This window comes from Lepidochelys olivacea (assembly GCF_965140295.1).
Source record: "Lepidochelys olivacea isolate rLepOli2 genome assembly, chromosome: 6".
Taxonomy (NCBI): domain Eukaryota; kingdom Metazoa; phylum Chordata; order Testudines; family Cheloniidae; genus Lepidochelys; species Lepidochelys olivacea.
In genome coordinates, this window is record NC_140416.1 from 100,607,272 (window position 1) to 100,895,629 (window position 288,358).

The 288,358-nt window shown below is 42.1% G+C and overlaps 4 protein-coding genes and 1 long non-coding RNA gene across 13 annotated transcripts; 2 read left to right on the top strand and 3 right to left on the bottom strand.

Moving 5' to 3' along the window:
- Positions 1-17,833: 17,833 nt before the first annotated feature.
- DDX24 (DEAD-box helicase 24) lies at positions 17,834-34,304 on the bottom strand. 3 transcript variants are annotated; one of them, XM_084630982.1, is made up of 9 exons: positions 34,151-34,304; positions 31,526-32,246; positions 29,263-29,646; positions 27,560-27,713; positions 26,654-27,169; positions 24,922-24,997; positions 24,070-24,258; positions 21,159-21,288; positions 17,834-19,577 (listed from the first exon to the last, which is right to left on the bottom strand). In XM_084630982.1, exons 2-9 carry the CDS (start codon positions 32,238-32,240, stop codon positions 19,333-19,335), a joined length of 2,409 nt encoding a protein of 802 aa, XP_084487108.1. In that variant the 5' UTR covers positions 32,241-32,246; positions 34,151-34,304; the 3' UTR covers positions 17,834-19,332. The 3 variants fall into 3 exon arrangements, with proteins under 3 accessions (XP_084487108.1, XP_084487109.1, XP_084487110.1); XM_084630983.1 differs by having other exon boundaries at positions 34,157-34,268; XM_084630984.1 differs by lacking the exon at positions 34,151-34,304 and adding an exon at positions 33,679-33,804.
- LOC311522083 lies at positions 33,624-45,954 on the top strand. 2 transcript variants are annotated; one of them, XR_014712053.1, is made up of 3 exons: positions 33,624-33,750; positions 35,573-35,703; positions 45,546-45,954. It is a non-coding gene; the product is annotated as an uncharacterized lncRNA (long non-coding RNA). The 2 variants fall into 2 exon arrangements; XR_014712054.1 differs by lacking the exon at positions 33,624-33,750 and adding an exon at positions 34,318-34,420.
- Positions 45,955-63,064: 17,110 nt separating this feature from the next.
- PPP4R4 (protein phosphatase 4 regulatory subunit 4) lies at positions 63,065-184,098 on the top strand. Of its 4 annotated transcripts, none has more exons than XM_084630985.1 (25): positions 63,070-64,126; positions 64,616-64,689; positions 102,363-102,465; positions 113,944-114,091; positions 114,821-114,894; positions 116,854-116,960; positions 122,490-122,597; positions 129,333-129,454; positions 139,702-139,824; positions 140,948-141,117; positions 146,196-146,315; positions 151,648-151,725; positions 153,728-153,811; positions 157,324-157,506; positions 160,550-160,655; positions 161,512-161,659; positions 164,475-164,619; positions 167,711-167,752; positions 167,855-167,929; positions 172,041-172,110; positions 172,532-172,612; positions 172,984-173,077; positions 174,765-174,835; positions 178,045-178,195; positions 182,957-184,098. In XM_084630985.1, exons 1-25 carry the CDS (start codon positions 64,037-64,039, stop codon positions 182,979-182,981), a joined length of 2,592 nt encoding a protein of 863 aa, XP_084487111.1. In that variant the 5' UTR covers positions 63,070-64,036; the 3' UTR covers positions 182,982-184,098. The 4 variants fall into 4 exon arrangements, 3 of the variants coding, with proteins under 3 accessions (XP_084487111.1, XP_084487112.1, XP_084487113.1); XM_084630986.1 differs by lacking the exon at positions 63,070-64,126 and adding an exon at positions 91,177-91,202 and having other exon boundaries at positions 64,624-64,689; XR_014712055.1 differs by lacking the exon at positions 182,957-184,098 and having other exon boundaries at positions 63,065-64,126; positions 172,536-172,612.
- Positions 184,099-186,711: 2,613 nt separating this feature from the next.
- SERPINA10 (serpin family A member 10) lies at positions 186,712-205,236 on the bottom strand. Of its 2 annotated transcripts, none has more exons than XM_084630520.1 (5): positions 205,128-205,236; positions 195,786-196,477; positions 191,339-191,612; positions 189,816-189,963; positions 186,712-187,307 (listed from the first exon to the last, which is right to left on the bottom strand). In XM_084630520.1, the coding sequence occupies exons 2-5, from the start codon at positions 196,453-196,455 to the stop codon at positions 187,116-187,118; spliced, it is 1,284 nt and encodes a 427-aa protein (XP_084486646.1). In that variant the 5' UTR covers positions 196,456-196,477; positions 205,128-205,236; the 3' UTR covers positions 186,712-187,115. The 2 variants fall into 2 exon arrangements, with proteins under 2 accessions (XP_084486646.1, XP_084486645.1); XM_084630519.1 differs by having other exon boundaries at positions 195,786-196,481.
- A 27,877-nt stretch (positions 205,237-233,113) lies between these two features.
- LOC311521756 (alpha-1-antitrypsin-like) lies at positions 233,114-250,174 on the bottom strand. 2 transcript variants are annotated; one of them, XM_084630310.1, is made up of 6 exons: positions 250,066-250,164; positions 243,114-243,365; positions 241,021-241,693; positions 237,007-237,277; positions 234,985-235,132; positions 233,114-233,357 (listed from the first exon to the last, which is right to left on the bottom strand). In XM_084630310.1, exons 3-6 carry the CDS (start codon positions 241,676-241,678, stop codon positions 233,166-233,168), a joined length of 1,269 nt encoding a protein of 422 aa, XP_084486436.1. In that variant the 5' UTR covers positions 241,679-241,693; positions 243,114-243,365; positions 250,066-250,164; the 3' UTR covers positions 233,114-233,165. The 2 variants fall into 2 exon arrangements, with proteins under 2 accessions (XP_084486436.1, XP_084486435.1); XM_084630309.1 differs by lacking the exon at positions 243,114-243,365 and having other exon boundaries at positions 250,066-250,174.
- Positions 250,175-288,358: the final 38,184 nt, after the last annotated feature.

Genomic DNA, 288,358 nt, shown 5'->3' on the forward strand with positions numbered 1-288,358 from the left:
ATGCATTTTCCAAACAATGTTTCTGCAGTTATGAAATAAATGGAGAAAGCTGCAATTGCCTTGCCTTTTCAGACTTAATTAAAAACAACAGGACCTAGAACCTATAGTTGAACCATTCCCTACCCTTCCCTCTCCCACTGCTTCAGCTATTTCTATGTGCCCACCGATTGGGATGACCTTATTATTACTACTTTATTCTACCATTTTGATTGATTGGTTGACTCCGCTACCTTAGAAATATAACACCACCACCAAATAGTTCCCCTCTACTCAGTTGCAGTAAAAAGATAAGTAAAGATAAATGCTTTCTAAAAAATTATAAGGTACTGTTTCTCTGCTACTTTATGCCACGGGGTTTCATGGAGAAGTCAGATGCGCCTGCCTTAAGACTGCAATGGCCTCTTGGGGGTCATCTGCCAAGGGAGGGTAGCTGGAGTGCAGTGTGTTTTGCCCCCACTTCCTTCTTGACCTTCACCCTTTCATTCTTATGTTGGGAGCAGGAAGAGAAGGCTGACAGTGTTATTCCAGCAGCTCTCCACCTGCTGAAAACCTCCTTATGGAGGGGACATTCATCAGGGGTCATTTATAGCTCCTTTTTGCCAATGGAATAACTTAAAGGGGCTTCAGTACAGTTGAGAACCAGGCTCTTTGTTTTGTTCTTTTGTCAAGATACAGTGAACTCAAACTCCTGAGAGACACGTGGGAGAAAAGCTCTCTTTGGTAAAGATTCAACACTCTTTCCCCTTCAGGAAAGCTCTGTGAAATCTCTGTTTTTGCTGGAGATTTCTCTAAGGAGAAGACAAGACTTGGCACTCCTGCTACTTCTATGGTAAAAAGCAGAAGCAATTCTTCCAGGTCTCTGTAACAGTGTGGTCTATCCTTTTAAAGGCCACAGGGCCTGGAGCCAGACAGCCCTGTTTTTTTTGAAGCAGAGCCTCTTTAAGAATAGGTGTTTGGAACTGGGTAGTGATTATCAGCCCCAGCTGGGAAGGGATCAGGTGACTGCCTGATGAACATCTGATTCATATAAAGGCAGAAAGAGGTAAGTTTGATAGTGGGCACCTGAGTTGAAGGAAGCAGGTTGATACTTGGGTAAGTGGATAGTCCAGCTCACTGGAGGAGTGGGGAGGCTCTGGTAAAGAAACTGCAGAGTCAGGTTAAAAGGTAGTTCTTGGATTTATATCAAGCTGTTTTGTTTTAGGGTTTGCTAATTATTGTTGATGTCATTGCTAAATGGTGCCCTAAAGAAAGGGCCTGAGCAGACTCTAAGTGTGGTGTTTAAACCTCTGTTGGCTGGGGAGATGGGCCAGCAGCCTGCATCTTCTTACATATAGCTTTGCTTCCTCCCTCTCTTCTTCTCCCCCCCCCCTCCCCCTAGCACAATAGTCACAAACCTGTTTTTAATCTGTTACTGTTTTGACTAACTGCAGAACAGTTTTAGGTAACAGTTTTACAGTTAGTGGGGCAAGCACTAGATGGAATAACACTCTCTTAGATCCTAGAGAGAGGACCAACTAGTACAACAAAGCTTGTGCTTTTTTTTTCCTAAAGGAATAGGATGTTGCTAAATCTACCCAGGTGCACTTGCATCACCTGAGATTACTCAGACAAGGTGGGTGAGGTAATATATTTTTATTAAACAACTTCTGTGGGTGGGAGGTACAAGCTTTTGAGCTACCTGGAGCTCTTCTTCAGGTCTGGCAAGGTACTCTGTATCACAGCTAAATATAAGGTGGACAGATTGTAAGTATAGGGAGTTAATGCATGTTGCAAGAGATCATTCAAGATAAAGTGGGCAATTAACTCTCCTGCATGCATAGGACAGAGCAGTCTGTCATGCTATTTAATATTTCTCCTCTGGTGTAGCAGTTGGGACCTGTTAGGTCAGCATCCAAACATCCCACAGATTGGAGAGGGCTGAGAATTCAGATCAGGATCTGAACTTTGATAACTATCTCTAATATACTAAACCAAACCCCTGGATCAGAACACCCTTCCCTAAGTTTTGTAGGGGACTCTAAACCTTGAATTGCACCTGAACTTTGTAGGTCTGGCCTATTTTTTCTGTTAAGTGAAATGCAGCTGAAGATCATGATCTTCCTGATGAGATGACTTTCTGGGCAGGTCAACTATCTGACCTATTGCCACTGGTTTTTAACTTATTCCCCAGACTCCAGTATGGGATCACTCAAACTTCTCACATTTGGTTTTTTTTAATTGCTGGTTAATAGGATTGTTTCTCCTTTAATGGATTGATAGAGGCTGGTAAATCTCAAATTTTGAGGGGCTGCACCATTGTGTGAAAGGGTACAAGTTAAAAGAAGACTCCCCCTCCCCCCCGCAAAGTACAGCAAAACTTGTTTTTATGTTTCAAGTTCTTTCTAGAAAGCTTGTTTTAACACTTTGGTTTCCCCCCTCCATTCTCCATTGCTGAATATAGTTCTGTCTAAACTGTAGAAATATCTTTGCTAAAGGGTCTACTTTCCACTTTGATGTATAGGCATCAGTAGATCCCTTAGAGAAGGATTGAAGTAACTGTGGGATTTCATACAGGTATGGATGGCACAGTTAAGTGGAGATCCAAGAAGACTTTGATGCCATTAGACAAGTTCTTTGGATTAATACTGTGAACTGTACCTGGTGGGATGTTCAGAACCAGGATTTGTTCCATGCCCATCTTTCCTACTCATGGCAGATTGATCAGACTTTGTGTGCTGTCATAAATATAAAGGGAAGGCTAACCACCTTTAAAATCCCTCCTGGCCAGAGGAAAAACCCTTTCATCTGTAAAGGGTTAAGAAGCTAAGATAACCTCACTGACACCTGACCAAAATCTCCAATGAGGAGACAAGATACTTCCAAGGCCGGGGGGGACACAAAGGGTCCTTTCTGTCTGTGTGGTGACTTTGCCGGGACCAGAGCAGGAATGCAGGTCAGAACTTCTGTAAAGAGTTAGTAAGCAACCTAGTTAAATATGTGTTAGACTCTGTTTTGTTTAAATGGCTGATAAAATAAGTTGTGCTGAATGGGATGTATATTAAGGTTTTGCCTAGAGGGATTCCCTGTTTTGAATCTGACTACTCTGTAAGGTATTTCCCTTCCTGATTTTAGAGGGATTTTTCTTTTTCTTTAATTAAAATCCTCTTTTAAGAACCTGATTGCTTTTTCATTGCCCTTAAGATCCAAGGGTTTGGGTCTGTGCTCACTATGCAAATTGGTGAGGATTTTTATCAAGCCCTCCCCAGGAAAGGGGGTGTAATGCTGGGGGAGAGGGGGGGGATTATTTTTGGGGTGGGAGATGTTTCCAAGTGGGCACTTCCCCTATTTTTGTTAGATATTTTGGTGGTGGCAGTATAAGGTCCAGGGACAAAAGATGAAACAGTTTGTACCTTGGGGAAGTTTTAACCTAAGCTGGTAAAAATAAGCTTAGGGGGTCTTTCATGCAGGTCCCTACATCTGTACCCTAGAGTTCAGAGTGGGGAAGGAACCTTGACATGGTGGCAGTGGTGCAATGCCCTGAGTTGTTTGACTTGCCAATGCTGAGATAAAAGTGCATACTGTAGAAACCTAGGAAAAGTGCAGGTAACATGTTCTTCCTATGTCAGACATTTCTCTCCTCTTTGCTAGGTAATTCAGGATAAGAAACACCATAACGGAGTTTATCCATAGAACAGTGGAAGACTAATTTGGACTATCCTGGTGGAAATGTCAGGTAAGGTATCATCCTGATTATTGGAGGCTAAAAGAAGCTGGTTGATGGGTATGTTTAAACTTATGCCAAACTGACTTTAAAATAACCATAGTGAAAAGCATTTTTAAAAAAAACTAGAACACACTCATTTACTAACTATGAAATGGCATGAAAGAAACAAAGGGAAAACATGTTATACCAATAAAATAAAAATCAGCAGGATCTTATTAAAGGGAAAGGCAAAATACCACATTCTTTGTGAATACAGAAAGTTATAGCTATAACATTCCATTCAATCTCATATTTATTCACACATTCATTCATACAAACACACACAGGTTCTGCAAGGTTATCATAGTTACCAGCCTTAGAGTTGCTCATGCCAAGCCACTGGCCAGGTGGCCTGGACATGAGGAGGGAGCAGGACCTTGTCAGATGCTTATCTGATGCTTCTGGAAGCTGGTTTGCAGAATCAGACCCCAAAGTTCTCACTTTTTAGAGTCTATTTTTATAGGAATTTCTTCCTATGCCAGTCTGAGAATAGCTTCATCATGCTGTTGCTGAATCAATCGGCAGATGTCACATTCCTGATGGCTCCATGCTGCCAGATGTTATCTTGTTCTTTGGTTCTCCCATTCTTGAGGCTGTTGGGTGGATTCCAGTCTGCTCTCCGGGGGGTCCTCTGGTTATTTCCACTTGACGCCTTCTTCAGCCGATGGACACTGGATTCTTAGGCTGGCACCTCCCTGATCATTCAGTTATTATCCACACCAAGCATCCATCCACATACATCCTCTATCTCTATTTTAATCACAATTGTTAATACAACAAAAGGGCGGGGAGTCTCTGGGTGCTGTTTCTGTTACAGAGTATTGCTTTGAGTCTCTCTCTCTGTGAATTGCTTTGAGAACAGACTCTGTCCTAGAATGTACTAACACAATTAGCAGCTTGCAAGTTTCACACACAGAGAGAAACTACCAAAAACCAAGAGACCTCTTAATTAGTAATACCCTGGAATTTAAACTCTGGGGAATCAAACTCATTTGTGATTTTAATACAGAACTTCTTTAATATGATCCAGCAAACAGAATATTAATGGCAAGAAACAGCTCAGCTGTAAGCCTGTGAGTTTGCTGTACATGCCTGACCAGTGTGGTCTGCAAACACCACTACTAAATGGGAGGAAACACTGTCTAGTAGCTACAGCACAGGCTGAGGATCCAAACCATCTGCTCTAGTCCTGACTCCACCACAAGCTCTTGTGAGGTTAGCTGATCCTTATTCCTGAATTTAGGAAAGCACATGCTCGGGTCCATCCCTGCTCAGATTAGGATCAAAGCACTACTTTAAGAATGCACTTAGGTCCCATTGAAGTTAATGGGACCTATGCACCTGCTTATCTGCTGCCCTGAACAGGGATTGAATTGGGGCCGTAACTGGCCTGTACAGCCATCTAAATGGGAATAATACCCACTTCACAGAGGTGTGAGGCTAAATGCAGGAATGTTGCAACATGTTTTGAGACTAGGGAAGGTGTTACACTGTTCCTGATGTTCAGGTTTGTCACTTATTCCCTCTGTCTCTCCAGTTAAGCAGAGTGATGCCACTTATCTGGGCCTGGATTAATTGGCTCTGGCTATAGTATTTTTGATTGTATCCATGTCACAGATTCTGAACATGCATGTAAGGCTTAGTCCATCTACACTGGAAGGTTTTTTTTGAGACACATCAAGAGGTCTGATGAATGGCTCATAGGGATTAAAACAAATGTCCCATAATCTAAAACTAGAAAGTCTGAGCTGTTTGAACCATGACTTCTCATGATACTTCACCCTGAGGAGGATGTTTGCACTATGATAGGTGGCTTTTGGATTTTGATTTGGTCACCCTTCACTAGAAGCACTTACTTCAAGATACTTTATCTGTAAATGTTTGTTCTGCTGTAGCAAGTGCCTTAGCCCTGGCTCTAGAATGCTGTGCATTAGGAATACCTGAGTTAGACAGGTGGATAAAACAGCAGCATTGACCAGGTAATCCAACAACTGGAATCTACCTCAATCAGCTACACTCTTATTGGGGTGAAGGGATTTTTTTTCTAATCCCTATAATGATAGAGGAAGTAGCTGCTTGTCACCTGAAATCTGCATCATGGGAATGCTGGAACATAACCAATCCATACTGCAGGGATTTACTCAAAAGAACTGAGCTCCCAAACATTTCTACAGTAATGCGATACTGAGCTAAATGTAACAAATAAGTCTTTTACTAATCTAGTAGGGACTTTTATAGGAAACACTAAGCTTCTCTGCAACAAGATCACTGTCTCCTATTCTACATACATAAATCTAACCATGCTTGAAGTACTGTGTGAGCTGCCACAGGCAGTGTAGCAACAAACTGAATGGGGGCTGGGTGTGTGTGCTTGAGGGGGCATTATGACCTTGGAGAGGAAGGGTGGTTAAGGCACTGTGCTGAGACTGAGAGCTGGGTTCAGTTCTGGCGTTTGCAATAGGCTTTCTGTGTGACCTTGAACAAGTCACTTTTAATCTCTCATTGCTTCAGTTCCTTAGGTCATAAAAATGGGGGATTATGGGGGGTGGGGGGAGAATGTATGTAAAATGGGAGCCTTGGTTTTGGGCCTCTATGATACTGTAATACACATAGTAACAAGCAGAAGCATGGCCTCTGGCCACCATTCCAAAGCATAAAGGGGCGAACAAATGTTTAGCATATCTGGCACATAAATGCCTTGCAATGCTGGCTACAGAAGTGCCATGTGAACACCTGTTGTCACTTTCATGTGACAGTGCTGCCCCCTTATTTACAATATCTCCCATAAATGTAACAAACTTGTTTGCCTTAGCAATTGGCTGAACAAGAAGTAGGACTGAGTGGACTTGTACACTCTAAAGTTTGTTTTTTTTCTAAGTGCCATTATGTAACAACAAAAATCTAAATTTGTAAATTGCACTCTCTCAAAAGGTTGCAATTCACCTCATACAAGTACTGTAGTGCACTGTAAAAATTAGTATTTTTCAAATTTGTAATATCAAGTGAGCACTGCATACTTTGTATTGTCTTGTAATTTAAATCTTATTCTACATTTTCAAATATAATTTTAATTGGTATTCTATTTTTAACAGTGCAATTAATCACAACTTAAACTAGTTGTTTAATAAACTGCAATTAATTGACAGCCCTACTAAGTTGTCGTCTTACATAACTTTTCTGAAGGTAAGAACTTAATGTGGTAAATCTCTCCAAGCACTCACTATCCTCACCAGTTGTTAGACCTACTAAAGAGTGACTGGTCCAGACATAAAAAGAAATGTGATTGGAATGTGGAATGAATTGTCATAGGATGTTGAAGCCAAGAATTTAGTAAGATTCAGAGGGATTGGAAGGTTGTATGAATGACCAGATCCAAAATTATAATGGTTAATGCTAACTCCACTGGAAGGCAGATAAAACTGCTGGTTTCAGCCCTGAAACCAGCAATCTCTAACTATTGGGGATCAGGATGATACTTTCATGGGGGCAGATTATCCCTCATCTGCCTGCGATGGGATTTCTTGCACCTTCCTCTGTAGCTGACACTGGATGCTGTCAGACTGTATGAAGGACAAGATGGGCCATTGGGCTGATCTGGTCTGGCAATTCCTATCTGAATGAAGTTACAATTCTACCATGAGATACCGCAAAACATTGAATGCCATCAACCCCCACTGAAGATGTTTGCCCTATCCATGCATGCAAGCAACTGGCAGGGGTGTAATGCCATTAAGCCAAGACAATTGTCACATCAATATGACATGGCTAAAGATGTCTTCCTCCACAAGGTCTTTAAGTGTCTTTGTCTGCATTACATCTGAATGTCACATGGTATACTTGCATTCCTTAGTGGGGCCTCAGTATTAGAGGTAACTAAATATAGAGCCTGTTAGGATAGATTTAATTCAAGCCAGGCCAATCTATAATAATTTTCAACTCCCTTTTTGGGTATTTAAGGAGGGCTCTTTCCCTCAGAACTGGGGAAATTACTGAAAACCAATTAAGGAGACCTTTAAAATTATGCATTAATTGAATTAGGACTAGAGATTTATGCAACTAGGCACTGGCTATATAGCAAAGCTTTCTTCAGTTTACTATACTGTGGGATGTCTAAATTCTAGCTGGTAGATTCCTTCTCCACATAATGGCCTGGAGCGCTGCTGTTTGCTTGCGGATGTTACCAGATGTATTTGTAACAGTACACATGGCTAATAGCTTCCTGATGACTCCCTAGCTAATCAAGCCCCCCTGCACTTCAGTTGTTCCACCTACCGGCTCTAGAAACATTTTCTGAACTAGTCTTCCTTAAAGGCACTGTCAAGCTGGCAGAGTGACATAATGGTGAACTGTACCACTACACAGAACTAGGAGAGAAGGGGTGCAGGAAGTTGCAATACAAATAGGTGAGGGGCTTGAGACACCCTGCCTCTAATTTTGAGGCACCGCACCAAGCCCTCAGGATCAGGGACATCCCTGGGGGAGCAGGGCCTGGGACATAGGTGCCGAGTTTCTAATGGGTCAGGGCACTCCTGGCTCTGCCTTGCCTCACCTCCCCCTTACCCCTCCGGCTGCCGCGGAACATTGGATCTGCAGCAGGCAGGAGGTGCTGATCGGCAGGGGCCCGCCGGCAGGGGGCGCCGCTGAGAGGAGGGTCTAGTAGGGGGGCTGCCGGTGGCCGCGGCTCTCTCCCTCGCTGTCCGTCCATCCGTCCACCCACCTACCTCCTCACTGCCGGCCGCTCACCTCACCTCTACCCCCGGCCTCCTCACAGGTTTATGGCGCGCGGGCCCCACGGCAGGCTGCCGATCCGCTGTACCCAAGGGAGGGCTCTGCTCGGGATCAGACCACTCGTGGATCAGGTTAATCCTGTGGACTGTGGGGAGGAGTTGCTTGTGGAAGACACAAGACTGAGGAAGCTGCCTAGCCACAAAAACCAGGAAGCCTTAGTTCATGGCGCAGGCAGCAGCTGCTCCGGGATAACTGTCCGGAGCGCCCCACAACACGCACTTAAACACACGATTCTGCGGAGTGCTGTGGAAGATGCCCGGGAAGTTGCTGTACGGACGCAAGTCGGACCCCCTGTAAACTGTTAGTGCGGTTACAAAATGGTGGTTCCATCTGTAATGTGGATGGGCCCTAAAGTAATTGCATCGGACTCAGCTTCACTGCGTCGCTTCTGCCCATCCGCCTTCCCCAGCGCTGCTTCTGCCTGGCCTCCAGCATGATGTTAAGCACTGCACCGTCCTTACACCCAGGCGCAAAGACGGCACAGGGTGAAGTGAGGAGCCAAAAGCGAGGGACATGAGCACTGTGAGTGCAAAATGCTTCTGAACAATGTGGGCTCCATGTCTTCAGCCTAAATGCCGTTGTTTCTCCTCTGTTTCATAATTCTGCATCTCTGAGCTCAATAACAGACAAAATAAAAGCGAGGTAGGAAATTTGTGGGGGCAGCTGTCAATTTGGGGTGCTCTATTTCAATAAAAGAAAAGGAGTACTTGTGATACCTTACAGACTAACACGGCTGTTACGCTGAAATCTATTTCAATAAGCAACAAAGAGAAACAAAACTGGGTGTAAGCGTCTGTGTGCCTTTGGCATCTCTCTAGTGCTAAGGAAGAAGGGCAGGGGAGGGTATACTTTATTAAGATAATGTTGAAGTAAAAAGGAAAACAGTACAGAGTTTAAGCATAGAAGTTTCTGGTTATCGGGGAATAAGGTACAGATTATCAAGGGGTGCGAAATCCGGTTTAGGAACTGGTGGCTTACACTGTGAATTAGTAGCCACCATTGTTCTTCATGGTGGTAGGTAGGACAGTTTGTCAGACTATGATCCAGTCCAATGTCTTGCACGCTCAGTGGGGAGAAGATCCACTAGCGTCCTTGTCTTTTCCAGCCTATTCACACCTCATAGTCCTGAGAGCTGCATTTCTACGGCTAGGAACAGATTTGCTGATGCATCTGTGCCATCTAGTGTCTGCTCTCGGTGGCTGTCAAAATGTCTCTTCCTAAAGAGCAATCCTTGGTCATGATAACTAAGTAGAAGAGAGACTTTAGAGAGCATGTAGCTGGCTACCTGGGAGTCGTGGGCGGGGGTGGTGAATTCTGTGCTCAGCTACAGACCCAGTCATTTAAAGGGACACTTTAAAGGGAAACCTAGGTGACTTAAAAGAAGAAAAAAGTAGTTGCAGGGATCACATGCCCTTGATTCCTCTTGCCAGTGTTGGCGTTCTTTAGTTGCATCTTCCTGTATTGTTTGCAATATTTTCCTTCCTCTGTTGCAATGTGGAAACCCTCAAAAGAATAGGGCAAACTGAATGAATGACTATAGCAAAAGTGCTATCAAATTCATAAAGCAAACTGGAATAACTTTTTTGGTTTGTTTGGTTTTTTAACCCTCTAATCTCCTTCATGTTTTGGCTTTCTGGCTACTCTAGCACTCTCCCCTGGACTATGCCAGCCCTTTCTTTGCTTGCAGGTTAACAGTGGGTGCGCCCCAGTCTTCAGGTCCCCTTGAAGCATTGCCCTGGTGATATCCAGCTCCTGTCACTGGCTACTCACAGAAATACCAAATCTGCTATTCCCCAAAGGAACCGCTTCAACTCTTGTCCAGCACTTAAACTTGTTTTCACTATAAATATATTTATCAAAGATTTAAGGTTCAGGTAATAGTGAAAAAGGATATAGGGAAACAAATGGCTACATATACAACAAAATCATCTCATGTTTTCTAGAGACTAAACTTAACTCAGGCTGACCTCCTCCTTTCTAAAGTTTCTCATGGAAGTAGTTTTCAGTCAACCTAGCTACCATCTCTCAGGTAGATGGATTACCTACAGTGATGGGAGAATCCCTCCCATCTGCATAGGTAGTGTCTGCAGCTGCTCCACTGTAGCATTTTCAGGGTAGACATACCCTCAGCCTTCTGTAAGGAATTTGCCTTGACATTGCATGAGTTTGATTAAAACAGACTAGAATGATCGTTTTACGTCACGGCACACAACCAGTTGGGTCCTGCAGGGATTAGTTCTTGGCCCTGTGCTATTTAGGATTTGTATTAATGACCTGGATGACAACATAAAATCATCACTGAAGGTTTGCAGATGACACAATTGGAAGAGTGGTAAATAATGAAGAGGACAGGTCACTGGCAGAGCTTGATCTGGACTCAAGCAAATACCATGTGTGTTTTTAATATGGCTAAATGTAAATATATACATCTAGGAACAAAGACTTTAGGCCAAACTTGCAGGATAGGGGACTTTATCGGGGGAAGTAATGACTCTGAAAGATTGGGGTGGGTGGGGTCATGGTGGTGATCAGCTGAATGTGTTCCTAGTGTGATGCTGTGGCCAACAGTGCTAATACAATCCTGTGACTGGAAAAACAGAGGAATGTCAAGTGGGAGTGCTGAAGTTATTTTACCTTTGTATATGGCACTGGTGTGACTACTACCGGAATACTGTTTAGTTCTGTGTCGTCAATCCAAGAAGAATGTTGATAAATTGGAGAGGAGCTTCAGAGAAGAGCCATGAGAATGATTAAAGAATTAGAAAATGCCTTATAGAAGCTCCATTGATTTTTAGGTTAACAAAGAAAATGTTAAGGCTCACAGTCTGTAATTACCTACACGGGGGAATAAATATTTAATAATGGGTTCTTTAGTCTAGCAGAGAAAGGTATAACACAACAAATGTCAAGTTGAAGCTAGACAAATTCAGACTGGAAATAAGGTGTAATTTTTTAACATTGAGAATAATTAATCATTGGAACAACTTACCGACGGCCATGGTGGATTCTCCATCCCTGACAATTTTTAAATGAATACTTTTTTTTTTTTTTATAAAATAACATGCTCTAGGAATTTTGGGGAAGTTCTATGGCTTTTGTTATACAGCAGGTCAGATTAGCTGGCCACAATGGTCCCTTCCGGCACTGGAATCTATGAACAAAGTATAAACCAGAAAAGAATTGGGCCCAAAGTTTCAGTCATATTAATTATGGTAATGCATGCTGACTTTCCTGTAGATTTAAATAAAGGAAACATTAAGAGTAACCAATGGCCATACAATGTGATCACATTCAGATTATTGTGCTCTCTCACGTTCTAAATACCTCTTGCAGAGGACTGCAGGTGAGATGGACCCAGCAGTTAATCATTGTAACAGCTAATCCTTCAGTTTATTCAGTTGATCCTTCAGGATAGGTCCTGCTTTGAACAGGGGATTGGACTAGATGACCTCCTGAGGTCCCTTCCAACCCTGATATTCTGTGATTGTGGCATACAGCTCTAGCAGAGTTGTTGCAGTCTGCTTAGAATATGCACACGTGGCTCTGTCAGTGGCTGGGATAACACCTAGTGTTTCCAGAGGACCTGTTTTTCATAGCAGATAGCGTTTTTTTTTTTTTAAATGGAGGTTTACCAGCATGTGTGGGAAGTCTTTTAGACTATCAAGGGAGCCTGTGTGCAAAGCCAATATCTGCAAAGCCTTGATAAAGGTCAGTCATAGTATCAATTTGGGATCTATTTTTTTTTTTTTAGTCAAGGAAGGAATGACCTCCCATCACACAATATATCCATGATTTAGAAGTATTCAAATGAATCTGCATAGTCTTCCCTAGTTGATTTTGACTTGAATTATTTAAAACTCAAAGTGATTTGAGCACCCAACCTGAGATGCCTTGAAAGGGGCCTCACTTTCACAGGTCTGTGGGGCAGGGGCTGGGGTTTTCTGTTTTGTAAACCAGGATCTCACTATGCTAGGCCTGGTACAAACACGACAGGGGGTCCCAGGCACTATTGCAATACATATAATTAATGCATGATTTCAGAAATTGATGAAAACAGGCAACCAAAAACTGGGGCACCAGGAATTGCTGATGACCTCTGAAAATTTAGGCCTTTAGTTTCATGACAACTCTGAAGTTTTGCTGCTAATTGAAAACCAAAGCAGGAAGGATACTGTTATACTGGTACAATCGCAAAGCAATATACTTTGCTGAGTTGCTGCCTCTTGGGAAGTCATTTGGCACAGGAGAGCACGAGTACAATGCTTGTATGGGCTGGGCACTAGACTTCTGAGGGGAGAAACTGTGCCATAAATCCAAGTGCCCAATTTGCTTTTCAAAGCTTATAAAATGGTTGTAAATATCAGTGAAAGGAGAGCAGAAACCTGTATTTATGGCATTTTGTTCCCAACAGGGAACAAATGCTTCAGTGGTAGCTGTTCTTACACCTCTTAACCTAGCCATGGGAGACCTTTTTTAACCTGATGCAAGCTGAGATTTGGCCTGATCACATCATAAGAAACTGCTTCATTAAAGTGTAAAGAGTAATAAAGAGAACTTTTGCTGACCAGTACGCCATTCTCAGTCAGACCTCGGTATTTTTAGGGCTTGTAAATAATTAGCATTCTGTGAGCGCATATGCCCTTTCAAGACACTTCTTATAAGACATTTTAGAATAATAAAAAAATGCAAACATTTCCTTGATTTGTGAGTGGAAAGCTGCATCTGGTTACTGGTAACACCCATACTTCTGAAAATAGACAGGTTTGCTGGGATAATTGAAAGACCCTTTTACTAACAAAGTCACTATCATTAAACATTATTAAATGGGTTTTTTTATACTACACAAACCATATTTTAGAGTGCAGGATAAAATCTGCTTGGTTTGATTGGAAAAAAAATCCTTGTTTTTTCACATTACAAATATCGGGTCTTTAATTCCCATTTTTTGCTGGGGAACTGATGGGATTGTGTTGTGTGGTTTTTTTTTTTTTTTTTTTTTTTTTGAGACGAACCAATAACTGTTCTGGAGTTGTTGGTGTAGTTTTATTTACTTTTTTGAAGCGTGGTTTTTTTTTTTTTTTAAATTTTTTTGGATCAAACTAAAATGAAAAACTTTCAAAATTGTTGATGAACCAAAAAGTTTAAAACAAATTGTTCTGGGTTCACATTTTGTTCAACCTGAAATGTTTTGAGTTTGAACATTTTAATGTGTTTGCTAAGAAAATGGAAGGAAATTTTGAAATTGTTTTAAATAAAAATTGAAATTTCCATTTTAAAAGTCAAAACTACAAATTTAGACTTTTTTTTTAACACTATCAATTCAATGAAACTAACAGGAATTCATGAAATGTTTCAATGGTCTGAACCTGTCAAAAATTTGCCCTGCTCTAATTCTGATAGCCCCAGAGACTAGAAGCTGGGTAAGTTAGTGAGGAAGAGACCTTTTGTTCATACCCATTTAACCCAAGCTCTTGACAAATAAGAGGAAAAGTTGTCTGTGTGAAAGATTCAACACCTTTAACCATTTTTCAATTCAAGGCTCAAAGCTCCACCTCCCTGGCAAAAATAGGGACAGGTCTTGATGTTCCTGCTATTTTGAGATTATATAAGTAGGTTTTTGTTTTAAATGTTGAGATCTTCCTGGTTTGCCTTTCAAAGTACGGAGTAGAACTTCCTATCAATATTTATTTACCGCAATTTCTCTAATGCAGCAGAAGCAGACCGCTCTGTGTGGGTTTACTTTCTGCTTTCAGTAGCCTCCAGGATTTTGTGGCAGGAACATGTGCAGCATTGGTAATAGCACTGATTAACTGCTCTGGCAGTTCAGATCATCAGGGGCTGCTCACGCTTTTTAAAAACATACTTGAGATAGTGTTGCCTAGTGGATAGGGCACTGGACTGGACCTCAGGGGATCTAGGTGCTAATCCTGGCTTTGCCAAAGTTCACTCAGCATACCCATGGCAAGTCATTTTGTGCCTCAGTTTTCCCATCTGTAAAAAGGGTACAACAATACTTGCCTCCAACAGCTAGGTGGTGGTATAATATATGACCTGATTAAAAAAAAATGAATTTCAAAATGTTTTGATGGGAGGGGGAAGGGACAAATTTTCCAGTGCAATTTGTGTGGACAGATGCACTAGTGATCTTTCAAACTAGGACTAGTAGGATGACATAAAAGCACATGAAAACATAGCAGTTTTTTACTTGATAACAGTAGAGCTCATTATTTGGAACAGTCTCTCACTAGCTGGGGTTGAAGTCTCCTCACTTGAGCTAGTCGGGAAAGGATGGCCTGAATGATGCTGTGGGTTATCTTCCATTCTAATTTCTGTCACTAGACTTCAGAGGATATGCCCTAGGCTAGTCTGACAGTCTTTATGTAGCCATGCGCACATTCCATATGGTGAGTGATAAGTCTCAAAAAGCTTAACTCTGACGAGAAGAAATGTCTCCTTAGTAAAGTCCTCCTAGCTGGAAATTGCCCTTCTACAGAAAGCTCCTTACGTGTGTTGGCATTTTAGGCACTCTGTTTACTTCATGTAACTTCTTCCAACAATTAGCTAATCACACTGCCACAATTAATGTGGATAACTTAACTGAATATCTTTGCACATATTTTTTGGAAATGACTTCAATGTTCCGCTGAAAGATTTAAGCCTGATTATTTCCTTAAAGTTATAACCGTCTCATGGGAAAACTAACAGAATCTGGCCTTAGGTCCTGTCTTCACTAGGAAGTTGTATGGCTTTATCTAGCTCAGTGTAGTTAAAGCAGTACAACCTCCAAGTGCAGACACAGTTATTCTGGCATAAAGGTGTTAACAATAGTATAGCTTTATTCCCATAAGGGAAGTGGGATAAACTATACTGGTATAACGGTGCCCACCCTAGGGTTTGTTCTGGTATAACTACAATGTTAAAGACCCCTCCTAACCAACATAATTATACTGGTACAAAAATGGAGCATAAGCCCAGCCTAAAGATCAAATTTGCTGTGCTTTGCTTTCTGTGTGGTGCTTTCCCTTCATTCTTTATTGAAATCAGGATCTGTATCCACTTTCTGTTGCTTTATTCCTCACCTGACAGCATTAGCCTGTTGGTAGCATCTCAGTTGGTTGCCCTGGAAACTACAACTTCAGGTAGGGCATGAGCTTATGCAGCAGATGAACCCTTAAGGCTGGATACGCTACAGAGCTGTATCGGTATAACTTTGTCGCTCAGGGGTGTGAAAAATCCACACCCCAAGCAACGCAGTTATACCAACCTAACCTTACATGTAGAAAGCACTATGTTGGTGGGAGAGGTAGATTAAGTATGCCAACGGGAGACACTCTCCCATTGGCGTAGGAGCGTCTTCACATAATACTCCTGGGGGAATTTGACACCAATGCTCATGTGCAGAATTCATGATTTTTTTTTTTTTGTAGAAAATACATTCTGCCTTTCACCCACCAGAGGTGGTTGTTGTGCCAGAACAGCCGGCTACCCACAGACCCAGATTAGGAGGCACGGGTTGGGAGGACAGAGGCACAGAGGGCTTCTAGGAGTCAGACTGGGCTTCAGGGGGGGAAAAAACTGGGGTGGGGGCTCAGGAGCCAGTGGGGTGAAAGCACTAAGCCCAGGGCTGAATGGGAGGGGGCTGCAGGGGCAGATGTGCCTGAATGGGAGAGGTTAGGGGTCAGTTGGTCTGCATGGGGGAGGCTCCCCAAATCCCTAAATTTCCCCTTCCGCCTCCCCACCACCCACACCCAACAACCCTACAGACTCACTCCCAGGCTCCTTCCCTCTTCCTCAGCTCCTCCGTAACGCCTGACTCCCCCAGGCCTTTGCACTGCTTCTGCAGGAAATATGTTTCTGTATTAATCTGTCTAGCAAAGAACCTATTTGTCCCAAAAAAAAAAAAATTCTGAATCTTTGTCTGTATTGTTAAACATACTTGTTGACAGATATTTTAAAATAAATTACCAAAATAATTGAAACTGGTGTGATTGTGTTATTTTCACAAATAAAATATGTAGACTGTTTAGGCACAGAATTCCCCTGGGGGTAACTTAAGTATCACAGCTGTGCAGCTGCAGTGTTTTAAGTGTAGACCTGCCCTAAGACAAACAAGGGCTAAGTCTCTGTTCATGTTTCTGTGGCATATTCAGTGGCTTCAGGAGTCATAGATTCTGAGACTCCTTCTTCTCACCTCCCTGAGCATGAACAAGGATTGGCTTTTGACTTATTTTGAGACAACAGGGGTGCTCATAAAGAACCTCTGGTGATTTTTTTTGTGGGGGGGGGACCTAGTTGGAATGTGAGGTCACATATCATACACAAACTGATATTAAAGAGCATCTGTCTTAGGCCTTAGTAATAAGAGGGTCTATAGACTGTGATACAACTAGGATCATTCCCTAAACAGAACCCCTGTGGTGTCCCCAACCCTGCTACGAAGCTGAAAAGAGCTGAGGTTGAAAGTGGCCTGGCTCAGCCAGTGTCTGACACACATCACTTTTCTCTCTCATATGTAAACTATTCAAAGTTGGCAGAGGAGGCAACATTTATACTACTACCTTTTCTGCCCCCCCTTCCCTAAAGCTAGCTAGTGCTCCCCACACTGAGTTATAATTTGTCAGAACTGTCTAAGATCACAAAGATTTTCTGAGAGGAAGGAAGTTTGTGCATCTAGCACCAGGATCTGCCCTTCATTCTTATTACTGGAATTTAAGTACAACCTGCCTGCTATAAAGCCCCTTAGGGAGGCACAGACGCTGAAGCGCTCCCTTTCTTTTGGTGAAAGGAGGATGTGATCAAAATCATGCTAAGACACAACAGCACAAGCAGCAGTGATCAACTTTTAGAATTTCACTTGACAAATTCTTCCCTCCCACCCCCACGCCCCCAGTATCTCGCTCTCACATACTAGAAATAGTGAGTTTTGAAGATGCATCTCTTCTTCAACTCACATGGACTCTTCTGGTTTCTTGCCCATCCTCCTTTTACACCAAAGAACATTAGACCATCCCACTGCTGTAGAAATGAATGTTACTCAAGCAGGATTAAACTCTTTGTTTTTGTCCTTTAACAGTTGTAGAATCCCACAGGTCAGAATGAATGGGTTGTAAAAGGAAAAGAGATTGTATTTTTCAGAAAGCAGGGGCATTGGCAGAGTAAAGGGGTGAGGGTATGTGTGAAAGGAGGCATTGCTGGAAGAGGGCAGAGCTAAGGTTGATTGGGTATTTCCTGGTTGTCAGAAGCTTGAGGTCTTGCTCATCTGTAGTCTGCAAGGGGGAAGACATACCACCAAGGAATCTTAACTCTGTGTTAATGTTAGCTGCTCTTGGATTTTGTAATTTAATTGAAGCCCACTTTATGATGTGGGATCTTAAAATATTTAACAATTATTTCCAACAGTCTGCTTAAAATGTTGTTAAGCACAGGTTTCAGAGTGGTCACTCAATTACAGACCTAAAAGTCGCAATACTACAACAACAAAAAACTTCAAAAACAGAGTTCAACGAGAAACTGCTGAATTTGAGTTAATTTGTAAACTGGACACCATTAAATTAGGCTTGCATAAAGACTGGGAGTGGATGGGTAGTTTTATTTTGTATAAAACGATTTCCCTATGCTAATTTTTTTCCCCCTACTGTTACTCATACCTTGTCAACTGTTGGAAATGGGCCATCCTAATTATCACTACAAAAGGGGTGTGTGTGTATTTTCCCTCCTGCTGCTGATAGCTCACCTTAACTGATTACTCTTGTTATAGTTGGTATGGCAACACCCATTTTTTCGGGGGGGGGGAGAATACATACACACAATCTCTATCTTCCTACTGCATTTTCCACAGCATGCATCTGCTGAAGTGGGTTTTAGCCCACGAAAGCTTATACTCAAATTTGTTAGTCTCTAAGGTGCCACAAGTACTCCTCATTCTTTTTATTAAAAGCACAGTTTGTTTTATTGATATGTGCACTTCAGTGCCCATTTCTTCCATGACATGCTCTCATTTTCACAAAAACAAGGGTCACAGTGTTGACACACCTTCAAGCTGCTTGAACACCAAATAAGGAGTAGCAAAGATTTTTTTCCTTAGAAATCTAAATTTGGATTAGAATTCTTACAAAACTGGTTCCAGCACACTGCCATTCCAACTCAGTAGCATATTATATAGAGCACATCAACAGAGACTAGTGAAATTACACCCAGCAGAGGGAACTGAGAAATTAATCTCCACAGAAAAGCTCCAAGGAGATGGGAATCTGGGATTGATTCTGTTAACCAGAGCTGTTGGTTTATGGGCAAAAAGTCTATATATTTTTTTTTCTTATTTCACTGCACTGGCACTTGCAAAGGTCAAGCTTCACAGCAGGTCTATTTTAGCAAAGGTAGAGCTCCACAGCAAGAACCCTTCTTAGTCTCTCCCTGCTCTTTTAAAATGTAAGAGTTCAAATTCATTGAAGTAATTCATTGGGATGAATTTAGTCTAATAACTTTGTTTAAAGCTGATCTTTCATTAGCACGCTAAAAGGAAAAGGTTATTAAGAATACAGCAAACAGGATTTTTACAGTCAAGACACATTAACTAGCTACAGTTCTCATGTTACCAATGCCATTTAGCTTAATTTTCCAGAGCGTGCTAGTACAAACAACAATATGTAGGAGCTGTTTGTCTAGAATTTCCACCCACATGGTACTAGGTGTTTTGTTCTGCATCATTGTATAAGCAGTCATGGATGAATGTAATCCAGATCTAAGGAAAAATGGCCACTCTTCTCTCCCACACCCCATGGTGCAACTGATCATTTATCTAATTAATCTGTAATTAATTTCTTTTTCTTCTTCCTCCTCTTTGCTTGTTGTTTTGATATGGTGCTCAGAGCAGATTCTGAATTGCTCACTGGTGAATGAGGGAGTAGTAGCTTTCCAGATTGTGTTGGATATTTAGTCTTCAGAAGGACTTTAAATACTGGTTGTGATAACAAATGTTTCAGCTGTTTTTTCATTCCCTTCAGCATCTTTTGCTTCTGACTCTCTTCTTGCTCATTCAATCGTCCTCCTTGGGGGACAAACCAAAGACAGAATAAGGCTTTATCATGACAGTTAAACAATCTTTTGTACTTCTAAATATAGCAGCCATAAAGATCCAAATCATCTCTCTTCTGCCCCCCTTTAGGGCTCTTAATGTAGCCACCCTGCTTTCCATGGATTTGTGCTTGGGGGTTATCACACCTCCTCTCCATTTTGGGTACCAGCAAGCCAATGAAATTGAGGAGAGAATCTTGACTTCTGAATTGTTTAAGTTTCAATGGGCTGCCCAATTATGAACAGAATAATGGGAAGAAGGATGGTCTAAGTGGTTAAGATGCTAGCCCAGGACTCGAGTGCTGGGTCCAGTTCCCAGCTCTGCCAGACTTCCTGTCTGACTTTAGGCAAGCCACTTAGTTACCATTTGCCCCATATGCAAAATGGGGATGATGGCACTCCCCTACCTCAGAGGGGTGTTGGGGGCAGATGCATCCGATGAAGTGAGCTGTAGCTCACGAAAGCTTATGCTCAGATAAATTTGTTAGTCTCTAGGGTGCCACAAGTACTCCTTTTCTTTTAGCTATGTAGTGACACTCATGCTACAGTCAGTTTAAGCCAAAGATACTCTGCCAACAGCCCTTTGACAGTGCCTCATATTGACTGGGGAGAAGTCGGTCAAAATCAACCACCACCACATGGGGATTTTTAAATTAAATCCAAGAACAGACACATGCATTTAAGGTTTTAATGTTAAGGTGTTTAAAAAAAAAAACAAATGACCAAAGCAGCACAGAGCTGTGTGAACATAGCTAGAGCTGGTAGAAAAATGAGACTTTTACTGCTGAAAATTTCAACTTTCCATCAAAAAACTGAAAATTTTTAGTCAAAAACCATGAAGTTTTCTGTGTTTGGGTTTTTGATGAGGTTTTCCCCAGAAAGCAGGCACTTTCCATGATTTTTCTCTGTGGAAACCCAATTTTCTGTCCCCCCCGTCCACCCACCCCCCCAAAATGCTGACAATTTTTAACTAATCTTAATTATTGCAGAATAACTACTCTTCTTAGTTGTTTGGTTAGGCATTCTGTCTTTGGCCCAGATCGCTCCATCCGTACCTCCTGGTGTACTGTTGTATAAAATATACAGGGAGAGTTGTGTCCTGCTGCTTGATTACAGGAAAGAGCAGGAAATAGATTCTACACAGTCATAGGGGGGTACAGGGTTACAGAAGCCATCACACTGTCATAGAACAGATGAAACTCTTGCAGGACCTGCTGGGACAGCATGTTCAATTAGGCTAAGCTAGCTGACAGGAGCTCCTGACTTCTTAGCCCAGACCCCTCAGTAATGTGTCAGAAGTGTCACATCTCTCTACCTAAGCTTCCCATCTGTGAAAGTCATTAGCCCAATCTACCCACCTTACAGAGGGGCTGTGAGGATTAGTGCTAATACAGTTTTAAGTGGTATCATCCCACACTCTCCCCTTGACTCCCCTCAGGGTTGAGATATTTCTTCCAGTATGGTTGGACATATGCTAGACACAGTTGCATCTGCAGGGGATGGGGGGGGGGGGGGAGGCAGTGAGCCAAGCATACTTGTGAGCAGTTCTACTTGCCTATAAGGACATCATCATCAAGATCAATTTCAAGAGCCTCCGCAGCTTGCTGGAACCAAGAGTTGTGCTGTTTTGCCCGGCTGTTGTAATATTCCACCTTTTCAATCTGCCTTGCTAAATTCACCCGCTCCTGCCACAAAAGCACAGCAATACGTCAGAGAGGAATGTGGGATGGCTGTAGAATCAGCACTTGACAGCATGTGTTAGAACACAGTTAGTGTGCTAATCTTGCAAAGGCAAGGACAAAAACAATCAGAGAAATACATGAAAGAGGCTTTGTCTCCAGCAAGCGATTTACTGTCACAGACAGACGTCGTGTTTGTATGACGTCTAGAACAATGACTCAGATGACTCAGACTTCTAGGCACTATGGTAACACAAATCATAATTCTCAAGTAATGCACAAATGAACACTAACTCTTAGTCTATCTTAGGGAGTGGTGGGGCCATGAATATCAGGACACTCTTCAGAAGTTAGGAACAAATCAAAAGTCCATTTGCCATTAGTTCCCAACGCAGGTATTAAATAGTACAGTTAACTTACATAACTAAGACTAGATAGAAAATTGTCACTGTTATTGAATAAAATGTAACAGAACAATAAGATTCCCTGCCCAGCTTGCAGACAGTAGTGACTGCAAAAAAGACTGTACAGCGTGCAGGACACGCTGACTGAACTACTACAACTTTACTGAATAGCAAGATGCTACAGTATCTCAGCATCAGACAGCACTGCTGGATGATCAGGGGCTAGGACACTTATGAAATCACAGAGGCAAAATTAAGCTTGAAATCATTAATTAACTGCAATCAACCATTTGTCCTCAGCTCATTACTGGAACCTTTAAATAGCTTTTTATTATTTCCATATAACTTCTTGAGTCCTCTACTTGTCCCTCCATCATTAGTGCTTTGCTAGAGTCCTATCAAGTCTCTTTTGTGCCCAGAGGTTTAGGATTGTTTATAAAATTCAGACAGGACCTAGCTCTTTTTTCATCTTTAGATCCCAATGCTTTTCCCTTGGAGGAAAAGGTCAGTATCACTATCCCAATTTTACAGATGGGGAAGCTGAGGCACGGGGGTGGTGGTGGTAAGTGACATGCCCAAGATCACCCAGCAGGCCACTTACAGACCTGAGCATTGACCCCTGGTATCCTGAGTCCCAGTCCAGTGCCCTATCCAGTAGGTTACACTGCCTTTGTAGATAAAAAAAAATTCAAGGGAAGCCATCTCGAGTCAAAGGTGCAAGATAGTGATGGGAGAGATGATAAGAACCAACACTGGCAGTTCCAGCTCTGTTACCAGGACCAGAATAACATTTAATATGGGGTGAGCAACTCTCCCAAACTACACAGACTTCCTGCTGGCCCCCACTTCCAAGCATTTAAACACTCATTTTGGTAATCAACATCAGTGGCTTTCACCTCATAACATGCCACTTTAAATACACAATCATGAGAACAATCATGCTCAGTAGTGAGTGGTGGGTTAGGCACAATAGCTGAAGCCATGACTGTCTGAAATGTAGCACATACTCCAACTCAAGCCTACTGGCACTTATGAGTAAAACATTCCATGCAGGGAAAGAAGAGGAAGAGTGGAGGAGACAGATGGTGGATATACCTACCATCCAGCAGTCTGTAGGTTACAGACTGTGAAGTGCTATATAAGCATTAAGTATTACTCTGGAAAGAAAAGCAGAAGCAAACTCATTTCAGAAGCCACACACCAAAGAAAAACTCTTGAGACAAGAACGTTTTTGCCTCACTAGTAATCAAAGAGCTTTTGAGAGGACTGGTTTTTCTGGACATGTTTTAAAGGAGAAAAAACCTGTAGAAACAATTCTGCTTTCTCCTTCCTCTCCTAAAAAGGCTGCATCTAGCAACCCAACCTGCAAGTAGCCTGTAATACGTGGAAGTTCCTGGGTGTCCCATGAGAGCAGTACTGCTGTAGCTGTTGGGCTAGCCCAAGTGCCTAGCCCTGGTGGTGTATATGCCAGTCCAGATACTAGGGTAGGAGGAGCATTCACCACATCAACTGAAAAATTGCTTCTTTTTCTCCCATTCTTTTGGGTTGTACAAAGGTCAGCCCCTCCACTGCCGGCCAACTGTCATGCCAGTGTTACAGACAAGCATTATTCTTGTGCCATCACAGCTATTAGAGAATCCTGATGGAGTATGAAGCCACCAAAGCTTAGGGACGGAAGGTGTGGTGAAAGACTTTATTTTATTTTTTTATTGTTTTGCAAAACCTTGCCATTATTTATTATTCCACCCTTCAAGATACACAAAACTTATGTTGTTGTTCAGTAACACAAACAACAGCTCAAAAATGGCATTTGTCAGTCTCTATCAGGGTTCAGTGGTAGCTGTAACATTTGCCAGCATTGTCTGTACTGGGATATTCCAGCAGAGGGTGACCTCAGACTGTGGAAGGGCTGGATGTTGTGGGACCTAAAAGGGGTAGTTAGATATGGTCTAGCAGAATGACCACAGTACTGGGATATAGGAAGCCCAAGTTCCATTTCCTATTCTGCTACTAACTCACTGTATGATTTTGAATAAATCACTTGATTTACTGTTGCCTCAGTTTCCCCATCCATAAAAGAGGGATAATGATACATGCTCACCTCTGTAAAGCATTTCAAGATCTATATATGAGAAATTATACATAATTACACAGAAGTATTAACATTTAACACAGTGAACATTTAAAAAAATCTGTTTGTGTGATGAATGCCTTCCTTAATAGAAGCATTCAGCACATTGCTATTGAAGATGAAAGTTGATTAATTTTGTTTTCAACTCACCTTTTGAAACTCAGACTTATTCTGAAACCTTAATAAAATGTGAAGGGTGTTTCATTAAACATAATACACAAGCAATCACTTGTATTGAAAATGTTTTTTTACCTTGATAGCAAACATGCATTTTGTTTCAACTGGGAAAAATGGAAGCTCTTCATTTTTCTCCAATGTCTTATAAATCTTCCTAAAATTTATCATATCATCAGGGCCGATCAACAGCAAGCTAAGGCCTTCGTTGGCAGCTCGAGCTGTTCTACCGCTTCTGTGCACATAAATCTCAGAAGTGCGTGGAACCTGCAAAAAATCTATAGTTAAAGGGCTCCCATAAATCAAGAGTGTATATGAAAGGTAAGGAAATGCTTGCAACATTCAGACTCAGAGATGACAAGCAGGTGTCTGATAAATTGCTTTCATAACATGAACCTTGTTGATAAAGAAAGGAAGTGATTAAGGCACAGAGGTGGGATTCCAGGGACATGTTCTAGACCCAGCTCTGACAGTGACGGCTTGCACAACTTTTGGTGAATCACTCCTATTCCCTGAGCCTGTTTCCCTATGCACAAAGCAAGGCAAAATGATACCCAACCTCAGACATGTTATGAGGTGGGGTCATCTGACTCCTCTGAAGTGGGACCCTGATGCCTAAGTTCAGAGTGTAAATGGGAAAGTGAGAAGAGCCATAGCCATACAGGTAACTTCTTGTACACAAAACTGTCTGTAAACGGCACCCTGACACTTGTGATGGTCACTCTAGAAATGGGTATAATTTATCTTTGTAAAGCTTTCTGAGATCCTTTTAATGCAGAGGGCTATAGAAGCATTAAATACTTGAGGCTTAATTTCTATACTTCTTTACTAGGGACTGAGAAGCACTGTTTTATATTGTAGCCAGGTTTTAGATCAATGAGACCCTGGTTCAAAAAGCAGGCAATAGAAGCTTCAAAAGATTTTTATAACCTGGTAATGGATGACATGCTGCACGTTAGGAATATCCAGACCACGAGCTGCAACATCTGTTGTCAAAAGGACACAGCTGAAATAGAGAAAGTTGGGATACATGTTATTCATTAAACATAAACCTGTAATGTAAACCAGATGCCAGTAAACACGCAGTGTGAATGACCCAAAATTTTGCCAAAAGAATTTGAAGAGCATGCTCATTTTATAACATCTGCTAGGAATATGCCATCTATTTGGAAGTCAAGAAATTGACACCTAAACACCTGATCTAGGGCAATCTTGAAATGTGAAATATTGAAAGGAAAAGAAATAATGTAATTTGTTACTGACTGTGGACCATACACTACTCCCAATGAGGTCAATGGCAAAGCTATCATTAACTTCAATCCTAGCACTAGTGTGCCTTGCTATTCTTTTATTCTCTTCCTATTTCACCAAAGTCAGTGTGAAAAGACCTATTTGATCATTTAATCCAACTTTCTGGCAGTGCAAGTCTGCTCATCCTACAAAACATTTTGCAGCGCTTTGTCCAGTCTAGGTTTAAACGTCTCATTAATTTAATATGATTTTCTACTAATACTGCTGATTCTTTTGAAAAGGTACATGATACGGCTATGACAGCTTTTGCTAGTATGAACACTGCAATGCAGGTTGCAAAACTATTCCTCCTTTATAGACTTCTGTGTTCAAACACTCTGAATTTTCTGAACATAATTCCTTTTGGACTGAAAATTCTTATACTGAATTGCACTTGAGGAAATTGCATTTAGCCAGTTCTGAACTACAAAAGGGTGGGGAAAAAAATACAGTATTTTGAATTCTGACCACTAAATTTTTTTTCATGCAAATATGTCAAACAGATGCATTTTCAAGCAAGCCATTTCACATGTAAATAATCCATAACAAGGGTTAGGGCCTCTGTAAGGATTGATGATAACTGTGTTTTGTTTTGTTTTTAAATGCTACAGGCAACTGAAAAATCATTCACAAGCATTCTCAGTAGGAATCGGCTAAGATTTTAACAAAAGCTCTGTTTTATGATAATGCATTGCATAGCTTACAGTTATAGGGCTCAATACAGTGGGGTAGTTTGGTGAAATTCCTTGACCATTGCTATACAGATGAGACTAGACGATCTAAGGGTCCCTTTTGGCTTTAATAATCTATGAAACTCTGCTCGGTCTGTCATAAACCAAGGATAGTATTGATAGGATGTTCTCCAGCAGGGATGTTTTTATCAAAAGTTTCACTGAAAATACGCACACAAGAGTATGAATTTTGTACTAGTGAAAGGTGCTCAGGTACAAACCCTGGAGACAGAGGCCATCAACTTGAGCATAGGTCAGTCTGGGCAACAGCAATGTGAGCTTCCCCACACAGCTCCTACCTCAATGTCTTCATGTGTGATTCAATCTTTGGCTTCTCTGCCTGAGTCTGTCTACCAGGTTGCCAATCAATTCCAGCTTTGTAGGCATTTTGTTGTTATGGAGATGAACTGAGACAGTCACCTCATATCACAAAGGCCACTGAACAGCCAGCAGATGGTAACAATTTTCAGTTATTACCCCAGCCTGGATTAGATTTGAACTGGTGACCTAGAAGTTGTCAAGAGCTGTGTCCTACAGCCAATCCCTTGAACTAGCCATCATCTCCCCCCACACTCTCCTCCTGTAGTCAACCATTTTTCCTTTTCACACACAGTTTTCCCACAACAGAACAATCAACTTACTTCTCTCTCTCAGCAAACCTTTCCAGGTTTTTTAACCTTTGCTTCTGGTGCATGTTTGCATGCAGAGGCAGGGGGTTACAATCCAGGATTGTGAGGAGCGCACTAAGGCGTTTTATGCAGTCTATACTGTTTGCAAAGACCATGGTTCTTCCTGGGTACTGAAGCAAAAAATAATAGAGGTGATAATCTTTGTCATCCATGTCACAGTGGATCCTGGTTTCGGTCAGAGTCTCTACAGTGCTCTCTTTTCTTGTTAAGTCTATCACTTTAGGTTTGCCCCTTATCCCCACTTTTTCCATTAGCATTTCCAGTTTGGTTTTCTGATCTATTTTTTTAGCATATTTCTTTTGTAAAACTCTTGTGGGAGCCTGATGGACCAAAGTCAGTGTGGCAGAAAACACAAAAGTCTGACGTCGAGGGTTATATTGTGAATCATTTAACATTTCGAGCAACTGAGAGAGTTCTAAGAAATGTCCCCTTTCGACCATTCGGTCTGCTTCGTCAATCACAAGGCACCTGTTGGACACAAGACAGGTACAGTATAGAAGCACAGTGGTTACTTCAGATAAATAGAAATATATTACACTTCAAAAGAACCTTTCTTGCTTTTCCCCATGTAAAACATAAAGGAGGCTAGTATGCATGGGTAATTACAGCAGCTGTTTCTGTTCCTCTCTGAATGGTCAAGGTTCAAAGGCAACAATTAGTTTTTTGCTAATGCGGTTGACATCCCCCATTCTCAATATAATGAATATGAACTTTAATGAGATCTTCTAGCAAAGACATAAGTGCTCCTGCACAGTCAACATTAGTTAATCAGTAAGTAATTAAGCACGTTTGGTGATACTGGATAGTCTTTTCCAAGGATATTAATTCTGAGTAGTTAAGACTAAAAGCCACCTTTACCTGAGCTGCCGGAGATTTGAGAGATGTGAGTGTTTCTCTTTAATTAGCTCCCATAGACGACCTGGGGTTGCAATTACAATTTCTGGCTTCTGGTTCAATACTCGTTCCTGTTTCTGAGCAGCCATTCCACCAACCAGAATTGCAGTTTGAATGCCTAAAACACAAAAGGTTGCATGATGTAAAGACCATGAAGGATTAAGTTTACTTTAGTTACTTCCTGCTGGAAAATATTCTCCACATTTTAGGAAGGAAAACAGACATATTCCATACTATACTGCAGCTTTGGGAAATTATTTAAGAAGTCTTTATCTAGACTGTAAGTTCATTTGGCCAGGTATTGTCTCCTCCTCTTCTCTGTACAACATTAAGCATTACAGTGAAATGCTGATTATAGAAAGAGGCCGAAAGTAAAAGGATACCTCTTGAATTGCACTTGCCTTAAAACAGCAGGAATGATTATTTATATACTAGATAGTTAATACACGTTTTCTTCAGGTTACAAATGCCCACGTAGGAAGGCAACCCACCACTCTTCCTCAGGGTCTAAGCTTTGACATTCTTCCATTCAGAATTAGATATGTTAATATGTCTAATGGGTAAGCAGTCCCTTACACTGTCAGGAGGTCTGCACATAATGAATAAAGTTGAGGGAGGCATGTCTTGCACCTGGATTATGAACTGCCCATTTTAGCAACCAGCCAGTGGAAGTTGTTGACAACTAAAAGTGGCCAGACTAAGCATATGAAGACTTGCTCAAAATCAGTTTAAGCTGACAGGGAAGGACAACACTGGGAGGGATTTTCCTTCCTGCCTCCAAATGCTTTTGCAGCAGTAGCACACACTGGTTGTTAAAACCACCCCAGTCTACTCTGACTACATAGCAACTGTCTCTCACTGGGGTGCAAAGCTGCATTAGCTTTTAACAGAACTGTACTTCCACAAATCGATGTGGTGTTTTAAGGGTAAGAGTTAAAATTAGCCTTCCTTTCAATTACAGGATAGAGGCCAAAGGAACATGTTTTAAAGAAAATACTCCATGCTGCATGCATTCTGGAAGAATAGCAGTATTACTCTAGTCTAATGAATACATAATCATTAATATTAGGAAGGAAAGGTAATTTTTGCTACTTGATCCTCCCTGTCTTACCTCAACTCATTCACATAAGAGTTGTGTGAGCTTCTAATATGTAAAGGAGATGAGGAGGTTTATAATATGCTTTAGTCAAACAGATTATTGGTCTCAAAGCAAGGGGTAACTGGGTGAAAATCTATGGTATGTGTTCTACAGGATTCAAACTAAATGATCTAATGGTTCCTTTGGGCCTTAAAAATCTATGTCATTTCCATGTTGATATATTTAACCCATATCATCAGAAAGTGGTACTTGGGTATCTGTGGCAATGTGACCACTGATTTTAGTGCAGATTTTGTATTTCTAAGTCAACAGTGATAGTAAACATTTGTAGGTGGAAGTTATACTGCACAGCTTTAGGCAACACATTAATGGTAACTTTGCACTTCTACAGTGCTTCCCATCCAAGAATCTCAAATCACATTTCAAACATTCATGCATTAAGCTTCCTAACACCCCTTCCAAGATAAAGGAAGTATCTCCATTTTATGAAGAGGAAACTGAGGTGCACACACAGTCAATAGCAAAGGCTGGAATTAGACCCCAGCTCTCTTGCCTCTGTCTCTCCTACCTGTAAATTTGGCCACGGCATCAATATGATGTTTTACTTGTACAGCTAGTTCCCTTGTGGGAGTCAGCACCAGCCCTAAAAGAGGTCTGTTTTTATTCAAGTCAGCAGCACGTTTGTTGGCACCAAAATCAAATTCTACATTTTCCAGCACCTTCACGCAACCTATTGTGCAAGATTCATCTACATCATCATCACCCCGACTATCTTCATCCTGCTTAGGGTTTAGGTGCTTAGGGTTTGTTTCATTATCACTTTCCCATTCTGGTTTGTCTTCATCATCACAGAGAGGCTCTTCAGTAGCATTGTTGCTTCTGCTTTTTGATTCTTGCCACCGTAGCACAGAGTGGATCATTGGAATTGCAAATGCGAGTGTTTTCCCACTTCCTAAAAGCACCAAACAACAACACAGAAACACAAGCATTACAACTGTTTGCAAAGCAGCAGCAGCCAACTGCAGTTACTAAAGTAAATTAAAAATTACTCTTATTTTATTTATTTCTACGGTATAAGTGCACTTTTTTGATTCTATGAAATTAGAAGTCAAGTCACAGCACCTTGGTTTAAATTCCTATAATAGTGACCTCAAGTAGATACTTTTTGGATGGAGCAGGTATTTTTCCAAGCCCCAGATGGGCAGGCAGAATATACATTTGCTAGGAAAGTAGTTTTAAAAAATTGCAATAGCAGCCAAGGTCTTTTTAAAGAACCGTATACCCTAAAGGAGAATACCATGCCCTAATTGGCTGCTCTGATCAATGTTCTCCAATTAAAGGAATAGCAAATGAGGCCAAGGACAAACTGAAAGCTATTTAAAGGATTAATTTCTATTTTTTCATTATGTGATTTTGCTTATTAACTGAGAAACTAAATGTAACCATTATTTCACTTTTTGTAATAAAAAGACCAATCAATCACTTGACTTAACACAGAGCACAAACTAAGGGGGAAAGATGGAAAAGTGCTCCACTAAATATAATTTCAGGGTTCAACTGTAGATTCACTCATGGCTGGGGCAGCAAACCTTAATAGTATCTGATATGTAAAGGTCATCTCTAGGGGATGCTTTGGCCAAAAACTGAACCTCTTTAGGGGACCAAAAAAATTAAACAAAACTGTTCATCTAGAGATCCTTTTGTAGCTCTTCGCAGTCTGCCTGGCACTTAATTATCTTGAGTAGTTTTGTATCATCTGCAAATTTTGCCACCTCACTGTTTACACCTTTTTCCAGATCATTTATGAATACGTTGAATAGTACTGGTCCCAGTACAGACCCCTGGGGGACACCACTATTTACCTCTTTCCATTCTGAAAACTGACCATTTATTCCTTCCCTTTGTTTCCGATCTTTAAACCAGTTACTGATCCTGGAGAGCACCTTCCCTCTTATCCCAAAACAGCTTACTTTGCTTAAGAGCCTTTGATGAGGGACCTTGTCAAAGGCCTTCTGAAATTCTAAGTACATTATGTCCACTGGATCCCCCTTGTCCACGTTTGTTGACCCCCCTCAAAGAATCCTAGTAGATTGGTGAGGCATGATTTCCCTTTACAAAAACCATGTTGATTCTTCCCCAACAAGTCATGTTCATTTATGTGTCTGATGATTCTGTGCCCCAGAACTCCCCACAGCTGATCTCCCTGTGGATATACCTGGCTAACCAATCCCTGCAAGTTCCCTTATGCTGCTGCCAGTAAGGGAAACAGATCAGTGTCTCATCAATCCCTTTCTTCCCTCAGGCCCAACCTTAGCATACTGGATGCTTCAGAGGCAAGCAAATTCCTACTCCATGCACAATACACCAGACCCAATACGTACCAATATGTATAGGTCAACATTGGGAATGGGATAACTAGACTGGAAGTATTACTGGCTGTTCTGCTATGGCAAAGACACAGTGTTCTTCAGGGACAAATTCTGCTCTCATTTACACCTTTGCAACCCCATTGGTTTCAATTGGATTGTATGGGTGTCTAATTATGGCCTACTCTTTAAGAATAATTCAAAATAAGCCTTGTTGATAAGCATGGATGGGGAAGAAGTGGAGGATTTAAAGCTTTGCATGTAGTACTTGTGAACAGGCATAGTATGTAACATAAATGCACTACATTTAATCTTTTCTACATCATAACTATGCATAGTAAACACACCCATTCAATGTGCTGAAGCTTATATGCTCTTCACACCGTTACTGCAATTGTGACAATACACTGCGTGTTTTAAAAGGGAGAACGGGAGATTCAGTGTGCTAATAGAATGGATTTGTACCTGTTTCTGCAGCACCAAGAACATCCATATTATCTCTGATTGCAGAAGGCAGGGCTAATGCTTGAATAGGAGTTGGAGCACTAAATCCTAGATAGCTCAAGGCCTGCAGAACCGGCTTAGGAACAAAGAGGTCTTTCCATGCAGACACATCTGTTTTTTGATCAGATGAGGCAGACAGAACTCCTGTGGTCCAATTTTTAACCTTTTTAGAAGACTTTGCTGGTAGAGGAGCTTTCTCAGATGGAAACACTTTCTTTTTCACTTTCTTTTTTTTCTTTTTCTTCGAAGTTTTTTCTGTGGTTGTGGTGCCTCCTGATTCACATTCATCTTCCTCATAACCACACAACTTGATAGTGTCTTTAGGCTTGTCCTCCTGATCAATTACCATTTCATCTTGCTCCACTTTAAGGTTATAATTTTTACTTGCCCTTGTTCCCAGCTCTTTCTCTTTCTTTCTCTTTTTTTTCTGGATGGTAGAATCTTCTTCCTCCTCTTCAGAAACACTATCAGATTTTCTCTTCTTTTCTTTTTCTTTTCCAATTTTGGAAGAATTCACCAATTTATAATCTGTAAGCTCCTCAAAACACACTAAATCTCCAAGCTGCTCATCAGCAAACAGATTTGGGTCAATTTCTATGGGTTTCCATTTTCCTACTACTTTGATACCCTTTTGTTTCAATTTAAAAGAAGTCTTAAACTTATTTCTTGTCTTCATGATTATCTAAAAAAAATCGGAAAATAAACCATTGTAAGCCACCAGAACAAAACAGTGACAGTCAAGTTAACATACCCATAAACGCTGGAGTGCATTTGTGTAAATCTGATAGGCTATGTCTGTTGCAGCTAACTGCAGTTTGTCTCTGGATTCTAGCCTATTAGCCTTATTGACTGACTTTCACTGTGCTGGATTGGGCCCTCTGTTTGGTTTCTGCACTTTTAAAAACACTTGCAACTCTAACCTCACACAGCTATTTGAGAAATGAATTTTAATTACTTAAATTGCATTTGAAATGACAGGCCTATTTTAAATTATTTGTCAGGCTCCTGTTGAAAAATGGATGAGATAGCTAAGCAATATCAAAGCCCCGATGCCAGACTGTCAAACCAGCTTCTGTTGTGCTTCTTTTTATTAATTTGACATTTTTAGAATTTAGTGCTGAAAACTCTTCTGAGGGTCACACAAAATGGAAAGTAGGCTGCAGCCTGATATTGGGGTTCCTCTACTGCTGTTTCATAAATAACATCCTTTTTACTAGAATGCTGTTCATTTACGGTAGGCTCATTTATGACCACAGTTAACTATTTGAATTTTTTATGTCCCCTTGAGATAAAGTGATTTATCTCACTAAAACAGCATACTGGGCAGGACACTATGCTCTACTTTAAAGAGAGAATCCTGTACCCCTCCCTTCCAGTTCCTCTGAAGAGCTGCCTTTCCTTTAGCAAAATGGAGTGGGGGTACTCTGAACACACGGCAACCGGATCTAGTTATTGAAATGAGAGCTGCATAATTTGTGGAGGATTCCTTCCCTTCTCCAACTCTCAGAAAGTACCCCACACACACACTACAAAATAAGCATGTATGTGAGCAGTTTCCCCTTGTGTATGTGCTTAAGTTTTATTGCTGGTTTTGAAAGTTTGACCCTCAACATCTTGATCTAGAGGGCAACTACTGCACCATTATATTATTAGAAAGTATGTACCAGTTAAATGCTAAGTTCAACTATACTGTATGTTGGTTAGATCACTGAGGTGATGAAGAATGGCTTTGGAACGTGAAAAGTCACTGGGTAATGCTTTTATTTAGGGGATAGAGAGGCAAAAAGATCTGGGAAGCTGGCAGGTGGAAGGAAGCACTGGGCAGCATTGGAGGCAGCCAACGGCTGTTGCGTTGGCATCTTCCCACAGGGTAGATCTGAGCACGGCTTCTGCCCTGCTTTAACTATATAATTTGAGGAAGTGTCAGAGCCCCTGGTGTGAATGCCCCCGTATAAACGTGTTCACACTATAGCGTTGTACCCCTTTAACTGTGTCCACTGCCACGCCAATGTACAGGGGGAAGCATTGGCTGGAGACAAAAACAGGACAGCACTGCACGCTACACACGCCCGCCCCAGGCGCTGATCTGCCGCTAGGGAGAAGTCGCTACTCACAGCGGTCACTCAGGCTGCTTCTCAGGGCGCCGGACAACAGCAGCTCAGCGCCCACCGGCCTGAGGGCGAGCGGTGGGTCCCCCCCTCTCGGCGATGGGGGCTGGGCGCAGGAGCCGAACGCGGGCAGATTTAGAAGGGGGAGGGGCGGCGGCGTGAAGGAGCCGGGCGAACGGCCTCCTCGCGTGGGGAGCTGGGCAGTGCCCACGAGCCCGCCCGCCGGGAAGGGAGCAGGGCTGCCCTTTACCCCCCGCCTGCCGGGCTGGGCATCCCCTGGGGTCCCGGCGTCCCCCGGCCCGCTCTCCCCACCAGGCCGGACGCCCTCACGCCTGCGTCTCCCTCCGGCTTCTGGGCCCGTTCTCTTCTCCCCGCCCCCCCCCGAACGCCGCAGGCAGGTCGGAGCAGGAGCGGCTGCCACCGGCCGTGCCCTAAGCCTCGCCCCAGCTGCCTCCCGCGACCCCGAGCGGGCCCTCACCGTCACCGCCACCGCCTGCTGCTGCTACTCTCCGCTGCAGGAGCCCGTCGCGCTCTACCACGTGAGGACACAGCCGGGCGCGGCCATGACAGCCGTGACGTCACTGCCCTGCGCCCGCCCCGCTTCAAGCCGGCGTGGGGGGGGGGAGTTCGCAGCCTGGTGAGGGTGTCTGGGCCAGGCCGCGGGGTTGGGCCTGGTGAGGGTGTCCGGGCCAGGCCGCGGGGTTGAAGGGAACTGGGCATGCGCCAGGGGAGAGACAAGGAGGATGAGGTGATATATTTTATTGGGCCAGCTTCAGTTGGGGGTGGGTACAAGCGTTTGATCTGCCCAGGGCTCATCTGTAGGTCTGGAGAAGGACCTTGGCCTGTGTGTTACAACTTGTGGTTATGAGCCATGAAACCAGCATCTTGCTTGAGTTCATGATTTTTAGTGTCCAACAGAGTTATGAATTTAAGTTCCTAGTTTTGCCTTTTGGAAGTGATGTGTAGGTTTGCAGACCACAGTTTGAGAACCTCTGCAATAGAAGACATTTTTGTGTGTGTCTGTATTGTTACAAAAAGAACAGGAGGACTTGTGGCACCTTAGAGACTAACCAATTTATTTGAGCATAAGCTTTCGTGAGCTACAACTCACTTGAGCTGTAGCTCATGAAAGCTCATGCTCAAATAAATTGGTTAGTCTCTAAGGTGCCACAAGTCCTCCTGTTCTTTTTGCGAATACAGACTAACACGGCTGTTACTCTGAAACCTGTATTGTTACAGATACACTTGCTGACATTTATTTTTAAATAAATTACCAAAATAATTGAAATTGGTGTGATTATATAGTGTTATTTTGACATAAATTCTGCACACAATATTTTAAAATTCTGCAAAATTTTTAAATTTTTGGCATGGAATTTTTAATTTTTGGCGCAGAATTCTCCCAGGAGTATTTACTCCAAAGATATCCACAGAGCAGTGGACTGAGATTCTCAATGTCCACCAAGAATGTAGTTACACAGCTCCTATTAACTTCAGTGGGGACTGTGTGACTAAACCCTTTAGTCAGCTATGACAGTCTCAACTGGGAGGCTTGGACCAAATAATGCTTTGTCCGAAGCAATGAAGAGCTGGTGCAAAGCCTGAACTTGAGTTGAATGTGTGATCTAATGACGCCAACCATAAAGAAATAGGGTTGAGGATAAGAGTAGAATAAGGGGTCTGGAGAAGTAGCAGGGAAGAAGGGTTCAGGTTGCCTACTTTGCCAGCTGCCAGTGTGGAAAAATATTATCTTGGTAGTAGATGACGTCTTATGCATGCTGATTAATGAATGTGTAGGCAGCCAGTTGTTGGAAAAACACTCTAGTAGTGACTGTAGGGCAGGTCAGTTTACAGGCTATGTACATTGGTAGGAAAGTCTTTGTGATTCAATAATTTCTAGTTTCAGAGATGCTGTCTACAAGGCATATCCATCTACAGTGAACAAACATACGGATTATAACAATTACAGAACACTTGTGCTGACCTCTTCTGTTCTTACGTGAATGCTCTCATATTACCTACGTTCTCAGGGTGAGATTTCCAGTCATTCATCATTTAGTTAATTTCATTCATACTTGATGGGTATAAATGTAGATGAGGATTATTTACACACCACCTTTGAAGTTTAGCTCTTTTTGAATTATTGTTTACATAGGGGTGGGAAAACTTAGTGCAGCTGGTTAAATATTTTTTCTACATCATCATAACTCAAACAGCTGATGGCATTTTGTAGAGAGGGATCAGTTGTAAAATTTGGACACATTTAAAAAAAAACGGGAGACGAAGAATGAGGGGAAGTTTGAGATCTGAAGTATTGATTCAGCTTATCTTCAGTTTAAATATAAATATCTTCAGTAAAGAAGTGTGACAAGAAAAAATTATGAAAGTATATTGATTTTTTTTTTAAACTTGCCTGTTATCTTTGAAAGTATTTCCCAGTATGATGGTCTATGTAGTAGGAGGAGAGCCTGAGACATATGCCCTTGTAGTAGAGGCCTGGCATGAGGCAGGACCTGCTCACAGAATTTGGCAAGAACAGGGCTGATATTGAAGAAATATATATTCCTAAGAAGTGCTAGTCACAGAGTGCTCATGCAAACACATCCCAATATTAAATGGTATCAGAACATCCCAATATCAACGATGGTACAAAAACATTACCCAAGGATAACAGAAACACACTGACGCCTCCTAAAAGATAAGGCCAGGATGACAGTACATAGTAGAGATGTTTTCATTGAACCAACATGTACAAAATGATGGGTAATAACTAGCAATGGCAGGGGGAAGTAACTAACTAACTATGTCAAAGAGGCAGTACTAACTTGTTTGTATGGGGGTATAAAAATGTATTTCAGAGGGAGTATCTTGTCAGGGCTTGTCTGGGAGGAATGGAAAGTCCCACCATTCACTGAGCTGATCCATTGTTATGGGCACACATGTATTAGTGGTCCTGTAAAGCCTACAGGATAATAGTACCATGCTTTGTCAACAATAAACCTGCCTGCGTGCCTTCGTCCCTTAACGGGTCTTGTGGTCATTGGGTGGTTTGCTTGAGGTCTGCTGTGCCAGCTGTCTGTGCAGGGCTGGGGTGGCACACAGTGGGAACACACCCATGCAGCCAAACCTCTATCAACATTTAACCACAGTCTAAGAGAGAGGCTATTGTGTAGTCTTGTAGTAACAGGACAAATGGGGGAGAGGGTAGAGAGAAACAAAGAAGAACATTTTACCCAGGTTATCATTTAACTATGGCATACCCGTAAGCCTCTGCACCACACCACATGTAAACTTAAGGCAGTTGTAAGAGGGGTGGTTTGTTTTTTTCAGCTGACACCCCAAAGTTGCAGTTTTCTCCCTCAGGATATGATTTAATGCAATCGCTGGGAAATTAGAAGAAATGTGGTAGTGTAGGCACACCATAGTCTCCAATTCAGGAAAGCGTGTAGACATGTGCTTAACTTTTAACCATGTTCTTATGTTTTCCTGAATCAAGGCCTTAGATACTGTGGTGGTAGGTGCTATGTAACTACCTAAAATAATCTGCAGGATACAAGCCACTGTCTTCACTTAAAGTTTCCAGTCCAGTGGAGAGAATAGGCCAGTGCAAGGACAGTACAGGTTTTCCCGCACCACTTAGCAAACATGCCTTGATCTAGATCTGAAGAGAACGCCCCTGAGTAGGAAAGGACACTTCGGACTCCGTCCCTATTCAGTCGTTTGGCTTTTCCACTGAGATCGCCAACAAGACTGCTGGTTAATTTTAGTTGTGATGATGGAATTTGTGATGGGGCACCTGCTTACTGAGTTGAGGCCACCAAATTACTTCTCATAGTTGGAGAGTAACAGTTGCTGTTCACTATCAATTTAGGTGAGAATGAAAAGGAAATATACCATTTAAACAACCATTTAAACAGCTTGCAATTCAGTCTGGCTTATTTTTAGTAATAAAGCTAAACTGGGGGCAAGAAAAAGACACCCCTTTTTCTGATCAGGTACAGTCTGCATCTGTCAAAAGCCTGTGAGCACCTAAGGTGCTGTCTGCATAAATAGGAAGTAGCTCTGATGCAGTACTGCAATACAGCAGAGAAAGCCATATGCAAATCTGTTTATCTTTGGTATTTTTATTATGTAAGAAGCTTTTCAAAACCCACAGTGTGTGTGCGTGTGTGTATAATATTTAAAAAACCTTCCATCCACCATTAAGAAAGCATGCATAAAGGGCTCTTTGGATCTAGTATCTAACATCAGCAATACTATGAGTGTAAATGTCACCAGAACCGCTCCTGCAACGACAGCCGTGTTATTTGCGCTTACTTTTCTATTACTCAGTTCTTTACCTATTGTGCTGCATTTAAAAGAGTGTCATGGACAAAGTAACATGATTTGAAGAAATAACTGTAGATGAAAAGCATACCACAGAGGTCACAGTGTGCTATTTTCTCCCCTATGTGATCAAGTGCTCTTTGCAGGTTGGCAAGGAAAAAGTACGTATAAATTCTCTGTTATAATAATAGAAGATTTTTAGTTCTACTTGAAGATTGGCAGATGGTCGGAACAGCTTCTTTTGCTATGAGACATGCAGACAGATAGAAAACAGGAGGTTTCTGGGTGGGAGAGACCCGGGCTAGAAAGTGAAGCACAATTATTGCAACGATTGTGATTATTTCCTCTCAGCGGTGTCTGCAGGTGCTTGTTGGCTATAGTTAGAGGACTAGAATACTAGAGGATTATTTTGAATACATAGTGGCAAAGGGCAGAAGTAAGAGAGGCAAACTCAGTATCTCAAGGACATTTCCAGTTCCAGGGAATCATTATTGGGTTAGTGGATTTGCAATTGCACAAGGGGATTGATTTCAACTGGTTTCCTACAGAATAAAAGGATGATGTGTCAAATTCTGCTTGGCTTGCTCACAGGAGTAACCTAATTGGAGACAATGGAAGTCTTCGAGTATGCCAGGTGAACAGGGTTTGACCTGATGGCAGTAGGCCTTAATTCTGCAAACCTTATACATATGGGACAGTCCTTACTCACAAGTGTAGTTACACTAAACTGGGAACTTCTTGGTGGCTTACACATAAATGCAAAGGGGTAGCAGGTGAGGAAGCAGGGGCCCAAATATGATGAAGCTCCTCATGAGGAGGGTTGACTCCAATAGGACTACATTCATTTATAAGGAACACTTGGGCAATTAATGGTTGCAGTGTTGCTCTATTGTTTTATTAAAAGGTATCCCTATAGTTTCTGTGAGATCAGATTCAGAGGGATACCTTCATTAGTTCACAATCTTCTAATTTTAAAGACACAGAATTGGTGTATTTAACTTGGTCACATTTTACACTCCTGAACTTCCTATTATGGCAGCAAATGAGAGAGATGAACTGATGAGCCAAATCATCAACTGACACTGCTAACAGGAATCATAGGCCTGGAAAGGATCTCAAGAGGTCATCTAGTCCAGTCCCCTGCATTCATGGCAGGGCTAAGTATTATCTAGGCCATCCCTGGCAGATGTTTGTCTAACCTGCTCTTAAAAATCTCCATGATGGAGGTTCCACAACCTCCCTAGGCAATTTATTCCTGTGCTTAACCACCCTGACAGGAAGTTTTTTTCCTAATGTCCAAACCTAAACCTCCCTTGCTGAAATTTAAGCCCATTGCTTCTTGTCCTATTTTCAGAGGTTAAGAACAATTTTTCTCCTTCCTTTTTGTAACAACCTTTTATGTACTTGAAAACTGTTATGTCCCCTCTCAAGTCTTCTCTTTTCCAGACTAAAAAAGCCCAATATTTTCAATCTTCCTTCATATGTCATGATTTTTAGACCTTTAATCATTTTTGTTGCTCTTCTCTGGACTTTCTCCAGTTTGTCCACATCTTTCCTGAAATGTGGCACCCGGAACTGGACACAGTATTCCAGTTGAGGCCTAATCAGCACAGTGTAGAGCAGAAGAATTACTTCTCATGTCTTGCTTACAACACTTCTGCTAATACATCCCAGAATGATGTTCACTTTTTTTGCAACAATGCTTTTTTTTGTTACACTGTTGACCCATATTTAGATTGTGGTCCACTATGACTCCCAGATCCCTTTCCGCAGTATTCCTTCCTAGGCAACCATTTCCCATTTTGTATGTGTGCAACTGCTTATTCCTTCCTAAGTGGAACACTTTGCATTTGTCCTTATTGAATTTCATCCTGTTTGCTTCAGACCATTTTTCCAGTTTGTCCAGATCATTTTGAATTATAATCCTGTCCTCCAAAGCCCTTGCAACCCTTCCCAGCTTGGTATTATACGCAAACTTTATAAATGTACTCTCTATGCCATTATCTAAATCATTGAAGATATTGAACAGAACCGGACCCAGAACTGATCCCTGCTGTACCCCACTCATTATGCCCTTCCAGGATGACTGTGAACCATTGATGGCTACTCTCGGGAACAGTTTTCCAACCAGTTTTGCACCCATCTTCTAGTAGCGCCGTCTAGGTTTCATTTACCTAGTTTGTTTATGAGAAGGTCATGCGAGACACTATCAAAAGCTTTACTAAAGTCAAGATATACCACATCTACTGCTTCCCCCCATCCACAAGGCTTGTTATCCTGTCAAAGAAAGCTATCAGGTTGGTTTGACAAGATTTGTTCTTGACAAATCCATGCTGACTTATCACCTTATTATTTTGTAGCTGTTTGCAAATTGATTGCTCCATTATCTTTCCAGGTATAGAAGTTAAGCTGACTGGTCTGTAACTCCCTGGGTTGTCCTTATTTCCCTTTTTATAGATTGGCACTATATTTGCCCTCTTCCAATCTTCTGGAATCTCTCCAGTTTTCTATGACTTTTCAAAGATAATCGCTAATGGCTCAGATATCTCCTCAGTCAGCTCCTTGAGTATTCTAGGATGCATTTCATCAGGCCCTGGTGTCTTGAAGACATCTTACTTGTCTAAGTCATTTTTAACCTGTTCTTTCCCTATTTTAGCCTCTGATCCTACCTCATTTTCACTGGCATTCACTGTGTTAGACATCCAATCACCCCCAAACTTCTTGGTGGGGAAAAAAAAAGTCATTTAACACCTCTGCCATTTTCACATTTTCTGTTATTTCCCCCCCTCCCCCATTGAGTAACAGGCCTAACCTGTCCTTGGTCTTCCTCTTGCTTCTAATTTGTAGAATGTATTTGTAGAATGTTTTCTTGTTACCCTTTATGTCTCTAGCTAGTTTGATCTCATTTTGTGCCTTGGCCTTTCTAATTTTGTTCCTACATACTTGTGTTATGTGTTAGGAAGGTGACAAGTAAAAAGACAATCATGCTACAACATTATCAGCATTTTGACTCCATAAAATGATATATTTAAACACTAGGGTATGACTGTTTTCAAGGAACCTAGGACTGAGAGTCACTTTTTACCCCCTGCCGTTAGCCTTGCCCATGTGGCTGGGTGTTGGCTCACTAACACCACCAGCCTGTCAGCCACTCAAGCACTCTCTGGGCTATGCCAGTCGTGTCTTCGCTTTTCAGGGTAACAGTATGTGCACTCCAGTCTGAATCTCTTTGAAGCATTCCCCTGTGATATCCAGCCAGACACTGGCTACTCACAGAAGTCCCAAATTCTCTGCCCCCATGTCACCGGGGCCACTGCTGCCCCTCTTTTCAAACATGCACTGCTACACCCAGTCCCAGTCAAGGAGGTTTATTCTTCTATAACAAAGGTTAACAAAGACACAGAAGGCAGTCTTAAGTCAGTGCCTGGCCCTCAGGTTTCAGGACCACCCTTCCCAGGGCTCTATGGCTCTCTGGCTCTCCAGTTCCTGGCAGCATCTTTTCCTCCTCCAGTTCTGCTCCCGTCTTGGAGCCACAACCATGGGGTTGCTTCCTTGAGCTCCAGTGACCCACCAGAGGAGTTAGCTAGACTCCACTGTAGCCTCTTGACCAGGGAGCAGCCTGCTTCAGTTCTTCCTCCCCTCAGCTGCCTACTACTTTAGAGGCCCAGGTGTAGCCCAGCTGTCTTTAATTAGCTGGATTAGGCTCACCAGCTCCAGGGAACCTGGGCTCATCTATCCACAGGCACCAGCTACCCTGTGACACCCCAGAGTAGCAGTGTACCCCAATTTACTAGTTCTACCTTAAATCACTTCTCTTGTATAACACACAGCATTTGTGGGCACTTGTAATAAAACAAAAGTACGTTTATTTAAGAAAGAATAAAGATGCAAGTAGAAACAAGAGAGAGTGGTGGAAACAAATAATTACAATATAAAACAAACTCCTAAAACGCAAACTAGGGCATAGGCTTATTAATTGTTACCTTTCAATCGAATGAAGTAGGTTTTCCTCCCCAGAGTTCAGTCTGTTGCAATGCTGGCTGGTTTTACAGGAACCAGGATCCAAAGTTTCATGAGAATATCCCTGCTCCATAGTATGTTTCCTCAGTGAATGGTCCAGAATGCCTCTCCCCATTCTGCTATACTGAAACAATCTATTGTGTCTAGTCATAGGCCTGGTCTACACTGGGGGGGGGAGAATGGATCTAAGATACGCAACTTCAGCTACGAGAATAGCGTAGCTGAAGTCGACTTATCTTAGATCAATTTAGAATCACTTATTTCATGTCCTCGCGGCGCGGGATTGATGGCCACCGCTCCCCCGTTGACTCCGCTTCCGCCTCTCACTGTGGTGGAGTTCCGGAGTTGACGGCAGAGCGATTGGGGATCGATTTATCGCGTCTACACTAGATGCGATAAATCGATCCCTGATAGATCGATCAGTACCCACCAATCCGGCGAGTGGTGTAGACATGGCCATAGACAGGGCAATCCCTTTCCTGTTGTAAAGTTCCTTTTTGCCTCCAAATAGTTTGATTGTTTGCAGTTGTCTCATAGTTTTTCATTGATAGTCCAGGAATGGAGCAAGGGTAGACCACTGAGCCTTGCCTTATATCACAGGTTAACCAGGGAGGGGTTACTCCCTATTCCATCCTGCTTGAATCTGCCATTTGCTGAGACATAACCTCTGGTGACCAACTTTTACTCCAACGTCATAAAGCATATGTTCAATATAGTTACATTATTCCTTAAGGATTACCCTGCACATACATCTCACACTGTCTGACTCTTGATAAGTTATAAGCTTTCTGTAGGTACTTTACATGTTAACCTTTATGGATAAATGCCCTCCAAGATGAGTTTGTGTCGTGAGTTTTTCAGGTCTGAGACAAGAGTTGTTTGCAAAAAAACAGGATCCTTTGCCAAGGGGTCTCTGTGTCACAAACGGTATTATTAAATATTTGTATTTTGGCAAAGTACAGAGACCCTGATCAGAACTGGGGCACTGTTGTGATAGATGCTGCTGTAAAAATACTGGGGTAAGGCACTATCTCTCTCTCTGCTTGTGTAACATCTATCCCAACAGGGCCCCTATCCTGACTGTGGCTTTGGGTGGTACAACAAGATAATGGTACAATTATTATTTTACATTAGTTAATAATACTGTTGTGAGGTTCAAATAGAACATTTTTAGGGCAAAACCACTGTTAATGCTGTTTTATCTTGTTCTGAAATTGTTATTAATGCACAGTGAACCCATGTTTAAAAATGCTCAAAATTAAAAGGAAATTTTGAAACAAAAAGTCACCTTGAATTGAAAAATTGTTGAAATGAAACTCGTGATTTTTTTTCTGAATTTGTTTTTAAGTTTCTTTTCCAACCAAAACAATTCTACAAAACCGACACAAATTCATGAAATATTAGTATCACCAAAACTTCGAGTTTTTGCTGAAAAAAGTTTGGGTTGAAATATTTTGCCCAGCTTTACCTGGAACCTTTTATTGACACTAAAACTTTGGGTTCAGTCCTTCTCTCACAGAAATGGCTTAGTATGACACGGAGGCTGATTGGTGCCAACTAGCAAAGAGTTCACTGCAACTCCTAACAGGCCTGACATACTCTCTACCCTAGATGTGGGCAAACTTTTTGGCCTGAGGGTCACATCTGGGTATGGAAATTGTATAGCGGGCCATGAATGCTCACGAAATTGGGGTTCGGGTGCAGGTGGGTGAGGTCTCTGGCTGGGGGTGTGAGCTCTGGGATGGGGCCAGAAATGAGTTCAGGGTGCAGGCTGGGGCAGAGGGTTGGGGTGGGGGGGTGAGGGCTCTGGCTGGGGGTGCGGGCTCTGGGGAGGGGCTGCGGATGAGAGGTTTGGGGTGCAAGAGGGTGCTCTGGGCTGGAATTGAGGGGTTCGCAGGGTGGGAGGGGCTCATGGGTGCAGACTTCGGGCGGCACTTACCTCAAGCAACTCCCGGAAGCAGTGGCATGTCCCCTCTCCGGCTCCTACATGGAGGCATGGCCAGGCGGCTCTGCCCCGTCGCAGGCACCTCCCCTTCAGCTCCCATTGGCCACAGTTCCCAGCCAATGGGAGCTGCGAGGGCACCGTGCAGAGCCCCCTGGCTGTCCCTACACGTAGGAGCTGGAGCGGGGACATACTGCTGCTTTTGGGAGCAGCACGGAGCCACAGCACGTACGCGTGGAGTGGCCCCCCGGCCCCATCCCTGCTTCCTGGCTGGAGCGTGGGAGCGGGACAAGCCCCAGACCCTGCTCCCCAGCGGGAGCTTGAGGGCCAAATTAAATTGGCTGGCGGGCCAGATATGGTCCGTGGGCCATAGTTTACCAACCCGTGCTCTACACCTAGCACACTGGTTTCATGATATTTATTTACAAATGATGTCATGTAAGGTCTTTAATAAAAGTTTATGCCATACTTTCTGATCATCATAATCAGTGCAAGTTATATGCATGGATGATATGTAAGGAGTTGTGTATGTGTATTGAAGATATGTTTTAAAGTCTGTGTCCAAGGCAGAGCTGATAAACGGGTTTTGGGTAAGAAAAAGGACGTTGATTCACATGTCTCTCTGTCAGCCATGTAATAAGCATTGCAAGCCAACACAATGGAAACTCCATCTACATATATAGTCAACTGTAAAGGAGCACTCGGGAAAAACAAGCTTCAGAGGCTAGTGTGGCCATGTGCAAAGACAGTGAACTTGGGGATATAGTTAGAGGGCAAGGAGACACCCCTTTATTTTGGACTGAGGAAAGGAAACAGACAGCATATTTATATTCATGAAAATGGGATCCCAACCAGCCGTGGCTGGAAGCACTGCAAAGGACATTTGGGGTGAGATAAGCTTCTTTAGACAGATGGTTAGCCTATTAATGGTTACATTTAGTCTCTGGGAATTGTATTATGATTTTGTTTTATTTGCAACCCTTCTGTTTCCATTATCCTTACTCACTGTCTCTCAAATCTTAATCTTTGATATTAAACTTACTGTTGTTTTCACTATAAACATCTCTCAGTGCTGTAATGTTATGTGTGAACTGACCCTGAGCGGAATCAAACAAGCTGGCTATTCCTTTGGGCACAGTATACCTGATATTACTGTGAGCGTTCGGTGGATAAGAGACTGAATGCTACAGGGGGATGCTTAAAAGAGGCGTGGGGGCTGAGGTACACCTGTTGCTAATCTGCAAGGCAAAGTAAGGGCTGGCATAGCCCTGAGGAGATTGTCTGGGAGCTGACACCCCATTAACCACCAGCACCCTCTCTTGTGCTGGAGGCTGAGGATAACAAGGTGATTCACAGTCCTGGGCACCTTGGCAACAGTCACATTTAGATATAATGGAACCTTCATGTGAATCAACCAACCCTGGCTTTGATGTGGCTTCCTTGGTGCATCTCTTGTTTCTTCTCTTTTGTCAGGGAGTTGTATCTATGCTGCTTAGTTTAAACTGAACCACAAGGTGCTAATAAATGATGCTGTACACAGTGAAATCTCTTTGTATTAATCTTAACATTTTCTGGCTTGTTTCAGACAAAAAAGACCTAGGCATCCGCTGGTTCTTGAAGCACTGCAAGCCTTCTGTGCTCTACGGGCTGTGAAGGCTGTCCCCTTTGTGAGTCTCTGTGGAATGGCTGATTAGGCCTATGATGGATTCGTAGATTCCAAAGCTAGAAGGGGCTATTCTGATAATCTATTCTGGACTCCTGTATAATAAAGGCCATAGAACTTCCCCAGAATAATTCCTAGAGCACATCTTTATTTAAAACAGTAACAGAAAATCCACCATGTCCCTTGGTAAATTGTTCTAATGGCTAATTACCCTCACTGTTAAAAATGTATGCCATATTTCCAGTCTGAATTTGTCTAGCTTCAACTTCCAGCCATTGGATCATGTTATAGCTTTCTTAGCTAGTTTAAAGAGCCCATTATTGAATATTTGTTCCCCTTGTAAGTACTTAAATTGTGATCAAATTACCTATTAATCGTCTCTTTAACTTAAATAAATGGAGTTCATGGAATTAATCACTATAATGCATGTTTTCCAATCTTTTAATCATTTTCATGTCTCTTTTCTGAACTCTCTCCAATTTATCAACCTCCTTCTTAAATTGTGGAAACCATAACTGGACACCGTATTCCAGCAGTGGTTGAACCAGTGCCAAATACAGAGGTAAAATAACCTCTCTACTCCTGTGTGTTTATGCATCCAAGGATTGTATTAGCCCTTTAGGTCACAGAATTGCACTAGGAGCTCATGTTCAACTGATTATCCATCATGACTGTGACAGGTTAGATCACAGAAACCCCCTTGGGGCTGCCAACTGATGTGCCAAGACTACTTCTGCCCCTGCTTTCCCTGCCAGCTTGGGACTCCAGCACGCTGTCTTGTTGAGCTAGGTACGCCAGTCTGTTCCAACACAAACCCAGGGTCTGAACCACGTGCACCAAAGCTTCAGACTTAATTGAAAGCAGCTTAAGAAGTGTTCTTCTCTTTATCACTCAGATGCTCAACTCCCAATGGGGTCCAAACCCCCAAATAAATCTGTTTTACCCTGTTTAAAGCTTATACAGGGTAAACTCATAAATTGTTCGCCCTCTATAACACTGATAGAGAGGTATGCACAGCTGTTTGCCCCCCCCCCCAGGTATTAATACATACTCTGGGTTAATTAATAAGTAAAAATTGATTTTATTAAATACAGAAAGTAGGATTTAAGTGGTTTCAAGTAGTAACAGACAGAACAAAGTGAATTACCAAGCAAAATAAAATAAAACACGGAAGTCTAAGTCTAGTACATTAATAAAACTGAATACAGATAAAATCTCACCCTCAGAGATGTTTCAATAAGTTTCTTTTACAGACTGGATGCCTTCCTACTCTGGGCACAATCCTTTCCCCTGGTACAGCCTTTGTTCCAGCTCAGGTGGTAGCGAGGGGATTTCTCATGATGGCTGCTCCCTTTGTTCTATTCCACCCACTTATATATCTTTTGCATAAGGCAGGAATCCTTTGTCCCTCTGGGTTCCCACCCCTCCTTCTCAATGGAAAAGCACCAGGTTAAAGATGGATTCCAGTTCAGGTGACATGATCACATGTCACTGTAAGACTTCATTATCCACTTGCCAGCACACACGTATACAGGAAGACTTACAAGTAAAACAGAGCTATCTACAGACAATTGTCTGGGTTAATGGGAGCCATCAAGATTCCAAACCACCATTAATGGCTTACACTTTGCATTATTACAATAGGCCCCCGGAGTTATATTTCATATTTCTAGTTTCAGATACAAGAATGATACATTCATACAAATAAGATGAACACACTCAGTAATTATAAGCTTTGTAATGATACCTTACAAGAGACCTTTTGCATGAAGCATATTCCAGTTATATTATATTCACCCTTATTAGCATATTTTTAAAAATCACATCGAGTTCAACATCACAAGGACCCCTGTATCTTTTTCAGAGTCATTGCTTCCCAGGATAGAATCTCCCATTCTGCAAGTATGGCTTATATTCATTGTTCCTACATGTAAAAAGAAAAGGAGTACTTGTGGCACCTTAGAGACTAACCAATTTATTATTTATTATTAATAAATTGGTTAGTCTCTAAGGTGCCACAAGTACTCCTTTTCTTTTTGCGAATACAGACTAACACGGCTGTTACTCTGAAACCTGTTCCTACATGTATATGTTTACATTTAGCTGTATTGAAACACACATTGTTTGCTTGCACCCAGTTTACACAGCAATCCCGATCCCTCTGTACCGGTCCTCTTCATTATATACCATTCTTCTATTTTTTGTGTCATTTGCAAACTTTATCAGTGATTATTTTGTTTTTTTCCAGGTTGTTGAATGAAAATGTTGAATAACATATGGCCAAGAACTAATCTGTGAATAACTCCACTGGAAACAGACCTGCTTAATGATGATTCTCCATTTAGAATGACATTTTGAGACCTATCAGCATGTACTATCTGCCATGATAATTTTATATCATTCTAGTTTTTTAATCAAAATGTCATGTGGTACCAAGTGTAAGTATATTACATCAGTACTATTACCTTTACCAAACGCACTTGTAATCTCAAACTTGTAGCTCTCTGCCCACTGCTGGGGGCATTGGTGCCCTGACACAGCCCTGCTTATGTCGAGCTACCACCAAGTGCTAAAAACACACTGAAAGTAGCTGTCTTTGGTAAAAATGTTCAACACAATTACACTCCAACATATCTCAGAGTGAAACTCGATCGCACTTTCACCTTCCATGATCACCTTGAGAAGGTAGCCGTAAAGAAAAACGAGAGCCGACATAATCCAGAAACTAGCAGGTACAACCTGGGGTGTGTCGGCATTAGTGTTGCGAACATCTGCAATAGCACTTTATACATTCAGTAGCTGAATATTGTGCACCAGTATGGAGCAGATGCAGCCACATGTGACTTGTTAACACCCAGCTGAATACAGTAGTGTGGTGCATCACGGGAACCCTTAAGTTGACTCCAAAACCATGGCTAGCTACTCTGTCTAACATTGCTCCCCCGCCGATACAACGAACTGCTGCAACATTCCGCGAAGCTCAGCAAATCCAGGAAAACAGATGTAGTCTTATCCACCAAGACCTTAACAATGCCCCCGCCCCCACAACGTCTTAAGTACCACAAGCCTTTCTGGGAACATTCGCTTAGCCTCATGCAATCAGGCAACGATCAGAAGGAGGTTTGGAAAGCAGATTGAGCTAAACGTCACTTAAAAAATAAACACCTGGTGGTGGATCTCATGCAGAGGGTCATCTTGGTCAACTCTGAACTGAATCCAAACCAACCATGGCAGATGCAGACATCTAATGCACATATGGAAAATCAAGGACTCCCCGATGTGTGAGTGTGGCTTCCCATGACAGACCATCGAACATATCACCACCTACTGCCTAATTTATAAATATGAAGGTGGCATTACTGCAATAAATTCTGCTGCTCTGATATAGCCATTTGGCTTGATCAACTTCAGGTGAAATTGTAGGTGCTGCTTCATGGGCGACGTGTGAACTGCCGGCTGAGGGAGGTTAGCCCCCAGTCCTGCCCCTTCACCCCTGCCCCACCAACCCCTACCCCAGGCTAGCACCCTCAGCCCCAGAGCGCCAGGAGGGTGGGGGTGGTGTGGCCCCAGCGCCGGGAGGGAGGGAGAGTGGGTGGCCCAGCCCAAGCGCAGCCCCTAGCCCCCCTAGCTCCAGAGTGCCGGGAGGGCGGGCAGCACTGCCCCAGCCCCGGAGTGCTGGGTGAGTGGTGCAGCCCCAGTGTCAGCCTGAGTTCTAGCTGCGGCCATGGTGACAGCACCGGGACAGGGGAACTGGCAGGAGGAGGTCTGGGGGCAGAGCATGGATGGGGTCATGCCTGGGTGTTTGGGGAGGCACAGCCTCCACCAGCCTATGATACCCACCACCCATGTGCTGCTTTACGCCAGCCATATGAAAGAAGAAGACAACCAGCAAGACTTAGGCCATGTCTACACTACAAACTTTGGTCAAAGCAAGTTATGTTGGCGTAAAGATGCCATGGTTAATATATCGCTTATGTCTTTGCATACTTGACTCCTTGTGTTGGGTGCTGTGCGTACTCACAAGGAGTGCTTGTGTCGATGCGCAATGCAGTGCACTATGGGTAGGTATTCCAATGTGCAGCTCACAATTGTCTGGTGCACTGTCTTTTGGGAAATTTTGGCAGTTCATGGTGGGGCAGAAGTGAGTCACACAAGGGTGACTGAGATCAAGGGGTCAAGTTCCCAGCATGCAGCTTTCTCCATCCCATAGTGCCATCCATATCCCATTATTTTTGTATCTTTTTAAAAAATCCCACAAACCTGTGTGTCACTTCTTGCTGCCTGCCATCTCTGACAGAAGCATGGAACTCACACAGCTCTGCACTATTGTTATGAGTGTTGCAAACACAGGACGGATGATCTGGTATTTGCAGAGCTGCAAGAAGAACCCTAGCAGTGGTGGACATGATGATTTTATGGAGGACAGATTGCTGTGGGACATAGTAAGACCTAAGGATGTTCATGGAACAGCTGCAGACAGTGGACTGCCACCTCAGGCCCCGAGAAACAAGCACTGACTAGTGCGATCGCATCACAACGCAGGTTCGGAACGATGTGAAAGGCCACATTCCTATGTCTGTGTACCAAACTCAACTCAGTCCTCCAGTGCAGGGACTCTAGAATGAGAGCTTCACTGACAATGGAGAAGCAAGTAATGATTGCATTGTAGAAGCTTGCAATGCCAGATTACTACTAGTCAGTAGGAAATCATTATGGAATTGGAAAATCCACAGTTGGGACCATTGTCGTGCAAGTGTTCAGGGCCATTAGCCATCTGCTACACAGGACTGTGACACTCGGTAATGTGCAGGACATGGGGATAGATTTGCAGCAATGGAGTTCCTGAACTACAATGGAGCAATAGATGGCATGCATTTCCCTGTTTTGGAATTGTGTGGCCCACAACCCATCAATAGGAAAGGCTACTTTTCGATGGTGTTGAAAGCATTGATGGATCATCGGGGACGCTTCACTGACATCAGTGGTTGGCTGGTCAAGGAAGGTACATATGACGCTTGCATTATTAAGAACATAGGACTGTTCAGAAAGCTGCAAGCAGAGACATTCTTTCCTGACAGTTGAATTATCATTGGTGATGTTGAAATGCCACTAGTGACCCTAGGGGACCCAGCCTACTCCTTGCTCTCCTGGCTTATGAAGCTGAATACTAGCCAGCTCGACAGTACCAAGGAAAGATTTAACTACCAGCTCACCAGGTGCAGAATGACAGCTGAATGTGCTTTTGGTAGATTGAAGAGAAGCTGGCATTGGTGATCACCAGATTGGATCTCTGTGAGAAAAATGTCTCAATGGTTATAGCTGCCAGTTGTGCTCTGCATAATATCTGTGAAGCAGATGTTGCAGCGACATGGAGAGCTGAGGTTTGAACAGCCAGACCAGACCAAAGGGGTATTAGTAGAGCTCAACACAGAGCTGTGTGGTTGAAGGAGACCTTGAAAGAGCATGTCACTGTCTGTATTTAGTCACAGTGATGTGGTGGGCTGTGCTGTACCTGGCCCTAAAGTTTTGGGGGGTTGTTAGGAATTGTGTGGTGCTTGCCGTTTGTTAATACAGCTATTGATTGTGTGGTGCCTCCAGTACGTGTATAATAATTACCCTGCATTTGTCACTGATCCTATGAGCTCTGTCGCCCTGGACAATAACAAGCAGTGGGCCTTTTCAGTAGTGCTTGGCATTCTGAAGCATATGATGTTATAAAGATTAATTATTTTCCCCTAAAAAAGGATTTTTATTGCATACCAAAACCAGGGCAAAAAATCCCTGTGTAATTAAAAAACAAAAATAAAGTAATGGAACAGAACTTAGCAAGGGGAAAGAATGTTCATGTCCATTTTGGCTACACCTACACCAGCTATGGTTCTTGCAGGTCCATGGGGCCAGGATTTTCACCTTAGGACTCTAACCAGCTGTATATGGTCACTTGAAAGGAATAACACTGGGAAATGGCTTGTCAATGCTGGGAGAAATTCAAAGTGGGAATCTCCTCTCTGACTTTCCCCACAATTTGGTCACTATTGATGTGGCATTTTCCTCTGCATCCTCTTCCACCTCATTTGCTCTCCATCTATTTTTAAGTCTAATCTAAAAACATCCTTTCTCCTCTTGCTTTCTCTCTCCCTACTTTTGTTCTTTGTTTTATTTTTGCAACTAAGTTATTTATTTAACTTGGTAAAGCATGCTGGGATACAGCCCTCTTTGTTAAAGATTCAACTTGCTGCCTCCTTTAGCTAATGGCTGAGAAAGTTCCCAATCTACTTCTCTGTAGGCCTGATCTTGCACCATCGATCTCATTGGATTTTTACCATTGACTTCAGCAGGAGCAGAATCAAAACCCTAGGTTCTGCAAGGGAGAGCTCCAGCAAAAACAGAAAAGACAATATTTGACATTTATATTGTATCTAAAGTAAAAATATGCCATTAAAGCAAGAAACAGCCTTCTTTTATACTGATACATTTTAAATAAGTAAACAAGGACAAACCCATTTCCCTCCCCTCTTTTGCAGGTGATTTTTAAAGTAAGAGGGAAGAGTTATAATTTCACCAGGACTTTATTCAAGTAATCTGATAATAGCTCCTTAGAGAGTCCAGAATCAAGCAAACAAAACCCCCAAAGAAATATTTTATGTAAAAAATGAAAAGAAATTGTTTGGCATTTTTTATGCTAGGATAAACAATCTCTTCTTTAATATCTTCCCTCTTTCATGTTATATTAGAGGGTACTAGTCTACAGAACAGCAAACAGCAAGCCAGTAGTACAGATAATGAAAATTTAAATTATATGTTCCATTATTTTCCATTATGTTCATTCTAATTATGCTGTTATAATGAGCTGACACAAAGTGGCAAAGGAACAATCAGAATTCTGCAAATGACAATAAAACTGTGAAGCAGCAGTTTCTTAGCAACAAACTGGAAACTGTGTTAAGTAGTAGTTTTATTTTTATCGAGACGTGTGTGTACTAGCTTCCAGGTATTTTTCTAATATATATGCAGATATTTCTATATGTTGTTTTCTTCTAGTTTAACATACCTAATATCTATTTTATTCTGTTGTATGGAATGGAACGAGAAAACCCTAAGGGCTCAAATCTGCTCCCATTCATAGATTCCACGGCCAGAAGGGACCACTGTGGTCATCAAATCTGACCTCCTGTATAACACAGGCCATAGAACTTCCCCAAAATAATTCCTAAAGCATCATTTTTAGAAAACCATCCAATCTTGATTTAAAAATTTGTGTCAAAAGATAGAGTGAATGGCGATGTGGTGACTGGGAGAGATGGCTCAGGACAAAAGGTCAAGAAAGGAGACAAGGGGAAGGGGGTGAGGCTTAATGAGAACATTAAAGCAAAAGTCAGACAATGAGGAAGGTGGATTGTGTGAAGACAGAGAGACCGGTGTCAAAAATCAGAGGAGGGAGGCTGAGAAAAAGTCAGGGAGAGTTAGGTGACAGAAGACAGCTGTCACAGGTGTGACTGTGGTTACAGTCATGCTGAGGTTACAATCACAAAGGATATGAACAAAACAAAGGAAATTCATAAACGGACATAGACAAATTCCCCAAATTGTCACTAGAGTGTGGAATGGGGAGTCTCATGTCGTGTGTCTTGGAGGAAGAGAATGACTGGAAAGGGTGAGGAACTGGAAGCAACAGGGATAGGAAAGAAGTGCGAAGCCTCCCTGCAGTCCTGTAGGGACAATTCAAGGTGGAGGAGTGAGAGAAGGTCAGACCATTAAGGGAGAAAGTGACTGCAGAGTGAATGTCAGATTGGGAAATGCTGTTTTGTTTTGTTTTTTGTTTTTAAATTAGAGGTTTTGGAACAAAATGTGCAAGCTTCACTGTTATATGTGGCAAGTGTACAGAATTTTCATTCAGAATAACAAAATAAGTATGGCCCTACTGTGTCAGACCAAAGGTCCATCTAGCCCAGTATTCTGTCTTCCGACAGTGGCCAATACCAGGTGCCCCAGAGGGAATGAACAGAACAGGTAATCATCAAGTGATCCATTCCCTGTTGCCCATTCCCAGCTTCTGGCAAACAGAGGCTAGGGATATCATCCTTGCCCATCCTGGCTAATAGCCATGGATGGACCTATCCTCCATAAATTTATCTGGTTCTTTTTTGAACCCTGTTATAGCCTTGGCCTTCACAACATCCTCTGGCAAAGAGTTCCACAGGGTTGACTGTGCATTGTGTGATGCAATACTTCCTTTTTTATGTTTTAAACCTGCTGCCTATTGTGGGGGAAATTGCTGTTAACCTTGCTGTTGAAACTGACCCCATCCCATTCTGCAGCAAAATCTGTGCACTATATGCAACGTATGCAAAAGCTATAATACAAGAGGCCTACATGCCTGTATCCTGTAAGACTTGGCTTAAGCTAAAGCATTTACGTATGCTAGGCTGTGGCACTTGACCCGGATAATGGACTAGGCCAATCTTTAACTAGCAAAGAACCAAAAGGGCCTCTGGAAGAGTCCCTAGCTGTCCATTATATGCACCCTCCACCCTGCAAAAGTCCCTAGCCAAAATGCTGCCACAGCAAACCACAGATCTTGATAAGATCTTGATAATAACACGGTGCCCTTCCATTAATTCCTTATAAGGCTTTATTAATAATGCTTGAGTGGTAAGGAAATGTATCATTTGGCTTGAATTTGGACCTATATAAGTTTGGTATTATAGGGGCAGGGCAGAGAGAGACCAGGGTGGCACCTGCCTGTGGCCATCTCTGTCTCCTCTCTGCATGCTTATATTCAATAAAGGACCTCAGACTCTTTGAACCAAACAGATGGTGAGACTCTTTTTCCACAACACTATTAATTTCATTTGGTGATCCCTAGTTTGTGTGTTATGAGCAGGGGTAAATAACACTTCCTTATTTACTTTCTCCACACAGTCATGATTTTATAGATCTCTATCATATCCCCCCTTATTCGTCTCTTTTCCAAGATGAAAAGTCCCAGTCTTATTAATTCTCCTCATATGGAAGCCGTTCCATACCCCTAATCATTTTTGTTGCTCTTTTCTGAACCTTTTCCAATTCCAATATATCTTTTTTGAGATGGGACAATCACATCTGCACAGAATATTCAGGATGTGGGCATACCGTGGATTTATATAGGGGCAATATGATATTTTCTGTCTTATTATCTATCCCATTATCTATCCCTTTCTTAATGATTCCCAACATTCTGTTGGCTATTTTGACTGCCGCTGCACATTGAGTGGATGTTTTCAGAGAACTATCCACAATGAATCCAAGATCTCTTCCTTGAGTGGTAACAGCTAATTTAGGCTCTATCATTTTATACATATGGTTGGGATTATGTTTTCCAATGTGCATTACATTGTATTTATCAGCGTTGAATTTCATCTGCCATTTTGTTGCTCAGTCACCCAGTTTTGAGAGATCCTTTTGTAGCTCTTCACAGTCTGCCTGGGATTTAACTATTTTGAGATTGAGAGATGTGTATCAGCTGTGGCCAAGCTAAAGCATTCTTAGATGAACATTGTGGCTGGTATTTATTTTACTGTGTTATTTCATTATAAGAAGTTATATTGTACTCTTCTCACCTACTGGACGTTCATACAGTCCTGTGAAAAAACTATTCATTCTGAAGTTAATGGGAATTATAGTTGCATAAAGTTTATAGGACTTGACCTTTAGGACCAGATTTTAAGAGGTATTTAGGCACCTAAAGATGCAGATAAGTGCTTTTGCAAATCTCACTAGATATCTAGATGCCTCTCTTTGAGACAGGCACCTGTCTGCATCTTTAGGTGCCTTAATGCATTTAAACATCTGGCCCTTAGTGCCTCACAACATTTTATAATAAAAATAAATTGAAAAGTCAACCACATTATACACTTTAAAACTTTGATCTTCAATTCAGTCTTGAAAACTGGCATTTGAAATGCCAAATATTAGAAGACTGCAAGTTCCAAAAAGGGAATGGTCAGAGGACTCTTTACAACCTGAAATAACTGAAACTTGGCTGCGAAAGAGCTTACAAAAGGATTTTCTTAATTAATTAGGACTGGACTCTGAAGATACTTTTCTCATACTTTATCATCAGCAGAAGCCTGGATGTCAGAATCCTGAAAATTTGGGAACAGAACATTTCATGTAATTTATTTTCTTTCAGTGACTAATTTATGAGCTACATTGCAAAGGGCTTAAATTAGGTGCACCTGTATTATATTTGATGTTATTGATTTTCCTTACTTAAAAGGACCCCATCGAGGAATGTTTCAAAACACCCATTGTTCTTTATTATACTGCCTTGTAACCATGACATTGAAATCTGTATCCCTGTTGGATGTTTTGGTCTTTTGCTGCATGTACACAATAGTTTATTATTTTATTGTTGCTGGTAAGTGCTTGAGTTGTGGGTATTGGGCCAGACTCTCATCTCAGCTACCATGGTGTAAATTTGAAGTCAGTGAAATTATTCTAGATTTTTACTGGTGTAACTGAGAGAAGAATTTGGTCCATTTATTTTATACAGAGAGCCAAGAAGCACTGTGGGGTTTTTTGTTTGTTTGGTTTTTTTAATAAATTCAGAATTACATACAGAAAAACACACAAGATAAAAAGTAGGTCAGATTTTAAGCAACACGCCTTCACACTTATTTGAACATAAAACACCAATAGATTCTTGGGAATTATTGTCAAACTTTTCTTATATTAAACAAAATCTAGTAGATTGTATCTTTGTTTTCAAAGTAATAGTAAAGTATTATCATCCATTCAATTGTTGGTAGGTAGACCTTTGTGCAGTATTTTAAAAAATGTTTTTCATTCCTATCGCCATTGGCTGTTTGGATCATATGAATTCTTTATAATTGTGAAGACAGTTACGCTGAAGTCAATGGGACTAATCAGTTTAGCAAGTATTGCACCCAGTAGTAAGTGTATGCAGAATCTTGCCCTCGATACATATCCTATCCCTATCAACTGTATATAAAACACATTTTATCATATGAAAATAATTTTTAAAAGACATTTTTCTGTAACTGAGACTGATAGACTTTAAGGCCAAAAGGGATCATCATGATCCTCTAGTCTGACCTGCATATTGCAGGTCGCAAAACCTCACACACTCACACCTGCAATAGGACCACAACCTCCAGCTGAGTTCCTGATGTCTTCAAATCTTAATTTAAAGACTTTAAGTTAAAGCGAATGCAGCATTTACTTTAGTTTAAACCAGCAAGTGACCCAGGCCCCATGCTGTAGAGCAGGGATCGGCAACCTTTGGCACACAGCCCATCAGGGAAATCTGCTGGCAGGCCGTGATAGTTTGTTTACCTGCAGCGTCCGCAGGTTCTGCCGATTGCAGCTCCCGCTGGCTGCGGTTCACCGTTCCAGGCCAATGGGGGCTGCACGAAGAGGCGGCCAGCACATCCCTCAGCCCACACTGCTTCCCTCAGCCCCCATTGGCTTGGAACGGCGAACCGCAGCCAGTGGGAGCTGCGATCAGCTGAACCTACAGACGCTGCAGGTAAACAAACAGTCCCGGCCCACCAGTGGATTTCCCTGTTGGGCTGCGTGCCAAAGGTTGCTGATCCTTGCTGTAAAGGAAGGCAAAACCCGCCCAGGGTCTCTGCCAATTTGACCTGGGCAGGGGTGAAAGTAAAATTGAATCTTACTGGTACTCCACCCCACACCCCAGAAGGGGCGGGGCCTCGGCTGGAAGGGGCTAGACTGGGGGGAATCAGCATCCCCCAGCCAGCCCATCCACGCTGCCTGGCCCACGCCACCCAGGGCGCCAGCAGTGATTTAAAGGGCCTGGGGCATTAGCTGCTGCTGCGGTAGTGGCAGCCATAGCCCTGGGCCCTTTTAAATTGCCAGCCCTGGAGCAGCTGCTCCTTTTGCCCACCCCCGTCGGCGGCCAAGGTGGGGCAAAAGGGCCGTGGCAGTGCTGTAAGGACCCTGCTTAAAGCGTTGCCACAGCAGTGCTTTAACGTCGCTGCCCTTTTGCACTCCCCAAAGTGTTGGAAGCCCCGCAGCAGCACTTTAAAGTCAACTGTACGGGCCAGTACCGGCGGCCACTATTTACCAGTACGCTGTACCAGCCCGTAATGCCTTACTTTCACCCTGGTCCTGGGAGAAAATTCCTTTCCAATCCCATCAGTTAGACCCTAAACATGTGGGCAAGACCCACTAGCCAGACATCTGGGAAAGAATTCTCTGTGGTAACTCCGCCCTCACCACCTAGAGCCCCCATCAGGTCGTTGGAGATATTTGCTAATAGCAGGTGCAGAAGGGCCACATACCATTGTAGCCAACCTCTTCATACCATCCCCTCCATAAACTTATCAAACTCTGTCTTGAAGCAAGTTAGGTTTTTGACCTCACTACTCCCCTTGGAAGGCTGTTCCAGAACTTCATTCCTCTGACGGTTAGAAACCTTCATCCAATTTCAAGCTTAAAGTTGTTGATGGCCAGTTTATATTAATTTGTTCTTGTGCCAACATTTGTTCTTAACGTAATTAACTCCTTTCTGTCCCTGGTGTTTATCCCTCTGATATATTTATAGAGAGCAATCATATCTCCCCTCAGCCTTCATTTTGCTAGGCTAAACAAGACAATCTCCTTAAGTCTCCTCTCATAAGACAGGATCTTTATTACTCTGATCATCCTAGTAGCCCTTTTCTGCATCTGTTTCAGTTTGAATTAATCTTTCTTGAACATGGGAGACCAGAATTACACAGTGTTCCAGCTGAGGTCTCAGCAGTGTCTTGTATAATGGTAATAACACTTCCCTATCTCTACTGGAAATAACTCACGTAGTGCTTCCTAGGATTGTATTAGCCTTTTTTTCACAGCCGCATCACACTGGTGGCTCATAGTCATCCTGCAATAGAACAATACACCAACATCTTTCTCCTCCTCTGTGGCTTCCAACCGATAAGTCTATAACTTATAGCAAAATCTCTTGTTAAGACCCACAATGCATAACTGCACTGTTAAATTCATCCCATTTATATTACTCCAGTTTTCAAGGTTGTCCAAATCTTCTCGTATGATATTCTGGTCCTCCTCAGTATTTGCAATACCTCCTAACTTTGTGTCATCCACAGATTTTATTAGCCAACTCTCACGTTTTGTGTCAAAGTCATTCATGAAAATTAGGGCTGTCAATTAATCTCAGTTAACTCACACGATTAACTCAAAAAAATTAATTGTGATTAAAAAAAAATGAATCTCACTGTTAAACAATAGAATACCAATTGAAATTTATTTAATATTTTGGATGTTTTTCTACATTTTCAAACATGTTGATTTATATTACAACCCAGAATACAAACTGTACAGTGCTCACTTTATATAATTATTTTTTATTTCAAATATTTGCATTGTAAAAATGATAAAAGTGTATTTTTCAATTCACCTCATACAAGCACTGTAGTGCAATCTCTTTTTATCATGAAAATGTAACTTACAAATGTAGATTCTTTTTGTTATATAACTGCACTCAAAAACAAAACAATGTAAAACTTTAGAGCCTACAAATCCACTCAGTCCTACTTCTTGTTCAGCCAATTGCTAACACAAACAAGTTTGTTTACATATATGGGAGATACAGCTGCCTGGTTCTATTTACAGTGTCAGATGAAAGTGAGAACAGGAGTTCCAATGACACTTCTGTAGCCGGCATTGCAAGGTATTTACGTTCCAGACATGCTAAACAGTCGTATGCCCCTTCATGCTTTAGACACCATTCCAGAGGACATGCTTTCATACAGATGATGCTCGTTAAAAAAATAATGCTTTAATTAAATTTGTGACTGAACTCCTTGGGGGAGAATTGTATGTCTCTGTTCTACCTGCATTCTGCCATATATTTCATATTATAGCAGTCTCAGGTGATGCCCCGCTACATGTTGGTTTTAAGAACACTTTCACAGCAGATTTGACAAAATACACAGAAGATACCAATTGGAGATTTCTAAGAATAGCTACAGCACTGGACCCAAGGTTTAAGAATCTGAAGTGCTGTCCAAAATCTGAGAGGGATGAGGTGTGGAGCATGCTTTCAGAAGTCTTAAGAGAGCAACACTCTGATGTGGAAACTACAGAACCCAAACCACCAAAAAAAGAAAATCAACTTTCTGCTGGTGGCATCTGACTCAGATGATGAAAATGAACATACGTTTTTCTACACTACTTTGGATTGTTATTGAGCAGAACCCGTCATCAGCATGGACGAATGTCCTCTGGAATGGTGGCTGAACCATGAAGGCACATATGAATCTTTAGCGCATCTGGCACGTAAATAACTTGTGACGCCAGCTACAACAGTGCCATGCGAATGCCTGTTCTCACTTTCAGGTGACATTGTAAACAAGAAGAGGGCAGCATTATCTCCTGCAAATGTAAACAAACTTGTTTGTCTGAGCGATTGGCTGAACAAGAAGTAGGACTGTGTGGACTTGTAGGCTCTAAAGTCTTACATTGTTTTATTTTTCAATGCAGTTATTTTTTGTACATAACTCTACATTTGTAAGTTCAACTTTCATGATAAAGAGATTGCACTACAGTATTGTATGAGATGAATTGAAAAATACTATTTCTTTTGGTTTTTAGAGTACAAATATTTGTAATAAAAATAAATATAAAGTGAGTGCTGTTGTATTCTGTGTTGTAATTGAAATCAATATATTTAAAAATGTAGAAAACATCAAAAATATTTTGGTTTTTCTTCCCTAAGTGTAGCACTTTATAGGTGTCTTTGTTGAATTTCATTGTGTTGTCTATGTCTAGATCATGTGATGGGTTCCCCCAGGGTGCCATTTGGAACTGGGGTACCACTGTGCCTGCCTGACCCACCAGCCTGGATTCCTGTTACACTGTATTGCTGAGGCAAGCCAGCTAAGCCCTCCCTCAGGCTTCAGACTGCACTTTACCAGCACACATACAGGTAGGGACACACCCACATGCAGCTATACATACAGATGCTGAGATCAGCTCTGCTGCATGGGAAGGCTCAGCTGAGGAATTTTCCAGCACTCAAGTGCATACCCCCTCTGGAGTGTAAACTTAAAATTGTACCGTCTTGCACTGCACATAGAACTATACAGCATAAGCTCATGAAATTTGCCCCCTCCCTCACTGTGGAGAAAGATATACACAGCTTTTGCCCTCCAGTTATGAATTCCACAAACTGGTTTTAGAGAAAACAAAACCAAGTTTTATTAACTACAAAAGATAGGTTTGCGATCTTCTGTGAGTGTGATTGAGGAGAGAGCCCTGACAGTTTGGCAATTTGCCCATCAGCCATATCTAAAAACAGGATGCTATTATTTCAAAATAACACTGAATATTCTTTCCCTCCACCCAAATATGTATCTGTCAGGCAGAATGATAAATTTTACTGTAAGTTGAGAGTGCTTATAAAAATCAAACAGTACAATAATAAACTCTGTCTTATTATTGTATGATTAAGTATGAACAGTATCTAACCAGAGCCAAGGGGGGAAAAATTAAATAAGGAGCTGAATAGTACAAGGTATTATTACTGGAGATCCCTTCCATTCTCCATTGCAGACCTGGTGCCAAGTCCCGTTTATCTGAAGATAAATTCCTTGACTGGAGATTAATTTTAAGGGAGCATTTAAAAGCTTCTAGCATAAAAGGAATTTGCTGTATATTTCATGACACTCTTTCACAAACATTTCTGAAAATCTGATCTCACTCAAAAAGGTCTATTTTGAAATAGACCAGACGTTGGGCTTTTTACTGGGACACTTCAGTGTGGGATGGAAGGACAGTCCTGACATAGGAGGAAGAGGGCTTATGAATAAGGCTATGACTTAGTCACAGGAATTTTTAGTAAAAGTCATGGACTGGACACGGGCAATAAACAAAAATTCACGGACCGTGACCTGTCCATGATTTATATTACAAATACCTGTGATAAAATCGGGGGGGGAGGGGGCACTGGGGCCACTGCTGGGGGATGTCTGGGAGGGGTGTTGCTGGAGGCGAGGGGCATCCAGGGCACCAGCTGCCCGGGCCAGTAGACCGCTGCTACTCTGGTCAGCAAGCCAGCTGGTTGGGGACCTCTGCCCGGGCCAGTGAACCGCAGCTGCTCTGGCTGGCTGGCCAGAGACTGCTGCCGGGGGCTGCCAGAGCAGCAGCTGGTGTGGCTGTCCACTGGGCCAGCTGCTTGGGCGGCCCTGGAGTCAGCCAGACTGGCCCTGCAGAAGTCACGGAGGTCACGGAAGTGACGGATTCTGTGACTTCCGCGACCTCTGTGACAGACACAGAGCCCTACTTGTGAGGAACACCCTGACGCTGAACATAAGAATGGCCATACTGGGTCAGACAATGGTCCAGCTAGCTCAGTATCCTGTCTTTCAACAGTGGCTGGTGCTAGATGCTTCAGAGGGAATGAACCGAACAGGGAAATTTATTGAGTAATCCAATCCCTATGGTCTTGCCCCAGCTTCTGGCAGTCTAAGATTTAGGGACCCCAGAGCATGGGACACTAGGTGTGTGATTGAGGGGTATTAACATTGAGTGGTATGAGGGATCAGAGCCCTGCCATTGGGGACAGGAGTCCTGTTGCTGGTGGTGGAAGGATCTATAATATAGGACAGCCTTGATGCTCTATGCGTGTGTGCATGTGTTGGAGGAGAGAGCCCTGATGTGTAGTGTGTGCGTGTGTGTGTGGGAAGAGAGCCTGACGTGTGTGTGATGGAGGAGAGACCTCTCAAACTGTGTGTGTGTATGTGAGAGATGGATAGGAGGGGGGTGTGACATGGCACTGGATATGAGGGTGGTGTGACCTGGAGGAGAGCCGTGAAATTGGGGTGTGTGATGGTGGAGAGCTCTGACATTATTTGTGTGGTTGTGGGGTGTGTGATGGAGGTGAGAGCCCTGACATTGTGTGTGTGTGTGTGGGGGGGAATGGGAGGAGGAAAGAGCCCTGACATTTTTCTTGGGGGGGCGGTGGGGGAGAACTTTGACAAAGGGGGTGAGGGGAAGGAGGATGGGACCGAAGGAGCCGCCACACGGTGTGTGTGTGAATATGAGATGGCGGAGAGAGCTCCGACACTGGTCTGTGTCTGTGTGAAGGAGACGAACCCGGACACAGGGGTGCGTGGCTGTGCGATGGGGGAGAGCCCCGTCATCCGGTGTGGGTGATATGGAGGCGAGCCCTGACAGACGAGAGCCCTGCCATCGGGTGTGAGGAGAGCCTTGACACAGGGCTGTGTGAGACCAGCGTGAGCCCCGCTCCTGGCCGGCGGGGGTCGCCTCTCTCCTGGAGATCAAGCTCGCCCCTCCGCCGCCCATTCCAGGGTGAGCTGCGGCAGGGCAGTGCCGAAGCCCCGCCCCGTATCCCCCCAGCGCGTTCCGATATTGCCGCGTTCGGGCAACTCTTTTGCCCCGCGAAGGCTGCTGTAGCGGCGCGTTGCCCCGGCGACCAGCTCCGCGGTGCTGGGGGCGGCTCCTGCCCTGCTCTCGGTCGTTGAGTGGCGGCTCTGCGCTTCGCTGGGGCCTCGCCGGAGAAGGGAGCGCCTCCCGGCGCCTGGAAAGCCGCTGTCCTGCCCGAGGGCCGTCCCGGGGCGATGGCACCGCATCCCTCTCACTGGTGACCTACCCTGGCGAATAACGACCCGGGGCTCCGGGGATGCGCAAGGGGAGCGGGGCCTAACCGCGCCCGCCAACACCTCCTCTTGGAGGAACTGCCCCCCATCCGCCGCTCTCGGGGGGCGTGCGGCAGAAGGACCAACTGCCCCCCAACCCACCCGCTTAGGGGACTTGCCCTCATCTGCCCCATTTACGTGGAAGCTCCACAAACAACTGCGCCCTTCAACCCGATCCCTTGAGGGGGCGACACCCACGGCTGCTGCCTGCTGGAGGAGAGGGACCGCCGCCCCCGACGTAGCTTGCTTCCTCCCGCCTGCCCGCCCCCCCCAGCCTGAAGAGAAGAGCATCGCTTCTGCGTGGAGGAGAAAGTCGAAGCAACCGCCCCCCCCAACCCACCCCCTTCAACCTACAGCAGGGCACGCGGAGCAAAGGGTGGGAAGGCTGGTGCCTGCTGCTCCCTGCAGACGCTGGAGGGACTAAGGGAAGTAAGGCAGCTGGGGAAAGTTTCCTTCCAGGAGGCTGTGTTGCGTTGGAGTGATGCTCATAGAGAAGTAGCAGTAGGTTGTGCTGGTGCCGCATTGTGTTTGCTGAGGCCCCTCCTGGGTGGTGTGGGCTCAGCAGCTTCCTATGAGGAAGAGGCAGTCGCTGCTCTACGCTCAAGTGCATCGGGGGAAGGGGGTGTTGCGTGGACTCCTCTCCTACTGAATGCAATATGAGGCTTGGATGGATCATGGTTTGCCAGGGGCTGTAGTTATTACGTGCATCCTTTAATCGTCTCCTTCAAAATGGATTTTAGTCAGAACAATTTATTTGGGTACATAGAAGACCTGCAGGAACTTACTATTATAGAAAGGCCGGTGCGCAGGAGTTTAAAGGTATATACTTTAAAACCAGAGTGATGCTTTAAAATCCAGCTGGAATTATTTCAGGCTTGTATTTGTGCATAGCTGGCTGCTCTGGCAGCACCTTATATTTTAAAAAAATCTCAGTTGTGGTGAAATTAACATCCTTGAATTCTGTTTAATAGAGCCTTAATGTGTCTAGGTATAAACAAAAACATAAGTGGGAAAAAATAGAGAAAACGTAGTTGATGTTTACAGTAACGTTTATATGTCTTATGTTAATTATAAATATGCATGAAATATTTATTGTAAGAATAACTGTTAGAACAGAACCTTATTAGAGTCACTAACATATTTCTGGCTAAAGATTTATCTGACTGAATTTGAAGCCTTATTTGAGATTTTAAGGGTTAAACTCCTATTAACCATGTAATTATCTCTGAGGGTTTGGAGAAAGGGTTGTTATAAGACAAATAAAACAGGGAAACAGTAAAATCATATTTTGTATTTCACACTTGATAGACACCAGAAGAAATAGAGAGATTGACAGTTGATGAAGAACTCAATGATATTGAAAGGGCTGTATATCTACTCAGGTATGTCCTAAAATATTGTTGTGAAATGTTGCTGTCCATATTGACAACATCCAGTTTTTATTTTAGTTCCCTATTCCTTTTACCTTGTGGTTTCTGTCTCTAAGGTTTCTTGGTTTTATTCTTCTTACTGTTTGAATGATCACAAATAGAGGCAAGATAAAATAGGTGTGTTACCCAATCATTTTGTTAAACCTACACAAAGTGGTATTCGATAGTATACCCCTATAGACCTACAAGTGTTTATTTGCTGAGTAAGTTCCTGAGATGGCCCTCTCCATTAATGAGTTGTACTTCATATTTTTTTTTGCCTTGTAATTGGTTTTGAGCTGAGTGTTGGTATTAAAGAGAGCCATCAGTGACTAACTTCATATTCACTCTATAGCATGAGCAATGATTATGCAGACATGGAACAGAGCTGTTTGAGTTTATTGCATGATTCTGGGCAGTATAAAGAGGCGAACTGTTTGAGAGATCAGTCTCACTGTCCTAAGAAAATACTGTGTAACAGATTATTTTAATATTTAACCATGCTCTTGTTTCTCATTTTACCCTCCTCTTCCAGTTCCCTAAAGTGTATAGTTACTGTTACTTAATTGTTTTAAATTATAATTGTTTCAAACCCAGATCTCTTTTGACTGTACTGCAGATGTCATCTTTGAGGGGATAAGTGTTCTGAAGGATTTTGATTTGACTATATACTTTTGTACAATACTCAGTAATTGGAGAGCCAGCTGCTAGTTTCCTTCCAATTTATCTGTCGGCTATCTTTAGTACTCTCTGAATCCATACTTGTCTTCAAATTTTTCAGGATGTTTTTCAGTTCCCTAATTTTTTTTGGTCTGGTTTGCTTGGCAGTATTGGTAGGCCTGCAGTTTTGGCCATCTGCTGTACTTTTGGTAATAAATTTTAGCTGTGGCTTATTTTTTTAATTTTGAATGTTCTAATCATTAAAGATCTGATCTTGCAACGTTTACTAATGCAATTATATGACTAGTCCTATTGACTCCAATGGAAGTACTGTACAAGAGAATAGGGATCAGAGCTCTAGTTTGTAGTTATACAATGTTTTAGGTCATTATCTCATAACAATCAGTAGTTTCTTTTCTGCATGATGGCAAATTTCTTTCTTTCTTTCCTGATTAAAGATCATGTTTCCAACAATATGTCATTATTGGAACACTGTCTGGCTAAAGGGTAAGAAGGAGGCTCATTTTCATATCTTTCATTTTACTAGTTGCTTTTCAACCTGGCCTTGGACTCTTCTTGACTTTCTTTTCTCTTTTCTCTGTGACTGCACAGCTGTCCAGGGACATACTTTTTTGCCTTGCAAAGATGTTTGCACGTCTATCTAATTGTAGTCCTTATATTGTTGAAAGTAACTTTCATCTATACTTGATAAGCTTTTTTATTAAATGGTTTCTCATTGTGATAAAACTGTTTGGGGTATATATGTTAATCCAGTGGAAGCTTTTGTCATTTGATAGCATGGAGGAAATTTCCCCTCTCATGCTGGTTGGGCTATAAGTGGGGAAAAAAGGAGCTGGAATGGCATCCCGCCTGTAGCAGAAGTCGTATCCTCTTTATATCACACAATGATGTATTTTTGTCTCCAGTATTCTTATCTATTATATCACATTGCCCCCCCGCCTTCCACCTATTCCTCTTTGCCAGTGATGTCCGCTTCTCATCCAGAGGTCTATATACCTTCTTCTGTGCTGGTCCTTGTGGATAGGCATTGATACCTATGAAAAATTAATCAATTTAGTGATGACTGGGTTGAGTTCCAGATGGAGATAGTTGATGCTTTGTCTGTTTATAATAATTTAAGAAATTCCATTTTTATCTGTGTGTGTGTGTGTCTGTGTGTATATTGTATCCCCCTTGCTCTATCTTTCCTATTGTTAACTGATCTTCTTAGGGCCCTGATCCAGCAAACACATACGTGGATGCTTAACTTTACTAAAGTGAGTAGTTCTTGGTCATTAAAGTAGTAATTACAGGTTTCAGAGTAGCAACCGTGTTAGTCTGTATCCTCAAAAAGAAAAGGAGGACTTGTGGCACCTTAGAGACTAACCAATTTATTTGAGCATAAGCTTGCTGTAGCTGTCTCTAAGGTGCCACAAGTACTCCTTTTCTTTTTAAAGTAGTAATGTGTTTGTGCAACACCTAGCACAATAGGGCTCCGATCCTGCCTGAGGCATTTAGATGTTGCAGCAATATAAATATTTAATAATAATAAAAAGCACCTGAAAGCGAGAGTCCTGTCTGAGTCCTCACATTACAACATACCTTAGTCTCTTAAAACAAAACAAACAATATTTTTAATATTATTTCCTAGATGCTAATGTAATTTTTGTTGTGCTCAGAGTTATTTTTCTCAAGTCCTTTGCTACTGAATCACTAGTCTGCGGTTAGATGTTGTCACCTTTCTTGTGGAGAACAGCAGTAACATTTTAGTTGTCTGAGATTTTTGATGCATGAATTACTTTATTTTCTGCTATTGAATTCCCCCCCATACTCTTAATTCTTCCTCTTTCTTATCAGTCTTAACAGTCAGTGCCTATTTTTCAAGTCTTGCTTGTACTTGCTCTCTTAATATTTTAGGCAGAACTGATAGGGGTAACATTAATGTGGGTCTGAAGTGCAGAACTGATGGTGGAATCTAAAGGGCAGGATTGATTTTTGGGGCACAATTAATTGTTAGGCAGGGAGCGTGAGTAGATGTGTGGGTAATGAGACACTCCACACACTTTTTTTTTCAGGCCACTTTAAGCACTGATTGTGTGTGTGTGTATAGTGCATAATATACTGGAGCCTCAATCCTTGATTGGAGCCTTTAGGTGCTACTGCAATTCAAATAACACTGATCTGCTTTTGGTGATGTATTACTTTCATGAGGATATTGTTTTATTTCAATTACAGTTTGATCGCTGCCTGTGAACAGATTTTTGTTTTGTTGACTCAACAATACTGGGGTTTTTTTTTTGTAACTTTGATTGTCTTGTCTACATTGTTTCTACAAAGGGAAAACTAGTTCTCTAAATTTATATATATATATTTGCAGGTAAATCCTCCCCTACCCAAGTGACTTTTGAGAACAGTCAAATTTTGAAAAATGAAATTTTGGTGTTAAGGGGATGTTTTATAATTTCAGATAATCAGTGTTTTGGAGAACTGGGTTTGAATAACCAGTGTTAAACTTGTATTTTTAGAACAATCATTGAAAGGCAGGATGGTCTAGTGGAATGATCATGTGTCTCCAAATCAGGAAGTTGTTAATTATAATAACTTCTGACACCGATTCTCTCTGTGACCTTGAGCAAGTCATTTAACTCCTCAGTCTAAATTTGGACACCTGTAAAATGGGGAAAATAAAACTTGTCTGTCTCATGGAGGTGTTGGCAGCTAAGTAATATCCTTAATTCCTTTGGGGCATAATGCCAATAGCAAAATGATGATAATTATTATTTATTATTTGTATTATTGTAGCAGTTAGAAGCCCTAAACATGGACCAAGACCCCCTTGTGCTAGGTGCTGTACAGATCAAAAAGACTGTGCCTGCCCTAAGGAGCTTACAATCTAAGTTTGAGACAAGAGACAACAGATGAATATAGACAGACAAGAGAGCCCAGCTAAACAATGAGGCCATATTGGGTCAGCGTGATATGCTGTGATGGATTATGACTTTTAAAAGATACATTTTGTTTGTCGTAAAGATACTTGATTTTGTATTGGGATAGTGTCTATCACTGGCATGCACAGTGTTCTTCGATTATTTTCTGAAGCCTTCTGTGATAAATTTCCCTAGTGGTCTTACTTTACTGCATGTATAGTATTGTATTCAGCTACTCCAGTTTGTTTCTTTATGCTTGTTTACTTACTATTTCTGTTGTATTGAAAATGACAGAGGAAAAATATGTTATTAAGTTAGAAGGTTCAATTATTCACCCTTTTGGGAACATGCTTTGTAATAGGCAGCATCTTGTCTCACAGTTTTAAAAAAAATCACTATATTTTTGCAAAGCATTTAACACAGAAGATTATTGTAGACTAAGTAAAACCTGTAGATATGAAAAAATGAAACTCTTAGAACTTTAGCATGTTTATAAGCACAATAACTACAAAAACACTCTTATAGCAGACATCTTACATCAACTGGTGTATTTGCAAACTTTAGTAAACTTTTATGAATTTACATTGTTGCGAACCTCAAGCAATTCAAAAATCATGAGATTTTACTAATAATAAATCTTGGGTATTTTGTTTGCCTTCTGGCTTTTCAGCTTTTAGGGCTCCTCTGCAACTGTGAGGGCTAGCACCTTACTTTTTGTTTTAAATGAGAGTCAAGATTCTCATTTAAGTGTACAACTCCAAGAGCTGGAGCTATAAGATAACCTCAAATATTGCAAGACTTGCAATGAAATTATGAGAGCTGGTAAAACAGCTTCAAAACATAGACTTCACATTTTGTGGCCATGTGCCTACACAGGATTTTGAAATATCCAGTTGTTGGATTCTGCAGTGTAGCAAAATATTCTGTTATCTACATCATTAAGCTGCAAATATTAACATTACAAACATGACCTTCTTTCTCTTCACTCCTCCTTTATGTTCTTAAGCATGCTTGTGATTGTAGCCTCACAGCTTTTTGTTCTTATTTTGTAAACTGCAATTTAAATTATATGGAAATTGCATTATTGATCCATTTATTTGCATACATTTGCATAAATTAGTTGTCTGACATTGTTTCTGTTATGCAAATAAATTCACAGATAAGAAGTTAGTGAAGTAAAAAATCCAAAAAGAACTTTTTTACAAGTTAGTGCTAAGTAACTTTTTATTAAATTCAGTTCTGTGAAAATATTATCTTTGCTTATATTGACTACTTTAAAATATTTTAAATGCAACAAATGAGTCTGTAAAAAGTCAAAGGAAATTAAATGTTTGTCATATCTGAACTTTAAAAGGTAGTTGAGAGTGACTCAGCTACACATACAGCTATACAGAGAGGAGGGTAGCACCGTGCTCCTGAGAAGCCTTTTAATCCTGAGGACAGGGAAAAGGTTAAATTGTTGCGGACTCCCCCTGCACTCACAGATATTGGATGGCCTTTTGTACAATCAGAAACTGGTGAGATGGAGTGGGGAAGTTGGGGCAGTAGCTGCTCTGTATGCCACTATCCCCCTTGAGAGAGAGAAGCTTTCCAGGCTTGAGAGATAAAAGAGCTTTAGATAAAAAATTAATGCTGCAGAGACATCTTTAGCCAAAGATATGGTTATTTCCTCAAAGGAAGACTTGTACAAATAACATATTGAATGGAAGGTAGAAAAAGAACTTGGCATCTAGATACCACTGTGATGGGAGCACTAGAAATGTGTAAAACTCTGCGATGTTATTTCCCAAAGTTAACATTTTAGTGGCATTCTAAATTTACATTTCAGAGCTCTTTCAAGACATAGTCGCTTTTCCATATCAGCCTTCGGATAGAACTTGCCAGTCTGAGACCTAGCCTATGTTCTTCAGTACTTAGCCTTGCCAGTCTTTGGAAATATGGGACTACTGAGTCAAATGTCTCAATTTATTAAAACTTGCTTTCTCATGGCTGTCATGTCCACCAGAGTTTATGAAATCACTGCTCTCACTGTAAATAACTCTGCTGTATCTTCTATAAAAATATCATTTTAAGAACACACCTTTGTTTGCCATTGAATGCTAGCTGTGGGGTACGAGGAGTAATTTTAAATTGTGTTGAATGTCAAGTAATTTTATACCCTCACCCCAAAATACTAAAAATATTTAGTCTAGAGAAACAAGAAACGATAGGCCAGCTCTTAGTAATTGTCTCTCTTACTGACAATTTAGGAATGTGACTCCCATTCTTCTAATCACAGGCTGTCTTTTAGACATCTTAGACTCATAGACTTTAAGGTCAGAAGGAATCATCATGATCATCTAGTCTGACCTCCTGCACATTGCTGGCCACAGAATCTCACTCACCCACTCCTGAAATAGATTCCTAACCTCTGGCTGAGTTACCGAAGACCTCAAAATAGAGACTTCAAGTTGCAGAGAATTCACTATTTCCACTAGTTTAAACCTGCAAGTGACCTGTGCCCCATTTTGCAAAGGAAGGCAAAAACCCCCTAGGGTCTCTGCCAATCTGATCTGGGGGAAATTCCTTCCCGACCCCAAATATGGGAATCAGTTAGACCCTGAGCATGTGGGCATGACCCACCAGGCAGATAACTGGGAAATAATTTTCTGTAGTAACTGAGAGCCTCCCCATCTAGTGTCCCATCTCCAGCCACTGGGGATTTTTGTTACTGGCAGATGCCGATGGGCCACTGCCATCGTAGGCAGTCCCTTCATACCATTCTCCCCATAAACTAATCAAGCTCAGTCTTGAAGCCAGTTAGGTATTTTAGCCCCACTGCTTCCCTTGGCAGGCTGTTCCAGAACTTCACTCCTCTGATAGTTAGAAACCTTCCCTTAATTTCAAGCCCGAAGTTGTTGATGGCCAGTCTATAGCCATTTGTTCTTGTGTATACATTAGTGCTTAACTTAAATAACTCCTGTCTGTGATGGGTTTCTCCCGCCCTCCTCTCTGGGTGCCACTTGGAACTGGGGTACCACTGAGCCCACCTGACCCACCAGCCGGGGTTCCCTTTACATTGTACTAATATGCAGCTTGTCAAAGCCTTTCCCAGGTTCAGACTGCACTTTACCAGACGCATACAGGTAGGGGTACATCCAGCTGCAGCTATGCACACAGATGCAGAGATCAGCTCTGCCTGGGACAACTCAGCTAAGAAATTGCCCAGTACTCAAGTGCACACACCCCTCTAGAGGGTAAACCCAAAATTGTACTGTCTTGCATTATACAGAGACCTGTACAGCATAAGCTCATGAAATTTGCCCCCTTCTCTCAATGTGGAGAGGGATATACACAGCTTTCTGCCCCAAGTTATGATTTCCACACACACTGGTTTTAGAAAAAAACAAAACAAGTTTATTAACTACAAAAGATAGTTTTTAAGTGATTGTAAGGGATAGCAAACGGATCAAAGCAGATTACCTAGCAAATAAAACAAACATGCAATCCAAGCTTAGTATACTAAAGAAACAGGTTATAAGTAGAAAATTCTTTCCCTAAATGTTGTTTTAGGTAGATTGCAGAGATTCTTGAAGGCGAGCTGCACTGGCTTGCAGCTTAAATCTCCAGACATTCCTTTCACAGGTGAGACAACCCTCTCACCTGTGCTCAGCCCTTCTCCCCTAGTCCAGTCTTTTTCTTCTCAGGTGTTTCCCACAGTCCTCTTTTTTGGGTGGCGAGTCAATGAAGAACGAACCACGATGATGTCAATCCCCTACCTTAACTAGTTTTTACATATGGCTGGAATCCTTTGTCTCCCAGTGTGATTCCCACCCCCAGTCAGTGGAAAAATACTCATATTATCATAGAGTCCAGTACCACATGACTTGGTCATATGTCTCTGCAGTCATAACTGAGAAGCTTAGTAGTTAGTTAGTAGCGTCCCCAGGAAGACTTCCTGGTGGGAGATTAGCATCTTCAAGGATCAATTTTTTTCCCCAATGGCCCTTCGCAACTGGCTATCCAGACTGATTTCATTCTGTCTAGTGGGCGTTCCCAGTGTAAACACACATTTCTAATAGATGCATAGACAATATTCCTAACTTCAGATACAAAAATGATACATGCATACAAATAGGATAATCATATTGAGGAAATCATAACCTTTCCAATGATATCTCGTATGACCCATCTTGCTTAAATACATCTTAGTTATGCCATAATCATATCATAACCATATCTCTATGAAGAATATTGGGTGTAGTGTCACATACTCCTTCCCTGGTATTTATCCCTCTTACGTATTTATAGAGAGCAAACATATTTCACCTCTTCCTTCTTTAGGTTAGGCTAAACAAGCCAAGTTCTTTGAGTCTCCTCTCATAAGTTAGTTTTTGCATTCCTTGGATCATCTTAGTAGCCCTTCTCCGCACCTTTTCCGCTTTGAATTAATCTTTCTTAAACATGGGAGACCAGAATTGCACATGGTATTCCAGATGAGGCCTCACCAGTGCCTTGTATAAGGTTACTAGCACTTCCGTCTCTCTACTGAAATACCTTGCCTGTTGCATTCTAGGACAGCACTAGGCTTTTTCACGGCCACATCACATAGTCATCCTGTGATCAACCAATACACCCAGGTCTTTCTCCTCTCCTGTCTCTTCCAACTGATAAGTTCCCAGTTTATAGAAAAAAATCTTGTTGTTCGTCCCTAAATGCATGACCTTGCACTTCGCACTATTAAATTTCATCCCATTTCTATTACTCCAGTTTACAAGGTCATCCAGTTCTTCTTGTATGATATTCCGGTCCTCCTCCTTATTAGCTATACCTCTCAACTTTGTGTCATCTGCAGATTTTATTAGCACACTCCCACTTTTTGTGCCAAGGTCATTAATGACAATGGTAAATAAGATTGGTCCCAAGACTGGTTCTTGAGGAATTCGACTAGTAACCTCTCTCCAGCCTGACAATTCACCTTTCAGTATGACCCATTGTAATCTCCCCTTTAACTAATTCCGTATCCACCTTTCAATTCTTATATTAATTTCTATTTTTTCCAATTTAACTAATAATTGCCCATGTGGAACTGAAATCCAGGTAGATGAGATCTACTGCATTTCCTTTGTCTAAAAACTCAGTTATCTTCTCAAAGAAGAAAATCAGGTTGGTCTGGCATGATCTACCTTTTGTAAAACTATGTTGTATTTTATCTTGATTACTGTTCACTACTTTCTCTTTCAAAATTTGTTCCAAGACCTTTCATACAATAGAGGTCAAACTAACAGACCTGTAGTTTCCTGGATCACATTTTTTTCCCTTTCTTAAGCATGGGAACTATATTGGCAATTCTTCAGTCATAGGGTACAACCCCTGAGTTTACAGATTCATTAAAAATCCTTGCTATTGGGCTTGCAATTTCATGTGTCATTTCCTTTAATATTCTTGGATGGAGATAATCCAGGCCCCCTGATTTAGTCCCATTGAACTGTTTGATTTTGACTTCCATTTCGGATGTGGTAATTTTTATCTCCATATCCTCGTTACCATTAGCCACCCTGCCACTATCCCTAAGCTTTTCATTAGCCTCATTAAAAACTGAGAAGTATTTGCTTAGGTGCTGGGCCATGCCGAGATAATCTTTAATCTCCACCCCATCCTCTGTGTTTAGGGGATATTGTGATTGAAAGCAAATAAAATAATTACTGTTTTGGCTGTTTTATTATTATTATTATTAAAGAAAGAAAAATAAACATTAAACAACATAAATGACAGAACACAAATGACTAGTTACTTCAGTTACAATCTCTTTTCTGTGCTTTTCTGCAGAGAGCTTTTTCACATGGATTACACCTTTGAGAGTGGGCCTGCTTTTGGTGAGGCACTTCTTTCTTGGTAAATTGAAACCGAGGTCTTATTTTCCAAAATTATTGAGAAACCAGTCATAGTATCTCATAGCTAATAAGGCTATTTATGGGTAAGCAAAATAATTGTTTAAAGATAGGTGGATCATGTTGGTTAATTATTAATAACCAGAAAGTTTATAGGTGTGCAAGGTAAGCAATGTTAACTAAATTGCATGAAATTGAAAAAAAATACCTCCATCATTTACTTTAGAAGAAGCTATTTAACGAGCTGTCTTAAGAAAGGCCAATTAATGAAGAATCTTAAATTAAATTAAATCTCTCTATTTCTCTGTTTACTAATGTTTAGTCCCTGTCTCCTTTCATGTTTAGCCCCTCTGTGCTGTCCTGGCATACAGGTCTAAACATTTGGTGATTAACAACAGCTAATATTGTTACACTGAGTGGAGTGGCTCACAATTGTGAGTGCCTACCTCAGGGCAGACTTTCAGAAACAGGGCACATACCCCAAACTGATGGTGTGTTCTATAATTAGATTTCACCAAGCCAGCACCAAATGTGAAAGTTCTGAATCACTATACCATTCTTACCATGGTATCACAGACTGTCCCCTTAGACTGTCCATCATATCTTGCCATCCAGAGAAACTGGACTTTGTGATAAAATAACTTAAGCCAAAAATTACACCACATCATGTTTCTCCCAGTCCCAAGAGACCAGTCACTTACCCCAGATCAATTGGTACTCCAGATCTTATACCAGACAACACTAGTAAACTAATTAAAGATTTATTAGCTAAGAGAAGTAAATGAGAGTGATTGAGAGGTTAAAGCAGATAAAATATATGTACAGGTGAATCACAGTTTGTAATTCCAAATGATGGCAGTGATGTAATAAACTGTCCGTTTCCCCAAAGTCTTTAAAGGGTACCCAGGATCTCTCTGGGGATCTCCGCTTTACATCTGGTACACTTCCCTGTAAGAGTCCAAACAGTTGAGAGATGAAGGATCTTTCTTTGAATCCCTTCTTATAGCTTCTTCTCACAGAAAACAAGCTGACAGTCTTTCTCTACCCATGTGGACTTTTCCTTTGATAATGGTGAGCGAGGAGTGCACTTTGTGAGTGATGGCCATTTGCTTTGGAATTAAGACTTTTTCTGATAAAGTCCTTCATTAACATTCATAAGGCTTCTTTGACGTCTGATGGTATTTAGTTATGGGGTATTTATAATGTAAATATTTGCTATTACATTATGACAGGACACAGATAAGTAAAAACAATGTATATAACATCTGTGACACATCATGTGACACATCAGTGCCCCTCTGCCATGTACATTGGCCAAACCGGACAGTCTCTTTCTAAAAGAATAAATGGACACAAATCAAACATCAGGAACGGTAACATATAAAAGCCAGTAGGAGAACACTTCAGTCTCCCTGGACATTCAATAACATATTTAAAAGTAGCCATCCTGCAACAAAAAAACTTCATAAATGGACTTCAAAGATAAACTGCAGAGCTGCAATTCATTTGCAAATTTATCACCATTAATTTGGGCTAGAATAGGAACTGGGAGTGGCTGGCTCACTACAAAAGCAGTTTTCCCTCTCTTGGTATTGACACCTCCTCATCAATTATTGGGAGTGGACCACATCCACCCTGATTGAATTGGCCTTGTCATCACTGGTTCGCCACTTTTAAGGTAACTCCCTTCTCTTCATGTGCCAGTATATTTATGCTTGTGTCTGTAATTTTCACTCCATGGATCTGTAGAAGTGGTTTTTTACCCATGAAAACTTATGCCTAAATAAATTTGTTAGTCTTTAAGGTGCCACTGGACTCCTTGTCGTTTTTGTGGTTACAGACTAACACAACTACCCCTCTGATTCTTGACAATGAATACTGTTCCTTAGTCATTGCATCACTGCAAAAGGATTGGAAAATATGCCTTATGGTAATAGACTCAAGGAACTCAATCTGTTTAGCTTAACAAAGAGAAGGTTAAGGGGTGACTTGATCACAATCTATAAGTACCTACATGGGGAACATATATTTGATAATGGGATCTTCAGTCTAGCAGATAAAGATATAATAATGCAATGGCTGGAAGTAAGTGGAAATAAGGCCTATGTTTTTAACGATGAAAGTAATCAACTATTGGAACAATTTAACAAATATCGTGATGGATTCCCCATTACTGACAATTTTTAAATCAAGATTGGATGTTTTTCTAAAAGGTATACTCTAGGAATTATTTTGGGGAAGTTGTATGATCTGTGCTCTACAGGAGGTTGGACTAGATGATCACAATGGTCCCTTCTCGCCTTAGAATCTGTGAAAGCCGCACCGTGAGTGTTCATAGGAACATGGCACAGTGCGGATTTAATACTAAAATTAAAAAGTAATGTATAATGCTCTTTGTTCATCTCTAACTTTTACTCTTCTTTCTAGCTAGAGGGCATGGAACATCAGATTCAAGCCTGATACAAACTAATTCACATGAATGGAGCTGTACTTACTTAGAGGAGGTCTGGGTTGAGGATAAAGACTATTACTAGATATCTTGTAACGAAACTTCCAGTTTTGTTTTTAGTTTAGCTAGGAAAGTGTTTGCACTTGTGCAGACCCTTTCTTTCACTTTCTTTTCTTTGAGTTATGTAATCTTAGGTGCCCATCACTATGGAATCCAAATAACTTGCAAAAACTAGGGAGCATTGACTGCACTCTCAGAGGGCTGTAATCTCATTCTCCTTTCCCAGCTGATTATTTTTTTGGGGGGGGAATGGGGAATAGGGAAGGAGAGGCATTATTTATCCATCCTTCTGTCTTCTTCTCCACCCCACTCTCATGGATCTGCTACTTCAGGTAGATCACTTGTTCTTGTTTTGCAAATTAGTCTCTGTAGCCATTTTTCTTTCAGTGAAGTCTGTTTCTCATTTACTTTTGTAGTCAAGTGACCCATCTCAGAATGGATATGCTTTCCAGACTTTTTCCCAGTTCCTCTTTACTCAGAAGCATGTCATAAAGGTTTTTGGGTATTTTTGTTGTTGTTTTTTTGACTAGAGATGCACTAATTTGGGAGGGGGGCGGGGGGGACTATAGCAGCTGTAAATGTAGTGAGTATTCACTTCTAGTCCAAGTTGAAATTACTGTTTTGTTCCTTTCATGTTCGAAAGAGTGATAGTTAGTGTTAGTTGACCACAGTTGTCTGGCCTGAGTGTGCTTGGACCAATGGTAATGTAATATTTGTTGTGTCTCCTTGGAACACTATAGGACAAGTTCAGAAAACAGGTGACTTGTAACCACTCTGGCTAGTGGCTTTAGATCTAATCATTCTATATGCCACCTGAATATTTACTGAGAAACAGTCATGGTTTTTTCCAGAGGAAAATCTTCAAGTAAGCATAGATGATACACCTATACCAACAATAGCTCTGGCATATTGGAAAGTTTTCTTTTGTGGATTTAACCTGGTGAGAAATAAACTCCAGCTCAGATTCTTTTTCAGGAAAAAAAGCGAACTCTGGGGGTGCATCTTAAAAACCCACCTTGTCAAGATAGGAAAAAAAATATAAAAAATACTTCAAATGTTTAAATCTTAAGGATTTACATAGAAAGAGTTCTAGGAATTTGGTTTATGAAAAAAGAACATGTCTCCTGGTGTGTCTTCAGCTAACTTAAGCAAACATCCCTCCAAGAGAGGCAGAAGTGCCACAATATGGGAAATATATGAATGTTTCTATTAATAACCATAAATAGTAATACCCTTCCTGTAACTTTATTAAATAGCTCATTTTGGATTAGGGAACGCAGGAACTGGAAGAGTTATTTAGATTATAAAATCTTCAGGGCAGGGATATCTGTTTTTTGTGGTTTCGGTTGGGATTTTTTTTGGACTTGATCAAGCAGAGTCTATGCTAAATAAAAACATAACAGAGAAAAGGAAGATGACAATTTAAATAGGGGTTTTAATCTATTCTGTGTTTTTAGTATGCACTTTAATGTGCAACTATATGGTATGCATCTCACATTATCTTTATCTCCAGATTAAAAACCTAACTGTAACTTCTTTTTAAAGGTGCACTGCAAGTTTTTAGACATCACATGTTTATAGTATTCTACAAGAAAACAACATGTATAACATGATTTCATAATGGATTATCAGGTGGATTTAGGCATGGGACACATTGCTAGGGGCAGACATAATATGGGTCTTACACTTTTATCTCTGAACATTTCTGCCATTTGAAATGAGGTGTTCTAAGAGTAGTTAGTTGTTAGGGCAAGAGAGTGGTAATTAAGATTCCTGGATTTTATTCCTTGCTCTTTCACTGTATCTCTCTCTGATCTTGGGTAAATTACAAACCTTCTCTTTGCCTTGATTTACCTGTCTGTAAAATGGGGATGATGATCTTCCTTATAATGGTATTGGGAGGTTTTCTTCATACTATTAAAATTCATTCAGATCTTTGATGAATGATGTTTTGTAAGGGCAAAGAATCCATCGTTATCCTATTACCCAGGCTCTTTAAGCCCACTACAGAGAATATTAATGTTCTTTTCCTGAACTCTGTTCTTTCACTGACTACCGCTTAATTGTTGTTTTTCCTTTCTCTCTGTCACCTGAACACTTCCCTCTGCTAGTGAGTTTGGTTAAGCTGATGCTGTTCAAAGCAGTATCTACAAAATGCTGGTTATAGGACAGTGTGGAGAACCCTTTCTGTCAAGTCTCATGGCTGCAACAGCACAAATAAATAAATATTCTATAAATAAATGAAGGTCTCTTTAGTGCACACATGGAACTCTGGAGCTCTCTATGCATTGGAGTAAGACTAAACCACTAAGTACAGTATGTCACGTCTAAGTTAAATTCTGCCTCAGAAAGTCCACCGGCAAGCAAGCCAAGTCAGATCCCAAATACAAGTATTCTGCGTTACAGCATTTCTCAGTCCTGAATATATATCATTGTGCTGTCCCAGTGGCTGTTTTACTAGATTCTTTCTTTTTTCTCAATGCTATTTTTTTCCCTAGAGACAGATGTTGATATTAGCACACTGAATATGTGGGCTAGATCTTCAGGTGGTTTAAACTGGCATAACTCCATTGAAATCAATGGAGTTGCACCCAGCTGAGGATCTGGTTCGTTGAACTTAATCATGATGCATCCAAAGGAAAGATGCAATCATTTTAAAGAAGATGTCCATCTAATTTTAGTATATGTGCGCGAGATTACTGTCTATGCTTTATTTATTCTTTCCACTGCAAAATGTCACACTCTGTCAAGGTTCCTTCCCCACTCTGAACTCTAGGATACAGATGTGGGGACCTGCATGAAAGACCCCCTAGGCTTATTCTTCCTCAAGGTACAAACTTTGCCTTGTCCTTGACCCCTATGCTGGCACCACCAAGTGTGTTAAACTAAGAACAGGGAAAGAGCCCACTTGGATACATCTTCCCCCCAAAATATCCCCCCAAGCCCTACACCCCCTTTCCTGGGGAAGGCTTGAAAAAATCCTCACCAATTTGTATAGGTGAACACAGACCCAAACCCTTGGATCTTAAGAACAATGAAAAAGCAATCAGGATCTTAAAAGAAGAATTTTAATTAAAGAAAAGTAAAAGAATCACCTCTGTAAAATCAGGATGGTAAATACCTTCCAGGGTAATCAGACTAAAAACATAGAGAGTCCCTCTAGGCAAAACCTTAAGTTACAGAAAGACACAAAAAACAGGAATATATGTTCCATTCAGCACAACCTGTTTTACCAGCCATTTAACAAAAGGAAATCTAATGCATTTCTAGCTAAATTACTTACTAACTTAACAGAAGTTCTGAGGAGCATTCCTGATCTGGTCCTGGCAAAAGCATCACACAGACAGACAGACCCTTTGTTCCCCCGCCTCCAGCTTTGAAAGTATCTTGTCTCCTCATTGGTTTATTTTGGTCAGGTGCCAGCAAGGTTATCTTAGCTTCTTAACCCTTTACAGGTGAAAGGGTTTTGCCTCTGGCCAGGAGGGTTTTTATAGTTCTGTATGCAGAAAGGTGGTTACCCTTCCTTTTATATTTATGACACAGTCCTTTTGGGATAATCATACTGTTAGGAATAATTTTAAAATAATGGTTTGTGAGAGGAAAATAGTTTCACAAAAGACCATTTAAGATCAGTGTAGTGGACCTGTGGATCACAATCAAGACCACAGCCCTGAGATCAGATCTGTTTAAACTTGGTTGGTGCTAAACAGATTCTGGCATTGTGTTCATCACCATTGTGGATGGGCCTAATGGCAGAAAAGTTATATACATTTCTATTTCATATTCTTTTAGGTGAGGTTCCTCCAGGGAGAGATGGGAAGTTAAAGTATATTTGCTTGTTCCACTGAATTTCTGTCTGTCATGTTCATTCTGTCACCTGTTTTGCGGCCTGATCCCAAATCCAGTGAAGTCAATGGGAAGACTCTTGTCAACTTCAATGGGCTTTGGATCAGGCTGTTGCACAATCTGTCTTCCAGAGTGAATATGTATCAGGCACAGCACTCTTTCTTTTTGGGCTGACCATGAATCAGTTGCAACAGGAAATGGAAGTAATTGTAAATGATTCACACTTTGCTGAGGAAAAGCTGTCCTTGATCTATGTGTGCTTGTGACAGATGAGGGAACATAATTGAAATCAGCTGTTTGATACAGTGTATCTGCTATTTCTCAGGGCTTGAACCTGATCTGAGTAGCTAAGACTATTGAAACTATTTGAATAACAATTAGAGGATGACAGGTTTCAGAGTAGCAGCCATGTTAGTCTGTATCTGCAAAAAGAAAAGGAGTACTTGTGGCACCTTAGAGACTAACAAATTTATTTGAGCATAAGCTTTTGTGAGCTGCAGTGGAAAATAATTTTATTTTCCACTGCATGCGTCCAATGAAGTGAGCTGTAGCCCACGAAAGCTTATGCTCAAATAAATTTGTTAGTCTCTAAGGTGCGACAAGTACTCCTTTTCTTTTTAATTAGAGGCTGAGAGAGTCTTATTACCGGTACTTACTTTCTGCTTAAGAGGTAGTTTATGCAGGGTACAAGTTCACAATTTTTCAAAAATCCAAGCCCCTTTTTGGTTTTGGGTCACCAAGTGGTGGGATCACTATAGAGACAACACATTGCACCTGTAATCCTCAGGAACTGTTTCTGGGTTCAAAACCCTTGGAAGTCCTATCCAGCTCTCTTTGGTTTGAATAAAGGTAGCTTCACTCCACCACTTCTAGGGCCAGAGTTTCAAAAACAGGCTTTAAAATGGCAAGGTTCCATTTTCAATACCCAAGTTTTTGCACCCACAATTTTGGAGTTTAGATTGAGATCGATGTTCTCTCTAATATTTATTTTTTCTCCTGTGTAAGGGGAAAAATGGCTGTCTGAGCTCAAGTTTTTAAACCTCTGAATGCAGTCTCTCCCTCTTCCATTCTCTTCCCCTACTTACTTTAGCCCTCCATTCATTTAACCTAGCTCTTCATTCACCCATTGACCTGCTGTCTCTCTACATTCATTCCATACACAATATCCATTATTACTGCCTCTTTACCACTCACTCTCACTTTTTCACTTTTTCTTCCCCTTTCTCACTCTCTTCTGCAGCAGTTAAAACAGGATGTTCAAGTGTGTGTAGGTGACATCTGAATACGATACTCCTCATGTTGTTGTGCAGTGTGTCAGCCACCACAACCTATTCTGGGATTTAAAAAATATGTTCTCTATCTTAAACTGTAAAATTTCAAAGCATCTTTCAAAACTCATTCATACTTTTTAAGTCCCAAAAGTCAGTATCAAGCTCTGGCTGTTGCTCTTAAGGTTACTGTCATATGTTTTGGAGATATCTTCTGTATGCACTGGGTTGTTCATCAGGCAGTCAAGTCTTTGGAAAGACAAGTAACAGTGGAAGCCAGTTGGTCCAGTATGTATAATGGCTCACATTTGTGCAGTGCCTTGAATCAAAAAGGACCCTAAAATATGTTTAGAGAGCTGTAGAGATTTTGTTTCATTCTTGACCAAAATGGAGCCACCTCTATGAATAAACTTATTGGTATAACCATTTGGACAACAAGTGAAAACAGATGCTTTATGTAACTCATTCTGCAAGAGGAAATTTATATGTGCAGAATATATTCACTGCTTCTAGAATTTGTGTACAAGCAGGGATGCAATCAGAATTTTCCTAAGGAGCAGTCCCAGAACTCTTCCTCCCTGTGCCTGAACCAAGCCTCAATCTCTCTTCCCCTGTTCCCAGGCCTGCACTCTCTTCACTGATGCCTCCACGCCCCGCCCTGCACTCTCCCCTCTGCACTCAGCTCAACGCATGTTCCTTTCCTAGTGCCCCACACTCTTCTTCCCCCCTCTCCTCCATAGTCTCATACCCAGTTCTGAGCTCTCTTCCCCCTGCAACTAGCTCCATGGTCTCCCTGCCCCACACCCAACCCCAAGCTCTTACCCAGAGAGGTGTTCAGTCTGAAGGGCACCATCCTCACCAAGGGACAGATGGTTCTTGGAGTCCCAGACCTCATCCTCTGTCATCTCCTCTTCCCCAGGAAACACCCAAAGCCCAGATCCAATTCTCCCACCATCCTGGGGACTGAGGTTCCTGGTGCCCCCATTCTGCTTCTCTCCAGTGGCTGGGGGTGCTTCGTTATAGAGGTGCTGAAAGGACTGTATAGGTGGGGGGTGGGGGAGCAAGCAGGCTCACAGGGTTGCAGAGCCAACCAGATTTGTTGACAGATGGGCAGCCAGGCCAAATCTGAGTGAGTGGCATTGCAACCTGTCATGTGAGTCCTTTTAAACACATTCACATTTATGATCCTGAAGGTTTTTCTAAAATACAGTTTTTTGAAATGTTACCACATAATAATTAATGTTTAAAGTTAGTTAAAGAAATAGATGACCCTTAGAAGAATGAGATTATTGTAGTACATTTGCTCTGGCAGAGTCACAAAATGGTCTCTTATCTGAATTAGAATTCCTTTTGGCAATTCTTCAATAAGAAAATGAAATAAGAAGGTTCAATTGAGCAAACTGGTCTTGGTAAACATGGTTACTATGAATACATAGCTACAATATTATCCAGTTAAGTATTGTTTTTCTAATCACATTTAAACTCCATTGGATTGTTCATATTTAGTAACACAAGTCAAATTAAGCAAGGCACTGAAAGTTAGTTGACTCATTTATTTTTTCATAGTTTAAAGTCTATGTAGATTTTATCGAGATTCAACCAAGGCACATTTAGTGGACGAAGTGAAGAGCAGGAAGGGAAAGTGTTTTTGGAAAACCAGATATTCTATGGGAAAAGTGTTTCAAATTCAAATGTAAAAAGGCAAACATGGCTATCATAATTGACACAGCAGTGTTTCTTATAATAGAGCTCAACTATATTTTATGGTTTCAAATTTTTTGTTGTCCCTTATTTACAACACCATCTTAGAAGCTTAAAAATACAAGTCCAGATTCTTTTGTCCAGTTGAGATGTGCTTGTCATGGGAGGACAAGGTGGCTTTATACCATTTTAGTAACATAACAGTTCTGGGGCTAGCTGGAGACATGTTTGGGCCCCAACCCTGGAAATATTTGTGTGTTCTTAACATTGTGCATTTGGGTAGTTCCAAGTTAATGGGACTCCTTGCATGCATAAAGTTAAGTGTGTGTAAGTATATGCAGGAATGGGCCCGTGGCTCCTGGTATAATTTAAAGCAGCCTTAAGGATGCTTTAAATTATATTTGGCTGTTTATGGCCCCAAAGGACTGTTCTGGAAGCTAGAAATCGCTGCAGTGCCAAGGTGATCTGAATCTGCCCTCTGTCTTATGAGCACACTCCTAATGCCAGGGAAGCTGGATCTCAGGGGCCCATACATATAATACAGAAGTATAATCTCTCATAAATTTTATACCAATTTTATATGAAGACAGAGTGTCTTCTATTTCTTACTGTCATTTACCATCAGATAATTCTGCAATTTAATAGATATACTGACATCTGTCTTTTTAATAATTTGCTCCCAAATCTCATGTTGGGGTTGTTTTTCTTCTATTCCCAGATGTCTATTTAGGATCACAGTACAGCTTGAGACATGGTAGTGCATAACCCACTTACTAGTCTCTTTCAAGAGCAGTATTGTCTGTAGAGTCTCCCTGGTAATGGGTGTGTTTATTTTAGCAACTCAATTTGTAGTTCTGCTTCTTCTCATTCTTTGCCCAACCTGTGGTCTTAAAGTGAAGTGATTGTATCAGAATGATAGTTCCTTCTATGGGATTGGGTCCAGTTTTCATATAGTTATTACAATGTCAGCTAAGTAAATTATTAGATTCTTTTATTTCTGTTGTTACAATAACTTCTATTTATAGCGCTATAATTAAAATGTGAGCATAGTTAAGGTTTCCTCTCATGAAAGCAAGAACTACTGCATATCAGATATGCATTGCGGTGGTGGAAGGAACAGATGTCTCTTCTACAGAAAATATCATTTTCTTATGTTAAAGGAACACTAGAAATCTAGTCTTTTGTTAAAAATAGTCTAAAGCAACACATCTGCGGACTGACAACAAGCACATTTTCCTACTTTTTAAAAAGTTTTTCTTTCCTCTATTGCTATATTAAAAATAAACATGAAACAATGTCAAAAGTACAAAAAAATCCTTCTACCAGTTAAATAATGTTAGATGTTACTTGTAATAATAGTAGGTTTAAAAATTGGACAGAAGTGTAATGATTTTTAAATCATTATAAATATTATCTCAAAATCTTAAAGTTAAAAGTAAACGAAGACTACATAGGATCATAGATTAATTTTACATAACTAGTAACTAATCCTTGTACTGCATGAGGAAGCTTTGTTGACCATGTGGTTGCTATTATTGACAGTGATATTTATCTGCATTTGTTGTTTGCCTTGGCAACCAGTGTACTTTACAGGAGGAGAACTGAAAACTTGGAAATGGAATTGATGTTGAGTAATCCCTATAAGGACTGAATCCTGCAAGGTACTTAGCCCTCTCAATTTCCCATTCATATAAAAACAGAAGTCAAAGGGATTCAGTACCTTGCAGGGTTAGGCCCTTAAATCCTAACACCTGGAACAAAGTAGATATTATGTTGAAAGGATCATGTAGCAGGATACACAGTCATAACGAAAGCAGTACATACAGCATCCCTTGAATGCATTGAGGCACTAACCCTGAGGCACACTAGCTTTCAGTATCCAACAAGATATACATTTCATAAAGACAAGGAGAGGGATTTTCAATAGCACACCATGTTGGCCTAATTTTGCTCCCATGGAAGTCAATGGTGTTTTACCATTGGCTTCCATGGAAGCAGATTTAGGGCAACATGAAGCACTTTAGAAAATCTCATTCAACTATTTTAGTGTTATTTGTTACTTTTACAATTCTTTAAAATTTTAAATGTACATGTTAGCAGTTGAATGGTGACAGATCAACAGCCATGGAGACTTAATGTCCTATATGTATACCCAAAACAGTCACAGTGTTCCACCCATGTCCTCACCCTTGAACGGGGTTGGCCACCTTTAAGTGTACAAGAATAGGTGAAAAAAGAAAAGGAGTACTTGGGGCACCTTAGAGACTAACCAATTTATTTGAGCATAAGCTTTCATGAGCTACAGCTCACTTCATTGGATGCATAAAGTGGAAAGTACAGTGAGGAGATTTTATATACACACAGACCATGAAAAAATATACATTGTAAGGAGAGTGATCACTTAAGATGAGCTATTACCAGGGGTGGGGGGAGAGAAAACCTTTTGAAGTGATGATGAAGGTGGGCCATTTCCAGCACATTTCCAGGAGTTAATAAGAACGTCTGAGGAACAGTGGCGGGGGGGAGGAATAAACAAGGGGAAATAGTTTTACTTAGTATAATGACTCAACCACTCCCAGTCTCTATTCAAGCCTAAGTTAATTGTATCCAATTTGCAAATTAATTCCAATTCAGCAGTCTCTAGTTGGAGTCTGTTTTCAAAGTTTTTTTGTTGAAGGATAGTCACTTTAAGGTCAGAAATCGTGTGACCAGAGAGATTGAAGTGTTCTCCGACTGGTTTATGAATGTTATAATTCTTGACATCTAATTTGTGTCCATTTATTCGTTTACGTAGAGACTGTCCAGTTTGCCCAATGTACATGGCAGAGGGGCATTGCTGGCACATGATGGCATGTATCACATTGGTAGATGTGCAGGTGAACAAGCCCCTGATAGTGTGGCTGATGTGATTAGGCCCTATGATGGTGTCCCCTGAATAGATATGTGGGCACAGTTGGCAACGGGCTTTGTTGCAAGGATAGGTTCGTGGGTTAGTGGTTCTGTGGTGTGGTGCGTGGTTGCTGGTGAGTATTTGCTTCAGGTTGGGGGGCTGTCTGTAGGCAAGGATTGGCCTGTCTCCCAAGATTTGTGAGAGTGATGGGTCATCCTTCAGGATAGGTTGTAGATCCTTGATAATGCGTTGGAGACGTTTTAGTTGGGGGCTGAAGGTGATGGCTATAGGCGTTCTGTTATTTTCTTTGTTAGGCCTGTCCTGTATTAGGTGACTTCTGGGTAGTCTTCTGGCTCTGTCAGTCTGTTTCTTCACTTCAGCAGGTGAGTATTGTAGTTGTAAGAATGCTTGATAGAGATCTTGTAGGTGTTTTTCTCTGTCTGAGGGGTTGGAGCAAATGCGGTTGTATCGTAGAACTTGGCTGTAGACAATGGATTGTGTGGTGTGGTCTGGGTGAAACCTAGAGGCATGTAGGTAGGAATAGCGGTCAGTAGGTTTCCGGTTTATGTGACCATCGTTTATTAGCACTGTAGTGTCCAGGAAGTGGATCTCTTGTGTGGACTGGTCCAGGCTGAGGTTGATGGTGGGATGGAAATTGTTGAAATCATGGTGGAATTCCTCAAGGGCTTCTTTTCCATGGGTCCAGATGATGAAGATGTCATCAATATAGCACAAGTAGAGTAGGGGCATTAGGGGACGAGAGCTGAGGAAGAGTTGTTCTAAGTCAGCCATAAAAATGTTGGCATACTGTGGGGCCATGCAGGTACCCATAGCAGTGCCACTGATTTGAATGTATACATTGTCCCCAAATGTGAAATAGTTATGGGTGAGGACAAAGTCACAAAGTTCAGCCACCAGGTTTGCCGTGACATTATCGGGAATAGTGTTCCTGATGGCTTGTAGCCAACTGTGCCCACATATCTATTCAGGGGACACCATCATAGGGTATATTTTTTCATGGTCTGTGTGTATAGAAAATCTCCTCACTGTACTTTCCACTTTATGCATCCAATGAAGTGAGCTGTAGCTCATGAAAGCTTATGCTCAAATAAATTGGTTAGTCTCTAAAGTGCCACAAGTACTCCTTTTCTTTTTGCGAATACAGACTATCACGGCTGCTACTCGGATACCTGTCAAAGAATAGATGAAGTTCATTCTCCATGACCATTCTGGTAAGGATTACCAGTTGTGATGATATATGATATTTTTGTTTGTTTACTTTCTCTCTTCTTTAGAATTTGACTGAGACCACCAAACTCATTTCCCATATTCCACTGAGCAGCCATCAGGAAAAAATACAACTTTTGGTTACTACATGCTGCTTAACAATGTCTTCCTTTACAGGCGAGGAATCAAAGTGGAGCTCATGCCCTCCTTATATTGAGAACTATAGTCTTGGGCCCTAAACAAATAAGGCAGGCCTCTGGATCATGCCCCATACTCTTTCTACCACCTTCCTCTAGCCTACTTCTGTCATCTCTCTTTCCCGTATAGCCAACCCTGTCCCTAAGTTTCTTTAGCACAGGGGTAAAGACGCAGTTCCTTAGGGTTTCTTCCCTCTTGGTACAGAGTAAATAAAATACACAATAAAGCTCCCTTTCCTCAACGTTCAGTGGTAGGCCAGGTCACAGTCATTCCAAAAGACACCCCTCAAAGGATGGCTTTCCTGTCTTCTCATACTGGTCTGGCTGTCTAGCCACGTCTATATCCAGGAGCTTCCAGGTGTGTGACCTTGATTTACACAAATAGCCCCCAGCTGTCTTCCTATTTCTCTTTTAATATTGTTCAGGCTAGTTCCCTGGAGAGCTCATGAGCTGTAGGCATGTCTGATCTTTACATCTTCACCCTCTTCTTTCCACAAAAAGACTCTGGTCTCCCTGGCAGGGTTTAGACCACACTGTTACCCCTGCTTGGATTTCAACTTGTGTTTTAGAGACAAAAGGTGTGAGTATTTACAGTTTGACAAAATTTTCACAAATTGAGTAGGACTGTCAGTCAGCAGGTGTGCTTGCAGATTGCACTATGCTGTCATAATTGGTTGATTTGCTGGCATTCGATTCCTTCACATTCAATGCTTCTTTTGCAGAAGTGCAAATTAAATAACCCGGCCACAAAATACACAGCACATGGCTTCAGAGTCTTCCAAAAATGATATTCTCTCATCCAAGGCGCTGAATCACTATTACAGGCTACAGTGCCCATTCATTAGAGCCTGTGGGTTTATAAGGGCTACTAAATTTAAGAAATAACAATAGATACAGCACAAAGTAATTCAGCTGTAACCAGCTGGCGAATCTTTTGAGCTAGATTGTGGCATTTAGCCACAGTCCTAAGTAAGGGACAGTATGCAGTTGCACTGGCTGAGTATGAGCTTGGGGAGACATTGTGCCTCATCATTCTCTGGTATGTAGCACAGAGCAGAATGCACCACACTCTTCAGACCAGTGCAGAGAAGAGGTAGGGTCATGGACCTGCCCTCACTTTATCTATCTTTCTGCTTTCAGGTAATATGTACCTCTTGGGGAGCATATGGGGAGTAGTTCTTGGCCTTCGCATGATGCCCAAGAGAGAGAAGGTTTTGCACCCGTCCTCCTTCCAGAGACACATGTACCTGAATGAGGGTCAGGGACTATCGGACTCTTCATTTTAAAAATTTTTTTCTGAATGTACTTTAAGAATATTTTAAAAAATTAACAATACAGTTAATATAGGACTGATTGCTGCAAACCTTCTCTCATGTGAGAGAGGACTACTCCCTGTAGGAAAGATTTGTAGGATCTGGCCCAAATTTCCAAAGATTAATACCATATGCACACTAAATATCTACAGGGGTTGATGTTTATTAGTACTGTATTAATAGATATAAATATTTAATAGTTACGATGTTAATTTTCTAGATAACAGGTGCATTTAGTTTCTCTAAGGACTTTATTGCCTTTATGTTATGCCCAGGTTTGCTGTTTGTTTTTTGTTAAACACCAACATTGTACTCAACACCATTCAAGACACCAAAGAAAACATGTTTTGTGCCCTGAGGAGCTTACACAGTAAAGGTCCAAACCTGGAAACACTTAGTACTGAGTGTAGACTATAATTTCAGTGGGACTACTCAAGTTAAAAGCAGTTATTTGTCATGTCCAGTAGAAAGTGTTTGTAGCATCTGGCCTCAAATAGATAACACAGAAAATACATGGAGACCCAGAAGAGGTTGTCTTACTTTTTAAAAAGCAATGCATTTGGTGATGGGTGATTACCTTTTTTTTATTATTAACGTTCACATTTGGGGGAGTCAGAGGAGAAGTGTGAGTTAAATGTTGATTTTGTTTTGATTTTTGTGAACTATAAATATATGAATATATTCTGGCTTCAATTTCTTAGCATTTAGTACAGGACATGGTGAAGGATGTACTGGTCATCTGCAGTATACAATGGTAATCCACCAATTATTAATAAGCTTCCTAGGTAATTTTGATTTTCTTATTTTCTTTCTTATTTAGGGCTAGATTCTGGAACCCTTACTCACATAAATAGGATTTTCTTGTGTAGTTAAATACTGTTCAGCATGAGTAAGGGTTATAGATCTGACTTTCGATAATGTGACTCTTCTAGATGTTCATTTTCCTTAAAGTGCTTCTTTAAAAATTTCATATCACTTGCTGTCCAATGTCAGGAACTTTCTCAACCTTTTCAGTAAAAAAGGACCCTGTCTCTTAAGTTCTTCCCGTTGACTTCAGCTGGAGTTCCATGTGAAGTGGGCTTGCAGGATTGGATTCAAAGTTCTTCTGCACATGTCCCAAGTAGTAACAATACAATAGTTTCAAGTTCTAAACATTTTCTATAATTTTGTTTCACCATGTATTTTAGAGAAACAAAACAGATGATGTGATATAAAGATTTTTATCATTATTGGTGATGTCATTCCAAACTCAGACTAATAATAATAATAATAATATTCACACAGTCACATTATGTTATATACATATAAGGTTATACAGTTGTGCCAAGTTTAAATTTGGCCATATTTTCTGTCTGCACAATCTGCAGACAGGATTTTTTTGTTTATGTTCCCAACATTATATTTTTGAAGATGCAAATTTAGAGAGTTTTTTTTGAAAATTTGACCCACAATGTTGTGAATATGTCCATGGTTACAAACTGAAGAAAGATGGGAAAAATACCCAAAGATCTATTTCTGAATTTTTGTCCATAAATGATATTGTCTGCATGAAATTTGCTTACAAAAAAGGGTGATCTAAATTGCCTTAAAGTATAGGGCTCTGGCAGAGCTTTCCTGCAGTTAATGCTATTAATAGAGGAACAATTTCTCTATAACATTGCATTTACTGTGACCTCTAAAGGAAATAACTATGTAGCATTTATTTTGGTATATCATACAGTATTAAAACTGTTTTAATCTGAACATTTAGAGATAATTCACTTTAATTCTGGAGACCTGAGTAGCTAAAGAGAAGACTCCACAATGCTACTGCTTCAGTAGTAATATAAGAAAAATCTCCCACAGCTGGAAAATTACAGGCTGTGTGGAGGTGTTGAAATGCCTCCAGCTCCAAATTCTGAATTGGCAGTAAGCCAGTCACTGTGAGTAGTTCTCATTTAAAGGGGAAGGCACTCCTTTTCTTTAAGTTTCTTATTCACAAAGCTGATGGTATTTTGTCATAGTATCTGTTGATTAAGATGTACAGTTAAATTCCATTTTGCTGAATTTCAGGAAGCAAATCACTGTCCTTCAGCCAGGTAATGCCTTTGTTTCTCTAAGATTTTGTTGGAATTGTGCAAGTAATGTGATTAGCATGTGAGCCTTCGAAGAATTATTAAACAAATCACTAACACACACATAATCAACATTAGACACATTAGTGTTATTGCTTGAAATAAAATAATGAAATATTGATGTTTGATTTTTCAAAAACAACAACAAAGCAATAAACCACGTCCATCACAAAATAACTAATCATTTAATGTAAACCTATTCATGGTAACTGAGTTAATAACATCCTTTCATTCAGTTTTAAATAAAGGTTTAAAAACATGTTTTGGAAACTTTGTAAAATTGTACTTAAATTGTCATTTTAAATTTTCTGTTCTCTAATCTAGTTCACCCTAATTTTGAAGGTTTTAAGAAAAAGATTTGGATATAGCTGTGAGTGTTGAAACTGACTAACATAACTGTGTTTGTGGACAATGTTTTTAAACCAGGGAACACTTGTGCAGATGAGACACTTAATGAGACCTCCTGCCTTCTACTGGAGCATCGTGTATTTAAAAGTGATATGATAATTAGCCATACAAATGGGTTGTAATACTTTTAAGAATGTCATCCTAATTTCAGTTAGGGAAGTAGCCTAGTTATCTTAATAGATGTATTAAAAAAACCCAAAATATTAATGCACTTCTCAAGTTGGATGTTATTGTAAACTGTAGTTGCATTCTTGGTAAAATTACAGTCTATATTCTTGAGATAGGGTAGAAAGAAAGAGGGAATGAGAGAGGATGAGAAAAGGAGAAGAGTTGGATAGCCAACGTGCAAACTCTTTTTCATGTATGTTATTTTTCTATATCTTATTTGTCAAACTATTTCTATTAGAGTTTGGACTAATTTGGCTCCAAAACAGTTTCTAGATGTCAATAAAACAGTCTGTTGTTCTGAAGATTAATTGTCAACCTTTAATTTGATAACATTTTAATTAATATTCTAGTCTATACAGTAGTCATGTTGTGGAATTTCAGTGTGCTTTGTTTGTATTTCAATGTGGTATTCTGAAAGATCAGAAGATGAAAAAAATAATAAAAATGAATATTGTAAAATAAAGTTTTAAATTACAATCAACATTCTTAAGCCTGCTGCTGTGAGAGGAAAGTGACATAATGGAGGTAAAGTCGCAATATTAAAACAAAAAAACTTCAAAAACAGACTCCAACGAGAGACTACTGAATGGGAATTAATTTGCAAACTGAACACCATTAAATTAGGCTTGAGAAAAGACTAGGAGTGGATGTGTCATTACACAAAGTAAAACTATTTCCCCATGTTTATTCCTCCCCCACCCCACTGTTCCTCACACATTCTTGTAAACTGAAGTGAGCTGTAGCTCACGAAAGCTTGTGCTCAAATAAATTTGTTAGTCTCTAAGGTGGCACAAGTACTCCCTTTCTTTTTGCGAATACAGACTAACACATCTGCTACTCTGAAACCTGCTGGAAATGGCCCACCTTGACTATAACTACAAAAGGTTTTTTTTCTCTCCTGCTGGTAATACCTCCCCTTATCTGATCACTCTCGTTACAGTGTGTATGGTAACGCCCATTGTTTCATGTTCTCTGTGTATATAAAATCTCCCTACTGCATTTTCCACTGCATGCATCCGATGAATTGAGCTGTAGCTCACGAAAACTTATGCTCACATAAATTTGTTAGTCTCTAAGGTGCCATTAGTACTCCTTTTCTTAGATCAAATCTAAGAGTCCCCTGACCTGCCTCCCATACAAGAGATCAAAGGGAGCAAACCCTGTGGATTGTTGGGGTACGCTATACGTGAACAGTAAATATGGGAGCAACACATCCCAGTCACCCTCATGCCTGGAAACATGCATTCTAAGCATAGCTTTTAGAGTTCCATTGAACCTTTCTACAAGTCCACTAATTTCAGGGTGGTAGAGTGCAGCTTTCAAATGCTTTACCCCACACAACTCCCATAACATCTCAAAAACTACAGATATAAAATTAGTACCACAGTCTGTTAAAATTTCTTTGAGAAAGCTTACTTTGCTAAAGATAGTGAACAAAGCTGTGGCCATGGTCTCAGCTTCAAAGTTAGACAATGCTATGCCTTAGGATACCTAGTAGCAAAATCTACTACCACAAGAATATATTTCTTTGCATTCCTGGAAGGTTTAGGTCCAACAATATCTGCAGACACTCTGGCAAATGCCTCTCCTTTAATGGGTAAAGGCTGCAAGGATACTTTTCTAGGTCCCTTAAATCCTTTGCGTTTCTGACACAAGTCACAGCTCCTACAGTAGGCCCTCACTGAGTCATACATAAGTGGCCAATGGGAGTTTTGCTTCAACCTGTCACATGTTCTTTCTATTCCCAAATGACCTGCAAAATGGTCCGTCGTCGTGGGCTAACTGGAGCAGATCTCTCCTATATCCTTAAGGTTTAACTATTTGCTGACACACTTCATCAGGAATCCTCTTTTTCCCTAAATAATAGGGCTGTTGATTAATCACAGTTAACTCATGCAATCAACTCAAAAAAATTAATCGTGAATAAAAAAATTAGTCGTGATTAATCATAGTTTTAATTGCACTGTTAAAGAATAGAATATCAATTGAAATTTATTAAGTATTTTGGCTGTTTTTCTACATTTTCATATATATTGTATTCTGTGTTGTAATTGACATCAAAGTATATATTTTTGATTATAAATATTTGCACTGTAAAAATGATAGAGAAAAGAAATAGTATTTTTCAGTTCACTTCATACAAGTGCTATAGTGCATTCTCTTTGTCGTGAAAGTGCAACTTACAAAAGTAGAAATTTTTTTTGTTACATAACTGCACTCAAAAGCAAAACAATGTAAAGCCTACAAGTCCATTCAGTCCTACTTCTTGTTCAGCCAATCGCTCAGACAAGCAAGTTTGTTTACATTTACAGGAGATAATGCTGCCCTTCTTATTTATAATGTCACCAGAAAGTGAGAACAGGCATTTGCATGGCACATTTGTAGCCAGCATTGCAAGGTATTTACATGCCAGATATGCTAAACATTCGTATGCCCCTTCATGCTTCAGCCACCATTCCAGAGGATATACTTCCATGCTGATGACTCTCATTTAAAAAAATAATGCGTTAATTAAATTTGTGACTGGACTCCTTGAGGGAGAATTGTATGTTCCCTGCTCTGTTTTAGTATCATTCTGCTATATATTTCATGTTATAGCAGTCTTGGATGATGACCCAGCACATGTTGTTCATTTTAAGAACACTTTCACTACAGATTTGACAAAATTCAAAGAAGGTACCAATGTGAGATTTCTAAAGATAGCAACAGCACTTGACCCAAGGTTTAAGAACCTGAAGTGCCTTCCAAAATCTGAGAGGGACAAGGTGTGGAGCATGCTTTCAGAAGTCTTAAAAGAGCAACACTCTGATGTGGAAACTACAGAACCCAAACCATCAAAAAGAAAAACAACCTTCTGCTGGTGGCATCTAACTCAGATAATGAAAATGAACGGACATAGATCTTCACTGCTTTGGATTGTTATCGAGCAGAACCCGTCATCAGCATGTCCTCTGGAATGGTGGTTGAAGAATGAAGGCACATATGAATCTTTAGCGTATCTGGCATGTAAATATCTTGTGACGCCAGCTACAACAGTGCCATGTGAATGCCTGATCTCTCTTTCAGCTGACATTGTAAACAAGAAGTGGGCAGCAAATATAAACAAACTTGTTTGTCTGAGCAATTAGCTGACAAAGAAGTAGACTGAGTGGACTTTGTAGGCTCTAAAATTTTACATTGTTTTATTTTTGAAGGCAGTTATTTTTGTACATAATTCTACATTTGTAAGTTGAACTTTCATGATAAAGAGATTGCACTACAGTACTTGTATTAGGTGAATTGAAAAAATACTATTTCCTTTATCATTTTTACAGTTCAAATATTTGTAATCAAAAATAAGAATAGAAAGTGAGCACTGTACACTTTGTATTCTGTGTTGTAATAGAAATCAATATATTTGAAAATGTAGAAGACATTAAAATATTTAAATAAATGGTATTCTATTATTGTTTAACAGTGCAATTAATTGTGTGATTAATTATTTTTCGTCACTTGATAGCCCGACTAAATAATATTCCCTCTTTCACAAAAGATCTTACCCATCCTTCCACAGTTGGGGGCATTATTCTGTGCATTAGCCCTGGCCTGCTTTAATTAAATATCACTCTGTTGAGCCACAATACATTTCTTCTGAGTTTTACTTGAATCTAGAATTACCCTTGGTGCATCCATTTGCCTGCGTTGAGCCTTTTCCTCAGCAGTGCATCCTGCTGTTCCATGCATCTCCTATACTCCTGCTTTTCCATCTCAGCAATGTCACTGTCCCTGAGCAAATTTTTCAGTTCTTGATCTGGGGCTTTCTTCTTAAAGGATAACTCCCTTTGTAAGCACAAATCTTCAAGGGCTTTTCTGTCAAGACCCTCATATGTTCATGGCTCACTCATTGTAACTAATCTTTAACCCAGGGGTGGGCAAACTTTTTGGCCCGAGTGCCACATTGGGGTGTGAAATTGTATGGAGGGCCAGGTAGGGAAGGCTGTGCCTCCCCAAACAGCCTGCTCCCCGCCCCCTATTTGCCCCCTCCCACTTGCCACCCCCTTACTGCCCCCCTCAGAACCTCTGACCCATCCAGCCCCCCCTGCTCCTTGTCCCCTGACTGCCCTCTCCCAGGACCCCCCCGCCCCAAACCGCCCCCCCGGGACTCCACCCCCTATCCAACACCCCCCACTCCGTATCCCCTGACTGCCCCTTATCCAACACCCTCCCCCCTGCCGCCCCCTTACCATGCCGCTCAGAGCCGCAGGAGCTTGCAGCCCTGCTGCCCGCGCAGTGGTATAGCTGCGGGGGAGGCGGGACAGTAGGGGAGGGGCCGGGGGCTAGCCTCCCCAACCAGGAGCTCAAGGGCCGGGCAGGAAGGTCCCATGGGCCAAATGTGGCCCGCAGGCCGTAGTTTGCCCACCTCTGCTTTAACCCTTAAAACTCTCAATATCAAAATCAAATTTTGATTAGCATGGGGGTTCTGATCCAAACCCAATTAACCTGTGGTAATATGTGTCCTAACCAGACTACACCAAATGTGTCTGTGTGACTGCATGAGCCACACTGAGAATGCCACACTCAGGGAATACTGCAAGGAATACGGTAGGCAATCCCCCAAACTGGTGGTTTATTCTATAATTAGATTCACCAAGCCAGTAACAAATCTGTAGTACCATAGACTACAGACTTGTAGACTACAAGAAGCCAGACAGAGTCCCCTTCAGGCATTCCAGCCCATGGCTCCCATCTAGACAACCAAGTCTAATATAGTGAGGGGTTACTGAAAACTGTGTTCACCATACTTAAACTTATACCTATCCCAAAATATCGGACACTTACCCTCAGGTCAATATGAATTTCAGATCTTACCCAAATATCACACTGTCAGCCAATCCTTAGTAAACTAACTAAAATTATTAATAAAGGAAAATAAGAGAGTTATTAATGGCTAAGAAATCATACATATACAAGTGATTTTCAGTGTTCATATAGCAGTGATGTTATATATGCTGGTTTGAAAAGTTTCTTTGAAATTATTCCAACAGGTCTAAATCCAAAAGAAGCTTATATGTAAAGTGTATTAAAGTCTTTCCATACTATTTTCCAGGGTATTCAAAATAAATATTTGGAAGATCTTAGACCACAGTTTAAACTTTCCCTGTTCAAAGTTCAGCAGACTAGAGATGCAGGATGAGGCCCGAGGTTCCTTTTTTTTATAGCTGAAGCTGAACCTGAAGCTTGCTGGCAAGTGACAGGCAACTTCACCATGTGGACTGGGAAGAAAAATCTGTGATCTTTATTCAATGGGCCATTCAAAGATAATGCCCTTTGCAAGAGCCATTTAAACTACTAAAATCGTTTACAGATGTTTCACAATCATAAGTTTCAAAGAGACATGAGGACAATAACATTATTACTTACAAAGCTTCACTTAAATGTTAATATCCCTCTTGATCTAGAGACAATTGAGTATAGTAATAATAGTATTACAAGACATGAAAAAGAATTAGCATCTACAAGCTAATTTGGTTTCTTCTAACAGGACATAGGTAAACCACAGACAAATACACTTAGCAGCTATTTTTTATCCTTATCAATACAAAGGGAATGAGTTGGGGATTGCTAGCCTAATTAAGATTTCTTTGATAACCATACATAAGTGGATTGTCTTGATTACAACTGCAATGCCTCTTGAAGCTGAAGCTTGCTGGCAAGCTGCTGGATCCCCCATCATCTCAGGCATTGGCACCCTAACAGCAGGATTGTCTGGCTGTGTAGACTCCCTCCTCAGGCCCTACGCTACCAGCACTCCCAGCTACCTTCGAGACACCACTGACTTCCTGAGGAAACTACAATCCGTCGGTGATCTTCCTGAAAACACCATCCTGGCCACTCTGGATGTAGAAGCCCTCTACACCAACATTCCACACAAAGATGGACTACAAGCCGTCAGGAACAGTATCCCCGATAATGTCATGGCAAACCTGGTGGCTGAACTTTGTGACTTTGTCCTCACCCATAACTATTTCACATTTGGGGACAATGTAAACCTTCAAATCAGCGGCACTGCTATGGGTACCCGCATGGCCCCACAGTATGCCTACATTTTTATGGCTGACTTAGAACAATGCTTCCTCAGCTCTCGTCCCCTAATGCCCCTACTCTACTTGTGCTATATTAATGACATCTTCATCATCTGGACCCATGGAAAAGAAGCCCTTGAGGAATTCCACCATGATTTCAACAATTTCCATCCCTCCATCAACCTCAGCCTGGTCCAGTCCACACACAAGATTCACTTCCTGGACACTACAGTGCTAATAAACGATGGTCACATAAACACCACCCTATACCGGAAACCTACTGACCGCTATTCCTACCTACATGCCTCCGGCTTTCACTCAGACCACACCACACGATCCATCGTCTACAGCCAAGCTCTACGATACAACCGCATTTGCTCCAACCCCTCAGACAGAGACAAACACCTACAAGATCTCTATCAAGCATTCTTACAACTACAATACTCACCTGCGGAAGTGAAGAAACAGATTGACGGAGCCAGAAGAGTACCCAGAAGTCACCTACTACAGGACAGGCCCAACAAAGAAAATAACAGAACGCCACTAGCCATCACCTTCAGCCCCCAACTAAAATCTCTCCAACGCATCATCAAGGATCTACAACCTATCCTGAAGGACAACCCATCACTCTCACAAATCTTGGGAGACAGGCCAATCCTTGCCTACAGACAGCCCCCCAACCTGAAGCAAATATTCACCAGCAACCACACACCACACCACAGAACCACTAACCCACGAACCTATCCTTGCAACAAAGCCCGTTGCCAACTGTGTCCACGTATCTATTCAGGGGACACCATCATAGGGCCTAATCACATCAGCCACACTATCAGAGGCTCATTCATCTGCACATCTACCAATGTGATATATGCCACCATGTGCCAGCAATGCCCCTCTGCCATGTACATTGGGCAAACTGGACAGTCTCTACGTAAAAGAATAAATGGACACAAATCAGATGTCAAGAATTATAACATTCATAAACCAGTCGGAGAACACTTCAGTCTCTCTGGTCACTCGATCTCTGACCTAAAAGTCGCAATATTACAACAAAAAGACTTTGAAAACAGACTCCAACGAGAGACTGATGAATTGGAATTAATTTGCAAACTGGATACAATTAACCCAGGCTTGAATAGAGACTGGGAGTGGATGAGTCATTACACAAAGTAAAACTATTTCCCCATGTTTATTCCCCCCCCCGCCCCCCCCCCGTTCCTCAGACATTCTTGTTAACTGCTGGAAATGACCTACCTTGATTATCACTACAAGAGATTTTCTTCCCCCCCCCACACACTCTCCTGCTGGTAATAGCTCATCTTAAGTGATCACTCTCCTTATAGTGTGTATGATAACACCCATTTTTCATGTTCTGTGTGTATATAAATCTCCTCACTGTATTTTCCACTGAATGCATCCGATGAAGTGAGCTGTAGCTCACGAAAGCTTATGCTCAAATAAGTTAGTTAGTCTCTAAGGTGCCACAAGTACTCCTTTTCTTTTTGCGAATACAGACTAACACGGCTGCTACTCTGAATCTTGTTAAGTTGTTATAGATCAGACACGATTGACTTGTCTGCCAGTAACACAAATGTATTTGACTTGCTGGGCACTAACAAATTAATTCTGATGATCATCTAATACCTTCTTGAATGTTTCTACTGATGCACCATACTGTTTTCTATACACAGAAAAAAGAAAATCTTTCCTGTAACACAGTGTTTCCCAAACTTGGGACACCACTTGTTCAGGGAAACCCCTGGTGGGCCGGGCCGGTTTGTTTACCTGCTGCATCCGCAGGTTCAGCCAATCACGGCTCCCACTGGCCACGGTTCGCTGTGCCTGGCAAATGGGGGCTGTGGGAAGCGGCAGCCAGTATGTCCCTCGGCCCGCACCACTTTCCCCAACCCCCATTGGCCGGGCACAGCGAACTGCAGGCAGTGGGAGCTGCGATCGGCCGAACCTGCGGATGCGGCAGGTAAACAAACTGGCCGGGCCTGCCAGGGGCTTTCCCTGAACAAGCGGCGTCCCAAGTTTGGGAAACACTGCTGTAACATGTTCCAGTGTTTCAATGCAGACATTCTAGACTCCAGTGAATGTAACCACAATAATTACATATGTTCAAAAACCAGCAGGAGAACGCTTCAATCTCTCTGGTCACTCAATAACAGACCTAAAAGTGGCAATTCTTCAACAAAAAAAACTTCAAAAACAGACTCCAACGTGAAGCTGCAAAACTGGAATTAATTTGCAAACTGGATACCATCAGATTAGGCCTGAATAGAGACTGGGAGTGGTTGGGTCACTACAAAACCTAAACTTAATTTCCCCAATACTAATTTCTCCCTACTGTAACGAACACCTTCTTGTCAACTGTCTGTAATGGGCCACTCTCTTACCACTTCAAAAGTTATTTTTCCTCCCTTGGTATCCTGCTGTTAATTGATATATCTTGTTAGACTGACCTCACACTTTGTAAAGCAACCCTCATCCTTTCATGTATTTATACCTGCTCCTGTATTTTCACTCCATGCATCTGATGAAGTGGGTTCTAACCACGAAAGCTTATGCCCAAATAAATTTGTTAGTCTCTACGCTGCCACAAGGACTCCTCGTTATTTTTGCTGATACAGACTAACACGGCTACCACTCTGAAATTTGTTTCCAGTTTATTGTAGAAACTTTTACCAGGTAGATATCTGTTTTTTAAAGGCATGTGGTATTCATTTAACAGAATAGAGTTAACTTGGATTAGTTGTCTGTAGCTGAATATAGCAACTAATTTGTGTTTGTTCCTCAGAAAATGTTAAATGTTGTTAGGTGAAATTAGAAATTATAGTGGAACCCTTGAAGATCTTTTCAGCTCTAACTGCTGCAATAATAGTTTGACTCTTACTTCAGTACTCTGTGGAACATTTGGTACCACTTAGAAACAAAACTGTACAATTACAGTTACAAAACTATAAATTCAAACCAAAACAAAAAAATGATTGAGATCATTATATTTGCTAAATGGATGCTTATTTAATCCAGCTTGTATTTTTAAATAAAGAAACTTTTACCCTTACCAGAATGATCATCTGGACAGGATATGGTATATAAAAGTATTTTAGGTAATTAAGACTTGTATGCATTACTTTTTTAAAACATTTATTCATATTATGAATTAAAGGAAAATGCATTGCAAACAAATTGTGGTCATGCCCCAAGGAAGCTGCTTGTGTGCTTTGTGTGCCTATGTATGATTGGGCTTTTTAGCCATTTAAAACAAGTTTTGATTTGTTCAGCATAACAGATTATAAAACTTTGAAGTAGCAATGGTTAGTATGAGTTACAGCTTTTAACTCGGTGGTTGTCAATAGATGGCCAGGTGTCCTCTGTTCTTTATCAGATGGGAGATTCCAGCATTTTCGGAGTCTCTTTCAACAACTCATGCCCCTGCTGGATAGATCTTGTATTTCCATTCCATTTCCTTCCTTCACTGTTTCTTTATCCCATTCTCCACCCTTGGATCTTCTGTAATTTCTTTTCTCCCTTTCCCACCCATGTGTGTGTCATAAGGGTATCTGTTTCAGTTGAAAAAGTTTATAAGTATACTCTAACCTAGTTTTCCCTGTGGTGGTGACATCTGTTTAATCCTGGCTGATAGTATGGAAATGAAAATTATATTTTTAAACACAAAATGATAAGTTTATGTCATAATATACAGATTTTAGTTTAGTTTCCATACTTAATATTTTCCACCATCCTAACTTCCTCCTCCTCCTCCCAATCTCTTCTGCTGTCTTTCCCGCTTGTCTATGACATCTTAAGAAAGGAGCATGTTATTAAGCTGTTCTACTAAGGTTCATCTTTTTATGAACAGTGTGAGCTTGAGGTCAGCTCATATTATACAATTTTAAATGTATGTATTTTTGTAAGGTCTTATCAAGATATCCAAGGAAAAAGTTTGACTGTGCAGACTGTGGTCAAGGTGTACTGATTGTCTTGCTCGCGTACTGATGGTGTGTAATGGTGAAAAGAGAAAGCAGCAGTTTGATTAAGAGAGATATCTTAATATCTAGTATTTATAATGATACTACATTATATCTAGAGTAAAGTTATCATCTGTCTGTTTTATCATCTGCATGCTGTTATCCTAACAAGCCACTCAAAAAAATCTCCGTTAGGGTGGCGCCTTGTCTTTCCAGTTTGAAATAATTTTCCTTTTAAATGATTTATATTTTTTCTAAATATATATGCTTAGAACATTTCACATTAGAAACAGCATATTTGTGATTTTATGTTTATCATGAAAGTTATTCTTTATGTTACTTTAATGTAGTTTTTTGTTGTGTGACTTATCTTCAACTATCTTCTTAAAACTAAAAAAAACCCTTCAGGGTATATGAGTTGTTATATGAATAGTCATTGTCCTCACTATGAAAGCTGTGACCTTGAGGACAGCTTGTAGTATAATACTTAAAATGTGTGTGTTTTTTGTAAGTTCTGGTCAAGACATCCAAGGAACAAGTGTGGTTGCAAATCTTCCAGTCCTGATGCAACAGAATCCTGCAGAGACACTTCGGAGGGTTTTGCCAAAAATCAGAGTAAGTTACTAAATGTGAAGTTATGAATATACCTTTTGTCCTAATAAAATATTGCAAAAAAGGCAACAAGAGAAACAACTGCTTTAGTAAGTATGATTTGAAGATCATGTTGTATCAATATTAATTAGAAGGGGATGTTCCTTATTGATCTTCTACACGAATTCACTGTGTACATGGAACATATATTTTAATTAATTATCACAATTAGTATATTTTTTCCAGAAAAATGTTCTGCATTCTTCTGTAAAAATCTTGGTACTATAAAGTTTACCATTCTCTGCCAGCCTATGGAGAAATCTTTAGCCAATCAGTCTTAATGGTACAATTTGGCAGGCATCATTTCCTCAGCCTCATTCCATCTTCTGTGGGAGAAACATTGAGGTTTTTATGCTACCATCCAGAATTATATATTTTGTGTTTAGTTTTTCAAGGTGTATGTGATGCCCACAAAAGTTTAGTCCGCTATTATTAGTTGTTTGGTGAATTCCCTATGTGCATGGTAGTCAACCAATATGGGTATATGTTAATGGGCAAAAAGGTGTTTGTTAGTTCAATTGAGTTAGCTTAACATGATTGAGAAGCCCCATTAAGATGTGGCTTAACACATTTGTAGCCATGTATGGCTACAACACCGCCAGGTTCCATAGCTTCAAATGCATTGGCCTGCATTTTGCCACTCTTTTCAGTTGAGTTAAACTAACTCAGTTGAACTAGCACTATTAAACAACACATTATTTTTTCCCAACAAGAGAGGGCCTAAGAATTTATTTTGAATGATGGGATGTTTCTGGTGTTTTGTTGGTTCAGTGTGTTGTCATTCAGCTGAAGTTGTAGAGTAAGCCAGAACTTTAATTCAGTTTCACAAAAAGCAAAGAACAAATCTGTTTTAACAGAGCTTTCAGATTAGCCTCTGGTCTCTTAAATGCTGTTCCTTCAAACATATTTCCATCTGTTTTTCTTGCTGAATTTTTCTGCATTATTTGCTTTATTTATTTATTTATAGTCCAACAATAACTAGTCGCTGCTCATCGCTATTTAGACTTTGGGATAGGTAATACTTAAATTGGGCTACTACTGCCTCAGACTCGAAGGAAATATTCAAATCAAAGGGAACTGATTGCTAGCAATAAATAAGTTCTTGCAACAACCTAAGACCAGCAATGCTGATAGTTTGTTAGTCCGGTAAAGAATGCAATAGATAGCAGTATTACTGACTCAGCTCTTTCAAACATCTCAGGCTCTCTCAAGCTCTTGCTGAAATAAACATAGGAGGAGGGGCCAACTTGCTCAGTCTGAAACTGTATACGTTTTGAACCTGATTTAATGTGGCCTAAACAATCTCTCCTGAGGCATATCTTTTTTTAAATTTAAATAATCTGTTAGTATGCACAGTTTTTAGTATCTGTTCTTTAATTGGGGAATTTCAGAGCTCCTTCTAAGAGTCTATTATGACTAAATCCCAGTATAAGTTGTTTGTTTGTTAAGATAACGATCCCACTCTAAGAAAAGTGAATGTATCAGAAGAGGAAAAAGCTGATGATTCAGCCAAAATTTTCACATCATAAAATGTGTTGTTTCAGTTCATGATGGTTCAAAAATGTTTAAGATCAGTTACGAACCTAGAGATTGATCTGTCCTTTACTTACCTGTTTCTGGTGCTTACCTGATGGTTAAGGTGGTGAAGAACGTTGACAGAATGTGAGAGAAAGTAGACCACAGGTCATCTTTGTCTAGATCCAGATTGTACAGCCTCTCACTAAAAAGCAATCTGAATTCGTCTATAATTAGCAGGGTGGGTATGTCTGTACTGGACATAAAGACTGCTGCTGGAAAATTTAGTTCTGAAGAGCTGATTTATGGCATATCTAGTAATTTTTAGGACAGCTTCATTTTCAACATCATTGCAACAGCTCTTTTTCAATGTGTGTAAATTAATGCTTGAGTAAGGTGCCAGACTGAAAGTCCGGGAGACTGAAGTGCTATAGCTATGGAGTGCATTAGTGCCTGGGGGTTAGAAATTAAGTTCCTGCCAGTTTCTTTGACAATATGACTCATCCATCCATGATTTGAAGGGGACCATGTGTAGAAATGAAGTTTCTTCATATCCTTGAAATCTTTGTTTTTAGCTGAATCTGCCAACATATGCATCATTTTGATGGTGATCTTTATGATATGGACAACTGTCCTCTAAGAAATGGATTGAAATTGCTTATTTCAGACAGTTGGAAACAAATTTGGCTCATTACTGACCTGAGCTATATTTGAATCACTGAGCTCCAGTAGATATGAAAAAAGTCATGTTCCATTAAGAACATTCTGAGCAATCCAATCCCAGAAACCTTTAGAAATGAGGTGAAAAAAAGATTGTAACCATTGCAAACTATTTGCTTTCTTGACTTTTTCCTTATATTCTCAGTGACAGGGGTAAGGTAGTGGGTAATATAGGAAGAGTGGCATGGCTGAGGTTCTCAGGTTTTCTTATATTTTCATGGTAGTTTTTTCTGTACAAAAAGAATGTGTTAAAAAGGATTGATGTCACAAGTTGACACTGACCCTTTAAGACGGAACAGGGCCAGTGCACCTGTGCTTCAACAGCTCACTCCAACTGGGTTTAAAAGAGGGCACTTGGACCCAGTGGGGGAGACCCAATGAGAGAGAGACCTGGTGAGTCAGGGCTGCCTGAGAGCAGAGATTGGAGAAACTAGGAAAGGGTTAAGTGAGAGCTTCTTGGGAGAGACAGTTTGTAGAGAGTGAAAATCTCTGTAGGCCCTTTTTGGGAAGATGGAGGAATCAACTAGGGTGAGAGCAGGGAGGATAGTTTGGTGACTGTTCTGGGCTAGAATTGCTAATGCAAGGAGGCTGAGAGCTAGGAGCCAGCAAAAGGGACTAGCCTGCTGGCTTTCCTTTGTCAGAGAGACAGTGATGGGAGGCTGTTAAGGGCGGAGGGCTAGTAGACCAGCAGAGGGGCTAGTTTTCATACCTTCCTAGGCTGAATAGTCAGTACCGCGAGGTGGAAAAGGGCTGACTTGATAGACTGTGATTTAGGCAGAAGAATCATGGGGTTGATCACTCTCAGGATGATGGGCTGGAGGTGTGGGACCCTGGAACAAGGGCAGAAGGAAACTGGAAACAGTACTGTGGACTCACTAGCAAGGAGCTTGGAAAATCACTGTACATTTCTATGTTTTATTTTGGGAATTGGGAGAATGTTTTTTACTGTGAGGGTTCTATGTATTATTGTATGTGTATCTGAGTAAATTATGCCCAAAGATGGGATTTTGCGTGAAGACTGGGAAAGACTGTGTTCTTTTTATGGCCGGACCTAGATAAAACTGAGGCAGGTGCACGTGTCATGCCATGGACTACTGTAGAAGGGTGCTCCGAACAGGGCTGCCTTCTTACAATTGGTTTCTATTCTAGAACAGCTGACCAATTCAAAATAGGATTTATTACCTCTAGAGATGACTGGGTATTAGCAAATGGTCCTTCATTTCTTTTTTTCAACAATAAATTATTTTTCTGTATTTCACTCCTCTCATTATTTTATTTTTGCAGGGACTGGCTATTTATACCAACATACTATGTTTATAGCCTTCCCTTCAGCTTTATCTGGTTTTCAGTCCACCCATTTTATACTTACTGTGTTAACAAAAGTATTCCAGGAAAATATAGAACAGGTAGCAAGATGGTACTCATAACAAATTACTTCTCTCATATTTTATCAAATTGCCCCAGGAAATAGCCTCATAGTATGTCCTCTTTTTTCCAGTCTACTAAAATAAGAGGCTGTTTGAGAGACAAACAATATTTGTTAGAAATTAAAGCAATTTCATTTTGAATCTGTGATGCACATATTCCATCTAGTTCATTCTGAGCTGTTAGATTAAAAGTGCAAGAACAAACATATCAGCAAGCCTCCTGCTCTGTAGTATATGCAATCCAGCAACATGATTACTTGGCAGGTATTGTCCTCTAGGATACTTAAATGCATGCTCCAGTACACCCTTGTCATCAGAAGTGCCTTTGGTTCCATATTGCAGAGATGCTTTTATAATATTGAGCATCATGGGTCAACTTGGTCTTGTCTTCCTGGGCCTTTATAAAAGAGCTGTTTTTCTCTTATTCTTTGAACTGAACAAATGGCCACAGAACAAGATGTGTTCAGAACTGAGGAATAAAATGAACTGACAAATTGTTTAAAAAAAGCTGAGTCAGTTCCATTATCAGATTCAGTGGTGTTAAGGCCAGTTCAATAGACCTTTTTAATAAAAATATGCAAATAGCTTTGGGAAAACAAACAAACAGTCACATGAGGTTGCAAAATTATTGACAATTCATTAACTTTAACCCTAGTTTTTCCACTTACCTGCCACATGAACTTCTAGCCTCCTATTCCAGGCCCCTTTCTAAACTAACGTGCTGACTTGAAGAATTTCTGGAATTTGCTGCTTAAAATACTGAATCCCATTACATCTGAGATATTCTTGATCCTATGATATGCTTTGGTAGACAGAGAATTCTTGAAATGAAGGTGCACTAAAAATCAGCAACCTAGATTTATTTTTTTTCTTAAATTGTGTGACACTCGAAAGTTGAGATTCTCACTTCGATAAAGGTCATTTTCTACCAAAAGTTCATTAAATGTTGTTGGCCTGTTGGTTGCTGGTGGTACTTCTATTGCTTTTATATACTTACTTTCTGGCAATATATAGCAAAAAGGAGATTTTGTTCTTATAAATGTAGGGGTCATAGTGGATAAGCAATTAGCGTGAGCTCCCAATGAAGTGCTGTGGCGAAAATGGCTAATGGGATCTTTTGATGTATAAAGGGGAGTAGTGATTGTACCTCTGTATATGGCATTGGTAAGATTGATAATCAAATACTGCATACCATTCTGATGTCCACATTTTTAGAAGTATGTATAAAAATTGGGAGAGGGTTCTGAAAATAGCCACAACGATTCAAGAGCTTGAGAAAATGCCTTACAGTGGGAGACTTAAAGCGCTCAGTCTGTTCAATTTATCAAAAAAAAGTATGAGAAGTGACTTGGTTTCAGTGTATAAATACCTTAACAGGGAGAAAATACTGGTAGTAAAGGGCTCTTTAATCTAGCAGAGAAAGGCATAACAAGAACCAATGGCTGGAAATCAAAACCAGACATATTCAAATTTGAAATTAGGCTCAGATTATTAATAGTGAGGGTGATTAACCATTGGAACAAACTTTTAAGGAAAGTGGTGAATTCTCAATCCCATCACATCTTCAGATCAAGACTGGATGGCTTTCTGGATGGTATGCTTTAGTCAAACACAAGTTATTGGGCTCAATGCAGAGGTAATTGGGTGAAATGTTATGGCCTATGATAAACAGCAGGTAACACTAGATTTTTCTCATGATCCCTTCTGGCCTTAAACTCTATTAAACTCTGTGAAATACATGTGAGTTTTGTTAACGTCTATAGACACTAGTATAAGCAGTTCCTCCAAAGGCTGCTTTACTATCTGTTTACTTTCATTAAGAGCTTGTCTAGACGGAGAGTTAGTACATGGCAAGCTGGGGTGTAAATCTACAGTGCACTAGCATGCCACACACTAAGTGGCTGTGTGGACTGTGGACTGCATGCTGGAAGTTCCCTACTATGCTTTGACCTACTGCTGTTTGAAACAAGAGATGGTCAAAGCACACTAGGGAATTTTTATCACACGGTAACAAGGTCCGCACAGCCAGTTAGTGGGCAGCACACTAGTGCGCTGTAGATTTACACCCCAGCTTGCCATTCACTAACTCTCCATCTAGACTAGCCCTAACACAGGGATAGTTGTATTTTCCTATTTTTCCTGGGTGGGTTTATAAATGCTCTTATTGGTTTTGATTGAAAATATTTTTTAGCATTGACAGGCTTTGTTATGTTTGATTTTTGTTTTTGTCTGTTGAAGAAATATTACTGCTGATGAACTGACCAGTTACTGGAGATTTCATATAGCTGTCACTTGATCTAATTCCCATTGAAAATAGTGGGAGTTGTCTCACTGCAAAGGGAATTGAATTGTCTGTTAATCTCTCTGCACCTCTGTTTCCCACATGTGAGATGGAATAACAATGTTCACCCACTTTTGTAAATTTGTATTTACAACTGTAAAGTGAAAGACATAGTGATTGCTATGTGTTTCTGCAGCTTTTTATCACCATGAACTAATTGGGTAGTTAACTCAGCTTCCTCATGTAGTGTTTGAATGTATTTGCAGAACTCACAGGTAAGAACAAATGCTCCTTTTGTCAATGCTGTGGGTAAAATAGACTGAGGAAAAGGTAATTGAAAGACATTATGACTGTCTGGATCAAGACTTTTCTCTCTACTTGCTGGCAGAAATTGGTAAATCAAACCTGGTAAACTTGCCTGTGCAACTGCAGAAATTATACAGGTAGGAAAAATTTTCCATTGAAATTCTATATTTGTCATTTTAAATATTTAAAACAAAACAACAATTAAATAACCACCAAACAAAAAACTTTCACCTTTTACCATTTTTAGATTGGGATAAACAAGATTAAATTTACCAGACCCTTTTAATATAACTCAGAGAAAGTATGGTCAAGTTTGAGGCATCAGTATTGTGTTCTATCGGTTAAATCAGTTGTGATATATATATAGTTCAGAAATTAAAATAAAATCATGTATATGAAATTTTTGTACATTCTCTACAGTTGAAAAACACTGATGTCTTGTTATGGGTTCTCCCATGTAGATCCCCCACCCTCTGGATATCTGCATGCACCTCCTCATGAACCTTGGTAATCACTGAAATGCAGATTCATAGACAGCTTAGACATATTCCTCAGTGTATGTTCTGTGCACCTAATGACTCCTTTGTATTTGGCATTGACAGCTCCCTTCCTTTTTGATCTCCATGGTTTGGTGGATCTCGGTGCCACCAGAATGAGGTTTTTTGAAGGCATTTATTTTGCTGAATTTTCTTTATTAAGAGCTATTTTTCCAAATGTGGCTTCAGAATAAAATTCAATTAATTTTGATCTAGAGCTGCAGTTGGTCACCTAACATGATAAGTGTCTACAACCTTCTAAGGACAGAGAGCCCAAATCTTGTCAAGCTTACAACACTCTGGCTTCTCAAAATTGTGAACATCTTTGTTTCTTACTTCAGCTATATATTATCTGGTTCCTACACATCAGGCCCTTTCCCTGTGGTATCTGATCCATTCTAAAGCCATTTTCAAAACAAATTATTCTGTAATCTATGAAACTATTTTTTAATTTGCTGTCCACCAACTTGTCAACTTTGTAAGCTGCAGTTGCTATTGACAAATTCTTTTCTTACTGTTTCCACAAGGTTAGGAAGTGGAAGCGATGGTGCTCTTAACCCTTGCTCATACTCTAAAGCAGATGTGGGGCACATCCATCCCACAGGACCGTCCTGCCTGGCCCCTGAGCTCCTGGCCTGGGAGGCTAGCCCCCGACCCCTCCCCCGCTGTTCCCCTTCCCCTGTAGTCACCCTGCTGAGTGGGCAGCGCTGTGGTCTGCGGGGCTGCCTGCTCATGCATGGCAGCATGTCTGGCTCTGGCTGGGCGGCATGGTGGCAAGACATGCTGCTCTGAGTGGCATGGTAAGGAGGCCCAGGCCAGAGGGTTGGTAAGGGGCAGGGAGTCCCAGGGGGCAGACAGGGAGCAGGGGGCGGTTGGATGGGGCGGAGGTTCGGGGGGGGGCGGTCAGGGGATGGGGAATGGGGGGCGTTAAATGGAGGTGGGGTCCCAGGGGGCGGTTAGGGGCGGGGGTCCCGGGAGGGGGCGGTCAGGGGACAAGGAGCGGGGTGGGGGTGGTTGGATGGGTCTGGAGTTTTGAGAGGGGCAGGCAGGGGGCAGGAAGTGGGAGGGGGTGGATAGGGGGCAGGGGCCAGGCTGTTTGGGGAGGCACAGCCTTCCCTACCCGGCCCTCCATATAGTTTTGCACCCCGATGTGGCCCTCGGGCCAAAAGGTTTGCCCACCCCTGCTCTAAAGTGACTTTGGGTTCAAACCTAATTAGTCCTTTGTTCTACCATTCTTCTGTAAATATGTATGCGTCTGTCTGTCTTTCTTTCTTCTAGTTCCTAATTAAAAGGTTATGCCATATTAACACAAATACAAAGTTGATAAACTGCAGCATTCTTTCAAGGAAAATCTATTCCAAAGGGACATAAATCACATTTCACTGGAGGTGAAATTTCATCTGTTCCAATTCAAGAAATCTGCAGTACTTTCTACAGTTTGGAACTATAGCTACCTGAACTTAACTGCTAGACCTTAGTCTTTTTCAATAGGGTAGTTCATCAAAACCAGCTTGTTTTTTTGATGTCACACTGAATCCCTCTGAGTCTGCTGGTTAGTGCTTTTTTGCTACTGGAGAGTGGGAATCTGTGAAGGAGATCCCATGACTAGAAAAGAAGTTACTTACCCATAATCATAATTCTCCAAATGGGTATCCTCCTCGACAGATCTACACTCGCAAACCTGATGTCTTTTGTCATACATTTTTATGTCCAATTTAAGGTCTATGGAACTGAAGTGGGGATGGGAGCCAGACACATTTTAATAGGTGGAACTCAACAGTTCTCAGTGCAGACATCAATGCAGGCACATGTTTAAGCAATCTAGAAATTTACATTTCAATGTCTCCCGAGGTCCATGAGGAGGCACATCCAGAGAATGTGGCTCTCACACATGATTACCCAGAGAGTGTGGATCTGTGGAGGAGCTAACCATTTGGAATCTTGAGTTGTTGGTAAGTAACCCTATTTATGTTGTGTACCCAGTGAACATATTTAAAATTGAAATTGAATGCTTTCTATTCCAACAAAATCTATGTTAATTTTTTAACTTCAGCTTAACATTGCAGAAACGTATGTCTCCAAAGTGCCAATTCAGCCCACAATTGAAAAATCTATTGAGTGTGGAAAGTGTGTCAGATAGATAAAATCAACAATCCAACTATTGCACTGTTTGCAGTTAGTCCTTTTGTAGTTAGAACGTACTAACAATCTTGTCTTTCACCTAAATGTTAGCACACAGGGTGGGAGGTGGGATGGGAGCTTCTTTATAAATAGCTCTAAAAGGGGCAGAATTATCTGTGCTGTCTCTAAATCCTATCTGAATCCTAAAACTCACGTTTTGATTCATGCTCTTTAGGCCCTGTTTCTTCTGCCCTCTTTCTTAATTGTTTTGTAAAGTTCTCTCTCTTTTTTTGAATGACTGTAAGAGGTGTATTTCAAGAACCAGATATTTATGTGCTTCCTTATTCTGATCCCCAAAGTCATTCTGTTATAAGGTCATATACTGACTTTGTTCCTTGGCAATACTCCCAGTAGTATTTTATTTTACTGGAAGTTGGTAAGGTGTCCAGCACAGCTTAATTTTACTTGGATAATGGGTATCCTGGTAGAAATATCCACAGCTATAATAAACACCCACAGCCAGCTCTTGAGATGAATAACAGTTTTCCTTTAGCTCAGCAACTCTGAAAGAGGGTACTTGCACATACAATCTGATTGGTTGACATTTCTGTACTGAGACTTCTGTATTGTTCACCTCTTATTACATAAATGATAAATGTACTAAATCATCGCATGACAGTGGTAAGCAAATCATAAGCCAGGATCATCTTTTGTCTGTCACATTTATGCCCGTGATTTGTGCTTTCTTTTTTTTTTAAAGAAAGTCTGTTGGAGGTTTGTTTTTGGTTTTTACTAAAGAGTTAGATAATATTCTTTGCTCTTTCGTTAAATATGGGAAATATTATTTGTGTCCCAATACGTATGTTAAAAAAAGGACCAAGTAAGCATCTGTGAAAAATATCAACTGGCAGGTTGAGCTTGATCAGTCTAGAGAGAAAGCTAAGTGTTACCAAGGTTGGATTCACAAGTAAAATATGCAAATTGCAAGTAAAATAGCAAATTATGCAGTAAAACCACTTAAAAATGTCATTCTAGTAATATCCAGCAAAATGTATATATTGGTAGTGAGTAGTGTGACTCATACAGGTTACAGATAGCAGATGTTATGATATGTCTAAATAACTTTGAAAGATCTAGTTAGATATGGCCTTTAATTTTCATCTAATAACTGTCTACAAATGAACACTTGCTCACATTTTCTCTACCACATCATCATTAGGGCTCTACCAAATTCACGGCCATGGAAAACACATCACAGACTTTGAAATCAGGTCTCCCCCTGTGAAATCCGGTCTTTTGTGTGCTTTTACCCTCTACTATACAGATTTCATAGTGGAGACCAGCGTTTCTCAAATTGGGGGTCCTGACCCAAAAGGGAATTGCAGGGGGGGATCACAAGGTTATTTTAGGGATTGTCACTATATTGCCACCCTCACTTCTCCGCTGCCTTCAGAGCTGGGCAGCCGGAGAGTGTTGGCTGGGCCCCCAGCTCTGAAGGCAAGGCCCCCCAAGCAGCAACACAGAAGTAAGGATGGCAATACCATACCATGCCATCTTTACTTATATGCTGCTGCTGGTGGTGGCGCTGCCTTCAGAGTTGGGCTCCCAGTCAGCAGCTGCCGCTCTCCAGCTGCCCAGCTCTGAAGCTTCAGCAGCAGCGCAGAAGTGAGAGTAGCAGTACCGCAACCCCCCCTACAATAACCTTGCAACTCCCCCCACAACTCCTTTTTGGGTCAGGACTCCTGAAATTACAACACCATGAAATTTCAGATTTAAATAGCTGAAATCAGGAAATGTGTGATTTTTAAAATCCTATGACGGTGTAATTGACCAAAATGGACCGTGAATTTGGACCTAATCATCACCTATTGTTATTTGACTTTGGAATAGGCACTCTGAAAGAGTTTCTAATAAATGAGGTTGGTTCATGATAAAGTTGAGTATCCATAAATAGAGAAGTGTTTAAATAAATAACTTCATACATCTTTGGCTGTTTTTATTAAGAAGCTATACTATAAAATTTTATTTATGTTCGGTATCAGTTGGTGATGGAAATTTAAATAACTTTGTGCAATTTGGTATCACTTCCCAGGTGTACAAAATATTTATCTCTCTAACCCATGAATAACTGAAATGAATGCTGGCTGGCTTGTTATGACATTTTCTAACTGTATATAAAGAAAGCATCTCCACCTAAACACAAAAGTAATTGAATAAGACACACAACTAAAAAGCTTAGTACAATTGTAATGTGTGCTACATTTTTTCCTCGCTAATCAATGTCAAACATTATGATCCACTTTAATTTATTTGTCTGGAAAGCTTCATATTATTATGATTTGTAAGACACCTGAATTTGTGAAGATATGGTTTAAAAGAGATTAGAGTATCTCTAAATGATTGCTGTTAAGAAGAAGTGGTTGTGTAAGGATAGTTTTGTATCAGCTGATTCCTAGGATCTGAATAAACATTGGAATTTTCTTTTAATGTATTTCTGGCTCATCCTTTTAAATAAATACGCTTTCTGATTATACAGGAGGTCCTGCATGTTGCAGGGGTGGAAATGCAGTTAACAGCTGCTGTTGCATTTTTGACTATTCTGCAAGAGGAGTCAGCGTCCATTCATACTTATTCCCACTCCTTCCTACACATCATTCTACAGAATCTGGAACACAGGGATGCAGGTCAGGATCATGATGCTATGCTGATAACTGATTGGTTCTTTGTGATTTATGTTTCCTTGTGCAGTACTATTTAAAACAATACATGCAATCTATACCAATTTGTGAGTTTATTCATTGATGGTGGTTTTATGGAATGGCTTGCCGTATGTAAGGTTTTCTATATATTGACCTTCCTGTAGACTGTTATTTAGCTGATAGTTTCCTTCATTTTGAATAAAACAAATAAATACATTTCTGTTTGGTGCACGAAATCCTGAGGTCCTTAGTCCAAACTTCCAGTGACTTAATTGGAATCTGTGCCTGAGTAAGCACAAGTACGGACTACAGTGTTTTTCTTCATAATGTTGAGATTTTGGAGATTTTCTTTTATCTTCTTGAAAATTATTTTTTTAATACAGGAAAAATAAAAATGACTCGCAGGAAAAATAGAAAGTTTTACATAAGTAAATTAAAGAAAATAGTATGTTATTTCTAACTGGAGAAAACTGTCATCTTCAAACAGTTGTTCCAAAAACAAGTAATAGAATAATTCTCCCCTCCCCAAAATGCAAGCAAAACCTGCTTTTCTAATGAAATATATGCAAACAGATAGAAGTGTGTAACTATTTTTGAATGTTACTGTAATGTCATTTAGAAGTATAGCTCATTGAAGAGCTGAATGCACCAAATCAGAAGTTGTTTCATACAACTGACCTATAATATAACATATAGTCCGTTTGTGTCTAACAGGTGTCAGTAATGCATGGCTAGAAACTCTTCTTGCTGTAATAGAAGCCTTGCCAAAAGAAACCATCAGACATGAGGTAATATTATTTTTTCCTGGAAACTTTAATGGAGAATAGATTAAAGAATAATGATCTGATTTTCAAAAGCTTGGAGTACCTGTAATTCCTATTTGCTTCAACAGGAGTAACGAGCGATCAGCACCTGTGAAAATCTGGCTATATGTAGAACATAGTGTAGTAAAGGACTGTGTTGGGGGTAGATGGGAGGTCATCTTAAAAGGCTTTTGTATACATCAACAAACAATGACTACAATATTTTTAAATGAGATATCATCAATAAAGTGCATTCGAGGGTCTGTGTTTTCAATTTCGAAGATGATAGTAAACGTGGAAGAATGTTCTAACAAAAGAGTTTTTGTTTTAGTAACTTAAAATTCTGGATTGGCACTGAACCTAATTTTATGGTATAGGTGTAGTGGACTTGGGGGTCTAAGTTCCTCTCAGTGGGTCAAAGCCTGAGGTCTTTATTTGGAGGTCAACCTGCAAACACTGTGTATTTTGTGTCTACATTATGGGTTGGGGGTAGGGAAGAATTCTGTCACCTGCCCCTTAATTATCATTGGTTTTATAAAAACATTGTTAAAATGTGCTTGTAAATGAAATCCATTGTTGCTTTTAAAGGGTAAAAGGCTAACAATAACAAAATAAATTTATTTTGCTAGAACCAATATGTTTCTGTAATGTAATTTTAAAAATGATCACTTCTGGAAAATGTCAACTTGCTCTCTGCTTTTTCCTTAAAATAGAGTAAAATGATAGGATGCCCCCATAACAATGTACCTTGTATATAATACAATTGCTGAGGCACTTTTAGGACAGCAGTTGGTTAAGACCACATGATATAAGGCTTTTCTTAATTATTTCATTTTTGTGTTGTGACACTTAGATTCTTCTCGTTTTATTTATTGTAATGGAAATTGGAGGACAGTCTTAAATTCAGAGCACTTTAGGGAAAAGACTGTGTCTTGCTAAATATTTGGAAAGTGTCTGGCATGTTCTGGGTACTCCCATTGTTCAAATATTAAATAATAATATATGGTACCTACAAAACCTGTATGACTTGTTTCCTTATTAAGTGTTATGATGGGTAACACATTCTGTGTACTAATTCTAGCTTGTTCATCTGTTCACATTTTCACAGTAACCTCAGCAATTTCTGTCAGTAAGATGATGGGAAGGGCTGCTTCTGCAGCACTGCTACTCTTTCCTGGCCTGTATATTCTGCTGGGGTTGTGCATGAAAGGTTGGATGAAGAGCTGAGGCAGAGCAGGGGTGCTACCCTTCTTTGCAGCACCCTGCCCTACTCTGCACATGGGTTTCCATGGTGATTTCTCATCAGAAGATAATACAACTAGGCATATTATCTTCCTCTGGCTCCCTTTGACAGCTGATCCTCTGGGATTGTGGAGGAGATCCAGCAAATGGTAGCACATCTCCAGCAGAAGCAGCAGTCGGTCATGGTTGCACATGGAAATGGAATCCCTTCCCTATGGATCCCAGAGATATTCAAGGTTGGGAGGGTATATGGCCACCAGAGTTCACGTCAAAGGGGGTGTCCCTGGAGAAAAATTGGCAAGAAGAGCTTCATACTATTTCCTTTCCCCACCTCCTCCTCTGGGTTTTTCCAAGTCAGGGGTCCTTTGTGTGAAAATTCCCCAAATAATATCTATAAATATGCTTATAGAATTTATTCTCTAAATAAAAACACAAGAAGATAGATGTAACGTTGCAAAGGTGTAATGGCTGTAAGTGTGATATGAATCATAAACTAGAATTTGGGCCAAGATACATTTGGTATATACTATAGTTGGCACTGAATATTAAAATGCAAGGTTCTTCGTAGTCTTAATGTGTGCATTATTATGATCGCAACCTAATTTTGTGGAAAAAGTAATTGTATTATGTACTTCTAGATTTTTTTAACAACAGGAATACATTTGTTACTGTTTAAATGTTTCCTCCCATTTTTCCATATAGATCCTGAATCCACTTGTTTCCAAGGCGCAGCTTTCCCAAACACTTCAGTCTCGTTTAGTTAGCTGTAAAATATTGGGAAAATTAGCTAACAAGTTTGAAACTCATATGTGAGTAGTTTGTGTGTATGTGTTTCAGATTTAATGTTTATCACAATGTCTTTTCCAGTGGATAATATTACAAGAAGTAGATTTACATAATTTTCTCTATTGTACAAAAATTGAATGCTTTTGTTCTTACAGATCCATCCATCATAATACTAATTAGCTATAAGCGATGTTCATTAGGTAGGTCACAGTACTCAGCATGTTCAAACATTGCTGTTGTCATCAGCTTTCAACTTCTCTGTGTACATTCTTCCACCAGTCAAGAGGTTACCTTGGGAACACCGTTTTTCATGTCATTTCTCCAGATTATTGTTCTGTATAGGAAAGTCTGCAGATCTAAACAATGGTTTTTCAGCCTGCTTGCAGCTTTTGGAGGCATAACCATGCCTGCCTATCAAAAACAACAGGAGAGCATCCCCACTCCTGATGAGCCTGCCAGTTTAATTCTGTCTCCTCACATGCAGTTAGACTCTTTCAAGCCTTCCTGGTGCATTTCATTAAAATCTATTTTAAAATCTCCAGTAAAGGAATTGTTAAACGTAAAACTCTCTTGTCTTTAAAGGCAAAATCTTGTTTCTAAATTTTGAGTTGTGTGGCCAGATTTCAGAATTCTTTGCTTGGGATTTTATTCTTGTCATAACTGCATGGGGGACACAGCAGCAGCCAACTGCTGTTGACCTGATCTCCTCCACCTCCAAGACTGAAAGTCAGTGATTTGGACAGCAATGTAGAACCTAGAAATACCTAACAGCAGTAAAAGCCCTAGAAGCTATCTGCCCCACAACATCCATTCTACCTTACTTACCTTCTACCATCAGTTTAATCAACCCTGTATTAAATAGGCCCTTTTCAGCTAGCCTTTCCTGTGCAGGCAACATTAATAACCGTGCCTCAGGACTGTCTAGATGAGACATTAGTGTCCTCAGCGCCTTCTCAGGGTCTTATCAGACTCCCAGAGTCTCAAGGCTCAAGAATAGGGTTCCCTTGAGATTACCTTTCTGGGCCAAGTTTCAGTCCCCAGGTCCCTCTACAGGGATCTCCATCCCTAACAACTGAAAAGATGAGCTTCCAAAGAAAGCCACACTCCAGTGTAGGAAGGGACTCTCCTTTCCCTAGGTGATATTTAGACAAGTCCCAAAGGTCTCCTGCCAGAAACAAAACTGGTTTCCCAAGGTTTAAACACAGGGTTCCATTTGGTTTCTGTTGATGGGGAGCGTCTTTGTACATGTTTCTGTCTCTCTCTTCTGGCCCAAACCCCTCTCTGAAATGAGATGTTTTATATGGTAACATATTTTAAATAGACATTTCTTCTTGACAGAAAAATTGAAGAATCATATCCTGGTCGCTCTAAAGTCTATTGTGTGCTACTCCAGCAGCTCAGAGCAAACATAAAGCTTGCTTAAGTGGCCAGCTTTAAGGGCCCATTTTTCCTTCAGAATGGCTGCAAAGAAACCAAGAATGCTCTTTCTCTAACACTTTTCCTTTTTAACATTTTTCACAAAGTTTAGCTGCGTAATTCCCTCCAGCCTCTGCAGAGTTAACTTTTTCACTCTCTTTTCTCTTTGTAAATATGCCTGGGGGTGCCGTACATAGGACCTTCTCCCCCTTCACCTGCTGTAATGGCTGCTACCTGTTCAGAGGCAAAGCCCAATTTTTGTCTCAGACTCTTAATTAGTGATTCACAACTACTATGATTTGCAGGTGCTCTGCCCTGCTTCAAGGTTAATTTCTTTACCATACCTTGGAGCACATGATTCTCTCTTTCATTTTTCTCAGAGGCTTTAGCTTGGTCTGCCAGGAATCTCTCTCTCTTTTTGCATTCCTGGAGTGCCTCTTTCACTATTTTCAGCTGACTTTGGGTATTTGTAGCGAGCACCTTCCAATTGTCTGCTTCCTTTTCCGTTTGTGCCTTTTCCTCTTTACAAGAAGACAAGCGGAGGTAAGAATCCTTACATGCCTCCCACAACAACCAAATTGCTGCTGCATCTCTTTTGGCAGCACTAGAAGGTTTGTATATGAGGATATACTGAGCCAATCTATCCTCTAGGTCCGAAATAGTGCAGACATCAGCTAGGGCTTGTTTAGTCCAAGGACTGTGCCCAAATTTTTGAAGGATGTTTAAAAGGTGTAATTTCTTTAAGAAAAGGTGAGGTTGGAGTTCCTTCTGACTGCATTCCTCCCTCTGGTACTGGCTTAAGATGTTTAAAAGAAAACAGGGTAACATGGAAATTAAATCTCTTTGTCACTCCTGGTATTACTTAGCAAGTGACACAGCCTAGATTCTGAAATCATAGTTTATCAAATTTCCTCGTCACACCTGGCACAGGTCAGCGAGTGACACAGCCTAGATTCTCTGAACCTGCTACTCCTTATTCCAGCGAATAGTTTAGCCTGGCCCTTAGGCCTTCTTGCTGCCGCTGATACCTCAGTGAGCAATAGGACTTAGGTTTAGTAATCATAGCTTAATCTATGCGTTTTTCCCCTGCTACCTTCCCAGAGGCCAGCAGGTCCCCTGCTACCTTCCCGGAGGCCAGCAGGTCTGGTTAACCTGTTTTTCCCTGCTACCTTCTTGGAGGCCAGCAGGTCTGGTTAACCCAATAGAAATGCCTAGCTCAATAGAGCTGGCGGTGTGCACACCAATATTTACAATAACTGAGACTTTTTACCAGTATTCCTCCTTTCGCAATTCTCCACCAAAATGTTATACCAATAAAATAAAAACCAGCAGGATCTTATTAAAGGGGAAAAGGCAAAATACCACATTTATTGTGACTACAGAAAGAATCATAGTAAGTAGTTAGTTATAGCTATAACATTCCATTCAGTCTCATATTTATTTACACATTCATTCATACACATACACACACAGGTTCTGCAAGGTTGTTATCATAGTTACCAGCCTTAGAGTTGCTCATGCCAAGCCACTGGCCAGGTGGCCTGGACATGAGGAGGGAGCAGGGCCTCGTCAGATGCACATCTGATGCTCCTGGAAGTCGGTTTGCAGAATCAGACCCCCAAAGTTCTCACTTTCCAGAGTCCATTTTTATAGGAATTTCTTCCTATGTCAGTCTATGGGAATTGCTTCATCATGCTGTTGCTGAATCAGTCAGCAGATGTCACATTCCTGACGGCTCCGTGCTGCCAGATGTTATCTTGTTCTTTGGTTCTCCCATTGTTGAGGCTGTTGGGTGGATTCCAGTCTTCCCTCCGGGGGGTCCTCTCGTTATTTTCACTTGATGCCTTCTTCAGCCGATGGACACTGGATTCTTAGGCTGGCACCTCCCTGATCATTCAGTTATTATCCACACCAAGCAACCATACACATACATCCTCTATCTCTATTTTAATCACAATTGTTAACAAAGCGAGATGAATACAACAAAAAGGCGGGGAGTCTCTGGGTGCTGTTTCTGTTGTTACAGAGTATTGCTTTGAGTCTCCTTTTGTGTGAGTAGTTGTTGTTACAAAGAATTGCTTTGAGAACAGACTTTGTCTTAGAATATACTAATACAATTAGCAGCTTGCAAGTTTCACACATAGAGGGAGAGAAACAGTACCAAAAACCAAGAGACCTCTTAATTAGTAATACCCTGGAATTTAAACTATGGGGAATCAAACTCATTTGTGATTTTAATACAGAACTTCTTTAATATGATCCAACAGAAAGACCAAGTAAAGCAGTTCATAACTCCAGCTGCAAGAAAAGAATTGGAGATCAGAATCCTTATGTAAAGGGGAGGAAAGCTTGTATGGTTCCAGATTGACCAAAAATTGTTATTACAAATTAATAACAGTTGACTTGGTATGGATGCTGAGTCAATCTGCAAATAGTCAATTTGGAAGATTGGAGCCTTTGTAATGTATGTGTTTGTATAGTGCTATGAATATCTATGTTGTTGTTTTAAATAATAATTACAATATTCATGAATAGAATCTAGATAGACTTAGACTTAATATTGTCTCCTGGAATCTGACTTTGATAGTAACCTTTCCAAAGACTAAATGGAATTGTGCTATTTCATTTTCTTCCATTTCAAACATCCCTTCTTGGAAATACTTTCTTGGCTAGAAGAGCTTGGATACTAGAAACCCTTGAGCAGGCCTCCTTTTTTAAATTTATTTTATTGTCTGTATTGTGATAGTATCCAAGGTCCCACTCAGGATTGATGCCCTGTTGTGTTAGATGCTGTGCAACCATAGGATGACTTGGACCTCACCTTGCATAAAGACAAGTTCATCTTCAAGATTTTCTTCCCAAAATGGGCTCAAGGTTTCCATATCAGCCTGGAGATTTCCTTTCCTTCTGTATTCTGAGAAGTTTTTCAAGATTCCTTAAATTCTATCTGGACTGAAATAAGGATTTTTTAATATATAAGTTCGGCTGTTTGAAACCTCCAAAGAAGGGTCAAAGAGCATCCAGGGCTATGTAGGTCAGGTCTTGCAACAGAGGTCCAGTGTGCACTTATTCCTACTTCATTGGGGCCTATTCCACTTTAAGGAGTGAAAGAGATGGAAGACATAGCTGCACAAACCAGTTGTTCTGATATTTTGGAAATCTATTCCTTCCACTCTGCACTTGGTAGGGTCTTAGAATATCTTAAAGGCCGTGTTTATTAGGACAAGTGGTTGGCAAATGGTTTCCCACTCTACAGTTGGGTAACTGCTCAATAGTCCCTTCAGATTAGATTGATGGATCTGCAAAAACAAATTTAAAAAAAAGCCAAAAAAAAAAAAAAGCCGTTTATCTTACAGACTAAGCTGTGTTTCGCGCCCACAGTTGGGATAATGCTATCCTGTTGAGTCCATTCACTTTGTGTGGATTGTATTTTTTTAGGGCAGAGCTGTCTGTATGCTGTAGCATCTGTTAGAATATAATAGAGAACTGGCCAACAACAAAGTGTATAAATGCTGATTTGGAGGGTCCTGTTTGATTTACTGGATACTGGAACAGATCAGTCTAATGTCTTGATTAGTGGACTTAAGTTGCACCCTAATTTTTAATGTAAAAAACCAGCCATTTACATTAAAATTCCTATTTTGTTGTGTTTGCAAGCAGCTGATGATGATAAACATAACTGGGACTTTCATTTCAATTTATACAATGTATATGTATTCATACAACAGCTGTCCAAATATTGCACTGAAGTTGGTTATTAAGTATCTTTATTAAAAGTAACACAATACTTAAACAGTATTTTCAAAGGTTTGAAAATCCTTCAGATGAAATATTAACAAACTGCGGTGAATATGGATAATACTCTTCTGTGAAAATTCCATTTTGTATTTTAGTTTAGTTATAAAAATATGCTGTAAAGTTCTATACTATTTATAATTATAAGCTTCAGAATTGTCAGTTGTACTTTATCAACCTGCCCTACAACACCTGCTCTTAAAGGTTATAAATACTAAATGTTGCTGTATGAAGAGTACAAATTAAGATTACTGTGAACCATCTAGAATCAGATGTGTTCACTAAATGGAGTTTACAAATACTTAGTTCTTCATATTAATTTAAAATTTTCAATTTTTTAGCATTAAAAGGGAAATTCTTCCACTGGTAAAATCACTCTGCCAAGATGTAGAATATGAAGTTCGATCCTGCATGTGTCGGCAACTGGAACATATAGCTCAAGGAATAGGGTGAGTATAACTTGCAAAATTTACTACAAAATGTAAAATTTAGCTCTAAAGTATTTAGTAGTAATGTAAAAACTTCTAAAAATTTCAAACGTGTATCCTGGCGTGTTAAATTATTTGATATTCAAGGCATATTGCAGTCTCTCAATTAATTGTCCACAGCTTTCACCCACTTATGCTTTATGTAATTCAGGAACGTATTTTTGTAACTACCATGTGAACAAAAAACATTTTTCTGAAAAGGGTCTGATTCAAAGCCCCTTGAAATCAATGGGAAGATTTAGCTGACATCAGTTGTTAAATGTGTAGGTATACAAAGATGGAAGACAATCTGGAAGGAGTCCATAGTTCTTTAAACTAATTGCCACTTTTTGCAAAAGGATGATAAACATGTTTTGATTACTTATAGTAAAAGTAAATTCTGTGGCAGCTGTTTATATAAGCTTGAAAGCCTCTTCATTTTTTTAAAGTTACAAATATAGCACTAGAGAAGCTCTGTTGAACTTATAGACAAGTTAAAATTTATAGTGTCTTGTCTTGATCATACAACATAGAAGGTACCACAGAATCAGGGCCAAAGAGGATACGTTTTTTGCCCTCTGAAATTTCTATTATAAATACAGATGTAGCTGTCTACCTCTCTGTTCTTGTCTAGGAGATATGAACAGTACATAACATTATGGGCTTGATGCACAAGTTACTGGGTGAGTTTCTCTGGCTTGTGTTATGCAGGGAAAGGTCAGGCTAGATGATCATAAATGGTCCCTTTTGGCATTAAAATTTATGAACAGCACTCAGGGAGGGGATGAAATTAAAGCCTAGCTTTGAAAGGTACTGTACAAATGCAGTTTGAGGTTTTTTGGAGTACCAACATGTGTGGGAATGATTCTTCTTTGTGTCTTTAACCCTTTGAAGGTGGGTGTGATGAACTGGGCTGTGTAACTACAAGCAGTTAGAGTAAAAGATTAGTAATGTGGTTAAATTAACACTATTTCAGTAAAACCATGCAGTGCAGGGACTGCTAGATTAATTTGCCAGTTACCTTTTATTTGAGATAGGAAATAAAATTAACTAGAAGTGCTTTGAATAGTTGCTGTGTAAGGGCTTTGTCCTGCAAACATTTAAGCACATGAGTAACTTTAGAAGACATTGAGCTTATTCAGATTACTCACTTGCTTAAGTGATCAGGTCCTGTGTTATCCCCTTACCTCCCTCCACCCCAAAAGACAGTTTAGCATAAGTAAGTAGTTACAATGTTTTATAGTAAAATAAATTTTGTTTTAATATATTGTATAGGACCAGCTTTCAAGCATTAATTGGTCACTTCATTTTTAAGTGATTTCTTGCAACAAGCATTAATGCTTTATGCTTAACAATTTGTCCCAACTTGTATTTTACTATGACATTCTAGTTACCTTTTCCAGACCTGAAGAAGAGCTCTATGATGCTTGAAACTGGTTTCTTCCGCCAAAAAATTTGGTCCAGTAAAAGATATTACCTTACCCACTTTGTTTATCTCAATACAGAATGTAAATTTTTGAGATCATTTTTATTATAATCCACTCTGATTATGTTATATATCAATATATGTATAAGAGTAAAAATTGCATGGAAAATGTACGGATTGGTATCACACATTGGTAGCTGCATCATCTTTTGGAAATGACATGGTTTTATCACAGATTTATAAACAACTGATTCTTTTTTCTAGTTGCCATATTTGTTTTAATTCTCTGTCAGAAATTAAATATATCTTTAATGGTTCCAAAATGGAAATCCACAGAAACACATTTTGTAAATATCTGTTTCAGCTTTCTTCCCGTTCCCCATCCTTGTGATTTCATTTTCTCTCTTTCTCCCTGCCTTCCTGGGTCTTATTTGGAATGTATTTTTACCCCTCACTCCTGACCATATGTTCACTTATTTCCTTCTTAATCCATCCTCTCACCTGCCTGTTGATATTTCTTTCCTTTGGGATTCTGTCCGTTGTTTCCTGTAGTTTTCTCATTGAATTTCTTTAGCTCCATCAGCAGGTAGGATGCCATAATGATGCATTTGGTGTTGACAATAATGAATAAGTGACACACTCTATTGTAAAATATTATTTCCTTTGTGGGAGGGTGGATTATAAAATTTAATCTAATATCAGTAAAACTAACTCTGCTAATGACTTTTTTGTGGAGGCTAAAAGTGGCTCCTATAAAGTGACATAAAGGAGGTAGGAGGATATATGGAAGAGTGCAGAAGATTTATTTTCATTCTTTTCTTTTAAATCCAGGTTAGCTATAGTAGAACCTGATGATAAGGAGAGAAGGAAAATATAGAGCTTTACGTTATCTTCCCCCACAAAAAACGTTCAAGGCCAGTATGTTAACCAAGGAAATGAAGAAAAGTTCATCATCTTCTGGTCTCATTTTTAGCTCAAACAGGAACAAATACACTATAAATGAGAACTGAAATTTGCATAAAGTGATAGATTTTACACAAAGCCAATTGGCAAGAGATAACAGTGCCACTAGTGGCTAACAATCTCCACAAAGGCAGTTTAATGAAGAAGGAAAAAATTTCATAAATAATTATTAACTGTTGAACAGCTGTTTCTTTCTCTCTTCCCCCACCTCCTTTATTGCTTGTGTATCTGTATCCGTATGCTATGCTCTATGTCTCAGAGTATCTCTGCCTGGTCCCCTCTCCTGCTTTCTCCATGATTTAGACTACACTGTGAGCTCTCTAATGTAGCGGCTGTAAGCCAATGGGAGAGAGCTCTCCTGTTGGCTTAACTGCTCCAGCCCCTGCAAACGAGGATAGCTATGTTGGCAGGAGAAGATCTTCCGCTGACACAGTGCTGACTACACTAACTATGTTGATGTAACTTATGTCGCTCTGGGTGGTGGTTTATTCACACCCCTGAGCGACATAAATTATGTCGATATAAGATGTAGTGTAGACATGCCCTCAGTTATCGTCATCTTTAATCTAACAGGATCTAGTTAAGGATGTGTGTATTTATGGAGGGTAAACTGTAGCAGTGATTTGTGTTGAGGATGGCTCAAGAAATAGTGGAATAAAGGCACTTCTAACAAGATATTGCATTTATGTAAATACTGCAGCCATGCATGGCATCATTCCTTTTCTTCACCATTTACTGGTGCTCACTATTTCATAATCAAACAATTTCCCAGTAAAATATTAATGATTAGTGTGTAATTATCAGTTGAGAAGACAAATACTGAGATCCACTTGGTTTGTTGCAATTAATTTTGTCAATAAGCTATAGTAGTCCAATCCAAGTAACTTTTTCTTGTTCTTGCTGTTTCTGAACATTTGAATACATTATCATTTGCACTGACTTATAAGTGGGGTCTGTATTTTTTTTGTTTACATAGTATAATATGTGTTTGTGTGTGTGTGTGTGTGTGGTCTTTTCCTTTATAAAAAGTGCATATCCTATGACTTTTTGTTATAGCCAATACAGTACTAATATTTCTGTTTAAATTGTGAGAGAGCCTAAAAATTCTGTATATATGAAGAGGCTGTAAACATCCTATATAATTTTGGTTTCCTCTTCCTGATTAGCACCCATGTAGTCTGAGTCTGAGTTGCAGTATGTAGTTTGCCTGCAGTACCTCTGTTTATCAGTGTGATAAACATAAAGGGTACATAAATCTTCAGGTTGTGGAAGTTGATGTAGTTCTACTGACTTCAGTGGAGCTGTGTCAGTTTACAATCGCCGCAGATCAGATGAAAAGATTTTATGTATGTGCAGGAAGAGGCCTGCCATCAAGGGCGAGCTTCTCAATTAAAATATTATCTAAACTAAAAGGCCAGAAGTCCTGACAACTGTGAGAAGTGAGCATGGTGGAAACATGTAAGGAAAGTGGAAAAGCTCCTTCGAAGTATTATTAAGACCATCAGGAAGACATTTCTGGTTGTCTGTAGACAGTCGAGAACTCCTTTGTAAAATGCTCTGAGATCCACTAATGAAAAGCGTGATATAAGAGCTAAGTATTATGGTAACTATTTATTGTATATTATATATGCATTGAGGCATACCAAATGATGCTGGCTGCCTACTTTAGTACCACTGCGCAAGGAAAGGGAACTCTCTCCCATTTTGCTCACACCAACTCATCTTTCTATACAGATGATTCCAGACCATGAAATTCCATGCCATGAAAATGTCTCTCCCCCTTCAATCTTCAAATTGATGAGAGATTCAAATCTCATTCCAGCCCTTCATATACAGTAACTCCTCGCTAAATGTTTTAGTTATGTTCCTGAAAAATGCGACTTTAAATGAAACGATGTTAAGCGAATCCAATTTCCTCATAAGAATTAATGTAAATGGGGAGGCGGGTGTTAGGTTCCAGGGAAATTTATTTTCACCGGACAAAAGATTATATTATATATATATATATATATATATATATATATATATATATATATATATATATATATATATATATATATATATATATATATATATATATAGTGACAAAGCTCTGTCCTTGTCTCCATGGGTGGCACGTTTCCTGGCAGATTTTCGCTAGCCTCAGAGGCTCCCTGTGACCCTCCATATAGCCCTTCTCTCTCTAGAGGCAAGGGTCACAGCCTACTGGACCATTTTCATCATAAGCCAGCAAAGAAGATGAGGAGAAGCTACCCTCCCTTACACAGTCTCTGTGATCTCCCAGTCTCAGTGATTAATCAGGGGACAAAGTGGGGAGCCCAGGCCTGCCCTCTACTCCGGGCTCCAGCCCAGGGAGCCTAAGAGTACCAGCTATGGTAGCTGACTTTTTAGAAACAGGACAAGTACAATTCCCTGGGCCATTTCCCCACAGCAGCCCCCCACTTCACCCTTACCTCAGGGCCTCCTTCCTTGTGCCTGATATGGTGTGTACTGCTCAGTCTCTCCAACAGTGCAACTTCCTCCTACAGTTCATGACACATGCACCCACCTGACTAACTGGGAGGCTTTTAACTAGTTTCAGTTAGCCCCTGATTGAGTTCAGGTGTCCCAGTCAACCTATCTGTCCTCCCTGCCTTCTGGAAAGATCTTAATTGGCCCCAAGTCTCTTAATTGACCTTGAGCAGCTGCCATTTGCTTATTCTGGTAACAGGGATTTGTTTAGCCTGTGGCTAATATATCTGTCTCCCATTACTTTACTATAGCCATCTGGCCTTGCCCCATCACAATATATATATACACACACAGTATAAGTTTTAAACAAACAATTTAATACTGGTACACAGCGATGATGATTGTGAAGCTTGGCTGAGGTGGTGAAGTCAGAGGGTGGGATATTTCCCAGGGAATGCCTTACTGCTAAATGATGAACTAGCAATTGGCTGAGCCCTCAAGGGTTAACACACTGTTGTTAATGTAGCCTCACACTCTACAAGGCAGCACAAATGGAGGGAGGGGAGACAGCATGGCAGATAGAGACACACATTGTGTGTGAGAGAGAGAGATGCTCATTGCCCCTTTAAGTACGCTGACCCCACTCTAAGTACACTGCCTTTTTAAATAGATCAACAAGTTGAGACAGCAGCTCCTGCTAGCAAGCTCCCTCCATCCTGAGCCCTGTAGTGTCCCCCCCTGCTCTTTGGAAATGGGGTAAGTGGGGTACAGGAGCAGGGGGGAGGGGGACTCCCTGACATTAGCCCCCTTTTTCCCCCCACCCCTTGCACAACAAGCAGGAGGCTCCAGAGAGCAGTTCCAAGGCAGAGGGCAGGAGCAGTACATGGCAGTGGGGGGAGGGACAGCTGAACTGCTGGCCATTGACAGCCTGCTGGGCGGCTGCCGCACAGGGAACTTAGGGTAATGGGGAGCTGATGGGGGGCTGCCAGTCCACCCTGGTTCCAAGCCCCCACCGGCTAGCTCCAATGGGCTGCTCTTCCTGCAAGCAGTGGACAAAGCAGGTGGCTGCCAAACAATGTTATAAGGGAGCACTGCTCAACTTTAAACAAGCATGTCCTCTAATGAATCAGCAACAAAACAACGTTAACTGGGATGACTTTAAGCGAGGAGTTACTGTACCAATCCGTAGCAGATGTTGAAACCCAAGTTGCCAAGACTACCTTCAACAGATATGTTAGCAACTGGGAAAGAAGGATCCTCTTCCCTCCCTTCCCTAGAACTGGCTTTGAAGAATCCAGCATTGATGTTGGGTCAGCCAGTCAGGCAGCCTCACAACTCCTCCAGATAATGGCGGCAGCCCTTCAATGTAGAAGGGCTTACCTTTGGCCAGTGCCATCTTATATACTGAGGACAAGTCATTCCCATGCATTTTCACTAGTCATGGCTCATATTTTGTCATTTACATTTAGGACCTTGCTCTTTTCTCGCATTGAGAAGTTTCTGAATCCTCTTGCAGAGAACTCTTCTGTGTGACGCACGTTAAATCATCATAACTCTTTTTTTTTCCAGATTGCATTGTATGTACAATCTGTAATTTGAGATAAACTAAGTAATTTTCCTTAGTCATGAGAGGGGATGATTTGTATTTGAAACTTTAGTCTGTTTTTAGATGGCTACAAAATCTCTGGAGGTTGTTTTGTTTTGTTTTTAATTTTATTTTTGTTTTCCTGCAGCTTTTTTCAGTTTTTCCTAACTGGGAAATTGAAGAGTAACGTACAACTTCCAGAAGAAAGTTATGTTTGGGTGAGATTGGGTTTGGTTCTGTGTAAACATTGTTTCATTATTTGTCTTCCCTAACCATTTTGCTTGCTTTGCAGGACAGATCTAACAAAAAATGTAGTGCTTCCTGAATTAGTAGAACTAGCGAGAGATGAAGGCAGCAGTGTGCGGCTTGCAGCTTTTGAGACTTTAGTTAATCTGCTTGAAATGTTTGATGCAGGTAAGGTCATAAGTCTAGAACTACTTAGCCCAATTCTGCAGCAGTTTTTCTGGATTATAGAATTTGTCTGGTTGTATTTCATTGTTTTCATTCTGTAGATCAGGGATGGGCAAACTTTTTGGCCCGCGGGCCACATCTGGGAATAGAAATTCTATGGCGGGCCATGAATGCTCACAAAATTGGAGTTAGGGTCCGGGGGAGGGGAGGGCTTATGCGGCTCCAGGGTGGGACCAGAAATGAGGAATTCAGAGGGTGTGGGAGTGGGGGAGGGGCTGGGGCGTGAAAGTGCGGGGGAGTGAGGTCTTCGGCTGGGGATGTGGGCTCCAGGGAGGGGCTGGGGATGAGGAGTTTGGGGAGTAGGAGGGTGCTCCAGGCTGGGACCGAGGGGTTTAGAGGGCAGGAGGGGGATCAGGGGTGGGGCAAGGGGTTGGGGTGCGGAGAGAGGCTCAGGGGTGCAGGCTCCAGGTAGTGCTTGCCATCGCTTCCGGGAGCCACTTGAAGTATGTTCCTTCTCTGGCTCCTATGTGGAGACGTGGCCAGGCAGCTCTGCATGCTGCCCCGTCCACAGCACCGCCCCTGCAGCTCCCATTGGCTGTGGTTCCTGGCCAATGGGAGCTGCAGGGGTGGCACTTGGGGCAGGGGCCCCTGGCTGCCCCTACACATAGGAGCTAGAGGGAGACCATGCCGCTGCTTCCAGGAGCCGCATGGAGCAGCCCCCAACCCTGCTCCACAGCTGGAGCACTGGAGTGGGGCCATGCCGCTGCTTCCGGGAGCCACATGGAGCAGTCCCGGACCCTGCTCCCCAGCAGGGACCTCGAGGGCTGGATTAAAATGGCTGGCAGGCCGGATCTGGCCCGAGGGCCATAGTTTGCCCATCCCTGGTGTAGATGATGATAAAATTGTGCTTAAATATCTTCATGTTCTGTCCATGTTACTCGGATTCATTCTCTGAGTCTGTTTTATTTAAAACTTTGTTCCTTTATCTTTGTTTGGTCCTTGCCCTGGTTGATTTGGGGCACCTTAACTTTCAAGTAGGAGTGAGCTATCTGTCACACCTTATTATCTAATGCAGTGTTGGGAGGGAGGGGGTATAAAATGGCTGAATAAAATCTTCAGTGCATCTGATAGGAATGTTGGATAATTATCGTTATTAATTTAATTCTATAAGTGCGTTTAACACTGTGTAAAACCTGGAGAAAAACAGAGTCCTTGCCTCAGGAGCTTACATTGTCAGGGACAGATTCCGATATCCTTACTCATGTTGGCTAATATCTTACTCTTTGAGTGCTCCCACTGATTCCATTTGAAGCACTTGAGGAATGAGATACTACTCACTGTGAGCATCTGGCCCTAAATCAGACAATACAGGTTGGGCATGTAATACAGACAATGGGTTCAAAATGGTGTAGGCATATTATTTAATTTTTTCCTTAAACTCACTTCTATTGTTGATGAACTATCATTCACCAGAAGTAGTATGTTTTAGGAGGAACTTCAATGAGGTGAGGGAAGTTGTTTGGTACACAATGTAAAGAAGTGAGTTGAAGGAATAAAGGCTAGTGAGGAAAGGCAAAAAGATGAAAATAGAGAGATTTAAAAGGGATATTAACTAGAGAGAAGATTGGGTAGAAGGAGTAAAAAAGGGACGAGGTGAGATGTGTAGACATGGCAGAGATGTGCAGAACTGGAATGTGAAGACAAGACGTTTGGGTTTGCTGCATGAGGAAAGTGGCACATCAAATGTTGATACAGATGGATTTTTATACCAAAACACAGTCAAGTGTTCCTCTTCAAATATGTGTCAGTGTGGATCCTACTGTAGATGTGAATGCACCTCATGTGCAATGAGATCAGAGTCTTTTGACTGGCAATGTCTGTCGGGGCTGTGCCTGTGCCATCTTGTGCTCCTGTAGGAAGGCATAAAGAGTGAAGCAGGTGCAGCCTTTTCTTAGTTCCCTTTCATCCCCTGTGGCAGGGAGATGGACCCCAACAAAGACAATCTGCTACTCTCTTTTAGTGTTTGCTAACCTTTGTCTTGAAAAGAAAACAGCTAATTGAATAATTCATTTTTCTGTCTTCAAAAATCTACAATCAAATTACACTTTTCAAAAGAAAAAAAAGGTTCAACAACTCTTCCCCCCCATACACTGGGGTCAGGCACTTTGCTCCAACCACCATCACCGTGGTGGACTTCGAGACACCCAGGTTCAAATGCTTCCCATCATGTGACATTCTTATCCTGCTTACATGTGGCCACAGTCACTGCCTGTGCTGCCTGGTGGGAAGCCACAGCCTGGACAGATGTTTGGTTTGCGACTCCTTTTTCTTCAGAACCTGTCAATTCAGACACACTAATCTCAAACTGCATCTATTAGTGCAGTCTATGTGTATTGCTTCCAAATTGTAGAAAGTGACAGCTACCAAACTGGAGCCGAAAATGTCATTTTGGTTAGTGCCTCCTCAAGCAGGCACCCCACATCAGGGTCTGGCAGCAGGAAAAAGGCAATGAAGAGGGAGGTGAGAATGTCAGGATTGGCATTTTTGGCATTAACCCTTTTACCAACAGACCTGGTGTCCAAACCACCAATGCCAAAGACACACTAAGAGGCACGGCCAGATGGAGCACAGGCAGAAATGGAGCTCTGAACATCCCTTGGGGTTATCTCACAAGGAAGCTCAGAAATACCAGTCTTCCAGAGGCAAAACCTCCAACCCCTCTATGGCTTCAAGAGCTGGACACACAAGCGCAACCACTGGCACAACTCAAAGAAGTAGTGGCTTGGTGCCAACATCAGTGCTGAAATCAAACCATCCACCTTACAAGCATCAGGACTGGCACTGAAGATTGAACCCGTTGTTTCATTTCTTGTTCATCTCATTTCATTTCTCCCTTTAACTACCCCCTTCTATTTAACTCCATAGCAAGTAACTCATAACAAACATACAGGGGTGTGTACTATATTCATAACAAAATACAGATATTTCCCAGTTTGTCACATTCTTCCCCCTTTCCCATCCATCTTCAGGGACTCTTCTCATGAGGACCTACAAACAAGAGTGGCTTTTGTTGTTTCATCTTGGAGTTATAAAAGAGGTACCATAGAAGTTCAGGGGAGAGGCTCCTATTCCTGATATTTCTTTATTCCAAAGAAGAAAGAGTGTCTTCGTCCTATCCTAGACCTGAGGAAACTGAACAAATATATATGCTGTTTCAGATTCAGGATGGTAACGCTTGTCTCTGTCATTCCACCTCATCAGGTTCAAGACTGATTCATGGCTTTCATGAATTTATAGGATGCCTACTTCCACATAGCCATTCACCCAGCACAATTCCTAATTTATAGGAATTACCTGGGATTGACAGTAATGCCCAACCATTATCGATATAAGGTATTGCCATTCACACTCTTCAGGGCGCTGAGGGTCTTCACATGATGTCTAGCAATGATAGCAGCACATTTGAGGAGGACATTCACTTCTTCCATTATTTGCACAACTGACTTATCAGAAGCAAATCCAGAAAGAGATCATGGAATATGCTGTCTCTTTATTCATCTGGGTAGGTCTCATGGTGAACAAAGAAGAATCCTCTTTTACCCCATTGCTGATGACAGAGTTCATTAGAACCACAATTGACTCCTAGTTACCAAGAGTTTATCTTCCATAGGACAGATTCCTATCACTGTGCTTGTTCTAAATGAAAATAAAATCAAATCTGAGTGGTACAAGCTTGCCTTGGACTGTTAGGCCACATGTCAGAGTGCACTTACATGATGCCACTTGCCAGACTTTGCATGTGGCATCTTCCACTTTAGCTCAGATCTGTCTACTCCCTGACAAGACACCAGATGAGCAGGAAAGATGTAGTCCCACCTCATCATCTCACTGCTGAATTCATGGCTAGCCCTCAAGCTCCCAGACCTGTCATAAGAGAGACAAAGTAGGTAAGTAATAACTTCTATTGGACCAACTTCTGTTGGTGGAAGGGACAAACTTTCAATCTTCACAGAGTCTTCTTCAGGTCTCGGGAAGGTGACCAGAATGTCTGAGCCAAATACAAGTTGGAACAGATTGTAAACCATAAGGGAATCACACATGCTGTAGGAGATGACTTAAAATGAAGTGTGCAATTAAGGGCTAGCAGGCAGTAGGGTGCGTTACAAATTGTTGTAATAAGCCATAAAACCCATGTCTCTGTTTAATCCATGGTTTTTAGTGTCTAGCAGAATTATGAATTTGTTCCTAAGCTCATCTTTTGAGGGCATTGTGCAGGTTTCCTTTGAGGAAACTGAGAGGTCAGATATAGAGTGATCGCTTTGTGAAAAGTGGTCACACACTAGTGATACAGTCCACACAACAGATCCACTTCCTGGACACTACAGTGCTAATAAACGATGGTCACATAAACACCACTCTATACCGGAAACCTACTGACCACTATTCCTACCTACATGCCTCCAGCTTTCACCCTGACCACACCACACGATCCATTGTCTACAGGCAAGCTCTGCAATACAACCACATTTGCTCCAACCCCTCAGACAGAGACAAACACCTACAAGATCTCTATCAAGCATTCTTACAACTACAATACCCACCTGTGGAAGTGAAGAAACAGATTGCTAGAGCCAGAAGAGTTCCCAGAAGTCACCTACTACAGGACAGGCCTAACAAAGAAAATAACAGAACGCCACTAGCCGTCACCTTCAGCCCCCAACTAAAACCCCTCCAATGCATTATTAAGGATCTACAACCTATCCTGAAGGATGACCCAACACTCTCACAAATCTTGGGAGACAGGCAAGTCCTTGCCTACAGACAGCCCCCAACCTGAAGCAAATACTCACCAGCAACCACATACCACACAACAGAACCACTAACGCAGGAACCTATCCTTGCAACAAAGCCCGTTGCCAACTGTGCCCACATAGCTATTCAGGGGACACCATCACAGGGCCTAATAACATCAGCCACACTATCAGAGGCTCGTTCACCTGCACATCCACCAATGTGATATATGCCATCATGTGCCAGCAATGCCCCTCTGCCATGTACATTGATCAAACTGGACAGTCTCTACGTAAAAGAATAAATGGACACAAATCAGATGTCAAGAATTATAACATTCATAAACCAGTCGGAGAACACTTCAATCTCTCTGGTCATGCAATCATAGACATGAAGGTCGCTATCTTACAACAAAAAAACTTCAAAACCAGACTCCAGCGAGAGACTGTTGAATTGGAATTCATTTGCAAATTGGATACAATTAACTTAGGCTTGAATAGAGACTGGGAGTGACTAAGTCATTATGCAAGGTAACCTATTTCCCCTTGTTTTTTCCTACCTCCCCCCCCAGACGTTCTTGTTAAACCCTGGATTTGTGCTGGAAATGGCCCAACTTGATTATCATACTCATTGTAAGAAGAGTGATCACTTTAGATAAGCTATTACCAGCAGGAGAGTGGGGTGGGGGGAGAGAAAACCTTTTGTAGTGGTAAACACCCATTTTTTCATGCTTTGTGTGTATAAAAAGATCTTCTATACTTTCCACAGTATGCATCCGATGAAGTGAGCTGTAGTTCACGAAATAAATTGGTTAGTCACTAAGGTGCCACAAGTACTCCTTTTCTTTTTATGGGAATTTACTTTCTAGGATGCTTTCTTGTTTAATTAAAAACACTGCTGTGCTTGCTAAGCAGCTTTGCTGGCTCTCCCCCACCCTGGCTTTATTCTGGCCATGACCAGGGTCCTTTCCAGATCTTACAAATTTCAGCCAAAGGCTAACTGGAGGTATAAAATTTAAGATTATCAAGCCTAATTTGTGCAAGATGATTCATGGCTAGGCCGAGATTAACCAGTGTGCACTCTCCATTTGAGGAGGGACCCCAACAAACAGGGCAAAAAAAATTAACAGTGCTGCAGTGCAACGCTACTCACTTAAATATGCCATAGCTTCCCCTCTGTCATGACAGAGGAGTAGCTAGCCAAACTTGAGCAGCCCTGTGACCCTTTCCAGCCCGTGTCACAATGTCCTTCACTGAAGTTTGGCCCAGCTGCACCAGACCTGAGCAGTGTGTGTGGGTTACATGTGGCTGTGTAAGTGTGGAGCAAGTGGAGCCGAGCATTCAGGATCAGGAGGAGCCAGCTTAGTCCAGGACAGGAATGGAGTGCTGGGATGCTGGGGTGTCAGTGAGTGGCCAGGAAGGTCCCTGGGGTGGTGGGTGAAGGACTGGGGATGAGAATTGTTGGTGGGCTGTGGGATGAGAGGTTGGGGGCAAGTGAGAGATGTTGAGGGATGGTGGGGTAGGAGTTGGGGCGAGTGAGAGATGTTGGGGGTGAGTGGGGAATGTTGGGTGTTGTGGCTGATGCGCCCGAAGTGTTCAGGGCTGCAGTGATGTATGTCAGGTCTGCTGGGTGTGTGTGTGTGTGTGTGTGTGTGTGCATGTGCTGTCAGGATAAGTGGGGGCCGGTGGAGAGTTGTTGGAGTATATGTGGCGTGAGAGGGACATTCAAGGGTCTGTGTGTGGATGGGGTAGAATGGGAATTTGGAGGTATATATGGGGTGAGGTATGTTTGGGAAGAGGGGCATTAGGAATATCTTGCCTTTCATCTCCCTCTGAGAGTAACAGGCACTTTTTTCAATTGCTTACAGTCTGTACTTGCCAGTAGAAAAGCAATTCCCATAAAATAAAGCCGCAATGATAATTAACTATCACACTTCCCTTTGCAATAAGAGGATCAAAGTCTCTATTTTGTTTCTAGCATTTTATTTTTTTCTCTCTCCCCTGCTTCCTCCTCCATTACTCAAAGTACATTCTAAAGCTTGCACTGATGTAACAGGGAGAAAAAATGAGACCATTGACTAGATTCAGTCCAGGGTCTGTGCTGACAGAAAGCCTGATTAAGATTGGGGGGATTGCGGTGGCACAAATACTTGCAATCTTCTGTCTGTCAGGGACCATGCAACAAATCAGTACACTCTAAAAGTAGGCAGTGCTTGTCAGGCAGACAGGATGTGTCCAGAGTGGCTGACAGACATGCTGAGTCAGCACCATTGTCTCGGCAGCCTCTGCTGGTGGCACACCTACAGAGTATCTGATGAAAATGAAATCTGACCTTGACTGGTGCACAGGGGTGCTGGAACAATTTTTATAGTGGGAGTACTGAGAGCCATTGAACCAAACTGTAAACCCTGTATTTAATGAGAACCACTTCAAGCCAGGGGGTGCTGCAGCACCCCCACACCCTTAGTTCCAGCACCTATGCTGGTGGAATGTTCTCTGTGATGAAGGAGCCAGGTTGGTCTAGGGATGCACCATTTATATCTGTAGTAAGAAACTGAGCATAGCAATTTTTGACATATGATTTTATTTTCATGTATGGCAGATACACTAAGTAAATTATTGAAGCAGTGACCAATCTTGTTCTGTGTTTTATAAAGCACGATATAGATACTCAGCACTGTATACATTAACATTGATTTTAAGTGTTGAGGATCAGCAGCTCTTGTTGACATCACTTAGATCTGTAGGTGCTTGGCACCATGAAAATCTTTTTCTTCTGATTACAGAATGAATGCAGATGTTATGTATGGCTCTTTAGCAAGTGTTTGTGATGGATATCCCTCTGCGGTGCAACCCGGAACTGGGGTACTAAGCCCTCTGTCTCACCAACCTGGGCTCCCTCTTACTCCATGATGCTGTGACAAGCTACAGTCCCCTCTAGGACTTGTACTCACACAGGCAGGGAAAAACCTAGCTGCAGTTACATGAAGGCTTTGGCCATTCACTGCATGAAACAACAATGGAGGGGCTTCTGCCAATTCCTCACAGCTCCCCACCTAGGACCCCAGAGCTATACCATCTTACCCTGGTCAAAAACCTGACCAGTATAAATGTATTACCCGGTCCGCCCCTTCCTCGATGTGGAGAGGACAATGGCCCAGGCCCTTTTCCTGAGCAGATTCCCCACGCACTTCATGCAAACCACACTGTTTTAGGTAAAATATAAAACAGATTTATTAACTACAGAAAGATAGATTTTAAGTGATTTATAAGTAATAGCAAACAGATCAAAGTAGATTACCATAAGAAATAAATCAAAAACACAGTCTGAGTTCTCTAAACTCAGGATTAGGCAGGATTTGAATCAAGTAGTATCTCACCCTGCTAGATAGTACAAACAGTCCACCAAGCCTCCAACACAGGCAGACTTCCTTCTTTCCTGCCTGGGACCCTGCTCCCCTAGTTCAGTCTCTGTTTCTTAGGTATTTCCAGGTGTTGTGTTGTATGGGCAGTGAGGCCCAGTGGTCATGTCAATTCCCCTTTTTATAGCTTCTTCCATCTTGCTGGAAAGATCTTTTGCTGTGATCTGAGTCAAACAGTTCCCATTGTGTAGTGCTATCTCTGAGAGATTTCCATTGTTCATAATTCCTGCGGTAATCCTTGTGAGTGTTTGTATTCTTCTCTATGGGCCATCAGTGTTGTTTGGCCTTTTATGGTTATACCTGAAAGGCGGCTTGTGCGCGGCTTGAGGCTCCCAACCTCACAACATGTTTCAGTGGCACATACATAGCAAAACTTCATATACAATGAGAGCACAAACAACTTAACAGGATACTAATGTTCAACAAATTAAGACTTTTAAAATGATACCTTCCTCAGGCATACTTTGTATAAAACATATGATAATTATATCATCAATGGTGAATATGGGGTACAGAGTGTCACAGTGTTCATGTTTCAGCTTTTCAGGAAAAGACTTGTTGAAAAGAATGTTGAAACGATATTTTAAATGCAATATTCTTTCCAAGTTTTTCTTCTAGTCAGCACTGCAAAGCTTCAGGCTTCTCACAATGTATGGGTATGTGATCCTGCATCTTTAGGAAAGTAAAGCCAGATTCTCTAAGTTCATTTGGCTCAGTGTGGGGGCCCAGTTATGCATCCATGATTCTCTTCTTAGCTTTGCCTCAGCAGAAGCTGGAGAGGCTTGAAATGGACGTATTCTAGCCTGCAACAATTGGCGTAGTCTCCAGGGGAGCATCTTGGATAATTGAAGTGCACTGTTTTCAGCCATGTTCCCTATACTGAGGATTGCTGGGGTTAAGGAAAGCAATAGGAGCCAGCTACACTGGCTCTACAGTTGCAGATAATCTCCACTGCTTTTTCACCATCTGAGAGGTACAAAATATCAAAGTGGGCCAGAAATCTGGCTCATAGAGAGTATGCAAAAGTATCCTAATATGTCTGTGTGATGCAGCAGTTGTTATAGTCACTGTTCATTATTTAACAGTTAGTACTGTATATAGTAATACTCTTTTTTTTTTCAGAGCTGTTCAATTGTTTATCTTCATTAGCAGCCCTATATTTTGCACAACAGCTCCCACTCCCACTCCTGTTTTTCTGACTTCACTGCATCTTCCCAATACATAAATGAGGAGCAAATATTTACTTAACAAGGAGTTGATGGTGAATTATCAAAATAATCAACATATAAAACATATGGAAAGCTGCAAAACAAAAAGCAGATAGTTTGGGGAGAGTACCAATGAATGCAATTGGATTGTTTAACCGATAGCATTTGTACCATTGGATACAGTAGTAGATTTATTTTCAAATTGTTGAGACTATCAATTTCATACTTCTGTTTAAAGTTTTTTACTTACTATTGCTGCAACAGCTGTTTTGGCTGTTGGAAAAAGGTTGAAGAGTGGTCAGAGGTTATGCACAGCCCTGCAGTTAAATAGGAGGGAGCTCAGTAGGTTGAAAAGCTTAATTTCTAGCTGACCTTGAGATCCACCCTGCTTGGAAGATGGAAGAGCAGAACTCACCCTGTCCCACCTTGACAAGCTCTCCCTTTATCCTTTTGCTCACCATATATCTTCTCCCTCTATCTCTTGGCTACTAGGTGTGTTGGTGGAAGGAGAAGATGAGTTTGCTTCTTCACTTACCCACACACTGCAGGTCAGAGCCTGTGCTCAGAGAGCTTTTGTTGTCCCATCATTGTACAGATGAGGGTCCTTCCCTAGAAAAGGGGGGTGACCCATAAAGGCCTCAAAAGCTTCTACATTAAAATAAATAGATTTCACTCATACTCATACTTGTTTAGATGACACCCATATTTTAATTAACAATCCCAGCTGCACTTTAAAGGTCCTTGATGTTTTTATCATGAAACGGACATATGCTCTTCTTCAAGTGAATGAACACGAACAACTAACTTTACACATTTATTTTGTTTTTCAGATGACAGAAGTCAAACTGTGCTCCCTTTAGTGAAATCATTTTGTGAAAAATCCTTCAAAGTGGATGAATCAATTCTTGTTTCTTTGTCTTTCCATTTAGGGAAACTATGTAATGGACTATATGGTATGATTTAATGATTATTATAAATTCAGTGACTCAATGTATTGTGAAGTATACAGATGATAAATATTTGGCTATCTGGACATTTTCTAAAGTGGGATGATAATTAGGAGTACAAAAACCCTCTGAAACCATCTGTAACATGGAGATTGGATTGTCTTTTCTTTTTCATATTTTCTCTACTTTCATTGTTTTGTTTTGATGCCTAGTTTTGTTGCAAGTTTCATCTTGAAGTGAGTGTGTTAGTTTTAGTTAAACTATAAACCTTTGAAAATAGGGCATGATATTACCACAGCATCTAGCACCTTATTGCTATGTCTCCTCAGACACAGTACAAAGAGTTAGCCCAGGAAAAAATGGGAGCAAAAGAGGCTTTATGTCACTTTTGCACCACTTGGATTCCTGGCTGCTGTGGGGGCTGAATCTGCAGCTCAGAATTCTCAAAGCAGTGAGCTGAAGAAACGCTCCCCTTGCACCACCAACATATGTTCTGCACTAAGGCCTGTGAGGCTAAGGCAGTGTAGGGCCACTTAAGTTAGCTCTAAACTGCTCCCGTATCATGGGATTTCTCCTCTAACTTTGTGGTCCCTATACACCTATCAACTGGGTTGGGGCTGGATAGAGATCAAAATTCAGCCCATTGATCTTTTAAGTGTAACGTGAAATTCACTGTACTACAGGTGGCCCAGATAAACTCCTCGATGCTACTTAAACCCTTAAGGTCCCAAAGGCTTAATTTGTGCAAAGGGCTTTGCCTGAGCTCAGTGAAAATGGTGGTGGTGTTCATTTGGAGGCAAAAAGGGGAATAAACATGACCCTACCACTTTTAAAATATATTCACAATCCTCCCAAATGAAAGCCTTAATATTCTAAAAATTATATATTTCTAAAATGCAGAAGTGAAGATTCCTTCTTCTATGGGTAGGTTTAATTTTTCTGTAATCACTATTTCTCCCTACCACTTGCAATAAGGAAATGGTTCCTACTGGAGTCATTATATGAGAATGAACAGGGAAAATGGTTTATTTGATTGCTCCAGAAACAAACTCAAGTTGTTGGATATTGTTAGCTTTTCCCCTGGTATTCTGTAACAAGAAACTTAAGCATTAGTGTTGTATTTTTAAAGGAATTTTTACTCCAGAGCAACACTTGAGATTTTTGGAATTTTACAAGAAACTTTGCACACTGGGTTTACAGCAGGAAAATGGACACAATGATAATCAGATACAACTTCAAACCCTAGAGCAAGAAAAGAAGTATATATCAGTAAGGAAGAACTGTGCTTACAACTTTCCAGTAAGTTAACTGCTATTTTATAAAACTTACATTGTGCACATTAGCCACAAAACAGGAATAAATGTAAGATGTAAAATCTGTTACCATATAGTATATTGTGAGCCAAATCCGAACATCTCTGCAAAGCACAAGTAAATTGACTTAGTGCAGGGATTCTCCAAGAAGGCTGTGAGTAAAGCTAAGTTCCTGTCACAAATATTTTTCGTAAAAGTCATGGACAGATCACGGGCAATAAGCAAAAATTCATGGAAGCCCATGACCTGTGCCTGACTTTCACTAAAAGTATCTCTGACAAAATAGAGAGGCGAGTTCAGCACCCATCGGTTCTAGGCTTTGGGGTCCCCTGCCACTGCGGTGAATGGGAGTTCTGGGGTCCCCCCGCACAGCAGCTGAACAGCTCTGCGGGGGGAGGCCCTGCTGCCCATAGTGGCAGGAGGCTCTGGGGAGATCCCTGACACCTGCAGTGAGTGGGAGCCCTGGGGATTCCGCCGTCCACAGGAGTTGAGCTGCCGTGGGGTCTCCTCACCCCCCGCTGCAGTGGGAGTCCCAAGGGGTCCCCACTGCCCACTGTGGCTGGGAGCAGCAGGGTCCGCCCACTGCAGCCAGGAGCTGCAGGGTCCTGCCACCGGGGGCAGGACTGAGAGCTACGGGGGGAGGGGAGCTACGGTGGGAGTCTGGCTGGGAGCTCCAGCCTTGGGGCTGAAAATGTCACAGAGGTCAATGGAAGTCACAGATTCCGTGACTTACTTATGTGCCGGGCCGACCCACAACATTTTGGCACCTGAGGCTCAAATGACGCCCGCACATGCCCTTGCTTGGGCCAAAACTTTGAAATTTTGCCTTCTTCCTCTTCTACTCCTCTCATGGTACTGCTCTGCTACCTACCCCAATAAAGGAGAACTAACAACTTAAAATGCATTGTTCAAAAATTTTAAGTAACACTTAACTTTCAAATGCCTGAACAGCAAATGTAACTTTTCTTGTCTGCATAGTAAACACTGGCATTTTTATCTGTTTGAATCATCAAAGTGGTGCTTTCCGTGCCTTCTTGGTTGCAAAGATTTGAACTTCTTCCTGAAGCTCCACGGTCTGGGCCCGTTCATGCTCTATTGAGATGGTTGCAAGGTCGACCAGCCTCTCCTGTGTCATTGTGGAGCATAGATGTGTTTTTATTAACTTCAGCTTGGAGAAGCTGCATTCTCCACTGGCAACTGTTACAGGAAGTGTTAGAAGTATGCGCAGAGCAACAAAAGCATTTGGAAAGAGGGTGGTCATCTTATTTGTGAACATGTATTCCAGAATAGCCTTTGGAGTTGATCCTGCTGAAATGTATCTTGAAAAGGCTTTCAGTTCATCACCTAAATCACTTGCATCAATATCGCACATGTCAGCATGTGTCAACACTGTCTCTAGTGCCCTGCGTTGCTGGTGTAGGTCTTCTTCAGGCATAGTGAGGAGTTTTGGAATATCATACAACATCCCAAATATACTGCTGGGTTCCTTGAGCTGCATGAAACGTTCTTCAGCTGACTGTATTGCACAATCTAGCACCTGGTTAAAGAATTCAACTTTGAATTGTTGTTTGGGGTCTCTTATGGGATTATCCCGTGTCTCGTAATCAAAATGTCTTCTTCTTCGGTGACTCTTGTGTTCTTGAATGGGTGGGAAAATAGCTTCAGTGTGAAGTTCCTCTGTCAACTTCTGTGCACTCTTCAGAACGTTTTGAAATGCCTCATCTGACCAGTAAGACTGTAGGTATGACTTTGCTTTGTCCAGTTGTTCTATTGCTCCACATATATGAAGATCAACACCTTGTAGTCTCTTGCTTACAACATTTATTTCAAACAGTATGTCATGCCACAACACTAAGCCACACAGAAATTTGAAGTTATGTATGTTTCTGGTGATTCCATTTCGCTCTGCCACTGTTCTCCCACGAACAATTCCTGTCATAGCATTATCCTCCATAATGGCAACCATGGAATCATCTGTCTTCCCAATTTGGTGTTTGATAGGCTTTATCACCTCCACTTGACTTTCCCATAATGTAGCACTCAGTGGTTTCAGTGTCAGAGAGGATGTTCCCAGAAGTTGCTTCAAAATTTGCCATCGATGAGTTGATGCAGAAAAAAATACATAGATGCTTTGAATTACATAAAAAATTTAGCAACCTCACTAGAAGCTGATGCTGCATCACTGACCACCAAGTTCAATGAATGAGAACTGCATGGGACAAAAAAGCTTCAGGGTTTAACTCTCGGATCCATGTCTGCACTCCTCTGTTCTTTCCTCTCACGTTGGCACCATTATCGTAGCCCTGACCTCTCATGTCAGCTATCACAATTCCCGTATCTTCCAGCTTTTTAAGAAGCACATTTGTCATACCAGCTCCTGTAGTATCATCAATGTCAATAAATTCTAGAAAATGCTCTCTGACAGTCACCATTGCAGGGACATTTTCACTAGTTTCTGTTGTTGTTGTAAAACACACCATTAAAGTCATTTGTTCCGTATGGCTGATGTCAGGTGTGCAGTCCAGAATAAAAGAGTAATATCTTGCTGACTTCAGATCTGCCACAATCTTCTGTTTGACTTTTGTTGCCAGTAACTATATGATTTTGACTTGTTTTTCCAAGGTAGTGGTGTGTGTACATTTCTTGGGTCATGACTCTTCTTAGATGCTCCTGCAGTACAGCATCAAATTCAGCCATCACCTCCACAGTTTTAAGGAAGTTTCCATTGTTTGGCACATACAGCTGATCTGAAGTGCCATGCAGTGCTAGGTTTTGGGTTGCAAGCATTCTCACAATGGCAATGAGCCTTTTCAGAACATTTTGCCAGTAAAGAGACTCTGATACAATCTTCTCTTGATGCTGATCATCTATGGTGGCCTTTAACCTTAGTCTCATCTCAAGCTCTTTCCACCTATGGAATGCTCTCTGGTGATTTGCTGCCTTCTCATGGCATGCCAGATTTCTAGCCAGATTTTTCCAGTCCTTTGTTCCTGTAGAACCCAATGCAGCTGGAACATTAGACTGGAAGAGTTGGCAACAAAAACAGTATGCAGCATTCTGGGTTTTTGAGTACATAAGCCATGGCCTCTCCACTTTGTCACCGTTGGGGATTTCACGCCAGTAATGTGTTGGATGGAAACTTCTATTTTCATTGTCTTTGGGGAACATGAAGTTTTTCACGTGCTGTGGCCTATGCAGTACAAGGAAGTCCCTCAGGCTACTGCTCAAGTGGGTCCACATTCAGGGATCATCTAGATTTAAGGAACTAAACTCAGCAGCAGGTGTTTCTCGCGCCTCCACCGCACTCTTCTCTGATCTACACTTTTCTTCAGGAATGTGCATGGTTACATCCATTTGAGATGGAAATACGGATGCTGCAGTAGCTGCCAGGTCACCTGCACTCTGACTAACTGGAAGATCAGGCATCTCCTCACCACTCACATCGTCACTGGGGCCGGAAGGCTCACTGTGAACATTTGTGTCTATGTATCTCAGGAGAGCTCCTTCCTGCTTAGATAGAAAAACTTCCTTTGCTTTCTTTCATTTTCTGAATACTGCCTCAGAGGGCTGTTTTCTTCTTTCACTCATGACTGCTGTTCTGTGCCAGCTGTAGTGACTCTCAACTCTCTATTGAAGGGGATAAATAAGCAGGCTGGTAGGAGGGCCTGAGTGAGGGAAGATATCAACGTCTTAAGGGCCTAACTGGCTCCTACTACTTCAGGTGACTGCTTGTTCTCCTCAAGTGGGTTCAGGGAAGCAGCAGGAAACAGGAAGCTCCCTGCGAAGCTGGTGTTAATCAGTCCTGTAGGTGCTAGAGAGGTACATAAGAAGCTCCTCCTCCTCTCTCTCCCTGCAGCTCCTGCTGCTTTCTGTTATTCCCTCTCACCTTTTCTCCTATCTGCCTGTTATGTCTCTTGTACCCTCCTTTCTCCAGCATAGCACTCCACCATCTCTGTGCATCTAGAGCAGAGAGAATACATATGCACCCAGCAGCAGACATAATTTTCTACACTCTGGGTCCTAGTGGCGCCCCCCACAGTCTGGCACCTGAGGCGGCCGCCTCAGTTCGCCTTATGGTAAGGCCATCCCTGCTTACGTGACATAATCATAGCCTTAGTTATGAGGAAGGATCCTCATCACCAAATCACAGAAAACCAGTGGTGAGTTTTGACCAAGAGATTCCTGTCATCGGTGATCTCCAACATACACAAGGGGCACAGGATTTAGCTCCGAATGAGTTAGATATGCATCTAATTTATGAACCCTTATGTATTTGCTAAATAAAAGGTCTTTTCACATATATAGAAATGAGGCTTTTATGCCTAAAACTATTGTTTCGATTAATCCGTCTTCTATTTTGAATGTATACAGGTATCCTTTATATTTAAAGGAAAATTTCTTTATAGGCAACCTTTCAGCCATGTTTTTTTAAGTTGGCTTAAAATACACACAAAATACATAATTAGATATCTACTGGTTTACTTGAGCAAATGCATGTTTTGTGCATAAACAATGGTAGCCAAAATTTCAGAAATTGGCTTTGTTGCTGGCTAAAAATGTATTTTATTTATTTGTATTTAAAAGCTCCAATTGAAGGTTTTAGTTGTTTAGAGACTAATTTAAAATATGTAAAACTAAAGGATCCGTATCCACAATGCCAAGATTTTTTCCTGTCCTCCTGGAACTGACCCAATCTCTCAGAATATAAATTGCCCATTAGCTAACTCATCATGAAATAATAGGTTCCTGTGCAAATTATTCTGTGTTTCTCAATCTCTCTCTTCAGAAAAAGCCTTGCAGCATGTCCAGAAGTTAGCTGATCCAAACTGTGTCAGACCATAGGGGTAGGAGAGAGTTCCAGAGTTGAGGACCAGTCAAAGAAAATGTCCTATCACCAGCTCCCCCATTTTTAAGTCAGTGTGTATTAGCTCAAGTGTCCTGCTGATTACAGCAGCAGTGGTGTCACACAGGGGAAGAGGTGGTCCGTCCAGTAGCTGGAATCCCAAACATTTTGGCCCTGTATGTGTACATTTGGATTAAAGATTCCATCTTATTTGTCCACAGGCCATGATTGCTTTTGTGGATCCAAAAAACTTCCATTTGGAACTATACTCTACATTTTTCTGTCTTTGTCATGACCCTGAAGTGCCAGTCAGATACACTATGGCTATTGGCTTGTATGAAGTAAGTCCAGAAAGTTTCTTTGTTAATACTTCAGGTTTTTTTGCTTTGTTTTGCTTTTTAATATTTTATGTGGTTTTTATATTTGTCTGCTTAAATTGACATTTGTTATATTTTAACTACGCAGTGCCTCAGTGAGAAAGCTTTGGAAAATTTGCTAAAATTCTTCAATTTATTGAAAGTCTTCTTATATAGAATTATATCCACTACACGTTTTAAAATATATTTTAAGGGACTGGAAATTTAACTAGAAGGAAGTTATCATTGACTTTGGTGTGGGAAGTTTCGGCTTAGTGGATTAGGAGGACAGCAGATAGAAAAAACTCCAGGACAGGAAATAAATAAATAAACAGTATGGTCCAAGATTTTGGAGACAAAGGGCCAGAGGACAGGACTTGGGAGAAATAATTGGGATTAAGGGAAAGAATTCTGCCCCCCCCACACACGCACACACATCCCAAACCAGTGGGGGGAGAGTAGATTTAAAAAAAGGCAAGAAGGATGGAATTTGAGGGAGACATGAGTGAGAGCAGCTTGTACAGGAACCCACAAGGGGAGAGGCAACTCTCGATCTAGTCCTGAGTGGAGCACAGGATCTGGTCCAAGAGGTAACTATAACAGGACCGCTTGGAAATAGTGATCATAATATAATAACATTTAACATTCCTGTGGTGGGAAGAACACCTCAACAGCCCAACACTGTGGCATTTAATTTCAGAAAGGGGAACGATGCAAAAATGAGGAGGTTAGTTAAACAGAAATTAAAAGGTTTCAGAGTAACAGCCGTGTTAGTCTGTATTCGCAAAAAGAAAAGGAGTACTTGTGGCACCTTAGAGACTAACCAATTTATTTGAGCATGAGCTTTCGTGAGCTACAGCTCACTTCATCGGATGCATGCCGTGGAAACTGCAGCAGACTTTATATACACACAGAGAATATGAAACAATACCTCCTCCCACCCCACTGTCCTGCTGGTAATAGCTTATCTAAAGTGATCATCAGGTTGGGCCATTTCCACCACAGTGCTGGAAATGGCCCAACCTGATGATCACTTTAGATAAGCTATTACCAGCAGGACAGTGGGGTGGGAGGAGGTATTGTTTCATATTCTCTGTGTGTATATAAAGTCTGCTGCAGTTTCCACGGCATGCATCCGATGAAGTGAGCTGTAGCTCACGAAAGCTCATGCTCAAATAAATTGGTTAGTCTCTAAGGTGCCACAAGTACTTCTTTTCTTTTTGAGAAATTAAAAGGTACAGTGACTAGAGTGAAATCCCTGCAAGCTGCATGGATGCTTCTCAAAGACACCATAATACAGGCTCAACTTAAATGTATACCCCAAATTAAAAAACACAGTAAAAGAACTAAAAAAGAGCCACCCTGGCTTAACAACCATGTAAAAGAAGCAGTGAGAGATAAAAAGGCATCTTTTAAAAAGTGGAAGTCAGATCCTAGTGAGGTAAATAGAAAGGAGCATAAACACTGCTAAATTAAATGTAAAAATGTAATAAGAAAAGCCAAAAAGGAGTTTGAAGAACAGCTAGCCAAAAACTCAAAAGGTAATAACAAAATGTTTTTTAAGTACATCAGAAGCAGGAAGCCTGCTAAACAACCAGTGGGGCTCCTGGATGATCGAGATACAAAAGGAGCACTTAAAGATGATAAAGTCATCGCAGAGAAACTAAATTAATTATTTGCTTCAGTCTTCACGGCTGAGGATGTTAGGGAGATTCCCAAACCTGAGACGTCTCTTTTAGGTGACAAATCTGAGGAATTGTTACAGATTGAAGTGTCACTAGAGAAGGTTTTGGAATTAATTGAGAAATTTAACAGTAACAAGTCACCGGGACCAGATGGCATTCACCCAAAAGTTTTGAAAGAACTCAAATGTAAAATTGCGGAGCTATTAGCTATGGTTTGTAACCTGTCCTTTAAATCAGCTACTGTACCCAATGACTGGAGAATAGCTAATGGAACGCCAATATTTAAGAAGGGCTCTAGAGGTGATCCTGGCAATTACAGACCGTAAGTCTTAACGTCAGTACTGGGCAAATTAGTTGAAACAATAGTAAAGAATAAAATTGTCAGACACATAGAAGAACATAAATTGTTGCGCAAAAGTTAACATGGTTTCTGTAAAGGGAGATCATGTCTGACTAATCTATTCGAGTTCTTTGAGGGGGTCAACAAACATGTGGACAAGGGGGATCCAGGGACATAGTATACTCAGATTTCCAGAAAGCCTTTGACAAGGTCCCTCATCAAAGGCTCTTACGTAAATTAAGTTGTCATGGGATAAGAGGGAAGATCCTTTCATGGATTGAGAACTGGTTAAAAGACAGGGAACAAAGGATAGGAATAAATGGTAAATTTCCAGAATGGAGAGGGGTAACTAGTGGTGTTCTTTAAGGGTCAGTCCTAGGATAAGTCCTATTCAACTTATTCATAAATGATCTGGAGAAAGGGGTAAACAGTGAGGTGGCAAAGTTTGCAGACAATACTAAACTGCTCAAGATGCGTTACCTAGGGAGGTGGTAGAATCTCCTTCCTTAGAAGTTTTTAAGGTCAGGCTTGACAGAGCCCTGGCTGGGATGATTTAATTGGGGATTGGTCCTGCTTTGAGCAGGGGGTTGGACTAGATGACCTCCTGAGGTCCCTTCCAATCCTGATATTCTATGATTCTATGACCAAAGCAGACTGTGAAAAACTTCAAAAAGATCTCACAAAACTAAGTGATTGGGCAACAAAATGGCAAATGAAATTTAATGTGGATAAATGTAAAGTAATGTACTTTGGAAAAAATAACCCCAACTATACATACAATATGATGGGGGCTAATTTAGCTACAACTAATCAGGAGAAAGATCTTGGAGTCGTCGAGGATAGTTCTCTCAAGATGTCCATGCAGTGTGCAGCAGCAGTCAAAAAAGCAAACGGTATGTTAGGAATCATTAAAAAAGGGATAGAGAATAAGACAGATACTATCTTATTGCCCTTATATAAATCCATGATATGCCCATATCTTGAATACTGCATACAGATGTGGTCCCCTCATCTCAAAAAAGATATACTGGCATTAGAAAAAGTTCAGAAAAGGGCAACTAAAATGATTAGGGGTTTGGAACGGGTCCCATAGGAGGAGAGATTAAAGAGGTTAGGACTTTTCAGCTTGGAAAAGAGGAGACTAAGGGGGGGATATGATAGAGGTATATAAAATCATGAGTGGTGTGGAGAAAGTGAATAAGGAAAAGTTATTTACTTGTTCCCATAATATAAGAACTAAGGGCCACCAAATGAAATTAATGGGCGGCAGGTTTAAAACAAATAAAAGGAAGTTCTTCTTCACTCAGCGCACAGTCAACCTGTGGAACTCCTTGTTGGAGGCAGTTCTGAAGGCTAGGACTATAACAGTGTTTAAAAGAGAACTGGATAAATTCATGGCGGTTAAGTCCATTAATGGCTATTAGCCAGGATGGGTAAGGAATGGTGTCCCTAGCCTCTGTTTGTCAGAGGGTGGAGATGGATGGCAGGAGAGAGATCACTTTATCATTACCTGTTAGGTTCACTCCCTCTGGGGCACCTGGCATTGGCCACTGTCAGTAGACAGGATACTGGGCTGGATGGACCTTTGGTCTGACCCAGTATGACAATTCTTATGTTCTTATGTTCTTAGAGAATGTGAGAAAAGAATATGCTGCATTTGATCTGATTCTGCAATCCTTCTCTAGGACTGTAGGATTTGGGGCTTAGTTGGCAGTGTGGGGAAGACATTGTAAACACCAGGTCTAGGCAAAACATTGACTGAATGTTAATATTAACAGAGTTAGAAAGTTATAGAAATGTAACAAGTATGTATATTATAATTAACTGCTTGGTTTTCTATAAGCTGCGCTATCCTGTTTTATTAAATATATTAGATGGTGTGGTTGTGTAGGTATTAATGATTTTTAAATGGAATGAATTGCACAAATGAATGTAAAATCCCCTTCCTCAATTTAGTAATAATCCATACTCTTCAGATGGTGGCTTTCATCCAAGGATTGCAGAGCTTTACTGTAAGCCTCAGAGCAACTCAGGACTCACTCTTATTATCCCCAATTTATAGACAGGGGAGAATGAGGCTGAGATTAAACAGTTTGTTGAAGGTTTTACGGTGAATTTGTAGTAGAATTAGAAATAAAACCAGTGTATCTTGACTCCCAGTTCCCTGCTTTAACCTCTGCACAACATTGCCATAGAAGGAGCTAATTGAAGCTAGTAGTGGAAATTGTATAACTAGCATATAATTCTGCAAAATCCGATACTTAGTGTGTCTGCCTCCAGACACCTTTAAACTGATATTTGAATAAATAAAAGAAAATTATTTTATCCCTGTAAAAGGGACTCGTGAGATTACACTTGAAATGCTGTGCACAGTTAGGGTATGTTAATGTGTTACTATGTCATCAGTGTAATTAGTCATCCAAATGTCACACCGATATCAGTAATTTATGATGCTCATCTCTAGTTGGATATATTTTTGATTTAATATGCTTTGTAGCCATTTCCTAAAAGAAATTATATCCTTCCTCTTAGCTGGAGGTAAACAGATTGTTAGCATGAGCTAAGTGATACAAAGAAAATGATTAAAGAGTATCAAGTATTACCTCAAAAGGAAGCTATGATTTACCCCACATGGCTGAGAAGTCAGATTCCTTGACACTTTTCTCTTATTTGCTGCCATATGTTACTGATTGTTTTAACATTGACATCAGGCTTACTGCAGAACTTTAAATGTGACTTGTGAAATCTGATCAAAAATGCCAGCAGCCTTGGAGTTTATGAAGTGAGAACCTCAAATTGCAAAGATTACGGAGGCTTAGGGCCTATAGCTGACGCCAAACCAACCTTTATTTCTTCAATTCTGCTGTCTGACTCTGTTACCGGAGCATGCAGCAGGCTGTTTTAAAAGCCCTGAATGTTTCTCTAAGTATTTGCAGGTCTTCTTTTTAAAACAAAACAAAACAAAAAACAACAACCCCACCTTTGGAAAATAAACATTAGAAAAGGAATCTCTTGTTAACCCAGTCTCAATGGCATGTTTAATAGTTATGCAACAGCTCTGGTGTTCATTTTGCATGCTGTTATAAAAGCAATGTTATATGCTAATAGCAGGAAAGTACATAACCTCAACAATTTTAAAGTGCAATTTGTGGATATTAGAGATTTGTTCAGCATCCATACTTTCATATTACTAGTCAAACCATGCTGAAAAGTAAATGCAGCTATTTTAACTGTCGTATTTCCATGAAACTAAAGTGTGTTTTTGTTTGTTTGCCTTACTGTCATTTTTTAGGTTGCTAAGCTTTTAGATTCTGGTGTGTATGTAATACATAAAGAACTGGTAACACTACTACAGGATGATTCATTGGAGGTAATATATTTGCTCTTTTTTATTTGTTGGTTACATTAATTTAGTTTACATTAATGCTTACCAACAATACAATAAACCAATATAATGAATGTTTGAAGTGATTAGTTTTACTTTTGGTTCACATATTCTATAAAGATTCAAGGAGTCATTTTAGACTCAGATTTATCTTGGTGCCTTTGAAGGTGATGACTGTAGGAAAATAAAAGGGGAAAATAGGGGGATATTTCAATTGAATAACCCTCCCCTGTTTTTATCGTATTCAAAATTTGGTTGAACATGGTATAATTTATCAGAAGTGGCAGAAGCTCTCTTTGAATGGATACATACATATAGGTACAGAAATCTAAACATACTAAGCATGGAGAATGGGGAGAATCAAGGAGCAGGAGGAAGTCGGAGTGTCAGAGGAAGTCCAGGTGGGTACTCTGTATGGGGAAGGAGGCAAAGTTGGGGTATCAGGATGGAGGCTTTGCACTGAGAGTGGGGGATAAGTAGAGTGTCAAGGATAGGAGTGGGAGTGGGGTGAGTGCTTTCCCTGGGGAGTGAGAAGAGCTATGGGATTTCGCTGGGGTGGAGCAGTTGGCTCCAGGCTGGGAAGTGGGGGCCCAGTGGTATGCACCAGAGGTGGCTGATCCCAGCCTAATCACCTGGTTTCCTACCTGCGCCCCAGACCGATCCTTGGCACTGCAGCAACCGCTTGAGCCCCTCTGGGTTTCACTCTTGCCTCTGCCCTCAGCAGCCCTGGAGCCCTACCTGGCTTGAGCAGAACAACAAAACAACTTGCTTAAGAAGGATATGCAGGGTCAGAAACATAGATCACAATAATATATCCATTGCAGGGGTGCTAGACCCCCCCCCCTTGGATTCCACTGCCCCTGTAACTTATCAAGATTGATTAATTTATACAATTACATGTAAATCCATTCATTTTAAGTATATATAGATTATGGAGAGGTTTCAAGTTTTTTTTTTTTTCTCTGACTGAATGGGAGGTATAATAGTGTTGTGATTAAGGGACAGAACTTAGAGAAAGGAGACCTAGATTTTTGTCCATGGTCTGGCACAGACTTTCTGTGTGACCTTGGGCTACATACCTAAATTTCATCTGCCTCAGTTTTGCCATGTGTAAAATACTTAACCGTCTTGCAAAGATGTTGTGACACTTTTGGTTCTCCATTGAAATGGCCAAACGATTAAATAAGAAAAAAGCAATTCAGTCCCAATGCAGTAAAATACTGAAGGAATTTCAACTCTTGTCTTTAGTATGTGACTACTCATTTGACTTCAGTGGAATTATTCCAATATCTGGCCCACTTTATTTTGTATAGAGCCAAGATATTGAAAAATAAATATGGATTTTGGGTGCCCAGCTTGAGACACCTTAAAAGGGCCTGATTTTCATAGAGCAGGTTCTCAGCACTTCTGAAAATTATGGTCCCTTTAAGATGTCTCAATTGGGCACTCAAAAATTGAGGCTCTAAAACCATCTGTCATCAATTTAGGATTTGTCCCTACAGTATGTTTAATAGTGTTATTTCTAGTCTAGTTTTAAATGCCCCAAACTTTCAATGGCATGTTAGTCTGCATTTCCAGAGTAAAATATAATACACTATCAAGTGCAGTTTTGCTAAAGCTGGATAAAAAAAGAGTTTTAAGTTTTATCTGGCAAAAATTGTCCAAAATATATTTATTTGCTTTCATATCTGATGAAGTTCTTACTAAACTGTCTGGAAACTGCAGAGGTACACAGAAAGATATTTACATTTTAATATTTTATATTGTGTATATTTTGGTTTAAAAGATCTGATTGTAGTATGAGTATGATCTTAGTAACATCATCAGGACAAATAATGGGACCTGATTCTCGTTTCATTTATATTGGTGTACAAGAGTAGTAACACCACTGAAATCACTAGAGACATACCAGCATCAAACTTGTGCAAGAGAAGAATCAGGCCAAGTAAATTTATAAATATGATTAATCCAACATTTCTTTAAATAGGTATTAGATGCACTGATAAGTCACCTTCCTGAAATTCTTGAACTTATGACTACCGGAGGAGAAAACAGTGGATCAGAAAGCAAAGTAAGCAACCTGTGTTTTGTAGTCTAATTCTAAACATGAAGGAGGTTAGTACTGAAATTGTTTCACATATGTAATGCTCATTGAAATCACTGAGAGTCTGTTTGCAGAAGGATTATGGGACCAGATCCTGACTCTGACAAATCTGCAAACTGACATTTGTATTTGTTTGTTTACTTATATACATATCAAGAGGGAGAGATAATTATATAGATGTAAGGCCCTTTTGCACAATGCAAACATTTTCAGTTTATACTTGCCTTCTGTCTGAATAAATAACCACAAAGTTTCTGAGTAGCAGCCGTGTTAGTCTGTATCCATAAAAAGAAAAGGAGTACTAGTGGCACCTTAGAGACTAACAAATTTATTAGAGCATAAGCTTTCATGAGCTACAGCTCACTTCATTGGATGCATACAGCGGAAAATATAGTGGGGAGATTTTATATACACAGAGAACATGAAACAATGGGTGTTACCATACAGACTGTAACAAGAGTGATCAGGAAAGGTGAGCTATTACCAGCGGGGGGCCGGGGGGAACCTTTGGTAGTGATAATCAAGGTGGGCCATTTCCAGCAGTTTACAAGAACAGTAGGAGGGGAAATAAGGGGAAATAGTTTTACTCTGTGTAATGACATATCCACTCCCAGTCTTTATTCAAGCCTAAGTTAATTGTATCCAGTTTGCAAATTAATTCCAATTCAGCAGTCTCTCGTTGAAGACCGAAGAGATTGAATCATAGAATCATAGAATCATAGAATATCAGGGTTGGAAGGGACCCCAGAAGGTCATCTAGTCCAACCCCCTGCTCAAAGCAGGACCAATTCCCAGTTAAATCATCCCAGCCAGGGCTTTGTCAAGCCTGACCTTAAAAACCTCTAAGGAAGGAGATTCTACCACCTCCCTAGGTAACGCATTCCAGTGTTTCACCACCCTCTTAGTGAAAAAGTTTTTCCTAATATCCAATCTAAACCTCCCCCACTGCAACTTTAGACCATTACTCCTCGTTCTGTCATCTGCTACCATTGAGAACAGTCTAGAGCCATCCTCTTTGGAACCCCCTTTCAGGTAGTTGAAAGCAGCTATCAAATCCCCCCTCATTCTTCTCTTCTGCAGGCTAAACAATCCCAGCTCCCTCAGCCTCTCCTCATAACTCATGTGTTCCAGTCCCCTAATCATTTTTGTTGCCCTTCGCTGGACTCTCTCCAATTTATCCACATCCTTCTTGAAGTGTGGGGCCCAAAACTGGACACAGTACTCCAGATGAGGCCTCACCAATGTCGAATAGAGGGGAACGATCACGTCCCTCGATCTGCTCGCTATGCCCCTACTTATACATCCCAAAATGCCATTGGCCTTCTTGGCAACAAGGGCACACTGCTGACTCATATCCAGCTTCTCGTCCACTGTCACCCCTAGGTCCTTTTCTGCAGAACTGCTGCCTAGCCATTCGGTCCCTAGTCTGTAGCTGTGCATTGGGTTCTTCCGTCCTAAGTGCAGGACCCTGCACTTATCCTTATTGAACCTCATCAGATTCCTTTTGGCCCAATCTTCCAATTGGTCTAGGTCCTTCTGTATCCTATCCCTCCCCTCCAGCGTATCTACCACTCCTCCCAGTTTAGTATCATCCGCAAATTTGCTGAGAGTGCAATCCACACCATCCTCCAGATCATTTATGAAGATATTGAATAAAACCGGCCCCAGGACCGACCCTTGGGGCACTCCACTTGATACCGGCTGCCAACTAGACATGGAGCCATTGATCACTACCCGTTGAGCCCGACAATTTAGCCAGCTTTCTACCCACCTTATAGTGCATTCATCCAGCCCATACTTCCTTAACTTGCTGACAAGAATACTATGGGAGACCGTGTCAAAAGCTTTGCTAAAGTCAAGAAACAATACATCCACTGCTTTCCCTTCATCCACAGAACCAGTAATCTCATCATAAAAGGCGATTAGATTAGTCAGGCATGACCTTCCCTTGGTGAATCCATGCTGGCTGTTCCTGATCACTTTCCTCTCATGCAAGTGCTTCAGGATTGATTCTTTGAGGACCTGCTCCATGATTTTTCCAGGGACTGAGGTGAGGCTGACTGGCCTGTAGTTCCCAGGATCTTCCTTCTTCCCTTTTTTAAAGATTGGCACTACATTAGCCTTTTTCCAGTCATCCGGGACTTCCCCGGTTCGCCACGAGTTTTCAAAGATAATGGCCAGTGGCTCTGCAATCACAGCCGCCAATTCCTTCAGCACTCTCGGATGCAACTCGTCCGGCCCCATGGACTTGTGCACGTCCAGCTTTTCTAAATAGTCCCTAACCGCCTCTATCTCCACAGAGGGCTGGCCATCTCTTCCGCATTTTGTGATGCCCAGCGCAGCAGTCTGGGAGCTGACCTTGTTAGTGAAAACAGAGGCAAAAAAAGCATTGAGTACATTAGCTTTTTCCACATCCTCTGTCACTAGGTTGCCTCCCTCATTCAGTAAGGGGCCCACACATTCCTTGGCTTTCTTCTTGTTGCCAACATACCTGAAGAAACCCTTCTTGTTACTCTTGACATCTCTGGCTAGCTGCAGCTCCAGGTGCGATTTGGCCCTCCTGATAACATTCCTACATGCCCGAGCAATATTTTTATACTCTTCCCTGGTCATATGTCCAACCTTCCACTTCTTGTAAGCTTCTTTTTTATGTTTAAGATCCGCTAGGATTTCACCATTAAGCCAAGTTGGTCGCCTGCCATATTTACTATTCTTTCGACTCATCGGGATGGTTTGTCCCTGTAACCTCAACAGGGATTCCTTGAAATACAGCCAGCTCTGAAGTGTTCTCCGACTGGTTTTTGAATGTTATAATTCTTGACGTCTGATTTGTGTCCATTTATTTTTTTATGTAGAGACTGTCCAGTTTGGCCAATGTACATGGCAGAGGGACATTGCTGGCACATGATGGCATAAAAAGGGATCAAATTTTCAAACATAGTAGCTAAGTTGCATCTAAGTTGTGCAATTGCATCTTTATGGTTTCATAGTCAAAGTGTAGTTGCATATGTCTAATAGTAATTTGTATGCACATCTGCGTAACTTTATGTAGAACTGCCCCTTCAGACAGTTAATCCTTTTAGGAGGAATGATGGCCTTGTGATTAGGGTACTGAATGAGTACTTGGGAGACCTGGGTTCTACTTCCAGCTCTGTAACTTACTCCCTCTGTGATCATGGGCAAGTGCCTCAGTTTTCCCATCTGTAAAATGGGGATGATACTACCCTACCTCACGGGCATGCTGTGAGTACAAATTTATTAATGTAGGGAGGTGATCAGATTGTCCATTGCTGGGGGCCCATATAACAACATGATTGGATGAATGGATTTTGCGTGTGCAAACACAGGCTATCATCTTAAAATAGGAACAAATCAGTCTTGTAGATTTCTAAATTAACATAATTTTTAGGCTTCAATTAATACTGTGTCATAATGACTTGAGATTTTAAATTTTTAATGTTTTTAATTTATATTTTTAGTTATTGACTGTCCCTGACTTGATTCCGGCACTAACGACTGCGGAACAGAGAGCAGCAACTTCTTTAAAATGGAGAACTCATGAGAAGTTATTACAAAAATATGCATGCCTGCCTCATATCATATCAAGTGATCAGATTTATTATCGTTTTTTGCACAGAATGTTGACAATCATTATGACAAATGTGAGCCCCAAGCTGTCTCTATCTCTCTTCTGTTGTTTTCATATTTGTTTCTGATGCTTTAGAATGACTAATACAATATAAATAATACCTTTATGTACTATATATTTTATTTAAAATTAGTATTTATTATACTATCTTCTATAGAACAAAATTAGATTGTTCACTAATTTTATCACATAAGAACCCCCCCTCTTCCCTCCCCACACCTTTCATAGGAAAAGTTGGACTTCATTAACATTTCAAGAAATTGTCATGTATTCTTTTCTGGATTTCCCTTCCCATGCCATTGCTGATTCTCAATATGTTTTTGTGTAAATCAAAATTTTCTCATCTGGAAAATGAATCTTTTACTTGATCCCTTAGCTTACTTTATATTACACTCTTTCTTTTGTGACATTTAATTCCATGGAATAAATTGTGCTTTAGAAAGACTGGATTGGGGCCTTGTTAAATTAATCGAGGAGAAAGAGTACTGTAAAAAGGCATTATTTTTTGTTGTTTATTTTTGGTAGCACCAATAGTGTGCTAAGTGATTTCCAGAAACAGTAGAAAGTGCAGTCCCTGTACCAAGCAGCTTAAACACAAAAAAAGGGATAGAGAGAGTAGAGAAAGTGGGTAAATTATATAAATAAATGGTCAAAGTTGATGGGCCCAATTCACCATTGCATTACTCCAGTTTTACACCAGTGATATGCCAGTGATTTCTGTGGAGTAATGCAATGGTAAATCAGGCCTCATATAGCTTATTAGCAATAATATGAGACAAAATGTAGAAAATGTGCATGACAGTTAAATGATTTTAGTTAAAACTAATATATTTTTAAAAGAAAAGGATGTGGGAGCTCTTTATTATTTTTGCACATATGAATAAAATATGAATGGTAAACTTTTTCAGTGGCATGACCTACTTCAATGTGAATATCTGGTAACTATATAAAAAGCTGACCCATAAACAGAGGTTGTCGGAAAATGGAAAATGAATCCCTGAAATGTAAAACATATTTTTAGTTTTCACTCAACAACCAAAATATTTCAATTTGGTATGGTACTGTGTTGCTTCATGAGAGCTGTAGTTGCTTCATGCTGTGAGTCTCCTCTCCTGTCCAGGCTCCCTGGTTGGACTCCATATCCCGTTACGCACCATTGTCTTCCCTCTTGGTGAGCGGAGACTGTACCTTATGGGAGTCCCAAAGCCATGATGTATCATGGGAGATGAAGTCTGACTGGGGAATTCAGCCCCAAGAGGAGAATGAGGAGGTGGGGCAACTGAACTACAGCTCCCATGAGGTATTGCAGCAGCATATCCAAATCCAGATATTTTGGGTTTTGGCTGAAAGTGTTTTGGTTTTAAGAATTTTTTTTAACAAAAAAAATCAAAATTTTCTGCAGAAAACTATCACTTTTCATGACTCTTTTCTGTGGGTCTTAAAGTTAAGCATGTGCCTAAGTGCTTTACTTGAATAAGGATAGAATTAAGCAACAGCTTAAGTGCTTTGTTGGATCATGGATAAGGCTACGTTTCTGTCACAGGGGTCATGGAAGTCATGCAATTCCTGACTTCATAGAATCATAGAATATCAGGGTTGGAAGGGACCTCAGGAGGTCATCTAGTCCAACCCCCTGCTCAAAGCAGGACCAATCCCCAACTAAATCATCCCAAGCCTGACCTTGAAAACCTCTAAGGAAGGAGATTCCACCAACTCCCTAGGTAACCCATTCCAGTGCTTCACCACCCTCTTAGTACTTTGCATTGCTGAGTGAAAAAGTTTTTCCTAACTCCAACCTAACCTAAACCTCCCACACTGCAACTTGAGACCATTACTCCTTGTTCTGTCATCTGCTACCACTGAGAACAGTCTAGATCCATCCCTCTTTAGAACCCCCCTTCAGGTAGTTGAAATCAGCTATCAAATCCTCCCCCCCCCCACCATTCTTTTCTTCTGCAGACTAAACAATCCCAGTTCCCTCTGGTTCTCCTCATAAGTTTTCCAGAGATCTCCATGACATTCTCCCAAGGGCTGCAGCACTCTGGAGCTGGCAATCAGTGGGGCTTTGACAGGGTTCCAGTGACAGGCCAACAGCAGCAACAGGTGATGGGGGTGGAGGAAGGGCTGCAAGGTTCCAGGGACAGGTGACAGACTCCTGAGGGGACCCTCCTCAGGGTTCCAGCAATGGGCGACAGCCTCGTGCAGGGGGTGGGGGACGACTTGGGCGAGTGGCGGAAGGTGTCCCATTTTCTCTTTGGGAAATATGGTCACCCTGCAGCTCCTAGCTGCCCTGGGCAGAGGGCCGCCCCTCCCCAACGCAGCTTCCAGCTGCCGCAAGTGGAGGGGATCCCCACAGCTCCCAGCTACCACAGTGGCAGGGGAAACCGTGGAGCCGCAGCAGTAAAAGTCACAGGTCACGGCTTCCGTGAATTTTTGTTTATTGCCCGTGACCAGTCCGTGACTTTTACTAAAAATAACCATGACAAATCTTAGCCTTAATCATGGGCCAAAATTATAGGTCTGTAAATACTACACACATCAGGAGCCATGCAGACCCACAAAAGCTGAAATCAAAATGCAGTATACAGTAAGTTATGTTCTACATGTGCCTAGAGCACAATACAGGTTCAGTGTTAAACATTCAGACCTTTTTAAACATCTGAGTTTGTTCCTACATTTTATGGAACTAAATGTTTTCAACCAGCTGTGCCTATAAGTTATTGTTTGGCTGTTATCAGTCTGAAAAGTGACATTGTTTGAATTAAAAAAGAGGTCTAATTAAATATTAATGGAGTCTATTTGTAAAAATACTTGATCTGAGTAGACATTAAAAAGTATTTCAACTTGAAGTGTAATATCTGTTACCCTTAGAATGAAAAAATAATGTAGAATATATTGCAAGGGGAAAAAAAGGAAAATAAAACCACATGCCAAAATATCACACTTTCAGAAGGAACCTGATGAGTTGTCTTATTTTTCTCTTGTAGTTGATAGTGTGTCCAGAAGTACCTATACATGCCTTTAGATGTTTAACTGTATTTCCTGTTTCTTTTAAGAATGTTCTCCCTGTCCAAAAAGCAGCTGCTCGAACTCTCTGTGTTTATTTACGCTATAATCGCAAACAAGAACAGAGGCATGAAGTGATTCAGAAACTGATTGAACGTAAGCAGTAATTTTTTCTTGATTATTTTATGAGAAGCAAATTAATTCTGGTAAATGAAAAGGAGATGGTGCTTAGGATTGTACTCTGTAACCATATCATCAATGAAGAAACAATATTCAGAAGACATACGGGACCACCAGTTTGGTCCACAGTGTCATCAGATAAGACATGTGAATATGTACCACAGCTATGCAAAGTACTCAGCAGGAAGAGTCTATGCAGGAAATTTACCATATGCTGAAAGATCCTGTAAACCCACACTGCTGGAATTCAGTATTTTTAGCTGAAGGTGTTGTATTATACAAAGCAGTTTTTCTTAGAAAATAGAACACTAGAGGCTGCATTTTAAAGAGTGCTGAATGATACATTTTCTGAAAAATGAATAATTTATAGAGGATTTAAATAATTTAAAAGCAGCTGACAAATTTGACCTATTGATCTGTACTGTAGTTCCTCAAAAATTGCATAGAAGGATGAAAAGCCCACATTAATGATCCTTAATATTTGCACATCTCTAGCTTCATGCACCTGATATGTGGCGTGAAATGCACGAGTTTCTGTTCCATGTACCAGCTGTGTCACTTGTTAGTTCTGATGTTTCAGTTGGCTAATCAAACACAGAGGATGATGTCCTGGCTCCCATTGAAATCAGAGGCAAAACTGCACTGTCTTCAGTGGGGTCAGGATTTCAACCAGAGAGTGAATTTGAGATAGGCTGACATGCTGGGGTTTGCGACAAGTTTATTGACCCTATCACAACCATTAAAATCACTTTCAGTCTCAGGCTAATCCTTGACATGATCTATTTCATTTTTAAAACTTTACAGATAACCTTTTTGGGGTTTTATTTTCCAGAGCTGGGCCAAGGAAAAAGTTACTGGAACAGACTTCGCTTTTTAGACACCTGTGAATTCATTATGGAACTGTTTTCCAAATCATTCTTTTGTAAATACTTCTTTCTACCTGTGCTCGAGCTTACCCATGATCCAGTAGCAAATGTGAGGTATTGTACCAATTGTATGAAATTTTATATGGAAAAAACTAACCCTAATAGTTTCATGGTGTATATTAATATAATATTAAATGGCTTCTTTAAATAAGTTGAGTAACAGGGCTAAGATTTTCTGTGACAGTAGAAAAGAAAAAGAGGATTATAAAATATCCAGAAGAACCTGGTATGATAGGACACAAAAGCATGTTTTTTATAACATTAAATCTTGCCTATTAATCTACTAGAGCATGTCAACATAATAGTGGTTAGAGGAGGACCATATGATATCATTTATTTGTATTTTTACAAAGACCTTTATAAGTCTATTAAAGAAACTCGATGCCTAATTCAAGACCCATTAAAATGAATGGGTGTCTCTCCCACTGAATTAATTGAACTTTGGATCAGCCCTCTGTTGATACAATATGAAGGCTAAAGTATTGACACAAATTAGAAAATGTCTAGGATAGAAAAAAATAGGAATAAATTATCAATTTTCAACATAAAAGATTCACTGTGGGGTGCCTGCAGGTTCTGTGCATGGCTCTTTATTGTTTAATAAATTCATTAATGATCTGGAAGTGAACTGAACAGTTCAATAATGAAATTTGTGTCAGTCACAAAATTATTTAAGTTAATCAAGAGGAGAAGACTGTGAGGAACCTCAGAGGGACTTAACAAAGTTAAGTGGCAGCAGAATGGCAGATAAAATTTATTGATGAGAAATACAACTTAAAAAAAAAGACACATTCTGTAATCCATTGGAATATAAAAACAAAACCTAAATATTAAACATGTGAAATAAATTCTCTTTGAATGTTGGGAATACTATTTTTTTTCATTATGTATAATGTTCTACACATGTATACCTAGAGCTGTGTAAAAATTGTATTATTCTGATATATTGTATATTTGAGAAACAGTTGGTGATCATGTAAAAACACTAACTAATTTGAAAAAATACTAACTCCTAATGTATGTGCAAAAAAGGGCACAGTTAAGGTTGCACAAACAGCCTTATCTTTGGATGTCCAAACTTTAGAGTATTTCACTTTGCAACCTTAATGTTCTTTTAACATAGTTTTTGCATGAGAATGGCATAGTGAAGCTAATGGATCTTCTGTTTACTCTTACCACTAATAAAAGAACAAAGGGATATTCAGTGGAATTGAAATGCAACAAATTTACCACTGATAAAAAGGAAATGCATTTTACAGAATGCATCCGTAGCCATTGTCACAAGTTATCAGCATGGCCAAAAGCTTAGCAGGATTCATAAAAGTGAATATGGACATTGAGAGCATCCACAGTTGTATCAGTATGCTAAAAGTAAACAGTGATTTAAAACCTCATATATACTGGCATAAGTCAGCTACTAACTGGTGGGGTTAAGTAAAAACTTCCCCTATGGACATCGTATTCCATAATTTTCTGCTTGGGGTTTTTTTTTAGCTTTCTCTCAAGCATGTGGCACTGGCCATTGCCAGAGCCAGAATACTAGACCAGATTGCCCATTGACCAAATCTGATAACGGCATTTTTTATATTTCTACTCTCATATTTCAGTACGTACACAGTGGTTCAGATTCCACATTTTGTAATAATATAGTATGCTATTTTTGTACTGATGACATTCTAGAAAATGCTTTCAGGATTGTAAATATATTAGTTTTCTATATCTGAAGAAGATCTGTTTGAAAATAAGGACATTTTGCTTCCTGTATTTATATTTATTTCTTTAATCAAACTGAATTTATATTACAAAATCAGAGAATCATTGAAGAAAACTGAAAAATGTTAAATTTGCTATTTTGAGAAAATGGCCTCAAAAATTTAGTTTCGTAGCTGACAAGGTACAGCTTTATGTATATAATTCCGTTACAATAAAACTCTTTCTTTAAAGAGTTTCTGCTGGCATTTTCTACTGTGTAAAATTGAGCTTAATTATTTTAGAAAGATATTAACAGTTTCATGCAGCATAGTAAGCCATTATGGAGAGCAGTACTGGAAAGCCTATTAAATACTTTATAGAATTTTGAATGTTCAGTGATATTGTATCAGGCAGTCACAACTTTATCATTTCAGTGTGAGCACCTGCAAAACTGCTAGGAGTCAGAAGTGCAGCCACATTTCATTATCCCATCCAGAATTACCCTGAATTCTTTAGAGGTTCTCCTCCCCCTCAGCCTTACCTCCACGCTGTAGGCCCTTCCTTGTGATCTCAATCTTCAGGTCAGGGAGAGTTTGTTCAGACTAAATCATCTAGCAGTGTCACAATACAGAGCACTTCCTCTCCTGCAGTAGCCTGGAAGACCAGAGAACAAGAGTAACATTTTGAAAAGTGTCTAAAGTCCCATTTTCAAAAGGGACTTAGGCTCTTAAGAGCCTAAATCTCATGGACTTTCAATGAGACTCCTAGATGCCAAAGAACCAGACACCTAAGGGAGTTCAGCACCTGCATGTTTTTTGAGAATCCCACCAGGCACATATCTAGACCTTTAGGTGCCTAAATACTTTTAAAAATCTGTCCCTAAGTCACTTTTTTGAAAATAGGACTCCGCCTCTGAAGTCACTTAGGTGCCTTTGAAAATTTTACCCTGGGACTAGAAATAACTTACATTTTAAGTGTTGCTTTTCACACTCTTCAGCTTTGCTTTTCATTCTTACTTAGTCAAAGGACTTCATAAAAATCAAGTTTAGAGGTAGGCTGAAAAATAAAAGCAGATATGAAGTGGAGTCAAATTGGCTACTGCTTTTATTAAACAATGGAACCAAGTATTTGCTCACTATCTGCATTAGAAGTTAAATATGAATTCCTTTTCTTACAGAATGAAGCTTTGCTATTTGTTGCCAAAAGTGAAATCTACCCTGAAGGTCCCCACGGACAAACATTTACTTCAGCAATTAGAGTTGTGTATAAGAAAACTTCTCTGTCAGGAAAAAGATAAAGATGTCTTGACTATTGTAAAACGAGTAAGTATTTTTCTGATCAAGGAACATGTCATGTTGCAGCTGTCACTGCAAATTAAGACAACTGATGTCTTTGCTCTTGAGGTTGGGATAGGAGGTCAAGGACTCTGTTATTCTTTTTGTCAGTTTGAACAATTGGAATCAGAGAAAATGTCAGATTGAAATATATTATATTCTGCTGAATTTAAGAGAAGGATATATTTTCTTCATTTCTTAAAATACAGTTAACTGCTTGACGCTGTGAGTCAGGCTTTCTTGTTTAGTGACTGCCTCAGCCTGCTCCAAGGGTAGCAGTATGAATACAGGTATGGGAAGAAAGGTTCACATCCGTAAAAATGAGTAAGAATACTTGAAGTATAAATGTTTTGCTATTGTTTCTATTCTTTAGTAACAAGATGCATTTTCTTTGTGCTAGATTGTACTTATTCCCAACACAGCCACTCAGGAAAGAGGTGGGAAGTAAAAATGCCCTCTTCTCCCAGTGCAGCCAGTTTAGGACTACCTGGATTGCAGTCTTTATGGATGCATGCCAACTCTTTCCCCCTAAGAGCGAGTGGGTGGGGTATAGATTAAATAGAGCTTTGCCTCCTCATATACGTCAGCCAGCAGTATAAGTAGGCTACATCCCAGAAAAGGCTGGGGGTCATCACAAATTACCTCTCCCCACCCTAGTTTAATGGGGAACCCCAAGAGGTATTGACAGTGTCTGCATTACTCTCGTGCTCTCACTTAGCACAGCGCAGCTAACTTTAGATCATATATAAATGGCACAATTTAGCCGTTCCTTTGTGAATCAGAGTGGGATTTGGTGAGAAAACAGACCTCTATGAGTATTTTCTGATTGCAGCATTAACTTCTCAGCATATGGGTTATTATATAAGCTCATGGAGGATGGATACATCAACTATGGGTCCATCAACTTGGCTATTAGCCAAGATGGTTAGGGACACAAATCCATGCTCTGGGTTTCCCTAAACATGTAACTTCCAGAAGCTGGGACTGAAAGACAGGGGATGGATTACTCAGTAGTTGCCTTGTTCTGTTCATTCCCTCTGAAGTGTCTGGCACCGTCCACTGTCAGAAGACAGGATACAGACCATTGGTCTGACCCAGTATGGTCATTCTTATTTTCTAAACAATACAAAAATGTTTCTTCAGTTTTAAAAAAATCCTTACAAATGGGACCCCATTAAGGTATGTTAGCAACAAGAAGAAGGTCAGGGAAAATGTGGGACCCTTACTGAATGGGGGAGGCAACCTACTGACAGATGATGTGGAAAAAGCTGAAGTACTCAATACTTTTTTGCCTCCGTCTTCACAGAGAAGGTCAGCTCCCAGACTGCTGCATTGGGCAGCTCTCAGTAGTGAAAGAACAGATTAAGGACTATTTAGAAAAGTTGGACATGCACAAGTCCATGGGTCTGGATCTAATGCATCCGAGGGTGCTGAGGGAGTTGGTTGATGTGACTGCAGAGCCATTGGCCATTATCTTTGAAAACTCGTGGCGATGGGGGGAGGTCCCGGACGATTGGAAAAAGGCAAATATAGTGCCCATCTTTAAAAAAGGGAAGAAGGAGAATCCGGGAAACTACAGACCGGTCAACCTCACCCTCAGTCCCTGGAACAATCATGGAGCATGTCCTGAAGGAATCCATTTTGAAATACTTGGAGGAGAGGAAAGTGATCAGGAACAGTCAACATGGATTCACCAAGGGCAAGTCATGCCTGGCCAACCTGATTGCCTTCTATGATGAGATAACTGGCTCTGTGGATATGGGGAAAGTGGTGGACATGATATACTTTGACTTTAGCAAAGCTTGTGATACGGTCTCCCACAGTATACTTACCAGCAAGTTAAAAAAGTATGGATTGGATGAATGGACTGTAAGGTGGATAGACAGCTGGCTAGATCATCAGGCTCAATGGATAGTGAACAACGGCTCCATGTCTAGTTGGCAGCAAGTATCAAGCAGAGTGCCCCACGGGTCGGTCCTGGGGCCGGCTTTGTTCCACATCTTCATTAGTGATCTGGATGATGGGATGGATTGCACTCTCAGCAAGTTCACGGGTGACACTAAGCTTGGGGGAGAGGTAGATATGCTGGAGGGCAGGGATAGGGTTCAGAGTGACCTAGACAAATTGGAGGATTGGGCCAAAAGAAAACTAATGTGGTTCAACAAAGACAAGTGCAGATTCCTGCACTTAGGATGGAAGAATCCCATGCACTGCTACATGCTGGGGACAGACTGGCTAAGTGGCAGTTCTACAGAAAAGAACCTGGGGGGTTACAGTGGACAAGGGGTTACAGTGGACAAGAAGCTGGATATGAATCAACAGCGAGCCCTTGTTGCCAAGAAGGCTAACAACATATTGGGGTGCATTAGTAGGAGCATCGCCAGCAGATCGAGGGAAGTGATTATTCCCCTCTATTCGGCACTGGTGAGGCCACATCTGGAGTATTGCTTCCAGTTTTGGGCCCCCCACTACAGAAAGATGTGGACAAATTGGAGAGAGTCCAGCGGAGGGCAATGAAAATTATTAGGGTGCTGGAGCACATGACTTGTGAGGAGAGGCTGAGGGAACTGGGCTTATTTAGTCTGCAGAAGAGAAGAGTGAGGGGAGATTTGATAACAGCCTTCAACTTCCTGAAGGGGGGCTCCAAAGAGGATGGAGCTTGGCTGTTCTCAGTGGTGGCAGATGACAGAACAAGGAGCAATGGTTTCAAATTGCAGTGGGGGAGGTCTAGTTTGGATATTAGGAAAAACTATTTCACTAGGAGGGTGGTGAAGCACTGGAATGGGTTACCAAGGGAAGTGGTGGAATTTCCATCTTTAGAGGTTTTTAAGGCCAGGCATGATAAAGCCGTGGCTGGGATGATTGAGCTGGGGATTGGTCCTGCTTTGAGCAGGGAGTTGGACTAGATAATTTCCTGAGGTGTCTTCCAACCCTAATCTTCTACGATTCTATGAAGGTATTGAATGTCAGTATTTTAAGCTTTCCTACAATGACAAGTTTCCTTTTAAGCTTAAACTTAGCATGTTCTTGGAGTTATTGGACAGCTTAGGGCAAAAATATTATTTTACTTTTTTTATAGACGGTGTTAGAATTGGACAGAATGGAAATCTCTGTGGATGCTGTAAGTGCCTTCCAAATTTTACACTTGCGAGTGAGAGTTAAAGATGTATGGAATGATATATGATTATTTCTATTACTCTTTTTTATTTTAAACTTTAATCAGTTTCAGAAAAGGTTTTATGAAAATGATTTGTTGGATCAAGAAAAAGAAAGAGAAGAACAACTCCTGTTGGAAATGGTACGTTTTTAAATATAATATGCCTGCCACAGTTTCATAGTTTAAAGCTAAATATTTATATATGTTCTTGGGAAGGTGATTCCAGGGTATGGGTGTAGTGAAGTGTGTATTATGGAGGTGTGCTGGGGGTGACATAGTTTCCTTTTCCACTGTAAAGTAGGGTTAAATCTCTAAAAACAACATAAACCTCCCTCTAATTATTATCTATATTACACCATGTCAGTTAGGAGACTGAATTTTTGGAGAAATTTCACACTTGAAAGCCTTGTAGCTTAAAAAATTTTAAGCTCTTTAACAACTTTCCTTTATGAAATTTTCCAAGAGACCCTCATGTTTTGGCAGACTTTTGTAATGTAATAATCTAAATACTTCAAAATTCACACTCAGCTTCAGTATGCAAAAAAGCTAATGTCATAACTTTTCTTGTGAGCCAAGAAAGCCAAAGGAGGCATGTATCTGCTGTAGACTTTCTTAATAAGAAAGAAGGGGTTGGAGCTAGTGACAGCTGCAGCCCAGCAGGGGGGAGGCTCAGTGTGGGTTGCATGGAGCACAAGGGGCTAGGAGGCATTCAGGAGCCACTCAGTGTTGGAAAAGAAGGCAGATAAATGCTATTGCCTCCCCGCTGCTCTAGCTTTTAAATCTACTGTGGTTCACTGGAGCTGTAAGCCTGGCAGAACTCTGCAGCTGGCACTCCCCCGGGTAGTCTACCATATCCCTGGATGCTCACACACCAGCCAATCAGCTCTCCGTATGCCTACACTGCAATGAGGGTATGTCTATACTGCAAATAAAAACCCACAGCTGGCCCATGGGGCTCAGGCTACAGGACTGTGTCACTTCTGTGTAGATGTTTGGGCTCAAGCTGCAGCTCAGGCTCTTGGATCCTTGCATCTCACAGGGTCATAGTGCCCTGGCTCCAGCCCAAGCACGGAAGTCTACACTGCAATTTCAACAGCCCCTTAGCCTGAGCCCCGCAAGCCTGAGTTAGCTGGCCTGGGTAAGCCGTGGGTTTTTAATTGTAATGTAGGCAGGTGCCAGTTGCTCCCTGACCTGTCTGGTGTGTGAGAGCTGAGGGCCCGATAGGTTTTGGAGGAGGATTGCTTTAACACACCTCTTGTTCACAGCAGCAGGACTCCTCTCAAACGAGCCATCACAGGTTAAATACTGACCTAGAAATACTACCTTGTCCTTCCAACACTGCTGCAGAGCCCCCATACCTGGCCCTCTTTGTTCTCTGCAGACACCACTGAGCCTCTTGTGCTGGGCACTAGCATTTCCAGCTCAAGCTCCACTCACCAACACTTTAGGCAGCCTCTCTGCCCTGCTCAACTTCCTCTGCTGATCTCAAGCTCCAGCCAGATCTGCTAGGTAGCAGGCTGTCTTGTGAGCTCAGTCAAGGGCTGAGATTGGATCAGTGCCTAGGCAGGAATGCCTAAGGGGCTTATCTGACTAATTTCTGAGCTGACTTCCCACCCCTGCTTTGACATTCTATACTCAGTTCAGTCCTGGTGCCCACCTCTACTCAGATTTCTCGCATTTGGAACAGGGAAGTAGGAGCTGGCTTGGGCACTGGTGTTTGTGGACTGGGACTAATTCAGACTCCCCAAATTCCCCTATTATGTTTACCCTTTATAGAATTGTGACAAAGTTTCTCCTCTATCTTGGTGAGTCTTGCGCTTATTGGCAGATATGCTCGCCTTGGAGCTTCATGGCAGCCCTCAGTTTGGCTGTTTTCGTGAACCCACAGTCCAGGTCAACTCCTCCTGTGTCTGACCAGGAGTTGGGAGGATTTGGGGGGAACCTGGGCCTGCCCTCTACTCCAGGTTCCAGCCCAGGGCCCTATGGAATGCAGCTGTCTAGTGCCTCCTGGAACAGCTGTGCAACAGCTACAACTCCCTGGGTTACTTCACCATGGCCTCCTCCCAACACCTTCTTTATCCTCATCATAGGACCTTCCTCCTAGTGTCTGATAATGATTGTACTCCTCAGTCCTCCAACAGTATGCATTCTCACTCTCAGCTCCTAGTGCCTCTTGCTCCGAGCTCTTTACACATGCACCACAAACTGAAGTGAGCTCCTTTTTAAACCCCCGGTGCCCTGATTAGCCTCCCTTAATTGATTCTAGCAGCTTCTTGATTGGCTGCAGGTGTTCTAATCAGCCTGTCTGTCTTAATTGTCTCCAGAAGGTTCCTGATTGTTCTGGAACCTTCCCTGTTACCTTACCCAGGGAAAAGGGACCCACTTAACCTGGGGCTAATATATCTGCCTTCCATTACTCTCCTGTAGCCATTTGGCCCGACCCTGTCACAAGAATGCTCACGTTAGCTTGGCCTTCGCCTGGTGGGGTTATGCTGCATGCTCCTGACCGCACCTACCTCTGTCAGAGCCCCATACCCTCAACTGCCACAACCCCATAGTTGTATGTCCTCACCCGTGTCCCTGATGCACCTCTCCCTACTGAGACGCCCACACCTCCTGGTTGTCCCCTACCAGAGTCCTGCAGTGTCTTACCTGAAACACACCTTGGCAGTCCCTCACTCCCACCCCAGGCATATCCTGGCACCTCCAGCTGGCCCCAAGGCAGAGCCTCACACTCCCCTCAAAAGCATTACATGTATCCAATTGCTCAAGCTTAATTGCCGCCTCTGAGCACTTTGGTTAGAAGTAACACATTCTACATTAGTGTAGTAAAAATGTGACGTGATGGTGAAATGTCTGTCTCACTGAGGCTGGAGTTAAGTTGTGTGTTTGAGCATGATTTTGAGGAACTTGATGTGTTCAGTGTGTGGTTGCATGAGGAGTCTGAGTACATCTGGACAGTATGAACTAATCTGGTTGTTAACGGTGCATAAATTGGTAATTTCCTTGATTTCAATTATTTAGTTAATTGGAACTACACTTGAACAATCTTAACCATGATTTAATGAAGTTTTTTTGTGGGGATAGTAACTAGAATTCTAAAGAAAAGAAAAAATAGACCTTTCTACGTTCCGTTGGTGTGTGTATTATGAGGTGTGGTACAGGAAAGCAAAGCTAATGTTACATAGGTGGGAGGGATCATGCTTACTCTGTTTGGAAAGCACCAAGCACACTGAAGACGTTACTAGAAATAATTTGACTGAAATGATATTTCATGCATATATCGATAATTATATGTCCTATCTGTTATAAAACTAGCTAATAATACAGATTTAAAAATGGGTTTACTAAAATATGAGAAATTATTACATGTGGTTCAAATATCTTTTTTTCAATAGAGGCTTATTAACTCCAGTAAATACTTTAGATGCTAATTTTAGAGAAAGCATAAAGCTTGAGAAAATACATTGGTTATATCAGTTTGGATTTAAATATTGTCCATCTATATTGATTTTGTATCTTCATACTGTTTATTAGCCAGACCTTTAAATTCTATATGTATTCTAGAATCATAGTGGCCACATTGCACAATAGATATAGCATTTCCATTTTAAACACCCAATTTCTATGTTATAGCTTCTCCTCTTTCTGGCTAACATTTCTCTTGCTTGATCTCAGCCTACAAGATCTTTCTGAGATCATGTAATAAAAATCAAGAAGCTTTTGAGTTGTAAGAATCTGAATAAATAGTAATTTTTATCTGTTAAGAAATTTTTCAGAGACCTTCCTGAATTCAAAAGCAGGTGTACTTTAAAGCGTCACACTTAGCTTGTGCAAAGTCATGTATGAGGAATTATTTTGTTTTGTTTTGTTTCAAGAAATGTGTTTTTAAAAGAAAACAATACATTGTCAAAAACAACATACTAAGCATAAATTCCTTACCATTTTTCATGGAGGGGAATGTTGAAGACCAAATTTCCTGAGTCAACTTTACATTGTGTTACCCTACTCTTTTGTTATGATCTCTACTACAGTAAAAGCACACTAGATCATTCAGAGCATTTACTGGGTTCCAGCCGATATTCATTAGTGAACACATGACAGTGTTATTGATAGAGGGGGTCTATATTCAAATAATGGAGAGAAGAAATTAATTTGTAGGTTGGTGGGTTGGGAGCATGCTCATTTACAGGAGGCCTTCAATCTGTGTGGAGTGTAAATTCTCATTCTTATGAAATTGTTTCCATAATAGGAACAATTAGAAAAAGAGAAGCAGCAGAATGAGGGAAGGTCTATCAGTGATAAAATATTTGAAAAGAAGCGTAAGTTTTTTTTTTGGGGGTTCTTGTTTTTATTTTAGGGGGGTGATTCTTGGTAAATGAAATTAATATAGTAGTGTTTTAGGAAACATGATGGTGGGTGTTTAACTTAGTAAAGAACTCTTGTTGTTTTGTCATTTTTTTTCTTTAAAAAGGTTAATTTATAAAAAATGTTTATGGTGTGTTACATAGCATAGTATTAATTTCATTAATAAAATACATGTCCAATATGATATTTTCTACTAAGAAGGTAGTAGTATGATTGTCTGTCTGTCTCTTATTTCAAGGGTGCTACTATTATACTATTCTAGTATTATTACTATTTTCCCCAGTATCATACCAAAGTTGTATATAATATTTTACACCTTTATGTAAAGTAAGGCTATTTATCAGAGTACAGCATTTACAATAAACTTTGTTTTAGGTAGAGACAGTAAAACGTCATCAACTTTGTCAAAAAGTATATCTCTTTCTGTTTCTGGAAGCTCTTCAAGTGCATCAACAAGTAAGAAACAAATTTTTAAAAAAATTACTAGGATACTTGTATCTCTCCTGTGCAAGTTTGAAAATAGACAAAGGTACCACTGACTCCCCTGCGGCCAGGCTTTCACCCACTGTGCATTGCAGAAAGCATTGCAGAAGAAAGCATTGCAGTTAGAGAACACGTGGTCTTTTTACACTTAAATATTTTCTTGATTGTTGTTTGGTCGTTCATGATGGGTCATATAAATGAGATTTATTGCTATATTATCTTCCAGCTCCTTTAATTAGCTTAGACTGAGAAGAAGTAATGTAAACAGACATTCTTACTACTGATAAAAGACAAATTGCAATAATTTCCTCACTTTAAATGTATTTGCGGCTTATTTGTTTCAGGCAAAGAAGGGAAGAAATCTAAGTTGGTTCGAAGCCAGTCTTTCAGTACTCAAGCACTGCATCCAAAATATGGCAACATAGACAAGTGTTCTAAGTATGTTTTCTTCGAATAGATTCCACTCCTAAGGTCAAATTCTGGTTACCTCTTATAGAAATATATGTATTCTCCAAAATATGGAGAATATACACCCCAAAATGTACTCCTGAATTCTAAGGTATAACACCCCAAACCATCTTATAGTTGTGCAAAGCAGGACATAATCTGTCCCATCTCAGAACTCTGAATAACCTATGAGGTATATTATCCATTATCACCTAATACTGGTTTGTACCTATAGCATACCTGCTTTTGGCCAAATAACACCACTTTTCTTATGTTGTGCTCTCATTTGCAAAACACTTCAGGATATATTTTCCATCTGGCTATTTCCATCCAGGACAATGGCACAAGGAATACTCTTTTTGCAGCAGTTGTTATCCATTTTATGCAGACACCCTTACTCCTTTTATTGTGCCACACCCCTACATGGACAACATGCCAGACTTCTGTGAAGATGTAATAAATGCTTAAGGCACTAGGTCAGCAGTATACTTTAGTGCATGCCTAACTTTAAGCATGAGTAAATAGGACTGCTCATGTGCTTAATGTTAGGTGCATGCCTAACAGTGGTGCAAGTACGGTAGTACGCTCTGGCACGCCGTACCAGTAAGATATTCATAGCTGGTATGGCATACCGGAAACACAGGAGGAGCCTGCCCCCAGCCCTTCTACGCAGCTGCGTCTCCTGAGACCTCCGGCTTGGGGTCTGTACAGCAGCCGCACCGGAGGACAGGGCTGGGGGCAGTATAGCAGCCGCGCCAGAGGAGCTGCTGGCATGGGGCCACCCCTGCGGTTCTCGGGAGAGCCCTGAGATGCAGAGTTATCCCGGGAACCACAGCGGTGAAAGGGGCAGAACGTGGTGCCACTGGGCAGCCCCGCACTGGCAGCTCCTCTGGCACAGCTGTACCATCCCCAACCCTGCCGCCACTCCCCCTCCCCTCCGTCCTCTGGCGGAGCTGCTGTACAGACCCAGGCAGGAGGACTCCAGAGACGTGGCTGCGTGGAAGGGCTGGGGGCAGGGCTCCTGGTGGTACAGCAGCCGTGTTGGAGGAGCTGCCAGCGTGGGGCCACCAGACGGCCCCACGTTCTTCTGCTCCTTTGGCTGCTGCGGTTCCAGAGAGCCCTGATTTCCCAGGAACCACAGCGGCGAAAGGAGCAGAATGTGGGGTTGCCCCATGCTGACAGCTCCTCCAGCACAGCTGTACCGCCCCCAGCCCTTCCAGGCATCTGCGTCTCCTGAGTCCTCCTGTCTGGGATCTGTTCAGAAGAAGTCTCCAGCGTAGCGGGAGGAGGAAAGAGCACCTCCTCCAGGTAACATGGCATGGATGTGTATCATGGGGGTGGGGGAGAGCACGGGGACCCTGGGCTGGGGGTGGGGAGGAATCACATGGGGGGATCACGTGCCCCCCCTCTTTGTGTCCCTCCCATGAGTGCAGTGTACTGGCAAGAAATGATTTCTACTTGCACCACTGATGCCTACGTACCTTGTTAAATAATGGCCTAAATGAGCAGTTTCTTATAATTGGGAAATGTGTGAATTTTTTGTATTTGGGTGAAAAAATACCATTTTAATACAAATCTGGACTTATAAATGGCAAACATTTGAAGACCCAGAAACACTGCTTGTGACTTACTTAGTTTAATGTGTAATAGGTAATTTATCACCTAATTGTTTTTCTAGTAAAAGTTCTGCAACAGGATATACTTCTTCTATACCAGGAGTGGGAAAGGGTTCTATGCTACCATTTAGTGGTAAGTGTTGTTGTATGTATCAAAGTAGCTCCTAGAGGCCCTGGAGAAGTTCAGGGCTCCATTGTACTACTGTATCAACACCGACTAAAAGACAGAGACTCTGCTTTAAAAAAATAGGACTGTACTTGACAAAATGAAAAGAGCAGGAGAGGAACATTGATAGCAACACCTGGTTATGTAAACTAGCCATCTGATAACTGTTTGGTTGCAAGTCAAAAAATAAAAAAAATAAAAATTTTCGATAATCCCTACTGCCCACCTCCCTAGCCATTATCAGTTTGGTGTTCTGTTGTAGTCCCAAATGAGACTTGGGAAGAATTTGAAGTAAAATCGTATAGGGTCTTTACAAATTAATTCTGGAAGGGTGTTCCAGGCATAAAGGGAAGCATAAGATAAAGCTCAAAGTGACTTCTTAGAGAATTAGACAAGCCAGTGATGGAGAGCTGCATAGTTGGTAGACAAGGGAAAGAAAGAAATGATGGTTAACAAGGTTAATCCCGGAAAGATTAGTTTTCTATTATTTGAAGTATCTCTTTTTTATTTTAGATTGCATAGTTTAATTTGTTTAGTTTCCAGATATGGAATGATCTTTAAAGATCATTACTACATTAATCGTAAATTTCACTCTGGCTACGGACAAGTGGACAAGAGTTAATTTGAGTCATATTGTGGTCAAACTGAAGATCTTTTAAAATAGCAATTACAGATATTTCCAATGGTAAATGCTTATACAGTACAAAAGCTATACAAATAAAAAATGGTTCACCTAAATGTAGTTAACATTAGACTGTTTAAAAATGTCAATGGCACATAACATTTGAGACATCTATATACTAAACCTGCTTCATTTTACTCTCTGAATATAGGTTTGCAGAACTCTTGCAGAAGGCATTCCAGAATTGCCAACCCCAAGCATTCAAAAATCATGAGTCAGACCATAAAAAAAATCATAAGAATTAAAAATTATAACTGTAGAGTTCTTTTTATTTGTTTTCTGGTGTTGGAGACTTTAGGTTAATGTTGTCAAGCTTTTCTCTACAGCAACATCAGCTCTAAACTTCCTTTTTTTATTCAAATATGAGATTCTCAAGTAATAACATGATTCCAGCTGTTGGGTGCTTTTTAAAAAATCCAAATGGTGACACTTGAGATAAAATCCTCAGAGTTGGCAGCACTGGAATTCTGTCTAGGTAGAATTTCCTGTCACAAATGTTATATCAGATATAGCTAGGACTGCTCCAATACCCCTTACTAGTCAAACAGGCACAAATATGACAGATTACCCTCTGATAGTCATTTTAATTGGACAATTTAAAAATACTAAATAAAGATGGTTCATATTGACCCAACTGCTCTTCCTTGATTTGATCACCTTGTTCCTCAGAAGGTGTCTGTGTTGCCCATTTTCACTGAGGTCCTTTGAAATTTAATTAGAAGTAATAAGTTCTGACTTTTCCTCCCTGCCCCTAGAGGTGCTTGACTCCATCCTGTCTAAAATGCTAATAAAATCATTTTTTAAAGCACCAATTCATTTATTAACCATTTTCAAATATGCTCTTCTGCGGTGTTCCCAGGTTCTGTTTCCACTTGAGGAGTTTTTGCATGCAAAGGCAATGAGAGGATGTGTTGCTTTTTCAAGGTGGGACTAAACAAAGACAGTGATCTTGCACTGCTACTCTATATCCTGAACATGGTCTAAACAAGAGGATTTCATTCTCCAAAATTGTTAATGATGTACTTTTGGAATTTTTAAAAACTTTTTTTTATATACGTTTGTTGATTAGCAATTTGCAAGCATTTAGAGATGGGATCTGTCAAGGTTCCTCCCCCACTCTGAACTCTAGGGTACAGATGTGGGGACCTGCATGAAAACCTCCTAAGCTTACTTTTACCAGCTTAGGTTAAAACTTCCCCAAGGTACAAATTAATTTTATCCTTTGTCCTTGGAATAACCACTGCCACCACCAAACTCTAACTGGGTTTACTGGGAAACGTAGTTTGGACACGTCTTTCCCCCCAAAATCCTCCCAACCCTTGCACCCCACTTCCTGGGAAAGGTTTGGTAAAAATCCTCACCAATTTGCATAGGTGACCACAGACCCAAACCCTTGGATCTGAGAACAATGAAAAAGCATTCAGTTTTCTTACAAGAAGACTTTTAATAGAAATAGAAGTAAATAGGAGTAAAGGAATCACCCCTGTAAAATCAGGATGGTAGATACCTTACAGGGTAATTAGATTCAAAACATAGAGGATCCCTCTAGGCAAAACCTTAAGTTACAAAAAAGACACGCAGACAGAAATAGTCATTCTATTCAGCACAATTCTTTTCTCAGCCATTTAAAGAAATCATAATCTAACACATACCTAGCTAGATTACTTACTAAAAGTTCTAAGACTCCATTCCTGTTCTATCCCCGGCAAAGCAGCATACCAACAGACACACAGACCCTTTGTTTCTCTCCCTCCTCCCAGCTTTTGAAAGTATCTTGTCTCCTCATTGGTCATTTTGGTCAGGTGCCAGCGAGGTTACCTTTAGCTTCTTAACCCTTTACAGGTGAGAGGAATTTTCCTCTGGCCAGGAGGTATTTTAAAGGGGTTTACCCTTCCCTTTATATTTATGACAGGATCCTATGGATTAACCAGCAGAAAAGACAGCGAGCACTCAGTAAATAGAGAAATATGATCATATTTATGCATTGACCAATTCTTAATATACTTTTTTCATTTTCAGTTGCTTTTCTGTGTAACATATTTTGCAAAAATATATTTTTTTAAGTAGTAGACTCTTAGACATGAATTTGGACATTCCTGACTGGTGTTTTTAAAAATAGTAGTTAGACATCTAGATGCCATAAATTGTGCTTGCAATTATTTGCATTCACAAATTTTGTATGTAGAAAGGGAGACCCAGTTTTAAAAAGCTGCCTATTAGACATATATTATATCAGAGACATTTCATGTATTAAATTTGGTTCATTTTCTGTAGACCTTCTCAAAAAGTTTATAGATTATCAGCTATTTTTCAGTTCTTTGCCACACCATTTTTTTTTAGTGAAAATCTTTAAATTAGCAAAGTTTTTTTGTAGACAGGACAATTTTATGCTATATTGCAGTCGGAACACCTGTTCAACCTACTGATAGATGTGTTGTCGCTGTGTTTCATTCAGACTTAATTCCCTGTATAATTGTCAACTACTTTCTTTCAGATGATTCATTCCGGACTCGTTCCACCAATATTAGTGGAAATGCTGTTTTTTCTTCCAGCACCCCCATAGCGACTTCCTCCCGTAATACAGCTAACTCAGTTGACCAAAAGAACAATGGGACTAAAGAGAGTCATTCACGAAAGATGAGCTTGTAAGTGATTGGTTATAGTTATGAGCACCTTAAGGGAGCTATTCACAAATGGAACTCAGAATAGTCTGTAAAATTGCAGGGTTTGTTTTTGTGTGTCCCATATCTGTTACATGCAATTTTCCATTTCCAGATTTTTATGTACACAAATATTTGGGTATGGAATATTGCCTGTGTGAAAATTTGGGTTCTCAAAAGCATTTTTAGGACTATATTGTGCCCCTTTGAACAAGTCTTTCATACTGTTCCTTAAATGTGTCTTTCCAATGTGGCTATCTATTTTTGGGAATAGTGTATCAGTATTCCCTTGCATATGGTTGGTTTTCAACGAATCATATACTCTGATACTTTGGCTATGTGTAAATATGTGTTCCTAGTTCAGAGGTCTTCATTCTAGTTTACAAATACAAAATTACTTATCTAGTCATTTTGTTACCTGAAATTATAATGATCTTCTTAATTGGAAGTGGTATTATATGATTCATACTTTTGTGTATGCATACAAAAAAAACCCTTCATTGTGAAGCAGTTTTTGGATTGCTATATTTGACATATTTCTACAAATTCATGGAAATTAAAGAAAAGGAAAGCCATCTAACAGTATATATCCTCTACTCCTCCATCCACAAGAACGCACATTATCATTACCACAATTAGCACACACCAAAATCTGACATTTATTCTGCCTCCTCTTCCAACACAACCAACTGCTACACCAAACATCTACAATTACTAGCTGTTAAGTTAAGCTTCTTAAATATGCTCTGTGTGTATAGCAACGCACCCTATCAGCTTCACAATGAAGTTTTTTGTTTTATTATAGGTGGAGCCAGTAGAAACACCTATTATTAAGGTTTTCTGACACTTAGCATTATAAAACCCTGATTTCAGTTTCTCACAACTTTGCTAGACTAACTGTTTGGCTTGAAATTTTCCATGGTAGCTGTGTGCCTCAGGCTGATTTTAATTTCAGCTAAAATAGTTCAGCTCTTTAAGAGAAAGAGATTAGAGGAAGATATCTTGTTTTGTCCATGTTAAAAAATTCTGGCCACTTTTTTCTTTGAAACTCTAGTGCTCCTATGCGTTGGAGAAGGGGCTTGACATTGGACAAGGGGCATGGTCTTTGTGTCAGAGATGTGCCTTTTTCCTTGCCTGTGATAATCTGCTCAAATTTGGCCAAGTTACAAGCCTTTGAAAAATTACAGTTTCCACAGGCGCTATGGAGACTTTTTTTAGATTTTTAGCAACTAAATGTCCAAAAGATTCCATTCACATTTGGCATGCTCTAGCCCAAGGCTGAGTAGAACTTTTCCTTGCAGTTGCAGTTCTGGGGTGCTATGGGCCATGCTGGGTCTGCGTATGGTCACCTGAACTAAGAGCGAGTCTGCTGATGACCCATATGGGTGTCAGCATGATGCCACATGTTGAAATTTCTGTTTTTTCAGGGTTTTTTTAAAAAAACCTAGGAAATTACAGAAACAAAACTATGTTCAAAACATTATTCAGGTTGCAGGTGAAGGTCTGAAAAGATTAGGAAGTGACAGAATCAAGGTTGCCTGTCCCTGGGAGTAAATCAGGTTTGTGCAGTGAAGGAGGCTGTTTATAGGACCCTAGCCTCATTTGTTGTACCAGCTGGAAGGTTTTATAAATGAGGCAGGGGACTGCAGGAAGAGAAGAGAGTGGGTCTTGCAGTTAAGGTAGTTGAATGCTGCCCTGGAAAACTGTATTCTATACCTGCCTGTGCCATAGAGTTCCTGTGTGATGCTAGGCAAGTCTCTTCAATCACACTTTTCACAGACACTAATTGTGTGTTCCTCATTTTCTGGGTGCCTGACTTGAGACTATTGGTATGTCTACGCTGTAATTAATAACCCATGGCTGGCCTGTGCCAGAGATCGGGCTCTGGTTGCAGGGCTGTTTAACTGCAGTGTAGACATCCGGGCTCAGGCTGGTGCCTGGGCTCTAGGACACTGTGAGGTGGGAGGATCCTAGAGCTCAGGCCTGATTCGGAATGTTCATGCTGCAATTAAACACCCGCTCTGACAAGCCCAAGTCAGCTAGCACAGGCCAGCTGTGGGTGTCTTATTGCAGTTTAGACATACCCCTTGGGGTCAGATTTGAAAAAGTGTGGTGTACTCACTGCTGCAACTGAAATCAATGCTTTGAACAGAGAAAGTGCTATGTAATGGTAAGTGCTAGATGTCTCAACTTGGGCATCCAAAATTAGTGGATACTTTTTACCTTAATCTCTCTGTGCCCCATCTGTAAAATGAGGAAAACAGCACTCTCTCTTCTCAAAGAGGGGTTGTGAAGATAATTAACTAATGTTTGGGAAGCATTCAGATATTATAGTGAAGAGTGCCATAGCAAATCTCATGAGGAAATTAATAGTTCAGTCTTCAGAGCAGGGTTTGAATAGTGTGCAGTAATGAAGGCATGAGATCACACATTGAACTAGCATAAAATAAAATATTGAATAGCTTCTCCTTAAGTGAGCACCATCCATACTGTGCACTGAATGAGGCAGGGGTACTATGGAAAAAATAGTATATGATCAAGTAATCAGACTTTCTCTCAATACATATACACAAGGGTGCCCAACTTTTGAGTGGTTGACTTTGCAACATTAATAATGTTCTGTTCACATAGTTTTTGTGTGTAATTACTTATCTGTTTTTATTTTTGTGTATGTATGTAACTGAAAGATCAAGGTATCTATAGATTAAAGATAAAAATCACAACTGCATATGTTTCTGTTTAATTTATTTTTCATTTTAAATTAATATATTGTTTCAATCAATTATGATATAATTACCTATATTTAACTGTTTCACAAACCTCTCTGAGGCAAATTAATAGAAGTTCACTGGTAGCATGATCAAAAATATGAGTGAATCATTTTTATGATTTGTAAATGGAGCCATAATCTTCAAGGGACTTTCTAATATCCACATGAGGTACTTGAGTGCAGAAATTTTCATTGGAATCTTTACATTAGCAAATGTATGTTTGCAAACTTATGTTGGAGTTCAGTTCCTTCTTGGGCCCACATCAGAGATGAACACAGAGAAAAATGATCCATCTCATTCTTGGAATAATTTATACATTTTAAATTAATCTAATTTAAATCCTTATCCAATTCTCACAGTAGTTAGTAGAAAGACACCTATTGACTTTAGTGTGATTTGATTGGGCCCTTAGGTAGTTTTCAGGCAGAAGAAATTACGTGAGTTGAGAATTGTGCTGAAGATGCCTCCTTTTGTATCTATGATGTCTTAATCACAGAAGATAAGAGGCTCTGAATTTATGTATATTTTGGAGTGTGGAAGAATCCCAAAGAACATCAATTAAATGCTTCAGCCCACAAGAGACCTCTCTTAAGTCAATTTTCAGAGAAAAGCATGTGTAGATCTGATTGTTACTAGCGAATAGACAATATTAGATTATGAGTCATCCTAGAATAGATATTGACATGAATCATAAATGTTAGGAATGATATAAGAATCCAATCGTATACTATTATGATGATTAGTTTTATTGTTTTCATATATGTATTTCCTCATTTTTGAGGATTTTATAAATTTTCTTTCAGCATAAGTGTTTTCCTTATTTTAATATAACAGGATAACTGATTCAAATACAGGAAGGAAAGTGAATATCTGTCTGTGCTCTATAGATGATTCAATAAAAATGTTGGCCTGACAGAGAGACAATTTAAGAAATCTGTTTTAATGTAGTACCTGGGCAAACAGATAATGAGAATTTTGCACTCACTTCAGTGGTTTAGAATCAGGCTCCTAAAGAGCAGGGGTGAAATCCTTGCCCATTGAAGTCAATAGCAAAGTTCTCATTGATGTCAAGGGGGCCTGGATTTCACAAAAATCTCAGTAACCAGTTTCCAGACCATAGATATTGGTGTATGAACCCATAATAATATTGGTTTGCCTACATAACTTGATATAGTATCTATCATCCCTTCAGAGGAATAACACTGTTTAGTGGGTTGAGCACAAGGCTGGGAGTCAGGAGCTCCTGACTTCTGCCCCCTTCCTGCCACTGACTTTCTGTATGGCCTTGAGCAGGTTACATAACTTTATAATCAATGTTATCCTACTCCCATTTATAGTTAATGGCAGTATTAAAATCAGTGACAGTTGGAGTTGGTTTGGGCCCTGTTTCCCCTCTTCTAAAATGAGGGCAATGAATATAGTGGTGTCTATATATTAGAGTGTCCTAAATATCTTTGATAGAAATGCCTTTTGATATGATGGGGTACCAAGAATCTCTGTTAGCACAGAGCTCTGAAATTAAGTGTTGCTCTTCCAGAGATCTCTGGGCTTTACATGTATTTGATGAATTGAGCCTCACAACACTTTTATGAAGTTGGCAAGTAGTATTTTACAGACAGGTAAACAAAGGAAATGATACATTGTGACTTGCCAATTCACATGTTGAAATCAGTGGCAGAACCAGAAATAAAACCCAGGAGACCTTTAACCACAAGCTATATCATTCCCTAGAGTTGTTACAAATTTTACCAACCTAACTTAAGCCTTCTTGAGCAGATTTACTTGAAAAGTACCCCCACACTATGAAATATATCCTAAATTATGAGTGAATTGACTTTTTTTTTGTAAGGTGTGTTTCCAAGTAGTTCCAGCTTCTCAGATACGCTTCATATAATGGCACGTTAGTATGAAGATATTACTGAATGCTTGAATATATCAACAATATTTTTACATATGTTTCTTCTTTTGTATAAAGAAAAAACAGAAAATCAAACTCTTAGATGATCATCTGACAGAAAAAGAAGCACACCAAAGACTGCTGGAGGCAAAGTGGTTTTGTGATAACAATGGTTGGAGCTACAGCTGGGGAATCTGATGACTGGACAGGAGAGACTTAGTGCATCTTGCAATGTTAAAACCTATCTTTTAAGCAAATTCCTAAGTTGTAAAATAACTCCATATAAATAATGTAATGGTTGCAGAATTCCAATGTTGTAGTGAAGTGTTAATGAAATGTAACTTTAGCTATGTGCTTTAACTGCTGCAGCTAAAGAGATAGGGTTTTTGTTCTTCAATTATGCCTTTGTAGTTCAGATTCTTGGATTTAGGATGCAAGTGTCCTATTTAAATGTACTTATTTAGGGTTTTAGCAGTTCCTAACATTGGTTTGTTATGGAAGAAAAATATAGCTGAAATTGTTCTGTATATGGGATTAACCGAGATATTAATTTCACCTTTCAAAGACTCTTCAAACTAAATTTAAACTAAAATCCAGGAGTACCACTAAGAAGCTGTCTTGAAGCATAAACTGAAATAAGATTGTGCTGTGAATTGGGATGTGGTATCACTACAAGTACTAACTCAAGTTTATACAAATCCTTTACAAGTTTTCCAAAAATGTTAAGAGCGAATACCTCCAAACAATATCAGAATTATTTCTTTTGTTTCATAGGACAATTTTGTTGTATAAATACATTGTTTAATTTTTAGTATTTCAGATTGTATTTTCTTTTACCTAATAATTTTAAAATGATGAATCTAGTTTTTAATTAACTGTTATTCCAGGCTATCATGCTTTAGCTTTGTCAACATCTGTTTGTATTAATGTTTCTATCAAAATTTGCCTGTGAAAAACATGCAGTTCTATTTAAAAAGTTCTATTTATGCCAATACTTGAGAGATATTGTATGAAGCTATTGTCAGCTTCTCTATTTCAAAATGCAATCAGCATAACTCTATTGATATCAGAAAATATCTGTTTTTTTAAATCTATTGGTGTATGATAAAGATGATCTAATTTGTGAATGCATGTGTGTGTGGTTAGTTTTTACCATGTGAAATAATGAATGATTAATTTACTCAAAATAAAACTTAGGATAATGCAGTACTTGCATGTTTCTGGAAAAAAGAGTTATTTTTTGCAATGTTTATTTTATAATTGAAGAGAAATAAAAGCATTTAACGATATAAGTTACGTATTTTAAATGACACTGAAGCCAGTTTTATTGCTCTACTGTGAAGATGTGCATTAGCGTCTTGCAATGTATAGATTTGTTAGCTCCTCATAGTATATTTGAATTTTGGTGAGCCTAGTCATGGGGGTTTTTTGTTTTGTTTTTTTGTTTGTTTGTTTGTTTTATTCACTGGCATTGTTTGGACTCTGTGGTCATAAAGTTTTGTGAGGCATCAGCTGGAGTCCTGTGTCCAGTTGTGGGCAGCAAAGCTTAGGAAAGATGTGGACAAATTGGAGAGAGTCCAGAGGAGGACAACAAAAACAATAAAATGTTTAGAAAACCTGACCTGTGAGGAAAGGTTTAAAAAAGTGGACATATTTAGTCTTGAGAAAAGAAGACTGAGGGGGCACCTGATGTGAACTCAAATATGTTAAGGGCTGTTATAAGGAGGACTGTGATAATTGTTCTCCATGTCCATTGAAGTAGGACTGGAAGCAATGGGTTTAATCTGCAGCAAGGGAGATTTGGTTAGAGATTAGGAAAACTTTCTAACTACACCTCTACCCTGATATAACGTGACCCAATATAACATGAATATGGATATAACGCGGTAAAGCAGGGCTCCGGTGGATCAAAGCAAGTTTGATATAACGCGGTTTCACCTATAACGCGGTAAGATTTTTTGGCTCCCAAGGACAGCGTTATATCGGGATAGAGGTGTATAAGGGTAGTTAGGCACCGGAATCAGTTTCCAAGTGAGGTTGTGGAATCCCCACCACTGGAGGTGTTAAGAACATGTTGGACAAACACATGTTAGGGATGGTCTAGATTTACTTGGTTCTGCCCCAGTGCAGGGGGCTGGACTTGATAACTTGTTGAGATCCGATCCAGCCATACATTTCTTTAACTCTATGATTGGTTCAAGTCTGCAGTATTTGTTCTAATGCCTGAGTTAGGCTCTTGTAAATTACAGATTCTTTTTGAAAAGTCTGTTCTGAGTTTTCCACTATGATAAACAGTTGGTATTGGTGCAACAACACAAACATCACAAAGAAATATCAGGAGATGGTTGAGCCATGATTATTATGTCGCTTTCCGTGACTGATGGCTATGTTCTTCCCTCTCACCTTTCGTCCACATTGCTGGCTCTTTGGCAGGAAGATAGTGTTTTCCCTCTGGATAGTGTTTTCCCCTTCACCATCCCCACTTTCTGGCCTTGTGTATCGACTTGTCTGTGTCTGCCTGCCTGCCTGTAGATGAATCTGTCTGTTTACATCTATGTAGGTACTTTTATGGCTCCCATCATCATAGTAGCTGAGTAATCTTGAAAACACCTCAGTTGTACTTCGGGCAGCTTTCCGGAAGACCATGTGAAGAAGAAGAGTTCCACTTGGATCTGTTAACTTCATGAGAGCTGTATGAAGCAATCCAGAAAAGCCACATGTGGCTCTACACACACACACAGGTAGAGTGTAATTATATAACTGTACTAGTTGAAGGAGAGATACTGCTGTCCTTTCTTCCTTGACTAGTCCCATTGAAATCACTGGGCTTCTTGTTTTGCATTGAGCTCTCAGAAATACACATTTTAAAATGTTTTTTTCCTTTCACTATTTCAGTGCCTCTAGTCTGTGAATGGAGTTATTTTCCCTTTTGGAAGCTTGCTGTCTCTTACTAAAGGCAGCAATCTACCTTTTTTAGGTATGTAGAAAACTTTTAGATTAATCAGTTTATAATGTGCACATTACCATGGTATCTAGGTGATACAATATGGCAATGTACTTCAGCAGGGACTCAGTTTTGGTGGTGCAAAATAGAACTGAAAGAGTCAGCTTTCCCAGCTGTTGTTGAAGTTATCTTTTGGAAATATTTTATCGTTTGTAAAAAGGCCAGTTTAAATGTGCTTTTATTAGACTGCGTTCGTGTGCCCTGAGAAGCTAAAATGCATTTGATAAAACTGAATAACCTCGCTGAACTGAAAACCCTGCTGTGACCTTAATTATAGGCTTGCTATTTCTCCACAATAAGAAGTAAATAAAATTCTTAAGAACAGAGTCTATAGATCCCATGCTTAAAACTTGACCCTGCTCCCAGTGAAGTAAATGGCAAAATTTCCAGTGATGACAGTGGGAGCAGGCCCTTAATTCTTCTCATTGCAGTAGAGAATATTGTTAGAAAGTAGGCCAAACTGCAGTGTTTGGATGTGAACTTTCCAAATGTTTTGGGATGTTCGGATCCAAGGTTTGCATTCAGGCTTATCTCTAAATGAAATATATCTGAATTCTATCATTAAAATGTTGAATTTGGGACTTTCAATTTCGTGCTTTTGAAACCTTTAATGATGGTAGCTCTACAAGACGTTATTTTGGAGTTGATAGTATAGCCTATTGGACCACAAGTAAATATTGTCAGTATTTTTAAAATACACTTTAAATTTTTTGTTTACATTTTGATGATTTTTCTGTAAGAAACTATTTTTTCTGTGAATGTGAAATGTGCAGAATGGTGGATCTGTTATACAATGGGGAATTAAACACAAAATTAAACAGAAATTAGCGTCTTTTAACTCAAACATTTTATTGAATTTGCACATATACAGAAATATCTAGTTTAGATCACAGAATAAAATATTTGAACTGATTTTTATAGTATACAATCAGTAATCTTAAGCCTACTGTTAGATGGCTGTCAGAAGGAGTAGTTTAGGAAATACATAAAATAACATGCATCTTTTGAATAAATCTCTATTTTGTCACAGTTATTGCCTGAGCTAGATAATCTTGCCACTTGGGCATTAACAAAAATAATTTAGTAGGACATGCTGCTGATTTGAGATGTGAAATGAATCTGTTTTCATATCTAGCTAGTTTTCAGTTCTAACTAATTCAATGTAATAGTTTTAAGAAAATAAAAATAAAACTTGGAATATCCTGGAGATAGACTAGAAACTATTGTCTTCATTCACAGTTCTGTAGGATTAACCACTCTGCCCATGAACAGCAATGTTTTGAAAGTTTCTTCGTAAATCATAAAGAGGAATGGCTGGTTAACTTTAATGGTAGGAGGCATTGAGTATGCAGTAATTTCTGACCCACTAACAGCTGCTGCTTCTGTTCCTTTCTCATCCACTTCAATTACTGCTCTTTGGATAATCTGATAATGCAAAGAGAACAATATTATAAACACCAAAAACGAGACTCCTTATGTGGAGAACAGTCATCAAAGTTCCAAACAGCTAATGAGTGGCAGGCCTTTGACATACAGACCAAGGGACTGAGGGTCACAGTGCGGTTCTGATCTTGCAATTGATGGCTGCACTCACACAAAGCCCCATTGGCTCCAGTGTGACTGCACAGCTGCCCTAGTCCATCTGTACCCTATCAGTTGCAGGATCAGAGCCTAAGAAGCTTCCTGGATACCTAAGAAGCTTCCTGTTTCTAGAAGCAGTTATACAATTTCTGTATGCATAATTTGGCAGGGTAACTTTCTTATAAAAAAATGAAGGCTGGACCTTTGATCTTCAAACCACTTTTCCTAGCCACTCCTTCCCATAACCCAAATCCATGCATAGCCCAGGTTGGCCAGACCACAGAATCTGTTTTTCAGTTAACTAACAGAATGTATAGAATGAGCCTTCACTTCCTATTCCTGCTGACCCTGCATTCTGTGTTTCATGAATAAATATGCAGGCAAATGTCTATTAGTGGTTCAGGTTGTTTGTTTCTTTAATTAGCTTGTTTGTGATTAAGTTTAGTTAGTCACAAACATTGAAAGCTTTACTTGGTTAAATACTGTGCATTCTGAAAGTGCTTATAAAATCATAGAAACAGGACCCAAAGGGAGATCAAAAGTCATCAAGAAGTCATTTAGTGCATTTCTCCATGCTGAAGCACAATTAAGTATACCTAGACCATCCCTGACAGGTATTTGTCTAAGCTGTTCTCAAAAACCGCCAATGACAGAGATTCCACAACTTCCCTTTTTAACCTGTTTCAGTCCTTAACTATCCTTATAGTTAGCAAGTTTTTCCTAATATTGAATCTAAATCTCCCTTTATGTAATTGCACCTGTCTTGTCTTATTGCTATATGTTTATAATCTTGAGAAGATTTCCTTGAAGCAAACAGTAACCCAGAACTAATGAGTACAGCCATACAAACAATCCTGTGAGGTGTTTGCAAGCCCTCAACTCCCTCAAAACTCACTGGGAATTAAGGACACTCAATATCTTGCAGGATCTGACCCTTTCCCCTTTATTTCTATAGTGTATGCATCTAGCTATTTCCTCAATTCTTAAGCCTGTGTCTGCAAGATTCATGGTTAGTTTATGGTCTCGGACATAAAGACAATTAAAGATGTTAACATCACCAATACCAAACTCTGCTCACTGTGTTCAGGGTCCTAAATCTGTTTCTGAACTAATGTAACTCACATGGTAACATTCAATAAAATGCTGCAATGGCCCTATGCCAGCTGGTGCATAAATTGCTTTTAAAATCAGTTAACAGATGCTATTAAAATTATATTAAAATTAGATTGTTTTATAATAGAATTATTAGCCAGTTAATGCTGGATTATGCCATTTTTCCTGGTATCTGCACAAGGGGAGAGTATGCCACAGATTCTCAACCTGATTTACACACATTAAATGGTATAATAGCCCATAAACTAAACATCTTCTATTTTATCTTTTGTATTTTTACTCTTGGGATATGAAATAACCTTTCTGATTAAGGTCAGCTTACAAAGCTGTCATAGTTCAAATACTTTTACATTTATAAATTTGGCAAGGCAACTACTATGCTCTTTAAAAGGGTGCAACATATGAGAATCACAGTGGTCTGTTTGGTATGGAATGGGGTAGGGCCATGTTCATGTTTTGTCCTCTTTGGCATGTCTCTTACTGCTGGATGGTGTTGGATTGTGGTGGTTCTCTGCACAGGTGTACAGAAGAGGTGGGGGAAGTTTCTGAACCAGAGCTGGGCGAATAATGGACTTGTCAGTTTGCTAGCAATTCTAAAAAATAACAAAGAAAAAACCTGTTTTGGGTCAACCTGAGAATGAAAATTTGGTGACGCACAAAGCCAAAAATAATTTTGTTTTGGGTCTAAAGAACCCTTTTTAAAATGTTCACCACTTTTTAAAGTTTCTGATTCTTAAGTACCATTACAGGAAATTTCGAAACTAAAAATAGTTTTGAACGGTAAACACTTTTCTTTTGAAAATGATGGAGCAAACTGTTTTGATATTTTTCTGATTTTTTTTTAACTAGAACAATTTGGTGGAATTGACAGAAATTTGTGAAAGGTTTTAGTGTCACCAAATCTGTACATTTTGCTGAAAAAATGTTTCTTGTAAAAGATGATGCCCAGCAATACTCTGAACTTCCTCTCCCACTGCTTCTCCCTACAGCTTTGTGCAAGAGAAGCCAAAATATGGCTGTTACTGGAGTGACAGTCAGGAGTCCTGGGTTCTATTCCTGGCTCTGCTCTGAGACCTTCAGCAAGTCACCTGATCCTTTTTGAGCTCTTTGAGGCAGGAACTATTTTCCACGATGTATTTGTACAATACCTAACACAACCAGGTCCTGATCTTGGCCGTGCCCTCTAGGCACTAATATAATACAAAAAATAAATAACAAGAAGCAGCTTATAAGTCTTACCTTTGATACTTTTACAAATCTTTGATCTGTGAGTTGACTCAGGTCTGCCCTCTTTGTGAAGAGATTTTGGATTCCCAGAATACGAAGCAGTTCATGCATCTGGTATTTCTGGTCTAATTTGAACTTTGGAAAGAAAATGTCCATTTTTCTGTAAAAACATAAATACTGGTAATACAGTGAAAAAAATGACAAAGTCCTAATTTTGGAACAAGAAAAATGTCCTTATCACAGGCTTGATTTTTCTCCATGAATTTTGCTTGTCTCATTATCCTAGAATATACTCAGTAATTATTATTAGAAGGGTCGTTCAGTAATATTTTGCATTTCATTACACCTTTCATCAGAGGATCTAAAAGTTCCCTATAAAAAATAGTGAAACCTCCTCACTTGTATGATGCAGAGCCCTGACATTTTTCATAAGGTGTAGCCATATTGCTCCCAGGATATGAGAGAGACAGGGTGGTTAAGGCAATATCTTTTACCGGACTAACTTCTGTTGGTGGGAGAGACAAGCTTTCAAGATACATGGAGCTCTTCTTCCAGTCTCAAGCACTTGGAGGTAAACATGGGACTCGAACTGACTTTTTCAGTAGCAGTGAAGTTCAGTTTGAGTTCCACGTTTGCCTCCAAGTACTTGATACCTGAAGAAGAGCTCTGTGAAGCTCTCAAAAGCTTGTCTCTCTCACCTGCAGGGGTTGTCCAGTAAAAGATATTACCTCACCCACCTAGTCTCTCACTTGTATGAGGCAGACAAGAGATATATAATAGTCACTTCAACTAATACTGAAATGCAACCAGTTCTGGGATCAAATTTAGTAGTGCACAACATGCTATGCAACAGTTTAAGGCAGGAAGTGAAGAATAATTGAAATGTAGGGGAAGCTAGGTAGGCAGAATGTAAATCCCTGTGTAACAACTTGGGAAAGACAGCAGGGCTAATGTTTTCTCTCTTATGAAAAATGTCAGGGCCACAAGGGGTCAGAACCTCTAGTTTCCTGCAGCACAGTATCCCCACTTCTATGATGAGGCGTTGATTAATTCAATACTGAACCAGGGGAAGGAGTGTCACCTACTGAATCACATTTCAAATGAAGAGATTAATTTATTTTACATTTTTATAGCTCACCCTATTTAATATATTTGTATTTACGCTTCATTGCCCAAGTAGGAAATCCCTTAATGAGTAGGCTGCACACAGTGGTTAGCCATGCTATTTCAGCTGGAAGTGCCAAATTGAAGACCACAGTTAGGACCTGATGTTTGGGCTTAGAAAGGCTGGACTGTGCTCTGTAAGACGTACATTTCTTAGTGGGATAGAGGGGATGAATCAGTCTTAAATGAAGGCTTCAGGTGAGAACCCTACACCACTCTTATGCACAAAGGTTCTGTTTTGGGGGATTTAGAAAGACCTTGCCTTTGTGAGGATGCCACTCCACAGAGAAACCAGCACGTAAGTGGGTTTCTTTTACCTCAGTAAATATGAAATATGTTAGTATCATCAGGATGTCAGTATGAAGCTATACCTGGTCTTCATGTTTCTAAGCCACGATTCCACAAGCTCTGCTGTTATGTGGTCTTCAAGTGAAGCGTAGTCTCCCTCCTTTTCCGGCATGGCAATAAGCATGTGTGCACTCCCTCTGTAGGGAAGTTTTAGCACAATGCATTGTAAATTCTTATCCAAAGTTGAGGCAACCATGTCTGATTTAAACATCATGGGCACCTGTACGTTCCTATACTTGTCTATATAGAAAGTCTCCAGTTCTGTGAACCTTGTATTAAATGGGTGCAACCATTTGCCTTAGAAAAGAAAGAAAGAAAATAATTATTCACACTCACACTTGCTCATGGTAACAGTTCTGAAGTCCTTAAAAATATTATCCAATTGTATCTGTTGCTATCTGGTCATGTAGGATTTGGGACCCTTTGTGCATAGGATGGCTGGATGACAGCTATGATATCTTTAGCAAACATACTTCAAAACTTTTATAGCACAGGACAGCAAAACCACACAAAATAAACAGGTCTAGGCTCACGAGGGATGGAGAGGAAGGAACATGATCAACAACATTGTCCCTTTGTCCAGGTGGTCAATTACCCCCAGGCTCCAAACTAATAAATATTCCTTTAATGTATTGAATACCATATAATCATCCATTTTTTGCAGAAATGCCACTTGACTCTGCCACCTCTGCTAGAAGTCTGTTCCACCTATTCAGTACTCTCTTTTTAAAGTGATACCTCCCATATATTCTCATTCATTGAGCATCAACAGTGGGTTGCCTCCCTTATGAGTGCTATGGACGGACACCATATATGTTGATGATACTAAGGCCTGCATTTCCTTTCTACCAAGTCTAGACAGAACCATTTCTTTCCTGTCTCAATTTCTGGTAGAGAAAGGGATCTGGATGAAATCCAGCTGGGTTGGGTTCAGTCAAGATAAAACACAAGTGATGCCTGTTGATAAAAGATGGTTGATTGCTGATGGGGAATTGGCAGAAATGATGAAGGCATCTGCAGGCTGATTTTTTAGAGGTTGTCCATCTGAGTCGTATTTGGATTCCTCTCTACTTACGGCTTCCAAATTAGCAGTGGTGGCCAAAAACACCTTCTTTCACCTTTACACTTGACAAAATCTTTTATTTTCAAAATGCAGAGCTCGTCATGATTATCTATGGGCAACAGGGGTTGGCTCACTTCATTCCCTATGGGGCACCTGGCATTGGCCACTTTGGAAGACAGGATACTGGGCTAGATGGACCTTTGGTCTGACCCAGTATGGTCAACCTTATATTCTTATGTTCCTGCTTTTGTCATCTCAAGGCTAGACTACTACACTATTCTCTACCTGGAATTAGCCTTGTTGTCCATGTAGAAGCGTTGGCTACTGTAAACAGTACTTGCCTTATAGGTATATTATACCTATGTGGCATGCTCTGCACTGGTTAATTCACTTAAAGAATTTAATTCATGGTGCTGATTGCTATCTGCTGAAGCCTAAATTATCCAGCGTGCTGTTCTTAGACATGGACTCTGCCAACAAATCCACACGAACTCACAGGAGCTTCTGACAAACTGTTCTCCCTCATGGGCATTCATCCCTGAATTTGCTACTGCTAGAAAGCAGTCAAAGCCTGACCTTTTTTTGGAGTTTGCTGTAAATCATAGCACTTTTTCAGGCTTTCTCCACTGCATTTCTTTTAGTAACAGGCTGTCTTCTAACTGTCTTTTCCCCAAACTCAGTGTCCCAGTGTTGTTACTCTGTCTAGGTTTTTTAATACCTCACTCATTAGTAAATTATCAGGGTATCTCTACTCACACGTAAGCCTAGCCAATCTATTTATTATCTCTGTATCTTGGGTGGGCTTCATTACATCTTAACTAGCATTCTTCAAATAAAGGAAACAGAATTACACACCAGACTCAGACTATGTCCCAGTAAGTGCTACTAAGCTGTCAGTACAATAACATTGGACTCTTGGTGCATCTCCTTTTAGGTTATTTTACTGCTGCTGCTCAGCTGTTCCCCCATCTCAAGGAAAATATGCCTTGCTCTGAGCTATTGTGAGATGAGCCCCCATACCAGACAGCAAAAATCTCTGAACTTCCACCATGGAGCATTCTGCTCGGTCCTCTTTGTTTTGTTTTACTTTTAAGTTTGCATCTGTTTTCTTTCTTCAAAAGGAGAGAACTCTCTGTATGCTGCTGTCCTCACGAGAGAGTTGTACACTGAGCCAGAGGCTTTTCATTCACTCTCATGATCCTGGGACCATGGGCACCAGCCCAAGTCAGAGTTAAATGGTTTCTCCTGGCCCCAAGGGGCTGAAACTACTCCTGCGGATTGGGACAGCATAGAGACATTATCCTGGCCACATCTCCTTTTCTCTGTCTGTGTCACTGAAATCAGCACCAGATCCAAGGCCCCACTAAACCCAGAAACCTCCCCTTTGCATTGTCCCAACTGGCTATTTATATGTCAAGGAGGAAGGAAACCACACTGTGGAGCCATTTTTCTTCCCTCACTTAAGCATGCACCTAGGCAGTGTTTTCCTTGATCTCTTCTTGGAGCAGTGGGCATGGTCTGGGATTCTCTGCTCCCCCTTTACCCTACTCTTGTCCCTGCACTCTTGTCTTTTGTCCTGATCAGTTGACCCAACTTTTTCTGGCACCCTTCCCCTCTGATTGAGGGGAGTGGACAGTCACTATTTTTGCTACATGGGGCCTCCTTTGAAAAGTCTGGTCCTTCTCAACTAGAAGTCAGAGACTACTGACTGCAGGGGGAGGGACACAGGAGCTTCTACACCAGCTGTTCATCAGCAGAGAATCACCGTGTGTGGTGGAGATGCATTAGATAATTGCTGTGTGCTCCTTGACCTAGACAAGAATCTAACCCCTTGTTTTGTCTAGTTCTGCTATTTAACTGGAAACTCATCCTTCCTCTTCTCTCACGCATATTCCGGGCACCAGGGACAATCTTATTTGGATTATTTTAGCTTTTTCAAGTAGTACAATGTCTTGAATTGGAAATTTTTAATGTATACCCTGCCCATCACTCATTCAAAGGACCTGGGGGAGCATTATTGGGGAAAACACTGCAATAAAATGCACCCTTATAAATGTGCCAGGTTGCAGCATTTTAATGTTAAAGGTAATATTTCAGCACGCCTGGGAATTCTGGAGAGGTTGAAGTTACTGCTCCAGATCTGACCCCGGTTCGCAGTGACCAAAGTTTATCGTGTGATAGCTCTGCATACCCGTGACCTGCAGAATCCTCACCATCATAACGTTTCCCATCGGAGTTTCATCCCTAAGAGGACTCGATGACTTCAGGGACCTGAAGGTGGACTGAAAAATCACTGGTTGCTCTAGGGGAAACTCCAGCTGGGGCCTCTGGGCCCAGGCTGGCCTCCTTTGGCTATGTGAAACTGAAAGAAAAGAGCTGAACTCCGGTCCTGGGACAGCTAATTTGCTGTGTAATCAGGGAGCCTTGTTGTGTGACAGGCAGTTGTGTGACAGGCTCATTACGGGGGGTAGGAAGTCTCTGAAGAGTCTGCTTCTCCTCAGCCTAGTTGGGGCTGCTACGTGGCCCTAGCAAATAAACTTTGGCATGCTGTGCTTATTTTTCCTAGTTTGATTGCACCTCTCCTGCCAAGCTAAGGGCCTTCCAGATTCTGATAACTTCTTTTGGTTGCACCAGATCAATACATGGAAGGTCCTCTCGTGGGTTAGGTGTGGTTCTTTTCCCTGATCAAAGAGACTCTTGTATGAAATGGGGAAACTCTGTGTTGCCTTGACCAATGCACTCTATGAGAAATGAATTGGTGCCCTCAGCCCAGTGTCTAGAGTACATATGCCCATGTTACAGCTATCATTACAATGGGCACCGCAATAATGGCTTATTAGCAGGGAGCCCAGGGATTCAAGGGAAATTGAACAACCTTCTCGGCCCTCAAGATGAACCCTTCAGAAAAGGGTTAAGACAAGTTAATATGGTGCTGAGAGGAAGTTTCACTGCCTCTGTCTGTGTTCTAGCTGTTCTGAGGATGGAGGTCTGCAGCATTCAAGGCCCTTTTCAGTACCACTAAAATCGTTTACGGTTTTAAAAAATTAATTTAAAAAAGGAAATCTAATGGGGGACCATGGGGAAATACTGTATCTTTGAAAATGCTTTTCCCCAAAGGAGAAGCCCCTAGCCACTATCATTGTATTTGAATTACTGACTCAATTATAATGGGTATCTCACATATGTACAGATCCAGTTTGCAGTGGACTCAGTAGCACTGGCAGGTTTACCTGACTTGCCTGATGCACAAACGTTCAGCACCGTATCCCGAGCTCAGTTGCAAATCTAGAGTAGCAACGTTGATCCCAGTGGAGTTTTTCTGGAGCTGCACTAAAGTAACTGAGATCAGAGTCTTGCCTGTTGTCTTTTTATAAATGATGATATTACAGTATAAAATCAATCGTTACCTTTAAAGAGAATGTAATCCACGAGAACCAGTTTAGCATGCTGGTCAAATTCTTCAAAAAGCTTTGGGATTTTTCCTTTGGTCTTCTTGTTAATATTCTGATTTATGATATTTTTTGCATGGGTGGAGTTGTGAAAATCCACATTTAAGAATTCCATATCAAAGTACTGCTTGGATAGATTAAGGAAAGGCTCCTTCAGTCTGAAGTTCTTTTGAACAAAAGACAAACTACCTCTCTGCAGAACAAGCTCTTCATTCTCTGTGATGTTATCTTTCAATTGTTTAAACAAAGTTGGCAACTGATGAAAATTCTGTTTGCCCTGCAAAAGATGGAGGTTTGTACCCTGAACGATTTGCTTGTAGGTTTCCCCTTTAGCCGCGAGCATGAAGACAGCCATCACAAATGACATAGAGAGCGGGGAGAAAAACACGTTATTGTCATGCTTCAGTGCTATTTTCCTGTAGAGATTGAATCCAAAATTCATGTTCTTTTCAGTGAGGTTGTAAAGAGTGAACTCTAGAGGGACTTGCTCTTCAAATGGCTCTGCGGTCTCAAGATTCTGCAAGAGACTCTCCTCTTTATCTTTCTTTTGATTTCCATTCTTGCCAAGAGATGTGCTTAATTCAGTGCACATTTCACATAAGAGAAGAAGGCAAATCCCTGCTTTCATTTTGGAGTCCAGCAGTGAGCTTCTTTCTTGTCAAGAAAGTGAAAAGAAACAACAAAGTCAATGACAATTTTTCTTTTTTTAAATTGAAAATACCTTGCTTCTGGGTTCCAAATAAAGAGGTCATGGAGATAGCCAAATGGTTTGAAGTTCCTTCTACCATGTAATTCTCACCAACCCCTCCCCCACAAGTTACACACCAATGTAAAGTTTGAATGGCCAATACCCAAATCAAAAGTCAAAGTGAAAGTAATGGAAGAGAGAAGTATCCATTCTTTCAAAATGGGTGCAAAAGAGATGTCATGACCTTTAGCAAGGGGCTCACTTCATATGCTACCTACAGTTCATGATGAAAGTCCCTCACTAATCTTCCTATGTTAAACTGAAGCCTGTCTTAAAAAAATAGGTCAAATTTTCAGATGAGGCACCAATTTGAGATCAAGGGTCTGATTTTCAAAAGTGCTTAGCCCATTCATCTCCACCTGAAGTCAATGAGAACAACCCATTTTTAATGTAATAAATACAAATGTAGAAAGCGAGAGAAATACCTTGTTGACCATTAAAGGGCTAGTGTGTATAATGTGCAGTATGTATAAAAATATCAGCATTGAGTTTCTGCACAATGTATACTAAAAAAGTCAAACTGTAACCACTAGTTCTGAGTCCCATACATCAGAAACTCTGAGAGTTGACCATACTTTAAAAAAACATGATTGGGAGAATTCAAAAGTTTTACATTTCAAATTGCTTGAGAATCCTTTTAAAAATTACTAGAGGTTTTGTGAATAACTTGGACCTTCTTTTCTAGGGAAAATTAGCCTGAATGACATGTGTCATAAATATAAAGGGAAGGGTAAACCCCTTTGAAATCCCTCCTGGCCAGGGGAAAGCTCCTCTCACCTGTAAAGGGTTAAGAAGCTAAAGGTAACCTCGCTGGCACCTGACCAAAATGACCAATGAGGAGACAAGATACTTTCAAAAGCTGGGAGGAGGGAGAGAAACAAAGGGTCTGTGTCTGTCTGTAGTCGTCTTGCCCAGGGACAGAACAGGAATGGAGTCTTAGAACTTTTAGTAAGTAATCTAGCTAGGTATGTGTTAGATTATGATTTCTTTAAATGGCTGAGAAAAGAATTGTGCTGAATAGAATAACTATTTCTGTCTGTGTATCTTTTTTGTAACTTAAGGTTTTGCCTAGAGGGGTTCTCTATGTTTTTGAATCTAATTACCCTGTAAGATATCTACCATCCTGATTTTACAGGGGGGATTTCTTTAATTCTATTTACTTCTATTTTTTATTAAAAGTCTTCTTGTAAAACACTGAATGCTTTTTCATTGTTCTCAGATCCAAGGGTTTGGGTCTGTGGTCACCTATGCAAATTGGTGAGGCTTTTTATCCAACATTTCCCAGGAAAGGGGGGGTGCAAGTGTTGGGAGGATTGTTCATTGTTCTTAAGATCCAAGGGTCTGGGTCTGTAGTCACCTAGGCAAATTGGTGAGGCTTTTTACCAAACCTTGTCCAGGAAGTGGGGTGCAAGGTTTTGGGAAGTATTTTGGGGGGAAGGACGCGTCCAAACAGCTCTTCCCCAGTAACCAGTATTAGTTTGGTGGTGGTAGCGGCCAGTCCAAGGATAACGGGTGTAATATTTTGTACCTTGGGGAAGTTTTGACCTAAGCTGGTAAAGATAAGCTTAGGAGGTTTTTCATGCAGGTCCCCACATCTGTACCCTAGAGTTCAGAGTGGGGGAGGAACCTTGACAACATGTAAGTGTGTTTTTCCAATTACACAGAAACTTTCAGATAGGAGAAAAGCAAAACGTGAATAATAATTTTTGAAAAGACCAGTGGTCCTGGGCCTGATTTTCCTCTGATTGTTTACACCCGTGTAAACTAGGTGTAACTTTACTGAAGCCACAGGAATGATGATTGTGAAAGACTGGTATAAGGCAGAGGAGGATCACACGCAGGCCTCTTACTTTTTAATTCAGCTGTGCAAGCTTGTGAAAATGAAATCTTTTGTTTTAGAAACAGGATGGCAATAGCACAAGAAGGAATTAAATATGAATGACCCTTCCAGACACACATCCCCTACATCCATCTGGAGGATAATAGAGAACTTATTGTTACCATGGAACCAACGTCTGCTATTTTGTTAAGTAAGTGTACTCTTTCCAGCTGTGAGTACTGACTGTGTGGTGGAATGGCTCTGCCCTAGGAAAACCCCACAGTGAGGAGGGGAAATGACAAGTACTCCAGATTTTCATGATGTCTGTAATAATGCCTCCTCCCTTGTTGAATAGTCACTCTGAATATTGAGCACCTATGCTGGTGGACAGCAGGGATTCAAATGCTTTCTTGGCAAGAGTGAGGTAGCTCGATGTCTTTCTAATAGTTGAATAGGCTGCTTGTGAACTTCAGATGTGGTTCACCTTTAACAGCAGCTCCACCATTGCGGAACAAGATTGCTCTTATGTTCATGGATTTGTGTAAAAGCAATAGATGAACTAGTCCTACAAACATGAAGGAGTGTACAATTGTGAGCCTTGGAGTAAGCGGACTGCTCAGAAGAATGACTTAGACATAGTACATTTTGCTGACGTTCCTATTGAATAGGGAAGGTGGGACATATTACTTCCTTCTAGCCTTGAAAACAAGACTGCACCCTCTTAATTTTCATGTTACTATTTCTGACTACTGAGCTATGATGAGGTTGTAAGACCCTGGACTGAGAATCCAATACCATTGAAAACAGTTAAGGAAATTCGTCATTCCCTTTCACTTTCCATTTGTCTGGTATGGATTATTTATTCTTACAGCCAGAGTGGTGCCCAGGCCATGTTTAGTATTACCTCTGATTCTTTTACTTATCAAATATTGTTTTGTAAGATCCGGTGAATGCTGAAGTGGGCTTGTGAATGGACTGAGGGTGAGACACTTATACTATGTTTGGAATATTATTATTCTCTATCACAAGCAGTGATATCTAAGCAACATTCATGCAGAGGCATGTTCTGTAAAACCTTGCCTTTTTGAAAATTTAACTTTCTTATTGCCCCAAATTAACATCTAAATTTGCTCATGCAAAATCCAAAATTTGCATGTGAAAATGGAAGTTGCTTATATAAATCGCATAGATGCGTAACTTTTCCATCTACATGTGGAACTGCCATTTGTGAATTTAAATCCAAGACACTGAACATACAAAATAACCAGAGCAAATTTAAAAGCAATGTGTGAATTGCTTGCCATACAATATAGGATAGAATATCACTTTAATACAATATTTTGAATTTGCTTATTTTCAGATAGGAAATCCCACCCAGATTAGAAGGGAGTTCTGTTAGGATAGCTAGAAAGAAAAATGATCTGGTGCCATTTGAAATTTCATTCTGCACCCATTCTCTTTGTATAAGAGTGATTATAAGAATGAAGAAGAGGTATGAAAAGATTGATTCTGTTAAATGAGCCATCATTAAAATAGTAGGCTTTTAGTTAACTAGATGGAAAGAACAGTCTCAAAAGATGTTTTGTTGTTAAGGGATATCTGAACTCTAACACCAGAGTATGGTAATTGTATAGCTTGCTATTTGTCATATGGCCAAAGAAATATGTGATAGACTAGGTGACCTCTTGAGGTACCTTCTAGTTCTATATTTTTATGATTTCATATAAAAATCCCTCATGATTGCCTACATCAAGAAGTGTAATTGTCTGTGGCTATGAGCCCTGAACAGGCACTTTCATGTGAGCAGTAAGACATCTGGGCACAAAGTAACAGCACACGTTTGGCAGTCAGGCAGTTAATTCTCTATTGAAATAGTGAGTTACATTCTGTACAAGATGACAGCCCAGATGGGCTATAATGAATGAATCAAGAGACAATGAAATAGTTGAATGTGATGCATCTTCTTAATCACATGTAAAATATGTAAAATATTAAAAATATACAACTTAAAACCATTTTCACCAATTTTATATTTATTTTAACTGTATCTGAACTCCCAGTGGAATTCCCGATGCCCATCACACACTAACTAAAGCTGCACTAGGTGTGGGTCATGAAAGCTCCTGCCATTTTATCCTTTTTAAACATTACTAGAATCCCAAATATATAAAATATGAAACCCCTCTCATAAGTTAGATTGGACTGTCTTGGAGACTGCTGCTTTCCCTCTGCACCATCCCAACAGTTGAGATCAGCTCTTGCTAATAGTCATGAGACTGAACTTTGTAGGAGTGGAGCAGGGAGGAGTATGACTCTTGAATTCACATCCTCCCTTTCTTCTCACACAGGCACTGCACTGCAGCATCTTCCTTATTCCCCAGGTAAAGTTCATCATGGGGCCCTCAAAAACCCACCAATGCAATTTGTGGATTGCCCAACAGGGGGCTGCATTGTGACCCCCACATCCTGTCTGGGTAGAATATGCTAGCTCCACGGCACTTACCCTTCTTACTTGTCCAAGGAGCAGGAACCCTAATCCTAGAATAGAGTCTGTTTCCATAAATGGCTATGCACAGTACTATCAACGGATCAGGCTGTAGAGCATACCTTTTAACTTCATCTTTAAAATAAGCATTTATTGTATCTGTGACCCATACATAGTACTTGGGCTCAGATTTTGCTTTTCATGTGTTCTCTGGAGCTCTAATATACCTTAATTGTTGGCAGATTGTCATTTATAGTTAATATAATTAGCTGAAGTGATCACATTACTTCTATCATTTGAGTTAAGTGATTAGGGTGAAATTCATTCTGTTCTAACACGTCTTCTCAAGACCCTCTGCACAACTTAAATCTCATGTAATCCTTGTGCAGGCCCTCTGCACGGGGGAAAATTTTATGAGGAGGTTAGATGCACTATCGATACAGGATGAATGTATTCTGATCAGTCATCTTCAGACCAAAAATAAATCTCCATCTAGGGTACAAATAGTTGGATGGAAGTTTAATGTTGAAACTGAAAATCGGGCAAAACTTGGTTTTGATACAAGCCTAAAACTTGAGCTACATTTCCTGAGTCTCCAGCTCCATTTGTAGTTTGAAGACTCTGCAGCCAAAGGTCAAGTAAGAAGTGTGTGGCTGGGGGGATCCATCGCACTAAAAGGTTACTTGAATTCCTGGTAAACCAAACCTCCTGAGTATGGCATGGCCTTAGTTTCTCTTGAGAAACTTTCTATCACTCATCTTACTACCCAAGCTCCATAAACCTGGAAATCCTGGGCGCCCCATCATCTCAGGCATTGGCACCCTGACAGCAGAATTATCTGGCTATGTAGACTCCCTCCTCAGGCCCTACGCTACCAGCACTTCCAGCTACCTTCGAGACACCACTGACTTTCTGAGGAAACTACAATCCATCGGTGATCTTCCTGATAACACCATCCTGGCCACTATGGATGTAGAAGCCCTCTACACCAACATTCCACACAAAGATGGACTACAAGCCGTCAAGAACACTATCCCCGATAATGTCACGGCTAACCTGGTGGCTGAACTTTGTGACTTTGTCCTTACCCATAACTGTTTTACATTTGGGGACAATGTATACCTTCAGATCAGCGGCACTGCTATGGGTACCCACATGGCCACACAGTATGCCAACATTTTTATGGCTGATTTAGAACAACGCTTCCTCAGCTCTCGTCCCCTAACACCCCTACTCTACTTGCGCTATATTGATGACATCTTCATCATCTGAACCCATGGAAAAGAAGCCCTTGAGGAATTCCACCATGATTTCAACAATTTCCATCCCACCATCAACCTCAGCCTGGTCCAGTCCACACAACAGATCCACTTCCTGGACACTACAGTGCTAATAAACGATGGTCACATAAACACCACCCTATACCGGAAACCTACTGACCGCTATTCCTACCTACATGCCTCCAGCTTTCACCCTGACGACACCACACGATCCATCGTCTACAGGCAAGCTCTGTGATACAACAGCATTTGCTCCGACCCCTCAGACAGAGACAGACACCTACAAGATCTCTATCAAGCATTCTTACAACTACAGTACCCACCTGTGGAAGTGAAGAAACAGATTAATAGAGCCAGAAGAGTTCCCAGAAGTCACCTACTACAGGACAGGCCTAACAAAGAAAATAACAGAACGCCACTAGCCGTCACCTTCAGCCCCCAACTAAAACCCTCCAACTCATTATTAAGGATCTACAACCTATCCTGAAGGATGACCCAACACTCTCACAAATCTTGGGAGACAGGCCAGTCCTTGCCTACAGACAGCCCCCCAACCTGAAGCAAATACTCACCAGCAACCACATACCACACAACAGAAGCACTAACCCAGGAAGCTATCCTTGCAACAAAGCCTGTTGCCAACTGTGCCCACATATCTATTCAGGGGACACCATCACAGGACCTAATAACATCAGCCACACTATCAGAGGCTCATTCACCTGCACATCCACCAATGTGATATATGCCATCATGTGCCAGCAATGCCCCTCTACCATGTACATTGATCAAACTGGACAATCTCTACGTAAAAGAGTAAATGGACACAAATCCGATGTCAAGAATTATAACATTCATAAACCAGTCGGAGAACACTTCAATCTCTCTGGTCACGCGATTACAGACATGAAAGTCGCTATTTTACAACAAAAAAACTTCAAATCCAGACTCCAGTGAGAAACTGCTGAATTGGAATTCATTTGCAAATTGGATACAATTAATTTAGGCTTGAATAGAGACTGGGAGTGGCTTAGTCATTATGCAAGGTAGCCTATTTCCCCTTGTTTTTTCCTACCCCCCTCCCCCGACGTTCTTGTTAAACCCTGGATTTGTGCTGGAAATGGCCCACCTTGATTATCATACACATTGTAAGGAGAGTGATCACTTTAGATAAGCTATTACCAGCAGGAGAGTGGGGTGGGAGGAGGTATTTTTTCATGCTTTGTGTGTATATAATAAGATCTTGTACACTTTCCACAGTATGCATCCGATGAAGTGAGCTGTAGCTCACGAAAGCTTATGCTCAAATAAATTGGTTAGTCTCTAAGGTGCCACAAGTTCTCCTTTTCTTTTTGCGAATACAGACTAACACGGCTGTTACTCTGAAACCTGAAATTTCACATCACTCTCCCTGCAATTGTTTGGTCCTACATTATTCTTTACATTAGCAAGGGCATCTATGCAAAGCCCACGAAGCCAAACTGCACACTGACAAATTTTGCAAGGCTTGAAAACAATTCTCTTCCAGCTCTCTGTGGTGCTCCTTGGCCACTACTGTAGTTACAAAGAGCTGCAGCAGCCTCTGCACCTGCAATGCACCCCTTAGATAGGGAGGAACACGATGACTGACCTTAGAATATCAGGGTTGGAAGGGACATCAGAAGGTCATCTAGTCCAACCCCCTGCTGAAAACAGGACCAATCCCCAATTTTTGCCCTGATCCCTAAATGGCCCCCTCAAGGATTGAACTCACAACCCTGGGTTTAGCAGGCTAATGCTGAAACCACTCAGCTATCCCTCCTTTCCTAGAGTCTGCCAACCTCCGCCCCCTCCATTGCAACAAAGATAGGGGCCCCTATGGAATTAGACTTTATGATAGGTTTGGGGTATGCTCTCCATCCATCCACTCCTGGTATCCTGTTCCCCCTACACCAGATGAATCCTGGCATCTTACATCATTTCTGTGATAGGCAGGGCCTTCTGCAACTGAGGGGTTGGCAAGATCTGCCTTTTATAAAATACATAATTAGAGGGATTGATCCTGTTTTCACACAAGTCAATGCCAACAATCCCACTGACATCAATAGCGACAGGATCAGGCCCAAATGTTTAATAAACATAGTGGAGAACCAGCTTCTCTTTTCCTCCTCAGCAGTGTCTAGACTTTTTAATTGCTCTGAGATAAGGTAGCTGATAAAAATGCACCCAGCACTCCCTGCATTATTTGAAGAGTCTGTGATGTTATTCCAGATTCAGCACTTGGCAGGGAACCAAAGGGTGAAATTCTTACTTAGGGCCTGATCCAAAACCTACTGAAGTGAAGGGAAAGACTCTCTAGACCTCAAAAAAGCAAAATTCCCGCTGACTTGGGAACATTGCCAAAGAGCACACAGTTGGACAATAGTCTATTGCTAGTTTGGGATGATGAGCAATTCATTTTAGACATATCATTACAAAAGTTTTGCTGTTCAACATCAATAATCATCTGATAAACAAAGCTTTTGAACGGCAAAGAAAATATATGAAACTAGTGGAAGAAGCTTTGGAAACAATCATGTATTTGTTGTCTAAATTGTAAAAGCAAAGGCTTGCATTTGTACAGAATGTCAAGTTCAAACATTGTTTTGGATTCCCAAAGATCTGTTTTTAACACTGCAGAACAGAAAACACATTTCGTTAAAATTATTAACTGTTAAAGCAGGAAAAATTTGGTATCAACTTTGTTTTAGGATGATTTGTAGTAGCAACATATCTACAGAAGGAGATTTCTTGCTTTTTGCTCATACTAAAAGGTTTCCCCTTGAAAACATTATAGCATTTTAAATTAAAATAAAATTTCAATATACAAGTAAAATCTACTCCTGCTTGAAACACTGCACCATGTTAAGAACATGCAGATATAATTACCCTCCTCTTCCCTCCCACCCCCCATAGATATTTAAAATTCTCAGTTTAAAGAGTTCCATCTTACCAACAAGGCAGCTCGTCTGTTACTTTTCTCAATCAACTATACTTAAAACAAAGTTAAATGATTGTCCAGTGATGAAGGTCATCAGCAAATAGTAGGTATTCCAAAGTGTAATGCTCTGATTTTGTAGGTTATATATTAACTGCTGGTACACAGTGAAAGATGAGTGTCCTATAAGTGGAGGGCCATGTTCCAGTAAACATCTTATTGATCGAAAAGAAATAAAATAATGACAATACTATTGCACTCTCAAATTAACAGATTTGATAGTTTATCTTGGGACCTGATCTTTGTCTTATTCAGGCTATGGGAGTTTGGCCTGATTTAAGACTAGAGTGGAATTTAAAAAGTGCTGAGGAAACAAACCGTACGAGTAGAAGGGAGTTATGCAACAGATATCCAAGATGATTGTAAGGATCTAAGCTTTTCTCCCTAAAATGTTAATATGAAAAGTACCTGTAAAATAGACCCATAGCATCTAAACTAAAACACACAAACATCCATAAAACTGTTTTTAATATAATCTCTGGAATGTATCCAACCAGTTAATCAGCTGTAAGGGGGATGCTGTTTCTTCCACTCAAAAGGCATTTTTAGTCTTCTCAACTGCTGGGTACAGACTTCTTAGTGGCTCTGTTTATATCTTGCTTATAGGCCCCTCCAGTTTTTCAGAGAACTTGAGGTATACAATTATCCAAATCGCCTTAAAACCAATTATAGCCTATTGGTTCTTTTTGAAAGGTGTGTATTCACATATGCAATCCACGGTCACAAATGGATTATAGTGCTTACTATAGGCCACAAATTTTAGGCCTTGGAGTTTTGCCCATGTAACAAAAGTTGGCCCTTTAAGCAACATTTAACAATCAGATTTTAGGATTACAGAATAGAGGGGAGAAATATCTCATGCACAGTTTTAACCTGATAGTTTAATGTAGCATAATTGGCCTTGTACACATCAATAACATTGTAATTTTATGCTGGCAACTGATAAAAGTGTCTCATTAAAATCTGACAACACTTTCCCTGCGAGTGGTGGAAAGGCACATTACTTTATTCGTAGTAATGTATTTGATTAAGCTACATACAATTCAATACAAAATTCAGGAGCTGGAGCAGAAGGCAGCCTCCTATTCTTCAAGTCCATATGGAGCCAGCAGGTGTCATTGAAATCCTTATTTCCCAGCTGGGAAGCCCGTACAGTTTGGTGTTCTTTGGACTTTTGCCTTTCTCTTCTGTCTTATGCAGTATATATTATGAGGCAGAGCTCACACAGGCAGCTCTCTACATGCAAATCTCTCACTGAAGTCAGAGAGTTCCATTCTTACAGTGGCTCCCAATTGAGGTCCCTGGTTTCAAAGACAGATCTTGGTCAAGATTATTATTCTGGCCTTTAAATCTATAAATCTATTAAGCTGTGCTTGTTCTTTGGATAACTGGAGCAATTTGGTTCCCAAGGCTATTAATCTGTAATTTTTTTGGATACTAAATAGTAGTTATAGTTGTAAGCAGAGTCAGGATGAGCTCTGTCCTGACATCTGGAGGTAGGTTGTGGTGCGTTGTTGAAAAGAACTTCACTGGCTGATCTCATTTGCATAGGCACACCCACCCTGCCCAGATGATCACTTTAGCTGCTGTAGGAGCCCCAGTTTCTCTGTTATTGGGGCAGGAAAAATAAACTGTTATTATCCTGATTATGTGAATCAAGGACAGTGGAACTGTACTTGGCCTTTTGTTATGCTGGAGGGACTCACCATCAACTGAGCAGAACTCGCTAGGTAAGGGTCATGGGTTCCCTTAGAGAAGTTGGGGACAGGTATTAATACCTGGTGGTATGGGCTGCCTGGTGAGGGCTCTAAATGCCAATTGCACCTTCTCCTCTCTCCACTGTGGAATTTCAGAGCTAGTTTTGGTCCAATTAGGAGTCTAGTTACAGGCTGCTGAGCTGAATTCACTTTGAATTAATGGTGTACCAGCACTGAGGCTTCCCCCTCCCCTCCCCCACAAGTTGAAATCACTGAGAGCTGTGTTAAGTACGGGGAGCCTGAAGATATATTGTGGGACAGCTGGCAGAGCAGAGCCATTTGTGGGACAGCTGGAGGAGCAGAGCCGTTTGCGGGACAGCTGCAGCAGCTCATGGGACAGCCGGTGGAGCGAAGCGGAGCAAAGCGATTTGTGGGATGGCTGCTGGAGCACAGTGGAGTGGAGTCCCACAGAGAGGTGGGGCAGTTGGTTTCGGACCATGTAAGGTGCCCTCCAAGCTGGCACGTAAAACTCTGCAGATAAACTTTCGAACTCTGGGGTGGCACTGACTGGGGACAGAGACTTCTGGGTTGTTGGACTTTTGGGACTTTGGGTGACTTTTGGGTTGCTGGACTCAAGAACCAAAGGGAAAGGACATGGCCCAATTTGCTTGGGGTGGGTTTTTGCTCATGGGTTGTGTTATGAATCCTGTTGGTGGTGTTCCCCAACATAATGCCACATTGTTTCTCTCTGTTATTAAAAGGCTTTTGCTACACTCAGACTGTGCTTGTGTGAGGGGAAGTATTGCCTCTTCGAGGCGCCCGGGGGGGGTGGGGGGATATATATATTTGTTCCAGGTCAATGCGTGGGGGCTCGAGCCAGTTTTGCATTGTGTTATTGGAATGGAACCCCTAGATACTGAATCCGGCCCTTGTTGCTGCCAAGTCTGATGGGCAGAAGGGTTACATAGTTAATAGGCTGGATTCATTCTGGCTTGAAGCCAACTTCTGCAAGCTTAGCTGAGAATGGAAGGTGGTTGGTGGTAGAAAATCTAACCGGAGGGGCCGGGGTGGTGCATGACACTCACAATCACTGCTCCACCAGTGCTTTGCAGGTGGGTAATGAAGACCAAAAAGTGGGTGGGGGGACAGCCTCAGAGTGATCCCAGGGAACATGGGGACTATGCCCTAATTTAGCACATTGCCTGAGCAGCCTCAGCCAGCAAGGCTCCTATGAAGACTCAGCTCTAAATTAAACCTGCCTTCCCCTGGGGGAAACCACCAAGAGAGGGCAGGGCTGAACACACTGCCTGCCCTTCTTTGGGGGAAGCTACATGCTTCCCTTGCTATAATAGCCCAGGCCGATGTGAAACTTCTACCTCTTCCTGCAGCTGTGCGGGTGAATCGGGACTGTTATGCCAATGGAAACAGATGCTTTAAAAGTACCTGAGTTTACTGGGTTTCACTAAAACAGAGAGTATGGAACTAATCTTACCTTAGACCCTTGCAGTTTGGCTGATCCCAGGCAGATCAGCATCATCACTATTCCCAGCAGCATCTCTTAATTCCGAGGAGGAGGATATGGAGATTTTGGGGAGCTACACGTCTAAACAGCTGTGAGAAATGGAAAGCACAAATCTCTTTTCAATACATCTGACTCAATATCTCACCCTGGAAGTTACCTAACCAGTACTGAAAATACATGCATTTAATAAATGCTACAGAACCACAGCCCCATTTATTGTAGAAAACCTATTTACCAAGCGTTACATAACTATTCCCTTCCCACAATCCCTATTTTGTGGCAATACAGGTGCACTTCCCATTTACTCTGCAGTTATTGTTACTGAGAGTTTTGCCCATGTAGCAAAAGTTGGTCCTTTGAGCAACATTTATACTGGGTATCATACAAAAACAAGGTTAATTTCTGTTTGAATTGCTGTTTTTACAGCATTTCTAATCCTGTAAGAGATAAAACAACCTTAGGATTTATTAGGTTAAGTGAAGCAATAGACACACAAGATGCTAGCTTGCAAGGAATTGAGTTCCTTCTATGGTCTAGTCAGCAAAGGAACTGTGATGCCCTTTTGATATGCTGTACCTTGAAATTTCTAAAATCTTGATTTGTCAGCAGAGCAGCCGTTTTGTTCTCAGAGCTGAACATAAGAACTGCCATACTGGGTCAGATCAAAGGTCCATCTAGCCCAGTATCCTGTCATAGAATCAGAATATCAGGGTTGGAAGGGACCTCAGGAGGTCATCTAGTCCAACCGCCTGCTCAAAGCAGGACCGATCCCCAATTAAATCATCCCAGCCAGGGCTTTGTCAAGCCTGACCTTAAAAACTTCTAAGGAAGGAGATTCCACCACCTCCCTAGTTAACGCATTCCAGTGTTTCACCACCCTCCTAATGAAAGTTTTTCCTAATATCCAACCTAAATCTCCCCCACTGCAACTTGAGACCATTACTCCTTGTTCTGTCATCTGCTACCACTGAGAACAGTCTAGAGCCATCCTCTTTGGAACCCCCTTTCAGGTAGTTGAAAGCAGCTATCAAATCCCCCCTCATTCTTCTCTTCCGTAGACTAAACATCCCCAGTTCCCTCAGCCTCTCCTCATAACTCATGTGTTCCAGTCCCCTAATCATTTTTGTTGCCCTCCGCTGGACTCTTTCCAATTTTTCCACATCCTTCTTGTAGTGTGGGGCCCAAAACTGGACACAGTACTCCAGATGAGGCCTCACCAGTGTCAAATAGAGGGGAACGATCATGTCCCTCGATCTGCTGGCAATGCCCCTACTTATACATCACAAAATGCCATTGGCCTTCTTGGAACAAGGGCACACTGTTGACTCATATCCAGCTTCTCGTCCACTGTAACCCGTAGGTCCTTTTCTGCAGAACTGCTGCCTAGCCATTCGGTCCCTAGTCTGTAGAAGTGCATTGGATTCTTCCGCCCTAAGTGCAGGACTCTCACTTGTCCTTGTTGAACCTCATCAGATTTCTTTTGGCCCAATCCTCCAATTTGTCTAGGTCCCTCTATATTCTATCCCTACCCTCCAGCGTATCTACCTCTCCTCCACTGTCTTCTGACAGTGGCCAATGTCAGGTGCCCCAGGGGGAATGAACGGAACAGGTAATCATCAAGTGATCCATCCCCTCTCATTCATTCCCAGCTTTTGGCAAACAGAGGCTGGGGACGCCATTGATGGACCTATCCTCCATGAATTTATCTAGTTCTTTTTTTGAACTCTGTTATAGTCTTGGCCCTCACAACATCCTCTGGCAAAGAGTTCCACAGGGAAGCATCAGCCTGCTCTCTCTCTCTCTCTCAGGCACGTATGGCATCTGCAGAGCAACATTCCACAGACACAGTTGTATTCCATAATCCAATTCAAGGCTGCCTTTGTGACACTGTGACTATCTTCCAGTTCACCTTGGAATCCACATTTGGGGCACTGTGTTATAATGTGTTTGATGTTTTGGATGTTCTCACTGCAGCCCTATGAAGGGCAGTCTTTGATTTTCCACTTGTGCATCAAGTAGCTGCATTTTCCATGGTTTGTTCGGACACGATTCAATGTGATCCCAATACTCAAGGAGTTGACTGAGGAGATATCTGAGCCATTAGCGATTATCTTTGAAAAGTCATGGAAGACAGGAGAGATCCCAGAGACTGGCACTGTATTTGCCCTTTTCCAATCTATAAAAAGGGAAAAAAGGACAACCTGGGGAATTACAGACCAATCAGCTTAACTTCTGTACCCGGAAAGATAATGGAGCAAATAATTAAGCAATCAATTTGCAAACATCTAAAAGATAATAAGGTGATAAGTAACAGTCAGCACGGGTTTGTCAAGAACAAATTGTGTCAAACTAACCTGATAGCTTTCTTTGACAGGATAACAAGCCTCGTGAATAGGGGGGAAGCGGTAGACGTGGTATATCTTGACTTTAGTAAAGCTTTTGGTACTGTCTCGTGTGACCTTCTCATAAACAAACTAGGGAAATGCAACCTAGATGGAGCTACTATAAGGTGGGTGCAAAACTGGTTGGAAAACCGTTCTCAGAGAGTAGTTATCAGTGGTTCACATTCATGCTGGAAGGGCATAACTAGTAGGGTCCTGCAGGGATCAGTTCTGGGTCTGGTTCTATTCAATATCTTCATCAGTGATTTAGATAATGGCATAGAGAGTACATTTATAAAGTTTGCATATGATACAAAGCTGGGAGGTGTTGCAAGTGCTTTGAAGGATAGGATTCAGATTCAAAATGATCTGGACAAACTGGAGAAATAGTCTGAAGTAAATAAGATGAAATTCAATAAGGACAAATGCAAAGTACTCCATTTAGGAAGGAACAAACAGTTGCACACATACAAAATGGGAAATGATGGCCTAGGAAGCCGTACTGCAGAAAAGGATCTGGGGGGTCATAGTGGACCACAAGGTAAATATGAGTCAACAGTGTAATGCTGTTGCCAAAAACGTGAACATCATTTTGGGATGTATTAGCAAGAGTGTTGTAAGCAAGACACAAGAAGTAATTCTGTCACTCTACTCTGCACTGATTAGGCCTCAACTGGAGTATTGTGTCCAGTTCTGGGTGCCACATTTCAGGAAGGATGTGGACAAATTGGAGAGAGTCCAGAGAAGAGCGACAAAAATGATTAAAGGTCTAGAAAACATGACCTGTGAGGGAAGATTGAAAAAAATGGGTTTGTTTAGTCTGGAAAAGAGAACACCGAGGGGGGACATGATAACAGTTTTCAAGTACATAAAACGTTGTTAAAAGGAGGGGGGAGAAAATTTGTTTTTCTTAACCTCTGAGGATAGGACAAGAAGCAATGGGCTTAAATTGCAGCAAGGGAGGTTTAGGTTGGACACAAGGAAAAAATTCTTAACTGTCAGGGTGGTTAAGCACTGGAATAAATTGCCTAGGGAGATTGTGGAATCTCCATCATTGGAGATTTTTAAGAGCAGGTTAGACAAACATCTGTCAGGAATGCTCCAGATAATATTTAGTCCTGTCATGAGGAAACCAGCATAAGCTATACCAGTATAAGCACTTTTATACTGATCTAACTGCATCCATACGAGCGTTTTTTGTTGGTTAGGCTATAGCTATACCACTGTAACTGCACTGGCAAACCCTCCTAGCAGAGACAATGTCTGAGTCAGAAATTGGAGATTTAATAATGTATTTCCTTAAGGCTTTGTCTTCTCTGGGATGCTTAATAAACTTTGGAAGTGCATTAAAGCTGAAGAGCACAAAGACACCTAAGGGTATGTCTACACTATGAAATTAGGTCAAATTTATAGAAGTCGGTTTTTTAGAAATTGTTTTTATATAGTTGATTGTGTGTGTCCCCACACAAAATGCTCTAAGTGCATTAAGTGCATTAACTCGTCGGAGTGCTTCCACAGTACCGAGGCTAGCATTGACTTCTGGAGCGTTGCACTGTGGGTAGCTATCCCACAGTTCCCGCAGTCTCCGCTGCCCATTGGAATTCTGGGTTGAGATCCCAATGCCTAATGGGGCAAAAACATTGTTGTGGGTGGTTCTGAGTACATGTCGTCAGGTCCTCCCTCCCTACCTCCGGCTCTCCGTGAAAGCAATGGCAGACAATCGTTTCATGCCTTTTTTTCCTGAGTTACCTGTGCAGAGGCCATACCATGGCAAGCATGGAGCCCGCTCAGCTCACTGTCACCATACGTTTCCTGGGAGCTGGCAGACGCAGTACTGCATTGCTACACAGCAGCAGCTCATTGCCTTGTGGCAGCAGATGGTGCAATAGGCCTGATAACCATTGTCATCATGTCCGAGGTGCTCTTGGCCATCCTAGTAAGGTCGATCAGGAGCACCTGGGCAGACACGGGTACAGGGACTAAAATAGGAGTGACTCAACCAGGTCTTTCTCTTTAGTCCTGCCGGCAGTTGCATTGCACCGTCTTCTGCCGAGCAGGCAAGAGATGAGGATGGCTAGCAGTCCTACTGCACCGTCTGCTGCCAGCCAAAGATGTAAAAGATAGATGGAGTGGATCAAAACAAGAAATAGACCAGATCTGTTTTGTATTCATTTTCTCTCCCTCCCTCCCTCCCTCTGTGAAATCAACGGCCAACAATCGTTTCGGTGAGGTCTGTCAGGGACACCTTGAAAAGTTTAATGGAGATTCAGTCCTGCCTAGAATACCAGGGGGAGGGATAGCTCAGTGGGTTGAGCATTGGCCTGCTAAACCCAGGGTTTTGAGTTCAATCCTTGAGGGGGCCATCCTGTGTGACAGTTGTTTTCGTTTCTCCTTGACGTAAAGCCACCCCCTTTGTTGATTTTAATTCCCTGTAAACCAACCCTGTAAGCCATGTCGTCAGTCGCCCCTCCCTCTGTCAGACTAACGGCAGACAATCGTTCTGAACCTTTTTTCCGTGCAGACGCCATACCATGGCTAGCATGGAGCCCACTCAGATCACTTTGGCAATTAGGAGCACATTAAACACCACACGCATTATCCAGCAGTATATGCAGCACCAGAACCTGGCAAAGCGAAACTGGGCGAGTAGGCGATGTCAGCGCGGTGACAAGAGTGATGAGGACATGGACACAGACTTCTCTCAAAGCACAGGCCCTGGCAATGTGGGCATCATGGTGCTAATGGGGCAGGTTCATGTGGTGCAACGCCGATTCTGAGCTCGGGAAACAAGCACAGACTGGTGGGACCACATAGTGTTGCAGGTCTGGGACGATTCCTAGTGGCTGCGAAATTTTCGCATGCGTAAGGGCACTTTCATGGAACTTTGTGACTTGCTTTCCCCTGCCCTGAAGCGATAGAATACCAATATGAGAGCAGCCCTCACTGTTGAGAAGCAAGTGGCAATAGCCCTGTGGAAGCTTGCAATGCCAGACAGCTACCGGTCAGTCGGGAATCAATTTGGAGTGGGCAAATGTACTATGGGGGCTGCTGTGATGCAAGTAGCCAACGCAATTAAAGATCTGATGATATCAAGGGTAGTGACCCTGGGAAATGTGCAGGTCATAGTGGATGGCTTTGCTGCAATGGGATTCCCTAACTGTGGTGGGGCCATAGACAGAACCCATATCCCTATCTTGGCACCGGAGCACCAAGCTGGCGAGTACATAAACTGCAAGGGGTACTTTTCAATTGTGCTGCAAACACTGGTGGATCACAAGGGACGTTTCACCAACATCAGCGTGGGATGGCCGGGAAAGGTACATGATACTCGCATCTTCAGGAACTCTGGTCTGTTTCAAAAGCTGCAGAAAGGGACTTTCTTCCCAGACCAGAAAATAACCATGGGGGTGTTGAAATGCCTATAGTTATCCTTGGGGACCCAGCCTACCCCTTAATGCCATGGTTCATGAAGCCATACACAGGTAGCATGGACAGTAGTCAGGAGCTGTTCAACTACAGGCTGAGCAAGTGCAGAATGGTGGTAGAATGTGCATTTGGACATTTAAAAGAGCGCTGGCGCAGTTTACTGACTCGGTTAGACCTCAGTGAAACCAATATTCCCACTGTTATTACTGCCCGCTCCACAATATCTGTGAGAATAAGGGGGAAACATTTATGGTGGGGTGGGAGGGTGAGGCAAATCGCCTGGCCTCTGGTTACGCGCAGCCAGACACCAGGGCGCTTAGAAGAGCACAGGAGGGTGCGGTGCGCTTCAGAGAATCTTTGAAAACCAGTTTCATGACTGGCCAGGCTATGGTGTGAAAGTTCTGTTTCTCCTTGATGAAACCCCCCATCCTTGGTTCACTCTACTTCCCTGTAAGCTAACCACCCTCCCCTCCCCGTTTCGATCACCACTTGCAGAGGCAATAAAGTCATTGTTTCTTCACATTCATGCAGTCTTTATTAATTCATCACAGAAATAGGGGGATAACTGCCAAGGTAGCCTGGGAGGGGTGGTGGAGGAGGGAAGCACCAGGAGGGGTGGTGGAGGAGGGAAGCACTGGGTGGGGTGGTGGAGGAGGGAAGGACAAGGCCACACAGCACTTTAAAACTTATTGAATGCCAGCCTTCTGTTGCTTGGGCAATCCTCTGGGGTGGAGTGGCTGGGTGGCCGGAGGCCCCCCCCACTGCGTTCTTGGGCATCTGGGTGAGGAGCCTATGGAACTTGGGGAGGAGGGTGGTTGGTTACACAGGGGCTGTAGCCGCGGTCTGTGCTCCAGCTGCCTTTCCTGCAGCTCAACCATATGCTGCAGCATATTAGTTTGAGCCTCCAGCAGCCTCAGCATTGAATCCTGCCTCCTCTCATCACGCTGCCGTCACCTATCATCTTCAGCCCTCTCTTCAGCCCGCCACCTCTCCTCCCAGTCATTTTGTGCTTTCCTGTACTCTGACATTGTCTGCCTCCATGCATTCGTCTGTGCTCTATCAGTGTGGGAGGACAGCATAAGGTCAGAGAACATTTCATCGCGAGTGTGTTTTTTTCACCTTCTAGTCTTCGCTAGCCTCTGGGAAGGAGAAGATCCTGTGATCCTTGAAACACATGCAGTTGGTGGAGGAAAAAAAAAGGGACAGTGGTATTTAAAAAGACACATTTTATAGAACAATGGCTACACTCTTTCACAGTAAACCTTGCTGTTAACATTACATACATAGCACATGTGCTTTCGTTACAAGGTCGCATTTTGCCCTCTCCCACTGCGTGGCTAAACCCTCCCCGTGGCTAACAGCAGGGAACATTTCTGTTCAGCCACAGGCAAACAGCCCAGCAGGAACGGGCACCTCTGAATGTCCCGTTAAGAGAAGCACCCTATTTCAACCAGGTGACCATGAATGATATCACTCTCCTGAGGATAACACAGAGAGATAAAGAACGGATTTGATTGAACACCAGCAAATATATGCTGCAATGCTTTGTTCTGCAATGATTCCCAACTACGTGCTACTGGCCTGGCGTGGTAAAGTGTCCTACCATTGTGGACAGAATAAGGCTGCCTTCCCCAGAAACCTTTTGCAAAGGTTTTGGGAGTACATCCAGGAGAGCTTTATGGAGATGTCCCTGGAGGATGTCTGCTCCATCTCCAGACACATTAACTGACTTTTCCAGTAGCTGTACTGGCCGCAAATGCCAGGGCAGGCCAAATTCATAGATTCATAGATATTAAGGTCAGAAGGGACCATTATGATCATCCAGTCTGACCTCCTGCACAATGCAGGCCACAGAATCTCACCCACCCACTCCTGCGATAAACCTCTCACCTATGTCTGAGCTTTTAAACCATGTATACTATTTAAAAAGGTACACTCACCAGAGGTCCCTTCTCTGCCTGGCAGGTCCAGGAGGCAGCCTTGGGTGGGTTCCGGGGATACTGGCTTCAGGTCCAGGGTGAGAAACAGTTCCTGGCTGTCGGGAAAACCGGTTTCTCCACTTAGGTTGCTGTGAGCTATCTACAACCTCATCATCATCATCTTCCTCATCCCCAAAACGTGCTTCCGTGTTGCTTCCCTCTCCACTGACGGAGTCAAAGCACACGGTTGGGGTAGTGGGGGCTGAACCCCCTAAAATGGCATGCAGCTCATCATAGAAGCAGCATGTTTGGGGCTTTGACCCGGAGCGGCCGTTTGCCTCTTTGGTTTTCTTGTAGGCTTGCCTCAGCTCCTTAAGTTTCATGCGGCACTGCTTCGGGTCCCTGTTATGGCCTCTGTCCTTCATGCCCTGGGAGATTTTGACAAATGTTTTGTCATTTCAAAAACTGGAACGGAGTTCTGATAGCATGGATTCCTCTCCCCATACAAAGAAAAGGAGTACTTGTGGCACCTTAGAGACTAACAAATTTTTTTGAGCATAAGCTTTCGTGAGTTACAGCTCACTTCATCGGATGCATTCGATGAAGTGAGCTGTAGCTCACGAAAGCTTATGCTCAAATAAATTTGTTAGTCTCTAAGGTGCCGCAAGTACTCTTTTTCTTTTTGCGAATACAGACTAACACGGCTGCTACTCTCCCCATACAGCGATCAGATCCCATACCTCCCGTTCGGTCCATGCTGGAGCTCTTTTGCAATTCTGGGACTCCATCATGGTCACCTCTGCTGATGAGCTCTGCATGGGCACCTCTGCTGATGAGCTCTGCACTCACCTGCAGCTTGCCATGCTGGCCGAACAGGAAATGAGATTCAAAAGTTCGCGGGCCTTTTCCTGTCTACCTGGCCAGTGCATCTGAGTTGAGAGTGCTGTCCAGAGCAGTCACAATGGAGCACTCTGGGATAGCTCCCGGAGGCCAATACTGTCAAATTGCGTCCACACTACCCCAAATTTGACCCGGCAAGGCCGATTTCAGCGCTAATCCCCTTGTCAGGGGTGGAGTAAAGAAATCGATTTTAAGAGCCATTTAAGTCGAAAAAAGGGCTTCGTCGTGTGGATGGGTGCAGGGTTAAATCGATTTAACGCTGCTAAATTTGACCTCAACTCCTAGTGTAGACCAGGGCTTAGTGCAGAATAAGAATGTCCACACAGGGTATTAGTGCAGAAAAGCTATTGCACCACAGCTGTATTGGGGTATTTCCCCAATTAAGAATGAAGAATATTTTTCATCCAGTGTCTATTAAATAGTTGCACTAACAGCAGCTTGCATTTGCAACACTATGCCTTATGCAGGTAAATGCTAGTTTGCATTGTGATGCTGATTTGCTCAGGCAAACTTTTGAGCTTGCAGTATGTTGGGGGCCGGCTGAAAATTTGGCCCTAAATGCACATGAAAGAGCAGATTGCTCTTGTTGAATTCAACAGTTCTGTTGAAATGAAAAACAATCTGTACTATGGAGTCTTTGCTCAGAGAAGTTTTATCTCCTGGAGTCAGATCAAACAAATGGAAAAAAGAGGAATGCAAGGTCAGTGTCTGGACTGCAAATTAAACAAAAGGGTTATCTTAAACTCACACCAAGAGAATGGAAAACAAAGATACTAACTACTGAAGCATTTTCTTATACAGCTAATATCTGAAGAGGGTATCATGGCTCCAATTATTAATAGACTTGTTTTCTATTCTGTGTATTTATTTACAATAATTTTATTTAATATTTTTTCATCCTAAACAATGCAACAAAAGGCTGATTTTTTGTGTGGGCAGGGAAAGGAGCTGAAGAACTGAAAGTAAATGCAAGGGGTAGGCCAGTTTTGAACTCAGCATTCATAGAAGAGATTAGAATCTGATCCTGGAAGCAAGGGGAGTTTTATGAAAGAGGAAAAAGGTCCCAGAAATTATTGGCCTAATTAAATGAAATGGAGTTTTGGCAAAAAGGAGAAAGGAGGAGGAGTGGCCTTAGGTCTAGAGCAGAGGATTGGGAGTTAAGTGATCTGGGTTATATTCCCACCAGTTAACCTCTCTGTGCCTCAGCTATTACAGCTGTAAAATGGAAATAATGGTGTTTATCTGCTGTTTGAGGCTATGAATGATAAACCGATACGAGTTAAAAATATTAGCACTATCATTGACTCTGATCTAACTGATGTTCCTCTTCTATAAATAGAGATTGCCAAAAAAGATCCTGGCCGGCCTACATGGTGCATAAGGGTAAGCAAGATTCTCCTCTCCCTCTCCTCCTCCCCCACAATATAGCCTCTCCAAGCCTTGGGTCAGAACCGGCATTTCATGCCCACAAATTCCTTTCCTAAGCAAGCAAAGAAGGGGCAGGGGGAGGGAAGAACAGAGCCTTGGGTCTGTCCACAGATGTGTCAGCTAGTGCTGGGTGGGACCAGCAGCAAATTGCAGCCACCTGGGAACAAGGGTGGGAAGTAGCTACGAGAAGGAATCATGCCTCAGTGAGGAGTGATTGAATTCAATGAAACTTTATTGGCAGAAGTTACACAAGCATTGCCAAAGCATAAGAAAAAGACAGACCACAGCAAACCCCCGCACAGGAGCGTGTCTCACAACCTGGGTCAAATGACTCGGGCTCTGGGGGGCCTGAAACCTGGCAAGGGGGATGGATCTTAGAGTCTGGGCTCCAGCCCAAGCATAGAATGACCATATGTCCCTTTTGGCAAGGACAGTCCCTTTTTTAAGCCCTGTCCCAAATTTTTCCAAAAGAAGGCATTTGTCTCGTTTGCTCTTGATGACTTGATCAGTAGGCAAGAGCAAACAGGGCAAATGCCCACTTTTGTCAAATAGTGCGGTGCGGTGTGGGTGAGCAGAGATGCCAGCCCCAGGATTGCCAACTTTCTAATTGCACAAAACCGAACACCTTGCCCTCCCCCTGCCCTGAGACCCCACCTGTGCCCCACCCCTTCTCCAAGGGCCCCTCCCCCACTCACTCCATCCCCGCTCCCTCCATCGCTCGGTCTCCCCCACCCTCACTCATTTTCACCGGGCTGGGGCAGGGAGTTGGGGTGCTGGAGGGAGTGAGGCCTCCAGCTGAGGGTACAGGCTCTGGAGTGGGGCTGGGGATAAGGGGCTTTGGGTGCAGGAGTGGGCTCCGGGCTGGGGCTGAGGGGTTTGGAGTGTGGGAGGGGTCTCAGAGCTTGGGAGGGGGTTGGGGTGTAGGCTGTAGCTGGGGGTGTGGGCATGCAAATCCTCCGTGGCTGCCCCTGCACCTAGGAGCCAGACATGCTGGCTGGTTCTGGGAGCCGTGCGGAGCCACAGCAGGCAGGGAACCTGCCTGAGCCCCACTGTGCTACTGACCAGACTTTTAATGGCCCAGTCAGCAGTGCTGACCGGAGCCCCCAGGGTCCCTTTTTGACTGGGTGTTTTGATTGAAAACCAGATGCCTGGCAATCCTAGCCAGTCCCCTGCATGGGGGAGGTAGGGCTGAGGGGGAGAGCAGCATTCCAGCGTGCGGGGCCCCCACAGGGTTCCAGTGACCGGGCAACAGCCTCACATGGGGGTGGGGGAGGGTACCGGCAGCAGCATTGGTGGGGGGAGGGGGCAAGGGTGAGTGGCTGCGGGTGTTCCATTTTCTCTTTCAGAAATATGGTCACCCTACCCAAGCAGGAACAGCTTCGCTGCTATTTTTAGCCCTATAGTGTGAGCCTTGCAAGCCTGAGTCAGTTGACTCAAGCTCCTAGAATGTCTATTGTGGGTTTTTGGGTTTTTTTTAAGTGTAGACGTACCCTTAGGCATCAAGGATTCCTTCAGTGCAGCCTGTTATATATGCACAATCTAGCCTACAGTGCTTTGGTGCTGAGAATAAATGTCCATTATAAACTGCTGTTAGAATGTGACCACCAAACTCATTTCTCCTGGTGACTTTAGTTAAGATTTCAGCCCAGGACCCAATCAGTTAAAAATCCATCCACAACTCCTGGTGTCACCTAGCTTCCTGAACTTATTGTTCACTAAGGCCTAACTACCATTAGGAAGTTTTTCTCTTTGACCAGAGAGGATTATATTTAATGGAAAAATCTGTACATGTTATGCACAACTGATATGAAAACACTTCTGAGTCAGCCAGGTTTTTCTGGATGTGGCGCATATGATGATAAACATGTACTAAGATCACACTTGCTGTTTACTACAATTCTGGTTGAGTTGGTTTCTACTGTAAAAATATTCTTCTAGAGGGATATTATTTTCCCAGTACTAATTTATGACCACTACATTTTTTGACCAAGAAAATACAAAAATTAATCCTTACATTTGTATGGGCACTTCTATTTGCCCAGCTTTGGGAAGCACTTCGAGATCTAAATATTTAAATTTTTATATGAGTGCTAAGTATTGTTCATCTTTTATTTGTGACAGTGTAATTATCAAGTATGGCACTTTGATTCAATGGGCACCTCTTTCATGTTGAAAGCTCGGTGTTTCAATCCTTGTTCCAACTATTTGAATACACTGGCACTTTGATTATCTCACAATTTCATCATGTAACACATGATGGCTTCTTTATTTGTAGCCTGTGTAGAAGAGTAAATAGCTAAACAAGTAAGGGACCATCAAATATAAAATAATGATAGAACTAGATCAGAGTCCAGGTATTATGTAAAAGTATCTTTTGGCTTGCTTCATTAACAGCCTTCACCCACAGCCTTGCTGACATGGTATTACCAGTAACACATATATAGTTGTATATGGTCCAGCAAACAGCACTCTAAAAAATATCACCTATCTTCAGTACATGAGAAGGACTCAATTCAGTTAAAAATGTTGGTGGGATTGTATTTCTAGATTATGACCAAAAAAATTAAACATTTCTAGATTTTAACAAAAGTTATCGTGGACAACCCTGAAGAGGCAAAGCTATAAATGACCAGACAAAAGAGTTTTGTCTGATCTGATTCCAAGTAGTTACAGTAATTTAAGCTTTTTAAAAGTTTTTTTAAAATATACCTTTAAATAGTCATTGCACACTGTGAAGAGGACAATCTACTCTATGTGTTAGCTTTTTCTTAATATATTCTCAATGAAATAATCCCATGTCATATTATATAGTGGTATGTTGAGACCTGCTGAGTTCAAGTGAAGGGCTCATTTACCAAAGATAAAGCAGAATAAATAATGATGAAATCTTGTTTCTAACGGCCTTGTTTTTTTGAATGTTCTTTTTGGTCTAGTTGCAAAACCTCTAGTGACTGAGTTAGAGAGTATTGGCATGTCAGAGATGACCTGACAAGGTAAAGAAACAACTCCCTGTCACTTCATAGTTCTGTATGTTCTGAAATCTCCCAGAAGCCCGACTCAGCAGAAATGGAGGCCTGGTTTAGGCAAATTACTGGAAAGTTTTAGAGTGCAGAGAGCAATCCTGTACTGGACTCCAGGAGACTAAATAACTATTCAATCCCTCTTACACCTCCAATTCTAGGAGAACACTTCTTCCCAGAGCGAGCAGAGGAGGAGAGAGGTGCTACAAAGCACACACGTCTTCGAGAAGGCCTCTACTGCAAATGCATAATACCTACTTAGAAGGAACTCTATTGTCACTAGTGCCAGAAAGATTTGTCCTTGGAGGCCTTGTCTGGATCTTGTGTTCAGCACATTGTCACCTTAATAGTTGCTTTCTGTCCACCTTAACAAAATGGAGAGAGAACCCTCAGAATACGCACACAGAAGGTTCTCCGCTTTTTCCCCTGCTTTCCTCTTCTCCCTTAGTCCCTGCAGGAACTCTACTTCTAACCTTGGTTCAGCTTTCTTGTGCTTTGCTGTTACTCTTTATTATTTGCATTACCGCAGTGCCTAGGAGCTCCAGTCATACACCAGGACTGCATTGTGCTAGGTGTTGTACAAACACAGAACAACAAGACCTTACCCAAGGAACTTAAAATCTAAACATAGGACAAGAGACAGCAGAGGGATACAGACACATGGTTGAGTAGAAGGAAGCAATGAGACAATATCGGTCAGCATGGTAGGCAGTCGTCTCAGCGCACCTGCAGACTAATTATTGTCAAGTTTTTTTGGTAGGTATCGTGGTAAAGGAGAGTTTTGAGGAGGGATTTGATGTTGGACAATGAGGCAGCTTTGTGGATGTTTACAGGGAGCTCCTCCCAAGCATGGGGGGCAGAATAGAGAAAGCGTAAAGGTGTTTGATTGAAAATTTATCCAATGGGCAATTCAGGTTGCCACATCTGAGGTACAAAAAAACAGGACATCTGAGACGATCTTAAGCACCTAAAGCGGAACAGCTGGGAGTGTGTCCTGAGTTCCCTTACAGATTTCCCAGGGCCGCCACCTCAAAAAGGGTAATCCTGGGTAAAGTTGAACAGGTGGCTGCTTTGCAGGCAGTGGAAGCTGGCGCCATTGCCTGATTGGAGGCAAGTGTTGGTAGCTTGATAGCGAATGAGGGAGGATAGCTAGCGTGGGGATTGACTGTGAAGGGCCTTGAAAATGAATACCAGCAGCCCTTCTGTCGAGTGTGGTCTCTCTCTAAATCCCCCATCCTGCCATGTAGAGAGACTGATGTTTGCCAGCCACCTCCTCTTCCGCTGCTGGATCTGCTGGTTCAGCTCTTTCTACTTTATGAACCAGTGCTCGTTCCTTCCTGCCCCCAGTCTCTGAGTCTTTTCCCCTCCCGACTGCTGGCTGGAAGGACAAGCTGGGATCCAGCAGCAGGCAGCAAGGAAATGGGACTCATCAAGAGGGCAGGCTTGGGAAGGGTTTCAAATTGGGGAAGAGGAGCTTGTCAGGATCCTCACTCCACCAGTATCAGCCTAGTTCTGCCTTCCCCGAGGTCCCCTACGTGAGCCTGAAACCCTCCTGCCATAGCAGCGTCTTGCCCTCTGCACCTTCACCTTTAGGGGAATGTCCCCAAGGCCCTAAACTCCCAGGGATCAGTCAGTGTCTTACAGGTCAACAAAAGCGACACATGGGGCATTTGTGGGGTGGAATGGAGGGATGTAATGAAGCATGCGACCCCCTAGCTCTAAAAGGGGGCTATATGCTTTCTGTGAAAAGCTGCCCAGATTACCAGCACATCCTTTATTCTTCCCTCTGCAATTCACGGCAGGGGCTCTGTATGCCTCCCATTTCCCCCTCATCCACAGGCCAGGATCTTTGTGTGTCCTCAGTGTCATCCTCCCCCCGGACCTCCTTGTCCCCTATTCTCACTCGCATAGCAGAAGCTCTGTGTACCTCCTATTCCCCCTGTTCCTCCCATACCAGGGTCCCCCATTTCCCCCTGCTAGGAGGTCTGGGTGTCCCTATTCCCCCCACTTTTCCTCCATTCCAGGATCTGTGTGTTCCCTATGCCCTGCCCCCCATATCAGGCTCCCCCATTCTCTTCCCCACATGACAGGGGCTCTGTGTGCACCCCTATATCCTCTTTCCCCTGCACCATTTGCATGTCATTTCTTTTTGTCTGAGAATAAAAGATATGACAGATAAATCATACGGTGACACTGGCAGTCCAGGTGCCAGCTCTTGCCAAGGCAATAGGCATCAGCTGAGCACTGACAAATTCATAGCTGGAAACTAGACCAGCTCACCTGTTCAAGATAGGTGTTAGATTTGTAAGACTGTGTTTAGTATTTAGATGCTATAAAATGCTTGTAAATTGCTGCATGCATTAATCTCACCTGTAATGTCTGTATCCCATGCTATAAGGTGACATGTACGTTTTGCTTTAGGCTTTGTCTACACTGCACTTTCGTCAGTAAAACTCCTGTTGGTCAGGTGTGAAAAAAAACAACCCTGCCCGACAAAAGTTTTACCAACGAAAAAGTGCTGGTGTGGCTAGTGATTTGCCAGTGGGAGACACTCTCTGGCCAACAAAGTTACTGCCCCTCGTTGCTGGTGGTTTTATTTTGTCAGCAGGAGAGCTCTCTCCTGCCGACAAAAAGCGTCTACACTGCTTACCTTGCAATGGCGCGGCTATAGCAGCACAGCTGCGCCACTGTAAGGTGCCTAGTGTAGACGTAGCCTCATAACTGAAAAATTGCCTGCTCTGAACCTATGAACCCAGACAGGAAGAGTGGTTTCCTTGCCTATCAAGGACTGTCAAAACTAAATGGGCCATTGTGGACTATCATGATGCAAAGACTAGGTTAATGGCCCTCTCGCACCCAAGAAGGTTCTATGTGCAAGAAAGCTCATCCCATCCTCTTGCTTTCTGGAAAGAGGAAATAAAGATAGCTGATATGACAATTTTTCTGTCTCTTAGCTGTTTGGATGCTCACAGGGCTGGAGCTCAGAAACAGAAGAAGAGATCCACAGAGTCAACCTATGTTAGTCCTAAAAGACATTCAGTGCTGACAGATTGCTACCACTCTGTCACCTTTTGGAACCACAGGCTGTAACTCATTTGTGTGTGTGTGTATAGCCTGCTTTAACTTGTAAATAACTCTCTCATTTCTTTTTCCTAATTAATAAATCCTTGGTTAGTTTACTATAGGATTGGCTACAAGCACTGTCAGTGATGTGAGATCCGAGGTACAAACTGATCTAAGGTAAGTGACTGGTCTCTTGGGGCTGTCAGTAACCTGAATCTTTTGTGATCTTTAGTGTATGGCCACCAACTAGTACTAAGCCCAGCTTGCCTGGGTAGCAGGATATAGTGGAGTTCCCCAGGGGACTGTCTGTGACTCCATGGTAAGACTGTTACAGTGCTTCAGGAGTTCACATTTGTTTCTGGGTTGGTGAAATCTAATCATAGAACATTCACCAGTTTGGGGTCTTCCTTACTTTTTGACAATCTGGCCTGAGGTTGACACTCACGATCAGGAACCACTCCAGACAGCGTGACAGACATTTTAAACTACATTGGGACCATGGGCAGAGATGAGGGACGTTGTTATACTGGAAGGCATTAATGCAGTGGTCCCCAACCTTTCTGTGGGAATGGCATATTCCTATTCCCAGAAGACTGTGGCGGGCACCAGACACCCCGCCACCGAAATGCCGCCGAGAAGCGGCAGCGACAAGAAGCGTCACCTCCGAAATGTCGCCAAGAAGTGGGAACGCTTTTTGGAGGCATTTCGGCGGGCAGTTCTCCGGTGCGGCGGCATTTCGGCAGCGCAGTGTCCTGCGGGTGCACACAACTGCCCCGGCGGGCGCCATTGTGCCTGCGGGCACCGCGTTGGGGACCCCTGCGTTAATGGCTGCCATCCACTGATTCTTTGATCTGTGGACTATTACATAGGTGGTTGATAGACAAACAGAGAAATGTCCTCAAGTTAAGTGTGAGACCTCACTTCACTCAGGCTGGTCTGCACCAGAGGTGAAAGTAAGCCGGTACGCCCCAGTACGGCGTTCCGGCAAGAGCCCGTGCGCTGTACCGGGGGTGGATCGGCTTCCCCAGGCAAAATTTAAAGGGCCTGCGGCTCCCAGCAGCGGCTGGAGCCCCCGGCCCTTTAAATTGCTGCCAGAGCACTGCTGCTGGAGCCCTGGGGTAGCGGCGGCCAAACCCTGGGCCCTTTAAATCAACCCCGGAGCCCCACCGCCGCTTCCCCAGGGCTCCGGCAGGCTCCGGGGACGATTTAAAGGGCCTGGGGCGGTAGTGGCGGCCGGAGCCCCGTCCCTGGAGCCCTGCTGCCGGAGCCCTGGGGAAGCGGTGGTGGGGCTCCGGGGACGATTTAAAGGGCCCAGGGCTCCGGCCGCCGCTACCGCCCAGGGCCCTTTAAACCGCTGCCAGAACCCCCGGCTGCGGCTGTTACCCCGGGGAGGGGGAAGGAGGCACTCGCCGGTACAGGGTGGGCCGGGGCTGGCTCTGACCCCCCCAGCCCTGCCCCTTCCGCCCGAGGCCCTGCTCCTTCCGGGGGCCAGAGCCAGCCCCAGCCCAGCCCCGTACCGGTAAGTCCCTAGACTTACTTTGACCCCTGGTCTGCGCTAAAACATTAGGTTGACCCAGCTACATAGCTCAGCGGTGTGAAAAATCCACAGCCTGAGCAACATAGTTCAGCCAACCTAACCCTGGTGTAGACAGTACGAGTTGAGGGAAGATTTCTTCAGCTGACCTAGCTACTGCCTCTCAGCGAGGTGGATTGCCAACACTGACAGGAAAACCACTCCCGTCGGCACAGGTAGTGTCTACACTGACATGCTACACACAGTACTGCCGCCATAGCATGTCAAGCGTAGACAAGCCCTCAGGCTGTGCCTACAGGACAGCTGCCGCTGTGCCACTGGAGTGTACAGTTGCTACCGCAACAGAAGCGATTTTTCCTCACTGTAGTTCGTCCACCGTCTCGAGAGGCAGTAGGTTGGCCAACGGAGGAATTCTTCTGTCGACCTAGCAGTGTCTATACTGGGGATTAGGTTGGCTTAACTATTACTATGACTTTGGTCCCTCAGGGGTGTGGACTTTTACACTCCTGAGCAACAGAGTTAAGTCGATCTAAGTTTTAGATGTAGACCAGGCCTCAGTCAGCTGCTGGATTGGATGCAGCCTTCTTCATACCCTCCCTCTAGAGCTAAATCAAGCCAATAAAGATTCTGTTGCTTACTTGCAGCTTAACTTCTCTCTCATTGCTATTCTTCTTCTTTGGCATTACGGCACTTCTCCAGGTAGGTTTTTCTTTTCTCCAAACCGGCTCACATAAGGGAGCCAGGCTAAACATCCCTGAACATTTATGGCTGCGGCAATGATTAGAAATATTTGACTACAAGAAAGAGTGTTCCTGACCATATTACCATTCCTACCAGGCGCCCCCTTTAGTCACTGTAAGAGGCACATTCTGTTTTCTGTAACAATAATAAATAGTACATCTCAAAGAGCTTTATGAAGCAGATCAGTATCATCCCCATTTTACAATAAACTGAGGCACAGAGAGGGGCTGTGACTTGCACAAGGTTACCCAGCAAGCCAATTGCAGAGCCAGGAACAGAAGCCAGGTCTGCTGAGTCCCAGTCCGGTGCTCTATCCACAAGGCCTCACTGCCTCTTCTTATCGCTGCCTAAAGCGCTCAGTGCTATGATGAAGCTGCCTTCCTCTCCAGTACAAACACGTTCTTTTTGTAAAACACCACTTACTGTAATGTGCAAAAAGTTTTGACCTCCTAAATACAGAGCAGGAAAGCACAAAGTCCCTGGGTCTTCCCTGGGCATGGAGGAGAGTAAGTTGCTGCCCGTCCACACCTCCCTGCTGGGCTGAGCAAGGGCTCCTCAGATTGTGACGGGCTCCAGAGGTGAGAGCAGGGATCGGTCACTTGATACTCTTCCCTGTGAATGGATGGGGAGTGGAAGGAGGCTTGGCTCTGCCCCGACTCACTGCCTAGCTTAGCTTGTGGAGACCAAACTGCACCCCAAAAAGGGGCAAGTAACTTACTCCTGTCCCTGAAACAAAGGATGAGCAGGGCAGAAATTGTGCCTGTCTGAGAAAAAATTCCACCCTGCACTTACTCCTTGGCTGGTGCAGCTATTCACTGCCCCCTTCTCTCAGCTGAATCTAATGGCCCTAGCTACCCCTACAATACTACAGGTATAGGAAATGTGCCTTTTGTTATTGCAAATCAGTTGGCCATTGCTACTGTATTGAAACAATTGGGAGGAGATGTAGGACTTCAGGCCTAGATGACATTTCCATTTCCCAGCTGTGGGTAATCATGCTGTGGCAGGGAAGAAAAGAGTGTGTGTCTGATTCCTTGTAGCCTGAGACCAAGCACGCTTGTGTGTGTGTACGTGTATGTGTACAAGTGTGATGACTAATGTAGGCTGTGCAGCAGCAAAGCGAAGAGCATCCACCTTCTGCACAAATGGCTTCTTACGGGTGGGAGGAAAGAAGTGTTATAATGCGGGAGTGAGAGTGGGAGGCTGTGAAAAGAACTGGTGCAGAGAGGAAATGCAAAGAACAAATGTAATGAAGAAGTCTGATCTGTGAAGCCGCAGCGAGAGATGATGGGAGAGAAGGAGTAAAGGGTGGGGAACAAAGAAAAGAGAGAGAGAGAGTTTATGCAGCACAGTATGGACATAGGCAGCAAGAGAGAGATCTATTGCTCTTTTCTGCTAAGCGTGGTGCCTGTGTGCACTTCCACTCTGGCTCTCATGAAGAATGCAATGGAAAGTAACAGTGAGCTGTCAATAAACCAGGAGCTATAGTTGGTGACTCCGTGGGTGCTCTGGGGCTGGAGCACCCACAGAAAAAAAATAGTGGGTGCTCAGTACCCACTGTCAGCCCCACAGATCAACTCCTGCCCCGCAACCCTCCCGCCCGCCAGCAGGCCTGCCAATCAGCTCCTCCCCCTCCCTCCCAGTGCCTCCTCCCTGCTGCGATCAGCTGTTCAGCTACCTTCAAGAGGCACTGGGAAGGAGGGGGAGGAGTGGGGGCAGGAAGAGGCAGGAGGAGGGGGCAGAATGGGGTGGGAAGAGGCGGAGCAGGGGTGGGAAGAGGCAGGACAGGGTGGGAGTTCTGGGGAAAGGGATGGAGTGGGGGCGGGGACTGCAGCAGAGTGGGGATTGAGCATCCTTCGGGAAGTCGGCGCCTCTTCCAGGAGCTGTTGCCTGATAAAGCAAGTCTGGCAACCTCATTCTCAGGACTCTGTGATCTTGACATTGGCAGGAAATTGACTGATGTGGTGGCATTCCCCCTTTTTCATTTTGTTCTCTGGTGTCACAGTTTGGAAGCCACAAATTAGCCTCTCCTTCCAACGCCTTTGAAACCTTTGTGAGGCACAAAGGGGTTAATTTAGAAAGAAGACCAAGTGGAGGTCTTTTGAGCAAATCGGGGCATCATGTGTCTTGGATCCCAACAACATGATCCAGTCCTGATTGAGGTTGGGTAAGCTTGACCCTACGTCAGTTTGGAAAGTCCTCCTTGAACTGAAGGTTTTTACGATAGCCATCACTGCAAGCGATGTGTGCCCCAAAACATATAAAAAGAGTGGGATCAAAAGGAGATAATCCCATGGAAGCGGTCTCAGCCCTTTCTTTGAGATAACAGTTGGAAGGTGCAGATAGCACCAAGTCTGTTAGGCCTTGACACGTTCATGGCTATACTTAATAGCCCAATGAACACTCATTATACCTCATCCACACTTGCACATCTGACACATTTCCATTCCCATACATCCTCGCAGCATTTCTAAAATAAGAAGTCACATCTTCCCTGCAACCATCACTTCATCCCTCTCCCAACCAGGAGCTGAGAACTAACTCATTATGGATTAACTAGGTGAAGGGTCACATTTTACTAAAAGTAACTTTTAACCTAGAGACAGAAAGCTGCTTTTGGCCTTGTTCATGTAAATCCCATATAAGATAAAGAAAACTGAAAGTTTATACATCCCAAGCCCTACTCACAAGGGCCTATTCCCCTCATGGACGGTTCCTCACACACCTCAGCCCCCTGCCCCCACTTATTACATGCATACAGATAGGGTTTGCTAGGATGTTTATATATTTTTTTTCCTTACTGTTCTTTTACAACAATCATCTGTTCCCATCCATATAGAAATCTAGATTCATTCTCATGGAGCAAGCAAGAAAACCCATTAAATGCTCCAGAAGTTCTGGATCCCACCCTTGAATTGGGCTTAAAATTATTAGAGAGCTGTGATATTGTGGATGGAAGAGAGCTTTGGGCCTGATTTTCTTCTCACGTGCCCTGGAGAAAACAAAAAGTCACTCCATTGAAATCCACTGAGCCAGATTCTCAGCTGGTGCAAATTGATATAGCTCCATTGAAGGCTATTGGGCTCTGCTGAACTACCTGGCTGAAGATCTGGCCCAACTGAGGTGCACCTGTGTAAGTGAACAAATAAATCCTGTGTCTCTGTCTGTTGTCTTTTTTTGTGGCCAGGTTTTTAGCAATGAAATATCAATAGCTGAGATGAAACAGGAAGAGACTGGTGATATCAGTGCTACGCAGTAGAGGTTTCTTTCAAAAAGATATGGTGCTTGCGGCATCATGTGGGCTGCTTTACAAATGGTTGCTGTGTATGCCCTAAAGCAAATGATCCTAGCCAGGGTGCCATTCAAACAGATGGGTGTGAGTGCGAGAAAGAGACAACAAGACTGCATAGCATATGTGCATTCATTGTAGGTGTTGCTGGCAAGAATCCTAGTTAGGGAGGTTCATATTTTTTGTCTATCTGTAGGTTACACACCTATAGTTAAGAGAAATAGTGTCAACCTGGAAAAGTGACATTTAACAGCTGTTTCTCAGTTAGCTTTCCTGTTGGGAACTTAAAGCTGAAATGTTTCTTGGAGTCCAATTTGCCTAGACTTACAAACATATTTTCCTGTTCCTTTGAACTGGGAAAGTGGAGGCAGTGCTTTTACTCTCTGTTTCACATCCATAAACAGAGGAATCTCAGTTTGGGGTAGAAAGGTTATTTTACCTCTAAATCTGGCACTGGTGCAACTGCGGCTGGAATACTGTGTCTGGCTCTGGTGCCCACAGTTCAAGAAGGATGTTGATAACTTGGAAAGGGGTCAGAGAAGGCCCACGAGAATGTTTAAAAGATTAGAAAACAGGCCTCATACTGATAGATTCAACGTGCTCAATCTATTTAGCTTAATAAAGAGAACTTAGGTGGTGAGTTGATTACAGTCTATAAGTATCTACACGGGGAACACACTTTGGTTTAGCAGAGAAAGATATAGCATGGGCTAATGGCTTGAAAAGTTGACGCTAGACAAATTCAGACTGAAAATAAGTCAAATTTTTAACAATAAGAGTAATTAACCATTGGTGGATTCTCCATCACTGGCTATTTTAAAATCGAGATTGGATGTTTTTCTGAAAGATCTGCTCTAGAAATCATTCTGGGGAAGTTCTGTGGCCTGAGTTATACAGGGGGTCAGACTAGATCAGGGGTCTCAAACATGCTGCCCGCAGGCTGCATGAGGCCCGTGGGGTTATTTTCTGCAGCCCGCCAGCTCCCCACGACCCCCTGCCCCCCCCCAGCATTTACCTAGAGCGGCTCTGGCCCGGCGCGCACCGGGGGCAGGGCAGGATTCCTCCCTGCCTGCCTGCCCTGCCCCCGCGCCGCTCCGGGAAGTGGCCAGGACCTGGGGGGGAGGCGGTGCGGCACAGGGGTCTGTGTATTGCCCTGGCCGCGCCTCCAGGTACCTCCCCCGAAGCTCCCATTGGCCGCGGTTCCCCGTTCCCGGCCAATGGGAGCTTCGGGGGAGGTACCTGGAGGAACGGACAGGCAACACACAAACCCCTGTGCCCCCCCATCCCCCCCCGCAGGTCTTGTCTGCTTCCTGGAGTGGCATGGGGGCAGGGCGGGCAGGCAGGGAGCCTCTCCTGCCACCCGTGCGCACTGGGCCAGACCCACCCCCCAAACCCCCTCCTGCAGCCAAAACCCCTGCCCTAAGTCCCCTGCTGCACCCTGCACCTCGACCCCCTACCCTGAGCCCCCTGCTGCACCCCTCCTGCACCCCAACCCCAACCCTGAGCCCCCTGACACACCCTGCACCCCTTCTGCACCCCCTGGGGGTAGGGAGGGGGCAGAGTTGGGGTGGGGATTTCAGGGAAGGGGTGGGAAGAGGCAGGGCAGGGGTGGGGCCTCACAGAAGGGGTGGAATGGGGGCGGGGGCAGGGGGAGTCAGTGGTGCATCCCTCTGGCCAATGTACTAGTCCTCATGTGGCCATCATGGTCATTTGAGTTTGAGACCCCTGGACTAGATGATCAAAATGGTTCCTTCTGGCCTTCGAATCTATGCTCCAGATTGATGTCATCTTCATGTTTCCCTCCTCTAAAAACTCACGCTCTATATCCTTTCCCTTATTGAGACTGCCTTGCAAATTGGGAGTTCCTCCAACATGGGGTGATCCCTCAGGGTGTGGAATTGCCAGGATGATTCCTACTCTACCCCCTCTGAGACCACCTCATTGTTGGGGTTATGGTAGGAGAAAGAAAGTGAGTGTGTGGCTGCTACACCTGTCCGATATTTGGTTGCCAGAGCAGCCCTTTGGAGGTTATTAACAGCCACCACAATTTAGAACATCCCTAAATCTGCATTAAGTTCTGCCTTGGAACTAGGGTGGAATCCGGCACTGCATATCTGGTTATGAGGATCTGGTCCATTGTGTATATTCATTCCTCAACTGCTTTAAAAGGAATGATTGAAACAGCTGAACTGTGCTGTATCTCCAGATATATCTTTTCTACGGGTCTGCCAGTGAAAGATGAGGACTCCCCAGTGCCTGCATAATTACCAGCCAAAACATACTCCACGCTCAACCAGCTATACCCCTGCACTGACTCATGAGATGGGTGCACCCTTAACAGAGCTGAAGTTCAAATACACACCCAAACTATCCAGGCTTGCTGAATTTACATCTTGTGGGAACAACCTTTTTCATGGTGTAGTATTAGCACTTCCAGTTCCACGTGGAGCTGCACGCTCATTTCAGACCCTAAAGGAAGATTTGGTACCCACTCAGTTCTACTAATGGGCAAAGGCTTGAGGTGGGAGGGAAAAGTTTCTTATGTACTTTTAAAAAAGGTTTGCCAATCCCCAATGGTGACCCTAGTAAAAGGCTAGCCTCCTACTCCCCTTTTCTTCTCTCCTTCCTTTCCCAACCTCCAGCTCTCTTTACTTCCCAGAACAGTGCTATGTCTCCAGCTATGACAGAATGACACCACTTCTCCTCTGTTAGCAAAATTGTTCATCATTTCATCCAAAGAACATTAGCTGACAGCCAGAAATTAAACAAGAAGTTTCTATTGTGATGCAAATCACTATGACTGTGTGCTGGAGAATCTGGAAATCTTACTAAAGTCTCTTCATTCTCAGCTGTCAGAAATGTTTTTTGTTTGCTGTCCTAATTAAAAAAATACTTTTTCTGCCCACATCAGATAACGATGCTGCATAAGCCCAATTTATCTTTTTCAGCACTAGTTGCTACTGGTTCTGATGTTGTGCGAAAGTATTCACTAAGGAAGCAAGTATACTTCTAACCAGTTAATTCAGGTGGCAAAGCTTCTTTATTTAGGAATAGCCATCTGAATTGATAACACTTAAGGCTCAGCAGGGTTATTTATCTTTCCAATGAAGAGTGTGCTGTTGGTAGCTCTATCAAAAATCAGCACCAGGAAGGGAGAGTTGAATTCAATGATGTGAGGAAAAGACATTGGCATTATTTCAATGGCAGTGGCTGCTGCCGCCTCTGTGCCTCTCTCATCGATGTTCAGCACGGCCTTATGGACAACCTGTGGGAGATAAAGCACATATTGCCATTCTGAGCAGAGAACAGTAGCTTGTAAGTAAAGATGAACCTGATGGCTTTTAGAGCTGTTTAGAAAGTCTCCTGGGGAAGAGTGGGCAGATGGACAGGACTGAATGGACACTACAGAAAGAGAGGACATTTTCTTATTCTAGCAATTGTTGCATATCTGAGAAACAAGATCATCAGATCATAGAAATTCAGGGCTGGAAGAGACCTCAAGAGGTCGTCTAGTTCACCCCCTGTGCTGAGGCAGGATTAAGCATACCTAGAGCATGCCTGATATATGTTCACCAACATGTTCTTAAAAGACACCAATGATGGGTATTCCTCAACCTTCCTAGGTAACCTGTTCCAGTGCTTAACCGTCTTTATAGTTAGAAAGTTTTTCCTAATATCTAACCTAAATCTCCTTTGCTGCAAACTAAGCTGATTACTTCTTGGTCTACCCTCGGTAGACATGAAAAACAATTGATCAACGAAAATTTTTTGGTTATAAGTCTATACCTCCTTATAGTTATAACACATTTTTACATATTTGAAGACTATCATCATGTCCCCCGCCATCTTCTCGAGACTAAACATGTCCAATACTTTCAACCTTTCCTCAGGTTTTCTATGCTTCTTTTCATTGTTGTTGTTCTCCTCTGGACTCCAGTTTGTCCACATGTTTCTTGTGTGGAGTGTGGTGCCCAAAACTGGACATGATGGATCTGTTTGACCCTCCCCTCTATGAAGGAGATTTTTCTTTCAGTCTACAAAAAATAGTCTCAATTGCAGATCTCCAAGATCTCTGAAGGGATGGAGAACTGGTTTCTGAGGGATTATGGCTGAAATTCACCTGTGTGCAGAGGACCAGCACAAGGCATAAGTACCTCTTGTGTCCTCTAAGACCAATAAATATGGGAGAAGCATCTAAATTGCTTTCATTAGTCTCTTTATGCCTGGGGGAAAGGAAATGACTGAAAGTATTTGGGCAAACGCATCTAAACAGCTAATATAAATGACATCCAGTTAAATTCCAGAAATCAGTCCAAAAACATAGATGCTTATCTGAAGTGTTTCCCTTAACCCTGAGATCTTCTCTTCCTCCTCTACGACCCACCCCTTCATGATATCCCCACCTTGAGTTGCCATCTTGTGAGGAATGGGATACCCTTTAGTTTCCTATCCACTGCCTGCACCTCCTCCAGACTCACTGGGGTGGCCAGCCTGCAATCCAGTCCTGCTTTCCTGGGGCAGGAGGCTGGGCAGCATCTTCCAAGTACCTTTGGCAGCTTCTGTTGAGAATCAGGCTGCCTGCTCACCATCTCATTCTTCTGGAGGGGAACCTACCCTGATATGCTCTGGAACATCCAGTTGCTCAGTACTGGTTCAAAAAGGGTTAAAGGGCTATTGCAGAAGATGCACCTTAGAGTGCAATGGGCTAAGCTGAAATCCAGGTTGACATTTGGCCAAATTCATCCCTGGTGTAAACCCCCGGATCTGAGCAGAGTTAAGCCAGGGATGGATCTGTCCCATTGTGACTGACAATCAGACGCTCTGCTAAGCAAGGTACATTTTAACATGGCATTTTGAAAAGGAAAAGAGAACCCCCACATTTGCAAACTTACTCTTGAAACCTGCAACTCAGGCTCCCCAGTGATTCCAGACAGATCAGCTTGTTTGGTGAACACATCAGTAATGCCCATTTTGGTGAGATGGTCCTTTAAATCATAGGTAGCAGAGATTGAAAATTTTGGAATGTACAGGATTGCAGAGCTGTCAAAAGAAGAAATACAACAAGATGCTAAAATATTTCACTTAGCTCATACACTGTACTCTGACCTATTTAGCTTCTGTGACTGTTACAAGAAAACCCCAGGGAGTAGGCACACTCCTTTGTGTACAGTACTAACTGTCCCTCTGCTTTCCAGAGCTTTCAAATGGTGATGCAGATAATGGGTCGAACTCATCTCTGATGTAACACCTCTGGCTTTGGTGATATTACACCAGGTCTAAAATTGGCCATTTAGTTCAAGTGGTCTCTCATATTTTTTGTTGCTCTTCAGTGGACTTACACCAATGATGAATTTAGCCCAGGATGCTCCAGAATATGCTGCTGAGAATTGCATGAACTTTTTTTTGTGAGTATCATATTGCCAGCTGCTATCCAATTTACTGCCCGATATCTCTAACTCCACTGTGACGCTTTATATTTCAGTATCCTCAGTAACTTCTGCAACACCTCCCCCTTTAGTATCATCTAGCTAATTAGCACAAGCAAACCAAATTAGTGTGTTTTGTCCATCCTCTTCCAGATTGTTAACCTACTTGTTAAATATGACCAGGACTAACACTGATCTCTGCCTCAATGGACTCCTGGCCCAGCTTGACTTTGGACCTGATCCAAAGCCCACTGACACATATTGAGAGATTCCAATTAACTTCAGTAGGCTTTGGATCAGGCCCATATTGCTCTTTATCAGCACATTTTGATTACACTCCTTCAACCCATGCCCATATTCAAACCAATGTGAACTAATTTATCTAGTATGATTTTATTCGATGTGGCACCAAATGCTTCACAAAACTGCAGCTATTTTAGCAAACACAAGACTTTGTTAAAAGAGAGTTCAGGCAGATGTAGTGAGAACCCTGGGTGCAAATAGGCTTATCTTGATTATTAACAGTGAATCAATGGGGAACTCAGAAGTAGGCTGACTTGACTAATGCAACTTCTCTAACGGTTCTAGCATCTCTTCTCTTGCCAGCAAGTTGCAGCAGTGGAAAGTTGTAGCTGGTGTTGATTCCAGCAGTGGGAGCCAGTAGAACTTCATCAGAACATTATAGCTTGAAAAATAAAATCCTAGAAAATCAGGAAATCCACAAATAACCATAAATCCTGTTGATCATGGAATTCAATGATCCTTGTAATGTATATACAGGTCAAAAGCAAGTTTTTCTAGTATTCTTCGGATTTAGAAAATGAATAAGTAATACATTTTGAGCCTGTCATTTCCCTTTGTCTTCTAGGTGAAAGAGTTTAAGTCATAATTTTCTTCACTTGTTTCAGAGAATAAGGTTCTTGCGGTCTACAACCATGTGATTGAATTCTCTGTTAGTTGTGATTCTGGTTTATGAAAGGTGTTAATACCACTGGCAATTTGTCAAGATATTTCAAAATGCAATTCTATCCTGAAAAATGATTGTGGAAATTGCATCTTCTTGATCAAGCAAACTGATTACATTAGTGACTCAAACACACTTTTACTACTTTTTATTCCTGACAGCCCTGCAGAACCGATGCAGTTCTAAGAAAGAAAGCTGAATTCTATTCCAGCCCATGCACCACTGGCAGAATGATTAAATACATTCCAATTGCAAGATCTTTATTGATGGGAATGCCTGAGCGAAAAAAGAACCCAACTTGACTCTAAAAGCAAAGGGTGAGTTTGCAGGGTTGGCAATTAGGAGAAAAAATTGTTAAACTGAGCAGGTCTGATTAGGAGTCACTGAGAGATATAAACCCCACAGTGTCATTTTCACAGTTTCACTTTTCAAAGTACATCAGCACTTCAGACGTGCCAGGCCCCCATACTTGAATTGGCGACTCCATAATACTTTGAAATGGTACCTGATTGCCAAAAGATTACCTTCGATGGAGTGAGGTTGCCCATCTGGACACAGTTTCTTTCCGCAGAGCATCTTCTACCTGCTTAATTTTTCCTTTATTAGGCAGAATAAAATATGCTGTAGCACTTCCATTGTAATAAAGTTGGACCACTGTGCAAGACAGCTCCACATCGAAGTGGTGGACAAACATGCCCATTCTGCGCATCATAGGAACTTTAACAATTGTTTCCTCATCCACAAAGAAGTCTCTTTCTTTAGTGTCCTCTGGCATAAAAGGTTTTTCCCACTTGCCTAACAGAAGGAAAGAGAATGCGGTTGAATATTCTGGAAAAGAGGAATTACACATACAGTCCAGGTGAACCATGTAAGGTTATGTGTGTATGTAATTCAAAAGCTAATTTTTATTTATAAGGGATTATTGGTTTTGCAACATGTATTTATTTGTAGGCCACAGAAATGCCTAATCATAGTGCAACACCCCAGAAACATTAAAGAATTACAGGTTTCAGAGTAACAGCCGTGTTAGTCTGTATTCGCAAAAAGAAAAGGAGTACTTGTGGCACCTTAGAGACTAACCAATTTATTTGAGCATGAGCTTTCGTGAGCTACAGCTCACTTCATCGGACGCATGCCGTGGAAACTGCAGCAGACTTTATTTATACACAGAGAATATGAAAAAATACCTCCTCCCACCCCACTGTCCTGCTGGTAATAGCTTATCTAAAGTGATCATCAGGTGGGCCATTTCCAGCACAAATCCAGGTTTTCTCACCCTCCACCCCCCCACACAAATTCACTCTCCTGCTGGTGATAGCCCATCCAAAGTGACAACTCTTTACACAATGTGCATGATAATCAAGGTGGGCCATTTCCTGCACAAATCCAGGTTCTCTCACCCCCTCACCCCCCTCCCAAAAACCACACACACAAACTCACTATCCTGCTGGTAATAGCTCATCCAAAGTGACCATTCTCCCTACAATGTGCATAATTAAGGTGGGTCATTTCCAGCACAAATCCAGGTTTTCTCACATCCCCCCCCCCACCCCCATACACACACACACTCACTCTCCTGCTGGTAATAGCTCATCCAAACTGACCACTCTCCAAGTTTAAATCCAAGTTAAACCAGAACATCTGGGGGGGGGGGGGGGAGGAAAAAACAAGAGGAAATAGGCTACCTTGCATAATGACTTAGCCACTCCCAGTCTCTATTTAAGCCTAAATTAATAGTATCCAATTTGCAAATGAATTCCAATTCAGCAGTTTCTCACTGGAGTCTCGCTGGAATTCATTTGCAAATTGGATACTATTAATTTAGGCTTAAATAGAGACTGGGAGTGGCTAAGTCATTATGCAAGGTAGCCTATTTCCTCTTGTTTTTTCCTACACCCCCCCCCCCCAATGTTCTGGTTTAACTTGGATTTAAACTTGGAGAGTGGTCAGTTTGGATGAGCTATTACCAGCAGGAGAGTGAGTTTGTGTGTGTATGGGGGTGGGGGAGATGTGAGAAAACCTGGATTTGTGCTGGAAATGGCCCACCTTAATTATGCACATTGTAGGGAGAATGGTCACTTTGGATGAGCTATTACCAGCAGGATAGTGAGTTTGTGTGTGTGGTTTTTGGGAGGGGGGTGAGGGGGTGAGAGAACCTGGATTTGTGCAGGAAATGGCCCACCTTGATTATCATGCACATTGTGTAAAGAGTTGTCACTTTGGATGGGCTATCACCAGCAGGAGAGTGAATTTGTGTGGGGGGGTAGAGGGTGAGAAAACCTGGATTTGTGCTGGAAATGGCCCACCTGATGATCACTTTAGATAAGCTATTACCAGCAGGACAGTGGGGTGGGAGGAGGTATTTTTTCATATTCTCTGTGTATAAATAAAGTCTGCTGCAGTTTCCACGGCATGCATCCGATGAAGTGAGCTGTAGCTCACGAAAGCTCATGCTCAAATAAATTGGTTAGTCTCTAAGGTGCCACAAGTACTCCTTTTCTTTTTATTAAAGAATTACAATAAGCCTTACAATGCCTAGAGCCCTACCAAATTCACAGTCCATTTTGGTCAATTTCAGTCATGGGATTTTAAAAAATTGTAAATTTCATGATTTCAACTATTTAAATCTGAGATTTCATGGTGTTGTAATGGTAGAGGTCCTGACCCAAAAAGGAGTTGCGTGTGTGTGTGTGGGGATTGCAAGGTTATTGTAGGGAGGGTTGCAGTACTGCTACCCTTGCTTCTGCGTTGCTGCTTGTGGTACTCCAACTGCCCAGCTCTGAAGGCAGAGCCGTTGCCAGCAGCAGCACAGGAGTAAGGATGGCAAGGTATGGTATTGCCGCCCTTCCTTCTGTGCTGCTGCCTGCAAAGCTGGGCGGTCGGAGGGCGGCAGCTGCTGACTGAGGGCCCAGCTCTGAAGGCAGCAGCGCAGAAGGAAGGGTGGCGTGGGACGGTATTGCCACCCTTACTCCTGTGCTGCTGCTGGCGGGGTGCTGCCTTCAGAGCTTGGTGCCCAGCCAACAGCCGCCGCTCTCTGGCTGCCCAGCTCTGAAGGCAGCAGTGCAGAAGGAAGGGTGGCAATACCATGACCCCACAAAAATAATCTAGCGACCTCCCTGCAACTTCCTTTTGGGTCAGGACCCTCAATTTGAGAAACTCTGGTCTCCCCGTGAAATCTGTATAGCAGCGGGTAAAAGCACAGAAAAGACCCGATTTCACGGGGGGAGACCTGATTTCATGGTCCGTGCTGCATTTTTCATAGTTGTGAATTTGGTAGAGCCCTAACAATTCCCCACTGAGATAGGGAAGTATTATCATCCCTATTTCATAGACAGGGAGGCACAGAGAGGTTAAAAACCATGGGAACTGGACTCGGACTCCTAATCCTGTGTGCTAATCACAAGACTATTGTTATTCCTTTATTAGAATAATGCAGGGGCATCTCTGTATTGCCCAGACGTATAACTTTGAATGACCGGTTAAATGTTTTTAAACCTGTAGTTTTGAGGAACGAAAAATTACTCTATTTGCGTGGGTTTATGAATAATTGGGGCCAAATTATGTCCTGTCAGGAAAACCAATTGTGCTTTAACTTGCTCATTTTTTCCCTAGACTTGGGACCTGGTTTACTTTCTTTTGAACCCACTTGAATTCAGATGGCACAGGCTCACATTCTGTTGTGGAGAGCACACGTAGTTTCACTGCAAGGTAAATGCAACACTTTACATTTGAAGCCCACTTTAGCTGTGTTGTGGTCAGAGGACCTGATCCAAAACTCATTGACTTCAATGGAAAGACTCCTATTGACTTCAGTGGGCTTTGGATCAGGCCCATAATGGGCATTAAAACTCACTTTACTCTGCTTACACTGACTAGTTCCATTGTACAATACCATATAGTAGCAGCATCAGTGTTAATGCTGACAAGGCATGAAGCATGTCTGAAAAATATTTGTCTGCACTAGATTGACCACCCTTGAATATTTGTCTGCAGTAGATTGGCCAACCTTTGAAAGAGACAGATAAGAAGGATCAGGTAGTTGGCTCATCCCTTAATGCTTACAAGCAAAAATGGGAGGAGGTGAGGGGTGCAACATTGTACTTATTACTAACTCTCTCTAAAGAACACTCTAGTTCCAGATGAATGATGCACCTGTGGGGGAATCATATGGGCCTCCCTTTGCCCCAAAATTCAATGATGATGCAAGTTTTCTGTGTGCCTTGTGCTACAGGGTGGGGTTTATGTTCCCTCTGATAGCGGAGTGAACCTGCAGCCACTTTTCACAGCTAGGTGAACAGGGATGTGGGTGTTTGGTTTTCCACCCATTTCTTTCTACATCAACCACACTTATTTGAAATCATAATGGAATGACTTGATAACTGTCAAGATAGGTCAGTTTACAAGATTAACAATCTGTACAGTTCCCTATAGATTGTAAAAAAAAGAACTGTAGTTTTCTTGTCTTAGATTCTAAGACTGATCATACTCAGCCATCTAAAACATATTAAACAGACATCTGTCTGTATATATCTACTTACCTTTAAAGAAGATATAGCTAACCAAAATCATTGAAGTCTCCGGATCAAGACCCTTGACTAATTCAACAATTTTCCCATGTGTTTTCTTCTCTACATAATCATTGATCTGTTTCTGAGCCTCTGCAGTATTCTTGAAGTTGATACTAAAAGCTTCTGCTTCATACAGGTTTTTGACATCAGCTAAAAACTTCTCTAGTGTTTTCAGTTTTTCTTTTAGGAACAAGGCGTTTCCCATATTGAGTTGCAGCTCACCGTCAGGATGGTTTAGAATGCGGATGAGAGCATGGAAACCATGATGTATCTCCTTTTCCTGAACTTCTGTCAGATTAAAGGCAAGTCCTTCCAGAATCTGAGTCAGAGTGGCTGATTTAGCACCTAGGGCCAGCATTGCAAAGGCAGTGGAGATGCTAACAGGAGAGAAGAAAATGTTCTTCTTAGGGGCTTCTGAGGTAATCTGCTTGTAGAGTCTAAATGCAAAATCAGCATTGCTGGGAGCTAGTTTGAGGCAGTCACCTTCATGATGATGTTCCTCATGGTGTTCCTCACGAGCTATATCTTTATGGTGGTCATGTCCATTGTGGTGATCAGGCCTGTGATTGCAATGGACAACAGCATGAAGCCCAGCAAGTAACAAACACAGATAGAGGACGGGCTTCATCTTCCAGTGGAACTACTGTGTGTGGCAAAAATGAATTGGTTAGTAAGTGGAAAATAAATAAATAAACCTAGTAGTGAAAATTACTCTCTCATCCCCATATAATAGGTGATCCTGTGATTATCTCTTCAGTGATTAAATTTTTGTGTGGCCTAACTCGGTTCTTAATGGTGTGCTTAACCTTCCTGCAATTCTCCTACATGATCCTCCTCTGCTCCACATCCCTCATCCCCATGACTACCCAGTGTTATTGCAGAAAAAGCAAGGGTAGCTCATTGAAGGTGCTGTGTATTTAATTTAGGCCAAAGGACATAGAGGGGAGACTATGCAGTGGATGCTACTTTACTCGTATGGACACATGTGCCTGTCTAAAGTATGGCAACTCTTGTGAGCCAAAATACTGCAATGCTGGAGATTGCTTTTGACTCTAAGGCTCTAAGATTGTTCACAACAGGAGGACCTCTGGGTTAGGAGATCCAGATATCTTCTGAGCCAAGAAAAGGGGAAGAGTTAGGCAGGAATCGCTATCCAAAGCTGAATACAAGTTGAGGTGATATGTCTGGAGTGGTTCTTATTGCCTCTGAGCTGATTCCTCTATCCCTGCTTTTAAATACCCTAATTATTGTCAGGTGTCCAAGATGCTGCATTTCAACGAAGGATGCCTGGCTTTTTATAGCAAAACCCCAAAACTCTTACACTCTTTGTAACAGTGAGATGCCTCTGTGAAAAACCTCTTCTAGAAAGAGTGTGAAATAATGTTCTTTCCTTCAGAAATCAGTAAACCCACTGGAATGGGTTCATTTTTTTCAACACTACAAAAAGTGTTTTTTTTTTCACACTCAGGGACATTTTAGAAAGTTAATTTCCTTTTACAGGCCTCTTTAACTTCAGCAGGTGCTCTCTTGGTTAAGAATAATATTTCAGTTCCCAACATACCGTAGAGATGATAACTAGGGTTGCCAGCTATCCTGGTTTTCTTGGAGTCATCCCTTTTTTTAGGTAGCTGTCCCAGGAAATCCATAAGTCTTCTCAGGACATGAAAAGTCCCATTGTTGTCAGTCACACCCCTGCAGGCTCCCTCAGGCCCTAGAGGCTATGTGGGGGAGGGGGAGAGCCAGGGGGCACCAGTGCCTGCACAGAGTAGCTTTGGCTCCAGAGTGTCTGGGAACTGCAGGGATGGGTTGGCTTGGGACCCGCAAGCAGGACAGGAAGAGCTTGGGTCCAGGAGTGGACAGCTACCACCATTCAGGTACTGTCTGTGGGGTTGACCGCGGCTGTGCCCTGCTAGGTGAGGTCAGTAGCCATGGCAACCCCAGGAGCAGAAGTTCCTGGAGGCTGTGCCATCTCCCATGGGTGGGATGGGCAGGTAGTACCCAGGGTGTATGTGGTAGGATGGGGGGAGAGGGGGAGGGCAGAAAGATGTCCTGGTATTTCATACCTCAAAGGGCAGATGTCCCAGGACAACACGGGTGAACATAATCCAAAGCTCGTTGAAGACAATGACATTATTTTCTGTTGACTTCAATGGGTTTAAGATCAGATCCATAGGAGTCAACCCATTTCTGTTTGCCTTCTTTCCTTCTGGTTGCAGGAAGTACATTACTTTGTCCACTAATGACTGTATAAACCCATCATCAAGTGAGTTTGGAATCAGAGCTGAACTCCTTTCTAAACATCAATTTACCTGCAGCTGGACCAAACAAATGGCATGAGGGTTGTGAATTGGTTTGAGAAATACTAGGCCACATTCACTAAAGTTCACTCAGGAAGGTGTAAATTGAAGGTCCCTGCACCAACAATGGCCTTGCATCCCAGCAGGGACTCAACTCCAAAGAGTATTATCAAGGGTATTTGTTCACTGCTGTCTCTTGGCTCTCTCACTGCAGGGAGCAGGTTTATTTTGCCCCATTAATATCCACTTTCCATGATGTTACATTCCACAAATAGAAAAACATTTCAGCTAGGACTGGGCAAATATTGCAAAAATATTTTCAGTGAATAATCACTCAAATTTTTAAAGGAATATGCTTCACTTTGTGTTTGTATCTTTTTATTGTCTTTCTGCAAATATCTGATCCTTTGGGTTTTAGAAGCGTGAATATTTGTAAAAACCAGACGTCTGTTTGCAAATATTGCAGAAAAGCAGAACATCTGCAAGTGTTCATAGCAACCAAGTTTAAAATTCACATACATATTATTTAAGATGGCTATTCTTGTGTTCTCAACCAGTCAAGACACAGAAACAATACCTCATGACTTATCTGACTAGTTTTACAAAGCTCCTAATTTGAATATTTGGCACAAATGCTCTCCAGACAATATGAATAAAACCATTTGAAAAGAAATCAACTCTCATAACACATGAACCAGAGCTAAGCCTAATCTGCTCACAGATTCTCTGCAAGCCTACGCTGTGGATACATTTGGATAAATTATTCATTGTGAACTATTTATTCAGCTCTAGTCACAATTTATCTAGTTATCATAGATACCAATGAATATTTCATTTCACATCAAAGCCACCACCATTCTTTGTTCTCATCTCTTTTAGTGCCTAACACTAAACATACAATATTGTTGGAATTTTACATGGGCAGATTTATTAGCCAATTCATATTTCCTTGGAATGTGAGATACATATTGAGTTTGAATGTCCCTGTTCAAGAAGCCATTTTAGTAGCTCAGACAAGATGTTTCAATTACCGCTGTATTTCAATATGAATTCCAGTTTTCTGTATTGTTTTAGTGCATATTGTTTTAAATTTTTGATTAGTTTGTTTTGTACTACACAATTATAATAGGTATTTTTTCTTGGCTTGGTTGTTTTTGTGGCAGACTGATTAACTTTAATAGAGTTAATCATGTTGCATTTCAATTTTCAATTCATAGTCAGAATCTAATATAATATGGGCCTGATTCTGGGCTAGAGATTTACTTTTTTTAAAAAATTGAAATCTGAGATTCTCACATATTCATAGAAATGTAGGGCCAGAAGGAACCCTGAGAGGTCATCAAGTCCAGCCCCCTGAGCTGAGGAAGGACCAAGTAAATCTAGACCATTGCTGATAGGTGTTTGTCCAACCTGTTCTTAAACACCTGCAATGATGGGGATTCCACAACCTTCCTTAGAAGCCTGTTCCAGAGGTTAACTATCCTTGTAGTTAAAAAGTGTTTCCTAATATCTAACCTAGCCTCCCATGCACACAGATTAATCTCATACCTTCACCTGACTCCAGGAGCTTGGACTTTAAGAAACATACCAATTATTGCAAGACTCACAATAAAATCATGCAAGATGCCAACACTGGTTACTCTAGCTTCAGGCTAGTGTGGCTGTATTCTAGTCAGTGAAATTATACCAGAATGAAACTGGTGTAACACAGTAGAGACCCAGGCTGTCTATATCAGAATTGTAAAGGACAAGGCAAGTGGGGGCCTGACTGTGCAATGAACTCTCTTGAGGAGTGAGCCCTGTGTTTGAATGGAGTGCATGACAAAACTGAGGCCCAAAGAATTACAAATTAGGGCATTTTTCAAGCATTCATTATAAATTTTAAGGACCTGATGGTGCAAAGTGCTCAATTCCATTGATTTCAGTAAAAAGAACATGAGTACTTGTGGCACCTTAGAGACTAACAAATTTATTAAAGCATAAGCTTTCAGCTACAGCTCACTTCATCGGATGCATAGAATGGAACATATAGTTATATATATATATATATATATATATATATATATTATATATACATACAGATAAGTTGGCAGTTATCATACAAACTGTGAGAGGCTAATTAGTTAAGATGAGCTATTATTAGCAGGAGAAAAAATACTTTTGTAGTGATAATCAAGATGGCCCATTTAGACAGTTGACAAGATGGTGTGAAGATACTTAACTTAAGGAAATAGATTCAATATATGTAATGACCCAGTCACTCCCAGTCTCTATTCAAACCCAAGTTAATGGTATCTAGTTTGCATATTAATTCAAGCTCAGCAGTTTCTCGTTGGAGTCTGTTTTTGAAGCTTTTCTCTTGCAAAATTGCCACCCTTAAATCTTTTACTGAGTGGCCAGAGAGGTTGAAGTGTTCTCCTACCGGTTTTTGAATGGTTTCAGAGTAGCAGCCATTTTAGTCTGTATTCGCAAAAAGAAAAGGAGGACTTGTGGCACCTTAGAGACTAATAAATTTATTTGAGCATAAGCTTCCATGAGCTACAGCTCACTTCATCAGATGCACGAAAGCTTATGCTCAAATAAATCTGTTAGTCTCTAAGGTGCCACAAGTCCTCCTTTTCTTTTTGTGGTTTTTGAACGTTATGATTCCTGATGTCAGATTTGTGTCCATTTATTCTTTTGCATAGAGACTGTCCGGTTTGGCCAATGTACATGGCAGAGGGGCATTGCTGGCACATGATGGCATATATCATATTGGTAGATGTGCACGTGAACGAGCCCCTGCACATCTTCAGCCCCCAACTAAAACCTCTCCAGTGTGTCATCAAAGATTTACAACCTATCCTGAAAAATGATCTCTCACTCTCACAGATCCTGGGAGACAGACCAGTCCTTGGTTACAGACAGCCCCCCAACCTGAAGCAAATACTCATCAGCAACTACACACCACACAGCAAAAACACTAACCCAGGAACCTATCCTTGCAACAAAGCCTGATGCCAACTCTGTCCACATATTTATTCAAGTGACACCGTCATAGGACCTAATCACATTAGCCACGCCACCAGGGGCTTTGTTCACCTGCACATCTACCAATGTGATATATGCCATCATGTGTCAGCAATGCCCCTCTGCCATATACATTGGCCAAACCGGACAGTGTCTACGCAAAAGAATAAATGGACACAAATCTGACATCAGGAATCATAACATTCACTACAAAAGTTTTTTTTCTTCCTGCTGATAATAGCTCATCTTAACTAATTAGCCTCTCACAGTTTGTATGGTAACTTCCAACTTATCTGTATGTTTATATATATATATATCTTACTATATGTTCCATTCTATGCATCTGATGAAGTGAGCTGTAGCTCATGAAAGCTAATGCTCTAATAAATTTGTTAGTCTCTAAGGTGCCACAAGTACTCCTGTTCTTTTTGCAGATACAGACTAACACGGCTGCTACTCTGAAACCTGTCACTAATTTCAGTGGATGACATGGGACATTTAGTACCTTGCAGAATCAGGCTCTTGTGCGAAAACATTGGATAAGTATAACAGCAGAATGTGTGTTCTTAACTATGCTAGAAATACTCTTGAATACTCTTAAACAGAAGACCCAGGTCAGTCTGCTATTTCTGTTTTAGGGCTGGTCAAAAATTTTCCATCAAAACTGTATTTCCATGAAAATGGGTTTAGATTAAACAATTTATTTTCAAAAGATGCCTGCTTTTCCCCCAATAATTTTTTTCATTGAATAAACAAAATATTTTAGCTAATAATCAATATTTTTTCTGCCAAAAACTGTTTATCCCATCAATATGGAGTTCAATTCAGTTTCCTCATATCCACATTCTCTCTTATGGGCCTGGCTCCCCAGCCTGACTACATGTCACATGATGTACCAAGGCTAAGAACTCTTATAATGCAACCACCTTCCTTCACCTTGAGGGGAGACCATGGTGCATCATGGGAGATGTAGTCTGATCAGAGAATCTGGCCTATAGAGGAGAATGGGAGAGTGAAGCCCTCAAACTAGAACTCCCATAATGCACAGTGGTAGCCTTTCCAAATAGAAATATTTCTGCTTTTGAATAAAATATGTTGGTTTTCAGACAAAATGTTTGGGGAAGAATAACTTTTTTTCTTAAAAAAAAATTGTTGAAATTCTCCACACAACTTTTTCCAGTTATAATCTGTTTTCTCATTTGGGAGAAGTTATTCTTATGTTGTCGAGTGCCACCTATTGGAAATAGTTATGCAGATGGCTGATGAGCATGGTCAAATACACACTTCAGGCAAGTTAAACAGACATGCATATATTTTGTATTATGGCATTAGTTCCTGTAGGCCAATGAATGGTGCAAGCTTTGCCTGAACTATTAGTGATTATGTTATGAGTGGGATCTTCTCAAACACTTTCAGATACTAGATTTAAATTTTTATGCTCATTTAATTTTACAATTATTTTAAAATGTAGGGTTTGGCATTCCTTCGAAAGTCCTGCAGTTTGGAAACCTGGACTGATCTTTAGGGGTAGAAAGAGAAATTCAAATATAATTGTTTGGACTATAATTTAGTTTTTCAATATTATGGGCCTAATTCTGCACTAAGATACACTGTCTCTGATTCTCTATTAGTCTATCATTGAGCTGAGACAAGAACAGAGGTGGGGGCAAAGATAGCTATTGATTTCAATGAAAAATAATCATTTAGAATCTGAGAGACACAAGATGGGTGAGGTAATATCTTTTACTGGACCAAATTCTGTTGATAAAATAGACAAGCTTTTGAGCTGCATAGAGCTCATCTTCAGGTTTGCAAAAGGTGATTAGAGTGTCACAGCTAAATCCAAGGTGCAACAGATTATTAAGCATAAAGAGTTAACACATGTTGCAAGAGATCATTGAAGATAAAGTCGGCAATTAACACCTCTGCAGTCATTTAAAATCTGACATTTTGTCCCATAAAAGAAGGATAGTTCCAAGGATATATATTGATTGAAAAGGGATTTTATTTAAGGCGTATACAGTGTGAGAAGCAAGCCACTTAATGCATTCAGGAATATGATTTGAAAGCTCCATGGATTAAGGGAATATCCAATGAAATAGTCTTTGTAATAGAATCTTTGCCCTGCAAGCTTTGAGTATTTTCGCCTCACCCCCACCCCCAGTAAGACTGGGAGCCATTGCTTTGGACTTCATATTTGATGTGGTTGCCGTATTTGCCTTTCACAATTTGCAAGGAGATCAGATAATTATAATTAGCAAGAGACACTGTTTAAATCCGAATCTGTTATAAAGCACAAACTACAATATCCTACACATACTTTATGACTCTGGGTTTCTGTTACCAAAGACAATTCCTTACAATTTCTTAAAATGCAAATACAATGCAACCTGCACAAAATTAGAATAATATTTCACTATTTTATAGTGCTTTTCATCAGTAGATCTCAGTCTAGTTTAGCCTGGATATAAACACAGGATTCAAAGTCAGGTGTGCCTGAGTTCTTGTCCCAGGTCTGCACTGACTTGCTGTGTAGCCTTAGAGAAATCACTTCACCCCTCTCTTCCTCAGTTTCCCTCGTGTTCTGTGTTAAGCATCGACAAAGTGCTGGGGGTTGTAGGAGATGTGGCTCTTGCCATGCAGAACTTTCTGTTGAAACGGGCAAATAACACAAGAACATGCTGAGACTCAGAGGATGGCGGTGCTTAGGGCAATTTGCTTTGAATGGACTTTGGCAATCATGTTTGACTGACCTAAGTCAGCATTTGTCCTGTCACGCTGATCTTACAACTGAGAATGGCAGCTCTTGCTTCCCCAGCGGCGTGCTGGAGAAAACCCTGGGACTAGCTGGAGCCACCTTATTAAAATCTCACCAGCAAACTGAGAGGAGGGCTGGGGTAAATGCCATGTCTCTGGTGGAACTTGTTCCCTGTCTGGATACCACTATCTTACCTGTGCTAGAGATGGTTTTATCTCTGTGATTCAGAAACAGACATCCCTGAATACAATCTTCTGTAGAATAGTTTAGGTACTGGCTACTTAAAAAGTCCTGCATTGTAGAGCACACGTCCTGCATCCTTTACAAGTTCTCCAGAATTCCCAGCTCAAACTACACAAGGTGAAAACTGCTGTACTAGTAATATGCTAAGGCACAAAGGAGATACACCTCCATCAAATGCATAATCTTATTCACCAGATGGTGCTGCTTCCCATCCTTCATTCTGGTTATAAGATAGCAATTTCTAAGCAGGGAAAAACAAAGGAGCAGATTTCCTAGTTCCTGAATGCTCCATTCTTTGAGCACTTCCCCCTCCCCAAGACACGAGATTAATTTCTGCCCTCATTAAAATCAGTGGCAGCTTTTCCCTGACTTCAGTGTGATTAGGATTTCACTCATAGAGATCAGCACTGCCTACAAGGGACATTTTTGTGTTAAATCCCTGTTAAATTACTGTCACCCTATAACTGCTTACCCAACTGCTGTGAAAATTCGTCAGTTAGTGCTTTTACAGCGCTCTGATCAGGTAAAGCGCTACGTGCATTTTAAATATCATCATGGTTATTGCACCCTGAAATGGTTGCTTAAGACACATTTCTTTGTACCAGCCATCACAAAAGGCACCACCATGTGAATCAAATGGCATAACATAAACTGCATGCAACACTGGTTATACACATTTGAAGTCCCCATGGTAAAATGATTACTTACCTCAGATTCCAAGGATCCTGTGGTGTTCACCAGGCTTGTGCAGCACTTTGCTTTGCTATTTATGCTGCTAAAAAGCATTGTGAAAGCAAGGTGTCCTCTAGTAAAGATTAACCAGGTCAGCTAAGGGTCAGTACTTTAGTGATTGTACAGAGCAAACAGTGATGACTTAGTTTTATGGTGCACCCAATTTTGCTGTGTGTGCATTCCCTAAATGTGGATTTGTGCACAATGGACATAGGCATCTGTCATAAACATACAGCTAAGGGTAGCATAAAATCCCTCCTTTACCTGTAAAGGGCTAAGATGCTCAGCTAACCTGGTTGGCACCTGACCAAAAGGACCAATAAGGGGAGAAGATACTTTCAAATCTGTGGGGGAAGGTTTTTGTTTTGTGTTTCTTTGTGTTCTCTCCCAGTCAGCGAGGAACCAGGGCATGGAAAATACATCTCCTAAAGCCATACCTGAACTAAGCATCTAAGATTACAAATTGTAAGGAAATGTGTTAGATTATCTATTGTTTTAGCTTGTGAATTTTCCCTGTGCTAAGAGGAAGGTTTATCCCTGTTTTTTTCAAAAAGAAAAGGAGTACTTGTGGCACCTTAGAGACTAACCAATTTATTAGAGCATAAGCTTTGCCTAGAGGGGAATCCTCTATGTTTTAAATCTTATTACCCTGTAAAATTACCTTCCATCCTGATTTTACAGAGGTGTTTCTTTTATTTTTTTCCCTTTATAATAAAGTTCTGTTTTTTAAGAATCTGATTGGTTTTTAGTGTCCTAAAAACCCAAGGGTCTGGTTTGTGCTCACCTTGTTTACCTATCTGGTTGGTAGATTATTCTCAAGCCTCCCCAGGAAAGGGGGTGAAGAGGTTTGGGGGAATATTTTGGGGAAACAGGAGCTCCAAATGGTCCTTTTCCTGAATCTTTGTCTAACTCACTTGGTGGCAGCATGCCTCAGTCCAAGGACAGGGAAGGATTTGTGCTTTGGGGAAGTTTTTAACCTAAGATGGTAGAAATAAGCTTAGGGGGTCTTTCATGAGGGTCCCCACATCTGTACCCCAGAGTTCAGAGTGGGGAGGGAACCCTGACAGCATCCACCTCATTTCTGTTTATGTTACAGTGAGGAACACTAAAGCCTCAGTCTTGCAACTACTGACATGCATGAGTAACTTTACTAATTTCAATAATCCCATTGGTTTCAAGTGAGTAAAATTACATGTGTATAGTACTGGCTTGGGGCCTAATGGCAAACCTCAGGTAGCTAAGTACTGCAGGCAGATCTCTTCTTAATAGTTCAAAATGAGATTCCTTGTTTCCATCCCAGAAAACTTTTAGTAGCTCTTATACTGTGTATGTAATGCATATAAAACTAACCACCTATTACTTAGATACAGTCCCATTGACAAAGCAAGTAACTGGGACCATCCCCCCACAATTAAATAAAAAGGCCTCATTGGCCTGTGATGGGATATTAGATGGGGTGGGATCTGAGTTACCCAGGAAAGAATTTTCTGTAGTATCTGGCTGGTGAATCTTGCCCATATGCTCAGGGTTTAGCTGATCGCCATATTTGGGGTCGGGAAGGAATTTTCCTCCAGGGCAGATTGGAAGAGGCCCTGGAGGTTTTTCGCCTTCCTCTGTAGCATGGGGCACGGGTCACTTGCTGGAGGATTCTCTGCTCCTTGAAGTCTTTAAACCACGATCTGAGGACTTCAATAGCTCAGACATAGGTGAGAGGTTTTTTGCAGGAGTGGTGGGTGAAATTCTGTGGCTTGCGTTGTGTAGGGGGTCAGACTAGATGATCATAATGGTCCCTTCTGACCTAAATATCTATGAATCATTTATGTTTGTAGTGACTATGTAACCCTTCTGCCCGTCAGAGTTGGCAGCAACAAGGGCCGGGTTCAATATCTAGGGGTTCCATTCCAATAACACAATGCAAACCGGCTCGAGCCCCCACCCAGTGACCTGGGACCAATATATACCACCCCCGCTGGGCGCCTCCAAGAGGCAATACTTCCCCTCTCGCAAGCACATAGTCTGAGTGTAGCAAAAGTCTTTTAATAACAGAGAGAAACAATGTGGCATTATGTTGGGGAAACACCACCAACAGGATTCATAACACAACCCATGAGCAAAAACAACCCCACCCCAGGCAAATTGGGGCATGCCCTTTTCCCTTTGGTTCTTGAGTCCAGCAACCCCAAATCACCCAAAGTCCCAAAAGTCCAATGCCCCAAAAGTCTCTGTCCCTGGTCAGGGCAGCCCCAGAGTTCGAAAGTTTATCGGCGGAGCTTTACCTCCCAATCTGGGTGGAAATGGGACAGGGGTAAGAGGCACCTTACGTGATCTGAAGCTGACCGCCCCATAGCTCCATAGCGGCGCTCCGCTCCGCCAGCCGCCCCACGAACTCCTTCGCTCAGCTGCGCTCCGCTCCGCCAGCCGCCCCACGAACTCCTTCACTCAGCTGCGCTCCGCTCCGCCAGCCGCCCCACGAACTCCTTCACTCAGCTCCACGGCCCACAAGCAGCTCCTGCCATCCACACACTGCTCCGCGTCGAACTGCTTCACCAGCCGTCCCGCAAATTGCTCCACAATATATCTTCAGGCTCCCCCACTACTTAACACAACACTCAGTGATTTCAGCTCTTAGGTGAATTCAGCTTATAGTAGGGGAGCCCCAGTGCTGGTGCACTGTCAGCCCAAAGTGAGCTCAGCAGCCTATAACTAGACTTCTAATGAAATCAAAATTAGCTCTGATATTCCACAGTGGAGAGAGGAGGAAGTGCAATCAGCATGTAAGGCCCTCACCAAGGGGCCCATGCCACCAAGTATTAATACTTGTCCCCAGCCTCTCTCCATTCACACAGTTTTGGAACCCATGACCCTTGCCTAGCGAGTGCTACTTAGTTGATGGTGAATCCCTCCATCATAACAAAAGGCCACGTACAGTTCCAAGCACAGTTCCCATAATCAGGGTAATAGCAATTTATTCTTCCTGCCCCAATAACAGAGACACTGGGGATCCCACAGCAGCCAAAGTGACCATTTGGGCAGCTATGGTCTCATTCTAGGCGTGGTGGGTGTGCCTATGCAAATGAGATCGGCCCCTGAAGTTCTTTTCCACAACTTGCCACACCTCACCACCAGATGTCAGGGTGGAGCTCATCCTGACACTGCTTACATCCTCCCCCCAGCCGAGACTTTGTCGTCCCGACAAATCACACTCCCTTTATACCAACTCATTGGTTTCCTCCAAAGGGCCTCAGGAAGCCCACTTTAGCTTCCACAAGCCTGTGTGCTAAATGTATTGGCTCCTCACTAGTCACCCCAGGTGCATCATAAGTTAACCGTTTCACTGGTCTTATCACCCTGTCTCGTCTATTGAGAATCTCTGTTGCCGAAGTAAGGGGAACATCCTCTTGAGTGACGGATGGAGAGGCTTCCCTGGAGGGTCCCTCGGCTACTGGCGTAGGCCCCTGCACTCCTAGTTCTAACGCTGGAGGGTCCAAGGTGCCCAGGACATCCTCTACCTGTCTGTCCCCATTGTCCAATAACCTGTGTTTGTCATCACAGGGGGGTCTCATCAGCAGCACCGGGGTATCAGAAAGGGGCCTAAATAGTTCCGCCAATGGGTTTAGGGCGGAAAAGGGAGAACTCTCGTTTGGTTCAGCTGATCGAGACTGAAATCTTGTCTCCATCCCAGGATACACCAGGGTTGTGTCTTCCTCCTCAGACTCACTCTCAGATGTGCAGAATAGGGGTAAGTTAGCTGCAGGGGGCCCACTGTCTGTGTTGGATGGCGGCTTTGGTCTAGCACCTCTGTTCTGCCCGGCGGCCCTGCCGTGGCCCATCTCACAAGGGGTGCTTACCAATTCCCCCACAGGGAGCAAAAGGTTTCTATGCACCGTCTTTATTTGCCCTGGACCGTCTTCAGGTTTGATCTTGTAGACCGGCAGATCTCCCAGCTTTTCCATCACCAGGTAAGGTATTGCCTTCCATCTGTCAGCTATCTTGTGTTTGCCAGCAATACCCAAATTTCGCAGCAGGACTCTGTCCCCCGGCTGGAGCTCCTGCGAACGCACTCTAGCATCATATCGATGTTTGTTGCGGTCTGCGTTCTTCCGAGCCGCAGCGGTAGCTAAGCGATAAGCATCCCGCAGCTTTTCTCTTAGTCGGGATACATATTGCTGATGAGTTTCATAGCTATCTCCATCCTCTGATACACCAAAGCACAAGTCTATGGGTAATCTTGGTTCTCGCCCAAACATCAAGAGATATGGGGTGACTCCCGTAGCATCGTTCTTTGTGGCATTGTAGGCATGCACCAGAAATGCGACATGCTGGCTCCAGGTTGCCTTCTGCTCTGGTCGCAAAGTTCCCAACATATCTAATAGGGTTCGATTGAACCTCTCTGGCTGAGGATCACCTTGGGGGTGATAAGGCGTTGTCCTAGACTTTTTAATTCCTGCTATCTTCAGCACCTCCTTCAGAAGGTGACTCTCAAAATCCCGCCCCTGATCAGAGTGTATCCGAGCCGGGAATCCATAGACTGAGAAATATTTGTCCCACAATACTCGAGCAACGGTGGTGGCCCTCTGATCACGTGTGGGATATGCTTGTGCATACCGTGTAAAATGGTCAGTCACTACTAGAATGTTTCCAACATTCCTCTTGTCTACCTCTACAGACAAGAAATCAATGCATACCAACTCCAAAGGTTTGTTGCTGGTGATGTTCTTGAGATATGCAGCCCTCGTGGGCAGAGTTTTCCTTTGAACACATCGAGCGCAAGTCTCACATTTCCTGCGAACATCTTCAGCCATTCGGGGCCAATAGAACCTACTACGAATAAGTTCCAGGGTCCTCTCCATCCCTAAATGCCCAAAGTCATCATGCAGGGCCCTCATGGCCAGGGCTCTGTACTTTTTTGGCAGTACTAGTTGTGCTCGTTGTTTTTGTAAAGGGTCAGTGGTCATTCGGTGTAGCACTCCCTGAATCAGTTTTAGTTTGGTCCATTCTCTCAATAGTAGTTTACCCTCCGGGTTAGGTGGGACAACCGCAGTTGGGCTTCGCCCCTCCCTTTTGGCAAGTAGTGTATCACGAATGTCAATATCTTGCCGCTGGGCTTCTTGCCAGTCAGCCGCATTGAGCATGGGCAAAGGAGATTGGTCTAATGCAATATAGTTCACCGAAGCAGAAGGCATGCATTCAGGGGGCAGGCCCAAAGCTTCTGCAACACATCCCTGAAAGTCTTCACGGGCCTCTGGCTCTCGGCGACTCACACTGCAAATAGCTCTCACTCCATCTGTGGGTATCACAGCAACTTCTGGAGCCTGCGGACGCCTGGACAATGCATCTGCATCTACATTGCTTCTCCCTGATCGGTACTGAATGCTGAACTCATAGCTAGCCAAGGCGGCCACCCATCTCTGCCCTGTAGCATCCAGCTTAGCACTTGTTAACACATAAGTCAGTGGATTGTTATCTGTCCACACCTGGAACTGAGCACCATACAAGTAGTCTCGAAATTTCTCAGTGATGGCCCATTTCAAGGCCAAAAACTCCAGCTTGTGGGTGGGATAGCGAGTTTCACTATCAGACAATCCTCAGCTGGCAAAGGCTACAGGTTTACATTTGCCTTCCACTTCCTGGTACAGGACTGCTCCCAGACCCTCCAAACTGGCATCAGTATGCAGGATAAATGGTTTGCTTGGGTCAGCAAAAACTAGGACTGGAGCATGAGTTAGGCAAGTAATGATTTCTTGAAAAGCCCTTTCACATCTCTCATCCCACCGTGGCCCAAATGGTGCAAAGGGGCCATTGTGTCTCTGCACAGGAGGCTTTGGGGACCTCCCCTTATTCTTGGACTTAGATTTGTTCTTGCTGAACTGATGTCCCCTGGTAAGATCATTCAGAGGCTTTACAATCGTAGCATAGTTTTTCACAAATCTGCGGTAGTAGCCACTAAATCCAAGGAAGGTCTTGAGTTCTCTGTAGTTACTTGGACGTGGCCATGTAGTGAGTGCTTCTATTTTATCAGGATCAGTACTCACACCTTCTTGGGACACAATGTGACCCACATACTTCACTGAGGTTCTGCAGAACTGGCATTTGTCAATTGAAAGCTTCAGACCATAATCCTCCAACCTATCAAGCACTTTAAGAAGTCTTTCTTCATGCTCCTCTAAGGTTCTTCCAAACACAATCAGGTCATCCAAATAAACTAACACTTGCAGTAAATTCATGTCTCCCACAACTTTCTCCATGAGACGTTGAAAGGTGGCAGGTGCTCCAGAAATCCCTTGGGGCATGCGTTCAAACTCATAAAACCCTAATGGGCAGATGAAGGCTGTCTTCTCCTTATCTTCTTCTCCCAGAGGGATCTGGTAGTATCCACTTCGAAGATCCAACACAGAGAACCACTGGCTTCCCAGCAAACAGTCTAAGGCGTCTTGCACTCGAGGCATAGTGTACTGGTCGACCACAGTACGGCTGTTTAGGGTGCGGTAGTCAATACACATCCGGATTTTCCCATTCTTTTTGCGGACTACCACAATGGGTGAGGCGTATGGGCTGCGGGACTCTGTAATGATGCCATTCGCAGCCAGCTCCTGAAGATGATGTCGCACATCTTCCATCTCAGAGAGAGCAATCTTCCTAGATCTCTCCCTGAAAGGTCGAGAGTCATGTAGTCTGATATTGTGCTCTACTCCTTTTGCACATCCCACATCCCACTCATGCAGTGAGAACACCTTGGATCTTTCACAAAGTTTCTTCCTCAGGCGATCTTTCCAGTCCTCGGACACTGGTGAATCTCCAAAGTCAAACTTTGCTGGGTCTATTGCCGAAACTGGAGTTTCATACTGGGGTTTTACAATCGACTCAGGCTCAAAGAGGTCTGCTATCTTTTGTCCTTGCTTCACAAAAATATCACGACTCGTTTCATTAGCAATCAATATAGTCACCCTTTCCTGGGCTTCAGCAGGTAGGGTTATGACTCCACTGGGGACCAGCACTCCTTCAGGGAGCTCTCCTCCCATCGGCTGCTCTATCATTGCTAACGTCCCTTTACTGCCTTTCAGACAGGTACTCATGACAAGCACTTCTTGCTCCGTCCTTGCAGGCACTACTAAGGGGGTTGTGCCCGCGTACTTCAGTGCCCCAAGCGGTAGCTCAGATGTGTCCCTTTTAGCGCTCTCAATTTTCCTATAGGCTTCAGCACAAAGCGTATGGATCATCAGGGTATTCAGGTACTGGTCCCCAGCCCGCCTTCTGCAGTAATCCGCGAGTACCTTGAAGAGACTGGAGTTGGTCCCTATCAGCACAGACACATCAGAAGTCCCTTTAGGGTCAGGGCATATTAAGGCAGCTGTGTCTACCTCTTCTCTTACCCCAGCAACCTCCTCTGGGAATTCCAGGTGCACTATGACATACCCTTGATAGGGGTATTCATCCATGCTGAGGCCACATAGGCCAAGGCCAGTCAGTGGCTGTATAGGCAGGTGCCTAAGCATCTGTTGGTAGAATGACTGAAATATAATAGTCACTTGAGATCCAGTGTCAAGCACTGCTTTACACTCCACCCCTTCGATCCTCACCATGACCTCTGCTCGAGGCCCTATCAGTCCTGCAGGGATCCCAGCTGGACAGTCTTTTCTGGGGGAATCTTCAAATCCTGCAGACCTGGGGGGTCCCCGTCCCCAGACCCTCTGGCAGCTACCGGATCTCTCCCAACTGATCCTCAGCTTTCCATACACTAAGGAGGGGTTTTCTTCATTACGGCACTTGGCAGCACTGTGTCCATCCTGACCACATCGGTAGCAGAAGAATTGACCTTTCCCCCTTCGCCTGGGGGGGATGGTGGCTCTAAGTGCGGGCTTCTCAATCGCCACAGTTTGAGGCTTCTTATTCCTAGAAGTCTTAACTCGGTCAACGGTACTTTGCAGCTCAGCTATCCGTTCCGTCAGGACCTGCATTTGTTGGGCAAGTTCCTCTCTGGTGCTCACCATCAGTACACTGGCCATTTGCAGTGGTGTTGTGCTGGCTGGCTCCGATGTTTGGGCTTCCCAAAACTCACTGGCAGCCTGCCTTTCTTCCTCCTCTCGGACCTCTTTTATCAGCTGGGAGTAACTTGGGGGATGTTCCCGTCGTTCTCTTAGCCGGAGATGAAGTAGAATCGGGTTCTGATACTGAGTTCCTCTTACAATTTGAGCCAGTCTGGTCCATCTGCTCAGCAGTCACTGCTCCCCTCATGACAGCTCTCTGAAGCAGTCTCTCCAGTCTCTGTATGTAGGCTGAAGCCTTCTCGCCCTTTTGTTGTCGGGAATTAAGGAACTTACAGTAGCTGTCTTCAGGGCCCTCTACGCTCCCAAAGTTGTGTTCAAGGGCCTCTAGGCAGTCCTTCACACTGACCCCAGGGTCAATGAGCTTCAGGGTGCGAATCACATCTAATGCTGGGCCGCCAAGGCTCTCTATAAGGCATCTTCGCTTTTCTGCATCTGGTACGGCCCACTCTTGCAGCATTTCAGTGGTATGCTCTAACCAGGGTTCAAACTCCTCCTCCCCAGCAAATAATCTTAACTTACGACAAGAGTCTGACTCAGCATGGGGAAGCACAACCTTTTCCAATATTTGCCCCAGAGCTTTTGTCCAATCATCAGCCGAGGCTGCAGCCTCTGAGCTAGAAGCTGCTGAGCCAGGGCCCAACAAACCTGACATATTAGCCATTATACAAACAGTAATTTCCTCAAAATATAAGCACAAACAAAAAAAAATATAAATTGTTTCCCAATGTAGTGGATCACTCAACAGGTGCTTGCGAGGGGTACTGACCCAGGCGATCCCGGACGAGCCCCCAAAAATGTAACCCTTCTGCCCGTCAGAGTTGGCAGCAACAAGGGCCGGGTTCAATATCTAGGGGTTCCATTCCAATAACACAATGCAAACCGGCTCGAGCCCCCACCCAGTGACCTGGGACCAATATATACCACCCCCGCTGGGCGCCTCCAAGAGGCAATACTTCCCCTCTCGCAAGCACATAGTCTGAGTGTAGCAAAAGTCTTTTAATAACAGAGAGAAACAATGTGGCATTATGTTGGGGAAACACCACCAACAGGATTCATAACACAACCCATGAGCAAAAACAACCCCACCCCAGGCAAATTGGGGCATGCCCTTTTCCCTTTGGTTCTTGAGTCCAGCAACCCCAAATCACCCAAAGTCCCAAAAGTCCAATGCCCCAAAAGTCTCTGTCCCTGGTCAGGGCAGCCCCAGAGTTCGAAAGTTTATCGGCGGAGCTTTACCTCCCAATCTGGGTGGAAATGGGACAGGGGTAAGAGGCACCTTACGTGATCTGAAGCTGACCGCCCCATAGCTCCATAGCGGCGCTCCGCTCCGCCAGCCGCCCCACGAACTCCTTCGCTCAGCTGCGCTCCGCTCCGCCAGCCGCCCCACGAACTCCTTCACTCAGCTGCGCTCCGCTCCGCCAGCCGCCCCACGAACTCCTTCACTCAGCTCCACGGCCCACAAGCAGCTCCTGCCATCCACACACTGCTCCGCGTCGAACTGCTTCACCAGCCGTCCCGCAAATTGCTCCACAATATATCTTCAGGCTCCCCCACTACTTAACACAACACTCAGTGATTTCAGCTCTTAGGTGAATTCAGCTTATAGTAGGGGAGCCCCAGTGCTGGTGCACTGTCAGCCCAAAGTGAGCTCAGCAGCCTATAACTAGACTTCTAATGAAATCAAAATTAGCTCTGATATTCCACAGTGGAGAGAGGAGGAAGTGCAATCAGCATGTAAGGCCCTCACCAAGGGGCCCATGCCACCAAGTATTAATACTTGTCCCCAGCCTCTCTCCATTCACACAGTTTTGGAACCCATGACCCTTGCCTAGCGAGTGCTACTTAGTTGATGGTGAATCCCTCCATCATAACAAAAGGCCACGTACAGTTCCAAGCACAGTTCCCATAATCAGGGTAATAGCAATTTATTCTTCCTGCCCCAATAACAGAGACACTGGGGATCCCACAGCAGCCAAAGTGACCATTTGGGCAGCTATGGTCTCATTCTAGGCGTGGTGGGTGTGCCTATGCAAATGAGATCGGCCCCTGAAGTTCTTTTCCACAACTTGCCACACCTCACCACCAGATGTCAGGGTGGAGCTCATCCTGACACTGCTTACAACTATATGTTGCTATAGTGACTGGCAAATTCCACTGTGTTTGCTATATTGAATAAAAATGATTAGAACATGCGCTGGTAAATGCAATGTTTAAGTATGTTCCAGTTTTTTGTAATCTCACACAGGAATCAAAGACAAAACCCAGGATACCAGCAGTCTGTTTAACTTATAAAATGATAATCGTTTAAATAAAACTATAGGTTTGCCAGTGTATTTTTGTGATCTCCTTTTTAATGCAAATACTGTGATTTTAATTCAGAACTGGCTGAGTACTGTCTGCTAAGGATGGATTTCAGCTCTCAAGTTATTTACAGGCTGGGTACTGATGAGGATGGGAAAACCAACTTATTCACAGATGTTGTGTGTTGTTTGCCATTCTTTAGTCAGTATTTATCTGTCATTACTGCACAGTGGACTTGATTTACCCTTCCCTAGCACCCAGTGTAGTCATTGGCACCTGGTCACAGTGCTACCATTCTGATTTGACAGTGTCTTTCACTCACCTTATACAGGTGTCAGTGACTGCACAAGTTGCAAATGGGAGAATCAGGCCCAGTTTATCTCATGTCCCCAGATTCACACATGAAGGTGGCCCCAAGGTGTGTAGATCTCCTCTCTCCAACATGAGGCGGCGGGGCAGTTGTCTCTTCAGACTTGTTCCTTCTTTGCCCCCTCCCTTTTACTCTGGGCTCCACATTGTCACTCTGTCGGTCTGGGGAGCTACCTGTGGGGAAAGTAGCAGAGGCTAGATGGGCTTAGGAGTGGAGTAAGTGGGCTTGGTGGCCCTCTCTGGCCCAAATGGGCTAACCTAGCAAAGATAGCATAGCCTGGAAGAGCCTGGTATCACAGAGAACATTTATAGTTCAAGTGAGTCTCTGGGTCAACTGTGTGACTGAACACTTACTCCCTCAACTGAGAGCCACTTGGAGAGTGGATGATGGGAGAGGCAGGAGTCACCAGCAGGCTGTTGCGGAAGAGAGGGCTGCTCAGTACTATGAGCAGTTCTGGTTGCCCCATCTCAAAAAAGATATATTCAAATTGGAAAAGGTATAGAGAAGGGCAACATAAAAGATTAGGGTTCTGGAACAGCTTTCATATGAGGAGAGATAAAAAGAAGACAGACTGTTCAGTTTGGAAAAGAGACAACTAAGGGGGGATATGACAGAGGTCTATAAAATCATGGATGGTGTGGAGAAAGTGATTAAGGAAGTATTATTTACTCCTTCACATAACACAAGAACCTGGGATCACTCGAAATTAATAGGCAGCAAGTTTAAAACAAACAAAAAGAAGTATTTTTTCATACAGTGCAAAGTTAACCTGTGGAACTCATTACCAGAGGATGCTGTGAAGGCCAAAAGTATAACTGGGTTCAAAAAAGAATAAGATAAGTTCATGGAGGATGGGTCTATCAATGGCTATCAGACAAAATCTTTAGGGTTGCAACTGCATGCTCTGAGTGTCTCTAAGCCTCTAAATGCCAGATTCTAGGACTGGATGACAGGGGATGGATCACTCGATAATTGCCCTGTTCTGTTCATTCCCTCTGAATCATTGGCATTGCCAGAATCAGGGTCAGGCATCAAGCCAAGGGTCAGAACCAGAGTCGATAGACAGGGGTGGGGCACAGAAGCAGGGATCAGGAAGAAGGCAGATGATCAGGAGGCAGGTTAAAAGGCAGGGTCCAACATAGCAGCCAGCCAGAGATTCACCTAGTTGTTTGGGCAACTTTCTGTGCCTCCTTTTGGCTTAAATAGTGAGTCTGAGCCAATCAGAGGAGCTGGACATCTCCTCCAGTTGGGAGCTTCCTGGGTGGTGCCTATCCTGAGCTAAGGTCCACTAGCTTACACTCCCTGCAGGTACCTGTGAGCTGCTGGGTTGTGATCTAAGGACTGTATAGGACCTGGATTTGAGACCTATGATCCCACACCATTTGATGCCAATACGTCCTTTCCCACAGCTGTGTGAACTCTAATGGAATTTTGCTTCCTTCCCCTAGCGTATTTTGTCCTCTCTGCTCCTATCTCTGTTCATTCATTTGGCTGATAGAGGTTAGAAAGGCGTTTTAATAATAATTTTGATCCAGATCGCCATAATATGTTTTGAATTATTTACCAGTGGATTTAATAGTATGCATTTACACAGTGTGAGTATTTCTTTATACAGCTACATACACATCCATAATGACTTTCACTGAAATGATAATACAGTGATTGGAAATACAGGGAAAAAGAAAAGCAATCTTTCAAGTTACAGAGCCTCAAATGGCACACACATACATATTGGCATTTACCCATCAAGAGAGAAGTAAGTATACAATGAAAGAAAGAAAAAACAGAGAAAACCCACAAATTAAATACATGAGGCATGAGAGGAAAATTCCATCAGACTTTACACAGCCCTTTCAAGAACACTTCAGCATCTTAACTCAAATAACCCCCTCTACATGTTGCCATTTGAGCATAAATACACAATGGAAAAGGGAGGAGACTTTTTTACATGAGTCTCTATTTATATCCTCAATGGCAAACCCTATTTTTTTGCATACAAAGCAGTTTCATCCATTTATGAAAACCACTTCAGAACTCCGGATATCTCATAAGTGTTTAAATTCAATGTCTTGTAATTGGACATTTGGCACCTAAACATAAAAACATAAGCACGGCCATACTGCGTCCGACCAATAAGCCCAGTGTCCTGTTTTCCAACAGTGGCTAATTCCAGATGCTTTAGAGGGAATGAACAGAACAGGGCAATTATTGAGTGACCATCCCCTGTCATCCACTCCCAACTTCTGGCAGTCAGAGGCCATCCTCCATGAACTTATTTAATTCTTTTTTAAACCCAGTTATATACTTTTGACCTTTACAACATCCCTAGGCAACAAGTTCCACAGGTTGTCTTGCATTGTTTGAAGAAGTACTTCTTTATGTTTGTTTTAAACCCGATGCCTATTAATTTCATCAGGTGACTCCGGGTTCTTATGGTATGTGAAGGAGTAAATAATACTTCCTCATTCACTTTCTCCACAGTATTCATGACTTTATAGATTTCCATCGTGTCCCCCCTTAATCATCTCTTTTCCAAACCGAACAGTCTTTTTTTCCCCATCTCTCCCCATACGAAAGCTGTTCCATACCCCTAATTTTTTGTGCTGCTCCTCTCTGTGCCTTTTCCAATTTTAATATATCTTTTTTGAGATGGGGCTCCCAAAATTGTACACAGTATTGAAGGTGTGTACATACCATGGATTTATACAGCAATGCTATGATACTTACAGTCTTATTATCCGTCCCTTTCCTAATGAAAAGGAGTACACAAGTACTCCTTTTCTTTTTGCGAATACAGACTAACACGGCAGCTACTCTGAACCCTTTCCTAATGGTTTCTAACATTCTGTTAGCTTTTTTGACCACCACTGAACATCGAACAGATTGTTTTGGAGAACTGACATCTGCTGGGAGAGCAATACAGCAGTGCACAGACTATCCAGGAAGTTTTTGGAAAGTGTTGGGGACAACTTCCTCGTGCAAGTGCTGGAGGAACCAACTAGGGGCCATGCTCCTCTTGACCTGCTGCTCATAAATAGGGAAGAATTAGTAGGGGAAGTAGAAGTGGGTGGCAATCTGGGCAGCAGTGACCATGATATGGTCGAGTTCAGGATCCTGACAAAAGGAAGAAAGGAGAGCAGCAGACTGGGCCTTGGACTTCAGAAAAGCAGACTTATGACTCCTTCAGGGAACTGTTGGGCAGGATCCCCTGGGAGGCTAATAATGATGGGGAAAGGAGAGCTGGCTGTATTTTAAAGAAGCCTTATTGAGGGCACAGGAACAAAACATCCCAATGTGCAAAAAGAATAGCAAATATGGCAGGCGACCAGGTTGGCTTAACAGAGAAATCTTCAGTGAACTTAAACACAAAAAGGAAGCTTACAAGAAATGGAAACTTGGACGGATGACTAGGGAGGAGTATAAAGATATTGCTCGAGTATGCAGGGGTGTAATCAGGAAAGCCAAAGCACAATTGGAGTTGCAGCTAGCATGGCACGTGAACGGTAACAAGAAGGGTGTCTACAGGTATGTTAGCAAGAAGAAGAAGGTCAGGGAAAGTGTGGGACCCTTACTGAATGGAGAGGTAACCTAGTGACAGATGATGTGGAAAAAGCTGAAGTACTCAATGCTTTTTTTGCCTTGGTCTTCACAGACAAGGTCAGCTCTCAAATTACTGTACTGGGCAGCACAGTATGGGGAGGAGGTGAACAGTCCTCAGTGGTAAAAGAAGGGGTTAAGGATTATTTAGAAAAGCTGGACATGCACAAGTCCATCGGTCCAGATGCATTGCATTGGAGGGTGCTGAGGGAATTGGCTGAAGTGATTGCAGAACCATTGGCCATTATCTTTGAAAACTCATGGTGATTGAGGGAGGTCCCAGACGATTGGAAAAAGGCAAATATAGTGCCCATCTTTTAAAAAGGGAAGAAGGAGAATCCAGGGAAATACAGACTGGTCAGCCTCACCTCAGTCCCCAGAAAAATCAAGGAGCAGGTCCTCAAGGAATCCATTTTGAAGCACTTGGAGGAGAGGAAGGTGATCAGGAACAGTCAACATGGATTCACTGAGGGCCAGTCATGCCTGGCCAACCCAATTGCCTTCTGTGATGAGATAACTGGCTCCGTGGATATGGGGAAAGTGGTGGACGTGATATACTTTGACTTTAGCAAAGCTTGTGATACGGTCTCCCACAGTATTCTTGCCAGCAAGTTAAAAAGGTGTGGATTCAATGAATGTACTATAAGGTAGATAGAAAGCTGGCTAGATCATCGGGCTCAATGGGTAGTGATCAACAGCTCGATGTCTAGTTGGCAACCGGTATCAAGTGGAGTACCCCAGGCGTCTGTCCTGGAGCATGTTTTGTTCAACATTTTCATTAATGATCTGGATGATGGGATGGATTACACCCTCAGCAAGTTCACTGATGACATTAAGCTGGGGGGAGTGGTAGATACGCTGGAGGGTAGGGATAGGACCCAGAGTGACCTAGACCAATTGGAGGACTGGGACAAAAAAATCTGATGAGGTTCAACAAGGACAAGTGCAGAGTCCTGCACTTAGGACGGAAGAATCCCATGCACTGCTACACGCTGGGGACTGACAGACAAAGCAGCAGTTCTGCAGAAAAGGATCTGAGGATTACAGTGGACGAGAAGCTGGATATGAGTCAGTGTGCCCTTGTTGCCAAGAAGGCTAATGGCATATTGGGCTGCACTAGTAGGAGCATAGCCAGCAGATTGAGGGAAGTGATTATTTCCCTCTATTTGGCATTTGTGAGGCCACATCTGGAGTATTGCATCCAGTTTTGCCCCCCCCCCCATCACAGAAAGGATGTGGTCAAATTGGAGAGAGTCCAGCAGAGGGCAATAAAAATTATTAGGGGGCTGGGGCACATGACTTCTGAGGAGAGGGTGAGGGAACTGGGGTTATTTAATCTGCAGAAGAGAAGAGTGAGGGGGGGATTTGATAGCAGCCTTCAACTACCTGAAGGGGGTTCCAAAGAGCCAAAGAGCTCAGCTGTTCAGTGGTGGCAGATGACAGAACAAGGAGTAATGGTCTCAAGTTGTAGTGGGGGAGGTTTAGGTTGGATATTAGGAAAATCTATTTCACTAGGAGGGTGATGAAGCACTGGAATGGGTTACCTAGGGAGGTGGTGGAAGCTCCATCCTTAGAGGTTTTTAAGGCCTGGCTTGACAAAGGCTTGACTGGTATGATTTAGTTGGGGTTGGTCCTGCTTTAAGCAGGGGGTTGGACTAGATGACCTCCTGAGGTCTCTTCCAACACTAATCTTCTATGATTCTATGAACTCTCTACAATGGCACCAAGATCTCATTCTTGAGTGGTGTGATGGGTTGCTCTACTCACTGCTGGATGGCGCCACCTTCTGGTGGTTCTGGGGATTAGCTTGGTCAAGGCAACACCCCTTCCAGCAAGTACACCCCATGAGTTTCTCATCTGCAGCCCCACTTTCACTTCCAGAAACTGCAACATCCTTTTTGTAACTCAGCCAGGTTACTACTATGGCTTCCCCTGCCGGGAGGGAAGTGTATCAATGTTCCTGCTCTCCCACAGTCTCAGGCTGTACGGGGAGACTTTGGCAAACCAGTAAAGTGCCTGAAACCACTATGGCTTATTGCTAAAAGCCGCCAAGTCAGCAGGCTGTAAATTGGCCAGGACAGCAGGCTTAGCTTAACCAAGGCCGGTGGGGGGGGGGGTGTTTTTAGGCTGCTGCAGAGAGGGCAGCTTGACCCCACATCCTTCCTGATAAGAATTGCGTTGAAGTGGCTGCATTTTAGAAGAACAGGATGTGCCCCAGGAATGTCTATTGGGGCCTCAAGGCTGCAAACTCTGGAAAAACCCACACCTGGTTAATCAATAATCAGAAGAAATCATAGAATATCAGAGTTGGAAGGGACCTCTGGAGGTCAACTAGTCCAACCCCCTGCCCAGAGCAGGACCAAACCCCAGCTGAATCATCCCAGCCAGGGCTTTGTCAAGCCTGACCTTAAAAACGTCTAAGGAAGGGGATTCCACCACCTCCCTAGGTAACGCATTCCAGTGTTTCACCACCCTCCTAGTGAAAAAGTTTTTCCTAATATCCAACCTAAATCTCCCCCACTGCAACTTGAGACCATTACTCCTTGTCCTGTCATCTGCTATCACTGAGAATAGTCTAGATCCATCCTCTTTGGATCCACCTTTCAGGTAATTAAAAGCAGCTATCAAATCCCACCTCATTCTTCCCTTCCGTAGACTAAACAATCCCAGTTCCCTCAGCCTCTCCTCATATGCCATGTGTTCCAGACCCCTAATCATTTTTGTTGCCCTTTGCGGGACTCTTTCCAATTTCTCCACATCCTTCTTGTAGCGTGGGGCCCAAAACTGGACACAGTACTCCAGATGAGGCCTCACCAATGTCGAATACAGGGGAACAATCACGTCCCTAGATCTGCTGGCAATGCCCCTACTTATACATCCCAAAATGCCATTGGCCTTCTTGGCAACAAGGGCACACTGTTGACTCATATCCAGCTTCTCGTCCACTGTCACCCCTAGGTCCTTCTCTGCAGAACTGCTGCCGAGCCATTCAGTCCCTAGTCTGTAGCAGTGCATTGGATTCTTCCGTCCTAAGTGCAGGACTCTGCACTTGTCCTTGTTGAACCTCATCAGATTTCTTTTGGCCCAATCCTCCAATTTGTCTAGGGCCCTCTGTATCCTATCCCTACCCTCCAGCGTATCTACCACTCCTCCCAGTTTAGTGTCATCCGCAAACTTGCTGAGGGTGCAATCCACACCATCCTCCATATCATTAATGAAGATATTGAACAAAACCGGCCCCAGGACTGACCCTTGGGGCACTCCACTAGATACCGGCTGCCAACTAGACATGGAGCCATTGATCACTACCCATTGAGCCTGACAATCTAGCCAACTTTCTACCCACCTTGTAGTGCATCCATCCAGCCCATATTTCTTTAACTTGCTGACAAGAATACTGTGGGAGACCGTATCAAAAGCTTTGCTAAAGTCAAGGAATAACACGTTCACTGCTTTCCCTTCATCCACAGAACCAGTTATCTCATCACAGAAGGCAATTAGATTAGTCAGGCATGACTTTCCCTTGGTGAATCCATGCTGACTGTTCCTGATCACTTTCCTCTCCTCTAAGTGCTTCAGAATTGATTCCTTGAGGACATGCTCCATGATTTTTCCAGGGACTGAGGTGAGGTTGACTGGCCTGTAGTTCTCAGGATCCTCCTTTTTCCCTTTTTTAAAGATTGGCACTACATTAGCCTTTTTCCAGTCTTCCAGGGCTTCCCCCGATCGCCATGAGTTTTCAAAGATAATGGCCAATGGCTCTGCAATCACATCCGCCAATTTCTTTAGCACTCTCGGATGCAACACATCCGGCCCCATGGACTTGTGCACGTCCAGTTTTTCTAAATAGTCCTGAACCACTTCTTTCTTCACAGAGGGCTGGCCACCTCCTCCCCATGCTGTGCTGCCCAGTGCAGTAGTCTGGGAGCTGACCTCGTTCGTGAGGACAGAGGCAAAAAAAGCATTGAGTACATTAGCTTTTTCCACATCCTCTGTCACTAGGTTGCCTCCCTCATTCAGTAAGGGGCCCACACTTTCCTTGGCTTTCTTCTTGTTGCCAACATACCTGAAGAAACCCTTCTTGTTACTCTTAACATCTCTCACTAGCTGCAACTCCAGGTGTGATTTAGCCTTCCTGATTTCATTCCTACATGCCCGAGCAATAGTTTTATACTCATCCCTAGTCATTTGTCCAATCTTCCACTGGAACCTTTCACTGGACCACTGAAACTGTTTGTAACAAGTTTTCTTTAAGGGACACGTCTAATGAATAAATAAGGGGAAAAAGTTTGAGTTAGTTGGACTCTCCTTCCGGATACATCTTGCAGTCCCCACCAGCAGATGGAAGATTTGGCCACCCGAAGCCTGCCGCTGTGTCACTTGAGAGCCACCCTCAGCTTTGGTAATTATCAAGGGTTGGGGTGTTTTACTAACCTTTTGCAGATGTGTGTAAGTGCTTGAGACTAAGTAAGGTTTAGCTTTAAGTGAAAGCACTCCTGTGTTGTCCTGTTTGTGCCAGTCATCTATCGGTCAGATGGCCGTGTCTCCCCTGATTTATTTCCTGACACCACCTCTCACAGAGTGAAAGTTACCAAGGTCTTTGGGTTGAAAGAACCACAGGTAACAAGGCCATCTTCTGCTTCACTACTTCACAGTGCTACTCCCACAGTGGCTGACAGGGGAACCTGGGCCCACCCTCCACTCCAGGTTCCTGCTCAGGGATCCTCTACACAGTAGTCCGTTCTCTGCACCTTGCTGCCTTTCTCTGAGCTGCTTCCATACCTCCTGAACCTGCCCCACTCTTCTGGGTTTGCCATTCTCTTCACTCCCTCCTCCAAGAGGGTAACTTTAAGCAACTCATCTCTGTGGCTCCTCAAACACACCTCCCGTCTTCCAGGAAGTGACTGCAGCCTTTCTTCCCTGCAGTCCCCTCTGCTTTCAATTTCCTGTCTTTTGTAGACCCTGTCCAGTCCCTCACAGGTGATCTTCTCTCTGATTCACTGCCTCCAGCCTAAAGCTGCCCCATTTGCAGTCTAATTAGCTGATTGGACCCACCTGGTCCATTTCAGTTCTTGTAGGGTCAGTGTGGAGAGCACACCCCATCAGAAGTGGTAACAGCTAATTTAGATCCCATCATTTTGTAAGTAGAATTGGGATTATGTTTTCCAGTGTGCATTATTTTGCACTTACCAATACTGAACTTCATCTGCCGTTTTGTTGTTCAGTCATCCAATTTTGTGAGATCCTTTTGTAACCCTTCGCAGTCTGCTTTGGACTTAACTACCTTTAGTAATTTTGTATCTCCTGTAAACTTTGCCATCTCACTGTTTACCCCTCTGTCTAGTTAATTTATGACTATGTTGAAGATCACAGGTCCTGGTACAGATCTTTTGGGGGACTCTGCTATTTACCTCACACTATTCTGAAAACTGACCATTTATTCCTACCCTTTGTTTCCTGCCTTTTAACCAGTTACCAGTCCATGAGAGGAGCTTCCCTCTTATTCACGATTGCTTACTTTGCTTAGAGCCTTTGGTGTGGGACCTGGTAAAAGGCTTTCTGAAAGTCCAAGTACACTATATCCACTGGATCACCCTTTTCCACATGTTTGTTGTCCCACTCAAAGAATTCTAAGAGGTTCGTGAGGCATGAGTTCCCTTTAGAAAAGCTCTGTTGACTCTTCCCCAACAAATTGGGTTAATCTATGTCCATACTGAGCTGTTCAAAGTTTAAAGAAAATTATCAGTGAGGATGTTTGGTCCTTGTTTGCTGTACAAAATTTCTGGACTCACCTTACCAGCAGACTCTACAGTTCATTAATAGTAGTATTAATTTATTGCTTTAGAATAATAAGAACCTCAAAGAGGCTTTGACACTGAAAATTTTAATGTTGCCAATATCTTAAAATGGCATTAATTGATTAAAAGTTACTGAAAAATGATACAACACAAAAGCAAAAAAATTAGACTCAGGCAGGTTCCACACTCAAAATTTCAGGTCCTAATGTTTCTTTAGTCAGTAACAGTCGCAATAATGCTACATACCACCGTTAATAGAGCTACAATTTCATATTTGAGTTTCTTCAGAACTCTTGTGTGAACACCATCTGGTCCTGGTGACTGACTATTTGTATGTCTTTTCCATCGGAGAAGTAATACATCAGTATGTCTGAAGTTCTGAAGGATGGCTGGCTATCTATGGTATTCATGGGGATATTTTCATTGGCATCTGTGGGCTTTGGATCAAGCCCATAATGTCAAAGACTAGGCATCTGTCACTCATTGCTGGAACCCCCTGAGTTTTATTGCAAAACCATGAAGGACATAAATCCACACCATTTAGAGGTCAAGCACAGGAGTTTATTACGTATAGCGCTGACGGAGTGTCACCTTGCTTACTAGGCTCAGAGACACTGTCAATCAATTGATTACAATGGAATATATGGATTTTCCATGGGCAGGGGAAAGTGATGGGGTAGGCAGTCCCACACCCCCGGATAGGTTTAGCTGCAAAACATGATAGCACAATAGCCAATGGTCAAAGATTACATAATGTCTCCACCCATGGTCTCAAGTTAACAAATTAACATTTAACATTTAATTAGTACTTTAATAAATGTATTAGTATAAAATATATATGTTGAATTCAATTTGGGGTCCATAGGAAGGAAGTAGCTCCTTTGATTGTCCAACAGATACATATCTAGGGGTAAAAGCAAAGAAACAGTGAAAGTATATGGCAATAGAGATTGTCTTTCAAGTTGTTCATTTGTGTTTTAAGGCAGGCATTGGTCACTGGGAAAGGGAGGTGGGAGAAGGCCATATCTTATACTGACATGCTTGAACCTTTCATAAACTCAAGGTTGGATGTGTGGGAAGAACATCTCCCTGCAGAAGAAACTATCAGAACAGAAACAGGGCTTCTTTGTTCTATTTGCAACTTTGAATAAGACACAGTTATTGCTCCCAATATCTGGAGTTGTGCTGACCAGGCATATCTTAGCAAAAGCAAGGTTATCTTTGGTAATTCTACTTTCTCTTACCTAATCCCTATTTGCTAGGCCTCTGACCTCTTGACCTGGACTTTGGGCTGTACACAAATACACATACCAGGTTATTACATCAGCAATGGATTTTAACGCTTCAAACCATAATATGTGATTATCTCACCTTTAGGAAACTGACAATGCGAGCAAAGGCATTTCCTTTGAATTTGTGCATGAATTTCCTGTAAAACAGTGTGGCTGGAGGTAAAAATAAATAAATAAATAAATAAATAAATACATCAAGGGATAATTCTAAATTAGAAAAATTGAAGGCCTGATTCTCTAGGAGAGCACTGAGAAACTGACAGCCTTCCTTCCCTCCTCTCCCCCCTTCACATTTCATTATCCTTTCCAATATTTAACTAATTACTCCCAAGGCCATTTAACAATAGTCTAGAACATTATTGTTCTGACAATGCCCTGTGGAGTGCAAGGACTACCTCCTACAGTATCTCTGAGATGAAATGTCAAACAGGTGTTCGGGTGGGCTTTGTTGTTCTCTCTAATGTTGGGCTTTGTCTAATCTGCAGAGAGCTCTATCTATCCTTGTGTCGCAAGCAGAAATGTATTCATGGTTGCATAAGTGGTTTGGAAATTACTCAGTGAAGCAAGTTATTAGCAGAGCCAATATAACGATATCAAGTGTCTATTATAACCGGTCAGTTATTCTACAAACCTAAAGTATCAAATATTTTTCTGGGCTTCACTCTCTCCCTAACATCAGGTATAGTGGACCTGGTAAGTCACAGCTGTGAGGCTGATGCTGCCTCTCGCTTAGTCAGCAAGGTTGCAACTATGGTTGAGTCTGCCAAAAGTTTTTCCCATTGTGCTGCACCTGGAACTTTGCCAGGCACAGGAATGGAACTTTTAATTCAGCTCAAATGGGAGGAAAAATGTAATGAGAGCTCTGCAACTGACCTCAGTGGACATAGGATCTGGCCCCATCTGAATTTCTATCCCCTGCTATGTTGATTTGTGAATGGAATGTTTTAGTTGATTTTCTGTGTTAAAATATGTGAAAAATTGACAAAAATAGAAGAAAATGTATCTTCTTTCCTGGCTGCTGAGAGTTCTGCTGTCTTTCAAGCTTTCTTTCCCACTGATTTGTTAAAATGGCATCAGACTGACAGAACATAATTGAGAAATAAGGGGACTTTACTCTAGCCCCAGTGACTTTAATGAGAATAGCTGTGTAAGGTGAGGACTCAAAGGGTTGAGATTTTCCAAAATGATCAGAGTCGGCCAAACTCTGCTCCCAGTGGAGTCAACAACAAAATGCTGATTGTACAACATGAGCCTCTGTCAGCAGCTGCCTCTCTGTTCCCAGAGCAATGAGTGGCTTACTTCCTGCTGTGACCATTTGGCCCTCCTCTCCCAGTGGTATGGCTTGAGCCTTCCCTCTCCCAGGCCAAGTGCTTTTTAGCCCCTGCTGTACTGTAATTTAGAGGGGAAAGAGGAAAATTGAAACGAAAAACAAAATGAAAAATTGAAAATTGAAAAAAGGAGCAGGTTGACCCAGAGTCAGATGTAAGTACTGGCTTTTTTATTGCGATACTTGTTCCCCTGGACCCAATTGTCCAGTAAGCCCTGAATTAGCTACAGCACATTCTTTTTGTTTGTTAGTATGTACACGCCTACATCCATTACAACACCCCCAAGCCCCTTATTAAGTGATAAAAACACCCATTTTGTTAGTAAACCCACCCCATTTATTGTGCACAGCATTACACATATTACACAGGCATTTTACCTTGAAAATATATTTCTTTTCAACAATTGGTTGCCACAAATCTCCCTGGTCATCAATTCTCAGGGGAGGGAGGAAGGGGCCATAAGTCAGGGCTTGTTTATGTAGCTGGGAAAGGAAGGGAGGAGGAGATAACACTGCTTTACCCAAAAGGTATCCTTTAGATCCCCACATTTCTTACGCAGCTGCAACACGTATCAATTCTTACAAGCAACAGGGAAGGGCAAAATATGGCAACTTATTTCTTAAATAAAGAACTACAGCCTTCTTACGCCTTTGTCCCCTAATTCCATGTCAGCTCATTAGGAGCTTCCCAGGTCTTTATTTAACCAATATATATCCCAACACCTCTGATATGTCATTTTGGATAAGTTGTCTCTGCCTTTTGTTTTGTTTGCTCCTGGCTGCACTTTCAGGGTTTATAGCCAACACATGCTCAGCCTTATTTAGTCTTTCTTGGAGGTAAAAAGAAAAGGAGTACTTGTGGCACCTTAGAGACTAACCAATTTATTTGAGAATGAGCTTTCGTGTAGCTCTAAGGTGCCACAAGTACTCCTTTTCTTTTTGCGAAGACAGACTAACACGGCTGTTACTCTGAAACCTTTCTTGGAGGTGTAGCTGGAATAGGCCTGACCCTCAGCTGGCATGAATCAGTACAGCCCAACTGACTTCTATAGCGGGACAACAGATTTATGCCAACTGAGAACCTGTCCCAGTATTTTTTTGAATGCCTAGCTGTAATTTAAAACCAACCCAACCCAACCCCCTCCACCTTGCCCATTCAGAGAATCTCCTCTATTAAACAAACAGTAATGGAAATACCTGTCATCTCTAAGCAGTTGTTGGATAAAAGCCCCAATCTTTTGTTCAATTAATTCTGAAAATGTTTCTTTAGATTCACTTCAAAGACCTTATTACAGGTGGCTCTGTGGTTGGATTTCATTCACTCCCCTGTATCTGGCTTAGGGACAAAAAGCTCTTCAAAGGATTACTTTGTGTTGTTCCTGGAAGAGAATGAAGCAGCAGGTAAATTCACCTCCTTCTCCAGATTCAAATAGCCTCTTTGATTCTTGACAATACTCCTTTGCATAGAAGAAGAGAGGGCTTGGAAAATACCCAAAATATATGCTAATTTATACTTGGTACATTTCTCTTTTTTTGTTATCTGGGTAGGTTAATAAGTCTTCCTGTGTCACAAAGGTGTACGTTGTCTTATTTGTTCCTGTGTGTGATTGGTCTCAGTTATTGCCTTCTGTGAACTGTAAGATGGCAGGGAGTGTTCAGTGATTCTGTTGCTGCTTCAGTCTTGAACGAGGTGCTTTAAACATATTCTTGGGGTTATATTTTTATTTTGATCTCCACTGGTTCTTTCACTAGTCTGGTTGAAGGAAAGCCATGTTGTTCTGGGGGTTTTAAATTTCTCTGTTCCCCCTTTGCTTCCCCTCCCCCAACAAAGGAGCTGTATTATCAACAAGAGACATGCAAGGGGAGTGCAAACTCTGACACCCTTACCATTCCCAAATAAAACATTGTCCTCTTTCAACTTCCTCCTGCAAGCTCACCTCTGCCATGGGGCTCGGAAGTTCCATCTAGTGGAATTCACAACTAGTGGAACTAGTGCCCTTCCATCGAGTCAAAAGAAAAGGAGGACTAGTGGCACCTTAGAGACTAACCAATTTATTTGAGCATGAGCTTTCGTGAGCTACAGCTCACTTCCTCAGATGCATGCCGTGGAAACTGCAGCAGACTTTATATATACACAGAGAATATGAAAAAATACCTCCTCCCACCCCATTGTCCAGCTGGTAATAGCTTATCTAAAGTGATCATCAGGTGGGCCATTTCCAGCACAAATCCAGGTTTTCTCACAAATTCACTCTCCTGCTGGTGATAGCCCATCCAAAGTGACAACTCTTTACACAATGTGCATGACAATCAACTTGGGCTATTTCCTGCACAAATCCAGGTTTTCACATCCCCCCACCCCCATACACACACAAACTCACTCTCCTGCTGGTAATAGCTCATCCAAACTGACCACTCTTCAAGTTAAAATCCAAGTTAAACCAGAACATCTGGGGGGGGGGTAGGAAAAAACAAGAGGAAACAGGCTACCTTGCATAATGACTTAGCCACTCCCAGTCTCTATTTAAGCCTAAATTAATAGTATCCAATTTGCAAATGAATTCCAATTCAGCAGTTTCTCACTGGAGTCTGGATTTGAAGTTTTTTTGTTTTAAGATAGCGACCTTCATGTCTGTGATCACGTGACCAGAGAGATTGAAGTGTTCTCCGACTGGTTTATGAATGTTATAATTCTTGACATCTGATTTGTGTCCATTTATTCTTTTACGTAGAGACTGTCCAGTTTGACCAATGTACATGGCAGAGGGGCACTGCTGGCACATGATGGCATATATCACATTGGTGGATGTGCAGGTGAACGAGCCTCTGATAGTGTGGCTGATGTTATTAGGCCCTGTGATGGTGTCCCCTGAATAGATATGTGGGCACAGTTGGCAACGGGCTTTGTTGCAAGGATAAGTTCCTGGGTTAGTGGTTCTGTTGTGTGGTATGTGGTTGTTGGTGAGTATTTGCTTCAGGTTGCGGGGCTGTCTGTAGGCAAGGACTGGCCTGTCTCCCAAGATTTGTGAGAGTGTTGGGTCATCCTTTAGGATAGGTTGTAGATCCTTAATAATGCGTTGGAGGGGTATTAGTTGGGGGCTGAAGGTGACGGCTAGTGGCGTTCTGTTATTTTCTTTGTTAGGCCTGTCCTGTAGTAGGTAACTTCTGGGAACTCTTCTGGCTCTATCAATCTGTTTCTTTACTTCTGCAGGTGGGTATTGTAGTTGTAAGAAAGCTTGACAGAGATCTTGTAGGTGTTTGTCTCTGTCTGAGGGGTTGGAGCAAATGCGGTTGTATCGCAGAGCTTGGCTGTAGACGATGGATCGTGTGGTGTGGTCAGGGTGAAAGCTGGAGGCATGCAGGTAGGAATAGCGGTCAGTAGGTTTCCGGTATAGGGTGGTGTTTATGTGACCATTGTTTATTAGCACTGTAGTGTCCAGGAAGTGGATCTCTTGTGTGGACTGGACCAGGCTGAGGTTGGTGGTGGGATGGAAATTGTTGAAATCATGGTGGAATTCCTCAAGGGCTTCTTTTCCATGGGTCCAGATGATGAAGATGTCATCAATATAGCGCAAGTAGAGTAGGGGCTTTAGGGGACGAGAGCTGAGGAAGCGTTGTTCTAAATCAGCCATAAAAATGTTGGCATACTGTGGGGCCATGCGGGTACCCATAGCAGTGCCGCTGATCTGAAGGTATACATTGTCCCCAAATGTGAAGTAGTTATGGGTAAGGACAAAGTCACAAAGTTCAGCCACCAGGTTAGCCGTGACATTATCGGGGATAGTGTTCTTGACGGCTTGTAGTCCATCTTTGTGTGGAATGTTGGTGTAGAGGGCTTCTACATCCATAGTGGCCAGGATGGTGTTATCAGGAAGATCACCGATGGATTGTAGTTTCCTCAGGAAGTCAGTGGTGTCTCGAAGGTAGCTGGGAGTGCTGGTAGCGTAGGGCCTGAGGAGGGAGTCTACATAGCCAGACAATCCTGCTGTCAGGGTGCCAATGCCTGAGATGATGGGGCGCCCAGGATTTCCAGGTTTATGGATCTTGGGTAGTAGATAGAATATCCCAGGTTGGGGTTCCAGGGGTGTGTCTGTGCGGATTTGATCTTGTGCTTTTTCAGGAAGTTTCTTGAGCAAATGCTGTAGTTGCTTTTGGTAACTCTCAGTGGGATCAGAGGGTAATGGCTTGTAGAAACTCGTGTTGGAGAGCTGCCGAGCAGCCTCTTGTTCATATTCTGACCTATTCATGACGACAACAGCACCTCCTTTGTCAGCCTTTTTGATTATGATGTCAGAGTTGTTTCTGAGGCTGTGGATGGCATTGCGTTCCGCATGGCTGAGGTTATGGGGCAAGTGATGCTGCTTTTCCACAATTTCAGCCCGTGCACGTCGGGGGAAGCACTCTATGTAGAAGTCCAGTCTGCTGTTTCGACCTTCAGGAGGAGTCCACCTAGAATCCCTCTTTCTGTAGTGTTGGTAGGGAGACCTCTGTGGATTAGTATGCTGTTCAGAGGTATTTTGGAAATATTCCTTGAGTCGGAGACGTCGAAAATAGGATTCTAGGTCACCACAGAACTGTATCATGTTCGTGGGGGTGGAGGGGCAGAAGGAGAGGCCCCGAGATAGAACAGCTGCTTCTGCTGGGCTGAGAGTATAGTTGGATAGGTTAACAATATTGCTAGGTGGGTTGAGGGAACCATTGCTGTGGCCCCTTGTAGCATGTAGTAGTTTAGAAAGTTTAGTGTCCTTTTTCTTTTGTAGAGAAGCAAAGTGTGCGTTGTAAATGGCTTGTCTAGTTTTAGTAAAATCCAGCCACGAGGAAGTTTGTGTGGAAGGTTGGTTTCTTAAAACAAAAAAACTTCAAATCCAGACTCCAGCGAGAAACTGCTGAATTGGAATTCATTTGCAAATTGGATACTATTAATTTAGGCTTAAATAGAGACTTGGAGTGGCTAAGTCATTATGCAAGGTAGCCTGTTTCCTCTTGTTTTTTCCTACCCCCCCCCCCAGATGTTCTGGTTTAACTTGGATTTTAACTTGAAGAGTGGTCAGTTTGGATGAGCTATTACCAGCAGGAGAGTGAGTTTGTGTGTGTATGGGGGTGGGGGGGATGTGAGAACCTGGATTTATGCAGGAAATAGCCCAGCTTGATTGTCATGCACATTGTGTAAAGAGTTGTCACTTTGGATGGGCTATCACCAGCAGGAGAGTGAATTTGTGTGGGGGGGTGGAGGGTGAGAAAACCTGGATTTGTGCTGGAAATCACTTTAGATAAGCTATTACCAGCAGGACAGTGGGGTGGGAATAGGTATTGTTTCATATTCTCTGTGTATATATAAAGCCTGCTGCAGTTTCCACGATATGCATCTGAGGAAGTGAGCTGTAGCTCACGAAAGCTTATGCTCTAATAAATTGGTTAGTCTCTAAGGTGCCACAAGTCCTCCTTTTCTTCCTTCTAGTGGAATTCAGAACCCTGAATTAGGCAGCCAGGCTACCTCTGCAATGCCTGGGGAGAGTTAGGTACCTCAAAGAAAGGGGTCACAAAAATCAGCAAGCCAGTCAGAAATGCTGAGGAGACGGTGTAGCCTAAGACCCCCACCTCACGGGGAGTTAGGAGCCTAAATCCAAGCTGGAGGGAGGCACCTGTCTGATGGGGCTATAGAATTTAAACTTGGGTTTCCCATCTCCTAGGTAAATGCCCTAGCTGCTAGGCTATGTGGTATGCTGGTATGAAGCTTTCTCAGTCTCTCTTGTTGAAGCTGTGTATAAATAAATAGCCATTAAAGCAGGAAGACAGCTCATGATAGAACGACTCTGCAGGTCAGTGACTTGGATATTCTCTTGGGATGGGAGAGATTCAACTTCCACACCTTCCACACGAATCAGCTTCCACACCCCTGTGCTAATGGCTGTTTAATTTCTTTGCTGCCTTTTTTGTTTGTTTGTTTGTTTTCTTGGGAGGAAGGTGGTGTGGCCTTTTAAGGAAGTAAACTGGTGTTCTGGGGGCCTTACCTTAGCTTCAGTGTCCCTTACTTTCCTGTCCTCACTCCTTGTTGCAGCCTGGACTCACCCTAGCAGTTCTCTGTGGCCGTATCAGTTCCCATGATGCCAGACCATGTTTTTCCTTTGTTTGCAAACTGCCTTTCCCACTTCTTTAGTGCATGGTCCAGTATCACCACAGATGGTTGGGTACTGAGCATGGTAGAAGTGGAATATGCCCTTTAGTTTATTTTTACTCCTCCTTCTCACCCTCCCTCCCCGTCCATCTTCAGGGATCTCTTTCACAAAGAACTTCTGGTCTGGGAGGTTCAATCTCTCCTTCCGGTGGAAGCCATGGAAGAGGTTCCACAGAATTTAAGAGGGAAGGGATTCTCTTTCCGTTATTTCCTAATCCCAAAAGTCAAAGGACATCACAGACTGATTTTAGACCTATGTCAGCTCAAAAACTATCTCAAGAAAATAAAGTTCTGCATCCATTATTCCCTCCTTGGATCTTAGTGATTGGTATGCTGCCCTCGATTTAAGAGATGCCTATTTTCATATATCGATATACCAAGGTCACAGAAGGTTCCTCAGATTTGTAATAAACCATCTATACTACCAACTCACGATCCATCCCTTCGTCCTGTCTGCAGCTCCGTGGGTGTTCACAACATGTATGGCAGTAGTGGCAGCTTCCCTGAGGAGGTTAGGGGTGCAGGTCTACCCTTATTTAGATGACTGGCTAGTCAAGGGCCAGTCCAGGGTTTAAGTAGTGTCCAATGTTTGACTCATCCAGTTGAAGTTCAAGGCCCTAGGCCTTCTGATAAATGCAGAAAAGTCTACCATTGATCCAATGCAGACAATAGAGTTCATTGGGGCAGTGTTTGACTCAGGCCAGGGCCTACTTTCCAGAGGTACATTTCCAATCAATCAGATCCCTGACAACACACCTCAAAGGTCATCCAATCACAACAGCCCAAAATTGTGAGACTTTTAGGTCACATGACCTCATGCACATATGTGATACAACACCCAAGGCTGCACCTCAGACCCCTCCAGATGTGGCTGGCCTCAGTGTACTCACCAAACCACCACCATCTAGACACTCAGGGTACCTCCACTGATTCTTGTCTCCCTCAATTGGTGGTTGGATCCTCTCATGGTTTGTGAGGGCATTCCCCTTTATATGCCCTCAACCATATGACACTGGTCTCAGATGTGTCAGCACTAGGGTGGGGAGCTCATCTGAGGCCCCTCAGAACTCAGGGTCTTTGATCTGTGGCAGAACTTTCACTCCACATCAACATCAGGGAACTCAGAGCAGTTTGCCTGGCCCATCAGGCCTTCCTGTCCCACATTACAGGCAGAAACTTGTTTGCTCTCATGGACACTTCAGACATGTTTTACGTCAACAGGAAAGGAGAAGCTGTCTCTTCCCTCCTTTGTCAAGAAGCAATGCAGCTATGGGAGTTTTGCATAGCCCACTCCATCATCAAGGTCTCTTATCTTCTGGCAGCTGGCAGGTGACCTCAGCACGTCTTTCACCAGTCACCACAAGTAGTCCCTTTGCCCAGATGTGGCAAGAGATGTTTTCCAGCAGTTGGAAACTCCCCCAATAGACCTACTTGCAAAGAGGTACAACAGACAGTATCACCAGTTCTGCTCCCTAGGAGGCCACAATCTGGATTCTATCATGGACGCTTTTCTACTTCCCTTGGATGGGACATTTTTATTATGCCTTTGCCGCCTTCACAGTCGAGCACAGAGTGCTGCTAAAGATCATGCCAGACCAGGGCCAGATTATTCTGATAGCCCCAGTAAGAGAACCTGTTCCCGCCAGGACCTGAACTTGGTCTTTTCGAAGCATATGAGACCTCTGTATGAACCTTTGGCAGCTTGCTCCTTATTATACGTCTCCTGGAAAGTGGTTTTCTTAGTGGCCATCACTTCGGCCAGATGGGTCTCAGAACTGCATGCCCGCACATCAGAGCTGCTGTAGACAGTCTTCTTTAAAGATAAAGTGTATTTATGTCCTCGCCCAAGTTTTCTCCCGAAAGTGGTTTAGCAGTTTCATAACAATCAGGCAATCTACCTACCTCTCTTTTATCTGAAGCCGTGTGCAACTAGGAGTGAACAATGCCTTCACTCACTGGATGTTAGACAAGCCCTAGCTTTCTACATAGAAAGAACTAAACCTTTCCATAGGTCCACCCTACTGTTCGTAGCTGGGGCTGACAGGATGAAAGGTCTCCTAATCTCTTCACACAGTTTCCTCCTGGATCACATCATGTATTCACACTTGTTACAATCAGGCAGGTGTTTTGCTACCAGCTAATCTGACTGCTTATTCCACATAAGCATCCTCAGCAGCATTCTTAGCGCAGATCCCTATTCAGGACATTTGTAAAGCAGTGACCTGATCATATGTTCTTCTCCCAGTACACCATCACTCAGCATTCCAGAGATGATGTCAAATTTGGTCGCGCTGTTCTGCAGTCTGTGTGTCCATGAACTCTGATCCCTCTACCTTTTCAACTGCTTGGGAGTCACCTAGAGTGGAATGCATTCACTCCAAGAATAAAAATGGTTACTAACCTTCCGTAACTGTTGTTCTTTGAGATGTGTTGCATGTGTCCATTCCAGGACCCACCCTCCTGCTCCTCTACCTCGGAATTTTCCAGAAAAAAGGAACTGAGGGGTGCGGGATTGGCTGGATGCTTTATACCAGCGCTATTGGCAGGTGTCAGCAAAGGGTGTTTGAGCTGTGGGTACTACTGAGGGAAAAATTTCCGGCGACTGCTTGGGGCACGTACGCAGTGAGAGTGGAATGGACATGTGCAACACATCTCGAAGAACAACAGTTATGGAAGGCTAGTAACCATTTTATGCCTTGCACTGTTAATACAATAAGCTGGTGCTAGGCTTTTAATGCATAACAGAGACAAATTTTGAAAATATTACCTTTTTATGTGTGCATGAGCTCTGTGTATTATCATTGGGGTACAGATATGATAGAGTTTTTAAAAACAGAGCTTGCTTTTACTAAATTTTAACTTGATTGCCAAGAAGGCTAATGGCATTTTGGGATGTATAAGTAGGGGCATTGCCAGCAGATCGAGGGACGTGATCGTTCCTCTCTATTCAACATTGGTGAGGCCTCATCTGGAGTACTGTGTCCAGTTTTGGGCCCCACACTACAAGAAGGATGTGGAAAAATTGGAAAGAGTCCAGCGGAGGGCAACAAAAATGATTAGGGGACTGGAACACATGACTTATGAGGAGAGGCTGAGGGAGCTGGAGATGTTTAGTTTTCAGAAGAGAAGAATGAGGGGGGATTTGATAGCTGCTTTCAACTACCTGAAAGGGGATTCCAAAGAGGATGGCTCTAGACTGTTCTCAGTGGTAGCACATGACAGAACAAGGAGTAATGGTCTCAAGTTGCAGTGGGGGAGATTTAGGTTGGATATTAGGAAAAACTTTTTCACTAGGAGGGTGGTGAAACACTGGAATGCGTTACCTAGGGAGGTGGTGGAATCCCCTTCCTTAGACGTTTTTAAGGTCAGGCTTGACAAAGCCCTGGCTGGGATGATTCAGTTGGGGTTTGGTCCTGCTCTGGGCAGGGGGTTGGACTAGATGACCTCCAGAGGTCCCTTCCAACTCTGATATTCTATGATTTCTTCTGATTATTGATTAACCAGGTGTGGGTTTTTCCAGAGTTTGCAGCCTTGAGGCCCCAATAGACATTCCTGGGGCACATCCTGTTCTTCTAAAATGCAGCCACTTCAACGCAATTCTTATCAGGAAGGATGTGGGGTTGGATATTAGGAAAAACTTTTTCACTAGGAGGGTGGTGAAACACTGGAATGCGTTACCTAGGGAGGTGGTGGAATCTCCTTCCCTAGAAGTTTTTAAGGTTAGGCTTGACAAAGCCCTGGCTGGGATGATTTAGTCGGGGATCGGTCCTGCTTTGAGCAGGGGGTTGGACTAGATGACCTCCTGAGGTCCCTTCCAACCCTGATATTCTATGATTCTATGATTTTCATTTCAAAATAGGGATTGCATATATGAATTCTATCACACACAAGAGAGGGGTCACTCCCATAGAAACCAATGTGAGTTCAACCATTGACTTCAATGGAAGAGGGTCTGGCCTCTTACATGTCAAAACTGTATGCACAAACTTATGCATGTACTAGTGGCAATTGTGGAAAAGCAGGTTTGAAAACTTGGCCCTTAATGAAAAGGAGTACTTGTGGCACCTTAGAGACTAACCAATTTATTTGAGCATGAGCTTTCGTGAGCTACAGCTCACTTCATTGGATGCATACTGTGGAAACTGCAGAAGACATTATATACACAGAGACAATGAAACAATACCTCCTCCCACCCCACTCTCCTGCTGGTAATAGCTTATCTAAAGTGATCATCAAGTTGGGCCATTTCCAGCACAAATCCAGGTTTTCTCACCCTCCGCCCCGCCCCCCCACACAAACACACTCTCCTGCTGGTAATAGCCCATCCAAAGTGACCACTCTCTTTAAAATGTGTATGATAATCAAGGTGGGCCATTTCCAGCAAAAATCCAGGTTTTCTCACCCCACCCCCACCCCTCTACAAAAACCACACACACAAACTCACTCTCCTGCTGGTAATAGCTTATCCAAAGTGACCACTTTCCTCACAATGTGTATGAAAATCAAGGTGGGCCATTTCCAGCACAAATCCAGGTTTTCTCACCCCCCCCCCCACCCAAACTCACACACAAACTCACTCTCCTGCTGGCAATAGCTCATCCAAACTGACCACTCTCCCTACAATGTGCATGATAATCAAGGTGGGCCATTTCCAGCATAAATCCAAGTTTAACCAGAATGTCGGGGGGGAGGGGGTAGAAAAAAACAAGGGGAAATAGGCAACCTTGCATAATGATTTAGCCACTCCCAGTCTCTATTTAAGCCTAAATTAATAGTATCCAATTTGCAAATGAATTCCAATTCAGCAGTTTCTCGCTGGAGTCTGGATTTGAAGTTTTTTTGTTGTAAGATAGCGACCTTCATGTCTGTGATTGCGTGACCAGAGAGATTGAAGTGTTCTCTGACTGGTTTATGAATGTTATAATTCTTGACATCTGATTTGTGTCCATTTATTCTTTTACGTAGAGACTGTCCAGTTTGACCAATGTACATGGCAGAGGGGCATTGCTGGCACATGATGGCATATATCACATTGGTGGATGTGCAGATGAACGAGCCTCTGATAGTGTGGCTGATGTTATTAGGCCCTTTGATGGTGTCCCCTGAATAGATATGTGGGCACAGTTGGCAACAGGCTTTGTTGCAAGGATAGGTTCCTGGGATAGTGGTTCTGTTGTGTGGTATGTGGTTGCTGGTGAGTATTTGCTTCAGGTTGCGGGGCTGTCTGTAGGTAAGGACTGGCCTGTTTCCCAAGATTTGTGAGAGTGTTGGGTCATCCTTCAGGATAGGTTGTAGATCCTTAATAATGCGTTGGAGGGGTTTTAGTTGGGGGCTGAAGGTGACAGCTAGTGGCGTTCTGTTATTTTCTTTGTTAGGCCTGTCCTGTAGTAGGTGACTTCTGGGAACTCTTCTGGCTCTATCAATCTGTTTCTTCACTTCCGCAGGCGGGTATTGTAGTTGTAAGAATGCTTGATAGAGATCTTGTAGGTGTTTGTCTCTGTCTGAGGGGTTGGAGCAAATGCGGTTGTATCGCAGAGCTTGGCTGTAGACGATGGATCGTGTGGTGTGGTCAGGGTGAAAGCTGGAGGCATGTAGGTAGGAATAGCGGTCAGTAGGTTTCCGGTATAGGGTGGTGTTTATGTGACCATCGTTTATTAGCACTGTAGTGTCCAGGAAGTGGATCTGTTGTGTGGACTGGACCAGGCTGAGGTTGATGGTGGGATGGAAATTGTTGAAATCATGGTGGAATTCCTCAAGGGCTTCTTTTCCATGGGTCCAGATAATGAAGATGTCATTAATATAGCGCAAGTAGAGTAGGGGTGTTAGGGGACGAGAGCTGAGGAAGCATTGTTCTAAGTCAGCCATAAAAATGTTGGCATACTGTGGGGCCATTCGGGTACCCATAGCAGTGCCGCTGATCTGAAGGTATACATTGTCCCCAAATGTAAAATAGTTATGGGTAAGGACAAAGTCACAAAGTTCAGCCACCAGGTTAGCCGTGACATTATCGGGGATAGTGTTCTTGACGGCTTGTAGTCCATCTTTGTGTGGAATGTTGGTGTAGAGGGCTTCTACATCCATAGTGGCCAAGATGGTGTTATCAGGAAGATCACCGATGGATTGTAGTTTCCTCAGGAAGTCAGTGGTGTCTCGAAGGTAGCTGGAAGTGCTGGTAGCGTAGGGCCTGAAGAGGGAGTCTACATAGCCAGACAATCCTGCTGTCAGGGTGCCAATGCCTGAGATGATGGGGCGCCCAGGATTTCCTGGTTTATGGATCTTGGGTAGTAGATAGAATATCCCAGGTCGGGGTTCCAGGGGTGTGTCTGTGCGGATTTGATCTTGTGCTTTTTCAGGAAGTTTCTTAAGCAAATGCTGTAGTTGCTTTTGATAACTCTCAGTGGGATCATAGGGTAATGGCTTGTAGAAAGTGGTGTTGGAGAGCTGCCGAGCAGCCTCTTGTTCATATTCCGACCTATTCATGATGACAACAGCACCTCCTTTTGTCAGCCTTTTTGATTATGATGCCAGAGTTGTTTCTGAGGCTGTGGATGGCATTGTGTTCTGCATGGCTGAGGTCATGGGGGCAAGTGATGCTGCTTTTCCACAATTTCAGCCCGTGCACGTCGGGGGAAGCAGTCTATGTAGAAGTCCAGTCTGCTGTTTCGACCTTCAGGAGGAGTCCACCTAGAATCCTTCTTTTTGTAATGTTGGTAGGGAGGCCTCTGTGGATTAGTATGTTGTTTAGAGGTATTTTGGAAATATTCCTTGAGTCGGAGATGTCGAAAATAGGATTCTAGGTCACCACAGAACTGTATCATGTTCGTGGGGGTGGAGGGGCAGAAGGAGAGGCCCCGAGATAGGACAGCTGCTTCTGCTGGGCTGAGAGTATAGTTGGATAGGTTAACAATATTGCTGGGTGGGTTGAGGGAACCATTGCTGTGGCCCCTTGTAGCATGTAGTAGTTTAGAAAGTTTAGTGTCCTTTTTCTTTCGTAGAGAAGCAAAGTGTGCTTTGTAAATGGCTTGTCTAGTTTTAGTAAAATCCAGCCACGAGGAAGTTTGTGTGGAAGGTTGTTTTTTTATGAGAGTATCCATTTTTGAGAGCTCATTCTTAATCTTTCCCTGTTTGCTGTAGAGGATGTTGATCAGGTGATTCTGCAGTTTCTTTGAGAGCGTGTGGCACAAGCTGTCAGCATCGTCTGTGTTGTATGTAGATTGTAATGGATTTTTTACCTTCAGTCCTTTTGGTACAATGTCCATCTGTTTGCATTTGGAAAGGAAGATGATGTCTGTCTGTATCTGTACAAGTTTTTTCATGCAGTTGATAGATTTCCACTCCATACGGCTAAATGCAGTGCCTTGCATAATGACAGGTTTCAGAGTAACAGCCGTGTTAGTCTGTATTCGCAAAAAGAAAAGGAGTACTTGTGGCACCTTAGAGACTAACCAATTTATTTGAGCATGAGCTTTCGTGAGCTACAGCTCACTCCATCGGATGCATACTGTGGAAACTGCAGAAGACATTATATACACAGAGACCATGAAACAATACCTCCTCCCACCCCACTCTCCTGCTGGTAATAGCTTATCTAAAGTGATCATGAAGTTGGGCCACAACGTTCTGGTTAAACTTGGATTTATGCTGGAAATGGCCCACCTTGATTATCATACACATTTTAAAGACAGTGGCCACTTTGGATGGGCTATTACCAGCAGGAGAGTGAGTTTGTGTGTGGGGGGGCGGAGGGTGAGAAAACCTGGATTTGTGCTGGAAATGGCCCAACGTGATGATCACTTTAGATAAGCTATTACCAGCAGGAGAGTGGGGTGGGAGGAGGTATTGTTTCATGGTCTCTGTGCATATAATGTCTTCTGCAGTTTCCACAGTATGCATCCGATGAAGTGAGCTGTAGCTCACGAAAGCTCATGCTCAAATAAATTGGTTAGTCTCTAAGGTGCCACAAGTACTCCTTTTCTTTTTGCGAATACAGACTAACACGGCTGTTACTCTGAAACTTGGCCCTTTATGTCTTATCTCTGTGGAAATATACATTAATTGTAGTTAGTAGCATTGTCTTCTATATGTGAACATGCTTTACTTTGACTAATTGGAATTAAGTCACCAAGGATAAGTAATATATCTCTCTACTCATGCTGGGAAACATGCTACCAGCTGCAGTGTAGACATACCAAAGAGTCTGATAAATTAAACTCAGACAAACAATTCTTAGCCGCTTCCCAGACCACTGCAGACTCTTCTCCCCTTCCTGGACTCTGGAGGATCGTCCTCTTACTCTTGTGCAGAGTGATGCCTCATAGGGCTTTCTCCCTGGGGAGGCCTGACTCCAATCCCAATAGTTCTTCTCTCGCTTGGTCAGGGTGTTTCTACACCACCTTTTCTGGGAGACCAGTAGGGGAACCCAGGCCCTCCCACTCCACCACATTTGAGTCCAGGGACTCTAGGATAAGAGCCCAAGTCCACTCCATTACATCCCTTGTTGATGTCTCCCTGGCCTCCTTCCTAGCACAGGCTTTTCTTGAGGCCTTTCCCCCAGCCCCTTCCGGGGCTTTGTCCCCAACACGAGTCTTTCTGTTCTCCTCAGTCTTGCCACATTCTATTATCAACAGAGTGACTGCAAAGTTCTTTTCTCTCTCCCTGCAACTCTCTTCTTTTTCTTTCTTTCTTTTTTCCTCATGGTGAAGTAGACTTGACTGAATGGCCATCATCAACTGTACTTCCTAAATACTTAGCAGTTTATATTCTCTCACTCTGCCTTGTATCCTTCAGATAATATAAAAACACCTTTCTAATACTACCCCATTTCCTTGACATTTTTACTAAATAACATAATGTAACTTTTGTTACCTTAAGACATTTGAATCCCTCAGAAAGCTTTCCCTTTTCTTTATCAAGGCCCTTACATACTCATCAAAGATGCTCAATTTTTTCTTCCACCTTACAGAGTGGTCATAGTCCACCTTTGTGTCCATTTATTTGAAAAAGATTTTTGTTCAAGCCACAATGGCCAGTTCGTACTCTAAACAAAATCACTTCATTTTTCCTACCAGTACCAACCCCTGAAGTACATCCTTATCCTCAGCTCTAGGGCACAATTCAAAAAAATATTCTTCCCTTTTTTTTGTTTATCCAATTTTTTTTTGCCATCTTTCTTTTTCTTCTGCTCTAGACTTGCTTTCTTTATAGCAACTACTCAGCTCCTCCCCAGCTGGGTCTCATTTGTTTTTAGGCCTGTCAGGTGTTACCTCGTATCTTAATGAAGCTCTCTAGCCCACATAAACACTTTCCTCACCTACGTGGACCTATATGGGCCTATCAGAGAGCACCAATAGAAATCTGTGCCTAG

Excerpts from the sequence above, each read along its gene's own strand:
- DDX24 (XM_084630982.1), bottom strand. The coding sequence starts at position 32,240 with ATGAAGACAAGAAATAAGTTTAAGACTTCTTTTAAATTGAAACAAAAG. Across the intron at positions 24,259-24,921 it reads AGCATGTCATCCATTACCAG|GTTCCACGCACTTCTGAGAT; the intron begins GTTATAAAAATC and ends GATTTTTTGCAG. Across the intron at positions 19,578-21,158 it reads TGATGATGATGTCCTTATAG|GAGGACGATTGAATGAGCAA; the intron begins GCAAGTAGAACT and ends TTGTCCCCCAAG.
- PPP4R4 (XM_084630985.1), top strand. The coding sequence starts at position 64,037 with ATGGATTTTAGTCAGAACAATTTATTTGGGTACATAGAAGACCTGCAG. Across the intron at positions 173,078-174,764 it reads AACATAGACAAGTGTTCTAA|TAAAAGTTCTGCAACAGGAT; the intron begins GTATGTTTTCTT and ends TTGTTTTTCTAG. Across the intron at positions 174,836-178,044 it reads TTCTATGCTACCATTTAGTG|ATGATTCATTCCGGACTCGT; the intron begins GTAAGTGTTGTT and ends ACTTTCTTTCAG.
- SERPINA10 (XM_084630520.1), bottom strand. The coding sequence starts at position 196,455 with ATGAAAGCAGGGATTTGCCTTCTTCTCTTATGTGAAATGTGCACTGAA. Across the intron at positions 189,964-191,338 it reads CTTAGAAACATGAAGACCAG|AAAAATGGACATTTTCTTTC; the intron begins GTATAGCTTCAT and ends ATGTTTTTACAG. Across the intron at positions 187,308-189,815 it reads GATTTGTAAAAGTATCAAAG|ATTATCCAAAGAGCAGTAAT; the intron begins GTAAGACTTATA and ends TTGCATTATCAG.
- LOC311521756 (XM_084630309.1), bottom strand. The coding sequence starts at position 241,678 with ATGAAGCCCGTCCTCTATCTGTGTTTGTTACTTGCTGGGCTTCATGCT. Across the intron at positions 237,278-241,020 it reads TAGCTATATCTTCTTTAAAG|GCAAGTGGGAAAAACCTTTT; the intron begins GTAAGTAGATAT and ends TCCTTCTGTTAG. Across the intron at positions 233,358-234,984 it reads CTGAGTTGCAGGTTTCAAGA|GTTGTCCATAAGGCCGTGCT; the intron begins GTAAGTTTGCAA and ends TATCTCCCACAG.